This window comes from Saimiri boliviensis, chromosome 7, assembly GCF_048565385.1.
Source record: "Saimiri boliviensis isolate mSaiBol1 chromosome 7, mSaiBol1.pri, whole genome shotgun sequence".
Classification (NCBI taxonomy): Eukaryota; Metazoa; Chordata; class Mammalia; order Primates; family Cebidae; genus Saimiri; species Saimiri boliviensis.
The window spans coordinates 71,538,297-71,782,089 of record NC_133455.1 but is presented as its reverse complement, the minus strand read 5'-3'; the positions used below and the strand labels follow the sequence as shown (position 1 = coordinate 71,782,089).

The following is a 243,793-nucleotide window of genomic DNA, read 5'->3' as shown; positions in this document are numbered from 1 at the left end:
TGAAATATAAAAATAGACTCCCCTTGAGGCCGGGCGCGGTGGCTCAAGCCTGTAATCCCAGCACTTTGGGAGGCCGAGGTGGGTGGATCACGAGGTCGAGAAATCGAGACCATCCTGGTCAACATGGTGAAACCCCGTCTCTACTCAAAATACAAAAAAATTAGCTGGGCATGGTGGCGCGTGCCTGTAATCCCAGCTACTCAGGAGGCTGAGGCAGGAGAATTGCCTGAACCCAGGAGGCGGAGGTTGCGGTGAGCCGAGATCGCGCCATTGCACTCCAGCCTGGGTAACAAGAGCGAAACTCCGTCTCAAAAAAAAAAAAAAAAAAATAGACTCCCCTTAAGTGAGCATGAACAGAAACTGTCCCTTCTTGAATTCAGCTGTTATTAACCTGTTGGCCATAGATGAAGAATCAAGGAACAGCAGCTCTGGGGGATGGGAGGAGTTAGGGTCCAGCCCTGCCCCAGACCTCTCAGTGTCCAATTTCTCTGTGTCAGCTGTGTTGCTCAGCTGTCTACTTTCCTCCAGCCCTGTCATTTCAGCCCTGACACCAACGCAAGAGGCTAGGAGGTCTACAAATAGCGTCTGGGTAGCTGGTGTGAACACAGAGGGTACTGGGGGGGCTTAGCCCCCAAGGAAGAGGACCAGTTTTTCCCCAGCACCACCATCAAGGCCTCGGGGGTCCCAGCTTCCTCTGAATACTGTGGACTGACTGACTTAGGGAATCCCAAACGTAAGTTACCTCTTCATCCTCTTTCCATTTCCACAGCTGCTCACCCCAGCTGCCTTGGCCAGTAATCTGTTTAACGTCTTCATTTCTCTCCTTGTTGTGAATCATCTGGGTTTTAGGAGTCAAATTATTATTCTACTCTAGGATGAGTTAGGATTGGAGGGTGGGGTAAGGGTGGGGGTGGGATGAAGGGAATGGAGTAGTAAGGGAAGGAAAGGCTCATATTACCCTGAAAACTTAAAATAGCTGAGCCCTGAAGCAGGCTGGGACAGAACTAGGCACAGTGCCCCCAGGGCTCAAGAAAGAAGTAGGGGAGGGCAGATATCTCCAGTCCATCCTTCCTTGTGCACACACGAGGACACCCACGAAACCTCTTGAAGAGAGGAGATCTGGGAAGGTATGCATCACATACCTGTTGCCCACAGGTTCCCAGGAGAAACAAAGTACCGATAAGAAAATAACCTTAACCATTCAGCCTTGAACACTGTGTAAGGGCTGTAAACTCTGGGGTCACCCCTCAGGATGGAAGGATAAGTATCGGTTTAAGAACTAACTGGGGACTTCTTCCGTTTGTTGGGCTTTTTTCTTTTTATTTCTTTCTTTTTTTTTTTTTTTTTTTTTTTTTTTTTTTTGAGATGGAGTCTTGCTCTGTGACCCAGGCCGGAGTGCAGTGGCACAATCCTGGCTCACTGCAACCTTTGCCTCCCAGATTCAAGCAATTTTCCTTCCTCAGCCTCTCAAGTAGCTGGGATTACAGGTGTCTGCGACCACACTCGGCTAAATTTTGAATATTTAGTAAAGATGGGGTTTCACCATGTTGGCCAGTCTGATCTCAAACTCCTGACCCCTAGTGATCCATCCACCTCAGCCTCCCAAAGTGCTGGGATTACAGGTGTGACCCACCACACCCAGCCATGTTGGGCTCTTTTCTAGACCTCCATGAAATCTATCTGTTAATAAACGCTGCCAAAGGATTTGTATTTGGCCTGGAGCAGTGCCTCATGCTTGGAATCTCAACCCTTTGGGAGGCTGAAATGGAAGGACTGCTTGAGCTAGTTCAGCACGAGCTTAGGCAACAAAGCAAGACCCTGCTTCTACAAAAAATAAAAAAGTAGCCAGGTAGTGCACACTTTGTAGTCCCAGCTACTCAGTAAGCTGAGGTAGGGGGATCGCTTCAGCCTGGGAGATCAAGGCTGCAGTGAGCCGTGGTCATGCCACTGCACTCCAGCCTGGGTGACAGAGTGAGACCTCATCTCAAAAAAAAAAAAAAAAAAAAAAAAAAAAAAAAAAATATATATATATATATATATATATATATATATATATATATATGTGTGTGTGTGTGTGTGTGTGTATATATGTATATATACATATATATATATACATATATATATATATACACACACACACACAACCACATTTCTCCAAAAGCCTCCCCTTTGAGGACCACCCTACTGCAAGGGACAGAAATAAGGGAGAGAAGAATGAAAGGGATTAGATTTCATAGTGGGGTCCAACCTCTTGCAGGATGACAGAAAAGGAGGTGCTGGAGTCCCCTAAGCCCTCCCTCCCAGCAGAGACTCGGCAAAGTGGGGTGAGTCTGGGCCTCTGACCACTGGGTATGGGGGGCCGGGAAGCCATTACAGCTGAAGAAGAGTGCTTAAATTGATCGCATTTGTGTATGACTCATTTTTTACTGGTCACCTGCAGCCCCCACCCAATCCTGGGGTACATTCCTTACCCCAAACTACAAAACTGTCTAGTTTGCTCCAGTGCCCCTCTACCCTAGAGAGGGTGACAAGTCCTTTTAACACTGCGTTTCCTTCACTCCCTCCCTCAGCTACAGCGACTGAAGCAATTACTCAGGAAGGGGTCTACAGGGACAAAAGAAATGGAACTTCCTCCAGAGCCCCAGGCCAATGGGGAGGCAGTGGGAGCTGGGGGTGGGCCCATCTACTACATCTATGAGGAAGAGGAGGAGGAAGAAGAGGAGGAGGAGGAACCACCTCCAGAGCCTCCGAAGCTTGTTAACGATAAGCCCCACAAATTCAAAGATCACTTCTTCAAGAAACCAAAGTTCTGTGATGTCTGTGCCCGGATGATTGTTCGTGAGTCATGAAGGGAAGTGAGGAGAGTATGATGTTGAAGGCAGAGGTTGGGGGAGAGGGTATAGGAGAGGAGTATTTGTAGCAGATGGGCTGCGGCTAGAGTTGGTGTAAAGCAGTGCTATTAGAGATTGAGAGAGCCGGGCGCGGTGGCTCACGCCTGTAATCCCAGCACTTTGGGAGGCCGAGGCGGGTGGATCACGAGGTCAAGAGATCGAGACCGTCCTGGTCAACATGGTGAAACCCCGTCTCTACGCAAAATACAAAAAATTAGCTGGGCATGGTGGCGCGTGCCTGTAATCCCAGCTACTCGGGAGGCTGAGGCAGGAGAATTGCCTGAACCCAGGAGGTGGAGGTTGCAGTGAGCCAAGATCGCACCATTGCACTCCAGCCTGGGTAACAAGAGCAACACTCCGTCTCAAAAGAAAAAAAAGGCCGGGCGCGGTGGCTCAAGCCTGTAATCCCAGCACTTTGGGAGGCCGAGGCGGGTGGATCACGAGGTCAAGAGATCGAGACCATTCTGGTCAACATAGTGAAACCCCGTCTCTACTAAAAATACAAAAATTAGCTGGGCATGGTGGCGTGTGCCTGTAATCCCAGCTACTCAGGAGGCTGAGGCAGGAGAATTGCCTGAACCCAGGAGGCGGAGGTTGCGGTGAGCCGAGATCGTGCCATTGCACTCCAGCCTGGGTAACAAGGGCGAAACTCCGTCTCAAAAAAAAAAAAAAAAAAAAAAAAAAAAAGAAAAAAAAAAGAGATGGAGAGAATAGGGTCCTAGACAGAAAAGGGAGCCTAAGTGTAGCAGCAGCGGTACAAAGGGAAAGGGCAATCTGGAACCTTATCTGAATTTTCTCCCCCTCTCCCAAGTCAATAACAAGTTTGGGCTACGCTGTAAGAACTGCAAAACCAACATCCATGAACACTGTCAGTCCTATGTGGAAATGCAGAGATGTTTCGGCAAGATCGTGAGTAGGCTCTGGGGAACAAGGTGTAGAAAGGAGGTGCTGTGTGACCAGCTACCCCTTGCTGGTCCCTCCTCCATCCCATTCATTTCTCTTTTTCTTTCTCAGCCCATCTCTTTTTCTGAGAAAGGGTGACCACTTATGGGAGAGATGGGCTTCTAGACCTTACCTTGCTACCTCTAATGCTTCCTCCTATTCCACCCTACAGCCACCTGGTTTCCATCGGGCCTATAGTTCCCCACTCTACAGCAATCAGCAGTATGCTTGTGTCAAAGATCTCTGTAAGTGCCCTTTATGGAACGTGAGGGAATCGGCAAGCCTAGAGATGGTTCAAGCCATCTGTTTTTGTTTTTGTTTTAAAGTGAACAGCTCCTTGCTATAAGTTTCATGCCATATCTAGCTTTGGAAGCCAAATTCTGAAACAGAAACTCTATTTCCCATAATTCTCCCTCAACCTAATATTTTTATATCCATTTGGATCCAGAGGCCATATCCCCATTTTACAGCAGAGGGAGATAGGATTTAGTTGCAGCTACATACAGTAAGCAAGCGGTAGAGCCAAGACTGGAACCTTCAGTTGCTAGCTTCAAAATCTGTGCTCTTCACGTGCAAAATCATTTCTAAGCAAAAACAGGGATTCGAGACTGTCCTCATCCTTACAACAGAGTCATACCAGACTCAGGGCAAAGCCCAAAGGCTGTGGGCACCCTGGGCAGGTTCATAATTTGGCAACCTTAAAAGCATATTCATTGACAATTTGCTCAACATTTATTTGGAGGAGAGGCTTAACTCTGAGGAGCATGGGTGAAAAAAGAAGAACCTGTTGGTGGTAGCTCCTCAGCTTACACATGCCATTCAACAGTACAAAAGTTCACTTAAGGGGCCATTCTGCTTAGAAGGAGAATAGTGATTCTGAGCATGTCTCAACCCCAAGCAACAAAAGTTGTCTTTCCAACGTCATGTAATGCTCTGCCTGGAAGGAGTTCTGATACTTTTCTCCCTCACGTTACATTATCAGTGATGGTTTTAGAGCCCTTTATAGATTGGTGACCTAGGCATTACCCAGCAGACCCTTCCCTAGTCTTCTCGTGGCACCCCCACTCCCACACGCATCTACTCAATCCCACCTCTTCCTTAAGAGATCTTTCCTCCAAGCCTTTCTCTGCTTCCCCAATAATGTCTTCTTTCTCCTCCTATTCCATTAGCTGCTGCCAGTCGCAATGATCCTGTGTTTGAAACCCTGCGCACTGGGGTGATCATGGCAAACAAGGAACGGAAGAAAGGACAGGCAGATAAGAAAAATGTGAGCACTGTACCTCCCCACTGAGGTCCCTCCCAGAGAGCCCACGGAGCAGGTCATTTTCCCATTTGGAAACCTGACAAAAGCAATGGATCATCTTCCCCTAAAATTGCACATAACCCGGCCGGGCGTGGTAGCTCATGCCTGTAATCCCAGCACTTTGGGAAGCCAAGGAAGGCAGATCACAAGGTCAGGAGATTGAGATCATCCTGGCCAACGTGATAAAACCCTGTCTCTACTAAAAATACAAAAATGTAGCTGGACATGGTGATGTGTGCCTGTAATCCCAGCTACTCAGGAGACTGAGGCAGGAGAATCACATGAACCTGGGAGGTGGAGGTTGCAGTGAGCTGAGATCATGTCACTGCACTCCAGCCTGGGTAACAGAGTGAGACTCTATCTCAAAACAAAAACAAAAACAAAAACAAAAAGCCGGGCGCAGTGGCTCATGCCTGTAATCCCAGCACTTTGGGAAGCCAAGGTGGGCAGATTACCTGAGGTCAGGAGTTTGAAACCAGTCTGGCCAACATGGTAAAACCCCGTCTCTACTAAAAATGCAAAAATTAGCCAGGCATGGTGGCACCCGTCTGTAATCCTAGCTACTTGGGAGGTTGAGGCAGGAGAACTGCTTGAACCCAGGAGATGGAGGTTGCAGTGAGCCAAGATCATGCCACCACACTCCAGCCTGGCCAACAGAGCAAGACTGTGTCTCGAAAAAAAAAAAAAAAAATTCATGCTAACACACTTCGGCATGCATTTTAGAGGGTTTCAGGACCTGCTGCAGCTCACCGCAGGCCCTGGTTAAGAACTCCAGCCATAGATTATATTTTCTTAGCTCCCTTCTGAAATTGTCAGATTAGTCACCACAATCACCTGAGGGCTAGGCCCAAGGTCCTTGGTATTGGTGGGTGACGGAGGCAAGAGCTTTGCTTTTGGATATAGGGAAGAGAACTTGTCATACCAAATAACTAGAGAATTCTAGAGCCATGCAAGTGTGCATGAAGATCATCTGGTTTGACCCATTCATTTTACAGATGATGAAACTGAGGCACAAATCTACTGGCCAAGAGAAACCTAATTTCCTTTTGCAATAGGGTTACTAGGTTGGTAATGCCATAGACTTGCGTTCAGTTCAGCAAGGAATTTGTTAGAATATTCTTATATCTTTCTGGACAACCAGGGTGGACTAGTATGGATGACGGTTACAGCTGGATGGACTCCTAAAATTGAGTGGCATTACCCAGAATCCAGGTTCTTTCAGGAGTATACAGCTAGAGGGGGATTTCTGATGCCTTATAACATGACTTAGATATAATCAAGATACAAATTGTATATTCATCCTGGGTGCGGTGGCTCATGCCTGTAATCCCAGCCCTTTGGGAGGCCGAGGTGGGCAGATTATCTGAGGTTAGGAGTTCGAAACCTGCCTGGCCAACATCATGAAACCCCATCTTACTAAAAATACAAACAAATTTAGCTGGGCTTGGTGGCACTCGCCTGTAATCCCAGCTATTTGGAAGGCTGAGGCAGGAGATTCGCTTGAACCTGGGAGGTGGAGGTTGCAGTGAGCTGAGATCACACCACTGTTCTCCAGCCTTGGAGACAAAGCGAGATCCTGTCTTAAAAAAAAAAAAAAAAAAAAAAAAAAAAGAAAAGAAAAAGAAAGAAAGAAGAGAAAATTTTACATATTTGTTCTTGAAAAAAGTCAACTGCAAAAAACAGAACTAGAAATCTAGGCTCAAAGTTGTTGATATGGAGGTTAGGCACAGGATAGGGGATTTCTATGGAGTGAATTATGACTTATAAGGCACTAGCGGTGTGATTTGGCTGCCTCCAGCAGGGCTAACATGCTCTTGGGTTATATTCCTTTTTTTTTTTTTTTTTTTTGAGACAGAGCCTCGCTCTCTCACCCAAGCTGGAGTGCCGTGGCACAATGCAATTTTAGAGGGTTTTGGGATCTGCTGCCGCTCACCCTGGGCCTCTGGTTAAGAACTCCAGCCATAGATTGTTTTCTCAGCTCACTACTACCTCTGCCTCCTGGGTTCTCCTGCCTCAACCTCCTGAGTAGCTGGGATTACAGGCGCATGCCACCACACCCAGATAATTTTTTGTATTTTTAGTAGAGATGGGGTTTCACCGTATTAGCCAGGATGGTCTTGATCTCCTGACCACGTGATCCACCCACCTCCGCCTCCCAAAGAGCTGGGATTACAGGTGTGAGCCACTGCGCCCCGCCCCTGGGTTATATTCTAAGGGAATTATTATAAAATTATTATAAAAATTATAAATTATGCTGATTATTATTTTTTTGGAGATGGAGTTTTGCTCTTGTTGCCCAGGCTGGAGTGCAATGGGACAGTCCCAGCTCACTGCAACCTTCCCATCCTGGGTTCAAGCAAATCTCCTGCCTCAGCCTCCCGAGTACCTGGGATTACAGGCATGCACCACCACGCCAGGCTAATTTTGTATTTTTAGTAGAAATGAGGTTTCTCCATGTTGGTCAGGCTGTTCTCAAACTCCCAACCTCAGGTGATCCACCCCTGCCTTGGCCTTCCAAAGTGCTGGGGTTACAGGCGTGAGCCACCGCATCTGGCCGTGCTGCTCATTTTTTACTTACACACTGGAGTATTTTTAAAGGCTGACAGCATAGTCAAGGATCTGGAGTCTAGTAGTCAATTCCATGTCATTTAGCTACATTCAAGCACAATGTGAGTGACCCACCTGCCAGGATGTTTTAGAGGAAGACAGGTGGCTGGACTAGATATTTCCTCCAAGGCCTCTTCCAACCCTGAGATCCCATTATTCTATAGTTCTCTGACCTGATTAGAGACAGCTAGGGCATGGATTCCCAAGACAGCATCTCCCTAACTCTGGTGCCCTCTCCAGCCTCTAGCAGCCATGATGGAGGAGGAACCAGAGTCTGCCAGACCAGAGGAAGGCAAACCCCAGGATGGTGAGTGTCACCCACCTCCATCCAGAGATGGAGTAGGATCAGAGGCTCAGCTGTGGAACAGAGGCTGGAGGAGCAAAGGGCAGGCCAGCTGTGGATACCCACAGAAGGGTAAAAGAGTAAGAATTGCCCTCCAGGAGACAGACAATTTGTTGATGTTTCCTATCCCAGGAAACCCTGAAGGGGATAAGGCTGAAAAGAAGACACCTGATGACAAAGTGAGAATCCTTCCTCCCTGCAAGGATCCCTGTCCTCTCCCCAACCCAGGTCTGACACCACCACTCATGGCTCAGCAGAAGCTCACTCTTTAATTCCTAGACTTCCCATCACCCTTGACCCACTCCCTCTATCACCTTGCACACCCACCAACAACCAAAAAACTCCTCTCAGTTCAGGGACCTAGAAGAGAGTTGGAATGCAGAGTCTGTGGTGAATGCCCCTGCCTTGGAATCTTGCCCCTCAGTGTGGGGTAGAGGAGCCCAAGACTCATTATTCCCTTTCACCCCCAGCACAAACATCCTGGCTTCCAGCAGTCTCATTACTTTGTGGCTCTCTATCGATTCAAAGCCCTGGAGAAGGACGATCTGGATTTCCCGTGAGAGGCCTTGGGGCAGGGGGCTGGTACTGTGGAGTGAAGAGGAAAGAGCTGGGTTCCCCCAAGGGAAAAGGAAAGGGGTGACTCAGGGCTTGGAGTCTAGATCTAGGGTACAGGAGGGGACCTGCTACATGAGTGAGGCCCTTCCTTTCCCCTCCCAGGCCAGGAGAGAAGATCACAGTCATTGATGACTCCAATGAAGAATGGTGGAGGGTGAGAGAAATGGCTAGGGCTAGGGTGGAGTGTGGGTTGAGTCCAGAACCCAAGATTGAGAGAGGACTCTCCCGACTATTTTCCCCAGGGGAAAATCGGGGAGAAGGTCGGATTTTTCCCTCCAAACTTCATCATTCGGGTTCGGGCTGGAGAACGTGTGCACCGTGTGACGAGATCCTTCGTGGGGAACCGAGAGATAGGGCAGATCACACTTAAGAAGGACCAGGTAGTAGGCTGTTGCCCCAACCTAATCCCAGGCCTGAATGCCCCCGAGCCCACCACACTCCTTGGCGAGCTTAACCATTAATGAGACTAGAGTAAGCCCCTGTAACCCCGGGCTCCCCTGCTGTCCTCTCCTACCGTTTCCTTTGATTCTTCTACTTCTGATCCTTTAATCCTCTAGATCGTGGTACAGAAAGGAGACGAGGCTGGCGGCTATGTCAAGGTCTACACCGGCCGCAAGATGGGGCTGTTTCCTACTGACTTTCTGGAGGAGATTTAGGCTCGCCGGTGCCCGCAGGCGGGAGACACCCACACCCATTCTGGGCGGGCCCAGTGGAATTTGGGAAGGCGGAGAAAGCAACGGGACTGCTGGGTGGATAGGAAGGCCTGCCTGAGCTTGACGGGGCTTCCGGGAAGGGACTGGTTCTCGCCCCCTTACCCAGCCTGGGGCCTCGGACACCTGCTGCCCAGAAGAGCAGCCGGCGCCCGAAACCTTTCGGACGCCGCTTGCAAGAGCTGGAAGATAATGCATATCCACCAGGAGGAGCGAGGGACTTGGTGGGGGGAGGGCAGGGGCGGGGGCGCGCGAACTGTCGAACGTTGCAAATTTATTAAAGTTTTGACAAAACGTAGAAAAGTTGTTCTTTAACGGGTTGAGGAGAAGGCCTTGCAATACCCACTAGCCGTCCCACCTAGCTACCATCAGTAACCCGAGATCCATCTGGGCTGAGGCTGACGGGAGGTGGGAAGACAGGTGCAGCGGCCAGGCGAGGCCTCTGCTGTCAGTGAAGAAAGGGAAGCGCGGGACCGGAGTCGCCGCCCCCGCGCCCCAGCGGCTGGGAGCAGGATCTTGTAGTAGGGTAAGTCCCCCTTGTTCTTGGCGTTTTCGCCACGGGCAGCCCCTTGCATTTCGGAATCTGGCTTGGCGCCCGAGCTAGGCCGCCAGGGGGCGATACAAGATCTCGGTTGGAGAGCGAGGGATGAGGAGGAGTGGAGGGTGGGTAAGGGGAGAGAACTGGAGACACCAAGCCCTAGACCCTGGGCCTGGGAGGGGGTGGGTGCGTGCCGTCTCCATGGTAACACTTCCTCAAGTCCTCCGGGAACCGCGCTAGCGAGACCAGGGGCCTAAGCCCTCCCTTGCGGCCCCTGCCCTAACCCTTTCCGACAGGTACTGAGTGAGGACGCAGGGCAGACAGCTTCTGAGCTCTCACGGAGACACCCCTGCGGAGCGCCGTATGCAAATGTTATTATTTGCATATGCAAATATGCAAATACGCTGGTCCTGGTCAGGGCGGCAGGTGGCGAGGAGCGGGAAGGTGTGGGGAAGGGAGCAGAAGGAGAAGAGGAGTTTGGGGACCTGGGAGCGGACCCAGTGAAAGGCAGGCTGGGGTGGTCACTGGAGTGGGACAGGCAGGCGGGGGTTGGGGGGAGAGGGGGAGGGAGGGGGAGGGAGGGGGGAGGGAGGGGCGGGAGGTTCTTGAGCTCGATGGAGGGTGGGGGAGGGTCGACTTGGCCAGCCAGGAGCTCCTCTTCTCGTCTCCCCGTTGTCTGCCAGGACTGAGGTTGGCACCGCCTAGCAAGGTTGGCAGCGGGAGCCCGGGCACCATCTGCTGCTGGTTGGGGGGAGGGCAGAGGCTCAGCTGGGCTGGAGAAGAGGAGGGCCTGGGACCGGCGCGCCCCGCTTCTAGAAGGCTGAGGTGTGATGGGGGTAGGGAAGCACACAAGACTCTGCAGAACCGGGTTCAGTTTTCTGTTCCCTTTGCCCTTGACGGTCCCGGCTGCCTGAGGGGTGGAGGTGGAGTCATTAAGGAAGACCCTCCTTTAATCGCAATTGAGCTGGAACAGTAGATCACAGTCACACACACACACCAACCACACACAAATCAAGCCTTCTGCCCTCATCCTTCCTTGAAATCCACCTACCACGAATATATAAGGGGAGGGTCCGAGAGGGTTCAGGTGGTCTCTATTCATCAAGGTCTGAGGTTCTCAAAACCAGAGCCCCCTCCGCCCCAGATCCTCGAGAGCCCCCCCCCATGCTAAAGTAAAACCAATTTACTGGCTCATTGGGCGGCAATGCTGGTGTGCGGATGCCGAGGAGCAGGGAGAGCGGCTGTTCTCCCCCTACACTCGAGGGGCGGCCCCCTCCCTAGCCTCACTGAGCCGGCAGCTGTCCCTAATTAGAGCGGCGGTTTAATTGGATTTATCAGCAGTTAATAGGAAATTAAGCAAAGGGCCCGAGAGAAGCGGGGCGGGAGGAGCTAGGGAAACAGGCTGTGCTGAGCTCGAAGGAGGGATGCTGGGGTACGAGGGGTGGGAACAAGTGGTCCATGGTCACACCCTCCCCTCAGTACTCACCACGACTGTTAAGCCTTGACCTGCGGGCGGAAAAGCAGGTCCCCAGAAAGGGCGGTGGGAGTGACAGTGACCCTGTGTGAGCTCCCAACGCCCTCCATCCCCTTAAGCGGCGCCTGGGTGATGGATGATACTGCCGCACGCTGCAAAGGTCATAAGTCTGGGCCAAGGAGCAGACTGAATTGAAAATAGATCTGAGGAAGGCCAGTACTGGGGTACAAGACACAACCTGCACCCTAACCTCCTTCACTGCCCACTCCACTCAACACACACACACACACACACACACACACACACACAGCACTCCTTGAAGTCGGAAGACTGGGGCAGCACTGGGGGGGGGCGGGGGGCGGAAGGCAGGATACAGAGTGACCCTCTCTATAACCCCCACCAGCAGGCGTTTTGGGGATCCTAAGAATCTCCTGGTATAGCTCCAAGGTTCCGTTTTTGCTCCCCCTTCCCCAAACTGCCCGAATTGGGGTCACTGGGGTTCATCGGGTCTGCCGCTCAGGGGCGGCCCAACATCGGCACTACCCGCCCTAGGGGCCAGTCAAGGAAGCTTGCAGGCAGCTAAGCCTGGGCGCAAGGGCTGCCTAGTCCACAGCCCCAGGCGCCTCCTGTCACCAAGACCTCATTATACTGCTACGCTAACAAGGCCTGCTCCAGAGACCCTGAAGACCTCCCTGTCACATTCCACCCCGCAGGGCACAGATGGTAACTCTTGCATATGCTAAGGTGTGCCAGCCTCTGAGTGGGTGTGGGTGGTCTCTCTGTGCCGCTGGCAATTATGGGCATCTGTATCCCGGGCGTGTGGTCTGTGTGTCCGCCTGTTCCTGGGTGTGTGTGGTGTCTACGTGAGCCCCAGGTGTGTCCAAATCTGTGCCGGGTGTGTGTCTGTTCCCCTGAGTGAGTCTATGTCTATCGAGTTTGTCCACTTCCCGCTCCCCGGCTCCCATCTGGGTAATTCTGTCCGGTGTGCCTCCGCGCGGGGGCGTTTCCGTGCATCTCCGCCTACAGGTTTGTATGTGTGAAAATCAGGAAGAGCCAGCGGGGAGTGTGTTGCTCTCGCGTCTCCGCCTGCAGGTATGTGTGTCTCGGTGACAGCGCGTGGGCGTGTGCCTGGGTGTGAGCCGCGCGGCGGCGTGTATCCGAATGACAGTGACGCACGTGTGCGCTCGCGTGTGTGTGCGCGCGCACGCCGGGATGAGTCTCCCGCCCCCCACTCCTTCCTTTCCCCATTCCTATTCCTCTCTCCTCTCCCGGTCGGCTCGGCTTCGCCGTCCGCATCATCTCCATCCATTATTGAAGAAACAGCCGCGTCCGCTCCAATCACATCAACACCCCCGCCCCCTTCCCGTTCCACTCGCCCCGCGGCCCCTCTGGGTGCTGAGGAGAGGGAAAGCCAAGACGCGGTGGGGGCGCCGGGTGGGAACGGGCTTATGACCCTGTGCCTCAAGCCGGGCCAGGCGCCGGGACTCCGGGGTTCCCGGTGGAGAGCGCTTTGCGTAAACAGATGGTGGGCTGTCTTTGTCTTGCTCGCTTGCTCACCACGCAGCTCCCGGCTCCGCTTCTGTCTGGCTGATGCAATCATGATCATCTCGGAGCCTTGGAACCCGGCGCCCTTAATAACAGCAGAGGGGGTCGGGGCCCCGGGGCTCCCGAGCAGATGCTGGGTTCTGTGTCTTTTCTCCCGGGCGCCCCTCCACGTCCAACAGCCGCAGAGGGAAGACCAGCACCACTCGGAGGTGACGGCAGGTGGAGGTGACCAAGAGGAGAACCCCGGGCAGTGCCCTGAGGTGTCCCCGGGCTGCCCCGTTGGACTGGTGCAGTCCCCAGAGGCAGCAACCCAGAGAATAGGAATATAGCTGGGGAATGGGGTAGGGGAGAGACAGAGACAAAGAGAGTAATTAGTAAAGAGAGACACAGTGAGATGGAGAGATGTGGAGGGAAGAAGTGAGACACAGAGAGAGACAGAGAAACCGATGCAGAGGGACAAAGCCAGGTAGGGAAAGCGGCAAGAGGGAGAGCAGACAGACACAGCCAGAATGCTAAGAAAGAGAGAGATGAACATACCCAGAGAGGGAGCAGACAGACACACCGCCCGAAGAAGAGGCAGAAAGAAGGGCAGCCAGGGGCTAGGACAGGCCGGGTCAGAGGGCAATCTCGAATCTCCAGTCCAGAAGCAGAGATAAAGCCCCCGCCTCCCCGGTCCCCAGGCATGAACCCGCCTGAACCCTGAGTGCGGACTGCGGCTGGCGAGGCAGGAGCTTCCGCGTCCCCTCTCCGCCCTCCGGTACCATCTCACACCAGAAGAGTGGAGGCTGCGGGACCCACTGTCTTGGCGGCGGGAGTGGCGGAGTGACGGGCTGGGCGTGGACGGACACTCCGGGCACCAACTTAGCGGCCCGAACGCCGGGAGTGCAGGGTCCCCACTGCCCGACAGGGGGTGCCCAAGGCCTCTTTCCCGAGCTTGGGGGCCGCTCGACCTCCAGGGGGCGCCCGTGCCCACGGCCCCAGCAACCCGTTCGATCCACTGAGTCCCGCTGCCTTTGACCCGCGGTGCAGCCAGCGCGCGGATTGAGATCCTGGTGCGGTTTAGCCCTCAGAGTCCAGTCCCAGCGGGATCCCTAATCTACAGCTAATGACCCCTGCGGTTCCCCCACCCCGCTGGGTCAGTCTCATGGTGAGAAAGTGTGGCGAGCGAGGAGAGAACCCAAGGAGTCCTGTGTTCTAGATCGGCCCCAGGGGCCACGAGCCAGAAACAGGAACCAAAGATGGAAGGGGGCTTCGAAATAAGTTCACAAAGACAGGGGCTAGAAGCAGGTGACGGGTCAAGGAGGGGCGGAGAGGCGGAGCGGAGGCAATAATGTAACGTTGCCGCTCGGTGAGCGCGGCGGAGGCCCAAGGCCGGAAGAACAGCGGCGGCTCTGGGAAAAGCGCGCGACAGAGGTGATGGGACCTGGCCGGGGTCACCGGAACTCAGACTAAGGGCACAAGGAGGCAGGCGAGGGCCCGCGTGCAAAGGCGCAAGGACCAGGCGCCCCTTCCGGCGTCCCAGCTCCCCAGCTGCGCCACCGAGAACCAGATGTGCAGCCCAGCTGTGCGGCCGCTCGAGCTGGAGCTCTGGGATTGCGTTTTGGTTCCAGAGACTGGAGGGCTGGGGTGCGCGGGTGACGGGACACGCCCTCCCTTCCCGGGCTCTGGGGGCGCGGGTTCTCTGGGAGGGCTGGGCTGGCGGAGACGCTGACACCTCGTCAGCCCGGCTCCCCCGCCCCACACACACTTCGCAGCGAGTCTCTGTCTCTTTGTTCTCGCCGTGTCTCTGACACTTTATCTCATTATCCGCCTGAGGGAGGCGGAGAGCCCGGGACCCCGCAGCCTAATTACAGCCGCGCTTGTCAGAGTAGGGGGCGGCGGAGGTATCGGCGCGAAGGAAAGGGAGGGGGCCCCAGAAAGCGCCCTCTCCCTCCCTGTACCCCGAGGATCCCAGAGACCGGTGAACAGCTCGCTCCCGCCCGCGCCTTCCACAGCCGGGCTCTGGAGGGGGAGGTGCGGGTGCTCCGCCGCTTCGGCTGCGAGCAGAGAGGGGGTGGTGGAGGTTAAAGTGGGAGCGGGGGGAGAGATTAGGCCTCGGCTCCTGCTTCCCCAAGATCCCAACTCCCCAGAGACGGGGGGCTTTGAGCCTCCCCACCCCAGCAGCACAGCACTCACCTGAGAAGGCTGAGGAGGCTGAGGACGGGGAGCCGCTCGCAGTTCTGTGTCTGCGTTTTGTTCTCTTTCCTACCAGCATCTTCCAGACCTTTCTGTTTCCCTCACTCCATTCCCTTCCTCTCCATCCCACAGCCAGAGGAAGAGGATGGCTTCCTTGGGCAGCTCCACCTTCACCCTACCCCAGGTAGGCAGAGCAAGCAAGTCTCTCAAGCCCCACTGCCCTGACTGTGGCGGAATAAATAAACTGGCTTATTCTAGCCTGATCCTGAGCCGCGAATAAGATACACCTGGTTCTTCCAGCCTCCAACCACGATTGCAGTCCAACCGCCACCTGGAGAAACCACTCAGAACAAGAGGGGCTGGGGCAGCTTTATGGTGTCGGCCTCTCTCCCTCCTTACCCCACTACACTGAGGAGGGGACAGAACCAGGGTCCTCAGGACCCGCTCCTGGACGGCTCCAGGGGTGTCAGGGAAGTGCTGCACATGCCCTCACTGGCCCTGGCCCCTCCTGGTCCCACCTGTGAACACTCCACACATGCATTTTGTTAAGTGCCTGTCCCACGGCCATCCCTCCTCCACATGGGGTCCTCCCTCTCCTCCTCCTCCAAATGGGGTCCTATGCCGATCAGCCTATCCCTCAGATGCTCAAAGCCCCAAGAATGATGGCGTCCCTTGGGCCAGGTACAGGCATCTGCAGGAGAGAGTCAGAGAGCAGAAACCTCTTGGCTCCCAGACAATTCCCTTCCAGGCTTTGGGCCTAGAATTGAGGAGAAAGTGAGCTAAGTGGGGGTGGGGCCAGGCTAAGCTGCTCTGGGCTGGGCTGATCCCTCCCCAGCCAGGGGGCGGGACCCCAGAAGGAGGGAGAGGGCAGAGCCATTGGAGAGGATCAGACACTGGAAAAGTGACATGGCAGGAACCAGTCTTGGGGGCCGCTTGTACCGGCAGATCAAAAGACATCCAGAGGTGAGTTCTGTCCTCAGAACCTCTGATTCTAACTCCTAACTCTCCTGCTGCCCCACCCTCCGAATCCTCCAGTGCCTTGCCTTGTGCCCAGGTCCCTCAGCGCTCCCAATCCTCCCCCAAGATTGTCTTGGTCTCTCTCCAAAACGTCCCTGTGTCCCACAAATCCACTACCTTGGACAGGATCGCTGTAGGGTGAGAGAGACCATGCCAGGAAATATGGTTGTAGGAGGTTCCAGGTCCCCTCTCCCGAAAGGGAGGGAGCAACAGACTCAGGGTGGGGTTGGGATGGGTGGAAAAGCTTGTAGAGTGTGACTGTGAACCGCGGGGAGAGGGCTGACCCCAAAAGTGCTCTCCATGTTCCCTGCAGCTCATCCCGATGATCAGCTTCATCTGCTTGGGCATGGGCAGTGCTGGGCTCTACTTGCTTCGACTTGCCCTGAAAAGCCCCGACGTCTGGTAAAGGGCGGGCTTCGGATGCTCTCAGGGGTCCTGGGCGAGGCAAGATAGGGTGGGAAGGCGTTCACCTCTCAGGAATGGTGGGAATAGGTGGCCCTAGTGGGGATCCCCAGCCCTGCTACATGCCCCTCCAACTGTACCGACTAGCATCTCAGGGCTGGAACCCACTGCTGACCTGGGAGACCCCTGCATTCCTTCCAGCCCACCTGGCCGCTCACTCCTCGGCTTGGGCCCCCCCGGAACTATGGAACCCTCGCCTCTCCTGGCCTGGTTACCATGACAACGCGCTCAGCCAGCGGCGGTCTCCGACTTTTGGGTCCCTCTGTCTGTGCCAGAACACTAAGGGTTTGGCTGAATGAGCTGCCAGGGGTGGCATTGGGGATTTCAGGGTGGCGCGGAGATTTCACACCCAGCTCTCAGAGGGGGTCCAGAAGTGAAAGGTGCACCCACCCAAGACTTTATAATTCCAGGCACACCACCAGAAACCCAGCCCCGTGGGATCTCTGCCTGATTCCCACAGCTCTGCTCTTGGGGTTAACCTAGGGTGGCAGGTAGCAAATGGGAGTCCCTGGGCCTCGTTGTGTTTGTCACCCAGCCCCATGCTGACAATGGTGACAGGCTTGTCTCACTTGACAGCACCCACTAATATGTCCCTTCCCTGTCAGTCTCTGGGAACTGGGCCCCCCAGGGCAGGAAGTGGGGGTACTGGGGTGGTGTCAGAGCCTCTGGCTGGAGCTTGGGTTCAAATTGGGTTAGAGTCCTGGGTCCCAGGGAGGAGACTCTAACCCTCCCTCCTCCTCCCACTCCACAGCTGGGACAGAAAGAACAACCCGGAGCCCTGGAACCGTCTGAGCCCCAATGACCAATACAAGGTACCTCGCGATGGCTCCAGGGTTGCCCCCATCCTCTTATCTCCTGGTCCTGAGACCCACAACTCCCTACTAGAAGCAAAGGGAGGCTTGGGACACTCAGTGCAACCCCTTTTCCTTCTCAGTTCTTTGCAGTTACCACTGACTATAAGAGCCTGAAGAAGGACCGGCCAGACTTCTAAGCCAGGCTGGGCGGCCAGTGCCATGCAAACCACGGACAGCCAGCCCACCCACCTCTACTCCTCCCCCAGACCCCTCCCCTCAAACGCCAAGGCGTCGGTCCGGCCACCCTGTCCTGATCCTGCTTACACAGGCCGGGTTCCCACGAAGAGGGGAGGCTGCTCCACCCCTACTCTCCTCCCCGACTCCCAGCAGCGGAAGCACCTCTGACCCTCAGCTTGAGTCCCACATGGGGGAGGGGGAGGCAGGCAGCGCCAGGAGGGGTCGACCAAAAAAACCCAAGCCAGCCCCTCTGCCGTCCTACGGGGCCTCGAAGGGTGTGGCACAGGCTACGTGTTGAGCGTGGTCTACGTGAGCCAACAAGAAGCAGGGGCCTCTGAGTGCCAAGCGACGTGGCGAGGTCCGCGTTAGCTCCAGCTCTGGGAGCCAGCCCAGGGGCGGCGCTGCTCAGCTTGGGCTGGTCCAGGGCCTGCCCAGGCTGAGGCACCTTTGCCTCCTGAGGCGCAGCACACTCCTCCCCTGCCCAAGCCTCCCGACAACAGCACCCCCTCTAGCCCCACACCTGGGCCTCCCCCTGCCGTTCCCCTCCCTTGCTCCCCACTGTCCCCAGGGATCAAACAGAAGCAGCCGTGGGCAAAATACAATTTCATTTAACAAATTGAATTTGCTGCGGCTGCTAATCACGTCTGGTGTCGGCTCTGATCAGAGACAGAGAGAGGAGGCTGCAGCCCCGGGGGTCTTTGCGGTGGAGGTGGTGGGAGGGAGGGGTGTACACATTGAGGGAGACAAATGACTGTTTGGCCCAGGGGACCCCACCCACAGTAATGGAAACTCAGGGCAGGTTGGCATTTTATTAGATAAAAACAGGAAGGAGAGTGCCCACCCACTCCTGCCTGCCACTGGCTCAGAAAGGCACTCGCCAACTTCTCCAAGAAAGAGTCTCTGACACTGCGATCATGACAGGGTGCCAGCAGAAAGCACCTGGGCCCTCCTAAGTCTTGTTACCAAAAAAGGAAAAAGAAAAAATCATCTCAGCTACAAATTCTGGGACAGGGACTACACCTGGCTCTTGCCCTAAGAGAGAGGTCTTCCCTCTCACACCAGAAAATAGAAAGGCTTTCTATTCCACTGGCCTAGGTGTGGGGAGGGATAGTAACTTCCAGTCTGTGGGCCTCATTTCCCAGGTGCCTTCAACGCTCATCAAAACCAGGCATGGGGAAGGCCCTGGCAAACTGCTCCACCCGTTGCCTGAGGTCGGCCAGACGCTGACTTGTTTCCGAATCTTTAAGCAGGAAGGATTTGAAATCCTGGAGCTTGGCTAGAGAGAGAGGGTGAGAAAACAAGTGGTCAGAGCTCTGGGGAAGGCAATGAGATGGGCTGGGGGAGACAGCAGACAGTGAGTGGGAACAGGCTGGCCCAGGGGGCCTTCTTGCCCACTCACCAGTCTTGCTCTTCACATCTAAGCCAATGTTGACCCCTTCATCTATAAAGTCCACAACTCTCCGGAAGTCATCCTCACGGAACTGTCGGGAAGTCAAGGCCGGGGCCCCTGGAAAGGGGCACAAGAGGAGGGATGAGCATAGCCCAAGGTTACCTGGCAGGCATCCAGCATGGGAACCCCTTCCCTTCTTAAATCCCAGGTCTCACCAAGCCGAAGGCCCCCTGGTGTGATGGCACTTCGGTCTCCAGGGCAGGTGTTTTTGTTGGCAGTGATGGATACAAGCTCCAGCACCCGCTCAGCACGAGCTCCATCCAGGCCCTTGGGCCGCAGGTCCACCAGCACCAGGTGGTTGTCAGTACCACCTAAGGCGGGTAAGAAATGGGGAGTGGTGAGTCCTGGGCCTTTGCCTGAAGCTATAGAGGCCCTCACCAATCCCATGCTGGCTCACCCGATACCAGTGAGTAGCCTCGCTGTAGCAGGGCATCCGCCATGGCCCGAGCATTCTTTAGAACCTGGAGGGAGTACTCTCGGAACATGGGGGTGCAGGCCTGGAGATGAGACAGTAGCAGCTGTGACCCCAGACGTGGACCCAAGCCCTGCACTGTCCTCTTGTCCCTGCACCCTCAGCATAGCTCTGGGACCCCAGACTTGATCCCTTCCATCTGTCCCAGCATCAGTTAGCAAGATGCAGGGTTTAAGCCTCCAGGCCACTGGCCCCCACACCCTACAGGGGCAGGATGCCGAACCTGCTTTAGGGCCACAGCTACTGCAGCAATGGCATGATTGTGGGGCCCCCCCTGCAGGGATGGGAACACGGCAAAGTTGATTCGGTCCTCAAATGTGTAAGGGATCTCCCGGCCAGTCTTGGGGTCCACAGCTTTCACCCCCTTCCGGTAGAAGATGAGTCCTGATCTGTGTGAGAGAGGTGGGTGGTCAGAATCTAAGCCAAAAAGAAGGACAAGGGACAGAGAAAGCAGAGGAAGCTGGCGGACCTGGGCCCTGAGGGCACACTTCATGTGGGCTTGGTACACTGGATTCCAGTGGTAGATGGAATCAGCCCCTCAATCCCATCCCCAAACTCCTTGCCAGGGCATGGCCACCATGGGCAAGAGAAGGAGAACTGTCACAGACTGGGCAGGAATCTTTAGGGCTGCAGAAAGAATTCCTCTTAGGTCCTGGCCAACAGTGCCCCAGGAATAGGCCAGAAGGCAGGAAAGGCAACGCCCGACCTCAGGGAGCCTGACCTGGCCCCTCGAAGAGTCTTGTGAGTAGTTGTGGTGACGACGTCCGCATGCTTGAAAGGCGAGGGGATCACCTTGGCAGCCACCAGGCCACTGATGTGGGCCATGTCTGCCAGCAGGTGTGCTTTGACCTCATCACATACCTGGGCAGGTAGAGAGGAAAGGGCTCAGCCTGGGGACAGCCCGGACAGGCCTGCCCAAGGCTGCCCTCCTCCCACACCTCCTCACCACCCCTGGGGAGGTGCCCAGTCTCCAGCCTCCCACCAACCTCTCTCATGCGGGCGTAGTCAATGAGACGAGCATAGGCACTGGTGCCAGCTATGATGAGCCGTGGTCGGAAAAGTCGAGCAGTCAGTGCCAGTTGGTCATAGTCAATGAGGCCAGTTTGGGGCTGGACAGACAGACAAAGAGCTAAAGCCCCGAGAAGGAAGCAGGGCAGCTCACTCTCCTCCTTGACCCTAAGGATGGCCCAGGGCTTCAGTCCCTCAGCCTCTCCAGGAGAGGACCACCACCAGGGCCGAGAGCCCCTCCCCACACTCTAGAGCACTCACGTTGAGCTTATAGGGCATAGACTCGAAGAAGATGGACGTGGCTGAGATCCGCTTGACATCAGACATGTAACCATGGGTGAGACTGGGAAGTAAGAGGAAGTAAGGAGGCCTGGGTGGAAGGAACCCCAGACTTAACTGCTCCCTTCAGCTCCACAGTTCTCTGGTCCCAGAACGCTGGTCCTAGTACACACCACCTCACTGCTCTGTCTACTCTGTGGTGGGTACTGTAACTGGGATCTTATCTTCCTCATCCACTGTGACATGCAGGACAGGGCAAAGCCTGTTCCATCAGTATAGTCCATAGTAGGTATTCAATAAATACCTGCTTTCCCACACCAATCCTGCCCACCAAGCCCATCAGCCAGCCCATTCATACTCACTGGCCCCCATCAGGCAGGTCCAGCCCCATGATCCGGTCGTGAGGTTGCAGAAGGGCTGTGTAGGCAGCCAGGTTGGCTGGGGACCCAGAGTAGGGCTGGACATTGACTCCCCACTGTGCAGGGTCCAGGTCAAAGGCTTCCAAGGCCCGGCGCTGGCACAGCAGCTCAATTTCATCCACCACCTCTGCTCCCCCGTAATATCTGCCATGGGAGAGGGGTAATGAGGGCACAGAGAAAGGACTCTCAACCAGCAACAAAGGACTGGGAAGTTCACTCCTCAATGAACACTGGGAAGGTACAGGTGGGTTCCCCCACTGGGAGCACCATCCCTGACACTGCCCTCCAGCCCTCACCTCTTGCCAGGGTAACCCTCCGAGTACTTGTTGTTCAGACAGGACCCCAGGGCCTCCAGCGCAGCTCGGCTGCAGAAGTTCTGGGGTGGTGGGGGGCAATGTCAGAAGGTATTGAGCCCCTTTCCCTGGACTCCCACAGTCCCTCCCTGCCAGAGAGCTGAAATCGGGAGTACTCCCTGCAGAAATTTCCATTCACTCAGCGCCAGGCCTGGGGCAAAGCCAGAGGGCAGCATTTTTCAGAAACCCAGCTGCCATGAGAGGTGGCCCCTCCAGGCTACCTACCGACTCAAACTTGTGCTTCTAGGCTCCTCTTTCCTTGTGGAAGGAAGGGGGAGATCAGATGAGACTGTAGGGACCCTGGAAGCTCCCCTAATGCGCCAACGCCATAAATTAGACTTGCCCTGCCTTTGCTTCAGAGAGGTAAGAAAGGAGAATAAAGCCCAAAGAAAGGTCCTGAGCGTGAAAGGTGTTCTGGAGAAATATCTGTTAAGGTAACTTCGTTACTTCCTGTACCCATGGTGGCCCAACCCCTGCCCATCTCCCGAGGTCCCACCTCTGAGGCAATGAGCTCCAGGCCTCGACACTGCCTGTCCTTCTCCCTCCGCAGCAGCTCCCACATCTCAGGGTCACTGTCTGACAGGCTCTCCTGGCCTGTCCAGCCCCTGTTTGCTTCCCCAGTCTGAGTCTGGGCTGCCTTGCTGTGCTGAGCCCGAATGGCCGTCCTGACCAGCTGCCCACATCTCTGCAGAGGCTGGAGGCAGGAAAAGTCAGGATGAAATCACAACAGTCCAGACAGATCGTTTCCTGACCACCCTCACTCATGCCTGTAAGGCCACACTGAGGAGCCAGTTGTCCAGCCAGCCTGTTTCAGTTCTCACTATCCTGACCTCCACCTTCAAAAGCCAGTTCTAGAGCCAGGCTTGAGATCAATGTCCAGGGGGTGGTTCTGATTTGTTCCATTCACTGCACTGCAGCTCAGAAATCTCCCACCACCTCACTCCATGAACCATTCTACAAAGCTTGTCCTCACGAAGCTATGTCTCCCCTACTCCAGAGAGGGCCACTGAGATTCCAGAACCTTCCCACCCACCGGAACAAGGGGGTCTTCCAGCAGGTCAGCATAAACATACCCTAGTCAATGGGGTGGGGGGCAGCGGGGGGAGATATAGAGTTGGCAAGGGCTGAGGCCACAGGCTGTAGAGCAATGGAGGTGGGAGGGTAGACCTTTAGCAGTCCCTGGGGAAGAGTTATGTGGGAGGGGAAGAGGTGGGGGTCTGTCCGAAAGGCAGCCAATACCCTGTCCCCTTACTTAGCCCCCTACTCCTTCCACCTCCTTCCAGCCCTCACTGCCGCAGGACCCCTGCCTGATGCAAGCTATGAGCCTCGGTTGCATCATCTGCAGGGCCCAGAGCTGGCCGGAAAGGCTCAGCTTGTGAGGCCAGGCCGAGAAATCCGCTCATTCGCCAGCACGGGGTCCTCGGGGCATCCGGCGCTGTCCTCTCCCCTAACGCCACGTGAAATGGGCGGTCACAAGGCCCTGGGGCGTCTGATCGCCAGAAGATCGCCAGAATGAGGACAGGTTCGCAGTTCACTCCACGCGTGCCCAGGGGTCTTGGGGATTCCCTAGTTACACGTCTGCTCCCTGAGGCCCCAGTCCACGTGTGTGCACAAGCCAAAAGAACCCCAGAGTTTGTGACTAGGAACTAAGGTAGGAGAAGAGCTTCCTTTTCACTGGTTACCTAGCATCTGGAGCCCCATTCTTACCCGAGCTGCCCATAGCAAAGAGAAGTACAGCATCGCAACTCGGAAGTCGCAGAAGGTCCAGCCACCAACTCTGGTCTAGGGCAGCAAGCTGTCGGAAGAAGACCGATCGGAGAACGCATGCGCGAGAAGAGCGCGCTGAGAGGCCAAAGCTAAAGGGAGGGACCTACGCATGCGTAATGGTGGCCGCTTTGTCACCTTATGGGAATTGTAGTTCTTCCCACTTTTTTCTCTACAAGTCCCGTCTGTAGCCCCAGGTTTAGAGGCCCGTGCCTGGAAAACAAAAAACAAACAAACAAAAAAACAGTCCAGTGCCGCCTTCTCTCCTAACTGTCCTGAAGCTTTTCAGGGTTTGTTTTCCTTCTGTCCATTTTCAAGACAAATGTTGATTGGGTGCCTACTGTATATCTAGCTAGCTTTATTAGACTCCAGGAGATCTGGACTCCCACACAAAATAGAGAACTATGGAGCACTGGAAAGCACCATGGTTTAGAAGGGTCAGAGACTTGACTTCAAGTTCCAGCTCTGGGACTAGCACATTAGCCTATGGGGGCTTCAGTTTCCTCCCTGGTAAAGTCACAAGAAAATACTGTGTGGTGGGGATTCAGTGAGGCTTTTCCTGTGAACCTGCGCTGTGATGGATTGTCCTTTCCTCTTCCTCTGACCCACAGACCTGCCTCTTCCAAGGTATCTCCTCTTTCTCTTCAGACATCTGGGAGCAGAGGGAGGCGCCCCTCCTGTTGTTCACTTATCGAATTTTGTCACCTGTGCACCTCTTGATGTCTCAGCAGTCAGTGGGCTCTCCTTTTTTCCCCAGGGCTATAGATCCTTGGGACTGGAAGGGATCTTCGTTTTAGCCTGACTTCATCTGGATGAAACCCTTGGGAGTAGGACTCATTGACCCCTCCAGGAAGAGGTTTCCAAACCTGGGTTGAAAACTATGATATAAATATGAGTGTGGGGTCTGCCTTCAGAGATTCTAATTCAATGGATCTCAAGGAATAGACACTTGCCCACCTATGCTGCCACACAACTAAACCTCTCCTCAGTGGTTCCGATAAGCCAACTTGGTTTTTAAAAATTATTATTATTTTAAAAAATGCTTTGGGCTGGGCATGGTGGCTCATGCCTGTAATCTCAGCACTTTGGGAGGCTGAGGCAAGAGGATCTCTTGAGGCCAGGATTTCTTTTTTTTCTTTTTTTTTTTTTTAATGAGACGGAGTTTCGCTCTTGTTACCCAGGCTGGAGTGCAATGGCACAATCTTGGCTCACTGCAACCTCCGCCTCCTGGGTTCAGGCAATTCTCCTGCCTCAGCCTCCCGAGTAGCTGGGATTACAGGCACGCGCCACAATGCCCAGCTAATTTTTTGTATTTTTAGTAGAGGCGAGGTTTCCCCGTGTTGACCAGGATGGTCTCGATCTCTTGACCTCGTGATCCATCCACCTCGGCCTCCCAAAGTGCTGGGATTACAGGCTTGAGCCACCGTGCCCGGCCAAGGCCAGGATTTCTAAACCAGCCTGGTCAACATAGTGAGACTCCCATCTCTACAAAATAAAAATTTTAAAATTAGTTAGACATGGTGGTATGTGCATGCAGTCCTGGATACTGGGAAGGTTGAGGCAGGAGGGTCAACCCAGGAGTTTAAGGTGAGCCATGGTCAAGCATCTGCACTCCAGCCTGAGGAAGAGAGTGAGACTGTCTCAAAAAAAAATTTTTTTTTTTTTTGAGATGAATTCTTGCTTTGTATCTCAGGCTGGCGTGCAGTGGCATGATCTTGGCTTATTGCAACTTCTGCCTCCCGGATTCAAGCAATTCTCCTGCCTCAGCCTCCGGAGTAGCTGGGACTACAGACACGTGCCACCACGCCCAGCTAATTTTTGTATTTTTAGTAGAGATGAGGTTTTTATCATGTTGGCCAGGATGGTCTCGATCTCTTGACCTCATGATCTGCTTGCCTTAGCCTCCCAAAGTACTGGGATTACACGCATGAGCTGCCGTGCCTGGCAAATAAATAAATAAATAAATAAAATTGTTTTTTAAAGGCTAGTGAAGCAGTGGGAGTGAAGAAGGTACAAAGAAACCTGTAACTGGTTTTGATCAATTAGTTGTAAACATCACTGCACTTGGACAGACTGATAACCAGTGGTTTTGAGAATCATTGCCTTATGTAGCAATGTTATTCATTCATTCAACAGACAGATTGAGCTGTTACTCTATGCCAGGCATGCCATATCCCTGGAGAGATATGAAGAGCTCACTGGCTGCTGGGATACCACGAGGTGAACAGGTAACAAAATGTGACAATGGTGGCTCACGTGGGCGCGGTGGCTCATGCCTATAATTCCAGCACTTTGGGAGGCCGAGACGGGTGGATCACAAGGTCAAGAGATCGAGACCATCCTGGTCAACATGGTGAAACCCCGTTTCTACTAAAAATACAAAAATTAGCTGGGCACCCCTGTAGTCCCAGCTACTCAGAAGGCTGGGGCAGGAGAATTGCTTGAACCCGGGAGACGGAGGTTGCGGTGAGCCGAGATCGTACTATTGCACTCCAGCCTGGGTAACAAAAGCAAAAACTCCGTCTCAAAAAAAAAAAAAAAGTGACTATGACAAGCAGGGGCACCTTACCCTGCTCTCAGATGTCCAGATGTATGAGGTAGAGGAGGAGGAAGAGGAGAAGATGCCTTGAAGAAGGCAGAGGGGATAACAATCCATCACAGCAAACAATCACAAGAAAAGCCTCATTGAATCCCCACCACACACTATTTACTGTGGCTTTACAAGTGAAGAAACTAAGGCCCAGATGGGCTAATTTGCTAATTCCAGCCATCCCCACCTGGCTCTCATACCAGGCCTTAGAAATGCCCCCTAGCTGGACCCTCCTTCCCTGCCACTGTAGGCTCGGCTTTTCTCAGGTGTTTCCAGCAATAAGCCTGGTGTTAGACTTCTGGGTTCTGCTTTTGGCCAGTCTCGGCTCCAGAACCATTCCCCATCTCCCTGCTCTCTTCAGTTGACCCTGTTATTCCTTCATCCAGCCAGCCAGCGATATTTATTTTCTGCTTACTGACTTTTCACTCCCAGATCTGTCTGGGTCAGACTCGGTTTCTGACTCAGTTTCAGGCTGCAGCCAGTGGGCAAGCCCCTGGGGAACACTGCCCTCCCAGTGGGCATCCTGACCCTGGACTCAAGGCAAAGATGAGGAGTTTCTTGGTGCCTCAGCTTGTCCGCGCCCCCTCCCTCCTCCAGCTAGGGGTCCCTAGGGGAGGGGGGCGGCTGAGCTGAGAACCGCTAATGAAGCCGCAGCCAATTAACGCCCAGGCCAGGGTTGGGGGCGGATAAAATTAGCAGCCTTGGCTGCAGGAAGAAGCCTGAGGCAGGGGTTGGGGGAGGGTGGGCAGTTGGCTAAAGAGGGCTGTGTTTGCAGGCGGCAAGTAGCGACTACGGGCCCCGCCTTCCAAACCGGCGCTGGTCCCTTCCCCCATCCCCTCATCCCAAAGCTCCCTCCCTCCCTCATCCGTCTGCAAACTCAGCGCCCACGAAATTAGGAAGGAAAAGGAAGATCGATGACTCCAGATGCTGTGAACACCGTTCCCCCCAAGCCTGCCACCTCCCGCCGGCCCCGCGGAGCTTAGCAGGTTGTCAGCACTCCGCCGACACTGTCCCTGCATCTCCATATCATTCAAGGTTTTACGCTTCCTTCCCCAAATCGTCCCAAATAGTTCGCTGATGATCCCCACTTGGGTCTCATCTCCATCTCACCTGCTGCAGCTTCCCTTCGCCCACCTCAGGGAGGAGAATCCCAACCTCAGGCGGGCTCCTACACCGAGGGTAACGCTCAGCTCTCTTTTATCCGGTCTTTGGTGACTTCCAAAGTGTTAGCTCTGTCAGGCTTTGCCTTGGTTTCCCCACGAGCCGCTGAGGGAGAAGACCCTGGCCAGGTCTCTACCAGACAGAAGCCCACACCACATCCCCCATTCCCTACAAAGGTCTCACACAGGCGCGTATTGGATTTCACTTTATTTTGTTCCCTTTCTCGTCTGTTTTGGCATAGAAAAAATATCACCGAGAGGAAGCAGCTGGAGAGGGCGGGTGGAGCTGGACTGCAGGGACTGACTGGAGGGAGGCGGGTAGGGGTCGGGCCAGGCCAGCGCCTCAGCCCAGGAGTTCTGCTTCCACCACCCTAACGGGGTTTGGAGGAAAAGGGGACAGGCATATAGCAGGCAGAAAGGTGGGAGGACAAGCCAGGGTTTTTAGGCCTTTACAGTCTTAGGCAGGCAGGGTGGAGCAGGACAAGGTGCTGGGGGGTAGGAAAGTCAGGGCAGGTTGAGGGTGCCAGGCCAGGAGTTAGTAAAGCTGCGGGGGGAGGGGAAAGGGAGTGCCCAGCCTAGCGCCGAGGATGAAAAAGGGACTCAGTGTGGACCTAGGGGACACTGGGACCACCGCCAAGCCCCGCCTATTCTGGGGCTGCACTCTTACCCCTTTCATTTTGGGGTGTATTGGAGGGGGCTACCCCAGCCTCTTGGGCACTCCACATAAGGAAAAGAGCACCCACGCTAGCTGAGGGTCCCGAGAGGGCCGTTCCCCTCTACCCCCAGAGTGGAAGAAGTGGGGCCAAGGGAGTGGCAGAACACGGGGTGGGGGGGGTTCCCACCTTGTGAGGCTGGGATTTGGCGGGAGGCTCGGGGCTGGGGAGGGGCGCTATCCGAAGTAGGGGTGCTCACTCTGGAAGTTATAGTCTGGGCACACCTTCTGCACCAGTTTGTAGTCAAAGCTGAGGAAAGAAACGAAGATACAGATGACTTTGAAGGGCTTGGCACAGAGCCAGGCGGCCTGGCTCTGCGTGTGCTCGGTGAAGCACACCTGCGATGGGTCGTACAGGCACGGGCGGTGCTTGCGCGCGCGGTTTGTCTTCTCATACTCCACGTGGCAATTGAAAGCGCGCGACTCTTTGGCCCCTGGCACTCCCAGCGCGCCGCCAAGCGGCCCCGCCAGTGCGCCCCCGAGGGAGCCCCCAAGCCCCGGCCCTGCCGCTGCGGCAGCCGCCATCCCCAGCGGGGGCCCCAGCCCAGGAAGCACCCCCTCCAGGGCGAGCGTAGACTGCAGAGGGTGGGGGGCAGGCCCGGGCAGCCAGACTCCCCCGAACTCGACACGCTTGGAGGGCGGCACGATGCTGACACTGAGATTGCCCAGGCTGGACGAGTTGTGGCGGAAATACACACTGAAGGTACCGTTCACATGGTCCACGATCTTGCCGGTCACCAGCAGTGAAAACTTGAGAGTATGCACCCGAAAGTAGAAGTCCCCCCAGCCAAAGATCTTTTTGGCGCGGGCCGCCTTGATGGACGGCTTCCTCTTGGTGCGCTGCGCGGGCAACGCCCCGGCTGCCCCCGCCCGGGCTAGCGCCCCCGTGTGGTTGGTCGGCCAGGCCCAGCTCCAGGCGCGGCCGGCGCCTAGGCCGTCGGAAGACCTCGGCCCTGGGAGCTGCTGGCCCGGAGCACCTGCTGCCGCCGCAGCGGGTCGAAGCTCCAGGTACTGCGGCCTTCCGGATTCTGGTATCTGGGCATTGACAGCCTGTGCACGAAGAAAGAGGAGAGAGAGACGCTGGGTTTGTCCACTGCCATCCTGTCAAAGCCCTACTCAGGCCAGCGCCATTACACAGCCGCTAGGAGACCAAATGGAACCACGCAGTCTCGCAGGGAGCAGGGAGTGTGCCTTGGAGGAGACCTGCAGCCCTTTCAAGCTATGTGGTCTTGGCCAAGTCCCTTCATCTCTCTGGGCCTCAGTTTGTACGTCTGTGAAATGACGTCAATAATCTTTGTGTGCCCACAGGGCTCCAATGGGAGCCCAAAATCCAAAGCCAGTAAGAAGGTGAGTAGGGAGTCGAGCTCTGGCTCCCGGCTCCTCTTTCCTGGCCCCATCCCTGGTTGGTTCCAGTAATGAGCCCGGGAGCCTGAGACCACGTTAACATCCAGCATCAAGAAAGAGGCTCTGGCTGGGCATGGTGGCTCAAGCCTGTAAATCCCAGAACTGTGGAAGGCCGAGGTGGGTGGATCATCTGAGGTCAGGAATTTGAGACCAGCCTGACCAACATGGCAAAACCTCATCTCTAGCAAAAACACAAAAATTAGCTGGGCGTGGCGTTCCGTGCCTGTAGTCCTAGCTACTGGGGAGGCTGGGGAGGGAGAATCATTTGAACCAGGCAGGTGGAGGTTGCAGTGAGTGGACATCACACCACTGCACTCCAGCCTGGGCAACAGAGGGAGACTCCCTCTCAGAAAAAAAAAGAAAGAAAGAAAGAAAGAACGAAAGAAAAAAAAGAAAAAAAAGAAAGAGGCTCCAAGACCTGAGAGACCAGGAGAATCACAAGCTCAGACAGGGTAAACCTCAGCCCCAACTGGCCTGTGAGGAGTGGGTGCTGGGAACCAGTTGAGCAGAGGAGGAAAGACCAACTGTCCCTCCAGGTCCCCAGTGCTCCAGCTCTGGTGGAGGCCACCTGGCTGCCGAGGAGCCCCTGCCCAATCCCACCATTCTGTGTGTCTCAGATGGCCGCTGATCTCAGAGACAGTGTGGGTTCCAGGACAAGATGGATCGAGAGGCAGGAGCGGCCAGGCCAGGCCTGGGCCATCAATTATCTGGGGTGGGGGCAGGGGGTGGTGGCCGGGAGTGAAGGAGACAGAAAGGAAGCGAGAGGAAGAAATATGGAGATGCTGCTCCAGGGAGGGGGGCGGGCGGGAGAGGAGCTGCATGTCAGAGGGTGTCAGTCAGCCTGAGCTAGCCGCCACTGCCTCGTGCTGTGGCCCTGACTGTGCACAGGTCGGCGGGGGGGTGGGGGTGGGGGTGGTGGGGTGGGAGGGGGGAGGTGTACCACATGTGTCAGCCTGGGGTGCTGGTGTCTCCATTAGCCCCAAAGGGTTATGTGTGTGTGGCCTGTACGTGTGTGTGGCTGTGGTGGCTGTGTGGGTGTGTGTCTGGATGTCCACACATCTGAGTCTGAGGAGACTGTGTGTGTGTGGCTGCCGGTTGTGGCTGCATGTCTGTTGTGTAAATCGGTGGTGACTGTGTGTATGTGCCTGGATTGGCAGTGTGTGTGTGTGTGTGTGTGTGTGTGTGTGTTTGTGTGCGCGCGTGCATGTTTGGTGTGGTTGTGTGTCTGGGTTGGCTGTATGGCTGTGTACAGTGGTCTGAGGGTGGCTGTGTGTGGCTGTCTGGAGGTGTCACCTTTCCTGTGTGAGCCCCTGTCATCCTCTGCCCAAGTGTCAAGCTCTTTCTAAAGGGGGTGTATCCGTAGTCACAGAACAAGTGTGGTCTCGCCGTGTTCCGATGGGCGCGGGATGTGTGTGCATGTCAATTGTATCTGAGGGATCTCTGGGGAGGTGTCCCACACTGGCCCACAGGCTGTGCTGTGGGTAGGTAAGGAGCCAGGAAGCATGGGTGCCCCCCTCTGTTTGCCCACACCCATGTGTACACACTCTGTGTCACTGGGGACAGGAACAGCAGAGCCAAGCTGCTGGGCTAGAATCTCCATCGCCTGTTGTCCCTGCCGCGCTGCGATCCCGGGTTATTAATGCTGCCGCCACCCGCTCGTCATACATATTTATCGCCCCCCTCATTCCCCCTCCCATCCATCCCTCCTCCCAGCCCAGGTGAGGGGGCGGGGATGGCAAGAATGATTGACTCCAACAGACAGGCTTAAGCTGGCAGCTAACACCTGGAGGGTGGGCCTGCGAGCGTGTGGAGGAAGGGTTCCCAGGGTACAGTGGGAGGGAGAAGAGGCCCCAGAAGTAGGCTTGGAAAGGACAGGGCCTGAGCCTGGGAGAAGGCACTGGGGGAGGGGAGTTAGGTTTCCAGGGAAAGCCAGAGGGAGGGCCGTTTGAACTCTGATCCCTAATCTCACCCAACCGCTGTTCTTTCCAGAAGCCCAGCCACCCAGGTCCCCCCATCCCCATAGCATCTGATGCTATAACTCCAAATGCCTCCAAGCCACCCCCTCCCAGCACACCCAAGCACCCCTATGTCCTGTACCCAGTCAGAACCTGGCTGGGGCGATTCAGGCCAGTGGCTCCTACCAGGCAGAGGTGGGGGAGGGGAGGAGCTTCAGCAGGGTAAGGAGAGGTGCCAGGGTGTCACCCCCATCTCTGATCTCAGACAAATTGCCGTCTGTGCTTCTCTGATCCTGGTGAATCCCCTGGCTTTGGGTACTCCACCCCTACCCGCTGCTGTAGACCGCCAAGATAAAAAGGAAGAGTTGGGGGAGCACGGCCGGCTGGCCCAAGCGACCTTGTGGGGGAGTTCGGACAGGGAGGGGCGAGAGTCTGCGAGGAAACGAACCGAGAAATGGGAACATGGAATAAAATAAAATAAAATCCTCCCTCTGGCTCCGCAGATTGCTCTCGCTCTCTCTCCCTCTCTTGCGCTCTCACTGTTTTTCCATCTCTCTCTCTCTCTCTGTGTCTCTCTCTCTCTCCCTCCCTCTCCCCCCATTCTCTCGGTCTCTTTTGTCACTCAGTCTCTTTTCTCACTGTTTCTGCCTCAAATTTCTTCCTTTCGTGATTCTGATTTCCTCCCTCTTTCTGTCTGTGGTTCTCTCTGGAGTCCTTCAGGCTGTCTGTCTCCAGCAGCATGGGGGGAGGTAGGGGAGTGGGGAAGGCAGGTGGTAAGGAGCTCCTCTCTGCACAGAGCTCTGGTCGCCCACCTCCATGGCTGAGGGTGGGAGCAGGATGTTGTCCGAGGAGGGGTCCCCCTTGCTCCAGAGCTGGCTGGCTTAATTAAGCTAATTGGGCGCGGTGACATTTGTGGAGGGGAGAGGCTATCTCCACGGTCGGCGCGGGGGCGGGGCGGAGGTACCCGGCAGCTGGGGGGTTCGGCAGGCTCCTCCAAGCCCATGCCAGTGGGAGCTGCACCAGGAGTGCTTTGCCCCCAGGCGGCGGGCCCACGCACCTTCGTACCTTCAGGGAGTTGAGGTGGCCTCCTGCTGCTGGGGGCAACAAACTCCACTTCAGGGAGTGGCTCTTTGGGGATGAAACTGCTGGGAGTCGGGGGAGGATCAGGCTGTCAGCCCCCCAGCCGCATTGCAGGGTGCACCTCCCCTGGGCCTCCAGACTGGGGGGTTGCTTCTCCCCTACTGCCTGGCTCAGGTGGGGTACAACCAGGATCTGACCGGCGGAGGGAACAGTACCCTGTAGTTGGGCAAGGGATAGTCCAGGCCTGGGCTGGGGAAGGGAGTAAAGAGTGTGCTAAGCCCCTGTGCCTAGGAAGAGGCAGGGGTGCCGCAGCCGATGCCGCTGGAGTCTGGCTGGGAGCCAGGGACAGAGGTGTGGGTGAGGACAGAGCTGGGGTGGACAGGACTGCCTGTGGTGAGGACTGAGACACAGATAGAGGGGCACTGAGATTGGGGCCCGGCAGGCACAGATATAGGGTACAGAGATGAGGATGCGGTAAGGATAGGCCTGGGGACAAGGATGGGGAGATCAGACATGGTGACCAGGCATGGGGCAGAGACAGAGATGCGGACGGGGTAAGGACCAGAGGAATGAAGATGGGCTACAGCATAGTCCAGGAAGCAGCATGGGGACAGGGATGGGGGAGGATGGACAGGCACAGAGGACAGGCAGGGACACCTCTTCCCAGACCCTACTATGGCCTGAGGGGCGGGGCCGGTAGTGGGGTGGGCTCTGCCCTTGGGCTGGATGCCTCCTCCCTCTACATCCCGCCTAACTGCCTTCCCCCGGCCTGCCGCGCAAGGCTCACCGTTATCTGAATTTTGATTTTATTTTATTTTATTTTATTTCCCTGCTTCCTAGAGCCAGCGCGGTCCCCGCGGGAACGGCTGCCCCCCGCCCCCCGCCCCGCGCCTCACTTTATTATTGCAATAAATGTGCCTATAAAGGCGCCGGCTCCGGGGCGCGGTGGGGGTTGGGGGGAGCTGCGGAGCCGGGATGTAATTTCCCGAAGCCGGAGCCTGAGGGGGAGTGGGCGGGGTGGAGGTGGAGGAGGGGCAGGCAGGGGAGAGGGGGAGCCTCGCCAATTTCCAGCGCTCAAGGCAGCACTCCCTGCTCTCCCCATCCCCACTGGGCAGCTGCTTTCCACCCCACGCCCGGCGACTCCTGCCTGTGCAGAGCCCTGGGACCCCTCTCCTATGACCCTGCCCCTCTCTGTTTGCCCCGTCCCTCACGGATTCCACCCATCTTGAGTTGCAGGACTAGGTCCAAAGTTCCCCATCTCCGTGCCAATTACTCCTCCGACCTCCGCGAGGTCCCCCCACTTACCTGCTTTCTTTAGACGTTTATGTTGTCCCCCTCCACTTACCTCATCCCTGACCCCTCTTTGCCTTGCTTCTGTTCTTATTACCTCACCTCCTCCCTGGGTCTCCAGCTTCTCACCCATCCCAACTCTGACACTCTAAATTCTCCTTTCTGACACTTGCCCCTCCTAAAAGGACTGTGAGGCTTCCACTGCAGGCTCTGGCCCAAGGGAGCTGTCACAGCAGCCCCCTCCCCTGTCCCCCGGTCCAGCTGCGGCCCCTGATTACCCCCAAATCCCCGCCAGCAGCTCTGGGCCCTAGCTGAGGCTGTGCGTGTCTAAGTGGCTCAGCCAGAGATTAGCTGGGGGGCTAGAGGAGGGTGTGGAGGCAGGAGGGGGTCGCTGGCAGAGGGGCTTCGGCCTGCCAGCTCAGAGAGACTCATCCTAATCCTTTCCTGAGGCAGGATAGAGCTGGTGGGTCCCATAGGGCCCGCCCCTGCCCTTCCCCAGCTAATTAGTGATTAGTGATTAGTGATTAGTGACTATTGATCGCCTGCTGCTTCTCCCAGTAGGCAGCTGCTTTGGCAAGGGGTCGGGGAGACACAGGGAGGGAAAGGAGTCAAAGACTTTATGAGAAAGACCCTGAAGAATCCCTGACTGAGAGGCCAGAACCCCAGAGGCAGTAGAAGCCAGGAGTCCCAGGCCCTGAGAGATGCGAAGCCTGGAGTGAGGAGGAAGGGAGAGAAGCCCGGAGGAAGGTGAGCAAGCAGGACGGGAGAGGCAGAGGTGTCAGCTTTTCATGGTTAGGGTTGCCAAAGAGCTGACCTGTAAACTGTCCCCTACCCGCCTCTCACCCAGGATGAGCCTCGCCTTTTGCCCACTCCCAGTGCTGGCACCAAGACACCCCTGAACACCCAAACACATAAGCCACACTCAGATACATAAACAACCTGAGGCTCACGATCTCATACCACACTCAAATGGACTCACAATCACAAGCACATAGAAGCACACTCACAAACCCCAGAGACTCATACAGACAACACACGGGCCCCAGCATACAGAGGACCACGGGGTACACATGCACACACACCACACTCACAAGTGCACAGAAGCACACACAGCTATCTGGACACACAAACACTCCTCTACCCACACTTCCCCCATGCAGTTATACATATTCACACACCCGCAGTGTGTGCACACACAAAAACACATTCTAACATGCACACAGGCTGGGCTAATAGCAGATCCACTGGCTCCGTTGACTCCAGCACGGAGGCCCCACAGCTGCAGCTCTCACACACACTCAGATAGATCCCATCGCTCATATCCTCATGCTCACTCTCCCTTGAGTCTCCACCAGATGTTTCATTCCCCTTCAGGGGGCAAAGGAAATTAAACCAGATCTGTCCACAGGGGAGTTTATTTACCAGGGAGAGTGGAGATGAGGAGGGAGGAAGTGGGAAGGAGGGGCAGGAGAGTGCCATACCTACCACCTCTACACACATGGGTGGCCTTCACACATGGGTGGGTGGGTTGTAGGACACAGACCCCCCCCCTCCAGTCCACTAAGGACAGAGCTGGGCAGCAAGTCCATAAGAAGCTCCTGCCAGTGGAAGCAGTTTTCATGAAGGGGCTCCTCTGCCTACCTTCCAGCCCCTCAAGGTCACCAGGCGGGACTGGGAGGGCCAGGGAGCTCTAGCGTTAGCTTCACTGGGGCAGCCCCTGCCCTGCTGGAGTTTGCCGAGTGTAATTTGGCTGAGCAGGCAGGGGTCCCAGTATTAAGGGGAGAAATACACCCCTTCCAGACTACAGGAGCTGGGGCTACAGAGAGTGAGGGTTTGGGAAATGACCTGCCTGCCCCCAAACTAGGTAGGTCACAGTTGGGGTGCAGGAAACAGGGAAGGCGTGGGCACGTAAGGCTGGTAGTAGGAAAATGGGGGACTGGGCCCCCCATTGCGGGCACACGCCAGGGGCATGGACAGATGGCTGCACTGTGAAGCAGGCACTGGCACTCACTCACGCAAAGCCAACACCACCACACCACACCAGTATACATATGTACCCTGGGCCCCAGTACTGGACAGCCAAGCCTGGCTTCCCTGGACACATGAACACAGGTGCACATGGTGACCCACGGCCTCCACCCAGCACATATGAGCACACCATGTACGCGGGTTGAAGCCTCCAAGTCAGAAGGAGGCAGATCAAGTCTGGGTCGCCTTAGCCTCTGGGTCTTCGCCTGAGAGCCTCAGGGAAAGAGGCCTTGGAGTGGGGTTGGAGGAGGGAGGGCATGGGAGGAGAGACTCCCCTTCCAGACAGCCCCCACTTCAGTGGGGCACGAGAGGGGGTGTGTCTGTGAGGTCGTGCAGGGGAGATGGTGTCTCCGTGAGAAATGTGATAGGAGGCAGTAGCCAAGTTCAGCCGTGTCTGCCTGAGTCCGTGTGTGCGAGTGTATTCGGGCCACGGATGCTCCCAGCACAGAGCCCACCTGGCATGGTGACAAGTGCAGAGAAGAGAAATGGGAAGGAGACAGTGGAGGGGTGTAAGGACAGACAGACATGAGGAAGGCGAGCGAGGCTGGCGCGGAAAGACGGCAAAGCTGACACCCTGCTGGCTTGTCTGTCTGTCTCGCACTCCCGCTCTGTCTGGCGCACTCACGGGTCGGGCTTCGTCCCCTCCCCCGCCGCGCCTGAAGCCGGTTCCGAGCGGGGGCTCCGCCCGGCACCCTCTCCAAGCCTCAGCCAACTTGCGCTGGGAGAGCGCCCGTCCCGAATCCGGCAGTCTGTCTGTCCGCGTCCCCCAAGCAGCGCAAAGTTGGGACGCTCGGAGCTGGGGGCGGGGCGGGGGCACGGAGCCCCTCGCACTCTGGGACCTTCGCGTCCCGGACCCCGCGCCCGCGCCCCAGCCCTGCCATCCTTACCTTCCTAAGGAGCCACGGGCCAAAGAGCAAGAAGAACCATTCCGGGAGCAGCCGCATCTTCCCGGGCGGCTGCGTGGGGCAGGCGGGGCGGGTCCCGGGCAGGCGAGAGCTGGGCCTGGGGGCGGGCGGGCGGCGGGGCGGCGGGGCGGCTGAGGGAGCGGCTGGAGCAGCGCGAGCGGCGGCGCGGCCCGCGGACTGGGCGCGAGGCGCGGAGCCGGCGCTGGGGGCGGGGCGCGGGCGGGGGAGAAAGTTGGGTCTGACTCCGCGGGCGGGGGGCGGGGCTCCGCGGCGCTCCAATCCCGGCCGCGCCCCGCGCGCCCCCTCCCGCCCAGCTGGGGGCACCGAAGGTGACTTTCACCCCGACACGCCCCGGACACGCCCCTGGCCCAGGTGCGAGGCGGAGGGGGTCGAGGGGCTCAGGCCCTGGACTCTCGAGAGGCCGCGTCTGTGCGCCTAGGAGGAACAGGGCCGTGCGTGGGGCGCCGGGCTCCGGGCTCCGGGCCCGCGCACTCGGGCCCGGCAAGGCTCTCCACGCCCGGGGCCTCTGCCCTGCTCAGGGGCAAGGTGGGTCCAGGGCAGGCACTGGGCAGGGGCTGAGGTGGGGACGGGCGGGGCCTCGGGCGGCAGCCGCCGCGCAATGCTGACGGGGATGGATGGGCGCCCCGCGGCTCATTCGGCCCGGAGATGAGAATCATTGATCACGGACGGAAACCCCATCACGTCTGTCAATAGGGCTGACAAACGGCGCCCGCCGCCCCTGTCCCCGCCCCACCGCACCTCTGCGGTTTCAGGACCCCTCGGCTAGACCCGCTGTTCACCTTTGCCCTTCGTCGCCACCACTGACCCCCAAGAGGCCTGGCGCGCCCCAGCATGGGGGCTGGGCAGGAAATCCCGCTCAGCGCCGTCCGCCCGGCCTCTTTGTGCAGTCTCTGTTCCTTCCCTCCCGCCATCCCATCTTTCACCATCAGCCCTTCTAGATCCTCATTCCCTTCCCTATCTCTGTCCTTGTCTCCGTCCCCAGCCCCAGCTTTCTGTCCCCATCCTCTTCTCTGTTTCTTCCTCGGTTCCCTCCTCCCCCAAGCCTCTCTCTCTCTCTCTGGCCCGGAAGGCTTCAGCTGTCAGCTGTTGCTATGCACTGAGGCTGTGGCTGAGGTTGTGGTATGACCAACACCTAGACAGTGAGAGGTAGGGACTAGCACAGAGACCGAGAGACAGATACATCCCTTGAGGGCCCACCCCAGGCATGCATGCAGAGGTATTCACGGAGACAGGGTACACGAAGCGAAATGCAGAGACAGGTGCACACCTAGCGGCACCCCCACACACTGAGGAGCACAGCAACAGAGGCCAGCACACCTGCACCCAGACGAGCACACCCAGACAGCTGCTCAGATCGCTCGCCCTCTCCTTGTCTTGGCAGAGAGAGCAAACACCCACAGAGGTGGACACACACACACTGAGACACACAGGTGTATGCTGTCACTGGCAGCCCAGAAGACAAGCGGGAACACATACAAAGAAATGGACAGACAGATATGGGATGTGACAGCCACATGCACGAGTCAGGGAAAGGACAGGGTGCTGAGAGGATGAGGCACACGCGGAGACACCCAGGGAGATAGGCAGAAGCCAGGAGGCAGGAACCTGGGTGCCGGGGCGGGGGCCAGAGAGGAGAGAGGCAGAAAGGGGCAGGAGTGTCCAGGCTCAAGTCCAGAAGGTTGGAGCCAGAACCCTGAGCCCAGGTTCCAAGCACGGGTTCTGCTTCAGTAGCGGCTGGGAGCAGTGGGCACACCCAGGGCTAGGCTGTCCAGGACAGAAGCCCATTACCAGGGTCCTGGTCTTCTGGGGCCCAACCCACTGAATCTCTCCTCCTTAAGCTACAGTCTCAGGCCACCCGTTCTCTCTCCAGTTACACATATATGCGTGCACTTGCACAAACACGAGTGCACACACACACGCACACTACTCGCCCTGTCTCTGGGTCTTTGCCTCTGTCCCTCTGTCTCTCCACTTCTGGGCCTCTGTCCCTGGTTCTTCTCATCTCTCAGGTTGAGGTGAGGGCTTCCCACCTGCCTCCCTAGTGACGAGTTAGAGGGACTGCCTCCTGGTGGACCCTCTTCTAGTGAATTCTGACGGGCAGGCGGAGGGGGGCTGCTCACTGAGGGGAGTGCCTTTCAAGCTGCAGTGGGGGCCCTTGTCGATCTGTCCAGGATCTTGAGATGACAGAGAATCAGTGGTGGGGGAGGGGGGGCAGATTCGTGGCTGGCAGAGGAGGGGCTGGTGGTGGTGGGGAGTGGGCAGGCACTGGCGTGGAGGGGAGCCAGCTGGCAGAGGGTAAAGGGGTGTGGCAAAATAGCCAGAGGGAAGGAATTGAGAGAGGCTGGGCAGGGGTCCCCTCGCAGGTGCATGGGTGCTGAGGCGGGGGCGTGTGGGGCTTCAAGATAGGCAGTGCTGCAGGAGTACGGACACCACCTGGTGGCCAGATAGGGACACAGACCTCCCACCCGGCAACCAAGGATTCTGTTTCCACGCAGAGTTGCCCATCCAGGGCTCTTGAGAAGGCAGGGATCTCAGAGTTGGCTTGGAGGATGAAGTTGGAGAGGGCATCTCAAGGCTGAGGGAAGGGGAGGGCTCTTGTTTCCACAGGTGCCTAGACTTGTAGCTTCCCCAAGGCAGAAGGACGCCCAGGAGGAATCTCCTGGAGTTGAACCAGTGAGGGAGGGGGAATGAAAGGCAGTGTTCCCCGTTGGGAGTTGGGTAAGGGGTCTTCAGGCATTTGTGGCCACCCTCCCTGAGCTCATATTTGCTGTCCTGGGGCTCTAACCCTCTCTCAGTCCAGGGCAGTGTAAAACTGTGCAGCCAGGCTAGATGCAGTGGCTCATGCCTGTAATCTCGGCATTCACTCACAAGGCGAGTGAATCACGTCAGTTCAAGACCAGCCTGACCAACATGGTGAAATCCCGTCTCTACTAAAAATACAAAAATTAGCCAGGCATGGTGGCACATGCCTGTAATCCCAGCTACTCAAGAGGCTAAGGCAGGAGAATTGCTTGAACCGGGAGGTGGAGGTTGCAGTGAGTGGAGATCACGGCACTGCACTCCAGCCTGGTGACAGAGTAAGACTACCTCAAACAAAACAAACAAAAAACTGCAACCTTCTGCAAGAAGTACCTCTAGGCAGGGGTTGAAATGGACCTGGATACCTTTGATTGGCAGTTTTTTCCTCCTGGAATGGCTAAAAAGATTGGTGAGCTGGAGCTGCCAAGGGCCCGGCAAGCTGGTCTTCCCAGCTCTCCTTCACCCCAGAAGACCCCCGGCTCTGGAATGCAGCATCTTACTTCACATCTGATTCATTCGTCTCCACAAATGTCAGTGCTTCAAGAGCAAATGCAGGCAGAGAGAATCGCATGGGAGCACCCTGAAGGATAGGAAAGCCTTCGCAGCCTCAATGTATTCACTTCTTATAGTGGAGCTTCTCACTGTGGGAGATCATTTTGGGTAGGGGGGTGGTGTCCAGTAGAAGTGAATGCAGAGAAACAGATCTGAGTTAGTGTCCTAGAGCCAGAAGGATCACACGATCCGGAGACGTGAATTCACGGCTGAAGGTCACACAGCCAGGAGAAGCAGATCTTCCTTGTCAAGTCCAGTGCCACCCGCTTCCCGGGCACAGCAAGATGGAGAGGGAAGGGCACTGAAAACTGGCTCGTCTGCCTCCAGCACGGAGCAGGTCGCCCTCTGGTGGCCAAAGCAGGCAAGTGCAGCCCCAGCTCCCAGCGTCTCTCAAGTCTCTCACACACAGGCAGACACCAGTGGCTTTTTTTTTTTTCTTTTTTTTTTTTTTGGCTTTTTTTTTTTTTTTTTTTTTTTACAATTTTATTTATAACAATATCTGTGTTATTTAGTTGTAAAGGAATTCAGCAAAAATTATTAAAACGTTCACGTCCCCAAAACGGGGCTGCCCGCTTGCCCTTCCTCAGTGTGGCCCACCTCCTTGGCATCCCCAGGAGAGGGGAGGTTGGCGGAATGTTTACCAGAGGAAGTCTCCAGCCCTGGGAACCTCCGTGGGGGCCCTGGAGATGGGGAGGGCCTGTCTGAGAGGGGGACCGAGCATGGCCATCTCATAGGGGCCCCTGGAGTCAGGGCTGGGGTTTGGGGTGGCCTTCCCCAAGAACTGAAACACTCCATCCTTTCCTGCCCACCTCAGCCAGAGCCACAGCTTCCAGACAGGGGCAGCAAAGAACTCTCCCCAGAATTCGCCCTCCGGGAGCTGTGGGAGCGGGTAAGCAGGAGGGGAGAGCCTTGGCAAAGTGTCTGATACAGGGAGGGGTCAGCAGCCCCAGCTCTCCCAGTGGGGTGCGCTCTGGTGCGAGGGTAGAAGTGCAGCCCCACGCCCTCCCTGCCTGCCTCCCTGAAGGCCGGATGGGGGTGCCGAGGAGCAGGCAGGGAGGGGATGGAGAATTAATACTGTGCTCGCTTGCTGGCTTGCTCGCTCACATATAAAACGTAATTCCTTCATTTTTACATTTATACATCCGGCGGGGCCGGGAGGGGCTGGCTGGGGAGGGGCTCGCTGAAGGACTTCTCTGGTGGGGGCAGGAGGCTCTCTGGGGGGAGTCCGATGGGGCAGGGCCCTATGCCAAGGGGTCCCCTATCTCGTCCTCAGGGCCCCGGCCCAGGAGTTCTCGCTTCTCATCCGTGCTGGCCAAGGAGTGGCGACTGCCGTGGCCGCCCATGTAGAGTGTGGCATACACGGGGTTGGTGAAGTTGGTGGGCTGCAGGGTGACAGGGTTCAGGTGGGGCTCAGCGGCTGGGCCTGTGGCCCAGGTCACCTCACCCCCTCCTCCGCCCCCTCACCTAACCCAACACCTTTGATTAGGCCACCCACAGCCTCATGGCCCTCCACCCTGCCCGCCTCCCAGCCCACCTTGTCAGGGTCCAGGGCAAAGTCGGCATCCAGGAGGCCTCCCACGTCATCAGGCTCTCCGCCCTCGTACATCTTGTAGGTGGGGTTCCCAATCTCCACGTTCATGGCCCCGTTGGTCATCCGCTGGTGTTGGAAGCCCTTGGCCCTGAGAAGAGGCAGGAGGATAAGGAGACAGAGATTATTGGGGGGTGGCATTATTATAGGATGGCAAAATAATGGCCAGAATGTTCCAGACTCCCTGTGACTCACCCTTGGATTCGCCGCTTATACCAGAATACCACTCCGGCCACCAGAAGCAGCAGCAGCAGCAACAGCAGAGGGATGAGAATGGAGGCCATATCTGGAGGGAAGAGGTGGGACACTGAGTTACCAAGGCTCAGGGAAGCAGGCGGCACATGGTCCCCCTGCTCTAGGTCCCGGCAGCCCTGCCTGCCCCACCCCTGCCACCTACGTCCTGGCTGCTGCTGGCTGAAGACATGCTCCTCACACCGGGGCCCTGTCATGTGGGGCGGGCACCTGCAGAAAGGAGGGATACGGCTGAGTAGGCATAACCTCCATAGCCACTGCTGCCAGGGAGACAGGGTGTGGAGGGTGGGCGCTGAGGCCCGGCAGTCCTGCTCAGATCTGGGGAAGGGAGGGATGCTCTATGCCTGGGTGAAGCCCAGGTCCAACTCACTGGCACTCAGGCATCATTTTGCTGTTCATGGTGCAGGAGCCGCCATTGCTGCAGTGGCCAACGCAGGTGAGACAGCTGGGGGCCACCCGGCCGTCTGTGCAGCTGTAGGAAGAAATCAGAGGCTGGGGCTGGGGCTGGCAGAGGTGTGTGTGGGATGCTGAGGAAGGGCTGGGCAGGGCTGGGACAGGGCAGGGGCTGGGTGGGGCGGAGCTGTGGAAGAGGGCCCCACTCACTTGCAGGTGACATCACCACTCTGCTTGTTGACCACACAGGCTCCTTCGAGACAGCGGCTGCACTTGTCCACCTCACACCTCGGCCCCTCGAAGTAGGCAGTGCAGCGGCATTGTCGGGAGCCATCAGCGGCCATCTGGCAGGTGCCAGAGTTCTCACAGTAGCCAGAGCACTGCCCTGTGGTTGGGGAGGGAGAGGAAGTGCCTCAAACCCCACCCTCATGCGGGTTCTCCATACGCTGAGCACAGCTTTTCTGTCTGGATAATCCTGGTGCTGGGGGTGCACTGCATCTTTGTGGGGAAGCGCCAGCCACCTGGGCCTGGCTCAGCTACAAAAGGCCTCCCTTCCTGAACTGGCCCCTGTGGGTCCCAGGCACAGGTGGACCATTACCCCATGCCCTGGGGTCCTCCGTCACCCTCCCGCCTGCCTTGAGGCCCAGGGATGGCTCACTCACGGAACTGGCAGCGATCGCCCAGGAAGCCAGGTAGGCATCGGCACTGGGGCTGGTTGCCCTGGTTGACGGTGCAGGTGCTGTTGTTGGCACAGTAGCCCGCACACACCTGCTGGGTGCATTTGGGGCCCGTGAAGCCCGTGGGGCACCGGCACGTGGGCATGCCTGGTGGGAGAAGATGTGTGAGTGGGACTGTGGCCCTCGGGACCACCTGGCCCCACAGCAGAAGAATGGACTGGACCCGGGCGGGAGGCAGAGACCAGAGTGGACGCTGGGTGGTGGAGAGGAGGCTGGAGGCAAGGCAGGGGCTGGGCATCTGCCTGAAGTGGGGCAGCGGGTGGTGGGGCTGGGGCTCAGGGGCAAGGAGCAGGCTTAGCGACATGAGGGGGCATACCAGAGGGGGAGGCAGCGCAGGTGCCCCCATTGCGACAGTGCTCCCAGCATTGGTCCAATTCACACTTGTCACCTGTGTAGCGGGGCTGGCAGCGGCACTTGGGCTGCCTCCGTGCATTGAGGAAACAGCTGCCGCCGTTGAAACACTGCAGGTTACAGGTTCCAGGCCGGGAAGCTGCAGGATGGGCCAGTCAGGCGGCAGAGCCAGGGGAGTAGGAGGGGAGGGATGGGCAACAAGGTCAGGAGAAGTCAGGCGCCACAGGAAGGAGAGGGTCCTGAGGCACGGCTGGGGACTGGGAGGGCATGAACGTACCATCTGGGGGTGGTGTTGGAGAGGGCACAGGCACGCACGTGCCGTTGTCCAGCCGCTTCCCATTGGGACAGGTGCAGACAGGTCCACTGGGGCTCAGCAGGCAGAGCCACTCGCATTTCTTGCGGTCACATGGGTTGGTCACTGCAGGTATGGGTGGGTTGGGAAGGATGCTGAGCAGGACCCTTCTCTGAGGCCTGTGAGCCCAGGATGACCTCTCCCCACCAGGTTCCAAGGCCACAGCTTGGAGACTCAATGCCCACAGGCCTCCCCTTCCCCAGCTCAGGCTCTCTCTCCACCCCCACCTTCGGGCTGCTTGTGCTGATGGTACAGGACCACGTCAGAGGCATGGCTCAGGGCCCCCGTCAGGTTGACCAAGGGGCTATGGCCAAACTTATGGATCTTGAAGACACGATTATTGATGTAGGTGACACCATAGATGTAATCCTCAAAGACGTCGATGCTGAAGGGGTGACTTAGGCCTGGGGGAGGAGGTGGAGTCAGAGGGGACCCAAAGGTCACTCAGGCCCTGGCCATGCTGTCCATGATGCTGGCACCCGTGGCTCCCAGACACCTCAAACTCAACACATCCAGACCAAATTCCCCTCCCTGCACCTGTTCCTCCTATGGCTACCACTGGCAAAAGGTCCCATCACCCCCAGACTTCTGGGGTCACTGCTGACTTCTGTTCCTTCTCCTCTCATTTGTTAAGTTCCTAATGTACCTATGCTGCCTCCGTGCAACCCAACCAATGAGTGGACAATCAGGCCAGAGGGTCAGGGTGGGCCTCAGGCCTGACTCAGGGGGAGCCCAGCTGGAGAGGCCTGGAAGGTACTACAGCATTGCTGGGGTCAGTGACAAAGGATGGGAGGCATTGAAATGGGGCCTTTGGCTTGGGAGGAGGATGGCAGGGCTGGGGACAGGCTGCTGCCGGGCTCTGACCTCGTTTGCTGTCAGCAGCCACAATGGGGTCCGTGCCATTGAGCCGGATGCTGCCGATGACTGAAAGCTTGGCATCTGCCCAGTACAGCCGCTCATTGTGATAATCCACAGCCAGGCCTGGGTAGGCAGAGAGCACTGTGAGGGCTTGACCTCCCGTCCCCAGGCTGGGGATGGAAAGCAGAACTGCCTCTATGCCTGGGACAGCTCCACCCTGTTCACACGCCACTCACAGTCGCCTCTTCCGGGAAAAGCCTCTACAGCCTATCCGCCCGTCCCAGTCCAAGCCCCATCCTGTCCCTCGATTTTGTGTGACTTCAGCAGCAGCTGGGCTCTGCGAGCTGGGCCCCTCCACGCCCCTGCCCCTCCCACACTCTGTCCCCACGAACCTGTGGGCCACTGAATGTTGTCCTGCACCAGTGTCTCCCGGAGGGTTCCATCCATCGCTGCCGTCTCGATCTTGGGGTGGTTGCCCCAGTCTGACCAGTACATGGTGCTGGGGAGGGAGAAGGGGTGAGTGTGGGCAGGCCGGAGGCAGGCCCAGGCAGGACACCAGCTTGCTGGTTTGGGTACAGGGACTGCTGGGAACTGGGAGGAGGGCGTTCGTCCTCCTACAGAGAAGCAGGAGGGAATCTGCATTCCAGCAGGTTGAGGGGCTTTTCCTGTAAAGCCACATTGTGCTCATTCAGAGCCACAGATGCTGGCAGAGCTGTTCCCGGGGCAGAGTGAGGCTGCTTATGACAACCAGCCAAGCAGAGATCAGGTCCTGGCCTGAGCAGGCCTAGCTGGGGACCTCAGGCAGAAGCAGCACAGGGAGGGCCAGGGAAGGGCGGCCAAGAAGGCCCAAGGGCCTGAGAAGGACTCTGTCCTCAGGCTGGCCTGGGAGGGAAGGGCACACCTGTGGGTGTAGCCCCCAACTCTGTCCCAGTGGCTTCCTACCACCAGCCCAGAGGCCTCCCCCCAGGGCCCTTGCCCACCCCCTCAGTGGGTCCACCACAATGGCATGGGGCTCGTCAATCATGCCCGAGATGAGCGTCTTGCGGTTCTCGCCCTTCATCTGTGCCACTTCGATCACATCTCGGCCCGAGTCGGTCCAATACACGTTCCCGGCCACCCAGTCGATGGCAATGCCTCTGGGCATCTTCAGCCCTGAAATCTGAATGGAAGCCACAGGTTCAGGGACCACTGCTTTGTCTTCCCAACATTATCCCCCAATACCACTCTGCCAGCCTGTCCCTGCTGGAACATCAGCCCAGGCTCACAGCCGGTTCCCTGGCTTTAAAGAGATTCAACTGGCATAGAGCACGGAGCTTATGTGCAGACCTGCAGCTCTCACAAGTGGCTGGTGAGCTCTCCCTAAGCCTGAACAATCGCAATGATCACCTGATTTTATTGATAAAGTGACACCGAAAGACGTTCAATGAGTTGGCTAACACGTATATGGTGGGTGGTGGCAATGATAGGGGACCAGTGCCGGGGGACTGGCTGCCTGCAGTAGAGCCAGCTGCTGACCATTCCCACTGCTCTGTCTTCCCACCGGCCATGCCTGGAACACAATCCTGAGACTGCCCTGCCCCACTCTCACCCTTTGCCCCTCGCACCGACAACCCTTTCCTTTCTTTATTTCTTTCTTTCTTTTTTTTTTTTGTGATGGTGTTTCTCTCTATCACCCAGGCTGGAGTGCAATGGTGAGATCTTGGCTCACCGCAACCTCCACCTCCCAGGTTCAAGGAATTCTCCTGCCTCAGCCTCCCAAGTATCTGGGATTACAGGTACCTGCCACCATGCCTGGCTAATTTTTTTTTTCTTCTTTCTACACACTCCTGGAAAAGCCTGCCTAATTTTCGTATTTTTAGTACAGACGGGGTTTCACCATGTTGCCTGGCTGGTCTCGATCCAGACTGGGATTAGAGGTGTGAGCCACCTTGCCCAGCCAGCACTGCCCTTTTCAAATCCTGCTCTGAACCGCGTGCTCTATGGGGTGCTTCCACTCCAACCGCAACAGGTTGGGCACTCACGTTGAGGTGGGTGACACCCCGGTCAATCTGTCGCCGGTGGCGGTTGGAAGTGGTAGGAGGTGCAGCAGGTGGCAGGCTGCGGTAGGAGATGGTGCCTGTGTGCCAGTTGGTCCAATAGACGCGGCCAGCCTTCACATGGACATCCATGGCATCAATGCGGACACTCTCGTCACCCTGGAACGCCTGCTCGTAAGCTGAATGGGGGTGCCCGGGGAAAAGGCTGCGGATCTCATTGTCATCGGCGATGTACAGGACCTGGTACTCAGAGCCTGGAAGAACAAGAGGCCAGGGCTGGGGCTGTGGGATGGAGATGGGCACTGCACCCAGCTCAGCTCCTTTCATACGAGCGGTGTCCTCTCTCCTGGTGGAACCATCTGCTCCGGCCAGAAGCTGCTGTTTACTCTCCCTGCTTGGGGTTGCAGGCTCCCCAGCCACACCTCTGGACCTCCTCCTCTCCTCCCCTGAGCTGATCTCCTGCAACCTGCTCCTTTCAGCCAGAAAACAGCCTCTGGATGGCATCACCATGCTCTCTGCTACAAACTGCCTGGCACATGCTCGAGGGTGTGTAGGCACGTGGGGTGTGTGTGCTTGGCATGGAGTGTGTGGGTGTGCATGGTGGGAGTGTGCGTGTATGGTATGTGTGTGCAGGGGTGTGTGTGAATGTGCACAGGTAAGCACAAGGCACAGGTGGGTGTCAAAGCGTGTGGGGAATGTGCAGGTGAGGCCCCATGTTTGTGAGTGTGCAATGCATGTCTGAGTGTGCTCTTGTCCCGGGGGTGGTGGCTGAGGAGGTGTGTGTAATTCAGAGCACTGCTGCACACCAGACTCCTTCAGTGAGCTGGCCCCAGGACATGCCCCCTCTGCTCAGGCCAGCCCTGTGCCCAGGCAGGAGCACCTAGGAGTCTGGAGCTTCCTGTCTGGGCAAGGTGTCCGCAGGAAGATATTCCACTGCAAGTCGGCCCCGTTTGCTATCCCGGCCGCCTATCCCCCCGCTCCCCGAGACTTTCTGCCCTCCGGCGGCAGCAGCACCTTCAGCCTTGCAGGTGTTGTGCGTCTTCATGAAGTTCCGAGCGCAGCTGCAGAGGTGGCCACCCTTGGTGTTGTTGCAGAGCTGAGAGCAGGTGCCGAAGCGCAGGCACTCGTTGATGTCTGGGGGTTACAGGGAAGGTCATGAGGGTCCATGGCTGGTGTGTCCGTCCCCATTCCGCTCCGTTTTCCTACCTTGGCATCCGGGCTGGCCGGGCACGGTGTGGAAGCCTGAGCGGCAGGCACAGTAGGCTGCTTTCTCGGTGCGCACACAGCGCGCCTCGTCCCCACAGATGCTGGCGTTGGTGGTACAGCTGGTCAGCTTGGGGTCTGTGGGGGACAGAGAGTGGATGCCCCCTGCCCCAGCCACCCCAGGCCGGGGCTCAGATCGCCCCCGCCGCTCCCCTCCCTGTGGGTGCGCCGTCTGCTTCTGGGCCTCACCGATGTTGCAGTCCTCCTCATCGGAGCCGTCCCCGCAGTCGTCAAACAAGTTGCAGCGTAGGGAGGAGGAGAGGCAGCGCTGGTTCCGGCACAAAAACTCCTTCTTGTCTTTGCAGTGGGTGGTCTGGGCCGTCGGGGGCTCTGAGGAGGGGGGAGGCTTTAGGCCCTGAGTATTCACCCCTGCCCTTCCTCCCACAGTGACCCCATAGATACCAGGGGCTCCCAATTCCTAATTGACAAGGCTTGCAGGGGGAGCAGGTCAAATGTTCGGGTTCCCAGCCCCACCTGAGACCTGGGGCATCAGGCAGCTCCTGAAGCCTCCCCCAGGGGCTCCTCTGTCCCAACAAAGAGCCCCCAAGATCCCAGCAATGGCTCCTCCCCTTCCTGGGCAAGTCCTCCTGGTTAATCCTAACCCCGACGCAGCTCCTACGAAGCCCACATTTGCGTCCCCAGCCCACCGCCAGCGCCCCCCAGGCTTCCCGTCGGCCCCCTGCTCACCACAGTCCTCTTCATCCGTCCCATCCCCACAGTTGTCTGTGCCGTCGCATTGGCGCCCAATCCACAGACAGACACGGTCATTCTTGCAACGGAAGGGCCGGTTGGGAGGGCACACGAACCGGGCTGTGGCAGCCAGGGGGACACAGAGCCACAGTCAGTCTTGGTGGGGTGGCTGCTGGACACAGGGGAGCCAGGGAGCCCCGCCCCAAATCTCACCACACTCCTCGGGGTTCTCATCGGAGTTGTCCCCGCAGTCGTCCTCGCCGTCGCACTTCCAGGCCAGCAGCTTGCACAAGGTGTTGTTGCACTGGAACTCGTCCAGGGGGCAGGTCCGCACTGGAGCCGGGGAAGCCGAGAGCGAGGATGAGCCATGAGCCCACCCAGATGCTCTCTCCACAGGTGGGGGCTCCAGGCTCATAGGGGTCACCAGGCAAGCAGTGGCACAGCCAAACTGGAGCCAGGTCTCTTAATTTTCTACTTGGTGGGGCAAAACTGCTTCCTCTGGTGTTAAGGGAGAAGAGGCCATTTTTGGGGGGTGTCCAGAGGGACTCAGAGGGCAATCCTTCTCTGGTACGTGCCAGGGCACTGGGCTGTGTAGTTCCACAGCGGGGATAGGGAACAGCACTGGGCTGGGAGTGGGAGACCAGGTTCCCACCCCTGTAGAGCCAGGACATCTGCCCGCACAGTTGGGATTTCTGCTGTAAGCTCGAGTCTTCTCTCACCCTGGGCTTCACCTGCCTCCTCTGGCTGCCAAGGCCAGGTAGGTCAGCCAGGGACAGGCACTGTCTCACTGTCCCAGGAAGGGAAAATGGGTAGGGCTTTTCTTCCTGGGGCAGCAGACTGTCTCGGAGAGACTTGTGGGGTGGGGCCTAGACAAGCGCAGCCCTCAGGGTTTGCTGGATTTCAGCTCAACTGGTCCCCTAGACCACATGGCATTGAGCTGGGCACAACCTGCACAAAACTGTGTCTGCAGGACCCTGTGTCTTGTTTACTGCTACGTCCCTAACACCTATGACCATGCCTGGCATGTGGTAAACGCTCTATGAGTATTTGTTGCATGAAAAATGAATATAGAAAAGAAAGAACAAGTGAATGACTGGGCCATGTGACAGGGCGGGCAGCAGAGAGAGGACCCAGGGAGAGCAAGCCAGGGGCGCACCACCAGTGCTGCAGGCCTCCTCGTCGCTGCCATCCATGCAGTCGGCGTCCGCGTCACAGCGCCAGCGCAGCGGGATGCAGTGGCCGCTTTTGCACTGGAACTGGTCCATGTCACAGCGGGGGGTGCAGTCTTTCTGTGGGCATAGGTGCAGGCAGCCGGTCAGCTCTCGACACCCCTGAGCCCTGCCGGAACGCCTCTGAGGCCCCCTCCCTCCTTCTCATCTCTGCGCCCACCTCGTCTGAGCCATCTGCGCAGTCATGGTCCCCATCGCATTTCCAGCGCCCCGCAATGCAGCGGCCGTTGGCACAGGAGAACTCACTCTCGGAGCAGGGTCTCGGGGCTAGGAAGGACAGGGGGAGACAGGCCCAGGAGGGTGGGCACAAGGACTCCAGGCCTCAGCAGTGCCACAGTTCCCAGCCCAAGGCCCATCCCCATGCCTCTGAAGTCCGCAGTTGACTGACCCAGAGGCTGAGCCAGGCCTGGCAGAGCCCACTGGCTGCCCCTGTGGAACAGCTGGGCACAGAGGGTGCTCACACTCACCCCATGAGACAGACACCAGAGAGGGCACAGGTGCCTGGCCTTGCTCTCAGGACAGACTGTATTTGGGGAGGGGAGGGAGAGGCAAGACCACTAAGACAAGCACCAGGGTTTGGGGAGAGGCCGATCAAGGATGATGGGGAGAGGCACGGCACAGAGACAGGGGGCTCTGGGGCAGAGGTGGGGGTGTGGTGGGAACACGGGCACATCAGAGACACCTACCTCTGCAACCCCGAGAGGACAGTGTGAAAATGGAGAGAAACATGAGATGAGGTGAAATGACACAAACTCAAATACACGACATGAAGTGGGGTGGGTGAGGAGGGTGGCTCCTGCCCCTGCCCTGGGAGGTGGCCGCCAGCTCTGGCTCGGCCTGTGGCAGGAGGGTGGTGTGGCAAGGGCCAGGCCTGGGAGGAGTTCTCTCGGGCTGGGCAGGTGGGGACGTACTGCAGCTCTCCTCGTCGGAGTTGTCACCACAGTCGTTGTCGTAGTCACACTGCCAGCGGCCGGGCACGCAGCGGTTGTTCTTGCAGCGGAACTGGTACGGCTCGCAGGTGCGCTCATCTGGAGGAGGCAAGTGTCAGGGCAGTCAGGGACAGGGCTGGGGCAGACACTAGGGTCCAGCCAGGCGTAGTCAGCCTGGCCCAGCGGGGAGGGTGGGTATCTCAGCTTGGGAAGGGTCAGCCTCGGGGAACCCAGCTGGTGTTTTGAGATGTGGGGTCTACAAGGAGGTCTGAGGACAGGAGACATGGGGGTGCATGGGCAGCTGCTTTGGGGAGGAGATGAATGGATCCCATAGGGTGGGCAGGGAAAACTCTGCACAAGTATATGCTGGTGAGGTGTGGGCAGGGAAACTGGGAGGCACAGGGCACAGAGGGATGTGGGGAAGTGAGCTCCAGCCAGACTTTCCTTCCCAGCCCCAGGATGCTTGGCACCAGAGCCACGCTGACGAGTCAGTAGCGGCCCCCAGCCCTCCATCTGCTGGGGTGCCATGCCTCCCACCCAGGTAGACCACCTTCCTCCTGGAGTGGGGTCTCTGCTCACCACACTCTTCCTTGGGCTCATCCGAGCCATCCCCACAGTCATCCTCTCCGTCACACTTCCAGCGCGCCGGGATGCAGCGGCCCGAGTCCTTGCATCGGAACTCATCCACACCACAGGTCATCTGGGCTGCAAGCGGGTGGGCACAGGGTGAGGATGAGGCTCCTTCCAGGAGTGTGCCAGGAGGGTGGAGAGGGCGTGTGAGCGGCCACTGAGGGGGTCGCTTGTCAGGGCGGTGGGAGCAGCAGACACGGGAGGGAGCTGGGCTCCAGGCCAGGCAACTCACTGCAGTTGGCGGGCTCGTCACTGCCATCCACACAGTCATTGTCCCGGTCGCAGACCCAGACCCGGGGGATGCAGCGTTTGGTAATGGAGCACTGGAACTGGTTGGGGGCGCAGGTCACCTCGGCTGTGGGGCAGCGAGAGAATGAGGGCCCTCCCTTACACCCACCACCCAGTTCAGGATCACCATCTACTTTCTCTCCCAAGCTCTGGCCTTGGTCCTGACAGCAACTTCTTGGGAGCAAAGAACAATTTTTTTTTTTTTTTTGAGACAGAGTTCCACTCTTGTCGCCCAGGCTGGGGTGCAATGGTGCAATCCTGGCTCACTGCAACCTCCGCCTCCCAGGTTCAAGCGATTCTCCTGCCTCAGCCTCCCTAGTTGTTGGGATTACAGGCGCCCACCACCACGCCCAGCTAATTTTGTATTTTTTAAGGAGAGATGGAGTTTTGCCATGTTGTTCAGGCTGGTCTCAAACTCCTGACCTCAGGTGGTCCACCTACCTCAGCCTCCCAAAGTGTTGAGATAACAGGCATGAGCCACTGCGCCTGGCCCGGAAGAACAGTTTATCCCCTTTTGGTGCTTTTTGTTTTCTGAATTTCTCTATCTCTATATCATGCACAATGATTTTTATGAGCAAAGCAAGTTACACCCAATATAATTTGTGTGGTCCAACTACTAAAGCTGTTTGAGAGCCTCTCGAAGCTGTGGGGAGATTCCGCCTGCCCTGTTTCCGTGTCATCTCCCACCACCGTCCCCCACCTGACGCTGCTCCTCATCCCCGCCAGCCACCGCCTCCGGCACTCACGGCAGTCCCTCTCATCCTCCCCGTCTCCGCAGTTGTCCTGCCCGTTGCAGCGGAAGATGCCGGGAATACAGCGGTTGGTGTTGGTGCACTTGAACTGACTGGGCAAGCAGACGTGGATGTCTGTGGGGGGAGAAGGGGGTGACTCGTGGTGAAGGGAGGACTCACGGGCAGGGAGAGGGCCCCCATCCCTCAGCGGGAAAGGCACAGGCTTGAGCTGAAGGAATCCAGCCCGGAGAGCAAGCCGACATGGGCTGCAACATCCCTGACCTTGAAAGCCCCAAATCCTGGGGTGGGGAAGATGCTGGGGAAGGAGGGAGGGTGGCCCGGCAGCACTTTACCGCAGTTGGCCTCATCACTGTTGTCCTGGCAGTCATTGTCGCCGTCACAGATGAAGGCCGGGTTTGTGCAGATGCCTGTGGAGCACTGGAACTGTCCCGGCCGGCACTTGAACTCGGCTGCCGGAGAAGGGGGAGGCTCAGCGTCAGAGCAGCTGCGGTGGGCGCCGCCAGGTCCCCTTGCAGGGCGCTGCAGCCCCGGCCTTCCTGGTGGCCATCTAAAGCCTCAGGAGCCAGGCCGCCCCCGACACAGCTGAGGAACCTCCTGTCACCCCAGCAGGCACTCACGACAGTCGGGAGGCTCATCCGAGTGGTCCCCGCAGTCATCCTCGGTGTCACACTTCCACCAGAAGGGGATGCACTTGTCGTTCTTGCACACAAACTGGAGGGCAGGCGGGGGCAAGAGGGGTTGGTGGGGGTCTGGGGAACTTAGAAGTCTTTGTTTTGAGGGACTTGGATGTTTCAAACAAGTTGTGGGGGTCAGGGTGTTCCGGGGCCGGTTGGGCTATGGCGAGTGCAGGAAGGCCAGGCGTGGGGCTGCGTGGGGCAGAGTGGGGAAGGCAGCACCGGGGCATGGCGAGGAGGGTCAAGGTTAGGGTGTGGAGGTGTCTGTGTGAGGTGACGGGGGTAAAAGTATTGCTGTGGGGAGACAAGAGGTAGGCAAGAAATGTCGGGGTGTTAGCGTGGGAAAACCAGATGCATGAGGACATTAGGACAGAGCAGGTGTTGGGGTCCAAGGAGGATTGGGGGTCAGGGAGTGGGCACTGGTGATGGGGTCTGGGGGACAGCCTCACCTGGCTGGCCGTGCAGTTGGACACACAGGTGCGCCCGTCGCTGCCCAGGTAGAAGTTGGTGGGGCAGGCACATTTGTAGCCTCCCCCGGGGGACAGCAGGCACAGGTTGCTGCAGCCACCATTGTTGACCTTGCAGGGGTGATTGGGCACTGCCAGAGAAAACGTGGTCACACAGTGGCCGGGAGACCCAGTCTGTGGCTGCTCCGGGGCCAGGAGCCACAGGCAGAGTAAGGCAGCACTCTCTGGTGACATTTTCTAGTTTTCCAATGGCTGCCTCATTTACTCTATCCTGGACAGAGGTGGGTGGGTCTAAACCCTGCCTCTTTTAGGACGGAGCTGAAGCCAGAGACAGGAGAGGATTCTTTCAAAGTCCCAGGATCAGGCCAGGGCTGTAGGCCGGCTCCCCACCTCCTCTGTGCTTCCCTCCTTAGGGCCTGCCTTGCTTCTGGAGGCCGGCACCCAGACCCCCACTTGACTGGCCTCAGGGCCTTGCTGCTGCCAGACTTCAGGGCTGGATCCAGGCTGGGCTGAAGCTCTCGAGAGCCGGCCCATCCCCTGTCTAGACCCTCCTGGAGTCTCCCAGTGTGTGGCTAGGAGAGCGTGGTTGATGCTGGAGAAGGGGTGAGCAGGAGCTCCCAGGGACCCTGACCCTTCGCTTGCTCCCACCCCTTGCCCGCTCACCGTCCGGCTGGCGCAGGGCATGGAAGACGTGCAGGTCCATGGGCCGGTGCAGCGTGCTGATGAGGAGCGTTTTGTTGGTGCCGGTGGTCTTGTGGGCTCGGTTGATGGACTTTGTTTCCCAGTCGGTCCAGTAGACGTAGTCCTCAAACAGGGTCAGTGCGAAGATGTGCGGGATGTCCTGGCTCAGCACTGCAGGGCCAAGGGGCAGGCACGGCACTGGTCAGCCCGAGCTCGGACAGGGTACCAGCCCACTCCACCTCCTCAAGCCCTATCACCACCCTGAGAGGTGGGTATCAGCCCCAGTTCCAGATGGTTCAAGGGCCCCCCATGGTCTCACAACTAACAAGTGTCAGACCTGGAGTTCAAACCCAGACTGCCTCATGGCAAGTTCCTACCCGCCAGTGCAGGGTTCCCCTTGGGAAGTGGGGAGTGCTGCACTCCCCAATCTCAGGCCTCCCACCCCACCCTTCTTGGGGCCTCTCCTCCAGAACTGTGTATACAAGCGAAGGGCTCTCCTCCTCCTTCCCATGTGAGCCGGGTGGTGGCCAGGCCCGGGAAGCCCCTCAGGTCCTCTGAACCACATGCCTCAGTGAGGGTGACCTCAGACCGTGTCCTCTGCTTGTTTTTTTTTTTTGAGATAGAGTTTCCCTCTTGTTGCCCAGGCTGGAGTGCAGCGTTTCAATCTCGGCTCACTGCAATCTCCAACTCACAGGTTCATGCAGTTCTCTTGCCTCAGCCTCCTGAGTAGCTGAGGTTTTAGTAGAGACGAGGTATCTCCATGTTGGTCAAGCTGGTCCTAAACTCCTGACCTCAGGTGATCCACCCGCCTCGGCCTCCCAAAGTCTTGGGATTATAGATGTGAGCCACTGCGCCCGGCCTGTCCTCTGCTTTTTATGTCCACTCTTGCCCCCAAAACTTGATCCCCTGTCACTTCATATCCCAATCCCCACCGAATGTGCTGCGTCTGGATAGCCTCACTGGGGCACTGACCGACATGGCGATTGGAGCCATCTAGGCTGGCAAACTCGATGTAGTCCTCGCGGGCGTCGGCCCAGTAGATACGCTCAGTGACATAGTCCAGCGTCAGGCCGTTGGGCCACGTGATCTTGGTGTCCACGATGACGCTGCGGCTGGACCCATCCATGCCAATTCGGCCGATCAGTGAGTGGTCACCCCAGTCTGTCCAGTACAGGTACCTGGCGGTGGGTAGGCAGTGAGCTCCCGGAGATGCTGTAAACCGTCCCACTGGTGGCCTGCATGGAGGCTGGACTCGGATGCTGAGGGTGCCACGTGCTTCCAGGGGTTCCCCCAACCCTCCTCAGCCACATACCCGTTCTGCACGTCCACCACGAGAGCCCTGGGCTCACGGAGGCCAGAGCTGACCAGCACCGTCCGATAGGCCCCATTGAGCTTGGACACCTCGATGGTGTCCCGGCCTTTGTCACACCAGTACAGGTTGCCACCCACCCAGTCCACAGCCAGCCCATCGGGGTTGCTGAGGCCTGTACGGTGCAGGACCTGCAGGAAGGGGCGGGGGAGGGAGAGCCTTGGGTGACCTTGGGGAGGACCTGCAAGCCTCTGTGAGGCTCAGCCTCCCCACATGTAAAATGGGGTAGAGCGCCCTCTGCCAGCTCTGTTGGGAGAACCATGGAAGTAAAATGCCCAGTTCTGGGCATGACACTATGTAGGTATCAGCAGAGGCTCTAGGAGAGGGGTCTCTAAGTGAATGGGAACACACCCCAAGCCCCACAGTGCTTGGTCAGACCTCAGGGGGAACTTCCTGATAATGAGGGAGATAAGGGGCCAGCAGCAAGGGGAAGAGTAAGAGAAATCTCCCATTCCTTGCTGTCTGGGACCGGAGGAGAGGGAGCAGCTAGAACGAGCAGCCACATAGTGACTAGTGAGCGAGAAGGAAGCGGTCTGGCTGGGTAAGGGTTGGGGGGAGATGATCTGAAAACAGAGCCAGCTGGGGCGGCCTGGTGTTGGTGGCCAACGACCGCCTGCCTCACCTGCACGTTGCTCCCGTTAAGGTGCATCCTTCGGATCATGCTGCCCTGGGTCGTCACATCCGTCCAGTAGATCATCTGCTCTCGGTAGTCAAAGTCCAAGGCAACGGCATTGTTCAGGCCCTGGATTTGGAGAGTCGGGGACAGCAGAAGTCCGTTGTGGCAGCAGGGGCCACACTTGCATTTCGGGGAGGGATGGCCGGACACAAGCGGGGAAACTGGTAAGGGAGACTGTGCTGGGTCTGGGGGAGGAGCACCAGGGAGGAGAGCCTGGGTTTGGCACCTGCTTAAGCAATGTGTAGTTGGAGCCGTCCAGGTTGAGCTTGCGCAGGTAGTACCGGTTGGCGAAGATCAGAAACGGTTCTTCGTCTGCAGACAGAGAATCTCGCCTCAGCTCCTGGCACATTCTAGCAGCCCCGGTCTCCAGCCTGTCTGGAGCTCTGCTGCTCGAGCAGTCCCGCACAGCCCGCAGCTGCCTGGGTCACCTCATGCCTTCCAAGCATACATCTCACCGGTCACAGCCTTGCAGCTGTGGGGGTCACCGCCGCGGGGTGCGTAGCCCTCCACACACAGACACTTATAGCTGCCATGGGTGTTGATGCAGCGCTGGCTACAGGGGAAGGTGGTGCTGCACTCGTCCACGTCGGCACACGTCCGGCCGTCGTCCTTCAGCCGGAAGCCAGGGCGGCAGCGGCACTGCGGGCACAGTGAGCCTCGGGCTGGGTGTGTGGCAGGGTCCAAGCCTTCCACCCTGCAGACCTGGCTCAGAGACCTGGATCCCCTCTGCCCAACCTCGCCAGGAGCAGCAGCACATGGGTACTGAGCCCACCCAGCTGGCTGTCTGGCCCTCAGTCACACAGAACCAGGTGCCTGAGGCCGCCGCATTTCCACACAGTGACGGATGTTTCTGCACCCAGGGTTCACAGTCCAGGCCTCCTCTGTGTGCCCCCAAGCGTCATCTGACAGAGCTGCACATGCCCTCCAGCTGGAAACGCTTTCTTCCCGTGGCTGTTCTCCTGCCTCAGCAGCTGCTCCTTCTCAGGCTCTTCTGCTGGTCCCCTCACCTCCCTGCTCCTGGCTGTTGCTCAGCTCGGGGCTCAGACTTTGGACTCCTCTATTCTCCACCTACACTGCTCCCTTGGGAATCATATGCAGACTCAAAGATTCAAATAGCATCGCTATGGTGATAACTCCCAGGCTTCCCTCTGCAGCCTGGGCCTCTCCCTTGAACTCCAGACCTGTGTATCTCTTGCCTACTTGGTGCCTCACTCCTCTCACACCCCATATCTCATCTGTCAGCAAATTGCTGGCTCTACCTGCCAGATAGAGGTGGACCCCAACCAAGGAGGTCTCTGTCTCATTCACTGCTGAATCCCCAATGTCTAAGGGATTTATGAATGAATAAGGCAGTAGAGAAAGGCGTTTCTGGCGGGTCTGGGGTGTGGAAGCTCCTCCCCAGGGCTGGGCATACCTTGAAGCCGATCTTGAGGTCCTCACAGTCCTGGCTGCAGCCACTGAGCTTGCGGCTGAGACACTCATTGATGTGGCAGCCACGCTCGTCCGAGCTGTCGCCGCAGTCATCCTGGCCATTGCAGAGCAGGGCCTCAGCCACACAGCGCCCGCTGTTGCACAGGAACTGTGACGAGGCATTGCACTTGTGCTCTGCGGAGGGTGGGGGTGGCAAGTCAGTGGGGTCCCAGGCAGTCTGGGGAGCGGGCAGAGGGAAGCCAGGTCTGGGGCCCACCTGGGCTGGTGCAGTGTGGGTTCTTGGGAGCCTCGTCGCTCTGGTCGTGGCAGTCATTCTCGCCATCGCATTCCCACTGGCGGGAGCTCAGACAGCGGCCATTGGCACAGCGGAACTCGCTGGGGCCGCAGGTCGGGTACTCTGGGGGAGGAAGGGACCTGTGAGGCTGATGCCCTGACCCAGCGGAGGGCAGGGCCCCTCCCACCCCTGCCGAGGGCTCACCACACTCAGGGGACTCGTCGGAGCCATCTGCACAGTCACGGTCGTGATCACACACGAAGTGCTTGGGGATGCACTGGCGGTTCTGGCACATGAACTCGCGGTCGTCACAGGTGCTGTTGTACACTGTGGACAGAGGTGGACATGGCCCTTCAGTCCTGCCCGGCCAACGGCCGACTGCCCCACCTGGCCTCCTGTGGTTCTCCGGGTAGAGTGGGCAGAGCACTGGACAGGGAGTCTGGACGCCTGGGCTGCAGCTATGGCTCTGCCCCCGCAACCCCCGCCAAGGCATTTCCTCTCCTGCACCCAGCGTCCCCATCTGCAAAGCGAGACTGTAGCCATTTGCTGTCCACCCGCTCCCCTCCGTCCTGCCACTCACAGCAGCCAGCTGCAATGCTCTCGTCTGCGCCATCAGCACAGTCTTTATCACCGTCACAGAGCCAGCGCTCGGGGACGCACACATGGGTGCCAGGGCAGGAGAAGGAGGAGGGGCCGCACGTCTTGCCTTCTGTGGGGGGAGAGGGGGCCACTGAGAGACTTAGGAGTGGGCAGAGCAGGCGGAACAGGGTCAGCAGAGGAGGCATGCACTTGCTGCTGTGCTACCATCTGCAGGGGTATCTGTGTGTGGGGTGGGGTTGGGTGGGGTTCATCCCTGGGGGCCTCCCCCGGCCCAATCCCAGCTTCCTCACCACAGTGAGCAGCCTCGTCTGAGCCGTCCCCACAGTCATCGCTGCCGTCACACAGCCACTGCTTGGAGATGCAGCGATGGTTCTGGCACTCAAACTGGGCCTCTGAGCAGAACTTGTCTGGGGCAGTCGGAAGCCATAGTTAGATGGGGAAGGGCGGGGGACACCCACCTGGGCAGGCCGATGCCACGGGAAGGACAGGAAGAGATGCCCATGGCACCCTGCTGTGGGGGGTCAGCAGCAGCTACAGGCAGAGTCCCCAGATCTCTGCTCCAGAAGTGGGGTGTGGGGCAGGGGTGAAAGCCCTGGGTGCCCTTTCCAAAGGGGCCTCGCCCTAGGAGAGGGGGCCCGGTAGGTTTTCGGAGCACTGAGTGGTCACTCACTGCAGTGGGTCTCGTCCTCGCCGTGTTCACAGTCATCCTCCTTGTCACACGTCCAGCTCATGGGGATGCAGCGCCCACTGGGGCAGGCGAAGTAATTCAGGGGGCATCTGGGGCGCTTCACACCTGGGGGGGGGCAGGTGTGAGGGCCCTGCTGACCGCAGGCTACCACCCACCACACACCTGCCACTGCCCACCTGGGCAGTCACGCTCATCACTGTAGTCCCCGCAGTCGTTGGCGCCGTCGCACACCCAGCTGGGTGCGTAGCAGAGCGAGGTCCGCTCGCAGGGCTGGAAGAGCACGCCCTTCACACCCAAACGGAAGTAGCTGCTGCAGTCGGTGGCACCTGGTGGGGGGCAGGGGTGAGGGTGATACCTGGTTCCCCCCCACCCCTGGCATCACCCCCCCTCACTGGGGAAGCTGCCAGCCCTAAGGCGCCTTCATGCGTTTCCAAAAGTTGAGTGGTGCCCTTCCAGCGGGGCGCTGTCTGCACCGTGTCTACTCACTGCCCCCTCTCGGAACCCCAAGGGAGCCCGGGAGCAGGAGCGGGATGGGGACAGGGCCTGAGGGAGATGGAGGCTGCCAGGGGGCTGAGGGAAGGCAGAAAGGAACGTGGGCAGGTGCAGGAGGGCCTGAGGCAGGAGACGCAGCAAGCGGTGGGGAGGAGCCTGGGAGGTGCCAGCAAAGGGCGTCACTTACTGCAGTTCATCTCATCTGAGGCATCCTCGCAGTCCACAAACTGATTGCAGCGGCTGGAGTTCCCGATGCAGGTCCCGTCCCGGCAGCGGAACTCTCCCACACCGCAGGCTGTCTCTAGAACAGGGCCCGCCCCATACCATCAGCCCAGTTTTCTCTGGGGGCCAGGAGGACGCAGGACAGAGCTCTTGGCCCACGGCACCTGCCCTGGCCTGTCACAGAGTACCTTAGACACCATGGGGCCCAAGGACAAAGCTCAGCCAGGGAGAGAGTGGGCAGGAACTGGGGGACAGATGGGCTATGCCAGTGCGCCCACTCACTGTTGCAGGGGATCTCGTCGGAGCCGTCCCCACAGTCATCAGCCCCGTTGCACCACAGCATGTTGGACACACAGCGGCCGTTGTTACACTGGCGGAAGGTCTTCTTGCAGCGGCGGGAGTCTGCAGGTGGAGGAGGCCGTGTGTCAGCCACACGTGCAGGAAAGAGGCTGCGGTGCTGACGTCCTACACATGTCCAGCTCGCCTCCCCACAACCCAAAGGCCCCGTCCAGGCTAACAGTGGTTCTGCCTTCCATGAGCTCCCAAGACTCATGGTCAGGAAGCCGGGTCCTGATCCTGCTCCACCCTGCAGGGGCTGAGGCGGCAGCTGGAGGGCCAGGGGCCTGAGGGAGGAGGACCTGGGCTCTGGGCCTGGAAGAGGCAGGGGCTGGAGGGATCTCCTTACTGCAATAGGACGGCTTCTCATCAGACTTGTCCTTGCAGTGGGAGACACCGTCGCAGGTCAGGCTGAAGTTGATGCACTCGCCGTTAGCACACTCAAACTCATCTTGTGCTCGGCAAGAGGAATTCACCGCTGGGGAGGGAGGTGGAGGGAGCTTTCTGAGTCAGGGCTGTGGGCCCCAGTGCCCACACCTCTTCCCCCCAGGAGCTGAGGTTATCATCAGCTTCTTCTTGGCAAAAGGCTTTATGGGGCTCTGCTGGGGCGTGTGGGGGAGACGGTCACCATCCCCAGTGTGTGCTCTGGTTTCCTGCCAGCCCCTCCCCTTCCCTCCCTCTCTCACCTCGGCAGGTGAGGTCCTCCTGGAGGATTCGGCCCCCTCGGCACGAGCAGTTGACATGGCCCTGGTGAGTGAGCAGACACAGGTCCTGGCAGCCACCGTTGTTAATTCGGCACGGAGAGAGTTCACCTGAGCAGAGACAGGGCGGGCACAGGGCTGCAGAGTGTTCTCTGCTGTGCATGCACCCAGAGCGTGCCCACCCACTCACCAACTTCCCGGAGCTCCCAAGCCTCCACATGGCCATGGCAGGCACAGCACTTGCAGCCGGGGGGAGGGCATGGGGATGGCTGCTGCAGGAGGGCCAGGTGCATGGGGTTTGCATCGGCTGTGCTGTTGAGGATGTGTGTGCTTTTAGGCAGTGCACTGTGGACTCTGAGAATTGTTTCTGGGAGATTCCAGTCTGAGGGCCTTGAGATCACAGGTGCAATAGAGCCCCAGGGCACATGGAAGAGGCCTGGGAAAGCTGCAGGTCTGTTGTGGGGGCGCTGGGGCATGTACTGGTGCCTGCTGAGGGCGCGTGCACCCAGGCTCTCGAGTGTCTGTATGGCTCCAAGTGAGGGTAGTGACCAGGGTGGGTGGTGGGGGCACTGAGGGCATGGATGAGCCCTGAAGGGCGGGGGTGACATGAATGTGTGTGTGTGATGTGGAGATGCCAGGCCTGTGCTGAGTCCATCTGTGTGCACAGGTGTCTTGGGGAGAAACGGTAGAGGAGCACTGGGGGTTTTGCAGTTTCAAAGGTGTGTACAGCTGTGTGTGTCTGCGTAATGGAGGCCCAGGGCGAACGGGACCAGCCAAGTGTGAGTGGGGTGTGTGTGTGTGTGTGTGTGTGTGTATCCGTGTGGTGTATGTGAGTGCGTCCTGTGTGTGGTATGTGGTGTGTGTGTGAAGTGTGTTGTTCGTGGTGGGTGTGTGGTGTATGTGTGTGTGTCCTACGTGTGGTGTGTGTAGTGAGGTGTGGGTGCTGTGTGTGCATATAGTGTAGTATGTGTGGTGTGTGTATGTGTTGCATGTGTGGTGTGGTGTGTGTGTGTAGTGATTGTGCATGTGGGGCATGTGTCCTGTGTGGTGTGTGTGGGGTATGTGTGTGGAGTGGCATATGTTGTGGTGTGTCTTTTGTATGGTGCAGTATGTATGGTGTATGTCTGGAGTGTGTGTATGTGGGGTGTGTGTGTGTGTGTGTTATGTGGTGTATGTGTGGTGTGTGGTGGTATGTGTAGTATGTGTCTTGTGGTGTGTGTATGTGGTATGTGTGTAGTATGTGCAGTGTGTGTCCTGTGTATAGTATGGTGTGTGTGGTATATGGTGTATGTGTTGTGTGTGTATGTGGTGTGTATGTGTGGTGTGTGTGGTATGTGTGGTGTGTTGTGGTGTGTTTGCACTGTGGTTATGTGGTATGTGTGTGGTGTGTGGGTGTATGTGTATGTGATGTGGTGTGGTGTATGTAGTGTAGTATTTGTGGGCTGTGTGTGTGGTGCATGGTATGTGTGTGGGAGTGTGTATGTGATGTGTGTGTGGTATTTGTGGGGGAGTGTGTGGTGTAGGGGTGTGTGTGTGGTGTGGGGGGTGTGTGTTGTGTGTGTGATGTGTGTAGGTGTGGGGTGTGTGTGTGTGTGTGGTGTGTTGTGTATGTGTTGTGTGAGATGTGTGTAGGTGTGGTGTGTATGTGGTGTGTGCTATGCATGGTACGTGTGTGCATGTATGTGATGTGTGGTGTGACGTGTGATATGTATGCGTGTGGTGTGTGTCCTGAGTGTTATGTGTGTATATGGTGTGTATGTCTGGTATGTGTCCTATTTGTGGAGTGTGTGTTGTGTGTGGTATGTGTGCTGTGTTGTGTGTTGCATGGGGAGTGTGTATGTGGAGTGTATGGTGTGAGGTGTGTATGTGGTGTGGTATATGTAAGTGGTGTGTGTGGTTTGGTGTGGGGTGTGTGTGTGTGTTGGGGCGTGTGTATGCAGTGTGTGGTGTATGTATGGTGTGGTGTAGTATGTGTATGGGGGTGTGTAGTGTGTGGGATATATATGTGGTGTTGTGTGTGTGGTGTAGTATGTGTGGCATGTGTGAGATATGGGGGGGGTGTGGCACGTGTATCTGTGTGGTGGTGTGTGTGTGGTGTTTGTATGCGCAGGCACGACAGGCAGCAGGGCGAGGCAGGTGGCAGCCCCACTCACAGCTGTTGGTGTCGTTGGCCACGGCGATGATGCCCATGGGCTGCTGGGGGATGTCCACACGCAGCAGCTTCATGTTGCTGCCCACGTGCTTGTTGGCCCGCTGCACTGCCCGCCGCACCCAGTCAGTCCAGAAGATGTGCTCTCCATACACAGCCAGCCCGAAGGGGTGGACAGGCTCTGACTTCAGGATCACCTGTGGAGACAGCGTCATCACTGTCACGGCATTGCTCGGGCCTCTCACCCCGTCTCCACCGGACCACAGCCTGGCCTGGCATCCGACAGCCACAGAACGGGGGCCCACAGAGGCATCCTGCCATCTGCCTCATTTAGCTGACGAGGAGCAGGCTGGACAGGGTGGGGTTGCCCAAGGCTAGGGCCTGGAGGGACTGACCTCCTCCCAGCTGCTCCCACTGTGTCTGTGCCCCATAGCCTCCTCCTTGGCTGACGGCCGACCCTGGCCCTGGCCTCCCCTCAGCCACCCGCCCGCCCCCACCCAGCAGACTCACATATCGGTGGGAGCCATCATACTCGCACCGCTCGATCTTGTCCAGGGTGGCATCGGAGAAGTAGAGCTTCTCGGCACGGTGGTCGATGGCCAGGCCGTTGGGGGTGCGGATGTCCTTCTCGATGAGGGTCAGGACATTGGCTCCCGAGAGTGCTGCCCGCATGATGCTGGGGTGCTGCTCATTCCAGTTTGTCCAGAACATGAGGCTGGGGGGAGAGGGTCAGGGATCAGGAGGCAAAGCCCGAGAATCCGCCACATAGGGCACAGGCCAGGACGCGTAGGCACCTGGAACCCAGAGGCCCACCAGAGCAAGGCAACCTTAGAGCCATCGAAGCCAACAGCGCCCCGACGCCCAGGAAAAGCCCCGCTATTGCACACACAGTTCACGCACGACGTGGCTGAGTGCGAGGAGATGAAGGCCAAGCGTGAGATATGCACACTGCAGTATCTGGCAGTGACTGCCTATTTGCTGAGAAGAGAGACTGCAGCCAAGAGAGACAGCTCTGGGATTCCAGCCCTGGCTCTGCCACCCACCAGCTAGGTGCCCTCAGGCAACTTACTTAACTGCCCTGTGCCTCAGTTTCCTCCTCTATGAGGTGGGGATGGTAGCACCACCTGCCTCGCAGGGTGGTTGTAAGAGTGGAAGAAGTTAATCTCATCTTAAGGACAGATGGCACACGCTATGTGAGTATTTCCCAGGAATTTATTCTTAACTGCTCTCTTCTGTGCAGGGAGGCTGGCTCTCCTCCAGATTATTCAGGAAGCCCTTGTGGAGCTGAGTGTGGCGTGTGTCCCAGGTCCTGGGGTATGTGGGTTCTATCCTCAAGGAGCTCTCGAGTCCCCTTCTCCGTACTTTGTGGCCTTTCCCTGTTCGGGGTTGGAGCCACCATTCTCCCTCATACCTGCTCCGACCTCGAAGGAGCCTGTTGCCCTCTGAGCCTTGGTCAAGGAGGCAATGGGAAGAGCCAGCCCCAAATTATGCTCCTTGTGGGGCGGTGCTGAGGCTGGAGAGGGCTGTGGAAGGTCTCAGGGGCTGTCAAGCACCACCCTGGGTGTGATAGAGTGGTCCTTGGACCACCAGCATTGGGTGGTGAGTTCTGGGCCCTCGGTCCTAGAGCTTGGCACTCAGCTAGGCCCAGAGTGGTGCAGGGGACCGCACATTCTCACTCCTAGGCCATCCTTATGCACAGTGGAGTCTGAGACCACCAAGCCACACAGAAGCCAGCTCTGGGCCAGGTGCAGTGGCTCACGCCTGTAATCCCTGCACTTTGGGAGTCCGAGGTGGGGAGATCACCTGAGGACAAGAGTTCGAGACCAGCCAGGCCAACATGGAGAAACCCTGTCTCTACTAAAAATACAAAAACTGAAAAGAAAAAAAAAAAAAAAAGCAGAAAACATTAGCCATTAGCCAGGCATGGTGGCAGGTGCCTATAATCTCAGCTACTGGGAAGGCTGAGGCAGGAGAATCGCTTGAACCCAGCAGGCAAAGTTTGCAGTGAGCCAAGATCATGCCACTGGATTCTAGTCTAGGTGACAGAGTGAGACTCTGCCTCAAAAAAAAAAAAAAAAAAAAAAAAGCAAACCAGCTCCATTTCCTGTTCCCTAATAGGACCTGCCCCGCCCCCACCCCAGTGCCCCTGGCCCCCTCCCGCCTCCACCCCTCCACCATTTTGGCCACAGGTCTGTCCTCTGGCCTGTGAACCTGTCTCCTCAGACCTCTCCAGGTCGCAGCCTTCTTGCCCACCCCCAGCATCTCCAGCACCATTGAACTATCCATCTTCTGCTGGGCTCAGGTAGGAAAATGGTGCTGCTCTGCCCCTCGGGAGACACCGGCTGCCCCGTGCCTCGGTGAGCTCATGAGAAGCTCTGATCTTTTGTCGTTGTTGTTGTTGTTGTTGTTGTTGCAGAAAGGTGGTTTTATTTAGGTAGAGAAAAGAGAAGGAAAGGAGAAGAGAAAGACTTCCACGAAGAGTGTGGAAGGGGATTCCAGAGGGGAAATCCCAGAAGGGAAATCCCAGAGGAGAGAGGGAGCTCCCACCATGTGGGAGGGGATTCCAGAGAGCTGGAAATCCCGAGACGCTCTGCTCTTAAGGGCCTCATCCTGCAGGGGTTCGTGATGGCTCTGGAATTGGGAAGGTGGGAGGGAGGCGGTGTGCCTCTCTAGCTGTCACAAGGGAAAATGGGTGTCCTGGGCTGCGGCCGGTCATCTTCCTGCCTTGTCAGGATTGGACTCGGCCTGTCAGTCCCCACTGGGGACTCCCACACCTCAGGTAAAACCACTCACACTCACGGTGAGAAGTGGCTTTCCTCCCAATGTCAACAATCTCCTCCATGTGACATAACTGTGGACTTGGTGAACCTGCTTCCCAGGAACGGGGCGGGAGGGAGCGAGAGGCTTTCCGGGGGCAGCCCAGCTGAACCCTCCATGGAGGCTCCAGGCTCACGAGGGGTAAGACAGGTGAAGTGGCCAATGGTCACGGAAAGGTGGACTGGACTTCGTCATCAGCTGCAGATGTGCCAGATGACAGAGGCAGGAGGGAACAGAGGGCCCTTGAACCAGGCTGGACGTGACTGACCTTGGTGGGGGCGTCTGGGTCTGGGACACTCACAGCTCTGCAGAGCAGCTGTGGTTGTGCTTGCCTCTTCGTTTCCTAACAAAGCTTTTGAAAAACATTTCAAGCACTGCTGAATTGTGAAAATCGTGTTGCTTACATATGAGCCGGGATCCCTAAGGCAAGGGGGTGGGTCACTAGAGGCCCAAACAGCCAGGATGAGGGCTGCCCCTGGGGAAGGACAGAGCGGGCTGACTGCGGGTGGATCCTCCAGGGCACCCGCCCCCGGGTGCTTCCTCCCACCCCTTCCTGGCTTGTGCCCCTAACCTCTGGCACCCTGACCTCACTCCTGGCTGGCCTCAGGCCTGCCTGCGCCCCATGACATGCGGAGGTCCCCTCTGTCCTCCATGCCTTGAACTTGCCCTTCTTCAGGCTTTTGCTCACATCTCTTCCCTGTCCGACCTGGCCTTCCACGTCTTTCCCAATTCCAGGCTCTGTGCCAATCTACCGCTTCCATGATACCCGTGGTCACCGTGTACAGCCCTGTGCCAGTCACCATGCTTCCCACGACTGTGACTGCTCAACCCAGCTAGGTGGCTTGACAGGCCCAGCCTGAGGCTTCTGTGCAAGAAGTTCCACGAACATTCTTTGCCTGAGGCTTTGGATCCCAGAGCTAAGGCCCTACCCTGTGCCTCCAACATGGCGCTCTGATGAATAATCAGTCACAGAGGCAGAGCGTCCCTTTGTGAAATCCTAGCAGGCTTGTATCACAGAAGAGGAACCTGAAGCTTAGGAAGCTTTTGCAACTTACCCCAGGTTACACAGCAGGGAAGGGTGGAGCTCGGGGGAGGGCCTGCCTCTCCTGCATACCTGCCTGGGTCTGCCTGGGTAGTTTCTGCCATCCCAAGGCCCACCTCTCCCTGCTACCCCCATCCCCAGGCAGCAGCTCACTTCTGGCACTCGTCCAACACGAAGGCTCGAGGGTGGTCATCTCCAGACATGGTGATGACGGTCTCACGCTCAAAGGCCCCCGGGCGGGTCTGGTCCACTGTGTGGCGAGTGATGGTGGATGTTGTGTAGCTTGTCCAGTAGAGAGTGTCCCAGCCACGGTGATAGGCCAGGCCTTCCACGGAGCCCACGTCTGTGAAGAGACAGGAGCAGTCGTGGGTTGGGAGGGGGGCCAGAGGGCAGCCTGCACAGGAGCTGTGGAGATGGGCTGGGGCACGTGCTCTCCTGGCTGGAAGGGGAAGTGTGGGGTATGGGAGTGAATGAGGTGCAGCAGAGAGGGCTCAAGGGTACCAGGGTCTGACTCATTGCCCCTGACCTCTGCTGTCCCCACCCAAACGACCCGTGGTCACCTCCCGACCCTCTCCCTCAGTCTCCCCACTCAGGGCAATTGATCTTCCCGGTGTGGTTGCACTTTTCTGGAGGTGCAGTTCTGCTGAGTTAAATGTAATGTAGATTTGGGGAAATCAAGTCTTACTTGGGCTGTACTGGGGAGTCCCCTACTTAAAAAGATCCTGAACGGGGTCATTTTATAAAGCAAACATCGGCCGGGCACGGTGGCTCAAGCCTGTAATCCCAGCACTTTTGGAGGCCGAGGTGGGTGGATTACGAGGTCAAGAGATCGAGACCATCCTGGTCAACATGGTGAAACCCCATCTCTACTAAAAATACAAAAAATTAGCTGGGCATGGTGGCGCGTGACTGTAATCGCAGCTACTCAGGAGGCTGAGGCAGGAGAATTGCCTGAACCCAGGAGGCAGAGGTTGCGGTGAGCCGAGATCGCGCCATTGCACTCCAGCCTGGGTAACAAGAGCGAAACTCCGTCTCAAAAAAAAAAAAAAAAAAAAGCAAACATCTTAAACTCAGGTTAAAGAACCAAGGCACAGTGAGACACAGCTGAACAGCAGCGTCAGAGAAAACACTCGAGTGTTAGTGGCTACAAGCGATGATGGCTGCCAAAAGGCCATGCTTGGTGTGGTCTGCAAACAGCCAGAGGGGAGGGGGCATCCCTTCCGGGGGACTGGGGATTGATCTGCTAGTCTCTCCTGATCAAGCTGCGAGCACACAGTACCGAGTTTAGCTTCGGATGCTACATTTTTAGATAGACATGTGGGCTGGACTATGTGCAGCAGAAAATGTCCCAGAGAAGGCTGGAAGGACATGCCTATAAATGCAGCACCTGGTTCAGTGCCTGGCAGGTCTCTATGGACCAGCTTAATGAATAGATGAGCAAATGAATGAGTCAAAGGACCTGGGGGTATCCAGGCTGAAGAAGAGAAAATGTAGTGGGATGTAGTTTTCAAAGAGCTGAAAGGCCATCCTATGATGACAGCCCTGACACCGTAGCTGCTCTTTCCAGAGCACACACTCCATCCCCAGCTTCCCTGAGCTAAGCCTTCATGCGTAGCTGCTCGGGGAATCCTGTCTCACCATGCAGATGAGAAGGCTCAGGCTTGGCGAGAGCAGGAAACTGACCCAAGTTACTGAAACCCCAAGTGACTGAAGCTCAACCCCGTCTCTGCAGCCTGGGTGTGTGAGCGCTGGGCTCCACAGAGACCTCTGGCTTATGCTGTGCAGCCCTGAAGGGAGAACTAGGACCAGTGGCAGGAGGAAGAGGGCCTGATGCCGACTGCAGTCCGGAGTCATGTAACTGCAGGGGTGCAGTGGGGTTCAGCTGAGCTGTAGCCACTGGGATTTGGACCCAGGGGAGAGTGACTGCTGGGGTGTGAGAGTCTGTGCTGCTCCCCACCCCACGTCCCACTTCTGGGGAAGACTTGGGGTCTGGGCTCACTCTCCACAATGGTGATCCTCCTGGAGCCATCGTCGTTGATCTGCTGGATGTTCCCAAAGTGGATGTCGCTGAAGAAGATGCGATTGGGGGTGCCCGGAGAGGTGCCTGCCCGGTAGTCAAAGGCCAGGGCGATGACGTTCTTCATGTGCTCAGGGTCCTCAAAGGGCTGCACGGGTGCATTGAGGTTGTGCTCATCCGACAGGTGGATGCTCTTGAGGATGGTACGCTCGGAGTAGAGCAGGTAGCCAGCGTACTCGCGGCACGATGCTCCGTCTTCAGCCAGCATCCCATGGGCACAGGCGCAGGCCCGCTGCCCACGGCCCCGGTAGAGGCACAGTTGCTGGCACCCGCCATTGGCCACCGCGCACACATTGGTGCCTGGGGGAGGGGAGGTCACAGAGGGCAGAGCCTGCCTTGGGAAAGGCTCACTGGTGCCTTTTTCATCCAGGCTTTGGCAAAAGCTCTGCCCCCTGCCTTGGTATACCCAGCTTGGACCACCCTCCAGGGCCCAGAGCCCAATGCCCAGATATGTCCCAGAGTGCCTCAGCCTTTCCCCCAAATCCCTGGGTCTCTCAAGCCATCGAAAAGTGCCCCGTGGGTCTAACTTGCCTCCCAGCCCTCTCACTCTGGGTTCCCTGGAGAGCGTAAGCCCAGGCCAGAGTCCCCCTGCCATCTCCACCCCAGGCCTGAGCCCCAGCCTCACCTTTCTGCCGGTCCCGGTTGAAGACTTTGATGTCTTTAAGCTGGACGCCGATGCCAGTTCGCAGGGGCACAGAGTCTGTGGCATTGTCTTTGCTGCCGCGCTTGATGGAGCCATTGGCGTGAGTCCTGAAGGAAGGACAGGGCATAAGCAGGGCATCAACGGAGCCACGAGGAAAGGGAAAGATGGGCTGAGGAGGCCAGGATAGAGCCCTCACCTGTCACTCCAGTAGATGAAATCCTCAAACACAGACACTGAAAACATGTCCATGTTGTTGCTGGACAGAACCACTTCGCGGTTCTCACCCGTCTCCAGGTCGATCCGCTCAATCTTGTCTGTCCGTGCGTCGCACCAGTACAGTTTCCCATCCTACAGGCCAGAGGCACCGTCACCTCCAGGCTGCACTCGATGCCAGCCCCATATCTGGGGCAGCAGGGAGTTCGTGGGCCCGAGTGGGGCCCTTGGTTCAGCCTCCACCCCTCACTCCTGCCTCCTGCATACGCTCCTGCCCTCTGCCCTGCTGACAAGGCAACCTCCAGGCGTCCCTCCACTCCCTGCTCCCCACTTCTGAGTGACCCCCACCCATCATCTCAGGTAGCAGGAGCCCTATTCTGGGTGGGGGCTGGGCCAGGAGACCCAGTGACATCCCCTGGGCTCTGTCTTCCCGGAATGGGCTCGTCACAGGGAGCAGGGCCCCGGATCAGGCAGGGATCTACCATCGGCTCCAGGGCCAAGTCGGCGAGCGAACCTGGTAGTCCACAGAGATGCCGTTGGGCCAGCTGATGCTGACATTGACCAGCACCACGCGTTCCGTGCCATCCAGCCGAGACCGCTCGATACGCGGATACTGACCCCACTCAGTCCAGAACAAGTACCTGTGGGGTGGGGATGGAAGTGGGAGTCAGTCCCCAGACCCTGGAGGAGACAGGGCCTCATCAGCATGGGCCATGGGCAGAATGACAAGGCCAGACCCGAGCCAGTCTGTCCAGCTCCTCACCCTTTCTCCGGGTGGACGGTGATGGCCCGGGGCTTGTCTAGACCCTGGGAGATCACCACGTAGCGGAAAGAGCCATTGAGCCGGGCGACCTCGATGACATCAAAGCCCTGGTCTGTCCAGTAGATGTTGCCTAAGGAGGGAGTTGGTGGGGCTCAGGAAGGTTGCGTGAGGACAAGTGGAACTGGTGTCTTGTGAGCCCCCAGGCACCCCTGCAGCTCCTCCTCCTGCTCCCACCAACTCTTCTTCCTGCCATGTCCCTCAGTCCTCCACCACACCTCAAGCCCCACAAACCCACCCACTGCTCACCTGCGATCCAGTCCACTGCGATGCCCTCCACGCGGCCAATGCCATTGGTTACCACGTCCTCACGCCATGTCTGGTCCCTCTTGGCCCGGCTGATTGTGCTCAGACCCATGTCCACCCAGTAGATGGTGTCATTTTCTGGAGGTGGAGGAGGTGACATGGGGATGCCCAATAAGGCAGGGTAAGGCGAGGGTCAAAATCTCACAAGGCTCAGGACAGAGGTGAGAGACTGCTGGAAGGGCCAGGTGCTTGGAAGGGGAGGTGGAGGGGGGTAGCCAGTCAGGCAGCCTCTCACTGGGCCCTCAGGGCACATCACACCACCCCTAAAGCTCCCAGGTCACGCCCAATTCCCTCTGCCACCAAATGGCTCACCAGCATGGAAGTCGATGCCGACAGCCAGCGAGGTCCCCGACACTGGGACCAGGGCATCTGATTTGTCGTTGGGATCCAGGGGGATTCCCCTGATTCCCTCATGCACAGAGTACAGGAGAAAGGAACCCACGCCTGAAACACAAGGACACTTAAGGCATGGGTACCACCAACACTCCTTTAAGCTTGGTTCCTGTCATTCTCCAACTGTTCTCTGCTTCTTTTTTGATATCTCCCCCTCACTCCCACCGCCATCACCCCTATCCTGCACCCAACACACACACATTCTAGCCTAAGGCCAGAGTGCGGGATACGGAGGAAGCTCACCTGGCAGGCAGCTCTGGGGAACCACCTGCAGTACCCCTAGCCACCAGGAGAGGGCAGAAGAGACTTGGATTTCTCACCTTGTGCTCTGCTGGCCTCCACCCAGAGTAACCCTGCACCCTCCCAAGTCCCTTAGGGAAGTCTGGGAGTTCAGGACAGACAATCAGGACTAGGTGACCCCAAAATCTAGACTTCAAGTTTGGCACTCAGCCTGACCCTAGTTTCCTCTTTGTCCTCCCTCTGGTCTATGACACAGCCTCTCTCCAACACCTAAAACTCAACCAAGGTCACTCCTAAGCCAGTCTCATTCTCAGTTTTCCTATTTTTTTTTTTTTTTTTTTTTTTCTTTCTTTCGAGATGGAGTCTTGACCTGTCACCCAGGCTGGAGTGCAGTGGCACAATCTCAACCCACTGCAACCTCCACCTCCACAGTCCAAGAGATTCTTGTGCCTCAGCCTTCTGAGTAGCTGGGATTACAGGCGCCCACCACCACGCCCAGCTAATTTTTGTGCTTTTAGTAGAGATGGAGTTTTGCCATGTAGGCCAGGCTGGTCTCAAACTCCTGACCTCAAGTGATCCGCCTGCCTCGGCCTCCCAAAGTGCTGGGATGACCGGTGAGCCACAGCACCTGGCCCAGCTTTCCCAGGTCTTGAGGCACTGCTACCAATGCAGCTCAGAATCCTCCCTTGCCTTTACCCCTTTGATACAGCCTGTCCCAAAGTGAGTCTCCAAATGGGCTGGGGTTGCTCGGACTCCGTGAAAAAAAGAATGAATGGTCAAGTGCATTTTGGAAAACCCCAAACACTTGAAAAATTCTCAGCACACATGAACATATTCAAGGCTCTGAGAAGTTCTGCAGCACAAAACACTTTTAAACTTTGTTCAACCCAGAGTTTCTTTTCGTAAAATCTACCTACATCAAAAAGGGAGGCTCCTAGGAGTGCACCTTTGGGAAATGCTGTCCCCTGGCAAGCTCATAAATCAGTTCTTGTGAAATGCATCTGAGTTTCATTCCTTCTCTTCAACCCTTGCTAAGCCCAGCCCAGGCTCATCATCTCCTCACACTCCCATTACTCCTAACAGCCTCCTAACTGGTTTAACCGCCTCTGTTTCTCCCTCCCCCAATGTTGCCAGGTTAATCTTCCTCAAACATCACTTTCCAGGCACTCCTGGCTGAACACAGGAGCCCCACCCTACCCCACAGCCTGATCTCCAGGACCTCCCACACTCTGGCCATCACTCTCGGCTGGGGCCCCTGCACACACATTGTCTTGTGTATAGTTCCCTCTCCTTTGAGCCATACATCCAAATCCTGCTTGTCTTATAAAACCCAGCTCAAAGAAGGCCTCTTCCATGCAGCTGCCCCTGATCTGGGGGCTGACATCTATTTTTCCAAAATCCTACTGCAGGCACTGGAGAGTCATAGCCACTTCATGGTCCAGTGTCCCCTACATGATGAATGTGGTCTTTTCCCCAAGGTAAGAAGAGGAAGGTGGGGCTGTAGGGTAGGAGGGGTCAGGGTTGGGGAGCTGGGACAAGGCTGGAGAGCCGGACACTGACCCTCGCAGGCCTGCTGGCCACTCCGAAGGCTGTAGCCGGCTGTGCACATGCAGGAGCGGGTTGTCTCTGACGTGGGCAGGCAGAGCTGGGAGCAGTCACCATTGTTGACACTGCAGGGATTGGTGCCCTTATGGTCTAGGGGCAAGTGGGAGACAGAGGGACAGGGTCAGGTGGCCCTCCTTGGGACCTCAGAGTCAGGCCTGGGCTGCTCAGAAACAGGACAGTCACTGCCTTCACCCTGGACCTAATGGGGTCACCACCCCACCCAGCTCTCAGGTTTTCTGTCCTCCTGGACCCCTGGCCTTGTGATCAGGGCTGCTGGGAGCCTATAAGGCGCCTTTGCGGGAAGGAAACAAGGAGCCCCTTTCGGTGGTGGGTACAGCCTAACCTGCTTTCTTTCCTGCTCACTCCCTTGCCCCACGGCCCTGCAGCCTGCAGCTCCGGAGCCTCCCCTGTTGCCCCGCCCAGCCTCCTGCCTACCCAGCTGGATGCTCTCGTCGTAGACCTTCATGTGCATCACCAGGGTGGTGCTGTTCCGCAGAACCACGGAGCCTGAGCCGTCAGCCTTGTTGCACGTGCCCATCTTCTCCGACACCTGATCTGCCCACCACAGCTTGTCCCCTGGGGCAGCAGGAGGGGATGAGACCCTTGGGAAGGCCCCACACCCAGCTCTCCTGAAGGGCCCATTGGCCCTAAGTCATCAGGCCCGCCCCACAGGGTGACAGACTGCCCCAAGCCAGCCCCCGTCTCCCAGTGGGTCTGGCCCGGCCTGCCCCGTGCCGTCTCTGCTTCGTCCAGCGGCCCTCACCCATAATGGCCAGGGCGGTGGCCTTGCCCAGCTGGCTCCGCATGGTGTCGATGACCTCCAGCCCACTCCCATCCAGGTTGCAGCGGTTGATGGTATGGTTCCCAGAGCTGATCCAGTAGAGTTTGCTTTCAGGGAAGTCAATAGCCAGGCCTGGAAAAGCGGGGTGTCACTGCCAGGGAGTCTGGCCCGGGGCTGGGGATCCAGGGATGGGAGCAGAGGATGTGTGTGAGGGCGTGTGGCTGTGGGGGGAGGGTGGGGGACATGGAGCGGACAGGTGGTAAGAACAGGTACTAAGCTGGGGCTCCAGGGAGGCTGAGAGGCAATGGAGGGATCCTGTGAGCAGCTCCTATTAAAGGAACTAAGGAAGGGCTGTGGGGGCGGGCAGGGAAGCTCTTACCCACGGGGCCCTTCTGGCCACTGAAGAGCAGGGTACGGCTGCTTCCATCCATGTTGGCCATGCTGATGTTGTCACCATCGGTCCAATAGAGCTTCCTGGGGGGAGGGAGCCAAGAGGGAAGGATCAGGGTCCTCTTCTTCCCAGCCCTACACCCCGTGCTCCCTGGCCCTGGGCCCTAGACTGACCCACGCAGAGGGTGGACGACAAGGCCATGGGGCTGCTCCAGGCCCTGCACCACTGCGTTCTTGAAGGAGCCGTCCAGCCGGGCCACATTGATCTGCTTCTTATTGGTGTCATAGCTTGTCCAGAACAGGTTTCGGGAGACCCAGTCCACAGCCAGCCCGTGGGCATTTGGCAAGTCTGGGGACACAAGTAGGGAGTCAGTTGGGTGGTAGGTCAGGAGGGGAGCTGGTGTGCTTTCTGGAGAAGAGGGATCAGGAAACCAGGGCTGAAGCACTGAGGGGGAACAGGACTGGGAGAAGTACCACTCGGACCAAGTAGACCAGGGTTTGGAGCAAGGGGTGGGTGGGGGTGCCCATGCCCACTGGTGGGAGTCCAGGGCCAGGAAGGACCTGCAGAGACGACTGTCTCCACGCCAGTGCCATTGATGAAGGCCCGCTTGATGGCCTGCGTCCGCACGTCGGACCAGTACACACGCTGCTCGCGGGCATCGTAGTCCAGCACGGTGACATTGTCGATGTCGGGCACCGTGAAGGAGATGATGTAGTTGTAGTAGGGGGCATCCAAGTCCACACCTCGGATCTCCATCTGACGTGCGTACAGCAGGAACTTCTTAAACTCTGTGGGGCACCGGCTGGTCACTGAGGGCAGTCCCTGCGTCCGTGCTTCCCGCCCGCCCAGTTTCAGGCCCTGCCTTCTTCTGGATCCACCTGTTTGCTATGGCCCTTGGTTCCGTGGACACGCCCCGCTGGGTGCAGCCTCCCTGGTACACCTGCAGCCCCTTCTCACAGTGGCTGTCTCTGGAGCCACTCCTATCGGGACGCTCCTGACTGGGACTCTGCCTTCGCTGACAACCGGGAGCCTGGGGCCTGCGGCCTTCCCTCTAGCCTCAGCTGACCACTGGCTCTGGAGGGAGGGGCTCCTACCATAGCAGGTGGTGTTGTCCTTGTGGAGCTTCATGAGGTGGGGGCAGGCGCAGGACACGGTCCGGTTGTAGTTGATGAGACACAGGTGGGAGCAGGGGCCCCGGCCCCCATTGGCCTCGCAGGGATTGGGAGCTGGGGGCAGGGTGGGGAAGAGAAGAAGCCTGAACGTCCTGTGACTCGCGGCTCCCTAGGTGGACCACCCCCTCCTCGCCCATTCTCCTCCCCTTGTTCCAGCACCCCCTGCTGCTAGACCCACCTGTCAACAGCCGGCCCGCCCCTGCCATCCCAGCACAGACTCGCTCCTGTTCTCACTGCCCTCTCCTCTCCTCTCCTAAGAGCTTCTAGAGCTTCTAAAGAGGCTGCTGGCTCCCTCTGGCTGCTGGAGGCCCCGGGCCCCTTACCCATGGGCTGCCGGGACGGGTGGTACACCTGCAGGTCAAAGGGCTGGGTGTTGGTTCTCTGCACGACGGTGACATTGTGGCCGGTCCACTTGTTGGCCTTAGCCAGCGTGTTTGTTCGCCAGTCAGTCCAGTATACCTCCCCACCGTACAGCGTCACTGCAAATGGGTGCGACAGGAACTCGTGTCCCCGAAGCACCTCCATGTGGCCGGAGCCGTCGTAACGGGCTGAGTAAATGGCATCTGACCTGAGAGCATGACAGAGCAGAATGAGGATGCCAGCCAGGATCTCAGCCCTCAGAGCTCTGCCCAGGTGCCCACCCCCTGTGCCCTGGCCACAGTCCTCTCAGCGAAGAGCACAAGACCATTCCCTGCTCTAAGCTCTGCAGGCCAGAGAAGACAGACAGAAGGACCAGGGTGTGAGAACCCAATAGGTCCCGGGTTCAGCTCTCAGGCCCTGATTCCCAAGCCCCAAGGGAATCTTTCGGTCACTTCTCCCCAGGGCTGCCGTTGGCACGCAGGGCTTTGATGAAAGTCAAAAAAGGCAACCTCCCTGGACAGACCAGTTAGAAAGCAGTTTCGCCTCCCTCTGGGCAGACACAGCCCTAGCAGAGGAGACAGAGTGGAGAGGACAGCACAGTGTGAATAACCACAGCTGACGGCCTTGCTTCCTCCTCGGCCCGCCCCTCCCCTCAGCCCAGCCTCCCCACTCCCCTCCGTCTTTCTCCTATGCCCACTCCTTTGCCATTGTTCCTGGTTCCCGTGGGGCTTCTCACCACCCTCATCACCACAGGCCCCTCCCCACCCTGTCCTGGTGCCACAGACTTGGGCCTCCCCAGGGCGTAGAGGGCGCTGACCTGGCGTCAATCCAAAGGATGCGCTTCTCCAGGTAGTCCACGGTGAGCCCATTGGGCCAGCCCCCGGAGCCAGTCTCCCGGTGCACTGTACGGCGGCCGGCCCCACTCATGGAGGCTGCCTCGATGCGGGGCAGGCTGGCATCCCAGTCTGTCCAAAACAGGATCCTGGGGAGTGGGGAGGGTCAGGAGGGCTACAGTTGGGGCCCTCGGGGAGGGACTGTGGTGGGATCCTAGGTAGAGGGTGGGAGGAGGCTAATGGCACTGAGGAGCCAGGTGTCTCTGGCCGGGCTAAATGGGACTTCGGGGGGGGCCATGGGGCCAGGAGAGGGTGGGGCATGGTCCTCACCCATCCCGGGGATCCAGTGCAATCGCCCTTGGGTGCTCAATGTCACCGGCCAGCAGGGTGGTCCGGAGGGTCCCATCCAGTTTGGCCACCTCGATCTGGTCCAGGTTACTCTCTACCCAGTAGATGTTGCCTGCAATCCAGTCTACAGCCAGGCCTTCGGGTGTGGCAAGGCCGTACTGAATCACCACCTCAAAACTAGTCAGGGCTGGAGAATAGAGGGCAGTGAAAGGTTAGCATCTCCTGGAAAACTGCATGAATGTATGAAATCCCAGGAGCCCTCAATGACCCACCCTCAACCCTGGTACCTCTGCCAAAGTTTCTGATGTACCCATATTCAACAGTAGGACTCCTATTGTCTCCCCCGTATTTTTTTTTGTTTTTTGAAATAGGGTCTTGTTCTATCACCAAGGCTAGAGTGCAGTGGCATGATCATGGCTCACTGCAGCCTCAACTGCCTGAGCTCAATTGACTGCTGTAAAGATTTTCCATGCTAATACATTATGTGTGTGCCTCGCTGTTTTAGACTGTTGCACAGTGTGAATATCATCACAGTTTACTTAGCCTCCCCTTGTTGATTGACATTTGTAATGGTTTCAAGTTTTCCTTATTACAAATAATACAAACTTCTCTAGTAAAATGTACTTCTTTCCAAGTCTTTGCTCAGATGTCACCTTCTCAGGGGACCTTCCTTGACCACACAGCTGACAGCAGCCTGTTTTGATCACTGCTGCATGCCCACTGCCCCATGTGTACAGTGGGCACTGTCGAGTGTGACAAGGGAGTCTGGGGTGTGCCATGCTGCCTGGGACAGAAGGCAGGGTTCAGGTACGCCTCTCCTAAGTGGCTTTTTCCTTTCAAGCCTGCAATTCTAGGATCTGGGGAGCAGAGCTCCAGGCCATTCCAAGGTAAGGCCGATCATTTTGTTAATTATCAGGCTGGCAGTTCTGCTGACGATAATTACAGGGCATCAGGCATGGAGACCCACAGCAAAATCTAACCCAATTAACAGAAGTGTGGAGGATGGGGGAGCTAAGCCTCTGCTTTGGGGCCACTTGGATGGGACCCGTGGCCCCTAGTGTCTAAGTGTTGCGCCTGCATCTGCGTGCATCTCCCCCGCAGCCATCGGTAGTCACCTCCGTTGTCCAGCAGCTTCCCTCGGTAGATCTTGTCCTCCACCACGTCAGTCCAGTAGAGGGCGCTCTGGCTGAGGTGGAAGTCCAGGGCGATGGTGTTGCGCAGGCCGGGCACCAGGACACTGTAGTCCCCTTTGTGAAGGTCGATGCGCCGGATCTCATGGCGGTTGGAGAAGATGATGAACGGCTTGAAGGGGTCTGGCGGGGGAGGGATGTGACAGGGTCAGGAGGGGGCTAGCTGCCTGCGTGCCACCCTGTCCGGGCGCAGGCAGGTCTCTGCTGGTCCAGGCACTGGGGGCTCGGGTGGATAACAGCCTCTGGCACCTGGCACCAAGCCCAGCCCACTGCAGCTCAGGGGCCTGCCCCGGCCTGCCCCACCACACCTCACCGTCGTCTCACCCAGGCTGCGGCAGCTCTCGCCGTCAGGCTCCAGGACCCAGCCCTCGTAACAGGAGCACTTCACGCTGAACTTGTTCTGGTCGCACTTCTGGCTGCATTTGAGATGTTTGGCACAGTAGCTCTGGATCTGGCAGGTGTGGTTGTCGGGCCCCAGCTCCATGCCCAGAGGGCAGGAACACACAATGCCTTCGCCAGGTGCCACCGAGCAGTTGTGGCTGCAGCCACCGTTATTTAGAGAGCACTGGTCTGCAGGAGGGGCAGGCAGGGAACAGACCCAGGGTCAGAAGCTGAGAGGAGGCAGAAGCACGGCCCTGCTGGGTCCCAAGTCCTGGGCAGCCTGGACCAAGTCTTCGTGCCCTGCCCACAGCCCCCTTCATCTCCATTACTGCTGAGCCTCACCCTCAGGACCAGGGTTGGGAGCCCTGCACCCACCAGCTGGCACCACACCTGCCCTTCCCACAGGGAGTACCCGTCAATATCTCTGTCTGGTCTTGATATGTCCCTCCCTTCTTGGGCCAAGGGTGGGGGCCACAGCATTTTTCCTCCCTGGGAGGTCCTTAGGTCCAGTCCCCTCGTGCTGAGCTCTCCTGATTTGGAGAGGCTTCAGGTCCCCTCATGCTGAGCTCTCCTGATGTGGAGGGGCTTCAGGTGGGGTGCTACATGGCCTATCCTGCCCTGGGTCCTCTGGAACACCCTGGAACCTGCCAGCCTGACTGATGGCCTCTCGGCAGGTCTCCCAGCCAGTCCCTGTGGCCTTATCTTCCACTCCTCCCTCCCAAGGAACTGGGGGCTCTGCCTGGCTAAGAGGACCAGATAAGGCTGCCCTGCTCCTCGTCCCCTAGTCATACCGCATGCTTCTCCCTGACTCCTGGACTCCCCAAGTCTCATTTCTTTTGGTCTTGAATGGGCACCCTCCTCCCCTTGCCTTCTTTTTGTTTGTTTGTTTGAGACAGGAGCTTGTTCTGCCACCCAGGCTGGAGTGCAGTGGCAGAATCTCGGCTCACTGCAACCTCCGCCTCCACCTCCTGGGTTCAAGCAATTCTCCTGCCTCTGCCTCCTGAGTAGCTGGGATTACAGACACATACCACCACACCTGATTAATTTTTGTATTTTTTGTAGAGACAGGGTTTACCCACGTTGGCCAGGCTGGTCTCGAATTCCTGAGCTCAGGTGATCTGCCTGCCTCAGCCTCCCACAGTGCTGGGATGACAGGTGAGCCACCGCACCTGCCCCCATGCCTTCTCACTCACGGTAGTTCTGTCTGTCCTTGGGAACCCCATGCAATCCCCACAACCTCCAGGAAGCCTGCCCTGACCATCAGCCCTCAACCCTGGTGCCTTTGTCCACAAGACCACTCCGCACCTCTCTGTGGTTTGCATGTGGGTGAGAGGTCCGTGTCTCCACAGCAGTTTATGAGCTGTGGACCTTAGCCCAGGTCTGGGGGACCACTATGGAACCCCTCTGTGCCTCAGTGCTCTCATCTGTAAAATAGAGAAGACAGAGCACCTGGCCCCCAGGGATGCCTTCTGCCCAAACTGCTCTTGGTGGGTGGGGGATCCAGGGGAGGGATAGCAGCGGGCGGGGGGATTGGGGAGGGATAACATTAGGATAAATACCTAATGTAGGTGGTGGGGGGATGGATGCATCAAACCACCATGGCATGTGTATACCTGTAACAATCCTGCATTATCTGCACAGGTACCCAAGAACTTAAAGTATAATAAAAATAAAAGTAAAAAAATAAACTGCTGTAATGGCATGGCTCACCCAGCACAGCGCCATGGGGAGCACCACGTCCACACAAGCTGCTGGTGACCCCTCTGGGTGCTGCTTGCCTGCTGGGCCGCCAGAACAGCTCTCTCCTAGACTCAGGGCCGTGGCCCCGAGACCGGCCCTGGCCCAGACTCCTACCCAGACACCCTCCTCACCCTCCCCGGGGCCAGGCCTCACCGCAGAGCTCGCCCTCATCCGAGCCGTCGCCACAGTCGTCGTTGCCGTCGCACAGCTTGTCGGGGGGCAGGCAGACCGAGGTGTTGTTGGCACAGGGGTGCGAGGGTGGCCTGCAGGCCAGGGACTCGCAGTTCTCCTCGTCCGAGTTATCTTCGCAGTCGTTGTCACCATCGCACACCCACGCTTTGCTGATGCACCGAGCTGAGGGCAGGTGCATGATGAAGGGCCAGGCCCGGGAACCGGGGCTCTCCCTGCCCTTCCTTCCAGACCCCCGGGGCTTCGCTAATAGGGTCAGGACTGTAACTCTGTGGGGTCCACGAGGAACACTGAGGCTTGTTTTGGTCAAATTCATATAGGCAACAAAGGCAGGAATCTGCCACCGGAGGTGCTGAAGTTCAACTCCAGCAAGGGTTTCAGCTCCTCAGGTCCTCCGTGCGGGCCCTGCCCTTCATGCCTACCCCACCCATGATATACAAGCTGATATACAAGCTTCCTCTGGACTCTTTTGCCTTGCACCGTCCCCAGCCTCGATCCACACAGCACAGTGCCATCCCCCTTGCCGCTACTCTGCTCTCAACACGGTCTCCTCCTGCCCACACTGTGCCCTTCCAGGCGCCCTCCAACCCTCCTCTTCACCTGAGTCCTTGCAGCCAAACTTGACACTGGGGTCACAGACGTGGGTCACTCCCTCACAGCTCTTCTCGTCGCTGGAGTCCATGCAGTCAGTGTCCCCATCACAGCGCCACCGCAGGGGGATGCACAGTCCATCCAGCCGGCACTGGAACTCATCCGTGTGGCAGCCGCCGGGGGGCCTCGTGGCTGCAGAGGGACAGTGGAGGGCCTCAGGAGGGAGGGGTTGCCCAGGTCAGCCCTCCCCAGCTTTGCACCCGCCACCCCGCTATGCCCAGCCCGGGGCTATGAGTGGAGGCAGACCTGGAGCGTCCACCAAGCCTTGCTGACACTCCTTGGAAGCACCAACTCAATAGTAGTCAGGAGCCATCATAGCTCCAGGAACCCGCGATCATCTCATCTAATCCCCGCAGTGACACAGGAGATCTCGACTGGAAAAGCAATTTGCTAGGCCATAGCTCAGATGCCTCCCACTTTACCCTCTATTTCATTCATTCATTCATGCCACAGACATTTACTGAGTGCCTCCTGTGTGCCAGGCACTGTCCCAGGGCCAGCCGTGAACCAAAGTCCTTACTCTCACGGAGCTTAGGTTCTAATGGGGGAAGAGACAAGACATAACTCAAAAATCTAGACTCTTAATTCCAGGTATTGATAAAGTTATGGAGACAAAGCTGGGTAAAGGCCAGAGAGGGATGGGGGTGATCGGTCAGGTAAGATGGTCAGGTAAGGCCTCGGGGCAGAAGGCATTGGAGCAGTGGCTGCATGAAGTAAGAGCGAGCTAAGGATCCCTGGAGGCACACTCCAGGCAGAGGAAACAGCCACTGCAAAGTCTCTGAGACAGGACAATGCTGGCACTTCAGAAAACATCCGGGCGGCCACACAGCTGGAGTAGAGTGCAGGGGGAGGGAAGGGCAGGAATGCAGGTCAGAGGGGTAGGGAGGGGGCCCTGCAGCCATGCGGAGGGACTTGACATTTGTTCTCAGGGTGCAGGGAGCCAGTACAGGCTCGAGGGCAGGGCTGGGGCATTATCTGACTTATATTGTCAGAATCACTCTGGCTGCTGTGCTGAGATGACTCAGAAGGCCAGGAGAGGAGCAGGAGCACTGCCCGGCCGAGCCCCACACTCACACTGCCATAGGCAGCCCGCTCCTCCACCCTCCCTGACCTGGCCCCGGCAGATGCTCTCATCTCATGCTAGGACTTTCAGCAGCAGTCTCTGAGCTGATTTTCCTTTCTTGGCACCCCAGAACCTCTTCTCCATCTAATCTCCCTCCAGGGCTGTGTTCTGAAATCACCTCCTACATCACAGCACCTTCCAAATTCGAAATCCTTCAAAGGTTCCCAGTGCCTCCCAAATCAAGCCTGACTGATTTTCACCTGCTATCATCATCTTCCCCCTTTGAGGACAGCCTCATTCCCCACTGTCCCTGCAGAAGGCTTTTCCTCGGTCTGAATGGCCCCATCTGGCCCCACTGTCACCCTATGAAAGTGTTCAGTTTCACCCTCTATGTCTTGATGACCGCGTTCTCCAGACCATGCCATTCCCATTGGAAGACTCTCCCTTCTGGCCATTCCTGCAATCTAAATCCACCACCTCCTGGATGGTCCCAGACCATCCTGGCTTAATACCACAGTGAACTACTCCTATTAGTGACACCTTGTTCTCCCACGCCAGGCCTGCATACCTCAGCTCATTTCATACAGGAGGATGCCCAGGCTCAGAGGAAGCAACTTGCCCAAGTTTGCCCAGCTTATCTGGGAGGGGAGGAAGCTCTTCTCACCACACCACACAGCTTCCAGAGGCTCATTCTCAGAACCTCAAGGGATATCACCTGTGCCCCTCACCCTCCCCTTCGCAGAGATGGCCCTGGAGACGCAGTTACTATTTCCCGAGCTTTCTGTGGCCTTCTCTGTCCTCTCTCTCAGGGCAGGGCTCACGGTGGACACTCAACACTGTCCAGTCTTCTCCTACAGGGTGGCAATGTGCTCTAACTCTATAAGGCAGAAGCTGTAATGTGGTAGTCCGTGACAGATGAGGCCTGCAGGAAGAGAATGGCCTGTAGCTTTTTTTTTTTAACTTTTTTTTTTTCTTTTGAGAAAATGTCTTATTCTGTTGCCCAGGCTGGAGTGCAGTGGCACGATCACAGCTCACTGCAGCCTCAACCTCCTGGCTCAAGTGATCCTCCCACCTCAGTCTTCTGAGTAGCTGGGACAACAGGCACATGCCACCATGTCCAGCTAACTTTCTTTACTTTTTTGTAGAAACAGAGGTCTCACTATGCTACCCAGGCTTGTCTTGAGCTCCTGGAAACAAGTGATCCTCCTTCCTCGGCCTCCCAAAGTGCTGGGATTACAGGTGTGAGTCACTGGACCCAGCCCTTTTTTTTCCAGTATGGGGTTTTGCTATGTTGACCAGATTGGTCTTGAAGCCATAACCCATAAATCTAACAAGACATAGCCGGGCACGGTGGCTCAAGCCTGTAATCCCAGCACTTTGGGAGGCCGAGACGGGTGGATCACGAGGTCAAGGGATCGAGACCATCCTGGTCAACAAGGTGAAACCCCGTCTCTACTAAAAATACAAAAAATTAGCTGGGCATGGTGGCACATGCCTGTAATCCCAGCTACTCAGGAGGCTGAGGCAGGAGAATTGCCTGAACCCAGGAGGCGGAGGTTGCGGTGAGCCGAGATAGCGCCATTGCACTCCAGCCTGGGTAACGAGAGCGAAACTCCATCTCAAAAAAAAAAAAAAAAAAAAAATCTAACAAGACATAACCCATAAATCTAACAAGATATAATCCACAAATCTAGACTCTAATTCCAGGTATTGATAAAGTTATGGAGACAAAACCGGGTGAAGGTCAGAGAGGGATGGGGGTGATCGGTCAGGTAAGATGGTCAGGGAAGGCCTCTGGGCAGAAGGCGGCGGAGCAGGGGCCTGCATGAAGTAAGAGCAAGCCAAGGATCCCTGGAGGCACACTCCAGGCAAAGGAAACAGCCACTGCAAAGTCTCTGAGACAGGACGATGCTGGCACTTCAGAAAACACCTGGGCAGCCACACAGCTGGAGTAGAGTGCAGGGGGAGGGAAGGTGATCCTCCCACCTCAGCCTCCCAAAGTGCTGGGATCACAGGCATGGGCTACCACGCCTGGCCTGCACTCAGCCTTTTAAAACTTCTAAAATCAACTGCCAGTTGGTATGGCTTGAATTGTGTTTCCTAAAAGGACCTAAGTCCTAACCCATAACACCTGTGAATATGACTTTATTTGACAATCCTTTGTCTTTGCAGATGGTCAGCTTAAGATGAGGTCATAAGGGTGGATCCTAATCGAATATATCAGGTGTCCTCATAGAAAGGAGAAATGGGGATCTGGCGACAGGCATGCCCATGGGGAAGACTCCGTGTGAAGACGAAGGCAGAGATCGCGTCAAGCTTCGACAAGCCAAGCAGCTGCAAAGATTGCCAGCAAACCACAGAGGCTAGGGAGAGGCTCAGGACAGATTCTCCCGCACAGCCTCAGAAAGAACACACCCTGCTGACAGTTGGGTCTGGAACTTCCAGCATCCAGAACTGTGAGACGAGAGCAACTAATACTGTAGTGTTAAAAATTTGGTAGTTTTCACATAAAAATCTGCACATCTGATTTCTCCTGAAGCCAAGGCAACTCTGAGTTTACATTCCTCCATGGTAATAATAGGCCAGAGCTAGGAAGCCAGCATCCTTGAGAGGGCCCGTCCCTCCAGGAAACGAGGCCCCCACTGCCCCTGGGGTGGGCCCGAGAGGCTGGGGCACTGTGGAGCCAGCCTCTCCCTCCTTGTCTCCTTGTGCTCATTCATCCCTGCCCAAAGCATCCTTTCCTCAAGCTACTATTTACCAAACATAGGCCCTATGCTGAGCGCTCTTCGTGCATGATCTCACTAAACCCCCACATCAACACTGTCATGTTGGTGCTATTATTACCCCACTTCGCAGACGAAACTCAGAGGCCCACGGAAATTAAGTAACTTGCTCAAGGCCACTCAGATAATAAACTGCAGAGCTGGGGCTCAAACCCAAGGCCGCCAACTGCAAAGCGCCTGATCTTAACAGTGTGTGGCAATGATTTGTCGGCAACCTCCCCCTCCCATAGGACTGGGAGCTGCTGAAGGACACGAGCCATGCCTAAGATACCTCTGGCTCCCAGATAGTGGCCGACGCACAGAGGGCTAGAGAGACAGATGGATGGGCTGGGTGTCTGATGCAGGGGGCTGGATCTCATCCCCACCCCTCGGGCCCCAGTGCCCACCCTGGTTGGTGCAGTTGGCGTGCGTCTCATCACTGTAGTCTCCGCAGTCATTGTCCCCGTCACAGGTCCAGTGCTCAGGGATGCAACGTCCGCTGTTGCATTTGAACTGGGTGCTAGAGCAGGAGTGGCTGCAGCCAGCCTCGTCACTGTTGTCCCCACAGTCATTGTCTGCAGGGAGGGAAGAAGGGGAAAGGCAAAGAGGGAGCTGGTGGAGCAGCCTTCTCTGTGATCCCAGCTTGGGCCCCCAGCCAAGATCCCACCCTCGGCCCACCCCAACCCCCACACTGAGAAAATAACAAACAGAAAAGACACAGAAACTGCATAGACTGCAGCATGCACCATGGCCCCTGTGGTAGGACAGAGGGAGGAGTGGCTGGGACGGGGAGGAGGGGGAGGCTCCCGGAGGGCCTCTCGTTGAAACTTAGAAAGGCTGGAAGTAGGGGACAGGAAACGTTCCTTTCCCCTTTCTGGCAGGTGTGGGAACAGGTCTGCTTACTTTTGGGGGAAAGGCAGGGGTTTCTCCAGTTTTGGAGGGACAGAGGTAGGTGGGATACAGATAAGGACTCTCTAATGGGGCGGGACGGGCTTTACAGGCCTACTCTGAGCCTGGCACTGCTGGGTACTGTGCTCTGGGTGCCTGGCTCACAGGGGCCCTGCCTGTGGCTGGCAAGGGTGGGAGCCACTTGTGGACTGAGCTCGCTGAGGCTCGCTCAAGGAAGCTCCTGCTTTCTTGGCCTTGGGTGGGGGCTGCTTGTCTTGACCCTCATATTTACGGGACACGTGGTGGAAACTGCAGCTCGGATGATGTCCTGCCTCTTTCCAGCTAGATTTGCTTCTCTCTCCTCCCCTACACTTTGGCCTTCTTGTCGCCATCTCTCTGTCATCTCCTTTCCTCTGAGAGGCTCCCTGTGCCCTCTCTGCTTCTTTCCCGCCCACGGTTTGCTTCCTCCCTCTGCTTTCTGCTCTCCCTCCTCTCTGTTGCTTTTTCTTCATATCATAGCAGCTCTGGAGTGGGAGCCTGGGGAACCTGTGGGGGGCTGGGGCCAGCTGGGGTCTGGGTGATGGTGCATGTGCTTCTATGCACTGACCGGCAGGCTCAGGACAGGTCTTTTCGTCAGAGCCGTCCCCACAATCCTTCTCTGAAACACAGAAACCGCCGGGGCAACCATTGGCACTTGAGACACGGCAAAGGTGAGGGGCAACGTGACCCTGACCCAACATAGCCGCTCACACGTCAGCTGGGACTGGAGCCACTGGGGCAGCACGTCACAACACAACACAGACACAACAGAGTCTGAGACGCCACACACGGCGGTCACCTGCCCGCACATTTACAAGCACAATCACCCGGGGGGCTCAAGGCTGACATCATCTCGTCCATGGCTCACTGCCAGGTGGGTTCCCGAGCCTGAAGCCCAGAGCCCGAGGGGTGCACCAAGGACTCCAAGAGATGGGGGTTTGCAGGGAGAAAGGAGTCAGGCGCCGATTTCTCCTTGCTCTGCCTCTCTGGCCCGTCTCACTGGTCTTTCCCTGGCCCCCAAGCCCTGCCAGAGGGTGGGCAGCTCAGGCCCTGCCTGGGGCAGGAATGGCACTAAAGGCAATGGGTAGGGTCTCCCCTCAGTCCATCGTGGCTCCCCCTGGCATTTCTGACTTCTCCTCTTTTCTCCCAGGCAACCCAGCAGGGATTCAGTGTCCTGGACGGAGGCCCCGCTGGATTCTGAAACCCTTTGTCTTCCCTGCAGGACCTGGCCGTGGCCTCGAGCTGCCTTAGGAATCCGCAGGTGAAGGGAGCAAGCTCTTACCATTGTCACATCGCCAGTTGATGTTGATACATCTGCCGTTGTTGCAGGTAAACTGAGTCAGAGGGAAGCAGGTGGGATAGGCTGTGAGGGAGAAAGAGTAGCTGAGTAGGGCCTTCAAGATGACACAGCATTACAGCCCTGAGCAGGTGAGTGCAGAGGCCCTTCCATAACCAGCAGCCTTTAGCTCAGTCAGGCAGGGTGGGGAAGGCCCCACAGCAGTGCCCTGGCTGGAAACTCCACTCACTCATCCCCATGAGTCAGCAGACACAGGACCTGTGCCGAGTGCTTTTCCTGCATGAGTTTGCTGAGACACAATGCTATGATGATGGGGCTACTATCACCCCCATTTTGCAAAACTCAGAGGCCACCGAGATTAACTTGCTCAAGGCCGCCCAGCTACTGAGTTGTAGGTGTCTCCCACACCCCCACCCAGCATGCGCTCAGGATGCCCCTCCCCCAGGCCCAGCCTGGCTCCCTCTGCCGTCCCTCTTACCACAGGAGGCAGACTCGTCAGAGCGGTCCCCACAGTCATCATCCAGATCACATGTCCAGGAGATGGGGATGCAGCGGCCACTGGCACAGGAGAACTGGTTGGGGGGGCAGGTGCGCGCTGGGGGGCAGGAATGGGCATGAGTACTTGTTATCCCGACCCTCTCCTCACTGCCTCTTCTTCCCTATTTTTTTCTGCTTTTGGAGTCCCTTATTGCCAAGGTTCCAAAACCATTTCTCTTAGAGAATTCAAAACCATCTCTGTGGTCTCACTGGGTGCCTTACCCTGTCTCTCAAGGGGTCCCTGGTATCTTCCCAGGAGGGGATCTGCCCTGCCTTGTTCCTCCTCTGCAGTCTGGAGCTGTGCTCCACCCCTGCAAGCTCAGCCCTCTCAGCTTCCCAGGCCAGGAAGGGGATAACAGATCCCCCTCCTGCTCAGAGCTCCATCCCCTCTGCCCTAAGTTCTTTTCTTGCTTTATTTCTTTTCTTTTATTTTGAGAGACATTTCTTGCTCTGTTGTCTAGGCGGGAGTGCAGTGACACAACCAGAGCTCACTGCAGCCTCAACCACCCAGGCTCACTTAAGAGCCCACCTTAGCCTCTCAAGCAGGGGGGACTAGAGGTGCACGCCACCACGACCGACTGATTTTTTATTTTTTGTAGAGATGGGGTCTCACTATGTTGGCCAGGCTGATCTGGAGCTCCTGGGCTCAAGTGATCCTCTCACCTCGGCCTCCCAAAGTGCTGAGGTGACAGGCATGAGCCACTGAACCTGGCTCCTGGTTCTTTTCTTTCTTTCCCAGGCCTGGCCCTCTCGTCTCCCCTGCGTCCTTGACTGAGGGGAGCCTAGTGTGCTCTGAGCCCATTCCACACCTGAACAAGTGGCGTTGGACTCGTCTTCACTGTTCCCACAGTCATTGTCCCCGTCGCAGAGCCAGCGGTTGGGGATGCACCGGTTGTTCTCACACTTGAATCGGTCTGAGGGGCAGGTGTGCTGATCTGGGGAGGGAACGCGTCAGGGGTCAGCGAGAGGGTGGGCCCCTCCCCTGGCTTCCCGCCTGCCCCAGGACAGGCACTGCCAGAGCCGAGCTGCCCTGGAGGCCTGCCGTCCACTAGGGCGGGGTGCGTGGGGCGGGTGACTCACGGCAGAGGGCTGGTGCCTCGTCACTGTTGTCCAGGCAGTCATTGTCTCCATCACACTTCCAGCGCTCCTGGATGCACCGGCTGTTGGCACAGGCAAACTCGCCCGGCTGGCACTGGGGTGGAGGCACGTAGGATGGGTTTGCTGTGGGCACCACAGGAGCACGAGGGGGAGAGTCAGACCCAGGTCGTGGGACAGGTGCTAAGCCCTCTGTACCATTTTTGTTTGTTTTACTATTTCTTAATAATACAGAGTAATTTTTTCTAGTACATAATTTTTTTTTTTTTTGAGACAGAGTTTCGCTCGTTACCCAGGCTGGAGTGCAATGGCGCGATCTCGGCTCACCGCAACCTCTGCCTCCTGGGTTCAGGCAATTCTCCTGCCTCAGCCTCCTGAGTAGCTGGGATTATAGGCATGCGCCACCATGCCCAGCTAACTTTTGTATTTTTAGTAGAGACAGGGTTTCACCATGTTGACCAGGATGGTCTCGATCTCTTGACCTCGTGATCCACCTGTCTTGGCCTCCCAAAGTGCTGGGATTACAGGCGTGAGCCACCGCACCCAGCCTAGTACATAATTCTCTATGAATAAATTACCTGGACGGAAACTGCAATTCTTTCCCAAGCAACAACAGTGATGTTTACTCTACTTAATACATACTGTATGTCAGTGTGGTCTGAGATTCAAATGGGGTCCAATGGAGCCCACAGCCCCTATACCTCTGTGACTACCGAACAGCCTCTCCCTATTCCTTCCCTGCCATCTCCACGAACCGCCCCTGAAGGTCATCTCCAGAATCCCTAGGGCCCTGCCCCAGTCCCTGGACTTTTTCTTTCACAGTTTCATCGACCCCACCAGCAAGAGTAAAGACAGGCACCAGAATGGCACAGGCTCCACCCCTTCTGTCCCCAGCACGTCCACCTCACCACCACTATCTGTCTTGGCCCATTAGAAGCTAAATCACTACTTCCTTTGTCTGTGCTTTGGTAACCTCCACAAGCTCGGGCACCTGTGTCAGCCCGGCCTCCAGACCTCACAGCCCTGCACTTGCCTAGTTTGACCCATCTCGCAATCTCTGAAACTTCCCATGGCCCCAGGGTGGCAATTTCCCCTCCCGTATTCCATGGACCATGGGCCTGGAGGTATGTGTTCTCCTTGCTCCTCACTGCTGGTCCCTGGACTGTTCTTCCCCTTACACCATGCTTCTGTGCTAATCTCTACTTCTGGAAGGCTCCCAGGCCATGCCATCCGTAAAGATTTTTAGCTCCTGGCTCGCTGGTACTTTCTCCAAAATCACTCCTGGTTCAATTCTTGGTGACTTCAACTTCCATGTGGATAATCCTCCCATTGCCTTGGCCTCCCAAGCCGTTCCTTAACCCCCATGCTAATGCCCTCACCTGACCCCAGCCACTCCCTCTCAGCTGCACACTGTGGCTGCACCTATTTTCACTTCCGGGATTCTGTCGTAAGGAAACCATCCAGTATATGGGCAGGCATGATGATGTGAGAAATAGCAGAGGCATGACTGAAAAATGGGCTCTGGGTCAAACTTCCTGGGTTTAAATCCTGCTCTAACTTTGGTCCTCAGTTTCTTCATCTGTAAAATGGGGATAATAAAACCACCTTTCCCACCAGGATGTTTTTAGGAGTAAACAAATTACTGCAAGGGAAACGCCTACGACAGTGCTGAGCACATAGTCCATGCTCAGCAAACGTGGGCTGTGATTATACCAAAAAACTGGAAACAACGTAGACATTCAGCAGTAGAGAAACGGTTGAGTAAATTAAATGAAATTTACCAAATGAAATATATTTTAGCCATTAAAAATGCTGCTTCCAAGCTGGGTGCGGTGGCTCATGCCTGTAATCCCGGCACTTTGGGAAACTGAGGTGGGCAGGTCACCTGAGGTCAGGAGTTCGAGACCAGCCTGACCAACATAGAGAAACCCTGTCTGTACTAAAAATAGAAAAATAGCTGGGTGTGGTGGTGCATGCCTGTAATCGCAGCTACTCAGGAGGCTGAGGCAGGAGAATCACTTGAACCTGGGAGGCAGAGGTTGCAGTGAGCCGAGATCCTGCCATTACACTCCAGCCTGGGCAAAAAGAGGGAAACTCCGCTCAAAAAAAAAAAAAAAAAAAAAATGCTACTCCCATACTCATTACATGCTGTCAAGTGAAAAAAACAGGAAACAGAACAGGACTCCATTTACGTGAAAGTAAATCATAGGGAAATGCCTGGGAGGGAGGTTGTTCCCCCAAACGGTAACAGTGGTTATCTACAGGTCGTGGAATTTGGGGTCATTTGAGCTTTCTACCTTATGTTTTTCTATACTGTTGACTTATTTCATTTTTTTGTTTTGTTTTTTGAGACGATATCTTGCTCTGTTGCCCACACTGGAGTGCAGTGGTGCCATCTCGGCTCACTGCAAAGTCTGCCTCCGGGTTCAAGCGATTCTCCTGCCTCAGCCTCCCTGAGTAGCTGGGACTACAGGCGCACGCCACCATGCCTGGATAATTTTTGTATTTTTAATAGAGACAAGATTTCACCATGTTGGCCAGGATGGTCTCGAACTCCCGACCTCAAGTAATTCGCCCGTCTCGGCCTCCCAAAGTGCTAGGATTACAAGAGTGAGCCACTGTGCCCGGTCTTACTTATTTGGTTTTACAATAAGAACAACCTACTTGTTCAACACCTGCCTATGAATGAGAACATGCGGTGTTTGATTTTCTGTTCTTGTGGGGTCTGATGGGGGGAAATAGGGGAGGGACAGCGAGGGGTGGGGAGTTGGGGAGAGACAGCATGGAGAGAAATGCCAGATATAGGTGAAGGGGAGGAAGGCAGCAAATCACACTGCCATGTGTGTACCTATGCAACAATCTTGCATGTTCTTCACATGTACCCCAAAACCTAAAATGCAATGAAAAAAAAAACCAACCTACTTTTACAAAAAACAAGGGTTGTTAAAATCATGCAATAATAACACAGAAAATTCTGTAACACTTGAACCAAAAAGGACAGAAGATGATTACAGCTATATAAAAGACAATACAACCCCCCGAGGAAAAAAAAATGGTGTTCACTTTATCACAATGCTATCAATACAGTGGTGCTCACTGGTGGGACTTGGGCTTTTTTTCTCCTCTCTAATTTCTAACATATATATTATATGTATTTTTTCATTCTAATTTTTTTTTTTTTTTTTTGAGACAGAGTCTCCCTCTGTCACCCAAGCTGGAACGCAGTGGCACTGCAACCTTCACTTCCCAGCTTCCAGTGATTCTTCTGCCTCGGCCTCCCGAGTAGCTAGGATTACACGTGCCTGCCACCATGCTCGGCTAAGTTTTTTTATTTTTAGTAGAGATGGGGTTTTGCCTTATCGGCCAGGCCGGTCTCAAATTCCCTCAAGTGATCTGCCCACCTTAGCCTTCCAAAGTGATTTCCAATATTTGGAACTACTATTATTTTACTTTAGTAATGGGGAAACATTTAAAAGAAGTAAAGGATAATTTCCTCCTTCCATCCATAGCTGTTCCTTCTTCACTCAGTTTCCCCTAATCGTCATCCCCTCACAAGTTCCTCCCAGCCCCCCGTCTTCCCTAAACTCCCTTCAAGCCCCCAGAGCCTTTGCTCACCTCCTCCCTTGCTTCCTGTTGGCCCCCTCAGGGTCCCTCATTGCCTCCTTCATCTCTGACTGGGATCCTGAAGCCTCCCCTCCCCTCTCTGTGGCGTCCTCCTGCTGGGGTCTGCTTCCCTCTCCCACCAGCCAGGCCCCTCATACCCAAGCAAGTGACGCCGTCTGCGTCCAACACCTGGTCCTCCGCGCAGGCGCACTGGCGGCTCCCAGGGGTGGCCAAGCACAGGCTGCTGCAGCCGCCATTGTTCACCCGGCATTTGTTGGTGCCAACTGTGGGGAGGGGCCGTGGGGAATGGCAAGGGGAGGAGGAGGACAGGGAATTAGTTGTAGTGAAGTCAGGAGAGGCCAGAGAGGGGATAGGGGAGGAGACACATTAAGATAAGGGGACAGAAAGAGGAAATACGGAGAGGAAGAAGATCATGTTGAAGAACAGGAGACACAGACATGGGGCAGGAAGGGAAATGGGGAACAGAGAATCAGACTGGTTTGAGGGACTTCTCTTCTCAGGAGCCTCAAAAGTAAGAGCCTAGGATCCCTGGGAAGTGCCTTCATCCCCAGGGGAGTCTCAAATCCCTGCCTAGGTCCCACCCCCACTTCTAGGTCCCACACTGCCCCCAGCCCCAGCCCCAAGGGGGTACCTTGCTGCTGCTGGGCATCATACATTCGGATCTCAAAGATGGGGGGCCGCTCGCTGCGCAGAAGGGTCACAGTGGGGGGTGCACCTCCTACGCCCCGTTCCAAGCGGTAGACACTGCCACTCCGATACTCAGTCCAGAAGAGGTAGTTGCCATGGTGACACAGGCCAAAGGCGTGGTTCAGCTCAGGACCTTCATACACAATCTAGGGACGGAGAGGATGTTACTAAGGAGTTGGAAGAAAACTGAGGAAGGCCCGTGAGATCACCGTTTTGTATATTCATTTGTCTAATCCTGGGCATGGGTTTGGTTTTGTTTCCCCTGTAAGCCTGGGAGTCCCTGAGGATGATAGCTTTGCACACAGTGGGTTGGTAGATCCTGAAGCCAGCAGGTGATCAAGTGATCCAGCAAGGATGCTGATGCAGAGGTTGTCCATATGGCTCTCTCCTGGGCTTATTCATATTCATTCATAGCGCCCCAACACACACGCACACACGCACACACACATGCACATACAGACACTCTCACATGCTCACACACACGCACATGCGAATGCATGCACACACGCACATGCACACTCGCTCACGCACATGCGTGCACGCGCGCACGCACACACACACACACACACACACAAACTGAGCAGATGGTCAGTATTCATCAATTCATCCAACATTTACCAGGATCTATTAGGGGCTGAGCTGTAGTAGGTACTAAAAGATGAATACAACATGGTCTCTGCCCTCCAGTGTGGAGAAGAATCTGGAGGTGACATCCTAGAGGAGATGGCCCCTGAGAAGTTTGCCAGGGGAAGAGGAGCTGGGGTGAACATTCCATGCAGAATGAACTGCATGAGTAATGGCACAGAGGGCAGATGCTCTGTGACGTGTGCTGGGAGGAACAAGCTGTCTAGTGCTGCTTGTTCAAAGAGTGTTGGGATGCGGGCTGTGGGGAGAAAAAAACTAGAGAGGGAGTCGGGCCATTAAATGAAGGGCCTTATACACCAGAACACGTACGAAACTCACGAAGCATATGACAACCCAAACAACCAAGTGTACAGAAATGCCACCCCTCGGCCCTCACACTTGCAGAGTGCAGACACACACCAAGGCATGCTGTGCATCTATGCACACACGAGGAGGTGCACACGATGTGTATGCAGAGACCTGCACGTGGGTAGTCAACTTCACAGACAACACAGATAGACACAAAGAGACACAAATGGAAGCAATCCTCAAACAAATAACACAACATATAAGATACACAGGCACACAGATGTACACATCTATAGATAAACATACACGAGGCACACAGGCCTGGACACGCACAGATGCCCACATACTCACACAGAACCTCATCCACACGCAAGCGTGGTCTAGCAACACACACGGACGCCCACGCACAGGCACATGCCTGCCCACCTTCCGGTCTGTGCCATTGAACAGTATTGTCTCGATACGATCATAGAAGGCATCCACCCAGTAGAGGCGTCCAGCTGGGATGTCCAGGCTTAGCCCGTTGGGCCAAAGCACTGTCTTGGAGGTGACAAAGATGTCTCGGTGTGAGCCGTCCATCCAGGCCCTCTCTAGCCGCCCTCGCCGACTGTCCTTGGGGTCCTCTTCCCAGTCTGTCCAGTACATCCATCTGTGGGCAGCAACTAGTCAGCACCACGTGGGCCCCCCTTGCCATCAACAGCCTCCCCCGTGATCCCAATCCAAGAGTGCTGTCCCAGAGCTCCTCACAGGAGTCTTCCTGTCCTGCTCATCCTGGACCACACATTTCATTCATTCACTCCGTTCAACAAGTATTTGTTGAGTGCCTGTAAGTTGGGCACAGTTTTGGCGTTCAGGAATCAGTGGAGACCAAGGCAGCCAACTCCTGCTCCCATGGAGCTCCCATCCCACAAGAAACAAGTCAATCAAGGTTACATGGAGAGCGACAAAGGCCAAAAGGGAAATAAAGCAGGGTGATGGGGTGGAGAGTGACCAGGCTGTAGGTGTGGGTGTCAGGAGAGTGATGGAGAAGGTCACCCTGAGGAGGCGGCATGAGTGAGACTTGATGTAGCAAAGGAGCCAGTCCTGCAAATATCTGGGAGTTCCAGGCTGAGGAACTCCAAGAGCAAAAGCCCTGAGGCAGGAGGAGCTGGGGTGCTTGCCTGAGAAACAGAGAGCAGGCAGTGGGGACAGAACTTCAAGTGTGGGAAGCGAGATGTGGATGGGTCAGACAAGGGCCAGGCAGACGCTGTGGGGCTGTGCAGGCCTGACAAGGAACGTGGGCCTCATTCTCAGGGTAAGGGGAGCTGGTAGAACACTCTGAGCTGGGAGTGACAGGATCAGATTTCTTTCTGTTTAAGGAATCACTCCAATTTCCTTGAAGACAGGGACGCCTTCTCCCCTTGCAGCCTCTCATTCCTGCTAAAGCGTCCCACCTTGGCTGCCTTCCCCTGCTTCCCTGTGCACCTCATCTTCCAGTTCTCTGAGGCCCACACATTCCTGGCTCCGCCCACCCCAAGGCCTGGGAGGACTCACCCATTGAGTGGATCCACCACAATGGCCCTGGGGTGTGTCATTTTGCCCTCGATTAAAGTCTTGCGGGTCTGAGCAGCTTTCTCCAGCCTGGCCACGCTGATTGTCTTCTTGGGCCCGTCATCCGTCCAGTACAGATTGTCCCCCATCCAGTCCACGGCCACACCCTCCACATTGTGGATGCCTGTAGGGGGAGAGGGGCTGGTGATGAACAGCTTCAAAGGAAGTTCAAAGCCGCCTGCCTCTGGCCTTCTAGGACTCAGGTACCTTTGAGCAGCCTGGGCTACATAGGGAGTGTAGGGACCCTCTGCCGCTCTAGACAGGCGGGTGGGGGCAGGTACAGGAGGGTGGAAGAGGAGTAGGGGAAGGCCCTGTGTGCTGCCATTTGCCAGCCTCTCAAAACTACACATGGCAGACGGTAAACCACATGGCTGATGTGGGCTCTTGCGTAAGGGCGTCTGGCCTGTGCCTGGGTGGAGAGCTGAAGCAACGGACACATGGCTCTGGGTGTAAGTGTGATGTCACGTTCTAGGCCTAAAAATACTGAACGAACAAAATTAATAAATTAGGAAGTGATCTTTCACTTAGCCAAGCACTTCACTCCAAGTGTCCTTCAGATAGCAGTTTTCTTGGTATAGGGAACCCCAATCTTTTCCTGATGAGTTACTTTTAATTTTCCCAAAATCTTACAATATGATTGCTGACTGCTGATCTCTGAGCTGCAGTGGGGGATGGGGTGCGGGGCAAAGGTTGTAAATGGCACCCGCCAGACTGATGGGGAGGTGGCCTGATCCTGGGTCCCAAGTGCAGATTTGGGGCAGAACTCATACAGCTCAGAATCCTTCACGCAGACATCAAAAAGACAATGCACTATGAGCCTGCCCGAGCAGCTCAGATGGAAGACCTGTATGCAGTTCACAAAACAATTTTCTCAGGACACGTTAGCATGTCAATTTGGTGGCTGTAAGGTCAGCTGCACAGACCCTGTGTGTGCACACACATGTGGGTGTGCCCTGTTTTGATCTGGCAGGCTGTCTCCAATTCACAACCTCAGTTCTTTCCTGGCTATGTGCTGCGTACAGCTTCAGGGCTCTGGGCCAATGGCAGAGAGATCCTGAGTTTTCCCAAGGGCTGGCAAGGACAGCCCATGCTGCCTAACCCATCCATCCTCCTGCCTCTTTGGCTCAGCCAAGAAGGGGGTCACACAGGGGTCAATCTGTCTATCCCCTCATCTCCATGCCAACCAGTGCAGCCAGCCGGTCAGCAGGGGACTGTCCATGCTGAGAGGGCACCGAGAAACAGATGCCTGGGCCCCCGCCTGCTTCCATCCACATGGGCCACATCCCTAGGAGCCCGTACCGTCTTTTAGGATGGTCTCCCGCTCAGTGCCATCGATCTTCTGGCGACCAATGAGGTAGCTGGTGGTGTCAGCAAAGTAGATGAAGCCGGTCTCAGCGTGGAAGTCCAGGGCTCGGGGGTTCATGAGGTTTTCAATGGGGATCATGTGCTCATCCGGGACCTTGGCCCCCATATCCATGCCCCGGATGATGCCCGGCCGGCCCTTGCCATACACGAGGAACAGCTCATGCTCCGGCTCTAGAGCAGGCACAAGCCAGGGTACAGTCAGACACACACACGATCATCACCCCCACCCAGGGGCTGCAGCCAAAGGGCTGCAATGCTCTAGCTGTGATGGGTCAGGAGACAAGAGGGAGGTGAGGCTCTGGGTTGGATGGACTGACCACATACACACTAACATGTAGGACACTGGATCCTGGCCGCAACACCCCCGGGGTCTGACCTCTGCACTCCAGGAGTAGGAAGAGAGAATAGCAGGTTTTCAGCTAAGTGCCCACTGATCAGTCATGAAATCAGTGGTATAAAAGGAGTACCTTGAAAATATGTTGGAGTCAGATCACTGCTTGCCACTTCCTCTGCTACTATCCTAATGTAAACCACATCACTTCTTGCTCACTACACTGAAACAGTCTCCTGGCTACTTCCCTACTGCCCGTCCCCCACCCAGCAGCAGCGTGACTTTTAGACAAATGTGAATCCAATCAAGTCACTTCCATTCTCAAACGTCACCATGAGCTTCCCATCCCAGTTATAATAAAATCCAACCGCTCCCTCCTTGTTTGCCCTCACACCACTCAGTCCCGCTGGCCCTCGTGCTGTCCCTCCAGCCTGCCACGCTCACGCCAGCCTCGGGGCCTTTGCACTGTTGATTCCCTCTGCCAGACATGCTCCTCCCTCAGGGAGTTACATGGCCTCTTCACTTCACAGAGAGCTTGGCTCAAACGCCACATCCTCAGAGAGGCCCTCGCTGTCCTCATTAACTCTATCGTCTGCCTTATTTATTTATTTTTTATATTTTGAGTCAAAGTCTCGCTCTGTCGCCCAGGCTGGAGTGCGGTGGCACCATCTCAGCTCACTGCCACCTCCGTCTCTGAGGTTCAAGCGATTCTCCTGCCTCAGCCTCCCAAGTAGCTGGGATTAGACCACCACGCCCAGATAATGTTTGTATTTTCAGTAGAGACAGGGTTTTACCATGTTGGCCAGGCTGGTCTCGAACTCTTGACCTCAAGTGATCTGCCCGACTTGGCCTCCCAAAGTGCTGGGATTACGGGCATGAGCCACCACACCTGGCTATTCTCTGCTTTATTTTCTTCATAACCACTTATTACCACCTAAAGTTACATTTATTTGTTTCCCCAACTAGACTATAAGCTCCCTGAGGCCAGGGAAAACATCTATCTTGTTCACTGCTGAATCCTGATGGCCAGAACAGTGCCAAACATGTAGTGAGTGCTCACTGCTCGCTAAACACTTGCTGAATGAATCAGATTAGTTTTCTCCATAGCCAGTGTGGGGGAGTGAGAAAAGTACTTTTGTCGAATGTGGATTCAAGTCCCAACTCTGCCTTCACTAGCAGTTGAGACACTTCCTTCATCTCCCTGCATGTCAGACAGATGCAGCCGGGCTATGGGGGACACCTGAGGATACCCTCCCGCTGCCTTCCAGTGGGCACGCACCCCCTTCCCTGTCACTCACTCTTGCATGACTTCCCGTCACTGCCCAGGCTGAAGCCGGAGCGGCATCGGCAGGTCCGAGCTTTGTGGCTGTTGGCCAGCAGGCAGATGTCAGAGCAGCCACCCGGCTTCCCATACTGGTCATTTTCACAGGCATGGCTTCTCACTGGGGGCAAGGTGAAGAGCTGTCAGGACCCCTCAGAGCCCCTGTGCCAGGCCTTGAGAAGGCTTCCTGAATCTGACCAAACCCCCCTGTTGCTGTGGTCTTTGTGCCTGTTGTCCTATTTTAGGATTTGGAAGCCACAGGGGTAGAAATCCTCTGCCCCCGACAACCCAGGCTTCAGACTCTTGCTGGGGCAGAGGGCTTTAGTAGTCAGGGGAGAGAGTCCCAGGGTTGCCTATGGCCAGGTGCTCCTGCTCCAGACTGGCAATGGGACTGGGAGGAACAGAGTCGGATCTGGAGGCTGAGTGGGTGGATGTGGGCTGGCAGGGGAAGCTGGGGGGCCAGGGCAGGTAGCCCGAGTGGATAGTGCTGACATGAAAGAAGCCAGAGTCAACACAGGAGGGCCCATAGAGGCTCTGTGATCCCAAGGGCCCAGAGCCATCATGGGGTAAAGCCAACTTTGGAGGGGCCATGGAGCCCTGCTCACCTCGGGGCTGACGCCTCTGGTGGTAGATGTGGAGGGCACCGCCCTTGTCCACCCGGGTGACGACCTGGTACTCAGTGCTGTTAAAGCGGTTCACACGGATCACGCTCGTCTTCTGCTGGGCATTGGCATTGTCCGAGTTGGTGGCATAGAGATAATTCTCAAACACGGTCAGGCCATACAGGTGCTCGATCTGAGAAGGGTGGGCAAGAATGGGCAGCACGAGATGACAGGGGGTCCTCCCTCTGCCCTGGAGATCCCCTCAGCTTCCTCCAAACTCCATGACCTGCATTCCCCAATTCATGCTGTAGTTTTTAATTTTTATTTATTTATTTTAAGACAGGACCTCACTTTGTCACCCAGGCTGGAGTGCAGTGGCATGATCGCAGCTCACTGCAGCCTCCACCTTCTGGGCTTAAGTGATCCTCCTGCTTCAGCCTCTTGAGTAGTTGAGACTACAGGCACATGCCACCACACCTGGCTAATTAAAAAAAATTTTTTTTTGTAGAGATGGGGTTTACCTATGTTGCTCAGACTGGTCTCGACCTCTGAGGCACAAGCAATTCTCCTGCCTCAGCTTCCCAAAGTGCTGGGGTTACAGGTGTGGCTCCTGTGCCCGGCCCCACTATTTTTTAACTCCATGTTTTACTCCTGTCTCCTCTGGCTGGACTAACCTGTTCTGAAGATGTTTGCTTGCCAAGATCCCACTCACCCTTTACAGAGCATGTCTTTGAAGAATTTCTGGAATCTTCTAGCCAGAGATGTTTTCTTCCTCTACTTGTTCTCTGTGACGGTGCTATCCCGTGTCTGGCATGGTGATTTGTGAATTTATCTCACCCACTCTCCTCAGACCCCTTGAGGGCAGAAACCCTGCCCTTCACATAGTTAGGCACACAGTAGACGCTTTAATGATTTTAGACTGAATTAGAGTCGGGCTCTAAACTCTGTCCATAGAGGACATTCTTAACCTGTTATGACGGCTAAGAGGACACACTTGTCCCAAGCAAGCCATGTAACAGCTCTGACTACCCGAATAGCTTATCGGCGTTGGACAACTGTCCTAGTTTGCCTAAGACAAAGGTAAGGGTTTGCTGGCTTCCCAGACTTTCAGGGCTAAAACTGGGACAGTCCTAGGCAAACTGGGCTGGTTGGTCACCCTAATTATCCCAGAACGGAGGTGCCATCTCCAAGCAAGTCTTCTAGACCAGGTTCCAGGGCTATCACTTGGCTTTGCAACCACAGGCGAATCACCCAAGCTCTTTGATCGTGCTTTTTTCATCTGCTGAAAGGGAACTGAACCACCTCCCTGTTCATCAGCTAGGGGTTATCATAAGGGTCACATGAGAAAAAGGAAGTAAACAGAAGTGGTGTCTAAATGTTCCCATCACAGTGGAAGCCGTGTCTTGACCTTTCTCTGAGGTATTCATGCCCACCCCACTAGAGAGAGGGCTGCGGCATCGTGCCTTTTACCAGGAGACTCGGAGAATGGTTCCCCTGCAGCGGCTCCCCCATCACCAGAAGGCCCTGGATCATGGTTCCCCCACAAAAACCTCAGACAGTAGCTCCCTCACCAGGATGCCCTGGATGATGGTCTGACGGCCCTTGCCCTCGTAGTCCACCACCTCGATGTAGTCCAGGTAGGCATCTGCCCAGTAGACGAGGCGGCTGACCAGGTCCAGCGTGATGCCATGAGGAAACACAATCTTGCTGTCGACGAGCTTGGTGCGGTTCTGCCCATCCATGTCGCAGCGTTCCACCTTCGGGATCTGCCCATAGTCAGTGAAAAACACCTTCCTGTGGGAAGATGCCTGTTAAATGGAGTCTGGACATTGGGCACCTCCTTCCCACTACGGCCTCAGCCTCCCAGCTTCCAGGGCCAGAACCCTGCCTGCCACTCTCACCCCATGGCAGGGTCCAGGGCAATGCCCTTGGGGTTGTAGAGCTCCAGGTCTAGCAATGTGACACATGTGTCCCCGTTTCTGTTGCAGACAAAGATCCTATCATCGATGTCATCCACAAAGTAGAAGTTGCCTGTCAGCCAGTCGATGGCCATCTGTTCCACGTCTGGAGAGTATGAATGAAAGAGCCGTGGGGTGGGGTAGGCCCTCTTGCAGAGATGCCCACCCTTTGCTAGTGAGAACCCACACCTGGAAGCCCACCTTCTCTGGACGCCCTCTCTCGAAACACCCCCATGCTGAGCTCAGGGTAGATATGCAGGAGGCCTTGCGTAAATGCTGGCTGGCTGGCTGATCGAAAGGCTTCCCAATTCTAGTCCATCCTTTAACAGGGACCATCTTCTTGGGGCACCGAAAGGTAGAGAGCATAGGTCCACTAGCTCAGTCCAATATATATATATACATATTTTTCATTTACTTTGCTCTTACTTGAGATAAGAGCACTCAAGCTACCAAAACATTACACGTTTGCTTTTTGCTGGACTTTCATCTACTTTCCATGGTAAATCTAGTTATCTCATGCTAACCTGGAAGTGACTGGAAGCTGTACATATGGCACATATTTTTAAAATGGAAAAGCAGGATACACACTAATAAACCCAGTCTGAGAGGAAAGTATTTCAAAATATGAGCTCTACAGAGATGCAAAAGGGAAGGTCCATGGGAACAAAAGGTTAGACACCAGTGACATGGGCCGAACTTCCTCTTCTCAGCCCCAGTCCCCTGTTCCTGCAATGTCCTTATTGCTCAATGTCCTCGTGTCCTGGGGAGGGTCAGAAGAGGTGGGGATTAAGTCACAGGGCTGGAGGAGAGACAGTCTAGGAGGAGGGCCATCCAAGGACCCTGAGGGTAAACTGAGGTATGGCTCAGAAAGAGGTGGGGCTTAAGGAGGATGGGAGTCAGGGAAGAAGATGGAGCCCAGGTGCCTGGACTCAGTTTCAGGAGGAGATGGAAGGGGCTAAGAAGGGCCAAAGGAAAGAGAGGCAGGGCAAGGGTGGCCGGAAGTCAAGGAGGCAGGAAGGTTGGGGACAGGGACCCCCGCTGGCCTCCTCCAGGCGCCTCTTCTCCAGGCCACTGGCTTCCATCTACTCACTGCCCCCTTCAACCACCACCATCAGAGGTGGTGCCTCTTGCAAAGTGAGAAACTCCTAAGGCAGTGACTTTCCGGGACCCCTGCCTGGAACTCCACCTTCACCAGTTTCTCCAACAGGTAAAAAAATCTTTGGGCTACCTGCTTTGGGCTTCATCCTGCATTACCCACACTCAACCCAGTAGGGATTACTCTGCCCCCACACAGCTACAGGTGTGAGACTTGCTGCTCTGCTCGACCCCTCCCTGATTCCCCCTCCTCCCCACAGGGATTCAGGGGCTGATCCCTAACAGTGGGGTGGGGGGGTCGGGTGGGGGCAAGGACAACAGGAACACAGCCCTCAAGGAACTTGGCTGGGCCCTGACACTGACTCAGAGTCACAGGACAGGAAGGGAAGGAGCCAACTGAGGGCTTCATCAAACTAGTTTCTTCTTCAGGTCCTCTCTGCTGAACCCCAGGCCACAGGGATGAGGTATTGCGCCTGTAAGTATTCATGCATCCCCAAGCCCAGCCACTCTTTCCTCTGGGCCCCCAGTACTGTCCCATCTTCACAAGATTGGAGAGAGGGGAAAGAGTAGCGTGGGGAGGCCCAGGCCCTGTAGGAAGAGGGCCCAGTGCAGGGGTACGGCAACCAAATTCTTTGCCCCACACGCTGCAACCACAGAGAAAACAGATTAAAATGAATGCCGCTGGGCTGCCTCCAAAGGAAATCCAAGTCCCAAAGCGGGGGACCTGCCTGCAGCCCCTGGCAGCCAGCAGGGTGGCTGGAAGTCAAACAGGGCTGCATGCCCTTTACTTGGTGGGCACAGCAGGGGTCTGGGGGCTGCTGGCATGTATATGAACTTCATCAGTGAAAGCTGTTTTCCCAGCACCAGCTGGCGCAGCTACAGCCAGCCTTCTCTCTGACTTCCTGAGGCTTCCCTGAGTCACTGCCCAGCCCTAGGGCTGGCAATACCCTGCCCTTGCTCCCCGCATCCACCCTTCTCTTGGCAAGAGGGAGGAGGAAGAAAACCTGCAGAGATCTGATGCCCCCATCCCAGGTGCAGCTCCACATTCAGCTCCCTCAGCCCCAGGATGTGGCCTGCATTCCCTCCCAGTTCTGGGAAGGAAGGCAGAGAGATCATCCCTGTTCTCAGATATTTACCCTTGGCCGGTCTCCCTTCCACCTCCCCAAAGGCCAGGCAGGGCCCCACTCAGCAGGCCGGTGAGGAGTTGGCAAGAACTGGAGTCCCCAGCCTGCCTGGCCTCCCTTTTGGTATTTTTGCAGCTGGAGACTATTAGTTGCAAGCAAAAATCCTTTGTTATCCAACCCCCCTCACCACATCATTTTCCTCTCTTCTAAAGTTGAGATTCCTCTGCCTGCCCCACCACACACACACACACACACACACACGCACGCACATGCATAATCACACACACATGCACATGCAGACACAATCTCTCTCTCTCTCTCACACACACACACACATGCACACCCGCACATGCATACACAATCACCACACACACATACACCTGGCCACCACGCCAAGGCCAGGGTAGAGAGATGGGCTCAAATTGGGAGGAGGAACCTCCTCCAGAGCTTCCCTATAGGCAGTATCTGGGCCATCCCTCTCTGTCATATGAGTTGGGGTCCAGTTGGTGTCCTAGGTTTCAGCCTAGAGGTCCTGAGCATTCTGGCTCCACCCATCAAGCGGGGAGCTGTCCCTTTGTGGCCCCACCTTCTAAGGGCCAACCCACCTTAGTGGACCTTCTGAAGGGGCTCTGGCCAAAGGGTGCAAATCCTGAGGACAGGAAAATCTCAAATAAACCCAAGGGGAGGGAAGGAGGATGTGTTGTGGGAGGAGTTGGGGGTGGTCTAGGGGCAAAGGGGTGGAGGATTCCAGCATGAAGAGGGAGGCTAGGAAGCAGGGAAGGGTTGTAGGAGTCAGATGAGAGACCACAGCTGCCCATGATGTCACAGAGGACTTTCAGTTCCAGGCCCCAGAATAGACCTGGTGTCCTTGCACCCCATCCCACTGCTCAGCATCTGCATTCACTACAACTCCAGCTTTTCTCAACTTCTCCATCACTCCTATTGTTCAAGAGCCATTTTCGCACAGAGTGGCTGCTTTCCCAAACACATGGGCCCCACCTCATGCCCAAGAAGACTCTAGCTTCAGCTGCAGGATTCTAGTCACCTGCTCTAAAATAAGGAAATAAGAAGGAAGGAAGACGGCCTTATGCCCTGAGAAAATGTCGCCCAACACATCTACATACCCAAAGAGTGTATACGCACCCAAAGGGGTCCCTGGACCTCTAACACATCCCCATCGAGCACATTAGATTCTGGCCCTTGTTCCAGGAGCCTCCCCAGCTCTCCTCCTATCATTCTGCTCTGCCCTGGGCCCACCTGGGCCCTAGACACTCACAGCCTGAGTTTGAATTCTGGTTTCATCATCTTCTAACTGAGGCTATGGACAAGTTACTTATTACCTCTGAGTCTCGATTTCCTCATCTGTAAAACTGGTTGGTGCACTAACAGCACTTCGCATGGGGCCTGCCACATGATCGACACTCCCCACGTGGGGGCTGCCATTCACACCATGTCCTCCCCCCTCCAAGCCCATCCTTTCCCACCTTTTCCATCAAGTCACCCTCTGGGCCTCCAACCAGAGCCCTCTGGCCTCCTGACTCTGGGCAGGCCCTCCAGATGAGCCATTTGGGGCTAACACCTACTATTTGTCAAGACTTGGCTCAGGCTCCCAGAAGGAAGCTTGCCCTATTAGAAGGAAGCTTTGGCCAGGTGTGGTGGCTCATACGTGTAATCCCAGCACTTTGGGAGGCTGAGGCAGGCAGATCACCTGAGGTCAGGAGTTCGAGACCAGCCTAGCCAACATGGTAAAACCCTATCTCTACTAAAAAAAGGTACAAAAATTAGCTGGGCATGGTGGCAGGTGCCTGTAATCCCAGCTACTTGGGAGGCTGAGACAGGAGAATAGCTAGAACCCAGGAGGCAGAGGTTGCAGTGAGCTGAGATGGCACCACTGCACTCCAACCTGGGCAACAAGAGAGAGACTCTGTCAAGAAAAAAAAAAAAAAAAAAAGGAAGTTTTCCTGTTACAGGCTCTATAGGCCTCTGGAGCTTTTTTGATCACGGCCTCTTCACTTGACCACAAACACCGTAAGGGCAGGGAGCTGCCTTTTGTCTCTGTCCCCAGTGCCTGACACACATGTATTGATCTGTTGAACAAATATTTATTGAATACTGAGTCCTCACTCTGTTGTTCTAGAGCTGGGACTTCATTTTCCCCCTCTCTTCTACTGCCAGGATCCTCCCTCTCTGGCCTTGGGACACTCCAAGGCAGTGGGAGAGGATAGTCCGTCTAGTAATCCCACCCAGGGATCTCCCCCTGGGGCTGGGGAGATGGTGGAGAGTCTGAGGACTTCGAAGGTGGGAAGGAGACCTCGCGGTGAGCCTGGGAGAAGCTCTGCTAAACGACGTGGCCTCATGCTCCTTGTTTCCTGCTGGGTCCCAACTTCAGCTCTTCCTTCTTCTACCAGCCAGTCTGGAGCTTAGCCGCGCTGTGTCACCTCTTTCCCCTGGGCTCCCTTCCCGCTCCTGCCTGTCATTCCAGCCTGAGGTTACGTCCTGCTACCTTCGCCTGCCTGGCTCAGGTCCCCAAGAGGCATTTCGACCTAGATCCCAGGGATGACGCCTGGATTCTGCTCAGCCCATCTTAGGGTCTTCCCTGTATTGAGAAATCCTTGCCGGGCTCTAAAATACATCTCTTGCTTAAGTTACTTCCTTTGGCTTGAAAACAGCGAGGGGAGTGCTGGGAGCAGGCTGGGTGAAGAGGCAACTTCAAGGAGACAGCGGGGGAGGAGACACAGGGCTGGCCCTGGCCGGGAGACACAGGGCTGGCCCTGGCCAGGAGAGGGGAGGAGCAAGAGTGAGCTGTTAAACGATTAGGAAACTCAGAACAGGAATGGGAAGCAAAAGTGCCAGGATGCAGGGGGCCCAAAGCCAAAAAGGGGTGGCTAGGGCCACCCCCTCCCAAACAGCCTGGCATCCCGTGGGTCAGAAAGGCGAAGGAAGGCACGGTGAGCTTTCACATATGAAGTCTGGAAGTGCTCTGTAGGCGAGGGTGGGAGGCTGAGAGGGCCTGGGGGTGCCCAGCACACTGGGGAGGTAGCACCCCCTGCAGCGGCAGCAGCCAGTTCATCACAGACTCAGAGGGGCTGCTGTATGCCCCTTCTTTGCCTCCCCTCTAGACAAATCTCTACCCCATTTCCTGTTGTGATTTCAAAAACACACACACTAAAAAAATAAATAAAAGAAAGAGAGAGGAAGGAAAAACTGAAGTTGGCCAGCTGGACCTGGGGACCCATTTCGCAACCTTGCTGCCTGCAGCGTAGGGAGCCTTTGCTGGGCTCCCTGGCCACCTCCTTCTTCCCCACGCAGCGTGGTGCAGGGAGGGAAACCCTGAGACCCCTGAGAGCCCCTCCAGACCATCCTTTCACATACAGTCCAAACTCCTGAGTGACTTCAGCAAACCTGACTTCCTTCAAGGCCTCCATTTACAACCTCAGAACCTTCCCTTACCGCACACACACGTTCCCAGGGCCCCACTCCCGCACTCTGCCTCATTCTTTCTACAGTGACAGCATCCTCCAAGCTGAAGGGAATACAGACCAGAGGAGCTCAGCTTAGGAAAGGCAGGGCTGGGCTGGGCTGGGGTCGGTAGACTGCACCACCCAGCCATGTCCAGGGACAACCTGGCGGGAGGCTGGATGTAGCTGGAGGTTCTCTGAAAGACTGGTCAGAGGTGGGGGTGAGAGTGTGCAGGCTGGTTCCTGGCTCAGGGACTACTGGGCCTGCTGATCCCTCTGGGCCTCAATTTCCAGAACTTTGGTCTTTTGTGTATTACTTCCAAAATGTCTGCCATGCTTATGTACAGCTTGTGCTATTGTTTATTACCAGTTATTTCAATTAACTCACTTTGCTTATTTCACTGCATCCTGAACAATTGATCAAGTAACAGATTCGAAGTGCTAGTTATAGGAGTTTCCTAATGCATATCAAATAAAAATGTAACTATAACAGATTAAAAAAAAAAAAAAAAGCTTGTCCAGGTACCACCTAGAATCAAATCAATGGATAGCCCTTTGGGGAAGCAGTAGTGAAAACCAGGCTGCTCTTGGTGCTGGCCAAGGGTCTTCCCTTCTCTTCGGGCTATCACCATCAAGTTCTCCAGTCTTGGAATTCAAGCCTCATAGACCTCCCCAAACCACTGGGCCAGTGGCAAAGGGGAGGGTGGGTCCTGGGAGGTCACCTCAGGTGGGAGGAAAAGAGATGACCCACCCCAATCCAGGGGGACGATACTGGGCCTGGGGCAGGAGGGTCTGCAGCCCTGGCCTCATTGAGCAGAATGTGCACACACTGCAGGGTCTCGGAGGGGCTCAGGGGCTCTCAGGATTCCACCAGAGGTCTGACTCACATGGCCCAGGACCCATGTGAACCAGGCTCACTTCCTGGCCTCCTTCCTTCTTTCTATTCTATTTCTGCTTCCAGAGCTTTCTCTGGGGCAGGCTCCCCCTTCTGCCTGCACCAGCGGGCTGGCCTCGCTGGCTTCAACACTCCTCAATTGTGAGACTCCTCACTCTGTGTGCACCCCTCCTGCATGAGGCTCAGCACCAGGGGTCCAACGGAGGTCACAGTCACAGCACAGAATGGGAGGTTTGCAGGGAGGGCTACCCCAGAGGGCAGAGTGAAAACAGGAGAAAGCTGCAGCCTTTCTTCTTCATCCTCCTTGGGGAGCTAATTACAGGCCAGCAGCCACTGTGCAGGTGAGTTCCTGGGACCAGCCATCCCACACACCAGGGTAGGCCAGTCAGCGTCTCCTGGGGAGGGGGATGACCAGGGAACAGGGTAGGGGGAGGGGACCAGGGGAGAGACACCGACATCCTCAGCTCGGGACCCATAATTAGTTTGTGGGAGAGAGCAAAACAACCATCCTCAGGGTGACAGCCAGACATCCAGGCGGCAGGGGTGTGGAGCAGGGCGCGGGCAGGGAGGAAGAGACAGAAGCTGGGACAAGAGAAACCCACTCATTTACCCCACAAGCATTTCCCTTTGGACTCTTCTAGCCTCCTGGACTCTGCCCCTGAGGGGCCCAATGAATCTCGCAGCCTGGGAGGCAAGGCCAATCTGTTTGCCAAGGGAGGGATACCAGCTTCTCTTGGGGAGGAAGTCAGATAAGGAAACCAGCCCAGAGTATAAATTGAGAAGGTTCCCTCCAGGGCACCCCACAGCCACCTACCCACGGCCCACTGTGTGGCACTAATGCAGGGCCGGGGAGGGAACTGACGGGCTGTCTGCCCAGACAGCCCTGTTGAGTAGGGCAGTGGACAAGGAACAGGGGTAGGGCAGCTGTATAAGGTCTAGCGCCAATCCCACCCTATCACCCATGGGGTTCTCTGAGCTGCCCACTCATCAAGAGATCAGTCAACCAGGCTTACCAGCCCCCAGCCCAGCACCCCAAGGACGACGCATGTCTGATCACCGGTGAGTTGTGGACACCAACAGCCCAAGGACGCTAGCAGGAATGCCCTGGAGGAGCCAGAGGCCGCAATGTGAACCTCACGCTGAGGCCACAGAGAGTGAGACTCCCAGAAGAAGCCCTGCTCTCCACCATCCCGGGGAGGCCCCTTTCTCTCTCCCGGAATGAATCCCTTGTAACCTCCTGGGTTCTTTGTTTTCATCACAAGAGCCAAATAAAGAAACCCGAAGATCTTCCTGAGAGGCCCAAGGCTCACAATCCTCAACTTCAAAGCGTGCTGTTCTACTACTGGCTTTCACTCCAGTTAATCTGATCTGGACAGACAAACTCAAACCCATTATGCGGATTAGGAAACCAAGGCAGAGATGGGAATTCTGGTTTACTAAAAGTCACAGATCAAGTTATTCTCTCTCAGGGGGTCAGCTCAACCACAGGCCAGATTCTTCCTCTCAGCTCTGTGGTGCATTTTGTTGGAAATGTGATGCTGCCGAATGTTGACTTTACTAAGGCTGCTGGTGTAACAGCATCTGAGATGGGCAGGGCTGTTCCCGGCAGTGGGTCTACACCCAGCTATGCTCACACCCCTTCCTGTGACACCCCTTCTTCCACAACTAGGACAGCAAAGTGTCGCCTAGGGAGCGGCCTGAATGGAAGCATCCAGGAAATTCTAAAATGCTCATGTGGCTCAGGCTCCTCTCCCAGTCTCATTCACTGCCACAAAGCCACAGAGAAATAACCTCAGGACTGCCCTCTCCGATAGCAGCAGAGAGTCCACTGGCAGTGACCCTGGGGGAAACCATGGCCCATGGCGACAGAGCAGCCGGGCCCCGGCTTCTTCATCCTCAGCAGCAGCCTAACAGGGCGCCTTAGGCTTCTGCTCCTTCTTTCCCTAGCCTTGGCTCCCACTGCACTGGAAAGTCCCTCTAAGGTCTAGTCCACAGCTCCCTCTCAGAGAAGGGACAGTCCCTGGTTTCTGGAGATTGACCAGTCATTGCCCCCTCAGCCCTGGGCCAGAAATGCAGGAGCCATCCAGACTCTTGCTCAGGGAGCGGGGAGGAAGCATGGCAATGGCTCTGTCCCTGCCTAAAACATGCGTCATTGGATCCAGTCTCCTGCTTCTCCTGCCCCAGACAGGAGCCATCCTAACTCCCTGCCTCTGCTGCAGACAGGATCCACCTTACCCATCTCCCCTGCCCTCCCCGGCCCTCCGAGCTGAGAGCAGGTGACTCACGGTGCAGACTGAGGGAGATGTTGATGGTGTGCTCATCCACAAAGCCCTTTAGGCCAGGCATGCGGGCACACTTGAGCTGCGTCTGGGCAGCACTGTCCCCGACATGCACCCAGCATACGGTCTCGTTGGCGTAGCTGAAGTCCATGGCTGTGGTCTGCCGCGTGCTCGTAGGTGTGATGGTAGACACCTGGGCCCCACTCAGGTATGTAGCCAAGATGTTCTGGGAGTTGGCTATCAACAGCACAGGGGGCCGGTCTACTGGCTCTGGGGATGTGGAAGAGAAGAGTCAGTGCAGCCGGGGCTCTAGGGCCACCTCTCAGGCCACCACTCACCATGGAAGAGCATTGAGAGGGCTTAGTTAGCACTGTGGCCATAGGCAACCCCACCCACCATTCTTGGCCTTGCAGGATCGGTTATCCGGCTGCAGCAGATAGCCTTCGACACAGCCACACGTGAAGGAGCCGTCTGTGTTGGTGCATAGCTGACTGCAGGTGCCGTACACTGAGCACTCATCAAAATCTGCCAGGGAAAGGACAAGAATGTGGTCATTTCCAGTGTGACAAGGGCAGAGAAGTGAGTGCCCATCAGACATGACCAATGTGTCCATCCTTATAGCTACCTTGAAGGACAGTTCGGCAGAATCTATTACAGCATGAAATGTGCAAACCTTATCACCCAGCAAGTCCAGTCTTGGAATCCACTCTAAGGAAACGCATATGCACATGTCATTTATTGATGTAGGGAAGATTATTGAGTCCCCACTATGGGGCAAGTGCCAGGGGTACATCAGTGAACCTTAAAATAGACCCACATTCCTGTCCTCATGAAACTTATATTCAGACAATAAATGAAATAGTTACTATAACAAATGAAACAAAGTGTATATTAGAGGTGCTAGTGCAATGGAACATTGATAGAGAATGCAGACGGCAGGGGTGTGATTTTAGAGGGGTCTAGAGGACAGCTTCACTGAGAAGTTGGCATGTGTGCAAAGACCCAAGGGAGGCAAATTTAAAACAGAAAAGTTTGCACTGCTTGTAGCAGCGAAAAATTAGGAACATCTTACTCATCGAGAAGGAGGTGGCCAAGTAAACTGTGGTAAAAGTCATACATCATAGTGGTTTCTAAAAGAATGATGTAGATCTTTACATACTAACACAGAAAAAAAATGTGGAACATACTGATGAGTGAAAAACATCGAAAACAATACATACAGTAAAGTATCACTACATGAAAAAGAGCACACACGGCTGGGCGCAGTGGCTCACACCTGAAATCCCAGCACTTTTGGAGGCTGAGGTGGGCAGATCACCTGAGGTCAGGAGTTCGAGACCAGCCTGACCAACATGGTGAAACCCCATCTCTAATAAAAATATGAAATTACCCGGGCGTGGTGGCACATGCCTGTAATTCCAGCTACTTGGGAGGCTGAGGCAGGAGAACTGCTTGAACCCAGGAGGCGGAGGTTGCAGTGAGCCGAGATCGCACCATTGCACTCCAGCCTGGGTAACAAGAATGAAACTTCATCTCAAAACACACACACACACACACACACACACACACACACACACACACACAAGCAGCACTTCCAATTAGATTTTTTGTGAATATGCACAGACAAATGCAAAAAAGGGGCCTGAAAGAGAGAGAGAAAGCTGATAACAGAGTTGAACTCCAGGGAGAAGGGAAAGGGAACAGAATTGAGAGGGATTTGTCAAAGGGGACTTTGGTTTTATCTGTTAATGCTTTAATTTTTTACAACAGAAAAATTTACATAAAAGCTATAATTTTAAGGTGAATTTTTAAAAGTCTGGTGGAAGTGAATGGTTAGAGCTCACAGTCATGCCCTGGAGTGGTGGCGCCCCCTCCCTTGTACCTTTGTTCTAGTTTCTCTTATTCCAGCCAGGCCCCCGGCCCCTCTCTGCCCACCTCGCCGGGCTCCTGGCACACACACGTGCACACAGGCACATGCACTCACATACCTTTACAGGTCTTGCCGTCTGCCTGAAGCTGAAAGCTGCTGTTGCAGTAGCAGGTGGGCCCATCGAGTGTGGGGACACAATGGTGCTGGCAGCCCAGACGAGAGCAGTTGCCTCGGAGCTCTGTATGGGGGCAGGAGAAACACACATTCAGGCTGCCAGATGTGGAAGCCGCACACAGGACACAACCTTCCCCCAACTCCAGTCAACCTTCAGAAACCAATTTTTTTTTTTTTTGAGATGGAGTTTCACTCCAAGTTTTGTCCAAGCTGGAGTGCAATGGCGCAATCTCGTCTCTCACTGCAACCTCCACCTCCCAGGTCCAAGCGATTCTCCTGCCTCAGCCTCCCAGGTAGCTGAATTACAGGCATGTGCCACCATGCCTGGCTAATTTTTTTTGTATTTTTAGTAGACACGGGGTTTCACCATGTTAGCCAGGTTGGTCTTGAACTCCTGACCTCAGGTCATTCACCTGCCTTGGCCTCCCAAAGCGCTGGGATTACAGGAGTGAGCCACCAGGCCCGGCCCAGAAACCACTTCTAAGGGCTGCAGTGTCAGAGATGGAAGGGGCCTTAGGAAGCATCTACCATATTTCACAAGAAAGGAAACGGAAGCCTAGAGAGGCTATAAGACAAGCCCAAGGTCACACAGCCAGTGATAGCTTAGAACCCACATGTCCCTGTTCTGGCTGCTCTGGACTACCTCTGTCCCCGTGGAGAGGGGTTCTGATACTTTGTTGGGGTCAACAGGAAGAGGGACCGGTGAGTCTTATCCCTTTCATATGCCTCTCGTTTGCACTGCCTGGGGATTACCATGTTAGTTTCAGCTGAGCCTGAAGGGTGGGCATGGAATCGTGTCTGTCCCCACAGGATCCCAGCTCTGGCCTGGCAGCACCCCTTTAACCCATCCTCAGAGACCTAGAGGCCTCAGAGAGAAGGCCTACGGCCCAGGTAGAGGATGGGAAGGAGGAGCAAAACTGGTTCCCTCTGGATTCTTTTCTAATCTTTCTCCTGCCACTGACCCACTTCCACAGGGGAGACAGAAGGGAATGAGACAGGAGGGGGGAGAGGTGGGAGAGCAGTTGCCCCCCCAGACCAGCGACCCAGTTAATGGCCTTGCGTGGGGCCAGGCGGCCTGGCCACAAAGACCCCTTTGTCCAGTGGCCTCACACCCTGGCTTCCCCCTCCACCCCCACCTAGGAGAGAGAGCCGCCCAAGATGCTAAGACGTTTAGAGGCACTAAGCCTGCCAGGAAGAGTTGGGATGGGGGGCCAGGCCCTCAGCTATTCTTCCTCCTCCCCACTTCTACCCGAGAGCCCATATGTGCTGCCTGCCCAGCCTAACTCCACACAGGGGGGAAATATCATTTCCTCTGGAAAACCTAGAAAAGAGAATCTTTTCGGGTATAGAATGAGGGGATAAGGAGGCCAGTTTCTATAACATCAGAGAAGGAAGTTCAGACCTGAGGTTTTTGAGGTTTTGTGTTGTTTTAGAGACCATAAAGGTACTCAAAAGGAAGCAAGCTTGAACATGCACCACCTGATAAGAAGGGGTATGCATGGTCATTTAAGTCAGCTGTGGGCCCGCATTCTGCATCCCATCCCAGGAGCTTCAGATGAAAACATGCAAAATCAGCCAAAGGAAGGGAGGAAAATCTTCCACAAACTCCCTTGCTCCATCCTCCCTGCTCCTAGTGAACAGGATCCAGACGAGTCCCCTCCCACAGGCAGATGTTTTCTCGGGCACACAGCACAGGACACTGCCCCCACACCCAAGCACAGCCCCTCCCCTTGGGCCACGCTTATGGCTTCTCAAAGCCAGCCTCTTGCTGCGGGCCCAGACCCCAAGGACAAGAGAAGGGAGAAGTCACTATTCCCTGACATGCAGAGCTGAGGCTCTGCCTCCCCCGACACAACTCCTCAAATTGCCCACGCTGTGACCTGGACTCTCCATGGCCCACAGAGGCCTTCGGGAGAACGACTGCACAGCTGGTGAGCAGGGCCGCAGGCTGGAAGCCGTCTGACTTAACATCCTGACATTCCCGCCTCCGCCTGGATGGCTTTCCTCTCAACCACCTCAGATAGTCCAGGCTGTCGGGGGCGGAGGGGGCAGACCAAGGCAGCTTCAGGGCCCCCCAAAGACCTGCAGCTCCTGGGGGATGCCTTCTAGGGCAACTGTAGGGGCGGCAGGTGGACTAGCCTAGATCACTCAGCTTTAATCACAGCACTTCTGCTCCTCTCTGTGGTCACACTCAGGCTTCATGCAGAAAACCTTTTGAAGAAAAGATCATACTATTTTAAAAAAGTATGAACACGCCGATCTCTCATCTCACAGAAGAAAAACTGCGACCTGCAAGAGGTAGTGACTAGTCCAAGAACATACAGTCAGAGGGGCAGGCCCAGGCTAGGACCCACAGCTGCGGCCTGCAGGGCTGTCTGACCAAGCTCCAAGCCCAAGGGGCCCATCAATTTCATCCACTCTCTGAAGGCAAATCTAGGCGAGGGACCAGGACAAGGCTTCACCCCCACTGAAGGTGCCAGGACAGTCCTCGGAAAGTGAGCTGACAACATGCTGCATCCACACAGGACAGGAGAGAGTGGAAAAGTCCTTACCTCGGCAGTGGGGGCCCTCATCCGAGCCGTCCACGCAGTCCTGGACCCCATTGCAGAGGCGGGACATGGGAACACACACCTCAGTACCTAGGCAGTTATGCTCATTCGGCTGGCATCGCTGGGCCTTACTCTGTGGACCTGAGGGCAGACAGAAGCATGGGCATGAACAAGCCGGCTATGATGGCTGTCTGGCCAGCTGTTCACTGTGGGTGAGGGGAGATGAATTAAGACGGGGGTTTCAGGTCTCAGGAGGTCTCAGGGCTGGTTAGACTCTTCCACCTGGAACTCTCCTGCGACACTCCCCACAGTAGCTACACACCTGCAGGCAAACAGGTGGAGGTAGAAACTAGGCCTTCAGCAGAGTCCACCCCCTAAGTGACCCATGCCTATGAACCCCAATGCCTCAACATTCGACGCTCAGGAGACAGGCTGAGGACAGCCTGGTTTCTGATGATGACTGAGGTCAGTAAAAGGTTTTGATAGAGCCAGGAGTGACGGCTCACACCTATAATCTTAGCACTTCGGGAGGCTGAGGCAGGCAGATCACTTGAGGTCAGGAGTTTGAGACAAGCCTGGCTAACATGGTGAAACCCCATCTCTACTAAAAATGTCAAAAATTAGCCAGGCATGGTGGCATGCACCTGTAGTCCCAGCTACTCGGGAGGCTGAGGCACGAAAATTGTTTGAGCCCAGGAGGCAGAAGTTGCAGTGAGCTGAGATTGCACCACTGCACTCCAGCCTGGGCAACAGAGCGAGACTATCTCAAAATAAACAAAAAACAGTTTTGATGAGCTGAAAGAAGCAGAGTCCATGGCAGAGAAACTCAAATGATAAAGAAAACTCCTTCTCATAGCTCCCAGCTTGCAGAACCTGGGGCCGAGAGTGGTGCCAAATCTTCTAGATCTTCACTGTCCAGTACATAGCCCAGCCGTAAGTGGCCATCAAGCACTTGAAAGGCAGCAAGTTCAAGCTGTACATATAAAACGTACACTGGATTTTGATGACTTAATACCTGAAAATGCAAAAGATCTCTAATGATTTTATATGAATATACTGTATTAAAGTGATACTATTTTGGATCCATTGGATAAAATATTCAAATTAATTTCATCTGTTCATTTTAACCTTTTTTAGGTGGCTCATAGAAAATTACAAAACAGCACATGTGGCTTGCTCGATTCTATTGAACAGCGCTATTCTAAACTTCCAACCCCAAAGCAACAGGCCTGACAGAAGGATTGGGGAAAAATCAAAGGTTGTGGTCTGGCCAGGCATGGTGGCTCACGCCTATAGCCCAGAACTCTGGGAAGCTGGGGCAGGAGGATCACTTGAGGTCAGGAGTTTGAGACCAGCCAAGGCAACATAGTGAGACTCCATCTCTGAAAAAAAAAAAAAAAAAAAAAAAGGTTGTGGCCAACTGGTGATATCCCCGGAACTTCCTTTGTTGCTCAAGAGGATGAATGAGATAGAGAGACCACTGTCCATTGGCCCCTAAGCCTGGACATTGTGTGTGAGTGACAGTGTCTATGACCCATGTGTGCCTGGGCAGGAGTCTGCTCAGACAACTGAGCATGTGGCTGTAGAGCATTTAGTTTAGCGGTGTGTAGTGGGAGTGCCTCTGTGTGTCTCTGTATGCTGGTGCTTCTGGCCTCAGTTTGTGAGTTTCCATGTCTTTTTGTGAATCAGTCTGGGTTTGCGTGTGTGTCTCTCTATGTTGGTGTGTGTGTCTGGGGACATCTGTTTGAGTATAGGGTGTGTTTCTGCATCCACATTTGAGTGTGACTCTATGTTATTATGAGAATGTGTTTGTGCCTTTGTCTGGGTGAGAGGTGGGCACATCAGTGTCAGGTGGGTCTGTGTGTGATATTACAGGTCCAGGAGGGTGTATGAGCATGAACAGAGTGGTAATGCATATAGGGTGAGGTTTACAACAAACTGAAGGAAGAATGAACAAAAAGAGCCAGATCTGGCCCTTCTGCGTGACTTTCTTTACTTCTAATACCCTAGCATCAGGGTCAGAAGTATGGGGGTGCAGGTGGCATCAGACAAGAAGAGACTCCAGGCTCTTGGAAGCATGCTGCCATAGATGCACTCACTTAATACCCTGGCCCGTCTTCCAGAGCAGAGCGTAGGGGTGAGGCAGAGCCCACTAGTGGCTCCCTTTCCAGCCCTAAAATTGCCCCTGATAATTATGGGTAGGGGTGTGGGGAGAGGACGCCAGATGGGACTGGAGCAGGATAAAGCTCACGAGAGGGAACACAGACAGACCTAGGAATCTAGGGTCGTTTTGACCCTGGCCCAGATTAACCAAGCAGGGGAAAGGCTGAAGGTGGAGCCCCCCAGGGTCGTGCCAGCTACCAAGGACTCTGGGGTCCCACCAACAAGTTCTCCAACTCCCCTTGGCAGGGCAAAAGCTGGGTGGGGACCTTTCTCCCAGTTAAAACAGCTGCCTCCGATTACACCACTTACTGGGTGCAGGGGAAGGCGGGGGTGGCGGGAAAAGCACAGGGGCGCGGCTTCTGGTACAGGGCTGAGCAAGTGCCAGTGGCCTCTGGCCTGGGAGCCAAAGGACGGAAGACGATCTGAGGATCTAAGACCTGAGGCTCCTCATCAAGGATCAGGAAAGCTGAGAGGAGGAATGAGGGAAGAGCTGGAAGGAAAGGGAGGCTGGGCCTCCTTCTATAAAGCTCCAGCCTGGAGAACACCGTCTTGGGGTGCAGCACCTGAGGGGTAAAGCTGAGGTGCCATTTCTAAGCCCAACGGGCACCACGCCAAGCACTTTGAAGAGGGGTAAAGGACAGTTTTAGCTGTGTCATGGACAAATACGATCACTGAGCAAGGTCCACACCAGGCTAGAGATCAGCTGTCCCAACACCTGCCAAAGGAAGAGGGATACATCAAGGGTTTGGGGAAAATGATCCAGAAAAAGTACTTACAAATCTCTGGGGCCTCGTCAGATCCATCTGGGCAGTCCCTCTCACCGTCACATCGCCAGCCCTTTGAGATACAGGTGATTTGATCTCTGCAGGCAAACTGCTTGGGGCTACAAGTCTTAGGGGCTAGGGGCAAGGAAAGAAAAGGGGGTATAGATGAAGGATGGAGGCCAATTCTGTGGCCCTAAAGTTCCCTAGAACTCCTCCTCCTTCCCTAGCATCAGTCTCCATCTGGCCCAGACCCTGAGTCACGGTCTATATGCCTGGGGGTGTCAGGGGGTGGCTTTGGGTAGTTCCTAGACACTGTGTACCTGTGGCGGGGTAGGGGGAGGATCCAGAAGCACATTTTACTGCACCCCTCCAAGTCCCCTAGGCTGCCTGTCCCTAGGAGTCAGGGTCAAAGCCTTTGCTATTCTTGGTTACTCTGATCAGACACCAGCACCCCCTGGCTTTGATGACAGAGTGACGGAGAAGGGGGGTGCATTTAGGCCTTTGAGGTGCTTTCTCTTTGTCTTCCTCTAACTCCCACTAGAGGCCCAGAGCTGCTTCTCTGCTTCTGCTTCTCTGCCTCTGGGACACTCCTGGTCCCCGACCCATCACCCCATCCTTCCTAATCCTTAATCACTAAGCCCCCAGATGGGAACTGTGGGGAGGGATGCCCTTGGTACACATAGTAGCAGCGTGGAGATGGTATTAGCAGAGGCAGGGGAAGGCAAGGCTGGGCAGGAACGGGCAGGATGGAGAGCCCTGCTTCCATCTCCATTCCCTATTGATTGATTTATTTTTTGAGATGGGGTCTCACTCTGTCCCCCAGGCTGGAGTGCAGTGGCACAATCTCAGCTCACTGCAACTTCCACCTCCCGGGCTCAAGTGATTTCTCCTGCCTCTGCCTCCCCAGTGGCTGGAACTACAGGCACGCATTACCACGTCCAGCTAATTTTTGTATTTTTAGTAGAGACAGGGTTTCGCCATGTTGGCCATGCTAGTCTTGAACTCCTGACCTCAGGTGATCCACCTTCCTCGGCCTCTCCATTCTCTAAAGACATAGCCTACTTTGGTACCTAAAGATTGCTCAAGATGACAGAATGGGGAGCAGAGGCAGGGGGATGGCTGAAATGAACTTTAGGAACTGGTTTCAGCCAGTTAACCTAGTTAGTTACTATATTCAGGACCTCTTGGCCCTACCGTCTCATCCCCACCAGGCTTCTTCCATTCCTACCCCATTCTCTTCCCTCATCCCCCAAGGAGGAATTAAGGATAGTGACAACTAACTCTTATTGTGGGCTCAGTATGTGCCAGGAACTGTGGTAAAGCAGTTTTTTTTCCATGTATGATCTTATTTAATCCCCTCCACAGTATGACAAAGTGGAGACAACTAATACCACCATTTCACAGATGGGGAAATTGAGCCAGGTGACTTGCCCAGGGTCAAGTAGCTGGCAAGTGACAAAACCAGGACTCAAACCAGCTCAGCTGACTCCAAGCTCTGAACCAGTGAAATCCACATCAGTCCTCCCATTCCCACTCCTCCCAACCTCTATCACCACATCCTCCCCAGGAGGAACAGTCACCTACCCCTTCTCCCCCACCCAAAGCTGGGCTCCCAGTCTCCCGGCCTTTCGTGCCTTTCCCTCAGCCTGTGTCATTGCATTTCTATTCTGCTGGCACACACTGAAGGCCAGATCTATGCCAGGCACTGCACTAGGCATCAGGGTGCCAAGGAGGGTGAGATGACCCTCTGCCTGCAGGAGCCAGTCTCCTGAGAAGACAGCTGTACCCAACTAATGCAAATGCAGGGCAGAGACAGAAGTACAAGGGAAATGTAGCGGGGGTGGGGGGAGGCTCTTAGAAGGGAGGGAGTCTGATGGGGGCCACACTGAGATGTCCTCCCTCCTAACCCTCATCGCTGGCAGAGGGGACAGCACTCAGGCCCCTGGCCAAAATGACCAAGTTCAGGAAACACATCAAGGATGGCCTAGCCAGGCTCCCCCCTCGGCCCCCCTCCCCTGGCCCCCACCCTGAGCCTGGAATAAAGGCCCCTTGAGGAGGTGGATAATGCTGAGTTCATTGCCCCACTGGGCCAGCTGTGAGGTCTTCCCGGGAAACACAGCCCGCCAGCCTAGTTAGCATGCCGGAGAACCGTCAGCTTCCCCTGAGCAGCCGTGGCAGGCTGAGGGGGAAGAGGGGGGCTGGAATGGGACTCCGAGGCAGATGGGATGTTTGGAGCCCAGAAACGGACCCCCATGCCACCCACGGGCCCCGATGTACTTCTTCCCTCCCCCACCTGGGACTTGGTCCATGCCCTGCTCCTTCCAGGGGCAAAGCGCCCAGCCACGGCCTGAGGTCACCAGGTGGTTGCCTAACCTCCCCTCCATTCCGCATCCCAGCCATGGTGCTCCCTCCTTTAGCCTTCACTGAGTCCCCACCGCTGTCCCCCACCCCCATTTTTGGCCTGAACTCCACAGAGGAAACAGCAGCTGGCAAACTCCAAAAGCTGGAATGAGAGAGATTCACAAACCAGATGTGCTCTTGCAGGGAGGGGATGGGGGATGGGACAAGTGAAAGGAAGAGGAGAGCCCAGGCCCCCACCCCACTGCAGCACGGGGGGAGGGGGCCACACCTCCCAAGGGCCTGGCCAGCACAAGGATTGCAGAGAGATACGTGAAAGAACTTCCTTCCTGTCAGGGCTGGTGGAAAAGGCCCCAGAAATCTGGAGTGAGAAGGCTGAGGCCTGTCTTTGATTTCCTTCAGGGGGAGAGGGAAGAAAGAAACAAATAACCTACTTTGGGGCAGTTCGCACAGCCAAGGGAAGCCTCACTCTGAGCTGGGAGGGAGCTGCGGTGGGGGTGGGGTAGAAGACTTATAATCTGCTTAGAGGCGAAGCCAACCCCACTCCCCTAGCAGAGCCTTCTGTGTCTGAATCCAGCACCCAGAAAACCCACCTTTGTGGCCCTGCAGTTTGGATGAGGGAACAACAGTGTCTTAAAGTCAGAAGCAGCTAAGGCCTTCCCAGCTTCCTGGCCCACATGAGAACCTGGTCTCCCTGACTGATAGGAGCTAACCTTTTTCACCGTGCAAAGCTCCGGTACTGACTGGCAACATGGTACCTATTAACTCACTTAGATCCTACAACCCTGTGAGGTGGGCGCCCTTGCAACCCTCATCTCATGGATGACGGAACTGAGGGACAGAGTGACTGGCAACTGAGCAGATGGTTTCCTCCTCAATGATCATGGGATGGAGCCAGGTTAAGAAGGGAAACTGATCGGGCTCGGTGGCTCCCACCTGTAGCTCTAGCACTTTGGGAGGTGAAGGCAGAGGTGGGTGGATCACTTGAGGTCAGGAGCTCGAGATCAGCCTGGGCAACAAGGTGAAAAATTACCAGGAAATTAGTACAAAATTAGTACAAAAATTTGTACTAAAAATACAAAAATTAGCAGGAGGCGGAGGTTGCAGGGAGCAGAGATCACGCCACTGCACTCCAGCCTGGGTGATGGAGCAGGACTGTCTCAAAAAACGAAAACAAAAAAAACCCCCAAAAAAAAACAAGGAAGGGAAGTTGCAGGGAGAACGTTGTCATTCTCTGACCCTGGAGTGGGGAGAAGGATTGTAAGGGGTGGCCTTCAGGGCTCCTCAGAGAGGAGGGAAGAGCACAGAGGAGACAGAGAGGAAGAAGAATGGGATAGAAGAAGTAGACAGGCGGGAAGAGAGAACTAGAGAGGAAGGAGAGAGAGCGAGGTTGCAGGAAGAACACCCGGACACAGGGGCTGTCTGTTCTCGGCTTTGCCTGAAGATGAATGTGACTGCCATGCTAACTTGGCCAACACCCTGCCCCCCCCCCCCAAACCCAGGCACCCAGCCCAGCCATGGCCTCCAGGGCCACCAAGCTGGAGCCAGGGCGGGAGGTGTAGAGTTGGGTGTGCGTCCAGACACAACACAGACCCCACTGCCCTGCTTGAGCCTTGGCTGTCTGTCATCCTCTGTCCCATTCTGGGCCCTTGGGGGTGGGTGGGGAAGCGGGGCGAGAATGCCTGGCCAGAGAGGGTGACAGGGAAGTCCAACCCTGAAGGAGTCTTCTCCAGAGGAGGGGAACCCATCCTTTGATACCCCTTGAGGGAGCAAGGGCGAGGAAGAGAGCTAAGACCTTAGAGGTGCTGCTTAAAGGACAAGGAGACTCAGGGAGTGCAAAAGCTTGACAGGGACCTTGAGGCCCTTTTTAGGAGTGGACACAGCAGGAGAGATAGGCTGTCCTCTGAGATAGGTGAGGTGGGGGTTTCTAAAGGGAACCACATGATATAGCTAAGGGAACAGAGTTGGGGGAGGATGCCTGATGGGGGTGAGGGGGCAGAGCCAGCAGGAATCTGAATGTTCAACCCTGTGGGGGTGGGGCAGCAAGGGCTTCCCAAACCCAAACGGAGAGGTTTTCATTGAATTTTATGTATTTTGGGTGTTGCCCGGTGGCTCCTTCCCGAGGCTCAATGAGGCTCAGACACATTTTTGTCATTCCTGAGTCTGGGCCTCTGCTTTGCGGCCTGGACAGACAGACAGACAGGGTGGCTTGGACAGCCCGGGGAGGGAAAGGGTCTCTCCCCTTCCATTCTGAGTCAATATTGACGCAGCAGGACATTAGCCTGACCCGAGACCTCGCCCACCAGCTTTTCCTTTCCCCACAAATAAAAGCCAGACCCCCAGAAGGCCTCCAGAGGTCACCATATCACTCACCCGGCATTTCTAAGCCTTCCTCCTTCTCCCCCCACCCCAGCCGCACACACATGGCTCATGCTCACCAGAGTCAAAACTCCAAGCTCTTGACTCACTCCTTACATCTTTCTCCAGTTCTCGGGCTCCTGGTCTGGAGGAAGTTCTGCCAGAAGTCTAACCTCCCTCCTTCCTTCTGAAACACCTCCTTTCTCCCTTTTAGCCCACAGATGGGATCAAGTTCTTTCTTCCAGAAACATTCTCTCCAAAACCCACTCCCCAAATTAGTGGAGAGGGAAGAAGAAAGAGGAAGTGGGAGGAAAGTGGAGAGGAAACTTTCACTGCTGAACTGGACGCGGGGTCTGACCAGGAAGGGGGAACATAGCCGAAACAGAGGAGAGGGAGCTCGAGGGTAAGTGGGAAAGCCCAGAGAGACTCTTGCTCCTAAGAAGTTTTTGGGATACCAAGAGGCCTGGATGAGGGTAAATGGAGACAGTGACAGAGACACAGAAAGCAGGGCAGAGAATGTCACAGTGGTTCGGGAATAAGAGAGATGTACAGAGAGGCTGAGAGACAGACAGGTTCTAAAAAGCCAAGACAGCGCACACTGACAGACAGACAGAAAGACAGACAGGCAGAAAAGCCAAGAAGGGGGCTCAGCCCAGAGGTTGTCAAGGCGATGGCGCAATTGTCCTGGGATGAACCCCGCTGAGCCTAGCACAGAGTGGGAGCAAGATCTGTCCTAGCGTGGGGAGACAGAGTCTCGCCCCTGGTAGCACCTGACGCAAGGGAGATCCAGAACAGGGACCACTACCTCCCCTGGTGTCAAGTGGGTAGGAGGAAGGAAAACGGAGCTCTCCAGCCAGGGAAGCTGAGGCCTGGTAGAGGCTCTCATCTCCCCTGGGGTGCAAGAGGGACAACTCTCCACACACACCCCTCACCTCTTTCCCAGGGAGGTTTATATTGGTGCCTGAGGCCATTGCACCGGAAACACTCCAAAGCCAACTGCTTCCTTCTCCAAACAATGCAGGATCCTGCTAACCAGGCTGAAATCTGGGACAGAAGGGGGAGGCTGGTTCTTCACCGCTCATACCCAGCACCATCAAGTCAGGGGCCTTCGCGCAGTGCCATTCGACTGCTCCCAGTTGCCCCATGAGCAATGAGCCCACATCCAGAGCTGGAGGACCTGAAAGGTGGAGAGTCCAAGGGGTGAGGAGGACCCTGAGAAGAGAGTACTGGGAAGGAATAAACCTAGGCTTGGGGGTTCTGATGTGCGAGGGCGCTCAGACTGCAGCGGGAGGAAAGAGTTAAGACTTGAGTGAGGAAGGGCTTCCCAAAAGGTAAGGAAAGTGTTTTGAAGACTGGGGTCATCTGGACAGGAACTGATTCTGGCCAGGACCCGGGCTGCCATCCTTTGGGAGACTTGGTGATGGAAGGATGGTTGAGGGTAAAAATAATATATATATATATGGTGAAAATGAAGAGAGGAGCGAACAAGATCGTAAGAAAAAGATGTCTAGTGAAGCAGTCCTAAACATCAAAATATCCCTCCAACCCCAAAATGAGTTTCTTACACATTCTTGCTTAAAAGACAGCAAGGTAAGGGGAGACGTTTAAGATGTGAGTCTGATCAGGGAGAAAGGAGTTAGGAACTTTCGCTCCGGGATCCAGGACGCTAACACCGCAGCTTCGTATCTCACTTCCACCGCACCTACTCTAGTAACGGGTAACACGCCAGCTCAAGGGGGTGTGTGGACAAAGGTCAGGAGGGAGGGAGGGAGGAAGTCAGCCTTATTCTTGAGCTGTATCTGTCTGGGGGGTGCCCTCCCCACTACATAATGTTCCCCAATCTCAGCAGGACCTCAGTAGTCCCTCTTCTCATTCTCCACCCCATCTTTCTCCAACCTCTCCAGCAGCAGATACATTCAATTTTGTCACTAGGTGGGGGGTGGCATTACTCCCCAAAGGGCAGGGACCCTGGGGGCAGTTTCAGGCATAGAAGAGAAAGCAGAAGAAGTGAGAAAGTGCCTAGGATTGCGGCCCTGGAGAAAAAGCAGCAAGACAGTGATAGGAGGAGAAGGTTAGATACGAAATCAGGTGAGCTGGGTCATTTTCAATCTCTGGAAAGCAAACAATAAAGTTCAGTGTTGATGGACCCGAGGCAGGAGGGCAGGGTTAGGGATAAGGCCCCCTAGGCTGCCTCTGGAGAGAACTTGCATTTTTACGCAATTCCCCTTTCTCACCACCCCTACCCCAGAGTCGGGTAGAGCTGATTATTTATATTCCCACTCCCAAGGCAGGAATATTGGTGTGTGCTTGGGAGGGGTCCCTTCCTGCGGCTTTGGATAGAGTTTGATCTGAGCTGGGGATACAGAGGGAGGGTTGGTAGACATTTTAAGAAAAGGTAGGGAGATAGTGAAGGGAGGCATGTCCAGTTTCTCTCTTCCAGCCACCCCCAACTAACTTATTGTGGCAAATAGAACCCCTTTAGGACCCTCGGAATGGCACTAACGGGTCCCTTCCTGACCTTCCCTGCTCTCCACAGAGACCCTCTTGCTTCTGCCTAACTCCAGCCACCCTCCTTCATCAGGCTCCTGATGGGTCTCTTTCTCTCTCAAAAATGTTTTGTATTCCTCCCAGAAGCGGCTGCAACCCCGATCTCCCTGCCTCAGTTTCCCTTCTCACCTCTCAGGGCTGAGAACAAGAGGAAAACAAATGATAATGACAGGAGTCATGGGCGGGGGCTGACTGTGCAGCTGGTCTGGGGGATATTAGGGGCAAGACCCCTCTCCTCCTCCTGGGCAGATAACTGGGGTGGAGGGTCAGACTGTCCACAAGATGGCACAACCGAGGGCCACTAAATATGTTTTTTGGGGGCACAGCTACTTCCTGACCCTCTAACTCTCCTCCTCCAGTTGAAGCAAGTTGGGGAGAGGGAGGGAGATAATCTGGTTTCAGAGAAAAACTTTCCCAATCCCAGTCTGGCAAGACAGAGGAGGGGGTGTATCATGGTACCGGGCCCAGTTCTGTCCTTGGATGAGAGGGCTAAGATGACGGGAAGGGATGAGATCCCACCCCTTCTCAAATCAGGGACCCAGCCCAGCCCAACCCCCATGACCCCAGCTGAAGGCTTAAAGCTTGGGCAAGACTTGAACCAGTGACTCACAAGAGAAAAAAAACAGCTGACAGAAAAAGGGGAGAGAGGCACCCCATTTCCTCAAAAGGACGCAGTTCTAGCCTAACCCTAACTCTGCAATATACAAAGTGTGTATGAGATTTGGAGATGGGGGGGGCGGGGCGCAGGGAATAAACACATTTACTAAAGGCGTGTGGGGGCAAAGCCATAATCCCATCCAACCTCCAACTCTCCTTCCAGTCCAAACTGTGATCAAGCTAGAAGTCAGGGAGACGGCAGCCTCCCCCACCCTCCTACCCCGGCATTCCAGGCCATTCTCCAGTCCCCTTCCCCAAAGATGACATCTGACGTTTTTTCGTCTCAAAGCTCCCAGGAATTAAGAAGGAAAATTCAAAGTCACATAGTATGACGAGCTCCCCTTCTCTGTCCCTCAACACAGCCCTACCCCGGGCTACTGACAGAGGCCGCGAGAAGGGGAAGAGCCCACTTCAGAACCCAGGCCTCCAGCCGGGGCTCTGGGGCCCGATTCCACACCCAAGCAGGGGGCCCTCCCTCTCCCCACCCACAGCCTTCCTGGGCCTGCCAGCCCTCTGCCCAGCAGGGTACCCCCGGCCTGGCTCCCCCTTCGAGCTTCAGAGGCCACTGCAAAACGCCCCCCCACCCCACCCCCGCCCCCTTTTGCAGCAGAACATTGCAAATCCGGATTCCTTCACAATTCAGATGGGGGGTGGGGGGTTGGAGGATGTAGGGGAGGCGGAGGCCCTCCCCGAGCAGAGATAGGAAAAGAAGGCCTCTCCTTCCCAGAAACAGAAAAAGGGGGAGTCCTCTTCCCTCTATCCAGGCCTCTGGTCTTTGTTTGTGCTGGGGGGGCCCCGAAAGCATCATTTGCCCAGGGCCCCCATCCCCCAAATCGGACCCCCATCCCCGCCCCCAGTCGGGCCGCTGCTGTGTCAGCTGGACTGGGATAACAAAAGGCACCCCCTCCCGCGTCTCCCTTCCCCACTCGTACGCAGGAGTGGGGGGTGGGGAGAGGGTGCCCCCAGGGGTCCAGGGAGGACGCGGAATCTCACTCACCGTCGATAGCCGCCGCGACCAGAGCTGAGAGCAGGGGCAGCAGCAGCAGCCACGGCGGGGTCAGCATGGTGTGGGCTGATGCAAGCAGCAACCCCTTCCCCTCTGGTCCTGCTACTTCTCGCCTTCACCCCCCAATTGGGGGGGTCCCCCTTTTCCCCTCCTCCTTCTCTATTCTTATTCTTTCCTTCGGCAAAGCGCACCAGGGGCGTGGGTGAAGAGGTAGAGTTCCGAGCCCCTTGGGGAGGGCCTGCTGACGGGGGTGCGCCCCCTGCCCCCAAATCCAAACCCTTCACCCCACCCCCCCACTTCACTCCTCGTTGCTCTTTCCCCCCTCCCCGAGCTAAGCTCACCGCCCCATCTCGGAGCCGCCTCCGGCTGCAAAAATGCACAATTGGGAGGAGGCGGGGTGGGGGGTGGGGGGCGTGGACTGGGTAGGGGAGCCTTTGGAGGGGGCTTGATGGAGCTCTGGGGGCTCCCCTCGTTTCCGCCTCCTCAGTGCATGGGCCTGGAGCTCGCACCGCTGTTCCCCGGACTGAAGTGCCGAGGGGGGGCTGATGGGGGAGAGGGAGGGGACGGGTAGAGGAGGGAGGGAGGGAAGGGGCGGGGAAAGAAAAAAGGTTGGGGGGGGTAGAAAGAGCTACGCGGCAATTCAGTGAGTGCGCATGCGCCTATTTGACGCGCTGCCCGGGGGAGGGGGACGCGGACCCGCGACAGGGCTCGGAGTTCTGGAAAGCGGTCCGAGAGTGGGGGTCCCGGAGACTCGCTAGCTAGTTTGGGGCCTGGGGCGCCCTCTCCCCTGCCTGGGCCCTCCTCCCTGGCGCTCAGGAGGGCTGAAGGGGCCGAGGGTGGGATTGGGCTGTGGGCGGAGAGCTGAGCAGCTCCCCTTTGAAACTCGGTGTCACACTCTAGGATTTCAGGCTCCCTCTGGGGGCGTCCGGGACTCGGTGGTCTCGGTCGAGGCCCGATTTTCTAGGGGAACCCTGACTGTGCCTCCCCTGCCCGGGGCGGGGACAGGGGCCGCCAGTCCGCGGGGAAGGTACAGGGAAAGGCTGAGCTTTGATTTGGAGACTTTGGAAGACCTGACCGGGGCTGGAGCGTGCGGAGGAGGGGCCGCGAGGACCCGCCCCCACCTCGCTCCCGGGCTCGGAGTAAACAGGGACACCCGCGGGGACACGCCAGAGCTTGTCCGCCCGCGTGGGGCTCGGGGATGGAGCCCACCTCGGTACCCGCCCGCCCTGCTCGCCCAGCCCTGGGCGCGGGAGGGGCCGGCCCTGGTTTAGAGGGAGGTGAGTCACCAACGGGTGGGGTTAAGGAAGGGCCACCCCCTTTTGCCTAAGAGGTCGGGGCTCATTTATTGTTGTTTTGTTTTTTTTAATACCCTCTGACGGGCTTGCCACCAAGTCAGGATTTTATATTCCAAGCACCAGAATTTGGAATAAGATGAGGGACTCTGGACCTCCTCTTCCAGGCCTAGCGTTCCAAGGAGGTGTCTGCTGAGTGCCGGACCTTTGTCCCCAGGCTCAGCCCACCCGGGAATGTTACTTTGCCGAAGGCAGACGCCGGGCGGTTCCCAGGGGCCGGTGAACGTGCTTCTGGCCACTGCCCCCTTCTGGGCGGCGTTTTATGGCCGTTTCCTTAGTGTCTGACTTTCTGGGTGTCTGCATGTCAGAGTTCAAGGAGCCGGGCAGACGACGTCGGCTGCCAAACACTGACGCTGGAGATGAGGGACAGTTCTCCCTTTTACGTGCTAGTCACGGAAAGGTCCCCACTCCAGTCTGTCCCTGGCAGAAACAGGAGCAGCACGGAGGACTCGCCTCCTAATGACAATGAGCTCAACCTTTAGCTTCTTCCAGCTGGCTTTGCTCAGCGAAGGGTGGCCACCTTGCCTTTAGTCTCCCGGGCTAGAAACCTCAGACGTTTTGCCACCTCACGGGGGCCTTTCCTTCCTATAACCAATCTTGCCAGCCTGTGCTGGAGGCTTGTCGTTTTTTTCCTTTGAAATATATCTCAGATTTCCTCCATTTCCACTGCCAGAGAGTTGCTCTAGGCAGGAATGGGGTCTTATTTCTCCTCTTTTCCTGCTCGCTCCCGTGGCCCAACACTGTGTGAGAGGCACTGCAGCGACTCACCAAATGCCGGCGAGGTTCCGCCCAGGGCTCCTCCCAGTATTGAGATCCAAGTGAAATCAGAGTGAAATGGACCTTAGACAGTTTGACGGCTTTCAAAGGAAAACGGTACCTGGAGCAACCGTATGTAGCCTGAGAGGGCTTGAAGGGGCTTTCCTCCCTCCCACCCCCCATCTGTCAGGTGAATCTTCCGAAAACTGCTTTCCTCGTGTTTCTTCCTTGCTGGGGAACTTAGTGGGTGAGTGTCTATAGACCGGTATCAAATGTGAACTCTGCTTCATGGCCTTCCAAAACCTGGCCTCAGTCGACACACACTTCCCACTTGCAACCTCCCAGCCCCTGATATCTCCTGAATGTGAATGTATATTTTAATTAACTTAGTATGGTTAAAAAAAAAAAATGGTAATACCTAGTGGTTAAAAAAAGTATCAAAGTAAAAGGAAACTTGCTGCTCTCCACATCCCCATTTTTCATCTGCACCCTCAGAGTAACTCCTATCAGCAATTCTTCAGGTCTCCTCTATCAGCAGTGTTCCCCGTCCCCCGCAAGATGGAATCTTGCTCTGTCTCCCAGGCTGTAGTGCAGTGGCTTGATCTTGGCTCACTGCAACCTCTGCCTCCCAGGTTCAGCAATTCTCCTGCCAAAGCCTCCCGAGTAGCTGGGATTACAGGCATGCACCACTACACCCAGCTAATTTTTTTTGTATTTTTGGTAGAGACAGGGTTTTACCACGTTGACCAGGCTGGTCACAAATTCCTGACCTCGTGAAGTGCTGGGATTACAGATGTGAGCCACCGTGCCCGACCAGGAGAGTCTTTAAAACAGTAACATACAGGCTAGGTGTGGTGGCTCACACCTGTAATCCCAACACCTTGGAAGGCCAAGGCAGGCGGATCATTTGTCAGGAGTTCGAGACTAGCCTGGCCAATATGGCAGAGCCCCGTCTTTACTAAAAACACAAAAATTAGCTGGGCATGGTGGCTTACACCTGTAATCCCACGTACTGCGGAGGCTGAGGCACAAGAATCACTTGAACCTAGAAAGTGGAGGTTGTGGTGAGCTGAGATCGTGCCATTGTACTCCAGCCTGGGCAACAGAGGGAGACCCTGTCTCAAATAAATGAGTAAATAAATAAATAAAACAGTAACATACATATATAAGTGAATATCCTTTAAAAACCACAAAGGAACTCATAAGATATATACTGTTCTGTAACTTGCATTTTTTCAATTAACTTAGCTTGATCCCTTTCCACATTGCATGGACGCATAATTTCGCTCATCCTTTTATCCTGGCTACTTGGAATCTTCTCAACTGGATGCCCCACAGTCTATTGGGATTGTCGGGCATTTGGGTTATTTCCAGCAGGTGAACTGCTGAGGGTATCTCTGTAAGGTGATAGAATGCATATTTCAGTCTTTCTTTTCTTTTTTCTTTTTTTTTGAGATGGAGTTTCACTCTCGTCACCCAGGCTGGAGTGCAGTGGCATGATCTCAGCTCACTGCAAACTCCACCTTCCAGATTCAAGCAATTCTCCTGCCTCAGCCTCCCAAGTAGTTGAGATTACAGGCGCTCGCCACCATGCCTGGGTAATTTTGTACTTTTAGTAGAGATGAGGGTTTCGCCATGTTGGTAAGGCTGGTCTCAAACTTCTGACCTCAAAGTGATCCACCCATCTCAGCCTCCCAAAATACTGAGATTACAGGTGTGAGCCACCTCGCCCAGCTGAGAATGCATATTTCTACCTGAGCTATTAATTATACAGTTCCCCTACTCCTCTCTACCCGCCTCAGAAAAGCCCTCCTGTTATTCTTGCTTTGCCCATCTCTCCTGTTCCAAACTTGTATTCAGGATAGCTTCAGTATCCAGAGTTTAGCACTTTATTTTGTGGGCTCTGTATCCACCACTAGACCATATACTCCTTGAGGGCAGGGACCATGTCTTGTTCTTCTTTGTTTCCACCCAGTGTGAGGGGCTCTTGATTGGTGAAAGGAATGTTAGGACTAGAGGTGCCTTCCCTGGAAACAGGATGTGACTCTAAGCATCTTCTTCCCTGTATTTGTCCTATGGCATTCATTGTTTAATCCCTCTCTGCCTCAGCACCTTCTCTGCCTCCCCACATCTGTTCTTAAGAGGCATCTTTCATCTTCAAATCCTTGGGTTGAGATTATAACCAAAATCGTGGGGAATCATGGAGGAATTCTCTGAAATTCATGATCAATACCTGGAATGATGACAAGGGCAAAAAAACTAGTGTAGGGAAAGGGTATCTCCTTTTTTGGATGGCTCAGCAAATTACAAAATACTCCCTTTTCTATCTGAGTATAACAGGGCCTGGGCTGGGGCATCAATTGGGCAACTCTGGAACTGAATGTCAAGCCAGAGGCTTACACCACCTAGTGGTCAGTTAAGGAAGTGTGCGTAAGAAGGATCTCTCGGAAAGGTCTGGCGGAAGGCGGAGAGGGGAAAAGACCAGTATTTACTGAGTGGGTAGCATGTCCCTGGCCCAAGCAGTGGACTTCATTTACAGTATCAGCTCACTTAAGTCTGCCTTGTGTCATGTGTGTTATTTCTAGTGTGTATAAGAAAACAGAATGTTCTGAGAGATTAAGGAATCTGTCCCAAATAATGATGCAGATCCAAGCCCAGATTTCATTCACTTAATAAAAATTTATTAGGTGCCTCATATTAGCAAGCGCATTGCTAGGCACTAGGAACAAGAGATGGGTACACACAGACTCAGTCTTCAAGAAGCTTGTATGTTAACTGGGTGCTCAACAAGTGACAATAACAACACAGTCAGTACCTTAACACCCGTGATGAAGGCATGCACAGAAGGCCATGGGAACCCGGGAAGGACACCTCTTCCAGACACGGTAGTCAAGACAGAGAGGAGCTTATGATACTGGGCTAAATGTTGAATGAGAGGAAGAAAATGACAACCAATAACAAGAGGAAAGGGTACTTTAGGCTGGAGGGTAGGCAAAGGCATTGGAGGCATGAAAAGTTTAAAACGTGAAGAACATCAAATATGCTATGACAGCTGAAGTTTAAGGTACTTTTTGGGGAGGATGTTGGATGAAGTATCAGAAAGCCTAATCGCAAAGCATGATTTTAGCCACAGTAAGAAGTTAGAATTTTTTTTTCTAGAAATAGTGTGAGCCAGTTGAGCAATGGGTGAAGTCCTAAGTGCATCAGTGATGGAACTAGAGAGGAAGAGGATTCAGAAACAATAAAGATCTGAATGAAAGATATGATCTAATATACTAACCAGTTAATTGTGTAAGCCTGGAGATCTCAGTCTAGAAAATTTGGCTCACGTTAGAATCACCTGGAGAGTTTTAAAAAATCCCAGTGCTGTGGTGGCATGCCTCTGTAGGCCCAGCTACTCGGGAGACTAAGGTGGGAGGATCACTTGAGCCCAGGAAATTGAGGCTGCAGTGAGCCATGATCATGCCACTGCACTCCAGCCTGGATAACAGAGTGCGACCCTGTCTGAAAAAGAATAATAAATGTAAGCCGGGCGCAGTGGCTCACGCCTGTAATCCCTGTAATCCCAGCACTTTGGGAGGCCGAGGCGGGGGGATCACGAGGTCAGGAGATCGAGACCATCCTGGTCAACATGGTGAAACCCCATCTCTACTAAAAATACAAAAAATTAGCCGGGCATGGTGGCGCGTGCCTGTAATCCCAGCTACTCAGGAGGCTGAGGCAGGAGAATTGCCTGAACCCAGGAGGCAGAGGTTGCGGTGAGCCAAGATCGCGCCATTGCACTCCAGCCTGGGAAACAAGAGTGAAACTCCATCTCAAAAAAAACAAAAAAGAAAGAAAGAAAGAAAAATAAATGTGTCAATGCTGGAGGATTTATGCTACTTCATTTCAAGACCTGTAAGCTACAGTAATCAAGACTATGTGGTACTAACATGAGAATTGACAAACAGATCCATGGAACAGAATAGAGAACCAGAAATAGACTCACAGTCATTTGACTTTTTAAATAAAAATTCTATATGTGTTTATTATTTTATAATGATACTTTTATGCACTTTTATCTTGAAATTATTATTGATTAGTTTTCTATGCATTTAACATTTTCCCCAGGTATTTCCTTTTTTTTTTTTTTTTTTTTTTGAGACGGAGTTTCGCTCTTGTTACCCAGGCTGGAGTGCAATGGCGCGATCTTGGCTCACCGCAACCTCCGCCTCCCGGGTTCAGGCAATTCTCCTGTTTCAGCCTCCTGAGTAGCTGGGATTACAGGCACGTGCCACCATGCCCAGCTAATATTTTGTATTTTTAGTAGAGACAGGGTTTCACCATGTTGACCAGGATGGTCTCGATCTCCTGACCTCGTGATCCACCCGCCTCGGCCTCCCAAAGTGCTGGGATTACAGGCTTGAGCCACCGCGCCCGGCCTTCCACAGATATTTCAATATAATTTTAAAAAATCAGATAGTTGTTCAATTTCTTTTTTTTTTTTTTTTTTTTTGAGACGGAGTTTCGCTGTTGTTACCCAGGCTGGAGTGCAATGGCACGATCTCGGCTCACTGCAACCTCCGCCTCCTGGGTTCAGGCAATTCTCCTGCCTCAACCTCCTGAGTAGCTGGGATTACAGGCGCGCACCACCATGCCCAGCTAATTTTTTGTATTTTTAGTAGAGACGGGGTTTCACCATGTTGACCAGGATGGTCTCGATCTCTTGACCTCATGATCCACCCGCCTCGGCCTCCCAAAGTGCTGGGATTACAGGCTTGAGCCACTGCGCCCGGCCAGTTGTTCAATTTCTTATTCCAGTTCCTTTGTGTTTACCACCACTCCATCTTGCTCCTCCCTATCTCACCCTGTGCAACTTCTGCATTCTTGCTTCAATGTTGACTAGGTACAGCCTTCGTTTTTCTTCTTGAGACAGAGTTTTGCTCTGTTGCCCAGGCTGGAGTGCAGTGGTATGATCATAGCTCACTGTAGCCTCAACCTCCTGGGCTCAAACTATTCTCCCCGTCAACCTCCTGAGTAGCTGGGACTACAGGCTCATGCCACCATGCCTGGCTTCAGCATCCATTCTTAAACTCCTCTTCACCATTGATCTGAGATTTTATTTGGAGCTGGAACCTGTCTGAGACCAGACTGTTGGAGGTCTTCTACTGCTGGAGGATGGTAGCTCTGAGAAAGCCCCACTCCTAGACCCAGGAATCCATTACGCATCTCAGTGCAGCTGTTCTCAGCTCCTTACTTATCTGGGATACCATACTTCTCAACTGGATTCTGTACTTCTTATAAAGGTATTTTGATCAGTGAATTGTTAAATCTGTGTTTCTGTGAGGGGACGAGGCATGACTTCCTATTTCACCAACTTGCTGACCTCACTGTAAAGATCATTTGATTTTGACAAAGATGTCCAAAGGTAGCCCATGGAGAAAAGAATGTCTGTTCAACAAATAGTTCTGGAACAACTTAATTTCCATATGGGAGAAATACATGATCCTTCACCCCCTACCTCACACCATATGCAAAAGTTAATTCAAGATTGATTATAGGCTGAGTGTGGTGGTTTATGCCTGTAATCCCAGCACCTTGGGAAGCTGAGGCCAGTGGATCACCTGAGGTCAGCAGTTTGAGACCAGCCTGGCCAACATAGTGAAACTCCATCTCTACTAAAAATATAAAAATTAACAAGCTAGGCATGGTGGCTCACACCTGTAGTCTCAGTACTTTGGGAGGCCAAGGTGGGTGGATCATCTGAGCTCAGGACTTTGAGACCAACCTGGCCAACATGGTAAAATCCCGTCTCTATTAAAAATACAAAAATTAGCCAAGTGTGGTAGTACGTGCCTGTAATTCTAGTTACTCGGGAAGCTGAGGCAGGAGAATCGCTTGAACCCAGGAGGTGGAGGTTGAAGTGAGCAGAGATCATGCTACTGCACTCCAGCCTAAGTGACAGAGCAAACTCTGTCTCAAAAAAAATTAATTAATTACAAACATAAAATAAAAATACAAAAATTAGCTGGGTGTGGTGGTGAGTGCCTGTAATCCCACCTACTCAAGAGGCTGAGGCAGGAGAATTGCTTGAACCTGGGAGGCAGAGGGTGCAGTGAGCTGAGATCATGCCATTGCACTCCAGCCTAGGTGACAGAGTGAGATTCTGCCTTAAAAAAAAAAAAAAAATTGATTATAGACCTAAACCATAAATGCTAAAATAAAGCTTTCAGGCAAAAACACAGAATTCATTACTTGGAGGAAAGTAGCCCTTTCTTAAGCTATAGAAACCAATAATATAAAATAAATTTCTTGATAAATGAAACATCAAAATAGAAAACTTTTGCTCATCAGAAGACATTATGGTATAATATCAGCCCTTTAGGAGTCTGACACAGAAGGACTGCTTGAAGCCAGAAGTTTGAGACAAGCCTAGCCATCAGAGCTAGACTCTATCACTACAAAAAAATATATAAAAAAATTCGCCAGGCGCGGTGGCTCAAGCCTGTAATCCCAGCACTTTGGGAGGCTGAGGCGGGTAGATCACGAGGTCAAGAGATCGAGACCATCCTGGTCAACATGGTGAAACCCCGTCTCTACTAAAAATACAAAAAATTAGCTGGGCATGGTGGCGCGTGCCTGTAATCCCAGCTACTCAGGAGGCTGAGACAGGAGAATTGCCTGAACCCAGGAGGCGGAGGTTGCGGTGAGCCAAGATAGCGCCATTGCACTCCAGCCTGGGTAACAAGAGTGAAACTCCGTCTCAAAAAAAAAAAAAAAAAAAAAAAAAAAAAAAATTAACTGAGTGTGGTGGTGTGCACCTGGAGTCCCAGCCACTCTGAAGGCTGAGAAGAGAGGATTGCTTGAGCCTAGGAGTTAGAGGCTGCAGTGAGCTATGATTGTGCCACTGCACTCCAGCCTGAGTGACAGAGTGAGACCCTGTCTCAAAAAACAAAACAAACAAACAAAAAATTATTATGAAAATGAGTAAGCCAAATAGACAGGCAAAATATCGATCTGAGAAGGGACAAAGGAAGTCGAGATATATTAAAAATTCTTATAACATAGTAATAAAATGACAACCTAATGAATGGACAATAAGCATATGAAAGGTACTCAAGGCCAGGTGCTGTGGCACACACCTGTAATCACAGCACTTTGGGAGGCCAAAGTGGGAGAATTGCTTGAGGTCAGGAGTTTTAGACTAGCCCAGGCAATATATCGAGACCCCATCTCTACAAAAAATAAAAAAATATCTAGATATGGAGGTGCATTTCTGTAGTCTTGGCTACTCAAGAGGCTGAGACAGGAGGATCACTTGAGCCTAGAAGGCTGAGGCTGCAGTAAGCAGTGATTGTGCCACTGTGCTCCAGCCTGGGCAATAGAATGAGATCCTGTCGGCCGGGCGTGGTGGCTCAAGCCTGTAATCCCAGCACTTTGGGAGGCCGAGGCGGGTGGATCCCAAGGTCAAGAGATCGAGACCATCCTGGTCAACATAGTGAAACCCCGTCTCTACTAAAAATACAAAAAAACAATTAGCTGGGCATGGTGGCACGTGCCTGTAATCCCAGCTACTCAGGAGGCTGAGGCAGGAGAATTGCCTGAACCCAGGAGGCAGAGGTTGCGGTGAGCTGAGATCGTGCCATTGCACTCCAGCCTGGGTAACGAGAGTGAAACTCCGTCTCAAAAAAAAAAAAAAAAAAAAAAAAGAATGAGATCCTGTCTCAAAAAGAAAAAGAAAAGAACTCAACATCTTTAGTTATCAAGAAAATGCAAATTATAACCACAGTATGATACCTCTCCATACTCACCAAAATGATCAAATTTTTAAAAACTGACAATACCAAACGTTAGTGGGACTATAGAGCAACTGGAACTCTCATACATCATTGGAGGAAATGTAAGATGTACCATCAATTTGGAACAATATGTAGCCGTTTCTTATAAAACTAAACATACACCTACCCTATGACTCAGCAATTCTATTCCTAGTTATTTATCCAAGATAAATGAAAGCGTATGTTCACACACAGACTTGAACACAGAATATTCATAGCAGTTTTCTTCAGGGTAGCCAAATACTGGCTATAGCTCAGGTGTCCTTCATTTGAAAAAGGATAAACTGTGGTATAGTTCATCATGGGACACTATTCAGCAATAAAAATGAAAGAACTATAGATGCAACAACATGGATGGATCTCAAAACATGTTGCATAAAAGAAGCCAAATGGCCAGGCGCGGTGGCTCAAGCCTGTAATCCCAGCACTTTGGGAGGCCAAGGAGGGTGGATCACAAGATCAAGAGATTGAGACCATCCTGGTCAACATGGTGAAACCCTGTCTCTACTAAAAATACAAAAAATTAGCTGGGCATGGTGGCACGTGCCTGTAATCCCAGCTACTCAGGAGGCTGAGGCAGGAGAATTGCCTGAACCCAGGAGGCGGAGGTTGCGGTGAGCCGAGATCGTGCCATTGCACTCCAGCCTGGGTAACAAGAGCGAAACTCCGTCTCAAAAAAAAAAAAAGAAAAGAAGAAATGGCTCACACCTGTTATCCCAGTGCTTCGGGAGGCTGAGGCGGGCAGATCACAAGGTCAAGAGTTCAAGACCAGCCTGGCCAACATGGGAAAATCCCATCTTTACTAAAAATACAAAAATTAGCCAGGCATGGTGGTGGGTGCCTATAATCCCAGCTACTCGGGAGGCTGAGGCAGGAGAATTGCCTGAACCCAGGAGGCGGAGGTTGCGGTGAGCCGAGATCGTGCCATTGCACTCCAGCCTGGGTAGCAAGAGCGAAACTCCGTCTCAAAAAAAAAGAAAAATAAAAAAGTCAGAACAGTGGCTTCCCCTGTGGGTTAGGGTGAGGGTAATGATCCACATCTTGATAGGAGTTTTGGTGTCACAAAGTAACCACCTGGTAGGGCAGAGATTTGAACACAGGTGGTCTGCCAGGGGCCATGGTTTTAATCACCATGCTACATAGCCTTGCCCAGGCTATGGAGCCTCAGATGTGGATGAGATCACACAGGAAGAGTAGCCCGTGAAGACAGGAGACTGAAAGAGAGCACCCAGAGAGGTAGGCGGAAGACCAAGAAAGGAATCATGAAAAGTAGTTGGGGGAGCACTTACTCAAGAATGGCTAACAGTGTTGAGTGCTGCCAAGAGGTCCAGCAAGAGAAAGACAGGAATGTGCCATTATTCAAGGCCCCTAGGAGGTTCTGTGTGACATAGGCCAGGACAGTTTCATGACTGGTGGGGACGGCAGCCAGCTGGCAGTGTAATGAGGAGGTGAGGAAGGGAAGACTGAATATGAATAACTCTCCCAAGATGCTTGGCAGCACAGAGGAAGGGAGAGAGGCAAGACAGTAATTAGAGGCTGGGATTTCCTCGCAGAGGCACAATCCTGACCACAGTGACTCCATCCAGAGTTACTTGACGTTGCCCACTCACCAGGACTGCCAACTTATCCTTCTGTGAAGTAAAGGTCTGTTGGCCACAGTAAGCCTGTAACAGACCAAGGGCTCCGTTGGAAGCCTTGAGATCAGCTGACTCTACCATCGCTCACATCCTGTCATCCTTGGCAGGCCTTGATGGGCACCCACCCTACTCCACTAAGCCCAGTGCTTCCTCTTCCTAACACTGTTGTACTGTTCTCCTCTCTTCACTCGAAGCCCTGAGCTCACACTATCCTTGCCCCTCTTGGCTTGTCTGGAACCTGGTTCTTCTTTGAGAACATTCTTCCTTTAATGAGGTATCCCTTATTCTCCCAAGTGTATAGGCTGGATGGTGGTGAGAGGATAAGCAGGCAGCACACCTTGGACTCTGCGTTTCCTATAGCCATGTGGCTTCACTATGGTCTTAATTAGGGATGCATTTAGCAGCAAGTAGTGGAAGATCCAATTACAACAGACTGAACAATGAAGAGTTCTATAGCAAGTCCAGGGCTGGTTGATTCATCAAGAGTTTTCCACCTCTTCACACTGATACTTTATCCTCATTGGTTAGTGGTATCTCCCTTCCCAGTTGCAACATGGTTGCAGCTATTCCAATTCTAAAAGTGAATATGGCACTGATGAACAAAATCTTTCCCAGGAGCCCCTTAAGTCCTATTGGCCAGGACCAGGTCACTGGCCAAGGGAATAGAAATACCATGATTCGCTAGGCCAATTAGATTCATCCCCTTACTACATGGGATGGGGACACCTGTACGAAATCCAGGCTTTCCAAGCAAGTGAGAAAAGCTTGGCTGCTGAATTGGCACTGCCAGTGCTTGCCTCAATAGTCATATAAAATTCATCTTCCTTTAAGAGCCAGCTATTGGCCGGGCGTAACGGCTCACGCCTGTAATCCCAGCACTTTGGGAGGCCGAGGTGAGCGGATCACCTGAGGTCAGGAGTCTGACACCAGGCCAATACAAAATTAGCTGAGCATTGGGGTGCATGCCTGTAATCCCAGATACTCGGGAGGCTGAGGCAGGAGAATGTCTTGAACCAGAGAAGCAGAGGTTGCAGTAAGCTGAGATTGCAGCATTGCACCCCAGCCTGGGCAACAAGAGTGAAACTCTGTCTTTAAAAAAAAAGGGGGGGCCAGGCACAGTGGCTCACTCCTGTAATCCCAGCATTTTGGGAGGCCGAGGCAGGCAGATCACAAGGTCAGGAGATCGAGACCATCCTGACTAACAGGGTGAAACCCTGTCTCTACTAAAATACAAAACATTATCTGGGCATGGTGGCATGTGCCAGTAGTCCCAGCTATTCAGGAGGCTGAGGCAGGAGAATCGCTTAAACTTGGGAGTCGGAGGTTGCGGTGAGCCAAGATTGCGCCACTGCACTCCAGCCTGGGCGACAGAGCTAAACTCTCTCAAAAACAAAAACAGCCGGGCGCGGTGGCTCAAGCCTGTAATCCCAGCACTTTGGGAGGCCAAGGCGGGTGAATCACGAGGTCAAGCGATCGAGACCATCTGGTCAACATGGTGAAACCCCGTCTCTACTAATGGTGCAAAAAATTAGCTGAGCATGGTGGCGCGTGCCTGTAATCCCAGCTACTCCGGAGGCTGAGGCAGGAGAATTGCCTGAACCCAGGAGGCGGAGGTTGCGGTGAGCTGAGATCGCGCCATTGCACTCCAGCCTGGGTAACAAGAGCGAAACTCCGTCTCAAAAAACAAAACAAAACAAAACAAAAACAAAAACAAAAAAAGCCAGCAATTTCACCTTCCATTGAGATGTATAACATAGGGCTTCAGGGCAACAGTTCTGGTGCCAAACTAACTGGATTCGAATCCCAGCTCTCTCATGTTAGCCTTGAGCAAGTTGCTGAGCTTTCCATGCCATGGTTTCCTCGTTTGTAAAATGAGGGTTATTAGCACTATCCAGTGGAATTTTCTGTGATGACAGAAATGCCCCATGTCTGTTCTAATATAGGAACCACAAGTCATACATGGCTATTGTGCATTTGAAATATAGCTGACACATCAGAGGCATTGAATTTTAAAATTGAAATAGCCACATGTGGTTAGTAGCTACTGTACTGGGCATATAGTTCTAGTTCACAGTCTTACTGTAGAATGAAAAGTACGGTACTTCAATTAAGAGTAGGAATTGAAGTAACACATAATGCCCCACTAAGTGTTAATAATTATTTCTGCTGTTATCCACTGATGTCCTGGTCACTTTACTCTGTGAAGACTTTGTTTATCTTTTTTTTTTTTTTTTTTTTTTTTTTTTTTTTGAGATAGGCTCTCACTCTGTTGCCCAGGCTGGAGTGCAATGGTGCTATCATGGCTCACTGCAGCCTTCACATCCTGGGCTCAGGGATCCTCCCACCTCAGCCTCCCCAGTGGCTGGAACTACAGGCACACACCACCATGCCAGGCTAATTTTTGTAATGTTTGTAGAGATGGCGTTTCACCATGTTGCCCAGGCTTGTCTCAAACTGGCTTCAAGCAATCTGCCCACCTCAGTCTCCCAGAGTGCTGAGATTATAGGCATAAGCCACTGCATCCGGGCTTCTGTGAAGACTTTAGCAGCTGACTCACTGTCTTCCTAGCCACCTCAGGTTTTCCACAAAGCCACATGGCTTCAGTGCTCATGCCGGTAGTCCAGCCAACACCCTGGCCTCTTGGTTCCTTGTTCTCTTTGACTCCAATGACTAACCTCTCTGTTGCTGTAACCGCTCACTCCCATAGCCACCACCTGTACCACATTCTTGCAGGAGAGCTGGACTGGAATCTTGCTTCCTGGGTTCTGACCACAGCATCATAGCCTTACAGCTCTTTCTTTCCCTTGCTCTCAGGAAGCCTGGTCTTGAAATCTGTTGAGACTTCCAGTTTCTTGATGACTTTCTTTCCTTTGCCACTGGCCCCTCATGTTTTCACTTTTCTTCCTAACAAGTCTCCATTCTACAATGCTTCACCTCTGCTCTTCAACTGTATTGTCTCCCTCTCTGTTGTTATTAACCTTCGGAATGGATCTCCTGGCCTCGGGACTTTTTTTTATTATTTTATTTTTATTTTTATTTTTGAGGAGTCTCACTGTGTCACCCAGGCTGGAATGTGATGGCATGGTCTTGGCTCACTGCAACCTCTGCCTCCTGAATACAAGCAATTCTCTCGCCTCAGCTTCCCAAATAGCTGGGACTACAAGCATGTGCCACCATACCTGGCTAATTTTTGTATTTTTTAAGTAGATACAGGGTTTCACTATGTTGGCCAGGACGGTCTCAAACTCCTGACCTCATGATCCACCCGCCTTGGCCTCCCAAAATACTGGATTTTTTTTTTTTTTTTTTTTTTTTTTTTGACACTGAGTCTCACTCTGTCACCCAGGCTGTAGTGCAGTGGTGTGATCTCAGCTGACTGCAACCTCTGCCTCCCAAGTTCAAGCGATTCTCCTGCCTCAGCCTCCTGAGTAGCTGGGACTACAGATGCGTACCACCACGCCTGGCTAATTTTTTGTATTTTTAGTAGAGACAGGGTTTCACCGTGTTAGCCAGGATGGTCTCGATCTCTTGACCTCATGATCCATACACCTCAGCCTCCCAAAGTGCTGGGTTCACAGGCGTGAGCCACTGCACCTGGCCCAGGACTTATCTTTTAAATCCATCCTCCACATTGCAGCTAGGGTGATCACTCTACTAAATCTTATCCTATGACTCACTTGTCTAAATCTTCTAATGTTCCCCATTGCCCACTACTGCCTGTTCCTAGAAGGTACCATGCTCCCATAGGTATCCATGCCTTTGCGTATGCTAGAACTTCTTTCTGTTCTAATGCTCTCTTTGTTTTTTGACTGAATAATTCCTTTAAGATTCATTTCAGGTGGGGCACTGTGGCTCACGCCTGTAATCCCAACATTTTGGGAGGTTGAGGCAGGAAGATCACTTGAGTTTAGGAGTTCAAGACCAGTCTAGGCAACATAGTGAGACCCTGTTTTATGAGAGAGAGAGAGAAGGATTCAAACATGCTTTATGCTGAAAGTACAGAGCTGTAGTAACTACAGAGCAGGAGGGTGAAGATTTGGGGAATAATAAACGGAACAAGTGCCTGAAGAGGCAGAAAGGAGGGGCCTTGAGCACAGGTGTTTCCTAATTAAATGATGAGCTGGTATGAAAGTGGATGGAAACTTGAGAATAGTGAAGGCCTGGGAGATAGAGCTGGCTAGGGGCCTTCAGCAGCTTCCCACAATTCTTTTGTGATCTCTTCCTCCTTTCCCTCTTCCTTCACAAATCACAGGCCACTATTCAGTGCTCTTGAGCAGTCTTGTCTGTGAAATGTACTAAGCTCCAGCAATCAATCTATCAATCAGTTTAGTTTTTATACAGGAAAGTACGTGTAAAACATTTAGCCCAGCACCAAGCACACGGGAGACACTCGGTTAATTGCAGCCCTCGGTGCCTTTACCAACAAGAACACATGTTGTCTTTTCTAGCTGCTGCAGAGCAGTGTGTACAGTATGATATGAATCCTTGCCCTCCTTGAACTTGTGTTCTTGTTAAGAAAGGAAGGTGTACCACAAAATAATTAAGAAGTAATGCAAAGGAATATGTGGTGGCCACCAGTATCCAAATTGTGCTTTTTTTTTTTTTTTTTTTGAGATGGAGTCTCACTCTGTCGCCAGGCTGGAGTGCAGTGGCATGATCTTGGCTCACTGCAACCTCCACCTCAAGGGTTTAAGCAATTCCTCTGCCTCAGCCTCCTGAGTAGCCGGGACTATAGGTGTGTGCTGCCACGCCGGCTAATTTTTTTGTATTTTTAGTAGAGTCAGGGTTTCACCGTGTTAGCCAGGATGGTCTCAATCTCCTGACTTCATGATCCGCCTGCCTCGGCCTCCCAAAGTGCTGGGATTATAGGCGTGAGCCACCACGCTGGCCATTTATTATTTTTGAGATGAAGTCTCACTCTGTTGCCCAGGCTGGAGCACAGTGGTGCTATCTTGGCTCGCTGCAGCCTCCACCTCCGGGGTTTAAGCGGTTCTCGTGCCTCAGCCTCCTGAGTAGCTTGGACTACAGGCCTGCGCCATCACACCTGGCTAATTTTTGTATTTTTAGTAGAGACAGGGTTTCACCATGTTGGCCAGGCTGGTCTTAAACTCCTTACCTCAGGTGATCTGCCCAACTTGGCCTTCCAAAGTGCTGGGATTACAGGTGTGAGCCACCATGCCCTGCTGTGCTTTTTTTTCTTTTCTTAAACACAGCAAGCACTAAAAAGTATGTTTCACATTATGACTTAGAATTCAGATACATATAGGGCCAGGCGTGGTGGCTCACACCTATAATCCCAGCACTTTGGGAGGCTGAGGTGGGTGGATCACCTGAGGTCAGGAGTTCTAGACTAGCCTGACCAATAGAAACTCACGTCTCTACTAAAAATACAAAACTAGATCACCTGAGGTCAGGAGTTCTAGACCAGCCTGACCAATAGAAACCCCTGTCTCTACTAAAAATACAAAAATTAGCCAGGTGTTATGGCATGCACCTGTAGTCCCAGCTACTCAGGAGGCTGAGACAGAATTGCCTGAACCTGGGAGGCAGAGGTTGCAGTGAACTGAGATTGACCCATTGCACTCCAGCATGGGCAACAGAGGGAGACTATGCCCCCCTCCACCCAAAAAAAGAATTCAGATACATGTACAAAGCTGAAACAAAAGTTTAATTAAATAGTACTTATCCTTACTTTGCATGATGCCTCTGGTATCTTCTGTACTGTTCTATTCTACTTCAGTTTTTATTTTATTTTATTTTATTTTATTTTTTTAATTTTTTGAGGCAGAGGCTCACTCTGTTGCTCAGGCTGGAGTGCAGTGGTGCGATCTTGGCTTGCTGCAGCCTCCACCTCCTGGGTTCCAGTGATTCTCCTGCCTCAGCCTCCTGGGTAGCTGGGATTACAGACACGTGCCACCATGTCCGGCTAATTTTTTGTATTTCTTAGTAGAGACGGGACTTCATCATGTTTGTCAGCCTGGTCTCGAACTCCTGACCTCAGGTGATCCACCCACCTCAGCCTCCCAAAGTGCTAGGATTACAGGCATGAGCCACTGCACCTGGCCTCTATTTCAGTTTTAAAGAGTGATGGTCAAGACACTGTTTTTTAATGTTTTCTTTTTAATTTTTATTTTACTTTATTTTATTTTAGAGATGGGGTCTTGCTATGTTACCCAGGATTGTCTTGAACTCCTGGCCTCCAGCACTCCTCCTGCCTCAGCCTCCCAGAGTGTTGGGATTACAGGTGTGAACCATTATGCCTGGCCAAGATACTGTTATGGGCTGAGTTGTGTTCCTAAAAAATTCTCTTGAAGTACTAATCCCAAGTACCTCAGGATGTGACCTTATTTTGAGATAGGGTCTTTAGAGAGGCAATTAAGTTAAAACGAGGCCATTAGGGTGGGCCGTAATGCAATGACTGGTGTTCTTGAAAAAAGGATACTTAAAGGCCTGCTTGCGTACAAGAAGAAGACCGTGTGAACACGAAAATGGCTATCCACAAGCCAAGGAGCGAGGCCTGGAACAGAGCCTTCCTGCACATCCCTGAGAAGGAATCAACCCTGCTAATGTTAACCTTGATCTTGGACTTCTAACCTCCAGCATCTTGAGACAGATGTCTGTTGTTTAGGTCATACAATTTGTATTACTTTGTTACAGCAGCCCTAGCAAACTGGTACACTCACCAGATGGATTTTGTGACTTACTATTGAGTTGTAACCTGCAGTAAACAGACATAAAGTTAGTTTTTCCTTATGCTTTCTCTTGTGCAATCTTTACCACCACTTGATGGGACGGCAGGGTCCAGAGGAGGGTGATACAGTCACCCTCACAGTCATGCAGGTACAGATATCATTAACAAAGGTCTGACAGACCCTGCAATGTACAATCCAAAGATGAGTATCTCCTTAAATTTCATACCCTCAGCACTTTACCCTAGCCTAGACTCTGTTGAAGCAGGTATGACTATTATTCTTATTTGAGGGATTGACACCTGATTGTGAAGCTCTTAAATGGAGTCAGACCCAAGCCAGATTTGTCTCTAAATTCTGTTTTTCCCCCATAACATCACAGTGTTCCCACTAGCGTAATCGGTTAGAAAGGGAGACAATAAATATTATTTTTCTACCAGTATTTGCTTCTCACCTTCCTACCCTCTAAAAGGAACCAAAGTCAGAGACTACATTTACTCTTTTCCCTCCTCCTGCCCAAGTCTTTGGGAACTTGTAGCTCTGACACCCTTAGGTGGTAAGGCCTGGCTTCACCTACTGCCTGTGGATTTCTGCAGGCAGAGCGGGCAACCAGGAGCACATAAAAAGCATGTGTGCTATTAACATGTATGTGCACACACCCTGATCCTAGCATTGCTTGCTGGACAAGCCAATGGACAGAGTCCCTGCCTGGCACCTCCACCCCTGCTCTCCTTCCTTTTTCATTCACTGCCCTGCAGACACAGCAAACACATATGCACATATACCCTCAATAGCATCCTTTTGGCAAATCTGGGGACTTCTATGTAGGATGGAGACCCTTCTGCTTTCCTCATACCTGGTTAATTCCGAACCACGAAAATAGTGCCTGACAGTTACTGTGTGTCAGGCATTGTTCTAAGCCTTCAAATGTATTAGTGCATTTTATTCTTACATTATGGGTTAAGGCTTATTTGCTCCATTTTATAGATGACAAGAATGAATCACAGAGTAAATTGCCCAGGGTTGTGTGGTTAGCAGCATGAGCAGGATTTGAACCCAACCAGCTGTATCCACAGTCAAGATCTTAATTGCCATATACTGCTGTTTTCAAACCCTCTGCCGCCTGACTGGGTCCACACACACGTGCACTCATGCAAGACCTGGCAGGTTGCAAGGCATGGAGAGGGAGGAGCTGGTTCTGGAAATCAGTTTAGGCACCAGGGGGCAGCATAGGCCTAGCTTTGGCACCTTGGCCCAGCCCTGCTGTGGGAGGGAGGAAGGGAACAGAAACTTCTTCCCACCGCCCCTCCGACACCACCTTTTCCACGGGGGATCTCAGGTGTGGGAGAATAAAGGCCTCTCTGGGTCCCCTGGTCTCCTCCAGCTCCTCCCCCAGCAAAAACTGCGGAACCCTCCACTAGTTATCATGATGACTCAGAAGCTGAGCAAGACGTGTGTGCGTGTGTGTGTGTGTGTGTGTGTGTGTGTGGTGTGACTGCAATGGGCTCTGAGCGCGGACATGTTTGTGAGCCTGCCTGCACGTGTGTGTGTGTGTGTGTGTGTGTGTGTGTGTGTGTGTCTTGTGGTCAGGGAAGTTGTGCATGTGTGTTTGTTTCTTGGCGCGTCTCAGTGTTTACCCCAGAAGCAGATAGGAACTTGGCAGACAAGAACACAGCAGATTCGTATTCAAACTTGTCCCTTGTGAATCTGCAGACAGCAGCTCCAGCTAGTGCTGGTTCCCACCACGGTCTAAGGAGGGGTGCCCTGTGAGGAGGGGGCAAAGACCAGCTTGAGTCCAAGGGACTCCTGGAGTCTTCCGGAATTCTGAGCTCAAGGTTCCCCTCCCCCACTCCCTCCCATCAGTGGTCACGGGATCGAACTCTAAGGCGTTCCCTGCTAGAAGGGAGGGGGACCTAGGAGTTCCCGCTGGCGTGCAGGTCCCCGGCCGCTTTTCAGGGTCCTCCACTGGAGGGAGCGCAGAGTCCTGAGGGATTTACTTTTCCTGAGGCCCTTGGGAACCCAGTACCTCACTGGCCCAAACCCCAGCCCTTGGCAGAATTTGAGTTTGGGAGCCAGGCAGTTAGGGGTGGCATGTCTCTGTTTCATACTGGGTGACTTTCTGGAGAAAAGCTGGTGCTTTTGAGGGGGCTGGAGTAAGTGGGGGTCAGCCTCCCCCCCAGACGGCTCCAAGGCCTGGTCCCTAGTCCTGATCCCACATGTGCTCCCCCACTCGGCACAGGAGGCACACATATTCACCCCACTTTCTTCCTCTTCCTCCTCCAGCCCACTTTCTCTTCTCTGTGTCGTCAGAGCTCCAGGGAGGGACCTGGGTAGAAGGAGAAGCCGGAAACAGCGGGCTGGGGCAGCCACTGCTTACACTGAAGAGGGAGGACGGGAGAGGAGTGTGTGTGTGTGTGTGTGTGTGTGTGTGTGTGTGTGTGTGATTTTATTTTTCTTTTTCGTAGTGGTGGTGGAAGGGGGGAGGTGCTAGCAGGACCAGCCTTGAACTCGCTGGACAGAGCTACAGACCCATGGGGCCTGGCAGTGCCCGCTGAGAAAGGGAGAAGACAGCAGAGGGGTTGCCAAGGTGAGGGGTTGCTTCTGAGGGGGTGCGGGGCCCTCTATAAGTGTGTGGGGGTGGATTGGGGGGGAGCTCTCGGGATCCTCCTCTGGCTGAGTGGATCGTCCCCAGGAGATGGTTTCAGCTAGTGTTGGTGGCTGGTGGCACTGGGTTTTGGCAGTTTTGAACTCCTGGAGGAATCTGGGAGGGTCCAGGCCTCAGTACTCCCCTCCGCCATGGGTCATGTCCTCACAGCCTCACCCCTGTACCCCAGGGCCCTGGAAAGTCAGGGAAAGGAGGTGAAGGAGTGCCCCTGCCTTGGGTCGGGGGAAGTGGCCGCCCCTCCCTGGAAGGTGGATGCCAGAGAGCAGTGGATCCTTGTTAAACCCCTATCCTGCCCTCCGCTAAAGGTTCCTGTTCAAGGGTGTGGCTGGGGGGTGAGCAAGCCCCAGATGTAGACCTCATGGTGCCCCAAAGGAGGGGGAATTTCCCCCTCAAAACTGCTCCACGCTTGGCTGCTGTAGACGCTGAGATTTCCCAGTGGCGGCGCCGAGTTAACCCTACTTGTGCTGAACTGGCTCCGCCTCCCCTCCCCGCTCCCCCACCACCACATCCACACATTGGGCAACTCAGAAGCTGTTTTAACTTTCGATTCTGTGATGCCACGGTCTGAGGACTCGGGTGGTAGGGGTTGGGATGAGCGGGTTTAGGCCACCAAGCAGGCAGAAAAGGATCCCGGACCTAGTCCTGCCCTCCTGGGTTTGGGAGGGAACACTGCCCCGCCCCCCCCACGCCGTGGCTCCTCCCTCCCTTCCCCTCCAGGGGGCTGAACGCAAAAGGTCCCCCTGTCCTGGTCCAGCCAATCGACCCAGCCTTGTTATGGGTTGGGGTGGGGAGAAATGTGTCCTCCTGATGTCTGGGGAAGGAGAAAGGTTGGATATTTTTAGCCAGGGTCATGCCAGGAGGCTGGTCACTCTACAAGGGGATGCAGAGGAAAGCAATGCCCACCCAGTCCAGAGGCCCTTTCTCTCTTGGGTTAATAAAAGGCCTGTTGGAAGACCCTGAGCAGGAGGGATAAGGATTGTGCCTCTTGGAGAAAAGAGCTGGGGGAAGTGGGAACTGGAGGAGAGAGGGGCATGAGGGTCTTGGAGCATGGGGCCTCTCCATTTTCCATCCCTTTGAGAGTCCTGGGAGAGGTGAGAGGCTGACCGTGCAACAGGAGGACTTGGGGTTCCTGGGTTCCAACCCAGGGAATTGTCATCCCATCCTCTCCCTCATCTCTGGGAGAGGGATATGAGAAACATGAACTAAGAGGCCCCTGGGAAACCACCGGTCTACCCAGTCCCCCCCAACCTGGAAATGGGGATGCAATCCTCTTGTCTACCTCTCCATCCCCTCCTCTCCTCTCTCCCTCTTTTCATCTCTCCCCTTCGCCTTCTAGCCCTCCAGCTTCCTCTCTCTTCTAGGCTCTTTACTCTTGGCTTTCTAAGCCCACCTTTTTCTAGGCTCTCCCATCCTCTTCCTTAGCTCTCCACTTTCCTTTTCCATCTCTCCTCCTTCAAGTCTCCTCCCACCTTCCCCCACGTCTTAGGAGGATGAGATTTGCCCCTGGAAGGGATCCTAACAGCACAGTGAGCTGGTTAATCCCCACTCAGATTGAAAGCCTGCTTTCCAAACTCACTTACTGAGTGGCCTTAGGCAGGTTAGAGAAACTCCTTAAACCTCAGTTCCTTCATCTATAAAATGGGATATTACATATTTTCAAGTGTGGTGAGGCTTGAATGAGATAATGCACTGAGTCTAATGCCTCATACATAGTAAGCGTTTAACAAATGGTAGGTATTATTATTGTCCCATCCGCTTCATCATCTAGCCTTGTGGTTTTCAAATTATCTCATGGAGTCTTAGAATTTTGATAGGTTTTTTTTTGTTTTTTTTTTTTTTTGAGACGGAGTTTCGCTCTTATTACCCAGGCTGGAGTGCAATGGCGCGATCTCGGCTCACCGCAACCTCCGCCTCCTGGGTTCAGGCAATTCTCCTGCCTCAGCCTCCTGAGTAGCTGGGATTATAGGCACGTGCCACCATGCCCAGCTAATTTTTTTTGTATTTTTAGTAGAGACAGGGTTTCACCATGTTGACCAGGTTGGTCTCGATCTCTCCGCCTCGGCCTCCCAAAGTGCTGGGATTACAGGCTTGAGCCACCGCGCCCGGCCTTTTGATAGGTTTTTTTAAAAAAAAGAATTTTGAGAGGTTTGTCCAGGGACGCCTTTGGGGTCAGTAGGTGGGGAGAGGGAAATAGAACCAGTTGAATTTCAGGCTTCCCATGCTCTCTTTCAACAGGGCATCTTCAGCGTCATACCTTTTATGTAATTCAGATTCCACAGATTAAAAGCTGACATTGACTACTGCTTTAAAAAGTTTGGAAAGTTTGCCACTCATCTAACACTCATATTTTAAAGATGAGAAGATCGAAGCTCACACAGGGAAGGCTCCTTGCTTACAGAACCAGAGCCAGGTCTAGAGCTGCAACCAAATCCTCCGCCGTCTCTAAGAGAGCTCTCTCCCTACTGCCCTGTCTCCCTTTGTCTCCCCGCCCCTCTGGCTGCAGCTTAGCTCTTCCTGCCCCTGTATCTGTTATTGAAGGAGTTATCCCCATCTCAGGCACTGACCCAGAATGCCCCTGGTTAAAGGTGGTCTGGCCGTGAGTGGTGGTGGGGATGGTTCCTAGGAGAGCTATCTATAAAAGTTCCCTGGTTGCCCCAGAAGATAGGCCAAGTTTCTTGGGTACCTCTCAGAGTGGCCTTATTTTTCTCCTCCAGGCAACCTCCAAGTCCCAGATCATGTCTCTGTGGGGTCTGGTCTCCAAGATGCCCCCAGAAAAAGTACAGCGGCTCTATGTCGACTTTCCCCAACACCTGCGGCATCTTCTGGGCGACTGGCTGGAGAACCAGCCCTGGTGAGTCCTGGCTGCTCCCTGCTGGTCCCCCAAGTCTTCCCTGACTCATCTTCCTTCGCCTTAGATTCTTCTCCCCTCACCCGTGGATTCAGAACTTGAGACCTGTTATTCCATATGTAGTGGCCTAGATTCAGCAGGGAGTCTGTGCCCCATCAAGACCAGGCTATGAATGTTGACACATGGAGACCCCATCTTTTAGGAGGCTGAGCCAAAGAGGAGCAGGTTTTGGGCTGGGACAAGGGCGTATCTCATCACAGCTAGAAGACTGGGGCATAAAGGAACTGCTGAGCTTTTTGGAGGGTCAGGAGAGCTGAGGAAGCCCTGGCCTGAGGTAGCCTCATCCTGATCTTCCTGCAGGGAGTTCCTGGTCGGCTCGGATGACTTCTGCCACAACATGGCTAGTGCCCTACTTTCAGCCACCGTCCAGCGCCTTCAGGCCTCGGCGGGAGAGCAGGGGGAGGGGAGCACCATCTTGCAACACATCAGCACCTTGGAGGTGGGGCAGGAGGGGAGGGGACAAGGCTGGGTGGGGCTGAGGTAGAGCTGGGTTGAGCATTGGGCGCTGGAAGAAAATTGGTTGGATGTTGGAAGCAAATTGGTATTCCTGTGGTTAGCTGCTAGCGAGCAGGCAAATTAGATTTTAAAAGCATGCAAATGCACAAAAACTTCTGGAGTCTACAGCCGTGCTGCCTTAAAGTATATATGTGAATGGGGGCCTGGGGATTGGAGGGATTGGAGGACATGCGTAAAAGCCAAGCTCACTGTTGACCACCCTCATTTCTATAGAGCATATATCAGAGGGACCCCCTGAAGCTGGTGGCCACTTTCAGACAAATACTTCAAGGAGAGAAAAAAGCTGTTATGGAACAGGTATTGTGATATCCCACTTCCCAGCTCGGTTCCTTGAGACTTTGGCCTGAGCCGTCACAAACTAGAAAGAATTTGAACCTTACTAAAGCCTCAGTGTTCTAGGCCCAGGAGTGACCAAAGGAGGTTCCTAGGGTCAGAGCGAACCCCAAGTCAAGCCCAGGGAATCTTCCTATGAGGGACTGAGGGTAGGAGGCCTGGGGAGAACAGAGCAAGGGATAAGGAACTGATTCTGCTAGGAGAAAGGTCTTATCCCCAGGATATTCCAAAAGGTCAGGAAGAACTGCCGAAGAGGAGAAGGGAGCAAGAAAATGGTGTCTGCAGAGCAGAGGGTGGAGGCCAGTATACAGGGATGAGCGGGGTGTTTCACCTCTTGGCATCTGTCCTTCCTGTATAGTTCCGTCGCTTGCCAATATCTTTCCACTGGAAGCAGGAAGAACTCAAGTTTAACACAGCCCTGCGGAGGCTGCAGCACCGAGTAGGGGACATCCACCTTCTCCGAGAAGCCCTACAGGAGGGGGCTGAGGCTGGCCAAGGTGGGGGCCAGGGCAGTTCTGGGGAGTGTATGGGAGTGGTCCCCTCCTGGATCTCAGCCTTAACTGAACCTCTAATCTGTCTGCACCCCTGGTTTCTGCCCCCACCCTCAGTGTCTCTGCACAGATTTGTAGAAACTCCTGCTAATGGGACTGGGCCAAGTGAGGTGAGTAATGGGCTGAGAGGGGGAGACAGGTTGAAGTGCAGCTGGAGGGATGGAAGTTAGACCTCAGAGAGACACAGACTGAGGTGGGGTAAGGGAATGCCAGAGGAGCGAGAAGAAGAGCCCCATCCCAGGACCTGGGTGTGCGGCAGCGTGCGGCCGTGGCTCAGGCCCCTCTCTGCCCGTAGGCCCTGGCCATGCTACTGCAGGAGACCACTGGGGAGCTGGAGGCAGCCAAGGCCCTGGTGCTGAAGAGGATCCAGATTTGGAAACGGCAGCAGCAGCTGGCAGGGAATGGCGCGCCCTTTGAGGAGAGCCTGGCCCCACTCCAGGAGAGGTTGGGCCAGGGCTGATGGGGAAGGGGGGCAAACTGGGGGTGGACAGCTGACCCTGCTGGAGGCCCTACAGGTGAGAGAGAGAGACGCAGCCAGGCAGGAGGGCCTTGGAGTGGACCAAGATGCATAAAAGCCAGTTCCAGCGAGGCCATGCACACCGTTGTTCAGGTCGCATCCTGTGCAAGGGGGGCCAGTCGAGGGGCACAATCAGGGACTCATCCAACCCATACTTCTATCCTCAAGCCCCATGTCCGAAGGACTAGGAAGCCTTTTCCATTGGGTTTATTAAGTGGGAACACTTTCCAGTTTTCCACAAGGCACTGTAAGTGCTGGTAGCTGTCCTGGGTGCATGAGCCCTCAGGGGAGAGGCAGCTGGGTTTCCCTAGTGGGTGTAGGCACTGCGAATGAACCTCCCACCCAGACCCTAGGCTGACAGATCACAGAACACCCTTCAACCCAGGTGCCTTGCAGCCACAGCCACTATCCACCCCAGTCCTCCACACACGATAGCTTGCTTTCTCCCTGGGTATAGGGGAAGGGAGCCTGGGCCGGAGCAAGCAGCATTGATCCTGTGCCCCCTGACCACTGTCCTGGCCCCAGGTGTGAGAGCCTGGTGGACATTTATTCCCAGCTGCAGCAGGAGGTAGGGGCAACTGGTGGGGAGCTTGAGCCCAAGACCCGGGCGTCGCTGATTAGCCGGCTAGATGAAGTCCTGCGAACCCTTGTCACCAGGTATGCCCTGGGAGCCCCCAGTCCGGCCTAGAACAGACCCCAAGGAAGAAAAGAAGGGGGCTAGAGGTGTGGGGAGGGCATCAACAAGGACCCAGCCTCCAACTCCCCTTGCGTCCTCCTCACTCCCAGTTGTTTCCTGGTGGAGAAGCAGCCCCCCCAGGTACTGAAGACTCAGACCAAGTTCCAGGCTGGAGTTCGATTCCTGTTGGGCTTGCGGTTCCTGGGGGCCCCAGCCAAGCCTCCACTGGTCAGGGCCGACATGGTGACAGAGAAGCAGGCGAGGGAGCTGAGTGTGCCTCAGGGTCCTGGGGCTGGAGCGTAAGCTGGGATTGGACCTGGGGTTGGAGAGGCCTGTTAGGGTGATAGAGGCAGGCTGGCACTGAAAAAAGCAAGGGATGGGGAGGGAGAGCCATGGGTGGTGGAGACCCTGAACAGTCAAGGCAGAAGAAAGGGAGGGACCCAGTTAGGGCTGGAATGGGGTGGGGGCATCATGATTTGGCCAAGATGGGGACTCCTCCCTTAAGAACCCAGAGACATGGAGATTTAGGGCTGATGACAGTGGGTAGTCTACACTCACCCATGCACTCAAGCACATCACCACACCTGGCCAGAGTGAGATGAGCTCGTTCACATTCTGACCTCCCCTGGCAGAGAAAGCACTGGAGAAATCATCAACAACACTGTGCCCTTGGAAAACAGCATTCCTGGGAACTGCTGCTCTGCCCTGTTCAAGAACCTGGTGAGGGGATTTGAGGTGCAGTGGGCAGTAAGGGAGGCACCACTAGGAGACTATGGGACTCTCCTTGGAAAGGATGTCGGGAAGCCCAGGAAACTCGGTCTCTCTGCCCTCACCCTTGCTCTACCTCACCCCACCCACAGCTTCTCAAGAAGATCAAGCGGTGTGAGCGGAAGGGCACCGAGTCCGTCACAGAGGAGAAGTGTGCTGTGCTCTTCTCCGCCAGCCTCACGCTCGGACCTGGCAAACTCCCCATCCAGCTCCAGGTGAACTGTGGCCCAGCCCTGCCCCTACCTGGGACCCCGAGTCCTCCTTGAATGCCACACACAGGAGCCCTGGACCCTCACCTCTTGTGACTGCCCCATACCGCATGTGTCTGGGGTTCATGCATGCTGGGTCCGGGCGAGTGGGGAGGAGCAGCAGCGCAGAGCTCACAGAGCAGGGGATGGTAGTGAATAGCAGCAAACATTTAGGAAGCGCTTCCCTTAGACCAGGGCACTCTTTTAAATGTTACACACACACATGAGTGCCAGCATACACATGTTTGGTTTTAACAATAACATTATGAGGTAGGCAGTATTATTAGCCTCATTTTATAGATAAGGATGTTGAGACACAGACATTTTAAGCAGCTTGTCCCAGTCACACAGCTAAGTGTTGGAGCTGGTATTTGAAACCCGGAGGTCTGGCTTCATAGCAGTGACTCCTAACCACTTCTCTACAGTGAGGTCCTGATTGAGCTTCAGAAAGCATTTAATAACATGCCATGAGCTTTTTGATTCTGATGTGTGAGTCCAATAACTTCTCTTAGTGCTCAGAGCGAGCCCCCTGAGGAAACTTCTTGCTCCACTAAGAAACCTCTGTCCTCTGATGGAGTATGGTGGCTGACCGCTGTAAAATCTCAGCACCCTGGGAGGCCAAAGTGGGAGGATCGCTTGAGCCTGGGAGTTCAAGACCAGCCTGGGCAACACAGGGAGACTCAGTCTCTACAAAAAAATAAAAATTTATCTGGACTAGGTGGTACACACCTGTAGTTACAGCTATTTAGGAGGCTGACGTGGAAGGATCACTGGAGCCCTGGAAGTTGAGGTTGCAGTGAGCTGAGAATGCACTACTGCACTCCAGCCTGGGCAACAGAGTGAGATACTATCTCGAGAGAGAGAGAGAGAGAGAGAGAGAGAGAGAAGTAAAGAAAGGATGAAAAGAAACCCCTGTCCTCACCCTCTTCAGGCCCTGTCTCTGCCCCTTGTGGTCATCGTCCATGGCAACCAAGACAACAATGCTAAAGCCACCATCCTGTGGGACAATGCCTTCTCTGAGATGGTGAGGAAAGGCCTGGAGTTGGAGGGGATGGGGCAGGGTGGGTTCTAACATGCGCAGTGGTCCAGGCTTGTTGATGGGGTGGCAGGCATCTTCAAATGGGCGTGGTCCTAACGCCTTCTCATGGGCCTGCTTTTGTGCTTCTGACCTCTTCACTGCAGTCTTAACAACTATCAGGCCACAGCACCGTAACCTAGAAAAAGCAGCATGTTTGTGAGCAAGCTCAGGTGCTGTGGAGGGGTAGGCCACAGGCAGGTGGGAGGGATGAAGGCCGGCCTGAGGAAAAGCGAGATGGTAGCCTGCGGTGCTCCCTTCTTCCCCCTTCTCCCCAGGACCGTGTGCCCTTTGTGGTGGCTGAGCGGGTGCCCTGGGAGAAGATGTGTGAAACTCTGAATCTGAAGTTCATGGCTGAGGTGGGAACCAACCGGGGGCTGCTCCCAGAGCACTTCCTCTTCCTGGCTCAGAAGATCTTCAATGACAACAGCCTCAGCATGGAAGCCTTCCAGCACCGTTCTGTGTCCTGGTCGCAGTTCAACAAGGTCATTCTCCTGCTCTTTGGACCTCCCACCCCCAAGCTCTTCATCCCTGGGGCACTCAGGGCCCGCCCAGCCTCCACGCAGGGACCTCCTGTTGGGGTCTCCACAGTGCCTCCTCGGGTCCTTCAGGAAGGCGGGTCATGGACCAGGGAGGAAATACCCCAGGCCTGGAGGTTGGCCCTGGAGCTGCATTCTCTGGCATCCCTGAGGTTTTGGTTTGGGGGCCATCTGTCCTTCCTCTTTACCAGTGACTTGCATGACTCACCCAGGTTGTGTGTAAACAGAACTCTGATTCAAAGTGACTTTGACCCATTGGAAAAATAGTTCCTGGCCGGGCACAGTGGCTAGCACCTGTAATCCCAGTCTTTGGGAGGCTGAGGCAGGCAGATCACCTGAGGTCAGGAGTTTGAGACCAGCCTGGCCAACATGGTAAAACTCCGTCTCTACTAAAAATACAAAAATTAGCCAAGTAGGGTGGCACATGCCTGTAATCCCAGCTACTTGGGAGGCTGAGGCAGGAGAATCGCTTGAACCTGGGAGGCAAAGGTTGCAGTGAGTTGAGATCACACCACTGCACTCCAGCTTGGGTGAAAGAGCAAGACTCTGTCTCAAAAAAAAAAAAAAAAAAAAAAAAAAAAAGCTGGGGGTCGCAGCTCACACCTGTAATCCCAGCACTTTGGGAGGCCAAGGCGGGTGGATCACCTGAGGTCAGGAGTTCGAAAACAGCCTGGTCAACATGGCGAAACCTTGTCTCTACTAAAATTAGCCAGGCGTGGTCGTGCGTGCCTGTAATCCCAGCTACTCAGGAGGCTGAGGCAGGAGAATCTCTTGAACCCGGAGGCAGAAGCTGCAGGGAGCTGAGATTGCATCACTGTACTCCAGCCTGGGCAACAGAGTAAGACTCCCTCTCAAAAAAAAAAACAACAAAAAAAAAAACAGCAGGGCACAGTGGCTCACATCTGTAATCCAAGCACTTTGGGAGGTTGAGGCCGGCAGATCACCTTAGGTCAGGAGTTGGAGACCATCCTGGCCAACATGGAGAAACCCTGTGTCTATTAAAAATACAGAATTAGTCAAGTGTGGTGGTGCATACCTGTAACCGCAGCTACTTGGGAGGCTGAGGCAGGAGAATCGCCTGAACCCGGGAGGCAGAGGTTGCAATGAGCTGATTATGCCCTTGCATTCCAGCCTGGGCAACAAAATCGAAACTCCATCTCAAAAAGAAAAAGAAAAAGAAAAGAAAATAATTCCTATTGCAAAAACTGAACGGAATCCCACAGGGACATGTGCGGTAATACCAGCTACCATGTGTCAACAGCTTATTATATGCCAGTTGCTGGGCTTAACACTTTATGTATATTATCTCACTTAATCTTCCCAACATCCCTTTGAGGCATATACTATTATCTTATTTATTTATTTTTTTGAGACAGAGTCTTGCTCTGTTGCCAGGCTGGAGTGCAGTGGCAAGATCTTGGCTCACGCAACCTCCGCCTCCCAGGTTCAAGCGATTCTCCTGCCTCAGCCTCCCGAGTAGCTGGGACTATAGGTGCGTGCTGCCACGCCCAGCTAATTTTTTTGTGTTTTTAGTAGAGACGGGGTTTCACCATGTGAGCCAGGATGGTCTTGATCTCCTGATCTCGTGATCCTCCCGCCTCAGCCTCCCAACGTGCTGGGATTACAGGCATGAGCCACCACGCCCGGCTGGTAGATACTATTATTATCCCCATTTTACAGATGAGGAATCTGATGCTCAGAGGGTTATGTAGTTTGTTCAAGGTCCCAAAGCAGGTGGGTGGCATGGCTGGGAGAGAACCACATATTTCTGACTCTTGTTCTTTCATGTTATATTATTTTTTGGTGTTTTGTTTGTTGTTTTTTGTTTTTGAGTGTGAGAATCTTTAAAGAGAAGAAAGAAATGCTCATGTGACCCGAGGGTGTGTTAGCAAAAGGGAGCAAGGCAGTCACACCCAGTAGGCTACCTTCCTCTGGGCTTCACCTCTGCCAGACCTCCTTAGGGGGAGGGTGTAGCATAGTAGTTATGAGTTTAAATCCTAGCTCTGCCTCTTACCAGCTGTGTAGACTGGGCAAGTCATTTGATGTTTTTGGACTTCCATTTTTTTCATCTGTAAAATGGAATTATTATAGTGCCTACCTCCATAATCGTGTAGAGAGCAAATAAATTAATAGATGAAAAGGCTTGAAATAGTGGCTGGCATGTGTAAGTATGAGGGTTGGTCGTTGTCATTGATGGGATCTCAGGTCCCGTTTGATCCCTCAGCCCTGTGATTCTGTCATGAAGGCACTCAACAACTCGCTAACTGCCCTAAACAGGCTCCAGCTCTGACCTTCCCTCAGCTCACACCAGTCTCCTGTCCCCCAGGAGATCCTGCTGGGCCGTGGCTTCACCTTTTGGCAGTGGTTTGATGGTGTCCTGGATCTCACCAAACGCTGTCTCCGGAGCTACTGGTCTGACCAGTGAGTCCCTGCCCTGGGTGGTCTGAGCAGCCAAAACCCAATCTCCTCCATACCCACTGCCCATGCCCCATCCTCTCCTTCCTCCCGGCCAGGCTGATCATTGGCTTCATCAGCAAACAGTACGTCACTAGCCTTCTTCTCAACGAGCCCGATGGAACCTTTCTCCTCCGCTTCAGTGACTCAGAGATTGGGGGCATCACCATTGCCCATGTCATCCGGGGCCAGGATGGTGAGGTCACCCTAGCCAGTCCTCTGTCTTTGTGCTTTTGCCCGCTGGAGTTTCTTCTGGGAATGAAATGTCCAGACCTTTCTGATGCCAATCTTGATCTTCAGGAAGTTCTTCCAACTTCTCTTCTTCCTTCTGTGGTCTCAACTTTCACCTTCTCACTGTGAGCTCTGTGGGAACGGGGACTGGAGGACCTCTCTCCCTCAGGAACCCCACCCTAGGTCCTCTCTCCCTTGCCTTGGTGGAGTGAGGACAGGTCTTATGGTGGAGGCTGGAAAGGGGAAGAAAGTCTGAACAGAGGGTTCTCAGCATCTCATTCCTACCATAGGCTCTCCACAGATAGAGAACATCCAGCCATTCTCTGCCAAAGACCTGTCCATTCGCTCACTGGGGGACCGAATCCGGGATCTTGCTCAGCTCAAGAACCTCTATCCCAAGAAGCCCAAGGATGAGGCGTTCCGGAGCCACTACAAGCGTGAGCTGGAACTGGTGGCTCTGATTCCTTCCTGTCACCCACCTTCTCCCTGAGCCCCGCTGCCCTCCTCTTCCTGCCTGCGTGTGTCATCCTGATGTCACTCCCTATTATGTAGCTGCGCTTCTCCTACCTCCCCATCATCTATGCCTACCTTTTCCACCTCCCTTCCTCCCTCACCCCAGGGTACTCCATGGCTCTCTTTTCCTTCTCGCAACAGCTGAACAGATGGGTAAGGATGGCAGGGGTTATGTCCCAGCTACTATCAAGATGACTGTGGAAAGGTGAGTGCGGTGGTGTGGATAGCGGGTAGGTCAGGAGCCTTGCGCTTATCGGCAGGAAGGAGGGGTGGCATCAACCCTCAGTCAGTCACGTGGACCTCCTTCCCTCCTCCAGGGACCAGCCACTTCCTACCCCAGAGCCCCAGATGCCTACCATGGTGCCCTCTTATGAACTTGGAATGGCCTCTGATTCCTCCATGAGCATGCAGCTTGGCCCAGAGATGGTGTAAGGAGCTGGAAAGACAGGAATGGGAGTGGTCTGTGCAGACGGGCTTTTAGCATGGGCAGATGGGAGAGCTGGCAGGGGCAGAACAAGGAATTTTCCTTTCTATGAAAGGGACACCAGTTCCCAAAGCAGGGCATGGTGGTGTCCAGGAGAAGGGCTGGCATCAGGGGGTCTGTTTTCTTTCCCCAGGCCCCAGGTGTACCCACCACACTCTCACTCCATCTCCTCATATCAAGGCCTCTCCCCAGAAGAATCGGTCAATGTGTTGTCAGCCTTCCAGGAGTAAGTGAAAAACCTCACGGCAATACCATCCCACTCCAAGGGGGTGCGCGTTGGAATTGTTAGAAGAGGCTCCTTTGTGAGTAAGGAGCAGCAAATGCTAACAGCCTTTCCTCTTCTCTTCTGTCCACTCTCATGAGGGGGTAGTAGTTAAGATCCGAACTGCCTAGGTTTGAATTCTAGCTCCACCACTTAGTGGTTTGGGGTAAATTACTTAGTCTTTGGTGCCTCATCTGCATAATGGGGGATAATAATGCTAATAATAATAACCTACCCTACTGCATTAAATGAGTTCATAATACTTGTGAAGCTGAGCAGAGTGCTTGGCTCATAGCAAAAGCTGTGTAAGTCCAGTCATGCATCGCTTAGCGAAGGAGCACTTTCTGTCCTTAGGCAGTTTCATCGTTACGCAAACATCATAGAGTGTAATTACACAAACCTATACGGTATAGGCTACTATACACGGAGGCCGTATGCTATAGCTTACTGCTGCTAGCTATGAACCTGAACAGCATGATACTGTTCTGAATAGTAAAAGGAAACAGTAACATAATGATAAATATTTGCATAATATGAATTTTCAGATTGATTTTATATATATATATATATATATATATATTTTTTTTTTTGAGACAGGCTCTTACTCTGTCACCCAGGCTGGAGTGCAGCGATGCGATCTCGGCTCCCTGCAACCTCCACCTCCTGGGCTTAAGCAGTCCTTCTGCTGCTGTGCACCGCCACACTCGGCTAATTCTTTTTTAAGGTTTTTTTTGCAGACAAGGTCTCACTTACTGCCTCAGCTGGTCTCAAACTCCTGGGCTCAGGTGATCCTCCTACCTTGGCCTCCCAAAGTTCTGGGATTACAGGCGTGAGTCACTCTCCTGGCCTTGATTATAATCTTTTTTTTTTTTTTTTTTTTTTTGAGACGGAATTTCGCTCGTTACCCAGGCTGGAGTGCAATGGCGCGATCTCGGCTCACCGCAACCTCCGCCTCCTGGGTTCAGGCAATTCTCCTGTCTCAGCCTCCTGAGTAGCTGGGATTACAGGCACGCGCCACCATGCCCAGCTAATTTTTTGTATTTTTAGTAGAGACGGGGTTTCACCATGTTGACCAGGATGGTCTCGATCTCTCGACCTCGTGATCCACCCGCCTCGGCCTCCCAAAGTGCTGGGATTACAGGCTTGAGCCACGGTGCCCGGCCCTTGATTATAATCTTATGAGACCACTGTGGTCTGTATTTGACAGAAATGTCATAATGTGGTGAATGACATTATTATTTTCTGTCCTGCCCGAGAGCCACTGTCACTTCTCTGCTGTGTTGATTTTTGTTTACTCAAGTGTTTCGGCCTGGAAATGGCCTAGATGTTTTTATTCCCCAAGTATGACGCTCAGGTGCTTATTAACCCTTAGTCAAGGCACAACATCTCCCCTCCCAGGTGAGATGGGAGTGAGAACTTGGGGACTTAAGAACCACCAAAGTTCAGAGTCCGAAGAAACATTAGAAATTGGCTTATCCACCCCCCTCACACATGCTCGTTTTATAGATAAGACTGAGCTCAGAGCACAGAAATAGTTTGCTCAGGGTCACTGCTAAGTCAGGATAAGGAGCTGGAGCTTGTTTCCTCACTCAGAGGTCCTGATTTCGCACCACTCTGCCTTTGCCTAGCCTGCCTTCCTCTGACTGTGCTCTCCCTACTTCCAGGCCTCAACTGCAGATGCCCCCAAGCCTGGGTCAGATGAGTCTGCCCTTTGACCAGCCTCATCCCCAGTGAGTGACAAAGCCCCTCCTGACCCCATACACCTCTTCTTTCCTGGCCTTGCCCCACCCTCCTGATTTCCTTTGCTGGTTCCTGGCAGGGGCCTGCTGCCGTGCCAACCTCAGGAACATGCTGTCTCCAGCCCTGAGCCCTTGCTCTGCTCAGATGTGCCCATGGTGGAAGACAGCTGCCTGAGCCAGCCAGTGAGACCGTTTCCTCAGGGCACTTGGTAAGTGGCAGCTTGGGGGTGGAGGCTGGGTGGCATCTAGGGGAGTGGGCGCCATGCCTACTCCACTGCTTCTCCTGTCTCCTTGCAGGATTGGTGAAGACATGTTCCCTCCTCTGCTGCCTCCCACTGAACAGGACCTCACTAAGCTTCTCCTGGAGGGGCAGGGAGAGTCAGGGGGAGGGTCCATGGGGGCCCAGCCCCTCCTGCAGCCCTCCCACTATGGGCAATCTGGGATCTCAATGTCCCACATGGACTTAAGGGCCAACCCCAGTTGGTGATCCCAGCTGGAGGGAGAGCCCAGAGAGACAGCTCTTCTACTGTCCCCATAGACCTGCTCTGGACACTTGCTCATGCCCTGCCAAGCAGCGGATGGGGAGGGTGCCCTTCTATCTCCACCTACTACTCGCGGTCTGGAGGAAAAGACTACCAGGAGAACGCACGGTGGGTGGAGCCAATCCACTCCTTCCTTCCTATCATTCCCCAGCCCACCTCCTTCTAGCACTGACTGGAAGGGAAGTTCAGGCTCTGAGATGAGACATGCCCCAACATGCCTGCACCCACAGTGCGCGCGCACACACACACGCGCACACACACACACACAGCTGAGGGTGATGGGGCTGAGGAGGAGGGGAGCTGGGTAAGAGCACAGGTTAGGGCATGGAAAGCTTCTCCACCCACTCTAAGCCAGGGCCTAGGATGGATAGGCAGGAACATACGTATTTACACTAGAGGGCAGGGATAGAGAATACTGGGTCTTAGCCCTGGGGCAATGGGAAACGGCTCAGGGGAGCCTGGATGGGAGTACAGGAGGGGTCTGGACATGTGGTTACCAACACAGGTTTTGTCCTGATTAAAAAACAAATCTCCCAAAGCCCCAAATTCCTGTCAGCCAGATGGAGGCTTCTGTTATGTGTATGAGACTATGCAGAAGTACAAGGGCCAAATTTCTTCATATATAGCTGTGTGAACGTGTATGTACCTATGTTAATGTATGGTTGGCACATCAGTTGCATGAAAACATAGAATATGTGTCTATCTGCTTTTGCCTGTGTGACAACACAAATCTGCAAGTGAGACACTGCACAGAAGACAGCGCCAAGTGTGCTGCCCTCTCTGACATATGCTAACCCAAAAGTACTCTGAATTTAGAGTCTGATTGCCCAAGTAGGTCCAAGTGGCTGTAACATCTACATATGGCTCCACGCCTCCAACGCTGCCTGGGAGCCAGGGTGAGCATCTGGGTCCAGGCCTGGCCACGCGGCCCTCCAGTGTATGAGGGGCCCTGCCTGCTGCATCTTTTCTGTTGCCCTATCCACTGCCAGCTTCCCTTCACTCCCCCATCCCATGCCACCCTTTCTCCCTCTTGAGGCAGGGGTCATAGATCCTAAGCCATAAAATAAATTTTATTCCAAAATAACAAAATAAATAATCTACTGTACACAATCTGAAAAGAAAGACGCTCTAACTGCTCAGATAGGTGCTGTGGTCCAGCCCCCAGCTGGAGGAGACCCTGAGTCCAACCCAGGCCTCCCGAGGGGGCCAGTGAAGGGATCCCACACCCACTGCCCCCACAAAGGGCAGGAGGGAAGAAATTGCTAAGGACTTGGGGGAAGAGATGGGAATGGGAGGGCAAACTGCAGCACTTGTTAAATTAAAGAAACAAACCAGAAGCACAAAAATGGGGAAGGAGAGGGGAGAAGGAGCAGGTCCAGTGTTCCCAGGCCCCCAGTTCTGGGGGCAAATGTTGCCACTTTTAGCTGCTGGACCTTCCCAGGGAAGTCCCCCTCTCCCCCTTGTCCAAACTGAGTCCAACTGCTCACACCACTGGTGCAAACCTAAAGAGAATGGGAGTGTGTTGTATGAGGGAGGGGAGAACCCCAGAGGCCCTGGAGGCAGAGTCCTTGCCCCCTCGCTCTGGGCAGGGGTGAGGGCACCACGCACCCTCCTTGTGTCCTCTCTCCAGGCCCCTGCTTGTTATTGCTTGAAGCCCCACAGTCTATGCCCATGGAGCAGGTGGGGAGGCAGGAGAAGGGCAGCGGAAGGATCCAGGGTTGTGACTAGATTCCGGGGATGGAGAGCGTGGGGTCTGCGTGAGCCAGAAGTCTGGGGTCCTGTGTCTGAAAACACCAGTGCACCCCTCACTGCCGGCTGGCCTCAGCCTCCACTTTCACGCTGCTCCTGCGACCCTCCACCAGCGCAGGATGGGGTCCTGGGGCAGGACAGCGGTCCAGCAGCCCTTCCTCGAACTCTGCAGGGAAAAGGGGGCAGTTAGGAGACTGCGGGCTGACTGGCTGCAGACAGAGGTGGTTGGGAACAGAAGCAGGGGCAAAGAAAGCTGGGAAGATGGGCTTGGCTTATTGAATTACTGTCTCCTGCCCACTGCATGTGTACGGTGGGTTCCATTCCCGAGTGTGGGAGCCCCCTCCCCTCTCTGGCTGTGTGTAGCTGTCTCTGTCTGTGTCTCTCTCTTTCTCTGTCTCTCCCCGCCTCCTCCTCCGTGGTGCTGGAATTTCTGGTTCTGTCAGGAGCTGCGGGGGTGGTTTGGCTCTGACCTCTCCCCTCCCCCACTTCCCAAGCTCTGCCACCCCCACTCATCCCTGGCCCCCTCCCAGTCCCCACCCAGCCTACCATGACCCCCCAAGTTTTTTTGGTAGCCAAATCGGGGGAGCACAGGAAACCAGCCTCCCAGCTCCTCCCTCAAGAAGAGCCCCCCTTCCAGTCCCCGCCCCCACTTTCCACCCACGCACAGTTTAAAAATACCAAGCCAGGGTTGGTGGCTTTGTCTGCTGCGTCACTCTCAGCCCAGCGGCTGCCCGGCCCTCTGCCGGCCCACTCCTTCTTCCCCCTTCCACACACAAAGCATCCCCGCTTTGGGCTCCTCTGCTTCCAAGCTGGGCAAACCCATCCCCGCAACTCCTAGCCTGCTCCTGGCTCCTGGGTTGGTGGAAGTGCCATTTGAGCTTCCCTTATTGATGTTCCTCCTTCCTGCTCCTTCATCCTCTTTTCTCGGTCCCCAGCTCCCCAGTTCCCCTTTCACAGACCTCCACTAGGACCAGACTTTCCGTGGTGGAAGCAGCCCAGCAGGGTCTGCCTCTCCGCACCCCAAGGCCTGGCTGGCTGTAGCCCGGCCCTCTTACTGCCCTCTCTGACGACTATAAACCTCTTCCACCCACCTGGCCCCAGGACACCAGAATTGCTGTGTGGGGCCTGGGTGCTTGGGGACAGCACTGCTGGCTGCCTCACCTGCGAGAGGTGGCTTCGCAGGCACACAGGGGCTGAGGCGGCCCACGCGATCGTGGGAGACGAGGCGGGCGAGCCGCAGCCCCTCGTCCATCAGTGTCTGCTGCAGGATGTGGCGGCTCCATAGCCCATGGGCTGGCAATGCCAGAGGCAGGTCAGCAGGGGGCGGCGTCAGCCTTGGGCATGACCCCACAGCTGTGGGCATGGGCACTAGTCAGGTAAGGGGCTGCAGCCAATGGAACCCCCACCCTCAACCACACAGCCAGCCCACAGGCCCTTCTGCCCCCCTCCAGCCAGGCCTCCCAGCCCTGTTCCAGGCATTGCCTCCTGGCTCACTCCTCCCCCCCACCCCCTCCCCCACTCCCCTACCCTCAGTGAAGAGAAAAGTGTTCTGAGGCACACTCACCCTGCAAGTGTCCATCCAGACTCTCCCCAGACAGGCTGGCGCTGTCCTCCTCCAGGCTGGGGCGGTATGAAGGTGCATAGGACTCAGGGCCTGGGGGCGGCTGCTGGATTTCAGAGTGACTCTGTTCTCCAACCTGTGGATGCCCAAAATGGGGAAATGAAGACCTGGCAAGGGAGGGGATTGAGGAAGGCTGCCTGACGCCCCTACATGCAACCCAGAAAACACACCTCTTGTTTCAGCTTCTTCAGTGGAGGGCCTCCCAGTTCTTCAGGGTGGAGCCTGAAAAGATGGATAAGAATAAAGGGGGTGAGGCTGGGGAGGGCCACGCGATGGGCAGAGCCCAGAACCTGGCTAGAGGCATGTGTTATTGAAAACCTTTACCAATAAGTTGGCAGAGAAGGAGTGTATAGCTCAGGCGATATTGTTGTAGGGGGCTGGGGGACTCAACATGGATGGAAGGAGAGACCAGACCTGAGACAAGCTGACTTAGCCAAAAGCAGGACATGCAGGTGGGGCGGAAGCAGGCCTAGAGCTGCCTGAGCTGAAGATCTGGACATGATCTAACTCCATGGTGGGATTCCAGTCCAGGAAGGACCTGGGGAAGGGGGTCTCACCTGGAGCCTTTCAAGGAGGACAAGTAGGTGCTCTCTCGGGCTACTTGGCGGGACAAAGAGAAGAGCTCCACTCTCCGCAATAAGAGCGTGTTGTCCCTCATGCAGAACTGGGCAGCAGCTTCGTTGATGGTGAGCTGTGGAGAGAAGGCAGCCAGGAGAGTCAGAATTGGAACTCCCCCACTGCCTCACCAGACCTCCTCACACCCCTTCACCATCGGACAAATGAGGCCCATCCATCGGATGCTTGCTTTGGTTTTGACACTACACAGGAGCTTTCTGAAGAAAGAAGAGAGGTCAGCACCCACAGCTTCCTAGGAATGCCCGGGGCCTCCGCTACTCCTGTGGGGTCCTGAGTGACACGGAGCTGACAACAGCCGGGTGCTGCCTGTACCTCTGTGTCCTCCTCAGCTGAGGATGGGAGCATTGCGGCCCCTGGGTGGGGGCTTGTGGGGGAGGGGGTCAGGGCCTGGGGTCCTGGTCAAGGGGTAATGAAAGAGAATTGGAGACCTCAGAAACTTGCAGAGGTAAGGAGCCCAGGAGTCAAGGGCAATCCTAGGAGGCCTGGGGGTTCTTACCTCATGCAGGCTGAGCTGCTTGCCCTCCCGCCGCTTAGAGTCGAAACGGCCATAGATGATGCTGTATTTGCGGATCTCCTCTTCCTTCTGGCTGTCATTATCATCCATCTCAAAGATGTGCCCCACGCTCCGTGCCAGCTTCTTATTCAGCTTTAGCAGGGATGTGACCTCCCCAGCATCCCCTCTTGGGAAGCTCCGGAAGATCCTCTCCACACTTTCCACCACCATGCGTACCATCTCTGGCTCCAGTCGGTCTGGACCACCCCCAGTCCCACCTGCTGCCAGCCCCCCAGCCCCAGTCCCCTCAGGGACTCCTCCCCCTGCAGGGGGGGAGAAGGGGGGCGAGCCAGCCTCCTCTTCTCCTCCTGCCCCAACGTCCGACTCTGGAGTGCTCCGGCCTGGCCAGATCCGGGGGTCCCCTGCCCCTGGTCCCCCAGGCAGTGGTGATAGCTTCTCTCCAAGTTCAAGGGGGCTCTTGGGACTAAAACTGCGGGCACTGCCTGCCTTTTCCCCTGGGCTGCCATGCCCATTGCTCATGCTCCCTTTCCGGGTACCCGCAGTCTCAGAGATCTTGAAGAGCGGGATGCTGGACACAGGAACAGCAGGCACTGGTTGACTGAAGAGCCCTGGATTGGTGGCCCACTCTCTTAGTGCCTTCTGCAGGCGTCGGACATGGAGGGGCTTCGTGGCCATGCCCACAAGTGCCATGATCTCCAGAAACTCCTCCTCACCCGCCTCACACAGCTGCTGCACGTCGTCCCCTCCCTGCTGGATGAAGGTCTCATAGTAGGAAAGGAGGTTGGCGCGCTGCAGGACCCGGTACAGCTGCAGCTCCCCCAGCGTCCGAGGCAGTGCCATGGCTCGGGCACTGGGCCTGAGAAGGAGGGGCACAAGAGAGAGGCAGTCGGTGCAAGTCCCCCTACTGGGTACCCACCCACATTAACAATTGTTCCCTCTTTTCTGTCTGCTTTTCTTCCCCTCCCTCATTTGGATGCTCTCCTACCCAGTACCCAGGTCTGAGTACAGACCCTGAGACTCAGGCACTGCTCATAGGCATGGACAAGCCGGGGCCATCCCAGACTAGCCTGAAGCACCAAAAGCCAGTGCCCATGTCTGCAGGAGTGCAAGTCTCTTTACAACCCCATCTTCGCCTTTTATCTTTCTGGTCTGGGGCAAGACCTGGCCAGCACCAACCTGGGATGGCTGGACCTCCCTCTCCCCCAAAACACAACCCTCACTTTCCACTCTAAACACCCAGCAGTCTCAACGCTAATAATGAAAGTGAAGTCACCCATACTAATGTGAATGTAGGACCCTGTCTCTCCCACAGTGGACACTAGGGGACACTGCAGTTGGTCAACTTCACTTCCCGTGGAGGGGCCACAGCACCAGGTGGCCGAGAGTGAGGGTGTGGCACCTTCCCTGGCTTTCCCACTCAGTGAGCCAGGTGGTGCCTTGCTCCTTGCAGAGCTTTTCCCAAGGGCTAAGCATTTTTTTTTTTTTTCATTTTTTTTGGGGGGGGGCGGTGGGTGTTGGGCTGGAGTCTCGCTCTGTCGCCCAAGCTGGAGAGCAGTGGCCTCATCTCGGCTCACTGCAACCTCTGTCTCCCGGGTTCAAGAGATTCTCCTGCCTCAGCCTCCTGAGTAGCTGGGATTACAGGCGCTCAACACCACGCCCGGCTAATTTTTATAGTTTTAGTAGAGACAGGGTTTCTCCATGTTGGTCAGGTTGGTCTGGAACTCCCTGACCTCGTGATCCAACTGCCTCGGGTTCCAAAGTGCTGAGATTACAGGTGTAAGCCATCGTGACTGGCCGGGTTAAGCATTCTTTACGCAGGCTTCCTCTCTCCCGCTAGGACCTCTCCACCCTTCCAGGCTGCCCAGTGCTCCTCAGTGGCCCCTCTCCTAGGACCGACACTCCCCACTTTCTCAGTGGGCCTGTTCCTTCAGCTCAGGGGCCGCGGCAGGGGAGGGGCGCAATTGTTCTGCTCCGGGGCCGTTCCGCCCACACACACTCCCACAGTGGTAGCGTCTGTGGGCGAAAACCGCCCAGGGGCTCCCGCCTACTCTCTTCTCCCTTATTTTCCACCCGCATCTTCAAGTGGAGTGGGGGAGCGGCTCAAGGCCTCTTGATGAAGGGGCTGCACACTGAAACTCCCCTCCCCACTCGATGAATAAACGGACAGATAGAGGAAGGAACGCTTAAGCCCTCCCGCGAAACCCCCTTTCCCCCCTCCCGCTTGATGCTCCTTTAACTCAAAGGCACTGGCTTCTCCTGGACCCTGGGGGGCCTGCGCGCCGTGCCAGCGACGGACTGAGGCAGCTGAGCGTCCCCCTACCTTCTGCACTGATGCCAGCTCAAGCTCCAGGGCATCCCCTGAAGCTTGGGGGCTCCCACATTCTTTGCAGGGGGCACTCATGCCATAACCAGCCCACAGAGTAAACCGGGAATGGAGAATTAGGTACTACTCTTTCATATCCCGCTTCATCAGATGCTTGCTTGCTCCCAGGGGCCCCTAATTCGAAGACGCACCCCCTTTTCCATCAGTCTCCACCCCCCACCCCCGTCCCGCTTCCCCACGTCCTCCCCTCGACCTCCGCCCTCTGGACCCCATTCCCAAGTCCAGCTCCACCCATCTCCATTCCCCTCTGCCTCCCTTTGCCCACTAACTTGAGTCTGGGCTGCAGGGTCCGGCGGGCGCTGTCCCCTCCGCCCGGCGGCTGCTCGGCTGTGGGGGAAGGCGCTCTGTGCATGGACTGCCGGAGACCACCCGGGCTGCCCTTCTCGGTGCCCGGCGCTCGGCGCCTGCTGCGCGTTGCGCTCCTCCCCGCGCAAGATGCCGTGTCCACCGCTGTCCAGGCTCTGTCCCTCCCTCCACGTCTTCTCTCTCCGAGCCTCCGAGCCTCTGTCTGTGCCTCTGCCCCCCCACCTCCCCGGCTGCGCTTGCCGCCTCTCCGCGCCTCCGCCCCCGCAGGACGCACGGGGAGCGAGGCCCGGCTCTGCGCTGGCTGCGGGGCTGGCGGGCGGAGGGCGTGGGCAGAGCCGGGGCCGGGGGCGGGGGCGGGGGCCGGGGGGCGGGCGCCGGGGCCTCTCGGCCGCCGAGACAACGCGGCTTACAGACTGGGAGAGGCGGAGACTGGGGGGAGGGGGTGTGGAGCAGGAGGCGGGGGCGGGGACTCAGAGACCCGGCGCGGAGTTAGGGACCGAGGTGACCGAGGCCCGGCTGTGGAGGACGGGCTTGGGGACCCAGCAGGCGGGGCGAGGTCGCTCAGTACCGCCCACGCCGGATGCGCAGCCGGCCCTCTTGAGCCCACGTACCCACGTGAGCGCCCCGGCGGCGACATTCCTACTCTTCCCCCACCCCTCCGAGCTGAGAGCGGAGTTTCACAACCACGCACAAGTACACAAAGACACAGAAGCGCACGGACGTGCACACGCGCCTAAACAACTACGCGGACGCCCACTGCTCACACTCTGGCCTTGCGGTGCTGGACGTGTGAATGCTAGGAGCCGGGAAAAGTTGGCGAAGGCTGTGGTGTGCGGCTCCTCCTGTGCGTGCATCTGACTCCCACAGAGTGTGCACTTAAGGCGGGCCTGAGAGCGTGGGGCTCTGCAGGGATCCCCTAGATATCCCCGCGCCCCTCCCCAGCTCCCAGTGGAGTAATCTGAGGGGTTCGCTCCCAGAAACCCAGGCCTCCATGCTAATCTGGAAAGTTTAGGCAACAGGGATGGGAGGGTTATGCTGCACGCCACCACTTAGGTGCGCGAGTTGATTAGACGCGTCGGGTATTGTCAGCGCGTAGGTCAGGCAGGGATTCGAGGGTGGAACCCCACCTTCCTTCACTTGTCCTCTGTTTGCTGAGAATGAGGCCCTGCTTGGGAATTTTATGTGGCAAGGCTGTGACAAAGACGATACCTTTCCTGGGGCCGTCTATTAGGGAACCTCGCCCGAGAGTTCAGTGGAAGATGGGTAAGAGGTCAGATAGCCTCCGACGTGACTTCCTTCGGCAGAGCTGGAGGGAGGAGCGCCTTCAAGGAGCTTAGCCCCCCTCTGCAACCCACCACTGTCTCCCCCTTTGGTTTCTCCTAGCCCCATCTGGTTCGCATTACACTCCCGCCCACGGCTGGGAAGGCTGTAGGGGGGAGGCGGGGGCTCTGAGGGCCCCCGGGGAAATGGGGGGAGGGGGGAGACAGAAGCCAGTGGACTGGCCACAGGCGAGGTTCCCCCTAGTCCGAAACCTGAGCCCCGCCCCGCCGTCCGCACTTCTGAGCTGCGGGGACCCGGCGAGGCGTGGGGGCCGTGGGCCGGGCTGGTTCTACATTCCGGCCTGGTGAGGAGACCTTTCCGCCTTGTGGGGACCAGGGAGAAGGAGCGCGTTATTCACTTGCTCAGGTCCTCTTCTCCAGCCCATTAAGCGCCAAACACAGTGAGGGTGGTGGGAACGAGCAGACTCCGGTCTCCCAATCCCTTGTCCCGCAAGCGGAGGGCGCGGCTAGACGGGCTCCCCTTGGGAGCCAACCCAGTCCGGGGTGTGGGCGCCCCCTCCCCCACCTCCCCTCAGGTTATTTTGGATCCCGGGCTGCCAGCCGCTGGCCCCGGGTTTCCACGTGCCCCCTCCCTCCCCCTGCCCACGCTCCCCGTGACGCACATCCTCCGCCCACGCAGCCTCTGCTCCAGGCGCCCCCCTCCCTCCCACCCCGGCCCCCTTGGGGCGGCGCTGAGCCTTGGGATCTGGAGGGAGACGCCCGCCCAAGGAGGGGACGGAGTAGGGCGTGATCATGTGGGCGACAGCCTACTGGGCGCCCGGCGCCTGGGTCCAGGTCCAGGAAAGAGGAGGAGGGAGGAGCCGATTTTGACCCCTCCACTCCCGGGTCCTGGCGGGAGTGGGGGTGGGGTGTTGGGCCAGAGAGGGACAAAGGGAGAGAAATCCCGCAGAGGGGACCTGCCCACTCCCCTAGGGGAGCCAGCGGCGGTCCGAGTGCGAACCGGGGTGTGAGAGTGAAACTACTGGGTGTTAGTGTCTTTGTGTCCTTGTTTCTCAAGATTGTCGTGAGATTCGGATGAGAGAATGTACAGGAAAACTCTAAATTGTAGAATGCTAAACACATTTAAAATGCTACTGACGATTTGTGTCTCTCTACCCGAGATTATGTATTTATATGTTTCTTTACATCCAGTTGTATATCTGTGTCCCTGTCTCTCTCTAGGTTTGTATCTGAGCCCCTATTTAAAAAAATCGTTGACTTGTCAGGGCCCGCCGGAGGCCCAGAGCGCCCCCGCAGCCCGCAGCCGGAGCTGCCGAGATGTCTGTTCTTCCCGCCCACTCCTGCCACCCCCAACCCTCCTCCTACTCCCTTCCGTTGAGAACAAGGAATTTCCAGCCTTTAGCAAAGAGAGGCAAAGACAAAGAGACCACGGGAAACTATGGAAAAACAGAGAGACAGGTGTGTGTGTGTGGGGTGAGGGAGTGGTGACAAAAAGGGAGTGGGGACAAATACAAAAATTTTTATTTGTTTCCTGCATGGGCCCTGTTCTCCTCTGTGTCCCCTTGGCTCACTCTAGACCACTTCTTTGCCTGACTCACCTGCTCCCCCCATCCCCAGTGCTCTCAAAGGCACAGAGCAGAGCAACTGATCTCGTGATAAAAAGGATTAATATTCCCTTTATCTATACTGGTCTCCTCCGTGAAGGGAAACTGTATCCTCAGTCCTAGTTTTCCAAGAAAAGGGGAAACGATTGCGAGGAAAGGGAGGAAAGTGGGTGGAAGAGGAGTGCGGAGACTGTCGTCCCTACGCACGTGTAGATTTTCATCTAGCAGATTGCTCTGCTCACTCCTCCCCCAGCGTTTCCACTGGGCCAGATCCGACTCACTCAGCAAGGTTTGGCTCAAACCTCTCCTTCCTGGACCCCTTCCACGCCTCCAGGCAGAATTAATTTCTCCCCCTGCCTCGGTGGCCTCCTCATTGTTCTTTGTACACATTTCCAATTATAGTTGCTTGTTTCAACTGAAACCCAGGACCTCTCCAGGATAAACCTGGTATCTGGTGGACTGTCTGAAACGAATGAATTGATGCTATTCGCAGGGCTGCACAACTTTGAAAAGGCAGCAAGTGACTCAGATTTTACTCCCAAAGGGGCTGAACCTGGGCAAAACTGTTTAAGTGTAGACGTTTTTTTTCTGTATCTCTTTCCCTTGTAAAGTTTCCCATGAGTCCCATAAATCTGGCTCCTTGGCCTTCTAAAATGTCCACCATTCTAGTAAATTAATTCACACTCAGATGCTAAAGGTAGTAGGCTGAAATCCTTGCCGGTAATAGAAAAATGTAAATATAAAGTATTGATCCCTTTTTTCCTCTTTCAGTAACATGCCAGAATTTGTCATCTAATGAATGTCGTCCTTCAGGTTAGTTATTTTACAACAAGTGTTTCACTCCAAACCCGGTCTCTACTAAAATACAAAAAATTAGTTGGGCCTGGTGGTGCACGCCTGTAGTCTCAGCTACTCAGAGGCTGAAGCAGGGGAATCGCTTGAACTCTGGAGGCAGAGGTTGCGGTGAGCTGAGATCACACCACTGCACTCCAGCCTGGCAACAGAGCGAGACTCTGTCTCAAAAAAATAAAAAGAAATGTTTCTCTCCTGAAAAATAGACAATCGTAACCACTGTCTTTAAGGAACTCACAGACTAATAGGGGAAATAAACCTATAAACAAATAATTACAACATAGTGCAATAATAGGGTACAAACAATGACAGAATTATAAAAGGGTGAGTGATCTGTTCTGCATCATCACCTCCTTTGGATGCCTGTCTAAACCAAAGACCCGAGATCGCGCCATTGCACTCCAGCCTGGGTAACGAGCGAAACCCTGTCTCAAAAAAAAAAAAAAAAAAAAATGAGCCTAGGGAGGTGTACAAGGCCATTACATTACAAATATTATGGACCAGTGCTACTCAAAGTATGGTTAAGGAACAATTTTTAAAACATCTATTATTGTTCACTACTTTTTTTTTTTTTTTTTTTTTTTTGAGGCGGAGTTTCACTCGTTACCCAGGCTGGAGCCAGGCTGGAGTGCAATGGAGCAATCTCAGCTCACCGCAACCTCCGCCTCCTGGGTTCAAGCAATTCTCCTGCGTCAGCCTCCTGAGTAGCTGGGATTACAGGCACGTGCCACCATGCCCAGCTAATTTTTTGTATTTTTAGTAGTGACGGGGTTTCACCATGTTGACCAGGCTGGTCTCGATCTCTTGACCTCGTGATCCACCCGCCTCGGCCTCCCAAAGTGCTGGGATTACAGGCTTGAGCCACCGCGCCGGCCTATTGTTCACTACTTTTACAGAATGCACTAAATGTGAGTTATTCAAAAACAAAATAAACTACCATTTTGTTAGATTCAATAAATATAAAATTTCTCTGTCAAATTCCTATAGAACTTTCTAAATGCTTACACTTAATTTCAAAAATTGTTTCATTACAGATTGGTAACAAACGTTGAATAACTTTTTTTTTTAAGATGGAGTCTTGCTCTGTTGCCCAGGCTGGAGTGCAGTGGCATGATCTTGGTTCACTGCAACCACCTTCCATGTTCAAGCTATTTGTCTGCCTCAGCCTCCCGAGTAGCTGGGACTACAGGTGCGCACCACCATGCCCGTCTATTTTTTGTATTTTGGTATTTTAGAGATGGGGTTTCACCATATTGGTCAGGCTGGTCTTGAACTCCTGACCTCATGGTCTGCCCTTTATGGCCTCCCAAAGTGCTGGCATTACAAAAGTGAGCCATCGTGCCTGGATGAATAACATTATTATAGTTATTTGTCTTTGCATCTGAATTTTAGATCATACTAAGGATGTTGGACTTCATCCTGTGGTGTTACTGGAACCATAAAGACAAAACATAAAGACTCATGGCATGGTCATATCTGCACTTAGAAACAAAGTGGAGGAAGGATTTATGGCTGCAAAAACAGAAGGAAGTTCAGCTTGAAAAAATCTAAAAGACCCTCTCAACTGAGAGATGGCAAGGCACTGGCATGGGGAGGAAGAACAGATTCAAAAGATAGAAAATGAGATCAGGCCGGGTGCGGTGGGTCATGCCTGTAATCCCAGCACTTTGGGAAGCCAAGGTGGACGGATCATAAGGTCAAGAGATCGAGACCATCCTGGCCAACATGGTGAAACCCTGTCTCTCCTAAAAATACAAAAATTAGCTGGGCATGGTGGTGTGCACCTGTAGTCCCAGCTACTCAGGAGGCTGAGGCAGAAGAATCACTTGAACCCCAGAGGGGGCGGTTGCAGTGAGCCGATATTGTGCCACTGCACTCCAGCCTGGGCAACACCGTGAGACCCCATCTCAAAAAAAAAAAAAAAGAAAGAAAATATGATAGACAGAATTTGATTGATTGGCTGAGGCTGAGGGGTTGAGGGAAGGGAATGAGGGTTTAGGGTGACTATCAGGTTCCTAGCTTGGGTGACTGTGTATGTGGAATGGAGTGTTCCTTCTCAAAACTCTGGAATTGCCCACATTAAACATTCATGGTCTGAAAATCCTTTATCTACAATTCCTAAATTCAAAAAAATTATGAAAACCAAAAGCTTGGCGGGGTGCAATGGCTCACACCCTTAATTCTAGCGCTTTGGGAGGCCAAGGTAGGTGGATCACCTGAGGTTAGGAGGTCAAGAAAAGCCTGACCAACACAGCAAAACCCTGTCTCTATTAAAAATACAAAATTAGCCAGGCATGGTGGTGCAGGCCTGTAATCCCAGCTCCTTGGGAGGCCGAGGCATGATAATCGCTTGAACTTGGGAGGCAGAAGTTGCATTGAGCCGAGATTGCACCATTACACTCCAGCCTGGATGACAGAGTAAGACTCCGTCTCAAAAAAAAAAAAAAAAAAAAAAAAAGGCCGGGCGCGGTGGCTCAGCCTGTAATCCCAGCACTTTGGGAGGCCGAGGCGGGTGGATCACGAGGTCAAGAGATCGAGACCATCCTGGTCAACATGGTGAAACCCCGTCTCTACTAAAAATACTAAAAATTAGCTGGGCATGGTGGCGTGTGCCTGTAATGCCAGCTACTCAGGAGGCTGAGGCAGGAGAATTGCCTGAACCCAGGAGGCGGAGGTTGCGGTGAGCCGAGATCGCGCCATTGCACTCCAGCCTGGGCAACAAGAGCGAAACTCCGTCTCAAAAAAAAAAAAAAAATACAAAAAAAAAATTAGCTGGGCATGGTGGCGTGTGCCTGTAATCCCAGCTACTCAGGAGACTGAGGCAGGAGAATTGCCTGAACCCAGGAGGCGGAGGTTGCAGTGAGCCGAGATCGCGCCATTGCACTCCAGCCTGGGGTAACAAGAGGGAAACTCCGTCTCAAAAAAAAAAAAAGAAAAAGAAAAAGAAAAAAAACCCCAAAAAAACAAAAATTAACTGGCGTGGTGGCGGGCACCTTTAATCCCAGCTACACGGGAGGCTGAGGCAGGAGAATTGCCAAGATTGTGCCATTGCACTCCAGCCTGGGCAACAAGGGCAAAATTCCGTCTCAAAAAAAAAAAAAAAGAAAAAGAAAACCAGAAGCTTGTTCATAACTTATTTGACAATAAAATCTAGTATGAACTGAATTCATTTTGTGGCAAAACCTGACCTAAACTTACATAAGGTTATTTATAGTTTTCACTTCTCCATCTTTCACTTAACACAGTATGAACAGTCATATATGTCATTGCAGAAATATTAATTTGTTTGATTACTGGGCACTGTCCAGATGCCACTGGGATTGTTGCTTTATATTTTGTATATGCACCATACTATCTTTCAAAAATCTAAAAAATTTTGAAACACATTTATCCAGATTTCCCACCCAATTTACTCATCAGTGTTGGCCTGAGTTCTTTTGGATATTTGCATAAATCCAATCCACCTGCAGATAATGAATATTCATTGCATTGTGTGCTATAGACTCTGAAGGAGATTCTTGGTGTTTTGAGCAGTGTCCTCATTAAAACAAGGCTCAACGTTTCTTGAATGACTATCTTTAAGTGACAGCACTCATTTGGATAAGTTGTAATGTGTTTCTGGACAGCCGGTCTTATTACGATACACCTCATTTATACATTTTAGTAGTCAGTGGTCAGTGATCTTCTGAAAGTAGTTCTCAAACCTCAAATTAGTTCCCCTGGTTTTGCCCTGAGTGAAAACCAAAGAGCAAACTCTGAATGGTGAGAATGGGGCCTGATTAAAAAATGAAGTATGTGTTTATATATGTGTACATATACCTACACATAAAAATACACATACATATCTACACATATGTATTAGTAGACTTTATTTTTATTTTATTTATTTATTTTTCAGATAGGGTCTCACTCTGTCACTCAGGCTGCACGGTGGTGCGATCACAGCTCACTGGCTCAGATGATTCTCCCACGTCACCCTCCCAAGTAGCTGGGACCACAGGTGCATGCCACCACACCCGGCTAATTTTTTTTTTTTTTTTTTATTCTTTGTAGAGATGGGGTTTTGCTATGTTGCCCAGGCTGGTCTCAAACTCCTAGGCTCAAGTGATCCACTTGCCTTGGCCTCCCAAGATATCGGAATTACAGGTATGAGCCACCACGGCTGGCCTATTTATTCGTTTTTCTTTTTTAAGCAACAGGGTCTCACTCTGTCACCCAGGGTGGAGTGCGATGGCACAATCATGGTTTACTGCAGGCTCAACCTCCCAGACTCAAATGATCCTCGCATCTCAGCCTCCTGAGCAGGTGGGACTATAGGTGCGTGCCACCACATTCAGCTAATTTTTGTATTTTTGTAGAGACAGAGTCCTACTATGTTGTCCAGGCTGGTCTTGAACTTCTGGGCTCAAGCCATCCTCGGCCTCTGTCTCCTAAAGTGCTGGGATCACAGGTGTCAACCACTGGGCCTAGCCAACTTTATTTTTAGAAACAACATTACATGTACAGAAAAATTGAAAAGATAATATGGTGAATTCCTATACACCCTACATTCAGTTTCCCCAGTTATTCTGACAGTATGGTACATTTGCCACCATTAATGAACCAGTATTGAAATATTATTATTAATTATAGTCCACAGTGTATTCAGATTTCCTTAGCTTTTTAAACTAATTTTTTTTCTGTTCTGGGATCTCATCCAGAGCACCACATTATGCTTAGTTCTCAAAAACATAATGGGCTGGGTACGGTGGCTCATGCCTGTAATCCCAGCCCTTTGGGAGCCCAAGGCAGGTGGATCACCTGAGGATGGCAGTTTGAGACCAGCCTGACCAACATGGAGAAACCCCGACTCTACTAAAAATATAAAATTAGTTGGGTATAGTGGCACATACCTGTAATCCCAGCTATTTGGAGGCTGAGGCGGGGCAGTTGCTTGAACCTGGAAGGCAGAGGTTGCAGTGAGCCGAGACGCCGCCATTGCGCTCTACCCTGGGCAACTAGAGCGAAACTCCATCTCAAAAAACAAAGAAACAAAACCATAATGATGTTTTGATAACTTTGACACCTTTCAGGAGTACTGGTCAGGTATTTTGTAGGATTACTTTACTGGAATTTGTCCGTTTTTCTCATAATTAGAGTGGTGTTAAGAGTTTCTGGAAGGAAAATCAGAGTTAAAATACCATTTTCAGCTGGGCACGGTGGCTCATGCCTGTAATCCCAACACTTTGGGAGGCCAAGGCGGGTGGATCACGAGGTCATGAGATCCAGACCATCCTGGCCAACATGGTGACACCCTGTCTCTACTAAAAATACAAAAAAATAGCCGGGCATGGTGGCACGTGCCTGTGGTCCCAGCTACTCGGGAGGCTGAGGTGGAAGAATCACTTGAACCCAGGAGGTGGAGGTTGCAGTGAGCCGAGATTGCGCCACTGTACTCCAGCCTGGCGACAGAGCAAGATTCCGTCTAAAAAAAAAAAAAAAAAAAGCCATTTTCATTTCATTTTATTGAGGGTAAATAGCATCAACATGACTGATGCTGACTTCCCTAAGTCAGTTGAGGGAGTGTATGTGAAACATAGGATGAGCATACCAGCACTGTTGGCCTAGACTTTTCCTTCTGGGAATGAAATTTCTTCCCTTGCCCATAGCTCAGCCCCATTTTGACTTTTTTTTTTTTTTTTTTTTTTTTTTGAGGCAGAGCCTCACTCTGTTGCCCAGGCTGGTGTGAAGTGGCCCAGTATTTGCTCACTGCAACCTCCGCCTCCCGGGTTCAAGCCATTCTCCTGCCTCAGACTCATGAGTAGCTGGGATTACAGGAACCCGCCACCATGCCAGGCTAATTTTTGTATTTTTAGTAGAGATGGGGTTATGCCATGTTGGCTGGCTGGCCTCAAACTACTGGGGTCAAGTGATCTCCGGCCTCAGCCTCCCAAAAGAGCTGAGATTATAGGCCTGAGCCACCACGCCCAGCCCCTGTTGACTTTTTTTTTTCTTTGAGATGGAGTCTCGCCCTGTTGTCAAGTCTGGTGGCTGGAGTGCAGTGGCAGAACCTCAGCTCACTGCAACCTCTGCCTCCTGGATTCAAACCATTCTCCTGCCTCAGCCTCTCGAGTAGCTGGGACTACAGGTGCCCACCATCACACCTGGCTAATTTTTGTATTTTTAGGAGGGACGAGATTTTGCCATGTTGACCAGGCTGTTCTTGAACTCCTGACCTCAGGTGATCTGCCTGCCTCACCCTCCCAAAGTGTTGTGATTACAGGTGTGAGCCATTGCACCCAGCCCATTTTGACTTTTAAAAAAGTCCTTGTTTTAAACCAGGTGTAGTGGCTCACACCTGTAATTTCAGCAATTTGGGTGGCCAAGGTGGGAGAATCACTTGAGGCCAGGAGTTTGAGGTCAGCCTGGGCAACATAGCAAGATCATGTCTCTACAAAAAATAATTTTAAAAAATTAAGCCATTCAAGCCTGTAATCCCAGCACTTTGGGAGGCCGAGGCGGGTGGATCACGAGGTCGAGAGATCGAGACCATCCTGGTCAACATGGTGAAACCCCGTCTCTACTAAAAATACAAAAAAAAAAAATTAGCTGGGCATGGTGGCACGTGCCTGTAATTCCAGCTACTCAGGAGGCTGAGGCAGGAGAATTGCCTGAACCCAGGAGGCGGAGGTTGCGGTGAGCCGAGATCGTGCCATTGCACTCCAGCCTGGGTAACAAGAGCGAAACTCCGTCTCAAAAAAAAAAAACCAAAAAAACAAACACACACACACACACACACACACACACACACACACACACACACAAATTAAATTGTTTTGAAAACTTGAGCCTTCCCCAGAAGATACCCCCTTCCTTGAATTTCTCAATTCACTTGGCGCTATCATTTGTAGTCTTCCTACCCATCACCATCAGATCCTCTTTAAAAAAAAAATTTCAATTTCTACTAACAGTTTCAGAACACCTGGCTCTCTGCTGGACCCTCATTGTGTTAAATCATTGAATGGGAAGCAGTTAATCCATATAAATATGGATTGGAGTCAGTAGTATTTAGGTTAGGACCACAAACCAGATGAACTATGAAATCTTGGGCAGGTTCCTGTGGCTGTCTTAGCTTTGGCTTCTTAAATAGAATTGTATTTGTTTCATGAGATGATAAGAGGAATAAATAAATCTTTCTTTCTTTCTTTTTCTCCAAAACAAAAGAGTCTTGCTCTGTTGCCAAGGCTGGAGTGCAGTGGTGTGATCTCAGTTCACCACAACCTCTGCCTTCCAGGTTCAAATTATTCTCCTGCCTCAGCCTCCCGAGTAGCTAGGGCTACAGGTACGTTCCACCATGCCCGGCTAATTTTTGTATTTTTGGTAGAGACGGGGTTTCACTATGTTGGTCAGGCTGGTCTCTAACTCCTGACCTGGTGATCCACCTGCCTTGGCCTCCCAAAGCTGGGATTACAGGCCCGAGACACCGTGCCCAGCCAAATAAATATATATTTTTTTAATTTCATTTAAAATATATATGTAAGCATTTACTTATTCACAAATCTTTCTTAATTCTAACATTCATTTTGCTTCAAAAAAAAAAAAAAAAAAAAAAACCCGGGGCCGGGCGCGGTGGCTCGAGCCTGTAATCCCAGCACTTTGGAAGGCCGAGGCGGGTGGATCACGAGGTCAAGAGATCGAGACCATCCTGGTCAACATGGTGAAACCCCGTCTCTACTAAAAATACAAAAAAATTAGCTGGGCATGGTGGCGCGTGCCTGTAATCCCAGCTACTCAGGAGGCTGAGGCAGGAGAATTGCCTGAACCCAGGAGGCGGAGGTTGCAGTGAGCCGAGATCGCGCCATTGCACTCCAGCCTGGGTAACGAGCGAAACTCCGTCTCAAAAAGAATAAAAAAAATAAAAAACCCTGTAAATACATTTTTAAAAGCTAATGTTTATGCTTACAAAAAATATTGACAACACACACTTTTTTGTGACTTCTATTTTAAATCCTTTAGGACTCTGGAGAATCACACTTTGTCAGTCGCCTTTAAAAATTGCCCTGTCAGGACCCTACTCATAAAGCCATCTAAATCGTAGGCGTCTCTTAACAGAAAGGTTGTGATAAAAAGGAACTGAAAGAAAACCGAAGGAACTTCAGTTTCGATGGAAATACCGAGTTTGGTCAAGGAGGACGCTCCCATTCCGATTTCCTATTGGTTAATCTTACCATCAATCACACCAGTTGTAAATAAACTGAAGACGGAAGCATGTTGTTAGGGGGTGGGATCTTCCTGTCGCCATTGCTAGGGTGAGAACCCATTTTCTAATAGGCTGAAAGCTGCTTTTCCCGCCCTCTCTCTTCAGTTGCTAAGGGGCGGGACTCGTGGGGGCCCTTGGGGGCTAGAAGCTCTGCCCATCCGATTGGTTGGTAGGGGCAGGTCTCATAGAGGGTAGGCTGCTGGCGCTGCCAGTTCAGGGTTAGTTGCTGGGGTAAGGCACGTGAGGAGGCGGCGGCTTGAGGCAACCATGGCGGGAGGAATGAAAGTGGCGGTATCGCCGGCAGTTGGTCCCGGGCCTTTGGGCTGGGGGGTCGGGGGCGGTAGGGTAGTGCGGCTACTCTTGATCCTTTCCGGCTGCTTGGTCTACAGCACAGGTACCGCCCGGGCAGCAGCTGCCAAGGGGGCGGGTGCCTAGGGGGTTATTTTTGGAAAAGTGGGGATTGTCTCGAGAGCGCGGGCAGTTACTCTGCCTAAGGGCGGTGGCTCTACCGAGGGGCGCCGCCATCGTGTAGTGGAAGAAACTTGGCGGGTTAGTGGGCGTCGGGACTGTGGGTCTGGGCCCTGGAGGGGGCTGGGGCAGCTTCTCAGAGTGGGGAGGAGCCTGGAGACAGGAAGGGAGGCCTAGACTGGTTGAGAAGCGGTCCTTGGTGGCTTTTTTGAGCTGCGGAGGCCTCCTCGAGTTTCTTGCTTCCAAGGGAGAAAATCCGGGACCGTTCTGGGCAGGCAAAGCTGCCGCAGGAAAGGTACCATCTCATTCATTTGGCAAATTAGCAAACACCATCTGAGCGTATGCTCTTTGTCAGGACGTAAGGCACGGGTGGCAGAACGGATGTAGTTGACAGAAATGCAGTGATCTCTTAACATCTGCTCTTGTAAGACCTTGACTTTTTTTTTTTTTTTTGATACGGAGTTTCGCCCTTGTTCCCCAGGCTGGAGTGCAATGGCGCAATCTGGGCTCACTGCAACCTCTGCCTCGGGTTGAAGCGATTCTCCTGCCTCAGCCTCCTGAGTAGCTGGGATTACAGGCGACTGTCACAGCGCCCGGCTAATTTTTGTATTTTTAGTAGAAACCGGATTTCACCATGTTGGTCGGTCTGGTCTCAAACTCCTGACCTCGTAATCCATCCGCCTCAGCCTCCCAAAGTGCTGGGATTACAGGCCTGAGCCACTGCATCGGGCCACGACCTTGACTTTTAACTAACAGCCCTGTAGAACAGAACTGGAGTTATTATATTCCACTTTCCGGAAATGATACGAGTGCCATTCAGCATCAAATAGATTTCTTTTGGAAATTGATTCATTCCTTCAAGCAAACTTACTTGGTACCTGCTGCTGGATAATGAAATTTGGACTGGAAAGGAAACTCTTTCCCTTCCAAACCAGAAAATTTTAGAGTGTGTTTATGGAAACACCCTTGTCATTAAATTCACAACAGAAAAATAAGTGAGGTTTTCTAGAATCCGCTGGAGGAAGTTGAAACTTAAGAGAATAAAGAGCATAGTATCTCAAACACACATTACAATCTCTCTTTTTTTTAATTTTTATTTTTGGAGACAGAGTCTCGCTCTGTTGCCAGGCTGGAGTGCAGTGACGCAATCTCGGCTCACTGTAACCTCCGTCTCCCGGGTTCAGGCGATTCTCCTGACTCAGCTTCCAGAGTAGCTGGGTATCTCATAAACACACATTATGATCTCTCTAAATTTTTTTTTTTTTTTTTTTTTTTTTTTTTTTAAGACAAGTCTCGCTTTGTCACCAGGCTGGAGTGCAGTGGTGCGATCTCGGCTCACTGCAACCTCTGCCTCCCAGGTTCAGGCTATTCTGCTTCAGCCTCCTGAGTAGCTGGGACTACAGGTGTGCAGTAGCACGCTGAGCTAATTTTTGTATTTTTAGCAGAGATGCAGTTTCACTGTGTTGTCCGGGATGGTCTCAATCTCTTGACCTCAGGATCCTCCCACTTTGGCCTCCCAGAGTGCTGGGATTACAGGTGTGAGCCACTGCACCCGGCCTTTTTTTTTTTTTTTTAAAGATGGGGTTTCCACCGTGATGGCCATGCTGGTCTTGAGCTCTGAACTCCTGACCTCAGGTGATCCACCCACCTCGGCCTCTCAAAGTGCTAGGATTACAGGTATGAGCCACCACGCCTGGCCTTACCGCCCCACCCCACCACCCCCTGCCTCCGCCCCCAGATGGAGTTTTGCTCTTGTTGCCCAAGCTGAAGTGCAATGGCACCATCTCGGCTCACTGCAACTTCTGCCTCTCAAGTTAAAGTTATTCTGCCTCAGCCTCCCGAGTAGGTGGGATTACAGGCACGTGTGCCACCATGCCCAGTTAATTTTTTGTATTTTTTTTTTTTTTTTTTTTTTTGGAGACGGAGTTTCGCTCTTGTTACCCAGGCTGGAGTGCAATGGCACGATCTCGGCTCACCGCAACCTCCGCCTCCTGGGCTCAGGCAATTCTCCTGCCTCAGCCTCCTGAGTAGCTGGGATTACAGGCACGTGCCACCATGCCCAGCTAATTTTTTGCACTTTTAGTAGAGACGGGGTTTCACCATGTTGACCAGGATGGTCTCGATCTCTTGACCTCGTGATCCACCCGCCTCGGCCTCCCAAAGTGCTGGGATTACAGGCTTGAGCCACCGCGCCCGGCAATTTTTTGTATTTTTAGTAGAAGCGGGGTTTCATGTTAGCTAGGCTGGTCTCAAACTCCTGACCTCAGATGATCCACCAGACTCAGCCTCCCAAAGTGCTGGGATTACAGGAGTGAGCCACCATGGTTGGCCATGCTCTCTTTCATCTCTCCCATTGGTTCCTGCCTGTCTCATGCTGCCACTTGAAGATTATCCTTGCAGCATTTTTTTTTTTTTTTTTTTTTTTTTTTTTTTTTTTTGAGACAGAATCTTCCTCTGTCTCCAGGCTGGAGTGCAGTAGTGCGATCTCGGCTCACTGTAACCTCTGCTCTCTGGGTTCAAGCAATTCTCTTGCCTCAGCCTCCTGAGTAGCTGGGACTACAGGTGCATGCCACCACGCCCAGCTGATTTTTGAATTTTTTATTTTTATTTATTTATTTATTTATTTATTTATTTATTTTGAGACGGAGTTTCGCTCTTGTTACCCAGGCTGGAGTGCAATGGCACAATCTCAGCTCACCGCAACCTCCGCCTCCTGGGTTCAGGCAATTCTCCTGCCTCAGCCTCCTGAGTAGCTGGGATTACAGGCACGCACCACCATGCCCAGCTAATTTTTTGTATTTTTAGTAGAGACGGGGTTTCACCATGTTGACCAGGATGGTCTTGATCTCTTGACCTCGTGATCCACCCGCCTCGGCCTCCCAAAGTGCTGGGATTACAGGCTTGAGCCACCGCGCCCAGCCGATTTTTGTATTTTTAGTAGAGACGGGGTTTCACCATGTTGGCCAGGATGGTCTCGATCTCTTGACCTCTAGATATGCCCACCTTGGCCCTTGCTTTAATAAGGTGATCTCAGCATCCCTAGAAGACGGCCTAGGATAACATTTGAAGGACTTATGTGAATAAACTTCTCAATAAATAGGGTAATGAGTTGTAGTGAGAAAAAGAGAAAATATAGGCAAAAATGCCCCTACATAGTAAGCACTCAATCAGTAGTCTCTTTCTCTTTTAAGTTTTTCTCTTTTTTTTTTTTTTTTTTTTTTGAGACGGAATCTTGCTGTGTCGCCCAGGCTGGAGTGGAGTGGCACAATCTCAGCTCACTGCAACCTCCGCCTCCTGAGTGCATGCAGTTCTGCTTCAGCTTCCAGAGTAGCTGGGACTGCAGGAATGTGCCACCACGCCCAGCTAATTTTTGTATATTTAGTAGAGATGGGGTTTCACCATCTTGTCCAGGATGGTCTAGATTTCCTGACCTCATCATCTGCGTACCTTGTGCTCCCAGAGTGCTGGGATTACAAGCGCTAGCCACCACAGGCGGCCTTCACTCAGGCTGGAATGCAGTGCACAATCATGGTTCACTGTAAACTCCTATTTCGGTCTCCCCAAGTAGCTGGGACTACAGGAACATGCCATTTGCCTGGCTAAAAATCATTCTTTCTTTAATGTTTCTGGAGTAAACATTTGGTTGTATATTGGCTTGTACTGTTTGTTGGGTATTGGTGGCTTGTACTGTTGGTTGGATATTTGTGGTATTTCTAGTTTTTCATTGTTGTAAGTTTGTGAACATCTTTGTGTATACATTTTTATTTGTTTTTTGAGATAGAGTCTTGCTCTATCACTCAGGCTAGAGTGCAGTGGCTTGTCTACCTCCTAGGTTCAAGCGATTCTCCTACCTCAGCCTCCCATAGCTGGGATTACAGGCATGATCCACTGTGCCTGGCCATTTTTGTTTGTTTGTTTGTTTGTTTGTTTTTGTTTTTTGGTAGAGATGGGGTTTTGTCGTGTTGGTCAGGCTGGTCTCAACTTGATGTAAATGAGGTCAAGCATTCCCCTCACCTTAGCTTCCCAAAGTGCTGCAACTACAGGCATGAGCCACCACGCCTGGCCCCAACTTTTTATTTCTTTTCTTTTGTTTATTTTTTTGAGATGTATTCTTGCTCTGTCGCCCAGGTTGGAGTGCAGTGGCATGATCTCGGCTCACTGCAATCTCCCCCTGGAGATTGCAAGATTCACTGCAATCCCTTGAACCACAGGGTTCAAGTGATTCTCCTGTCTCAGCCTCCCAAGTAGCTGGGATTACAGGCACCTGCCACCACACCCAGCTGATTTTTGCATTTGTAGTAGAACCTGTGTTTCACCACATTGGCCAGACTGGTTTCGAACTCCTGACCTCAAGTAATCTATCTGCCTTGGCCTCCCAAAGTGCTGGGATTACAGGTGTGAGCCACCATGCTGGCCTGGACAGTGTTCACTTTTAAACCTTGAATTAGCTGATACTAAATTGAGAGGAGAATCTTCCATTTTGGTAAACCAGAGGGACTACATGTAATCATTGCCCACTCTTAAAACATGATGTGAAACAAAACAACTGGAAGGAAGCAACCTTATAATCTTTCAGTATCCTCCTAAAGTACTGTATGTTAAAAGTATTGCTGGCTGGGCACGGTGGCTCACGCCCATAAATACCAGCACTTTGGGAGGCTTAGGTGGGTCGATCATTTGAGGCTAGGAAGGAGTTTGAGATCAGTCTAGGCAACATGGTGAAACCCTGTCTCTACTAGGAGAAAAAAAAAGCCAGTTGAGGTGGCTCATGCCTGTAATCCCAGCTACTAAGGAGGCTGAGATGGGAGAATCACTGGAACCTGGGAGGCAGAGGTTGCTCGGAGCCAAGATCGCACCACTCTACTCCAGCCTGGGTGACAGAGCAAGACCCTGTCTGGAAAAAAAGAAAAAAATTGCTGGCCGGTTGTGGCAGCAGATATGTAATTCCGTGCTTTGGGAGGCCAATGTGGGAGGATTGCTTGAGGCCAGAAGTTCAAGACCAGCCTGGGCAACTGTAGTAAGACCTTGTCTCTGAAAAAACAAACAAACAAACAAACAAAAACTAGCTGAGTGTGGTGGCATGTACCTGTAATCCTGGCTGCTTGGGAGGCTGAGGTAAGAGGATTGTTTGAGCTCAGGAGTTTGAGGCTGCAATGAGCTATGATTACACTACTGCACTCTAGCCTGAGCAGCAGAGCCAGACCCTGCCTCAAAAATAAAATAAAAAAGTTACCAATTCTGTTCTACTCAGGAAAGGGCTAGAGAAAATCAACAGACTTTAGCTTACTTTAACTATTCCTTTATAAGACAGGCAGTATATCTAGTGTTTAAGACCGTAGTCAGACCTAGGGGTGAATCTCAGGCTATTTACTAGTTGTGTGATTTTGGAGCAAATTACTTAACCTTTCTTAAACATCAGTTCTTCATTTATAAAATAGTGATTATGAGAGTGCTTACCTCATAGCATTGTTGGGAGCATTAAATGAGATAGCATAATGTCTTAATACTTAGTAGTAGTTTTTATTACTTGTCTGACTGAATGACTGTAATATTTAAATAATTAAATGACAGAAATAAGACTCTGCCTTAGTTCTCATTTTTTTTTTCTTATTTCTCAGTCTGGCTAATGTTTTAACCCAAAGTTTAGGAAAGTGGTTAATTTAAACTTTTTCATTAAATAAGTTGTAGTTATTAGCTTATTATGTTTAATTCTTATTTCCTTTCTTTGCATAAAGCTGAAATTGATGTAAATGTGGTCATGCTTCAGGAATCCCAAGTTTGTGAAAAGCGTGCCAGCCAACAATTCTGTTACAAAAATGTGCTTATCCCAAAATGGCATGATATATGGACACGGATACAGGTAATAACTTGGAATCCTCTGGCAGGGGCAGCTTCTGTAAATTTATGTCTGCTGTTGATTAGTGAGTATTTTGACACTTTTCTCCCCTTCACATACTTAAAAAAAAAGTTATTAACATCTTGTTAGGGTTGAGATTATCCTGATTGTGTTTTCATCAATAAGCATTTATGCCTACTTTGTATTCCTCTCTGGTTTCTCAAGTATATTGTAGTACTCTAAGATAAACTTTCTTTCCTTCTCCATCCTTTACCCAAAGAAACTGCTTCCTTTTCTTATCCTTCATTTTCTAGCATGGGTATGTGCATGCACACACACACCCCCCTCTTTCTTTTTATTTATTTTTTATTTATTTATTTTATTTTTTGAGGCGGAGTCTCCCTCTGTTGCCCAGGCCAGAGTGCAGTGGCACGATCTTGGCTCACTGCAACCTCCCGCTCCCAGGTTCAAGCGATTCTCCTGTCTCAGCCTCCCAAGTGGCTGGGATTACAGGCATGTGCCACCACACCTGGCTCATTTTTTTTTTGTATTTTTAGTAGAGATGGGATTTCATCATGTTGGCTAGGCTGGTCTGAAACTCCTGACCTCAGGTGATCTGCCTGCCTCGGTCTCCCAGAGTATTGGAATTACAGGCTGTAAAGTTTTACCCTGCTGTTCCTATTCTATTCTAATTCTACATGAGATTTTTTTTTTTTTTTTTTTTTGAGATGGAGTTTCGCTCATTACCCAGGCTGGAGTGCAATGGCGCAATCTCGGCTCACCGCAACCTCCGCCTCCTGGGTTCAGGCAATTCTCCTGCTTCAGCCTCCCGAGAAGCTGGGACTACAGGTGTGTGCCACCATGCCCAGCTAATTTTTTGTATTTTTAGTAGAGACGGGGTTTCTCCATGTTGACCAAGATGGTCTCAATCTCTTGACCTCGTGATCCACCCGCCTCGGCCTCCCAAAGTGCTGGGATTACAGGCTTGAGCCACCGCGCCCGGCCTACATGAGATATTTTATAAGCCCCCTGAGCTGTAGAATGACTTTGGTCTCATGTATTTCATAACACTGTTAAGTCACCTGGCAAACAAGAATGTCTGGCCGTAACAATGATTGAACAAAATGAGTCTTTCAGAAATGTTGTAGTTGATATAAGCATAGTTACTGATAAGGGCATTTGTTGTTTTGACATCAAAAACAGAAGGGTGGACTTGTGGATTTTTTTTTTTTTTTTAAAGACAGAGTCTCACTCTGTTGCCCAGGCTGGAGTGTAGTGGCACAACCTTGGCTTACTGCAACCTCCACCTCCTGGGTTCAAGTGACTCTTTTGCCTCAGCCTCCCAAGTAGCTGGGACCACAGGCATGTGCTACCATGCCTAGCTAATTTTTCTATTTTTAGTATTGACAGAATTTCACCTTATTGGCCAGGCTGGTCTTGAACTCCTGACCTTGTGATCGGCCCGCCTCAGCCTTGCAAAGTGCTGGGGTTACAGGCATGAGCCACCACGCCTGGCTGATTTGTGAATTAAAAAAAAAAAATTCTTTTAAAAAATCGTCTGATAAAAAATTCATACTCTATCTGGGGCACATTATAACCAACATTTACCCATAATCAGTGACTTGTGACAACAGATTGAACTCAGCCTGTCATTATGGAAAACTTTTAGTTTTCTGGGACAGTTTATGCCTGGCAATCTTCTTAATATTATAGACTTTTGCTTTGTGTGATCTCACATATCTCTATTGATAACTCTTTCAGCTTGGAAGTCTTTGTTCCTTTATGTTCAGGCCTAATAGTAGATTCAGATCATGTTAACAAGAAGATATTCTAACAGCTGTCTCTGTAACATGTGTAGTGTTATTTGCCCAATTGTGTTTCAGCCACTGCATTTCTATATTCCTGATAAGCTTTGTGGAAAACTGGCACTATTACTAATTTAGCTGTTTACTCTGAGGGTTTTTAAAAAAATTGTATTTGTGAAAAATTGAAATTCCTACTTCCTTTTTTCTCATCCTGATTTTATTTGTGTTACAGATCCGAGTAAATAGTTCCAAATTGGTTCGAGTCATCCAGGTAGAGAATGAGGAGAAACTGAAGGAGCTAGAGCAGTTTAGTATCTGGAACTTTTTTTCCTCCTTTTTAAAAGAGAAATTGAATGACACCTATGTTAACGTGGGTCTATACAGCACAAAAACCTGCCTCAAAGTTGAGATTATAGAGAAGGACACCAAGTACAGTGTCATTGTGATCCGGAGTAAGTCTCACCTCTGTTTTTCTGATGGATTCTATAGTGATAAGGACTGAGTTTTGAAGGGTATAATTAGTGAGACTGAGAAGTCGCCCAGGACAGCTCCAGTGGGTTGATGATAACCCTGAGTATACCACTGCTCCAAACAGTTCATGGAGACTTCACCTGACGTCAGACACTTTAGGCCTAGAATTGAAACTCCACCTAAGGAAATTCTGAGTACCTCCTTTACCTAGAACTGTGAAGACTTTTATTCCTAATACAGTGTGCTACTGATGGCCCTGAGCATATATATCAAATACTCTTAGAGTAAATCAGGTAGATGTATTCTACCTTCTGGACACTTCTAGACAAAGGTAACTGTCTGATGTGTACATGCCTACATTTGAAGATGTGAATGGCTAAGCAATAAAAATTGGAGAAAGGTAAAATTGAATATTAATTCACAAGTAAAGGCTGGGCGTGGTGGCTCACGCTTGTAATCCCAGCACTTTGGGAGGCCGTGGTGGGTGGACCACAAGGTCAGGAGTTTGAGTCCAGCCTGACCTACAGTGTGAAATTCTGTCTCTACTAAAAATACAAAAAAATTAGGTGGGCGTGGTGGTGCGTGCCTGGAGTCGCAGCTACTCAGGAGGCTGAGGTAGGAGAATCACTTGAACCCAGGAGGCAGAGGTTGTGGGGAGCTGAGATTGCACCACTGCACTCCAACCTGGGCAATAGAGCAAGACTGTCTCAAAAAAAAAAAAAAAAAAAAAAAATCACAAGTAAAAAGAGTATTTGTGGAACCATAAATAAAGATGAAGATCACTGCAGTTTAAAACTTACTCAGTGGAACTGGGAAATGACTGAGAAAGTTTCAGAGGAGGCGAATCCTATTGAATTCTCTCTAACTTTGTTTCCCCTTGGTTACTATACAGGGTCCTGGGATGTAAGTAGCAGAAATGTTTCCAGGTTTAGCTATGAAATAGGTTGTGGCCTTCCATTTGCCTTAGGGTTCTTTGGTTATGTAGGGTTGGCTTGTTTTTTGACGTTCCTTCCACATTTACTGATTCCTTCTGCTCCTGTTCTGTTTGTGGGCCTCCTGTAGACTTACAGCTCTTGAATGTGAAAGCTGTGGGAGTATCTGGTATGCCACCAAGGGGCCTTTGCTAGGGCCCCCTGGTCCTGAGTGAGATTTATTTGCGTGTAGGCTTTTCCAGCACAGTGCTCTGTGGCAAAAGGAAGTAGGTGGTATTGTTGGGCAAGAAAAGCACCCAGTTAGAGAACAACACAAGGCCCTGACCCACAGTTTTGGGAAAATCTGCTGAATTCCATGACTCTGGGTATCTTAAAACTTGAAAGTCAGAGTGATAGAGACCCCTTGTGGGTGATTACATGAATTGCTGATGGTACTATGTATATAGCTCTGTCCAAAATGAAGCTTGAGTTTATTTTAACCTTAGCATAGGTAGTTGAAATAAGATCTTCAGGCAAATACGGGTTAGACAGAGACCTAATTATACATTAGAAGGGTGCCCAGGCTTTAGGTGGGATTTACAATGCTTTTTAGATGGGCTGTTTGCATTTATTTTTACTGTAGCTGATGAATAGTGCCAATATTGTCTTTATTCTATAATGCCTTAAGCTGTTTTGTTCCCTTATTAAGCAGAAATCTTTATTTATTTCAGGATTTGATCCCAAACTCTTTCTTGTTTTCCTTCTTGGACTTATGCTATTGTTTTGTGGAGACTTGCTAAGCAGGTAGGTTCTAAGACTAGTGTGCAGGATGACACGGCTCAAATCTATCCTGCTTGGGTTTTATCATAATAACTATTAAGTACTGCCATTTCCATTTCCTGAACCTTTATGGCTTGGCCATTGCCTGCTTGGATATTTTTAAAAGTGCTTTAATGTGTATTATGATTTTTGTTTTTTCTTATTTGAACAATATTGGCAAAAATGAAATTCTCACATTAGGTTGTTCCATCATTAGATTGATAGGAGTTAGTCAATACAATGAAATGGAACATCATCACCCTCTGTATTGCTAGAAGTAATGTGTTAAGTTGTCATCTTTACAGATCCATGGGTTGATGAGTTTCATTTTGTTCAGATGTAAAGAGACAAATATCAGCTGCTCAGCCTGGGCAATATGGTGAAACTCTGTCTCTACAAAAAATATAAAAATTAGCTGGGCGTGGTGGCTTGTGATCGTGATCCCAGATACTGGAGAAGCTGAGGCATGAGAATTGCTTGAGCCTGGAGGCGGAGGTTGCAGTGAGCCGAGATCGCACCACTGCACTCCAACCTGGCTCACAGAGGGAGACCCTGTTTCAAAAAAAAAAAAAAAAAAAAAAATCAAGTTCTTATTCATTTTCTTCTTTTAGGAACCTACTAGCTAAGACAGGTGTACTAATATGAAGAAAACATAGGTAACAAACATTGAATGAAGATAAAATCAACATTAAGTTTATATACAAGTAAAAAGTATTTCTGGAGTAGTGAATGAAAGATTAACAAATTGGAGTTTGAAGTTGGGCTGGAGTGGGGTTGGTGGAAGTTGTTCCTTATCTTGGGGATGCTGAGAGAAATAGGGAGGGAGGAATAACTGGTAGAAAAAGTCTGGAATGAGGGCTGGTTGTGGTGGCTCACACCTGTAATTCTAGCACTTTGGGAGGCTGAAGGGGGAGGATGACTTGAGCCCAGGAGTTTAAGACCAGCCTAGGCAACATACTGAGACCATGCCTCTACAAAAAAATACAAAAATTAACCAGGCATGGTTGTGTGTGCCAGTAATCCCAGCTACTTGGGAATCTGAAATAGGAGGATCACTGGAGTCCTGGAGGTTGAGGTTGCAGTGAGCCATGATCACACCACTGCACTCCAGCCTGGGTGACAAAGTGACACCCTGTCTCAAAAAATCATAATAATCAGGTTGAGAGAGATGATGGGGATGGGAATAGGACATGATGCAGAGGTTTATTATTGTGAACTATTTGAGGGAAACCCTTTGATATTAATCTTCATAATCTGGTAGTAACTACATAGTATCAGTCTCTGCAGTTCTCTGACCTCAGGTTTTGGGCAAATACAGGCACACTTTGCTTTATTGTGCTTTACGTTATTGTGCTTCACAGATGGTTTATTTCTTTCCAAATTGAAGGTTAGTGGCAACCCTGTGTCAAGCAAGTCTATCACACCTTTTTTTTCCAGTAGCATGTGCTCACTTTGTGTCTCTGTGTCACATTTTAGTAATTCTTAACAATATTTCAAATTTTTCATATGATTATTATATCTGTTACAGTGATCCATGATTAGTGCTCTTTGATGCTACTATTGCTATTATTTTGGGGTACCGTATGCCCATGTAAGACAGCATATTAGTCCGTTTTCATGCTGCTGGTAAAAACGTACCTGAGACTGGGTAATTTATAAAGAAAAAGAAGTTTAGGCCAGGCACGGTGGCTCATGCCTGTAATCCTAGCACTTTGGGAGGCCGAGGTGGATGGATCACCTGAGGTCAGGAGTTCAAGACCAGCCTGGCCATCATGGTGAAACTCATCTTTTTTTTTTTTTTTTTTTTTTAAAAAGAAGTTTAATGGACTCACATTTCCACATGGCTGGGGAGGTCTCACAATCATGGTGGAATGCAAAAGTCACGTCTTACATGGCAGCAGGCAAGAGAGAATGAGAGCCAAATGAAAGGAGAAACTCCTTAGAAAACCATCATGTCTCAAGAGACTTATTCACTACCATGAGAACAGTATGGGGAAACTGCCCCCATGATTCAATTATCTCCCACCAGTTTCCTCCCACAACATGTGGGAATTGTGGGAGCTACAATTCAAGATGAGATTTGGGTGGGGACACAGCCAAACCATATCAGACAGTGAATTTAATCGATAAATGTCGTGAGTGTTCTAACAGCTCCACCAACTGGTGATTCCCCTGTCTGTCTCCCTCTTCTTGGGCCTCCCTATTCTCTGAGAAACAACAATGTTGAAACTAGGCCAATTAAAAACCCTACAGTAGACTGTAAGTGTTCCAAGTGAAAGGAAGAGTCATACATTTCTCACTTTAAATAAAAAAACTAGAAATGATTGTGCTTAGTGAGGACAGCAAAAGGCAAGATAGGTTGAAAGCTAGGCCTCTTGTCCCAAGTAGTCAGCCAAGTTGTGAATGCAAAGGGAAAGTTCTTAAAGGAAATTAAAAGTGCTACTTCAGGGCACACGCAAATGATAAGAAAGTGAAACAGCCTTATTGCTGATATGGAGACAGTTTTAGTTGGCTTTTGAGAAGATTAAACCAGATACAACTTTTTTTTAAAGCTAAAGCCTGATACAGAGCAAGACCCTAACTCCTCAATTCTTTGAAGGCTAAGAGAAGTGAGGAAGCTGCAGAAGAAAAGTTTGCAGCTAGTGAAGGTTCTTGGTTCTTGAGGTTTAAAGAAAGAAGCTGTCTTCATTACATAAAAGTGCAAGGTGGGCTGGGTGTGGTGGCTCACACCTGTAGTCCCAGCACTTTGGGAGGCTGAGGTGGGCAGATCACCTGAGCCCAGGAAGTTCGAGACCAGCCTGAGCAACATGGTGAAATCCTTCCTTTACAAAAAATATCAAAAAGTTAGCCAGGCATGGTCCCAGCTATTCGGGAGGCTGAGGTGGGAGAATCACCCGGGCCCATTGATTGAGGCTGCAGTGATCCATAATCACGCCATTGCACCCCAGCTTGGGCAAGAGAGTGAGAAAAAAAAAAAAAAAACCACAAGGTGAAGCAAGAGCTGTTATAGAAGCTGTAGCAAGTTATTCAGAAGATCTAGCTAAGATCATTGATGAGGTGGCTATAACTAAAGAGATTTTCAGTGTAGACAAAATAGCCTTATACTGGTAGAAGATGCCATTGAGGACTTTCATGGCTAGAGAGAAGTAAGTGCCTAGCTTCATAGGAGGGGTGATCGTCTTGTTAAGGGCTAATGCTGTTGGAGGATTAACTCCAATTTTGAAAGAAGTTCTCTGGTAAAATGCTATCAGACAGTATTGCATGCTTTAGAGAAATCTTCATGAAAGGAGTCAATACAGCAAACTTAATTGTATTTTAAGAAATTGCCACAACCACCCCAGCCTTCAGAAACTACCGCTTTGATAAGAACAGCCATCAACATGGACGTAAGATCCTCCACCAGCGAAAAGTCGATGACTCACTGAAGGTTTAGATGATGTTTAGCAGTCTTTAAGCAAAGTATTTTTAATTAAGGAATATACTTTTTTTTCTTTTTGAGACGGAGTCTTACTCTGTTGCCAGGCTGGAGTGCGGTGGTGCGATCTCGGCTCACTGCAACCTCTGCCTCCCAGGTTCAAGCAATTGTCCAGCCTCAGCCTCCCAAGTAACTGGGATTACAGGCATGTGCCATTATACCTGGCTAATTTTTTTTTTCATATTTTTAGTAGAGATGGAGTTTCACCATGTTGGCCAGGCTGGTCTCGATCTCCTGACCTCATGATCTGCCCGCCTTGACCTCTCAAAGTGCTAGGATTACAGGCATGAGCCACTGGGCCCACCCATAGGAATATACTTTTTTAAGACATAATGCTGTTGTATACTTAATAGACAATAGTATAGTGTAAACATAATTTTTATATGCACTGAGAAACCAAAAAATTTGTGTGACTCACTTATTGCAATATGTGGTTTATTGCAGCGGTCTGGAACCAAATTTGAGATATCTCTGATATATGCTTATAGCACTCTAATCTTGTACCTTTTACAATCTTTTGGCTGGGTTAGTTGTCCTAGTTTCAACAGTGCTATGTATGAAATATATGCATATGGTCATGAAATACATTTTCTTTCTGCAGAAGTCCAATTTTTTACTACTCCACCGGGATTAGTGTGGGAATTGTGGCCTCTCTACTAATCATCATTTTTATACTATCTAAGTTTATGCCCAAGGTAAGTATCAGAATCCTCATGTGCAGCTAGGATGAATTTGGATAGCTGAAGGACTGTTTTCCTGGGTAATCTTAGAACATTGAAAATGTGTATTGATGGCTGATGAGTCAATGTCCTACTCCTTGATTCAGAAAGGTACTTTCCACGATGAATCTTGGAGCCTGATTATAAATTCTCTCTCTTTATATAAAATCCTGTGCCCAGAGGGGGATTAAAGTCTCCTTCCTGTTTTTTAATTATATAGCCAGGCTTTTAAGTTATTTAGCATCTCCTCTTCCCAGTGTTCCTTGCAGACTGTATCATTTTAAGTATAAAGGACATCTTTTTAAGAGAAGTCGTTTTGGTGCATTTTGAGTAGGTTGAATTTTTTTTTTTTTAAATCATAGTTCCATTTTGCTTCTTTTATGTATGGAAAGCCTGTTGTAACTTTTTGCTTTCACTTCTACTCTCTGTCTTAGAAAAGTCCCATTTACGTCATCCTGGTGGGAGGCTGGTCTTTTTCTCTGTACCTCATTCAACTAGTTTTTAAAAATTTACAAGAGATCTGGAGGTGTTACTGGCAGTATCTTTTAAGTAAGTGTTGTTGGTTTTGCTTTCCTTTTTGTATGTTTATAGGCTGTTTCAGTTAATTTGATCATGAAAAGATGTTGACTGCTTATGGGATTTAATAGTTCATGTCATTTTTTAAAAAAAATTATTTATTTATTTATTTATGTTTAAAGATGGGGTTTCACCATGTTGGCCAGGGTGGTCTCGATCTCCTGACCTGGTGATCCACCCACCTCAGCCTCCCAAAGTGCTGGGATTACAGGCATGAGCCACCACACCCGTCCCATGTCATTTTTTAAAACTTTTTAAAAATCACAGTTTTTCACATATTTCTAACCCCTCCCTCTACAATGATCACCTCTTAAATTAGAATGGTGCTATTAAGGAGAAGACATTCATTTGTTGGTATTTATAAGTATACCTTTCTTTACACAATAAACATCTCTCTGAAAAGCTGTAAATTGACTTTATTAATGTAATCATATTTTAAATATACTTGGGGACCTTAAGTAAAGGACTCGGCGGTTAACTTTTTTCTCTCCATTTCTCAATGAACTGCTGTAGATTTTATCTACAAAGTAAAAATCCTTTGGTCATACAGATAGTAACCTTTGATTTATCCTTTAAGAGGTGACTAATCTGGATTTCCATATATTGGCTTTTTTAAATAGACTTATTTCAGGGTTGTTCAACATGTAGCTTTAATGTTTTATTCAAACCAAATAAATATGGGACAACAGAAGGGATAGAAACTTAGAGAAGTATATTTTAAGAAAAAAGTGTGAATAATTAAGTTAAAATCTTACCTGATTTCCTTGTTCAATGGATGCTATACAGTAAATTTACTACTGCTTTCCACACAAATTATTTTTACCAAGTATAGATGAAAAAGAATGTCTTTTGATAACTCTTCTTACAGGCTATGTCCTCACAGTTGGATTCATGAGTTTTGCAGTGTGTTACAAGTATGGGCCCTTAGAGAATGAACGAAGTATCAACCTGCTGACCTGGACCTTGCAGCTGTTGGGCCTGTGTTTCATGTATTCTGGCATCCAGATACCACATATTGCCCTTGCCATTATCATTATTGCTCTGTGTACTAAGAACCTGGAATACCCTATTCAGTGGCTGTACATCACCTACAGGTGACTGAAAGGCAGTGTAACTTTATTGACATGTACAGTGTGGGATGCATTTGCAGTAAGAGGATACAGAGGTGTTGACATGGGAGCCTCTTTGTTAATGAAAAGTCATTGTATTGTATTTCCACTTTTGTTCCTTCCCGAGTCTATTTTTTTTTAAAACTTTCTGTAGGCATTTTTATATTTTTATTCTAGTCATTTTAAATAAAATAAAAACATCTAGTAAAATGTCATGTGTTCCTGTTACCACAAGGTGGTGCATATTATATCACTTTTTTTTTTTTGAGACCGAGGCTTGCTCTTTGCCCAGGCTGGAGTGCAGTGGTGTGATACCGGCTCACTGCAAACTGTGCCTCCCGGGTTCAAGCAGTTCCCTGCCTCATCCTCCCAAATAGCTGGGATTACAAGTATGTGCCACCACACCTGGCTAATTTTTGTAATTTTAGTAGAGACAGGGTTTCATCATGTTGGCCAGGCTGATCTCAAACTCCTGACCTCGGGATCTGCCCGCCTCAGCCTCCCAAAATGCTGGGATTACAGGTGTGAGCCACCACACCTGGCCGAGATTATATCACTTTTTTTTTTTTTTTTTTTTTTTTTTTTTTTTTTTTTTTTGAGACGGAGTTTCGCTCTTGTTACCCAGGCTGGAGTGCAACGGCGCAATCTCGGCTCACCACAACCTCCGCCGCCTGGGCTCAGGCAATTCTCCTGTCTCAGCCTCCTGAGTAGCTGGGATTACAGGCATGCGCCACGATGCCCAGCTAATTTTTTATATTTTTAGTAGAGACGGGGTTTCACCATGTTGACCAGGATGGTCTCGATCTCTTGACCTCGTGATTCACCCGCCTCGGCCTCCCAAAGTGCTGGGATTACAGGCTTGAGCCACCGCGCCCGGCAGGATTATATCACTTTTATACCGTATGCTCATTCAGATCTCCTGGTTTCAGATTTTTTTTTTTTTTGAGACAGAGTCTTGCTTTGTCATCCAGGCTGATGTGATCTTGGCTCACTGCAACCTCCACCTCCCAGGTTCAAAAGAGTCTTCTGCCTCAGCCTCCTGAGTAACTGGGACCACAGACATGCACCACCATGCCTGGCTAATTTTTGTATTTTTAATGGAGATGGGGTTTCACCATGTTGGCCAGGCTGGTCTCAAACTCCTGACCTCAGGTGATCCACCCACCTGGGCCTCCCAGAGTGCTAGGATTACAGGTGTGAGCCACTGCGCCAGGCCCATTTCAGATTATTTTCTCATTAACTTTCAGATTGCTCTGGAGGTTCTAGTCTTATTTTAAGATGTAATTCATAGAATGTTTTGTCACTTTGCAAAATAAATACAGAATGTTCTGAGGTTGTCTATTATAGTGAAGGTGATATCTTCGGTTTGGGAAACCAAGTTATTAGACCACAATCTTTTTTTTTTTTTATGAGATGGAGTTTCGCTCTTGCTGCCCAGGCTGGAGTGCAATGGCGTGATCTCAGCTCACTGCAACATCTACCTCCTGGGTTCATGTGATTCTCCTGCCTCAGCCTTCCAAGTAGCTGGGATTATAGGCATGAGCCACCACACCTAATGCCTAGCTAATTTTGTATTTTTTAGTAGAGATGGGGTTTCTCCATGTTCATCAGACTGGTCTCAAACTCCTGACCTCAGGTGATCTGCCCGCTTCGGCCTCCCAAAGTGCTGGGATTACAAGCATGAGCCACTGCGCCCAGCCAAGACCACAATCCTATACCATAATTTTTTTGTTATTTTCCCATCCATTAAAAAATAAGTATTTTATCATTTTTAGGAAAATAATGTGAGCTTGTTCACAATAGTGAATAATACTGACTGCTCTGAGTTGTCACTCATAGCTAAAGATATCTATAGAAAAAAGTTAGGAGTGATGACTCTTAATGTTCAGATTATCTACTGTATGCTTGGCCCACTAAAGCAAGCTAGAAGTAAGGATAGATATAGATTGCTGATTAATGATTCATAATGTTATTTTGGTGAGCACAGAAAGACGTGTAAGGCAGCAGAAAAGCCTGTCCCCCCTCGTCTCCTGACAGAAGAAGAGTATCGGATACAAGGAGAGGTAGAAACCCGAAAGGCTTTAGAGGATCTCCGAGAATTTTGTAACAGTCCAGACTGCTCTGCTTGGAAGACTGTTTCTCGAATACAGTCTCCAAAAAGGTAAACTCTTGGCCAGATATACTAAGCATCTATCAGGGTAATTGTGACCTTGAGTTCTACCAGAGGTCCTACTTCTAGAGAATCGTGCACTTGTGGTTTTTGTTTTCCTGTTAATCTACAAGTAGTCAAGAGAAAGGTAGATATATAATCACACATTAAAAAGTAACCTGTTTCCGGGCTGGGCACGGTGGCTCACACCTGTAATCCCAGCACTTTGGGAGGCCGAGGCTAGTGGATCACGAGGTCAAGAGATCGAGACCATCCTGGTCAACATAGTGAAACCCCGTCTCTACTAAAAATACAAAAAATTAGCTGAGCATGGTGGCACGTGCCTGTAATCCCAGCTACTCAGGAGGCTGAGGCAGGAGAATTGCCTGAACCCAGGAGGCGGAGGTTGCGGTGAGCCGAGATTGCGCCATTGCACTCCGGCCTGGGTAACAAGAGCGAAACTCCGTCTCAAAAAAAAAAAAAAAAAAAGGTAACCTGTTTCCTCAGGGAACTATCTACTCTAGCTTTGATTGTAGCATTAAGATGGAAAGACTCCAGTACCATATTGTTTCCCTTCTGAGAGTTTTGCATTGCTCTCTGAGTTGGTAGGGTTCCCCCCACCCCCTTTTTAGTTGGGAGCAACTGTACCAATGAATATGTGAAGTTTCAATTTGGAATCCTGATGGCATAAAGTTTATAGGGCTATAAACATGAATAGCTGTGTGATGCCCCTTAATCTTCTCTTATCAGGATTACAGATGACTAAAGGAACCTTGGCACTTTCATAATTAGAAAGAATAGACAAGTGCTTATTAAGCAGGATGGAGTTGCAGGGCTATTGGCCTATGATCCCAGCTTTCCTTTTCTCCTTTTAACTTAATGCTTTAGTCTACTTACCTGCCAGAGTAAGGACAGGGATGTTGGCAAGACTCAATATAATTTGAATTGTGAGCATAACAAGGGCTTTAATTTGTTCTTATTTTGAAAGAAAACCAGAAAGGACAGAGGCATATTTCTAATGAGTGTTATCTTCTGTTTTCCAGATTTGCTGATTTTGTGGAAGGCTCTTTCCACCTCACACCAAATGAAGTTTCGATCCACGAGCAGGAGTATGGATTAGGGAGCATTATTGCCCAGGATGAAATCTATGAGGAAGCGTCCTCTGAGGAGGAAGACTCATATTCTTGGTGTCCTGCTATCACACAGAACAACTTTCTAACCTAGGTGGTGGTCAGTTATCTTTATGTGGAGTGATTTGGTGCCTTGGTCCATGTTGCATGTGTTGTGCAATTGCTTTCAACCCTTTGAAACAGAGTAAGATAGTGTAGACATTCTCCCACTGAAATAAAAGGCCTAAAGAGGCCTCCCTTTGGAAATGGGAGGTCTCTACAGGATCCCTGAGGAAGGAGACTGGATAAAGTAGTGAATGCTGTGGTAGTTCACTTCCCATTGGTTAAGCTAACAGTCCACTTTTATGTTCCCAAAGAAGTTGGATGGCCACAGCCAGCATGGAATTTTAGCTCCTTTTTGAAAGTTGATTCAGTCATGGCATTTCTGTCACTGGCTGGCTCTCCAAAGTAAGAACTGTTGTTAAGTGTGGGAATGCTTTTAGACTATAGTCTCCATCTTCCAGAGAGAAATTCACAAATCTGAGCTTCCTTCACTCCAGCTTTTATTTCAGTGACTTGAGAATAATTATTGATTTAACTGTTTTGGGAGGAAAATAGATTTTTATTTTTTGTTTTTTAAATGAATGTCTTTTAAAAAAATGTAACAAACTCATGTTCCAGAACCAGCAAGTACAGCAGAGTGACAAACCCCCGGGCACCAACATATTTATTAATACGGATTATCCATTAAAGCCCCAGGAGCTGTTGTTTTAAGCTTTGAATTAGTTCTCATACATATGATATAAAGTCCTATTTGCCTTTAGGAACATGCCTGTAGCTCTTCTGCAGGGCTTTTTATTATATTCAACTTTGAATTTCATTTTAAAAAACATTCTTACCTTCTCATTCTTTCTTGCCCTGCTTTTGCCCTTTTGGGAAGTGTCAGATGCCTTACCTGTGAACTATGTATGTTCAGAGTAGCATTATTCCTGCTAACTAGGAGAAGTTATCATTTTTAGGGGATTTGGATGCTTTTTATAAGTTCCCCATTTTTCCAGTCATTGGGTCATGTATCTTTGAGTTGCTGTGAAATCAAGAAACTGTCTCCTTTTCCTTTCCCTTCCTTCATGTACGTGTTCCATCCATTCCTTTCAGCCTTTCCTCACCACCCACACTACTCCAAATCTGGCTAATTTGTAAGCCCTGAAACTATGTAGTTTCCTGATACAAAATTTGTGTTATGCAGCAGCCATAATTTGCATTGTCAGGAAATAGACTCCAGGTTATCTTCATACCTCTGGGTGCTCATTCAGTTGTCAGGTTTCCATGAACTTTACACTTATTTGTAATTATGTTTCTGATGTGAGATTTATGCTGTCTGTTATTGCAATAGCATTAGTTTTAGATTATTTTGCCCTTGCAGAGTACCCCTTGTAAGCAAGCAATGTCATCTATGAGGAAGCAGATTCTCAATTGTCTGTCTTTGCTTGATTCTTTTTCTTTGTGGTCTTCATCCTCATACCCTGGAAAAATCTGTAATTACTTTAGCCAGGAAGATAGATGCTCATGGCAAACTCACAGTATCAGACTTACTGGCTCACCATGATCATGAAAAAGGCAGATGTTTTTGTTTTTTTTTTTTTTTTGAGACGGAGTTTCACTCTTGTTACCCAGGCTAGAGTGCAATGGCGCGATCTTGGCTCACCGCAACCTCCGCCTCCTGGGTTCAGGCAATTCTCCTGCCTCAGCCTCCTGAGTAGCTGGGATTACAGGCACGTGCCACCATGCCCAGCTAATTTTTTGTATTTTTAGTAGAGACAGGGTTTCACCATGTTGACCAGGATGGTCTCGATCTCTTGACCTCGTGATCCACCCGCCTCAGCCTCCCAAAGTGCTGGGATTACAGGCTTGAGCCACCGCGCCCGGCCAAAGGCAGATGATTTTTTAAAAAGCTGTAATGACTCCTTTAGACCAGCCATTTAGTGTGGGTAATTTTGAAAGGCCTGGCTCCATTGCTGACTTCCAAAGGGTCAGCTCTGAGACTTCCCTCCAGCTGGGCAGTTGATTATTTACACCAGTATTTTCCACAGCCTTAAACTGTCCTAAAGTGACAACTACCTCAGTTGGCATGACAGAGACATATAATAGATAGTGAAAAAAGAAGCAGTATTTGGGCAAATGCAGTGGGCTATAGTTGAAGGGTGAAACGAACTTTACACTGGGAAGCCTTTATACCCTAGTGAATTATGTACATGTTAAAATGTTATCACTCTACGAAGAACTATTAAAACTTCTGAAATATACCATTTTTTACCTTAGTTATAGAAATTGAGACCTAGCATTTTTAAGCATAAGTTTATTTTTAAAAAAACATTCAACTTGTGCAAGTGGTCTCAGCATTCTCCGGAGATTTTGGTGCCTCCCCTACTTAGGGAGGTGGTAGCTTGCCTTTAAGGGTGACTTTTCATGATCATGTCTTTATTTCCATGAGAAAGCACTGTGAAATAGTGAAAGGTTCTCCTCCTTCTCTGTTTAATAAACCCCCATGAAATACAGTTTTCATCTTTAGGCCAGTTTTTTTTCCACTGTGTTTAGATTTGAGGTGAGTAAAATCAAACTTCATTTTTTAACTCCCCATCTGTTAGTTGGAGACCTGAGCTGTAGGCAGTGGAGATGGCAATTGGTTCTGCAGCCTGAGAGTTGTCTCAGACAGTGAAGGACAGTGCTGCCCTGGTGTGCTGGGTGTCCTTGCCCTGCCTGCCTGCGGCTCCACCCAGATGCTTCAGAGCCTCTGTGTTCCCGGAGATTGCTTGACTTCAACCTTCTTTAGGAGCTGCTCTTGTCTCCCTCTTGGCCCCTTAGTTTGCTGGCTTAGTCACTACTTGAAGACTCCATTTAATTTTCTCTGGCAGTTATAGCTCTTGTGATTTCAGTACAGTCTCATCTCTCAGACCAGTCTCATCAAGGATTGAAGGAATAACTATGAAGTAAGCTGGACATCGGAGCCATGTTTGCTGCCTCGTCAGCATCTTGCTCAGCAAATGTCAAGCCATAAATGGGCTCCAGGGCTCCATATCTCATCAGCATTGGAAATCTATCACCTCTCATCAGTCTGACCAAATTGTGTAGAGCATTAATGTAGAGACTCTCATTAATGAGAATACAAGAGGCAAGTGGCATAAAACATTTCTCTTTCACTTTCCTTTTCCACTGAGATTGCTTCAGGAGACCAAGAGAACACAGTGATTGAAAAACAAGGAAAATTTAGTAACTTCGTTACCTTCTAATAAGTAATTCCTGTTGGCCACTGCATCCCACCAAAACTAGTTTATTTTTCCCCTCAAATTCATGATTTTTACATCTGTTACAAAGGGAATTATGCTGATGATTACTCTTTGGGTCGCACTGTTCCATTTTGTGCTATAGCTTCCATTCTAGGGCCCAGTGTCTCTTCTCTTCATTGATGGTGTTCCCTTTAACTCTTGGCATGTATAATAGAATTTTGGTGAATGAAAGAACCCAAATAGACCAGATAGTCCCCCCAGTCCCTGATATCCATAAAAGGCTTGGGAATGCATTATGTAATTGTCCTTAGTCTTTTTGTTGTTTTAGAAAAAAAAGATGGGCTCAGATGGGTGCTTACATAAAAATGGTTCCTAGCTGTGTACTCATAACTTTTCTCTGAATTGAGTAGCAAAAGGAAGTAGGAGGAAAGGAAATTAAATGTCCTTCTAGTATTCTCTGGACTCAAGTCTGACATGTGAGATAATAACCTATATTGAAATGCCAAGAATTTTATCTGAAACGAGAACAGTTTGACACATTTATCATGCCTTCATATTACGTATTAACTGAAACCAATTAATAAACATATGAAATATCCATTGCACAAGGCAGATGCACCTAGACCTTTTATTTCTGTTTCTACATAGCATAAATCGATTTTTTTTTTAGGGGAACCTATATAATTGTGACCCAGTGGTGTCTTGGTGACTTAAGCTTATGGATTCAGGTTGCAGTTGAGTTGGATTCTAGATGGCTACTACCTTGAAAAGGATGTTGGTGCCTTATGTGACATGAGCCAGAGCCTGCTGGGAATAAACAAAGCAGATTCATGCCAACACCAACTCGTACCTTTAGCGGGGGACAGGAGTTGTCACAGACTCCCAAAATGTGGGGCTTTGGATTTCCACACCACCCTGCGTGTGTGTCATCTTCCTCTTTCATACTCTTGATGATAACTTGAAAATGGTGAAATCACCTTCTCTGAATTTGCCTGTAGCATGAGCACATTCTTATGATAACAGATAGTTCATAATGTGAATATTAGAAACTGTTATAGCCTGCAATTGCCGTAATTTTCCATGTTTGTGGAATTTATATTGAAATAACAGAGCTAAGGAATTACTGGGCAAGTTTTAGCTTGTGGGTAATACCTTAGGGTTATTTAAATATTTGTAATTTTATTTAAATTTTCATGAAAGTTTGAAAGGAACAAAATTATCAGGGACGGCTCTTTGCCATGGGTCTTATTTTCACGCTCTTTTCTGTAAGAAAAAACAATGTCTTATGTATTTTTAAAGTTTTTGGTATAGTTTCTAATTCCAATTTTAATAAAAGTTTTATAGATATATAGTGGTCTTTCTTAATAAACATATTATTTTCTTGTTTGGATTTCTTGTTTTCAGGTAATCAGCAATTAACTCCTCAGTTTCATTTCTAATGAGATGGTTTTGCATGCCGTTAATTTCCCTTTTTCTCTTAGCTACCCTTCCTGTCCTGAGTCGGTACCGGTCTACCTTCATCCTTGGACTGGATGACTTCCCAGGATGCAAAATCTCTAAGGGATATTCTTGCAGGAGTAGCAGGTTGTACTACCACGCTGTCTCATAGAAAAGCAATATATACGTTATTTCTGGCCCAAGGAACTACTCTGATTATACTTTAGTTCTTTGTTTTTTTAATGGCATAAAGCAGGCGTCCCCAAACTGCGGCCTCCTGAGGCCATTTATCCGGCCCCCCGCCGCACTTCAGGAAGGGGCACCTCTTTCATTGGTGGTTAGTGAGAGGAGCACAGTATGTGGTGGCCCTCCAACAGTCTGAGGGACAGTGAACTGGCCCCCTGTGTAAAAAGTTTGGGGATGCCTGGCATAAAGTATCTGTTTGTCCATTGGGATGGGGGGAAGACGTATGGGTCCAGCTATGGGATCCCTACCAAGAGCTCTATATAGGGTAGAAGAATAGGGCTGTACTGAGCTATGAGCCATTGAATAAAAACTTCAATTATGTCCAGGCCTAGCTTCTGCTGTAGGAGTCTGGTACCTTTCATTTTCTTTTTTTTTGAGACGGAGTTTCGCTCTTGTTACCCAGGCTGGGGTGCAACGGCGCGATCTCGGCTAACCGCAACCTCCGCCTCCTGGGTTCAGGCAATTCTCTTGCTTCAGCCTCCCGAGTAGCTGGGATTACAGGCACATGCCTAGCTAATTTTTTTTGTGTTTTTGGTAGAGACGGGGTTTCACCATGTTGACCAGGATGGTCTCGATCTCTTGACCTCGTGATCCACTCGCCTCGGCCTCTCAAAGTGCTGGGATTACAGGCGTAAGCCACTGCGCCCGACCTCATTTTCTTTTATGTATTGGCTGTCTTTGCTCTGGGAATCCTTTGTAGTATTCTTATTAATTCTGTACCGTCTTCTTTCATCTCAGTTATTTATTATTATTTATTTTTATTTTTTGAGACAGAGTCTTCTTGTCGCCCAGGATGGAGTGCAGTGGTGTGATCTCAGTGAAACCTCTGCCTCCCAGGTTCAAGTGATTCTCCTGCCTCTGCCTCTCGAGTAGCTGAAATTACAGGCACCTGCCACCACGTCTGGCTAATTTTTATATTTTTGGTAGGGACAGGGCTTCACCATGTTGGCCAGGCTGGTCTTGAACTCCTGACTTCAAATGATCCACCCGCCTTAGCCTCCCAAAGTGCTGCACCCGGCAGTGTCTATTTTTTTTTTTAAAACAAAGTTGGCAAGGAGGAAAACAGGATGTAGAACATATATAAATTTATGTTGATTAATGCACACTAGTGACATCTTTTCTCTCCCATAACTACCACTAGGTAAATAAGAGACATAGGTGATCATTAATGGTAGAACTAAAAAAGCATAATTGCTAGATATACATCAGGTTTTAGTGAGGATAAATAAAGATGATAAGTTGTGTAAAGCAGTTCTCCAACTTTAAAGTGCATGGGAATCACCTAGAGATTTTGTTAAAATGCAGATTCTGATTCAGTAAGTCTTCTATGGTGCCCAAGATTCTACATTTCTTTCTTTCTTTTTTTTTTTTCTTAAGAGAAAGAATTTTGCTGTTCTCGGGCTGGAGTGCAGTAGCACGTTCATAGCTCAGTGTAGCCTGGAACTTTGGGCTCAAGCGTTCCTCCCAATTCAGCCTCCCGAAGATTCTGGATGTCTAGTAAGCTCCCACGTGATCAGATGGTGCTGGTCTGTGGACCTCATTTTGAATAGCAGTGATGTAAAAGCATTTAGCTTGTTGCCTGGCACATCTTAGTCCAGTCTAAGTATGATCAATGTTATTAACACCAGATAATTTATGAGAGCCAGGAAGATCCTCTACCATCAAATATCCTCCTCACCATATCTGAAAATACCTGCATTTTTATTGTGTAACATCTTTTTAAAAGTTAATATCCGTGGGAGAATTAATGAGCGAATTGGCTTAATTAGATTGCTGTCCTCCCAAATTGTCAGAAATCAAATGATTTAGAATTTTTTTCTTTTTTTTTTGGAGTTTTGGCTCTTGTTGCCTAGGCTGGAGTGCAATGGTGCAATCTTTGCTCACTGCAACTTCTGCCTCCCGGGTTCAAGCGATTTTCCTGCCTCACCCTCCTCAGTAGCTGGGATTACAGGTGCCTGCCACTATGCCTGGCTAATTTTTTATTTTATTTTTTGTATTTTTGTAGAGACAGGGTTTCACTATGTTGGCCAGACTGGTTTTGAACTCCTGACCTCAAGTGATTGGCCCGCCTTGGCCTCCCAAAGTGTTAGGATTACAGGCAAGGGCCATTGTATCCGGCTTAGGTGTTTTTTTTCTTTTGTTTTGTTTTGTTTTTTTGCCAGTTTCATTGAAGTACAATTTATATACAATAGAATTCACCAGTTTTGAAGTGTACATGTACAAATTTGCTAAGTTTTGACAAATAGAGACAGTTATATAACCACTACCACAATCAGGATATAGACAATTTCTATAACCCCAAAAAGTTATCTCTTGCCCCTTCCATGGTCTAAAATGTTAATAGGGGAGAAAGGAAGGTGATTTAGGAGTCAGAGTAGAGGAAGACTAATAAGTTCCGGTAGCTTCAGTTTTGCCTAGAAAGCAGGAGATTAGAAAATCCCAGTTGACTTGGATGCATATTTCATATTTTGTTAATTTAGGCTGGCCCACCGGTTCCAGTTTGCCTGGGACTTTCCTAGTTTTAACACTCATATTTCCATGTCCAGAGAACCCCTTTTGTGTCCCACAGGCAGACTAGTACAGTTGGTTGCCCCAGGTGTGATGTTCATGTCATTGTTCTTACGCCTGAGATTACCATCTTGCTTTACAGTCAATTTTCTCATGAGCAAGCACATAGTAGGCATTCAGTTGAGTGGATGGGTGGACATGCAGATAAACCCCATATGGCTGCAGATTCCTGACCTAGAGAACATGAGACTTGGGTTTTGGTGTAAGCTCTGCCAGTTTTGCAGTGGTGTGACCCTGGGAAAGTGGTTTTCTCACTCTAGGTCTGTTTCCTCCACTGGTAGGTAGGCGATATGTAACCACTTCTGCCTCTAGGACATGGATACTCCTCGACCTACACATGGCATTATGTTTTGATGTTATCTCCACTCAGCTTTCTCTCTTTTCCTTGCCCCCCTCCACCTTCAAATATATGTAGTAGATTAATAAATTATGTAAAGGCAGGTTGATAATAGAACTGCTGATGGGCTGGGCTTATGCAGAGTGCTTCAGTGAAAGCAATAGAGTTTGGACCTTGCACCAAACAGCCATGGCAGGGAATTGGAGAATCAAGCCTCTGTCTTCAATTAAGTGTCTATAATTACCTAATTTGTTCTTTGTGCATGCCTGGGAGAGAGGATGGTAGGCAGTGGGGGACTGCTGCTTTTATGAATTTTCCTGGCTGCATGAGTGGGTACTTCTTATCTATCAGAGGGAGCTATTACAGCATCTCAGGGTCTTACTCAGTAGCCTAGTGCTGAAGAAGAATTGAAATATCAGAACTTGGGTCGCAACCTAGGGCAAACTTAGGGTTAGGGAGCTGCATTCTGTTTCTGATTCTGCATGTACTAGCATGGAACTGTGGGCACATTGTGTAACCTCTCTGAGTCTGGTATTTGCTTCGAGTTTTCCATTTTAATGGAGTATCTGTATTGCCTTCTTCAGGGTAGTGCTATTCAGTGAGGCAATACGGGGGGAGTTCAATGAAACTGGGATATCTATACATGTGTGAGGTATTATTAATCACTTAGTCTCTATGATGGGGCCTGATACATGGGGGAAGGGAAATGGAGAAGAATTTGGAGATTTTGTCTGGTTAGCTCTCCAAGTAATCTCGTTAACACACCTGACTTCCAATAAGATAGGGAAAGTAGGTTTGAGGGAGGTACTTTTTTGTTGTTGTTGTTGTTGTTGTTGTTGTTATTGTTGTTGTTGTTGTTGCTAGGAAGACACTCTTTGTAGAGACAGTTTCTCACCATGTTGCCCAGGTGGTCTCGAACTCCTGGGTTCAAGTGATCCTTCCGCCTTGGCCTCTGAAAGTGCTGGGAGTATAGGCATGAGCAACCGTACTTGGCCCTACCTGTCTTTGACAAAATTCCTGACTTCTCTTTGGGAAATCTTTTCCTTGGCTATAAGTTCCCTTATTCCAGCTTTCATTTCCAAATTTGGGAGACAATGGAGCAAGAATCTTCCTTTAGTTAAGCCTCTGAGCTAAAGCCAGGCAGATACCCCTTCCTACCTAGAACAAGCTTGGGTGTCTCCCTCTGGGGCTTCAGGCCTGTGAAGGGTTAAGTGAGCCACACCCTCAGCAGGAACAGCCTGGACTTTGTGCTGAGCAGCCATCTCTGGCCTCTCCTGGTTTGACTAGCACAGGGAGTCTGGGTTGGAAGAGGCAGCAAAAGGGAAAATCAGAAGAGTGGACACTGGCAAGAGGAGGGCAGCCTCTTTCCTGGCATCCCCGAACCATGGACAGCTCCCATTAAGCCACCTCTTCATCCTCGGGGCCGGAACTCTTATGCCCCATTCCTGTCAAATTGAGATTTCATCCACCATTCTCCAAAGGACAGTGAAGTTACACCTTCGTTCCTGTGTTGGGTGAGTCTTGCCTTAACCTGTCACTGTGTCTCTTTAACACCTTGGGGTGCTCCATCTGGGGCCTGTTGCCTTTTTCCCTTCCTCACCCTCAACCAGTTACATTCCTGCTCCCTTCAAATCCAAATCCAAAGAAGCTGCCGGTTCCCAATCCACCTTCTGCTTCTCACCCTGCCCTGCCAAATTAGTTAAAAGACTTAGCTTTTTGTAAAATCTAGAAAATACAAGAATAGTATGTACTTCGTGGGGATATTGTAAGCACTAAATGAATTTGTGTGTGTACAGTGCTTAGAGCCCCGCCCAGCTCATGGTAAATGTTGCATGATTCCTAGAGACTGCTATTATTGGTATTCTTATTGCTTCCTCAGGTGTGTCCTTGTGGGAAGTGACAAGTGCCCTCTTTTCCTAGAGCTTGGGGAAAGCCAAGTGAAGGGAGAAGGAAGCCTGTGCCCCTTCTTGCCCCACTTCCATTCCGCCTTTCTCCCCGCCCCCACCCAGGTTCAGAGATGCAATAGCATAGGAGGATGCGTCTCTTTCATTCCTGTTTGGGAGTGGCATTGACCATTGTACTAATAATTCTGTTCTGTACCCAGCCACTCTGCCTACTCAGTTTCACAGGAAAGACTGAGAAGGGCCAGGTTTCCTCCTTAGGGAACACCTGCCATGTGCCTGCTGCGTGGGGGCCAAGCCGTGCTACCCTCCCTGCAGCTCCAACTCTGTTCCTTCTTGCCCACTTCCACCAAGAAGCTGGGTGTGTCCCTCTGGGACAGAGTCCATGCCAGAAGGTTACAGGAGTGGGTGTAAAAGCTGGAGATAAAAAATAGACAGATCTGTAGCACATCCAGAGGTCTTGACAACTGCTTGTTTGTTGGGGAAGCAAACCTCACTTTCATTTTCTTTGGGAAATCCCAGTCTCTTAATGGAGGAACTCCTGCCTCTGTCCTCTATAATTCTGCCTTGTCCAGTTCCCATTTTAAAAATGAAACTCACTGTAGCAATGACAGGGGAGGAGAGATCTTTGGAAGAAGTTCTGAAATGGGTATGGGTAGGTTGGGTGTCTTTAATAGGGGCTGTGAGAGGTAAGGCATTGAGAAGAAGCACTGGGGCAGATAGGGAGTCTGGTCCCAGGCCAGGGTCCAGTGCAGGAGAGAGAGGGCTTTCTGTAGCTGGTGGCAGCACAAGTCTTCGCTTACCCTTTCCTCCTTAGCCCTCTCTCCTTCAGTTATGACTCTGCTTCCGCAGTTGCAGCCCACTGGGTGCTTGGCTTCCCCTGGTGATCAGAGGCAGGTGTTCCTGTCCCACCTCTGCCCCACCCCCACTAACTCTAACCCTGGTAGCAGGGGATCCCCCCACGTCCTGCTGAGAATTTCAGCCTCCCTTAGCTAGCTTGGGCTGGTCCAGAGGCCTCTCCTAGATTGGGGGCTTTCTTTAGGGCCAGGGCAGGAAGAAAGGAAGACTCCTTTGGTCCTTCTGCCATCCTCCCCTCAGTTACTGGCCCCTAAGGCTGAGTTGACATCAGCAAACTGTGCTCCTTATCCCCAGGATCAGTGGCCCCTCTGGACATGCCTCTCCTGGAAGGTTCTGTGGGAGTGGAGGATCTTGTCCTCCTGGAATCGCTGGTGGAGGAGTCATTGCTCAAGAATCTTCAGCTTCGCTATGAAAACAAGGAGATTTATGTGAGTGTCATATGGGTGTCTATGGCGGTGGATTTGTGGCTGGAGAGGTCACAGGCTCCTGCCTTACCCCCCAGCTGATTCCCTTCACCTTCTTCCTGGCTCCAGACCTACATTGGGAATGTGGTGATCTCAGTGAATCCCTATCAACAGCTTCCCATCTATGGGCCGGAGTACATTGCCAAATATCAAGACTATACTTTCTATGAGCTGAAGCCCCATATGTGAGTAGACCAAGGGAAGGCCAACAGGGCCCCAGCTTTTTGACACTGAGGCATCCTAATTTCCTCTGTCCCTTCCCCTGAAGGGGCTTCTCCAGCTTCCCCTTCCTTCCCTGACCTTCTGGAGGTCCCTTCCAAGCCCTGTCACATCTTGCACAGTCTGCTCCAAGTAGAGAGAGTGGGTGAACCTGCGTGCTGGAGATTGAGTGAAAGATGTTGTCTTGAACTGGCTCTGCAACAGTCATTGTCCACTTCCTCCCCACAAGCTACGCATTGGCAAATGTGGCGTACCAGTCACTGAGGGACAGGGACCGAGACCAGTGTATCCTCATCACAGGCGAGAGTGGATCGGGGAAGACTGGTGAGGCCCCTGGCTGGGGGAACACATGGAGTCACCTCTGGAACTGCTTTTTTGTCTCTTTCCAAGCCAGTCCTAGACCTGACCCTCCACCCTGCAGAACTTCCTTCCCACTTTTTCTGACTCCAAGGGGTGGTGAGGCACTGGAGTGAGGAAAGTTAAGGAGGCGGGGGTATGGGCTGGTCCTGGGTGGGGACCCACAAGTGTTTCTCCTTCACAGAGGCCAGCAAGCTGGTGATGTCTTACGTGGCTGCCGTCTGTGGGAAAGGAGAGCAGGTGAACTCTGTGAAGGAGCAGCTGCTGCAGTCTAACCCAGTGCTGGAGGGTGAGAATTCTGGTCTCTGGCCTCTCCACCCTCCACCTAGCCCTCAGAATCACTCAGCCCTAGACCCTCTTTTCCAGTGCTGCAAAATCACTGCTCTTGTTCAGCCCCCAAGAATCTATTGGCACGAGGACTGGAAGCCCTTCCTCCTCTCACTTCTCTAGAGTTTCACTTCTTCCCTCCTCACCTCTGCAGCTTTTGGCAATGCCAAGACCATTCGCAACAACAATTCCTCCCGATTTGTGAGTAAATGTCTCCCCACCTGGGAGGAGAGGATATGGGGGCTTGAGAGGGAGGAATGTAGCACAGACCCCTCCTGGGCAGGGTGGTCAGAAGAGGAAGAAGCTAAGTCGCTCTCTCTGGTCTCTCTCTGAAGGGAAAATACATGGATATTGAATTTGACTTCAAGGGATCCCCCCTTGGTGGTGTCATCACAAACTGTACGTGTCTTCCCATTCCACTGACCTGTCTTCCACCTGCCTCGGGGAGCACTTTCTGCTAATCTGTCCCTGTAGAAAGGCAAAATGTTAGACATCAAGTAGACTTCCCAACCACTAGTAATGCTGGCAGAATTGGAGGGAAGCCTCGGTATCTCCCAGCCCTCAGGATGTTTTCTAATTATCTGCCAGATCTGCTTGAGAAATCCCGAGTGGTGAAGCAGCTCAAAGGAGAAAGGAACTTCCACATCTTCTATCAGCTGCTGGCTGGAGCAGATGCACAGCTGCTGAGTATGTTCTTGCATGGGGAAAGTGTCCTCATGAGTGACACATGGCAAAGTCCCAACCTTCATTCAGTCCCAGAACCCCTGTTCCCTCTGAGCCCCTGAAGCCCTCTTCCCTTGATCCTCCCAGATTTTCCTTGCTGCATTTCCCACTTCTGAGCCTCACCCACTCGTTGGGAAAAAATTCCTTTACCCGCCTGTTCTCTTCCTTTTCTGGGTTTTATTGCCAGGGATATGGCTTCTTGCCTTTTCACTGTTCTTATTCCTGTTTCTTGTCTGGGTTCCACTTTCCCTGAGCTGGCTTCAAATATGAAACACTTGTCTCCATCTACTTTCCTTTCTACCTTCAATTTAAGGGGATTTAATTAAAGCAGGGAATCAGGCAGAGTGTTGTAAGTGTTCAGGAACTTCCATTGAGCTCCAGTTGAAGCTGTCCTGGGTCTACATCTGCCTCACCTAGGACCCTGTTCCTGATTTTCTTTTCATCGATTCAACATCTCTTGAGCACCTACTATGATCAAATATTATGCTAACCTCTAGGGAAACAGAGTTGAGTAAGACATGACCCTGTCCTTGAAGAACTTACAGTCTTTTAGGGATAAAAGGTATGTGAGCAGATCCATTGTAATATTGTGTGATTGGAGCCATCAGGCCTGTGCAAGTGACTGTAAGAGCAGAAGGCCTAGAGCCCCTTGCCTTGGCCTAGGGAAGAGTCCATTGCAGCCTGGATGCTGGACTGGCCTCAAGTGGCTCTGGGTGGACATCACTGGAGAGTCTGGTGGACTTTAAGTCCTACTAGAGTTTGCCTCCCAACCTTCCCTCTGGCTATGAGCACCACTTGGGTATCTGGCTCCCAAGAATGTCTCTTTGGTTTCTGGTGATTCTATGCTGGACCTGTGCTATATTCTTTTCCACTCTTGGAGATCTTTATGATCTCCAGGAACCGCTGCAGATATCGTGCTCATTTCTAGCTGAATAGTTTTGGTAGTGTTCAACTTGTCTGCATCACAGGAATTAGTGTCTTGTTCTGGTTGGTTCTGTCACTATTGGTTTAAATCAACTCTGGATGAAGTCTCCCAAGTGTCATTATCCCCAGACTTTCTGACTCATTCTCCCTCCAGATGCCGCTCCTTAGCAGGCTCTTGTTTCAAAATTTGTGTGCCAGGGGGAGCTGCCATTAGAATATAGTTTGAGAGATACTCCCTGATTCTCAGGTCATTTGCATACCAGATAATTGACATCCCTCAAACTCCATGATTAACCCAATCCTTCCCGTCCTAGGGAACAGCTTTGATCATTCGTTTGATTCATTTATTACAAAGAGAAAACTTCCTAACTGCCAGACAGGCACACAGAATATGGAGATGAGAAACAGTCCCAACACACAAGTTGCTCATTTATGGGAGAGAGAGAAAAAAACATAATCTAATCCATATATGGGCTGGGATAGAGATTCGCCAGTGGGGAACGCAAGAGAGCCACTTGGCTCAGGCCCTCAACATCAGAGAAAACTTTTTAGAAGAGGTTTCAGGGTCAGGGAACATCCTACCTGCCTTTATTGGTGTTCAGTGTTCAAACAGTGAACGAGCAACCCAGGCCAAGAGTTGAGGCTGGGGGCAGGCAGGAGATATAAGCTTACCTTTCTCCCTTTACCATCACCCTCCAGAGGCACTTGCATAGGATGGAGGGGTTGCTTATTTGTTATTGTTTAGGACCCTGAGAGTGGGGAGAAGAGTTAAACAGGCTTTTGTTTCATAAAAGTTGGGGGAAAACCTCATCAGTATGAGTGTCAAAACCCTAAACGCTACTTAAAAGTGTACTTAAAAATTTAGTATATTAAGCAGAGTGCAGTGGCTCACACCTGTAATCACGGCACTTTGGGAGGCTGAGGTGGGTAGATTGCTTGAGTCCAGGAGTTGAGACCAGCCTGGCCAACATGGCAAAACCCTGTCTCTACTAAAAATACCAAAATTAGCCAGGCATGGTGGCATGCACCTGTAGTCCCAGCTACTCAGGAGGCTGAGGCATCAGAATCACTTGAACCTGGGAGGTGGAGCTTGTAGTGAGCCAAGATTGCACCATTGTACTCCAACCTGGGTGATAGAGTGAGACCCTGTCTCAACAGCAACAAAAAATTAGTCTATCATTATAGGGATTAATTATCCCAAAACAAAGGAGGCAGGGGAAGAACCCAAAACAAAAATGAATCCATGAGGGCAAGGGCTGTGAGGTGTCAAGGCAGCTGGAAGGCTCCAGAGAGCCTGGGTACTAACCCTCTTCCCCAACACTGGCCCTTCCAGAGGCCCTGAAGCTTGAGCGGGATACAACTGGCTATGCCTATCTGAACCAGGAGGCATCCAGAGTGGATGGCATGGATGACGCCTCCAGCTTCAGTGCTGTACAGGTGGGTACCCAGGGTGGGGCAGGCTTGGGCCCTTAGGTCATCCTCGATTCTCACTGGACTGGCACCAACAGTTCAGGTTTTGATTTCTGTTTTCTGCTTAAGAGTGCAATGGCAGTGATTGGGTTCTCGGAGGAGGAGATTCGACAAGTGCTAGAAGTGACAGCCGTGGTGCTAAAGCTGGGGAACGTGATGGTGGCTGATGAGTTCCAGGCCAATGGGATACCAGCAAGTGGCATCTGTGATGGGAGAGGTCTGCACCCTACCCTGCTGGAGCCCCAACACAGGCCTTGAATCTCCTACTTTGAGTCGTGTCCTTCTACCATCTCTAGCATAATTGACTTCACCCTGATGCAGCCCCACTCAGCCCACTCCTGAGTTCTCTGCTAAACAGACTCATTGAGAACTCCCAATGAAATATATTGGAATGAAGTTTTGAAATGTGATAGACCTAGGTCTGGAAATTCTCTGAGTCTGAGTTGATTCTTTTGCAGAATGAGGGTAATGACACCTAATTCAGGAGATTCTCATGTTAAAGTAGATGATGCACGCAAAGTGCCCAGATCCCCTTTTTCCTGCCCCCTAGCTCCCTGAGATTCTTCCAAGGGCCATGTTTTGGGTTGGCTGCAATGACTTCTCCAGTGAGACCCCGGGACACCAGTTTCTCAGGCAGTTTCACTTATCAGATTGTGGTCCCTCCCCTGAGAGAAAGCTGCCTCTAAGGACATGCTGTACTTTCTCATTACCTCAGAGGTTCAGGAGATTGGGGAGATGGTGGGCTTGAGTTCAGAGGAACTAGAGAGAGCTTTGTGCTCAAGGACCATGGAAACAGCCAAGGAAAAGGTGGTCACTGCACTGAATGTCATGCAGGTAAGGGGCTCAGTGGAGTGGAAGGGTCTGTTTTGACTCTGTTCTGTGATGGCACCCTAACCATCTGGGCCTCATCCACAGGCTCAGTATGCTCGGGACGCCCTGGCTAAGAACATCTACAGCCGCCTCTTCAACTGGATAGTGAATCGAATCAATGAGAGCATCAAGGCAAGTGCCCACTCTGCTCTCTCAATGCTCTCCTGTCTGCCTTACCTTCTTGCCCAAACCTTGGTTTCTGAGATGAGCAGAGTAGGGAAGATGACAGTGAGGGTACAGTTCCTTCCAATGGTATGTTGTCATAGAAGCATCACTGACTTTTGAGTTAGACAATCTGGATCCATCATCTACTAACCAGTCATGTGGACTTTCAATTTCACAAAGATTCTGGCGCTCAGTCTCCTGATTTGGAAATGCCCACTAAGAAACACTAATGTGCTGGGTGTAGTGGCCCACACCTGTAACAGGACGTTGGGAGGCTTGGGTGGAAGAATTCCTTGAGGTCAGTAGTTCAAGATCAGCCTGGGCAATATAGTGAGACCCCAACTCTATATTTTATGAAAAAAAAGTAAATAAAAACTATTTAAGAAACAGTAGTGCATGCCTACGTGCTTCACAGGGTTTAATGAGGATCGGATAAATTATGTAAATAGTTACCATATGATTCCACAATTTCCACTCCTAGATATGTATCCAAGAGAACTGAAATTAAATGTCCTCACTAAAATTTGTACACAAATGTTCATAGAAGCCTTATTTATAACAGCCAAAAAGTAGAAACAGCCCATATAACCATCCGCTGATGGAGAAATAAACAAAATGTGGTATATCTGTACAAAAGAATGTTATTTGGACACAAAAATAATGAAGTACTAATACATGCTTCAAGATTGATGAGCCTTGAAAACAATGCTGAGTGAAAGAAGCTAGTCACAAAAGGCCACATTTTGTTTGATTCCATTTATATGAAATGTCCAGAATAGGCAAATCCATAGAGATGGGAAGTAGGTCAATGACTGCCAAGGGCTGAGGGGATAGGAGTATAGGGAGTGACTAATAATGGGTATAGGATTTTCTTTAGGGGCTGATGAAAATGCTCTGAAATTAGGTAGTAGTGATGGTCGTAGAACCTTTCAAATATATAAAAAGCCACTGAATTGTACATGGTATGTGAATTATATTCAGTAAAGCTGTTATTAACAAATTATCCTCATGGAAGTGCTGTCTATTTAGAGGTTATTACTGAAAGGTAGTAGGATAAGAAGGGATTTAAGTCTAGGCTTGGGTAAGTACCTATCCTTCTAAAATTTGACTTTTTCATCTGTAAAATGGGAATACTAATACCTTATAAAATTATGATAAGCCTTAAATAAATACATGGACTCTTTTGTAGAATACTCTACAAATATAAGAGATGGTTATTGTCCTGAGAGGTTTTAATGTCTTTCTACCTGGTACCATGGGAGCACCCTCCTGGACTCTATCTGTATCTTCCTTTTCCTCATTTCCTCCCTCTTTGCTTGTCCTCTAGTGGGTGGAGGAGGGAGAGTAAAATCACAACGTTCCTTTCCAGTTTGGCAAAGCTCTTGCTAATTCTGTTTGCCCCAAACTCCAACCCCATCTGCTCCAGAAGGACCTTTCCCAGTGTGCAGAGGGGGCCTGTTCTCAGATTTATCTTTCCCTCCTCTTCAGGTGGGCATCGGGGAAAAGAAGAAGGTAATGGGAGTCCTTGATATCTACGGTTTTGAGATATTAGAGGTGAGAGCACCTCACTTTAGCACCCTGCTCGCTTAGGTTTAGAGGTGGACAGGCTCATGGCGGGCAGGTTGGGGGAAGTTGTGAGGGAGGGGTGGTAGGGCTGAGAGGGAGAAAGTGTCTTGGAGTGAGCTCTCTAACCTGTGCACCCTCTTCAGGATAACAGCTTTGAGCAATTCGTGATCAACTACTGCAATGAGAAGCTGCAGCAGGTGTTCATAGAGATGACCCTGAAAGAAGAGCAAGAGGAATATAAGAGAGAAGTAAACTAAGTCTTTTCTACTTCCCCCTCTTAAACAACTTCTAGGCATATGCCCGAACTTTTTTTCTCCTTGTTCACAATTTCTTCTAAGTCATCCCTGGATGGGAACACAGAGGACAAAATGTTGCCCTTGCATAGTAGATCATTCCAAGGAGCCGCGGTGGCTCAGGCCAGTTGTTCTGGTGCTTGAGGAGGCGAGGCTATGCGTTCAAAGCCAACCTGGGCAACGTAAGAACCTCTCATTCATTTAAAAAAAAAATTTCAGTCGGGCACAGTGGCTGACACCTGTAATCCCAGCAATTTGGGAGGCCGAGGTGGGCAGATCACCTGAGGTCAGGCGTTCAAGACCAGCCTGGCCAACATGGTGAAACCCCATCTCTTAAAAAAAAAAAAAAAAAGATAGATCATTCCAGCATTACCAAGTAGCGCTAATCCTCTGCTCTCCCTCCTCCATTTCCATGGCCTACCATCCAGGCCAGGCAGGCAGGGGGCACATTGATGAAAGGGTGCATGTGTGGAAAGTCCTGACAAGAGGGAAGTGACAGCTGTGCTTGGCCTATGGCAGACTGTGAGCCAAATATAGAAAGGACATTTCTCCTGGGCTTGGCCCAACCACATCTCTTTCTGTGCCCTTCTCTAACATCTCAGAGCCCTTGGTCTCCCCCAGGCCCTAGCTACTGTTGCTGTCCCTTCTTGTAACACCATGATGCCAGACTTCCTCACCAGAAGTGCCCCATGGCTCCAATATCTATGGCTAGGTGTTAGAAAAGCTCTCTGATTGAGCTCATTCCCTTCAAAGTGTTAATGGCTGAGTCTCACGCATCAAAACCCTCCCAGGGATGTTCCCTTGTGAGCTCTCAGGAATCAGTTGTAACAGAATTTCAGGCAATGTGGTCACAATGTGTGAAAAAGTTTTTTTAGTTGTTTTGTGTGTTTTAATTTTAACAGTTTAAATGATCAAATACATAATACATTCCCATGCTTCAAAATTCAAAAAGCTTAGAAAGTATATAAGGAAAGGTTTCCTCCTACTTCTGCCCCTAGACTCCTAGTTCCCCTCCCTACCCAGAGGCAACCAACATGGGCCTCCTTTCAGAAGTCTCTCACACATATGCAAGCAAATTTATAAATATATTTTTCCACAAAATCTATACAAATGGCAGTAAATACACTCTGTTCTGTACTTTGTTGTCATCACGTAACAAGATCTTTCCATGTCAGTATGTAAGGATGCTTTTATATAGTATTTTAAGAATATCATAATTCCTTTAACTTGGGGAAGGTATTTTGGGGATGAAGTGGGAGGGCAACTTAATTTAATTCTGTTTTCTGTAAAGATCTGTGATAGAGGGAGGAAAGAAAGACCTATGCTTCCCAGCCATACCTGAGAATGTCTCAGCCTGGGGCATCTGGCCCTTGGGTGGGATTAGGAGCTATCCTGTCTGTGGGCCTGATGCCCAGCAGGTCCCCAAAGTAGAGAACGATTATCTTTGTGTCTTCTGCTTTTTTACCATTCTTGCTTTTCAAAAAATTATTTAGTCTCAAAGTCTCATGTAGGTAAGGTGGTTCCTAAAGAGTAGCCCTAGACCAGCAGCATCAAAATCACCTGGAAACATGTTGGAAATACAGATTCCAGGCCTATATCCCAGACCTGTTGAATCAGAAACTTAGGGAGTGGGACCCAGCAATCTGTATTTTAATTGCCCTTCAGGTGATTGTGATGCACACTCAAGTTTGAGAATCACTGATATAAATCATCGAAGATGTAACCCATTAGCCCTGTTGTTTGACGATAAACTCTCACTCATGTGCTATGGTTTTATAGAGCACAGAGTTGTGTGGCCACTGTTCCATGTACACATGTATCCTTCCCCACTCCCACATCGGAAATCTCTATCCTAATCTTCACCCAACATTTTACACTTTCGTCTCCATCCTACACCACCTACAGGGATCTCTGCACTGTCTCACTCTCTCACAGCTGCTCCAGTTCCTTCCGTGTGTCTGTCTACCCACCCCACAAATTCTCCACCAAGCTTGGAGGGATGGAGACAAAATAGAAATCATACCAAAGACCCTGTGAACTATGGGGCTTTCTGATGTCCTTTGTTGGGTAGGTGAAAGGCTGGATCTGGTGAGGTCTCTGGAGACTTGTCTTGGACCGGTTCCCTGTAATTTGTTGTCTCTCCCAACCAGGGCATACCATGGACAAAGGTGGACTATTTTGATAATGGCATCATTTGCAATCTCATTGAGCATGTGAGTTATCTTTCTTCTACCTGTGGGACTTGCCCTTCCAGGCTGCCTGAACATCCTTCCCCTGTCTCTTCCTGATTCCCCACTTGGTAAGCACAGTAAAGAGGGCAGAAAATGAGAAGGTGGAAGAGGGGGCAGCAATGAGAACGTGGACATCTTGGAGGACCAGATTTAGGTTGGGTTTCTTTTGTTTCCCTGGCCCAGAATCAGCGAGGTATCCTGGCCATGTTGGATGAGGAGTGCCTGCGGCCTGGGGTGGTCAGTGACTCGACTTTCCTAGCAAAGCTGAACCAGCTCTTCTCTAAGCACAGCTACTATGAGAGCAAAGTCACCCAGAATGCTCAGCGTCAATATGACCACACCATGGGCCTCAGCTGCTTCCGCATCTGCCACTATGCGGGCAAGGTGAAATAACAGGGCTGGAGGAAAGAGATTAGGGCCCAGGCCCAGGCCGAAGGCAATACGGGAGGAACCTGGGGAAAGTGAGAGTGTGGAATACTTCACAATGAGACCGGGAGGGGCCAAGTGCTAGGACAAGGTTGTGGGGTCTCCAAACCAATAACTGCTCCTTTACAGGTGACATACAACGTGACCAGCTTTATTGACAAAAATAATGACCTACTCTTCCGAGATCTGTCACAGGCCATGTGGAAGGCCCAGCACCCCCTCATTCGGTCCTTGTTTCCTGAGGGCAATCCTAAGCAGGCATCTCTCAAACGACCCCCGACTGCTGGGGCCCAGTTCAAGAGTTCTGTGGCCATCCTTATGAAGAACCTGTATTCCAAGAACCCCAACTACATCAGGTGACATGCTGGCATACAGGGGAACATGCTACATATGTGATGGCATGTGCAGGGTCTGTGTGCTGTAGAACATGTTCGTGTGGAGGTGCCTCTGGAATAAGGATATTAGAAGTCCTTTCCTCACAGAAAACAGAGCCAGATAAGGAGCTGAGAGTCCATAGGAAGAGAGCATCAGATTCAGTAGGGAATATTTAGAAGTGAGTGAAACTGGGGAGGCCAGTGTGTCTACTTTCTTTGAAAATTTTCAACGAAGTGGACTGTGTGAAGCACAGGGGTGTAGGATGGGCTACACTAGAAGTGGTGTCAGCTCCTGAAGCCTGTACCTTACCCTGCCTCCTACCCAGGTGCATAAAGCCCAATGAGCATCAGCAGCGAGGTCAGTTCTCTTCAGACCTGGTGGCAACTCAGGCTCAGTACCTGGGACTGTTGGAGAATGTGCGGGTGCGACGGGCAGGCTATGCCCACCGCCAGGGTTACGGGCCCTTCCTGGAAAGATACCGATTGCTGAGCTGGAGCACCTGGCCTCGCTGGAATGGGGGAGACCGGTAAGCCCCCGTGGGGAGACGGGCGTCAGGAAAGGGCAGTGCAGGAAGAGACCTGGGGGAAGAGACCTGGAGGTGTCATGCACATCTGTTGAAGCTGGGTGAATGGATACTTGAGGGAATGAATTGAATGATCACTTCTTGGAGGCTGAAAGGATTAGGGGAAAGGTGGAAGAAGATTCTCTCCTGAGGTACCCCTCTGCAGTTCTCCATCATTTGCTTCCATAGGGAAGGTGTTGAGAAGATCCTGGGGGAGCTGAGCATATCGTCAGGGGAGCTGGCCTTTGGCAAGACAAAGATCTTCATTAGAAGCCCCAAGACTGTGAGTTAGAGAATGCACTTGCATTTGGTGAGGGTGAAAGGTGGAAGAGTGAGAGTCCACCTGAGAAAGGCTGGAGGGGGAGGGAGCATGTATAATGTGGAATGGATAGAGGATGGCAAGCTTCCTGTCTGTAGGAACCTTATCCCTGGAAACTGAACTTTTGGATTCCTAAACTGCACTGAACCTGGGGAGCTCCATGCTGCATGGCTCTAAGTGCCTCTGCCTGAGGCAGAACTCTTGAGGGTTGGGGTGATGGGCTGCTCATGTCTGATTTCCCAACACCTAGCTCAGTGCCTGCTACAGAGTTAGAGTTCAGTAGATGCTTGTTTACTGAATGAATAAATGAATGAACTAAGAAGACAAAGGAATGATCAAATAAGGCCTGGTTGGGAAGCCTCAGTACTGTTGGGATACAGGAGAGGAAAGCACTGTTCCTCTGGGCCAGTCTCTGTGTCCCACCCTTCCACCTCTCCACAGCTTTTCTACCTCGAAGAGCAGAGGCGCCTGAGACTCCAGCAGCTGGCCACACTCATACAGAAGATTTACCGAGGCTGGCGCTGCCGCACACATTACCAGCTGATGCGAAAGAGTCAAATCCTCATCTCCTCTTGGTTTCGAGGAAACATGGTATAGTCACCCCCAAAGTCCCACCTCGTTCACTGTAGGGTGGGAGGTGGCTCAGGAGGTGCCATTTTTCTAACAACTCCCATGTTTTCTACAGCAAAAGAAACGCTATGGGAAGATAAAGGCATCTGTGTTGTTGATCCAGGCTTTTGTGAGAGGGTGGAAGGTAATGGGGAGTGGAACAGGGGTTTCCTCACATTGTTCCTCCTGGATTGTGCCACCTGCTGGCTAGAGCAGCAGAGAGCTAGTCCTACCTGCACCCAGGCCATACCTCTGTCCATGTGTGGGTGGGTGCCTGGCAGTGAGAGGTCTGTAGGGGAGACCTGTGTAGGTGTCTGGGTGTGTAGATGCCTAACTTGGCAGCAGAACTTTGCCTTCTGCTCTAAGTGTCCTCACTGCCAACTTATCTATTTCCTCTCTCCAGCTACAATCTCAGCTCTTTATCTTCCTCTGTTCTTTATGTGGTTGAAAAATAGTAGAACCTCTTCTAGAATCTGTCTTTACTTTGGCTCCTTTCTTGTACTTTTCTGCCAGGCCCGAAAGAATTATCGCAAATATTTCCGGTCAGAGGCTGCCCTCACCTTGGCAGATTTCATCTACAAGAGCATGGTAAGTGGTAGAGGTTAGGGTGGATGCTGGGGGTGAAGCAGGGAGATACAGATTTGGGAGATGGGTTTGAGAAGAGGCAACCCAAAGCTTTCCTCCAAGAGTTTCCTCAGTCAGCATGTACTTAAGTCCTAGGAGAAGAGGGGCTGGGCAGCTACCTGCAGGGAGCAGGTCCCAGTGCCTTGGACTCAGGGGCAGAATCAGATAGCAGTTTGGCATGAGTGCACACTGCAGGTGACCTTATGGCAGAAAGACGTCTCAGCACACCCATCATCTGGTCTCATGGACAAATAGGCTTGTGAAGAGCCTGGGGCTGGGTGTTTAACAACAGTTAAAGAGGCTAAGCCTCATTGAAGAGTAGAGTGATCCGCACACTAGCCCAACCTCCCAAGATCCATTTTAGGGTTGGGGTGAAGGTGGAGGAATTATGTCTTCCTTTTACTTCCTCTGAAACTATTGTGGGCAAGTCAGAAAGTAAATCTTAGGAAGGACCTATCCTAATTCTGGAGGACTTGGGTCAGGCTGGGTGGGAAGACCCACCTGGAAGGCCTATACAATCAAACTTACAGGCAATTCCCAGGGGGAGAGAAACAGAGACAGAGAAGAGTAACTTCTGGAGATATCAGTCAGATAGTAATGGTGTTTCTGAGAAGTGTCAGGGAGGAAACCAGGGAGGGAGAAGCACTTCCAATGAAACCCTGGGAAAGGCCAGAGAGAAGGAGGAAGAGCACAGGGTCTTGGACTGAGGCTGGAGCAAATTGTAACTGTTAGGACCCTGACTGTGCTCATTCAGACATAAGACACATTTGCTTGCAGCCGCTCTTTGTTGTTCGAGAATCTGGATCCCCCAGCTCAAGAGAGGAATGGGTCTGAAGCTCCGGGCCTCTTTTTTGCCTTCCTGAGCCTTCATTTGCTCAGCCTCTTTCCCTCCCCAGGGAACTTCCATCTTCCAGGTCTCTTTAGTTGCCTGCTCGCCTCTTGTGTTGGTGCTAGAGCATCTGGCTTCCCACCATACGTGCTTCTTGCTACACACCTGAGACTTGTAATCTGATTTTGCTCTTATATCCTGACTGCTATTCTTCTTCCTTTTCTTTTACCTGTATATTGTCAGGCAGCTTCTAAATGTCAACCCAGAAGCTGCTGGGTTTAGACCAGGGTCTCAATAAATCACACCCCCACAGAAGCATGCAGCCACTGGGCACTGATCTCCCCAGTGTTTCTGACTATTCCAGTTTGCAATTGCCTTGACCGTAGCTAATAACAGTACCCATTATCTTTTGTTTTATTCTTATTTGTTTAGTTACTATCACTCTTGTCACTGAGGCTGGAGTGCAAGGCATGATCTTGGCTCACTGCAGCCTCTACCTCCTGGTTTCAAGCGATTCTCTTGCCTCAGCCTCCTAAGCTGGGATTACAGGCACACGCCACCATGCCCAGCTAATTTTTGTATTTTTCGTAGAGACAGAGTTTCACTATGTTGGCCAGGCGGTCTTGAATTCCTGACCTCAAGTGATCTGCCCATCTTGGCCTCCCCAAGTGCTGGGATTACAGGTGTGAGCCCCTGCGCCCAGCCTATTTTTTTTTTTTTTTTTGAAGTGGAATCTTGTTCTGTCGCCCAGGCTGAAATGCAGGAAGCATGATATCAGCCTCCCTAGTAGCTGAGACCACAGGCACATGCCACCACACCCAGCTAATTTTTTCTGTTTTTGGTAGAGATGTGGTTTCACCATGTTTCCCAGGCTGGTCTCAAACTCCTGAGCTCAAGCGATCTGCTCATCTTGGCCTCCCAAAGTGCTGGGATTACAGGTGTGAGCCACTGCACCTGGCCTTACCCATTATCTTTTGAACACCTACTATGCATTAAGCTCTTTACATGCATTAACTCTAATACTTTCAACAACCCTGTGAGGTAGGCTCTTTTCTTTCTCCCATTTTATAGTTAAAAAGCCAAGCCTCAGAGAGGTTAAATAACTTGCCAGGGGTTCTACAGCTATAAGTGGTAAAGCTGGGATACAAACTATTTGACTCTAGAGCTTTTAAACACTGCCTAAGACCGTCCCCCACCCAATAGATGTTTGGGCAACCTGTGGCTCTAGGCAGACCTGGGGGCAGGTGGGCTGCATAGGGAAAGACAGAACATTCTAGATCTAGAAAGAAACAAACAATAAAAAGAAGAAAGCCTTCAGAAGCTCCATACTAATTGGAACAAAAAGGATTATGACAGCTGCTTAGACATATTTGTTGAATTATTAATAAATAAAATCAGACCAGGGACTGGGGACTCCAGGGTGATTAGAGGCCTTTCCAGGCCCAGATCCCATGGACCAAACCTACCAGACTTGTAGTCTGAAGCTACAGTGAGCTTGGATAATTCCTGCAGTTACAGTAGTTTACTGTGTGTTCTGCCTCTTTCAATTTAATTTTTTAACCTGTTGATTTTCTTAGGTGTGGTAACAAAGTTACAATTGTGTAAGAGAATGTCCCAGTTCTTGGGAGAGGCATGCTGACATTTTAGGGTAAAATGTCATGATATCTATAACCTATTTTAGGATGGTAGGGTAACAAGGATTTGTGTAAATGTGTGTATGCATGTATTTATATGCACATATATGTGTGTATGTGTTAGAACACACAGTGCAAGGTGTTAACATTATCAGTCAGTGAATTTAAATGAGGGACATACAGTATACAGATGTTAATTATATCAATTTTTCCAACTTTTCTGTAAGTTTAAAAACTTTCAAAATAATAAGCTTTATTGAATTTTTAAAACTTACATCATATTATGCTACTACTCTGCATAAACTCTCCAACAGTGTTCCATTTCACTCCTTACCATAGCCTACAGGGCCCATCATGATCTGCACTGACCAACTCTCTGATCTGATCTTCTCTTTTTTTTTTTTTAATATATATATAAATGGAGTTTTGATCTTGTTGTTCACGCTGGAGTGCAATGACGTGATCTCTGCTCACCACAACCTCCGCCTCCTGGGTTCAAGTGACTCTCCTGCCTCAGCCTCCCCAGTAGCTGGGATTACAGGCATGTGCCACCACGCCTGGCTACTTTTGTATTTTTAGTAGAGATGGGGTTTCTCCATGTTGGTCAGGTTGGTCTCGAACTCCTGACCTCAGGAGATCCACCTGCCTCAGCCTCCCAAAGTGCTGGGATTACAGGCATGAGCCCCCATGCCTGGCAGCTTTTTGTTTTGTTTTTCAGATGGAGTCTTCCTGTCACCCAGGCTGGAGTGAGACCTGGGATTCTGCCTTGTAACAACGCAGTATCTAGGAGAGGGAGATGTTTTCCATGCAAATAACTATAGTACAAAGACAAGTGTAGGCAAAGTGCTGTGGAGCTTCAAAGGAAGGAGCAGCAATCCGGGGCCTGGGGAATCAGGGAGGGCTTTGAGTTGGTCTCTCAGGTTGGCAGAGTTGAGTCAAGAGAGCAGCGGGAGCCAAAGCACACAGTCATCATTCTTGGGCTGGGGAGGGGCATGGGAAAGAGTCCTGTTTGGGTGGTGTGCCCGGGGAATGCAGGGGTCCTGTGACATGAGGCTGGGCTATAAGTGTCATGGAGGAAACCAGGGAGAGAGAAGCACTTCCAGTGAAACCTTGGGAAAGGCCAGAGAGAAGGAGGAAGAGCATGGGATCTTGGACAGAGGCTGGAGCAAATTGTAACTGACCGCCACTGATTGGATATTTTACTGTGGTTAGGACCCTGACTGTTGTGCATTCAGACATGACATACATTTGCTTGCAGCACTTCTTTGTAGTTCAAGGGTCTGGATCCCTCAGCTCAAGAGAGGAATGGGGCCTCTGAAGCTTTGGGCCTCTTCATTGCCTCCCTGAACCTTCATTTGCTCGTTCTTCCTTTGAATGGCGGCTAATATGTTTGGACTTGACTGATGTGAGAGGAGGGGAAATTTGGTACCTAGCCAACAGCCAACACAGTGGCTGCCACCTGTAGGCAATTGTGAACAGAGGGAATAGAAAGCTACAGGAGTAAAGCAATGAGACCAGCTTTCATATTGGTTCCTCTTACGTCACTGCCCTGGGTAGCAGGTCTCTGGTTGGAAATAATCCTTCTCTCCCTCCATTCTCCTATTCATGCTCTTACCTCCCAGCCTCAAGCCTGCACCTAATGTTGAAAAAGATCTAAGAGGTGACTCCTTTCCATCTCTTCAGCAGCACCCCTTGCTTCTCACTGTGGGTTAACTTCCTCCTTTGAAGTAGCAGGGTCTGGGTGCCAGTTTGCCTGTTAGGAAGTGTTTCTTCTCATCACTCCACTCCCAATCCCCCTGCTCCCAACTCAGGTACAGAAATTCCTACTGGGGCTGAAGAACAATTTGCCATCCACAAACGTCTTGGACAAGACATGGCCAGCCGCCCCCTACAAGTGCTTTAGCACAGCAAATCAGGAGCTGCGGCAGCTCTTCTACCGGTGGAAGGCAAGTGGAGCCCAGGAACCCCTCCTCTCATTTCGTCTTTTTTTTTTCCTCCCGATGATTTTCCTCTTTTGCCTCCCTTTCTATGTTTTTCCCATTTAAAAAATTGTGGTAAAATCTATATAACATACAGTTTACCATTTTCACTGTGTTTAAGTGTACAGTTTAGTGATGAGTGACATTCATTTGTTGTGCAACCATTACTGCCTCGGTGGTCCTACAGCCCCGGCCTCTCCCTGAGGTGTTTAGTGCCTGTCCTTTTTTCTCGATCTCTCTCCTCTCCTGGTGTCTTCTAGTCCATGTTTCTTACCTCCCTCCCCAGCCTGCCCTCCCACTCTATGATTTTAGCTCCTGTCCCTCCTTCCCCACAGTGTAAGAGGTTCCGGGATCAGCTGTCCCCGAAGCAGGTAGAGACCCTGAGGGAAAAGCTCTGTGCCAGCGAACTGTTCAAGGGCAAGAAGGCTTCATATCCCCAGAGGTGAGGACCTCCCGGACCCTGCACAGCCAGTTCCATCAGGTGGTGGTTCTCAAACTTGAGTCTGCCTCAGAATCACCAGGCAGGATTGTCATCCCCAGGCGCTGTGCCCCTCCTCAGAGTCTCTGATCCAGCAGGTCTTGGGGTGGGGCCCAAAATTTGCCTTTCTAACAAGTTCCCCAGGTGGTGCTGATGTCTTGGTCCTGGACTATGCTCTGTGGAGCACTGACAGAGGATACGTGGACATGGGGAAGGGCCCGGGAGGACTAGGATGGGAGCTCAGGAGGTGGGGCAGAAGCCTTGTGGGGCCTTGTTTCCACTGCACACCTCCCATGTGTTCTCAGTGTCCCCATTCCATTCTGCGGTGACTACATTGGGCTGCAAGGGAACCCCAAACTGCAGAAGCTGAAAGGTGGAGAGGAAGGCCCTGTTCTGATGGCAGAGGCTGTGAAGAAGGTCAATCGTGGCAATGGCAAGGTAAAGGGCCTGCGGGCTGAACTCCTCTGCAGAACTGTGGGCCAGCAGCTGGAAAGCGGATAGTAGGCTGTGTGTGTGCCCTGCCGGGTGGGGTGGGGACAATAATCCTGCCTTTCCTCACTCTTTCCTATTCTGTCCCTAGACTTCTTCTCGGATTCTCCTCCTGACCAAGGGCCATGTGATTCTCACAGACACCAAGAAGTCCCAGGCCAAAACTGTCATTGGGCTGGATGATGTGGCTGGGGTGTCAGTCACCAGCCTCAAGGATGGGCTCTTTAGCTTGCATCTGAGTGAGGTATCAGAGTCAGGTGGGGCAGGCCTTGGACTGGAGAAGGTGGTATGCATCCCAGGGCTGGGGCAGGCCAGAGGTGATGGGGACTAGACCTTTCGCTTTGGGCCATTGCCATCCCTCAGGCTGCTCCTGGAGAGAAAAAAATGAATCCCTTCCCTGCTATTTTTCCCTCTTTCTAAGATGTCATCCGTGGGCTCCAATGGGGACTTCCTGCTGGTCAGCGAGCATGTGATTGAACTGCTGACCAGAATGTACCGAGCTGTGCTGGATGCCACGCAGAGACAGCTTGCAGTCACCGTGACTGAGAAGTGAGGCCATGAGTTGGAATGAGGGGTGGCTTAGGGCAGACGACCAGGCTGATGGTCATTGTGACCAGGATCCGAAAGTGAAGCATGTAGGGCAGGGCAGGGCAGGGCTTGGAGGTGTTTCTCAGGCCCCCAACCCTGGTTCTCTGGGGCCTCGAGTCCTCTGACTTGCGTGATGGGGGAGCTATCATGGAAATGCAGGAGTCAGGTAAAGGGATTGGCACTAGATTTGGTTTTTCTGTTCCCTCTCCAGGTTCTCAATGAGGTTCAAGGAGAACAGTTTGGCTGTCAGGGTTGTCCAGGGCCCTGCAGGTGGTGACAACAGCAAGCTACGCTGCAAAAAGAAGGGGAGTCATTCCCTGGAGGTGACTGTGCAGTGAGGAGGGGGCACGATGCAGAGATGGCAGCTGCTTCCTCCTGGCCAGCACTAACCCCCCTCTGCCCTCCTGTTTGGGAAGATCTCTGTCTAACCCCTCTGATCATGGGGCACAGCTTGGGGATTAAACTACCTTGAAGAGGACGCTTGTCCCAAACCCTTCTAATTCTCTCCTCCAAAAGTAGCTTCCTGCCACCCTCAGCCTCTCTGCCCACTAATAAAACATGTGCCTTGGAAAGGTTTGGTCAGGGTGGGTGGGTCCCTGTTCCCCATATCTTTTCACCCAGGTGTACTTAGACCCCTGCCCCCCATGCCCTTGTTCCTCCTCAAGCTTCTTGGAGCCAAGTAGTGAGGTAATAAGAAAAGAAAAGAAGGGAAATTGTCTTCAGGCTCCTTGACCGGCTGAGCTCTGCGGGGGTTTGGAGAGACTGAGGGGGGTGCGGGGGCTGCGAGGAGAGTTAAGGATGGGGCTCAGGTCGCAGGTGGCCAGTGGACTGATTCATTAAGTGTGTCCCTGGAGGGAAGAAGTGAGCATCCCTGTCTTGGTAGAAACTGGGATCCTTCGGCCATTTAGCCTGAAAAGCGGCCCAAGGCTAGAGGGCTCATGTATACTGGGGGGGCGGGGGAATGCAGGGTCCCCTGGAGCTGGGAACGCCATCACCCTTCTGCTCCCACACACAGCACAGGGCTGCATCACACCAGCCTCCATGGCACCCCCTTCCTTTCCACACACCCACGGCCAAACTGCTGCCAATGGTTATCTTGCTGGTTATCTTGCTTGACGCTGTCCCACAGCTGGGGCCTGCATCGGGTGGCACTTCACTGGGAGGCTCCCTCATCAAGACCCTCCCATGCCTGTGAACTGGCCCCTTCCTCTTCTCTTCCTTTATTTTTTTCTGCATCATCGTCATTATCTTTTTCTCACCCTCCAACGATCTCACACCATCTCATTGTCCCTGTTTCTGTGGGCTCTAATATTAACATGTAATATTTTGTAAAATGCTTTAAATATTTTTCTACTCCCCCTCATATCTGTTTTCTCATAGATTCTGTCTCGTCTCAGCCTCTCACCAGCCTGGCCTCTACCTTTGGGGAACAAGATGCTCATATATTCACAGTAAAATTTAGATCTGTGGTCTGTGGGAGCTTACCAGGGGCTGCCTTTGTCTCTGGCTGTCTCTTCCCCCTCTCGAGATCTCTACCTTGCCTACCTCTTCCCAATTCTTTCCCTTAGCTCACTGTGCCTTGAGGCTGGGGTCTCCCTCCACCTGACTTCCATCTGCAGGCAGCTCACGGCCCCTGGCAATCATGCCGGTGAAGGAGACCTGATTAACTTCTCTTCCTGCCTGCAGATTAATCTGCTCTGAGCACAAGCCACTTGCTTCTGGCACACCCTGCTCTGAGCTGAGATAGGACCTGGGAGTCATCTGTTTTCAGGCGGGTAAGGGGCTAGAGCCTGCCTTGTTTGGGAGGAGGGCAGCTCTGTTCAGAATAGGAGCAGCTTAGGCTCTGGCCAGCCTTCTTCCACCCCCAAGAACTCCCCCTATCCTTGACTTCTCAGAATCAGGCCAAGAAGAGCCTGTCTGGCTGAGAGGGGGGTGGTGACCTGTGCCTGATCGCCCCCGCTCTCTGTCTCATCTCCTGCTCCCAGGGCCCAAATTGTCGTCACTTTCCCAGTGAAGTGTCTGGTCATTTTCAGAAGCAATTTCAGAACATGCAGCTGCTGCTCCCTATCCTGCATTTCTCTCTGCAGGGCTGAAGGCACGCTCAGTTCCCTGGGCTGGGGGTGGTGGGAGAGGAGAAGGGCTAGGGCCCCAGGCCTCACTCCTGTTCACACTGTGTTCATCATGTGGACGGACTGGAGTTCAAGGAAGGGTGGGCACTTCCCTTCTCCTTTACTCTTCCATCTCTCCCTTCGTCCTCTCTTTCCTGCCTCTGCCTCTCTTGCCTGGAGCCCAGGAATGTGTATTTTCATCCCCTGAAACCAATAGGGACTCAGTTTCCCCACCTGTGTTGCAGGGTTGGAATTGGCTCCATCACTGTGGAAGAAGCTGGAGTTCTGCTGCCAGTCCTCCGCTCCCAGCCCTGCCCATGCTCTCCCAGCCCTCTCCCTTTGGTGGCCAGTTCAGCACTCTGAGTCTGGGTTGTTTCAGCCTCTGAAACAAGCCATCCTGGATTTCCCCAACCCCATGAGGAGCCATTCTAGCATCTCACAGTTTAAACCAGCTCTAGCTCAGTCTCCTGGCTTAGTCCATTTCTTCCCCAGGCTCTGAGGGCCTCTTGTTCCTTGGTCTGTGGGTTTTTCTCCAGCTGTCTCCTGGCTGCAGGACATGGCAGGATGTAGAATGCTGTCATCCTTCCACTCTTCATTGGTATCTCCACCCAGTGTCATGTATGACCCTAGCCCTGCCCTCCCCTCGCCAGTGCCCCTCTGGATTTTGAGTCCACAGGTTGTGCATGTGGTGGATATATTTAGGCCATTTCGTGTGCACAAGCTAGAGGGTCTGTTTCCACCTCTGGCCCTTAGTCAATCGCTGACTAACCTGTCTCATCACAGCACAACTGTACCCACCTTTTCCTGGCCTCATCCCTAACCCATCCTTGCAGCAAAGAGGGGAAGTTGCAGGGGAGGAGCTGCTAAGGACCCTGGACTCCAAATACCCTGCTCCTCTAGGCCATGGACATCATCTGAGATGTGGCTCAAATAAAGAGTGGGCATTCAAGAAAAGACACTTGGGGGCTCTATAACTGCAACATCCACTTTGCATGTCATTTCCATATGATCTTTGGGCAAAATGAAGCCCAGGCTGTCCTAACCCTCCAGTACCTCCCTCCCTTATCACCTCTCCAACATAGCCTAGCATTAGCTCTTTCAAGTCTTTGCTAATCCCAGAGATCAAGGGGTGATCAGCTCTCCTGCCATCCCCTTGCCTCCCACCCCCCATCCTCGGCTCCTGCCATCCTCTGTGAGATGATGCATCATCAAAGGACATTATTTATGGTGGACCTTTGCTGAAGCGCTGCTTCCGTGGTGCCAGGGCTTGGGAGCAGGGATGGATGCAGAGATTGGACCCAGGAGGCTTTTGGTCCTCAGCTCTTCACTTAACACCTCCTCCTCTTGCATATCCAACTTCCTCCAGGCTGCCTAGCTTGGGACTGCAGCTGCAGACTGGTAGGGTTAGGAGAGGAGGAGGAGGAGGGAGATGGATGGATCCAATTAGCAACAGCACTTGGGCTTCTCACAGGAATGAACCAGTCATGCCATTTGCATGTAAACAGCTTCTCACTTCTCTCCTCATCCTACCAAATGCTCTCAACCCTGGGTCCTGGCCCATGTTCTTTACCCACACAGCACTGTAATTAGCTGGGTAATGAGAAGCTTTTAATGAGGCCCCATTAGCATCTCACGTAATAAAGAGGCCTTGAGACCCAGCTGCTGTCCTTACTCTGGGATGAACATGGGGCCCTATGTAGCCACAGTGACTTCTGTCAGTACAGTCTAAGTTCCAGGGTGCATGGGGTGGGAGACAAACATTTCAGGACCCGAGCAGCACTTGAGAGGTTCCATGGTGGATCCATGTTTTGGACTATGATACAAGAAACTTTGCTCTGGCTTCCTTGTTCATTTGGTAAACATTTTCTTTTTTTTTTAAGAGAGAGTCTTAACTTTGTTGCCCAGGCTGAAGTGCAGTAATGCAATTATAGCTCACTGCAGCCTTGACCTCCTGGACTCAAGTGATCCTCCTGCATCAGCCTCTGGAGTAGCTAGGACTACAGGCATAGGACTACCATCCCTGGCTAATTTTTAAAAATGTTTTGGGCCGGGCATGGTGGCTCACGCCTGTAATCCAAGCACTTTAGATGCCAAGGTGGGTGGATCACCTGAGGTCGGGAGTTCAAGACCAGCCTAACCAACATGGTGAAACTCCATCTTAAAAAAAAAAAAGCGCCGGGCGCGGTGGCTCAAGCCTGTAATCCCAGCACTTTGGGAGGCCGAGGCGGGTGGATCACGAGGTCGAGAGCTCGAGACCATCCTGGTCGACATGGTGAAACCCCGTCTCTACTAAAAATACAAAAAATCAGCTGGGCATGGTGGCGTGTGCCTGTAATCCCAGCTACTCAGGAGGCTGAGACAGGAGAATTGCCTGAACCCAGGAGGCGGAGGTTGCGGTGAGCCGAGATCGCGCCATTGCACTCCAGACTGGGTAACGAGAGCGAAACTCCGCCTCAAAAAAAAAAAAAAAAAAAAAAAATTTAAATAAAAAAAGGAAAAAAAAATTTTTTGTAGAGATGGGATCTTACTTGCTATGTTGCTCAGGCTGGTTCTAGAACTCCTGGCTTCAAGCAATTCTCCCACCTTAGCCTCCCAAAATGCTGGGAATATAGGCATGAGCCATCATGCCCAGGCTTGTAAATATATTTTTACTGAGCACCTATTATATGTTAAACATAAAATGGGGGATAAAATGGCAAACAAAACAGGCAAAAATTCTTGCCACAGTGACGCTTATATTTCTGGGTGGGAGTGAGGGTAGAGAGACAATAAGTAAAATACTTAGCATGGTGGATGTAATAAGTTCATGAAGGAAAAAACTGGAGTGAGATATATGGAGTTTTGGGGTGGCGATAATTTTAAACAGGGTGCTTGGGGAAGGCCTTGTTGAACAGATTGTTTTTGTAGTAAATACGATATAAAAATACAGTTCTCTCCCAATCCCAAGATGTAGACGAGTAGCAGATTCTAAATCTTCAAGTCTCTTGGAGAGATGGGCCACCCATTCCCTCTGGCACAGTTAACAGTTCCCTCACAGATCAAAGTTTATGTCAGTGCAGTAAAAAGAGTGGGAGATCTCGGGTGAGACAAACTGGATTTGAGGCTGTTCTTCACTGGTTAGTAGCCATATGTACTGGAGCAAATGACTAAACCTTCTGGGCCTGTTTTCTCATCTGGAAAATGGGAATATTTCCTACTTACATGGTCATGGTGATGAAAACCAGATGGACTGCTCGACGCCAAAGCACCCTGCAAGCATTCAAACACCGCACCCATTACAAATGCTGGTCTGACGGATGGCTCTGGCTTCGATTTTGCATCTCCCCTGTCTCATTGAGCAGCAGCATCTGGCTCTGGCTCTTGGCTCTAATCCTGGCTCTGACTCTTCCCTGGGGATCTCTCCCTTGGGTGTGAAATAAGCAGATAATCGCCCTCATCTGTGTGAGATGTCAACAAGAGGCTTGAAAGGTCAGAGGAGAAGATGTCTGAACTGCAGGGAGACGGATTAGAGTGGGGAAAATGTAACTTCGAGGAAAAAGGGAAGCAATTAAGAGATCAAGGCCTGGGAGGGGGTGGGGGCAGTGCAGCCATCAAGTTCTGTTCATCTTCTCTGAGATTATATCAGGAGAAGTCTAGAAGGATGCAGCTAAATCCAGCTGCTTCAGGGGTCAAAAAGGATTGGGGTGGGAGAGGTATGACCACTGGTGAGGAGCAGAGGGAGGCTGACACTGGAGCTTTCTTCGCCCAATGGCAGGGGAGGGGTGTGCCACTCCCGAGGACCACTGTGATGGGGCAGCTCCCTCTGGGAGGAGGATGGGAGAGGACTGGAGGGAATGCCAAACTCACCTTCTAACCTTCAGGGGCCTGAGCCTGGTTGACCTGGGTTGGGAGGTGCACCTTCCTGAGACTGTCCTAGCCCAGGAGTCAAGCCTGAAGTCTAAATGGCAAGGAGCTGGTGGGTGAACAAGGTGGGAAAGAGGCCCAGGGTCCACATCTACTGAGCTGGACTCAGGCATGGAAACACTGACATAAGACTCATTGATTCATAGGAGAGAAGGTAGATAAATGTATTTAATATGTATGTATGAGAGCCTTACAGAATGACCCAAATATATAGAGGAAATTGCCAATTTTTATGTTTATGTTTTGCAAAGTATGGACAGCTGTGTAGAAATATGACTGGACAGAAAGGGCAAGATGTAATGTTAACAGACTGAGTGGGGAAACCCAGCAAGACATGTCTGTTGAGATTCCTCCTGGCCTCCTGCATTCCTTCCTTCTGAGTGTGGAGCAGGACCCTCTCCGGCATGGGGGTCTTATTACCTAAGTCAAATGAGGTAGGTCATACAATTTTTTATGGCCAGTTTTTACATAGTGTAATTTTAGGTTTTATGGCTGGCTTTCGAGAAAAGAGGTTCTGGTTTTTACAGCTGACCTTCGGGGAGAATGGGGCACAGAGATAGGAGGGCAGGAGAGGGTCGGAGAAAAACTGCTTTTGTGGCTGCTACTGAGCCTTCATTTTAGGGTATTGTCTTCTGAGTCCCGGCATTCCTCAGTGTGAAAATTTTAAAAGAAATTTTATGGTCCAGAAATTGAGTTGGTGAATTGTCTTATAAGCCATGGATCTTGTCTCTTAGTCCTAAGAATAGGCCCTGCTAGTTAAATAGTTATTAGTTGTGTCTCGTTTTAGGCAGTGGTGTTACAGATGGGCTTCCACCAAAGCCAGGCCTCTATGTGATATCAGTAATCAGTTATTTAGTAAGAGGCATTTTTATATTAATCAATGAATCAATAAATGTATGTTTCTTATCAGACTTAGTCTGTTCTATCAGTAATTCCAAAAGGGAGGAGTTCCCCCTTCCCATCATGTCCTGACCTAGTTTTCAGGTTAATTTTAGAATACCCTTGGCTGTGAGGAGTGGTCCATTCAGATAGTTAAGGAGGCTTAGAATTTTGCTTTTGGTTTACAAAGTCATGTGAATTAAACAGACATTTGAGTTAAAGTTTTTATTTTTTTTTAATTTATTTTTATTTTTATTTTTTTTTGAGACGGAGTTTCGCTCTTGTTACCCAGGCTGGAGTGCAATGGCGCGATCTCGGCTCACCGCAACCTCCGCCTCCTGGGTTCAGGCAATTCTCCTGCCTCAGCCTCCTGAGTAGCTGGGATTACAGGCACGCACCACCATGCCCAGCTATTTTTTTTTGTATTTTTAGTAGAGACGGGGTTTCACCATGTTGACCAAGATGGTCTCGATCTCTTGACCTTGTGATCCACCCGCCTCGGCCTCCCAAAGTGCTGGGATTACAGGCTTGAGCCACCGCGCCCGGCCAAAGTTTTTATTTTTTTAATAAAAGATTTGATTTAAGCACTTTTAAAAACAATTAATTAGAGCTCATATATTTTGATAATGGAATATTACATACACAGGCACATGTAAATATACAGACATGTAAACAGAAGTAGAGCTTATAGATTTATAATTTTTTTTTTTTTTTGAGACAGGTTCTCCCTCTGTTACCTATGCTAGAGTGCAGTGGTGCCATCACAACTCACTGCAGCCTCAACCTCCAGGGCTCAATCAATCCTTCCACCTGACTGAGTAGCTGGGACTACAGGCACATGACACCAGGCCTGGCTAATTTATGTATTTTTTGTAGATAAGGGGTTTCACCATGTTGCCCATGCTGGTCTTGAATTCCTGGGCTCACGCACTTTTCCTAACTTGGCCTCCCAAAGTGTTGGAATGACAGGCATGAGCCACTACCCCAGACCAGATTTATTTATTTATTTATTTATTTATTTTGAGATGGAGTCTTTCTCTGTCACGCAGGCTGGAGTGCAGTGATGTGATCTTGGGTCACTGCAACTTCCGCCTCCTGGGTTCAAGCAATTCTCCTGCCTCAGCCTCCTGAGTAGCTGGGACTACAGGCATGCACCACTGTGCCCGGCTAATTTTTGCATTTTTAGGAGATACAGGATTTCACCATGTTGGCCAGGCTGGTCTAAACTCCTGACCTTGTGATCCACCCACCTCAGCCTCCCAAAGTGCTGGGATTACAGGCGTGAACCACCAGACCTGGCCCCAAGACCAGATTTTTTTTTTTTTTTTTTTTTTTTGAGACGGAGTTTCGCTCTTGTTACCCAGGCTGGAGTGCAATGGCGCGAACTCCGCTCACCGCAACCTCCGCCTCCTGGGCTCAGGCAATTCTCCTGTCTCAGCCTCCTGAGTAGCTGGGATTACAGGCACGCGCCACCATGCCCAGCTGATTTTTTGTATTTTTAGTAGAGACGGGGTTTCACCATGTTGACCGGGATGGTCTCGATCTCTCGACCTCGTGATCCACCCACCTCAGCCTCCGAAAGTGCTGGGATTACACAGATTTTTTATTTGTCAGTTTCTAGGTAGTTTTCCCCAACTTCAGATGATCAATTTTTAAATTATCTGTTTTATGTCTTAATTATTAACTAGGCAACTCTAAACTTGTATCTCTAAGACATGACTTTTAGATGAAATAAGGTAGAAAATGTGTATCTCAAAGGCACAGAATTTAGATCCAAATAAACGTAAGGTTTGTTATCTAAACTTTAAGCCATTGTCTTTTCTATTCTAAAAGGTTTTGGAGGTTTGGGTGTAGAGAGGGAGATGCCCTTACAAATGGAGATTTTTTTTTAAATTTTTTTAATTTTTTTTTTGAGACAGAGTCTCACTGTGTCACCAGACTGGAGTGCAGTGTCGTGATCTTGGCTCACTGCAACCTCCACCTCCTGGGTTCAAGCGATTTTCCTGCCTCAGCCTCCTGAGTAGCTGGGATTACAGGCACCTGCCACCATGCCCAGCTAATTTTTGTAGTTTTAGTAGAGACAGGGGTTTCACCATGTTGGTCAGGCTGATCTTAAACTCCTAACCTCGTGATCCGCCCACCTTGGCCTTCCAAAGTGCTGGGATTACAGGTGTGAGCCACCGCACCCGGCCTTTGGTTTTTGCTTTTTGTTTTTGTTTTTTTTTAGAAAGCTGTGTTTTGGGCCAGGTGTGGTGGCTCATGCCTGTAATCCAAGCACTTTGGAGGCCAAGGCGGGCGGATCACCTGAGGTCGGGAGTTCAAGACCAGTGTGGCCAACATGGTGAAACCCTGTCTTAAAAAAAAAAAAAAAAGAAAGCTGTAATTTGGGCTTTTTAACTAGCTTTTTAAAATTAGATTATTGGCTTTGGGGTGGAACCCTTTAACAAATAGGGAAAAGAAAACGTAGTTTTTAGGGCCTCATATTTAAATGTGTAAAGCAAGCATGGCTGGAAGGTAGAATACAGATCCCCCCCATCAAGGATCCCATTTTTATATTGAATCCTGGTTCCCCCAAAAGAGGGACAAAACGTGTGGCGTTTTTTATTGAGTGCCCCACTGCAAAGATGCTCCCCCAAAGCTGGCGGGCAGCCCAGTGCCGATTAGCCCACTCCGTGCTTGGCCTATTTTTAATGGGAATTTCATCTCTCTGTGGGGACTGCTTTTATTGTCTTTACGTGCCCTAAACCATGTTTTTAAAAATTTAAATGAACAAAGAAGTAGCCCTGTATAGTAGTAGTAATTTGTTGTGAATAACTGTCATAAGTCATCTCTAAAACGGTATTTTTATCTAGTTATATATGACTATTTGTATAATTTTTTAAATAATACAAATTTTTGGTATCCTCAAAAACGAAAGAGATTAAGTAATCTAGTGTAGAAGAGAGCAGAGCTTTAGACCTGAGAAGAATCTGCCCATGACTCTTGAAACTCCACAAGGAAAGTAGGAGACCCTAAACAAGGGGAGAGTGACATCTTTTCTGAGGTGTTTTCTGTTTTTGGCAGAGTCTCAACTCTGTTGCTCAGGCTGGAGTACAGTGGTGTGATCTTGGCTCACTGTAACCTCCACCTCCTGGGTTCAAGCTATTCTTGAGGCTCAGCATCTCGAGAAGCTGGGATTACCGGCATGTGCCAAAACACCCAGCTAATTTTTGTATTTTTAGTAAAGGCGGTGTTTCACCATGCTGGCCAGGCTGGTCTCGAACTCCCAACCTCAGGTGATCCGCTTGCCTTGGCCTCCCAAAGTGCTAGGATTACAGGCATGAGCCACTGCGCCCGGCCTTTTCTGAGTCTTTTAAGGAGTCTGAGTCATTAGAAGTCTTTTCTAGATTTTTTTAAAACATGGTATAGAAGATGGCAAAGAGGAAGGAGGAGTAGGGTGGAATAAAAGTAAATGGGAGAATAATTTTTAAGAAAGAAAGTGTATAGTGATATCAAACATATTTTTCAAAAAAGATTTTAGTCTACTGAAAAAAATTTTTTTAAATAGGATTTAAAGAGAAAATACAGAAAGGCTTTAAAAATAGACACATAGTAAGCCGGGCGCGGTGGCTCAAGCCTGTAATCCCAGCACTTTGGGAGGCCGAGGCAGGTGGATCACGAGGTCGAGAGATCGAGACCATCCTGGTCAACATGGTGAAACCCTGTCTCTACTAAAAATACAAAAAATTAGCTGGGCATGGTGGCACGTGCCTGTAATCCCAGCTACTCAGGAGGCTGAGGCAGGAGAATTGCCTGAACCCAGGAGGCGGAGGTTGCGGTGAGCCGAGATCGCGCCATTGCACTCCAGCCTGGGCAACAAGAGCGAAACTCCGCCTCAAAAAAAAAAAAAAAAAAAAAATAGACACATAGCTTGAATATTAGCTTTTAATTAAGCTGACTTCTAACCATGGAGCTCTTTAACAAAAATTCTTTTAAATCTCTCTCTCCCTCCCCTTTAAAACATTTTATAGAGATTGGTGTTTCACCGTGTTACCCAGGTTGGTCTCAAGTCTGGGCAACTTCGGGACTAACGCAATCTGCCTGCCTTGGCCTCCCAAAGTGATAGGATTACAGATGTGAGCCACTGTGCCTGGCCTTAAATCTCTTTTTACCAGATTTTAGTTGGGCCCAATAGCTGATATTTTAAAAGTCACATAAATAAGCCAGGTGTAGTGGCTCATGCCTGTAATCCAAGCACTTTGGAGACCAAGGCGGGTGGATCACCTGAGGTCGGGAGTTCAAGACCAGCCTGACCAACATTGTGAAACCCTGTCTTTAAAAAAAAAAAAAAAAAAAAAAGTCACATAAATATTAAGTTGAAAAGGACTGATTTCTGATTAGAAAGGAGACCCTAAGCCACTGTGGGAATTTTAATTATTAAACTGTAAAATGGAGCAGCCTCCGTTGTTAATTTTGTATGGAATCCAAAGTGGGCAGTTAGCATATAATTGTTTTAGGTCAGGTTTTTGTACTTTAATCAAGAGAATTTTTAAGGATAGCTATGACACTATTATGTGTCCTTTTAATTTGATCTTTCTATCAATTGTTAAGAATAAGTGTTTTTTTAAAAATTTACTAATTTTAGTCTAAAGGATTTGTCTTTTGGCCATTGACAATTAGAATTTTTAATGGGCCAGCCTGGCCAAAATGTTGAAACCCCGTCTCTACTAAAAAAATACAAAAATTAAGGCCGAGGCGGGTGGATCACGAGGTCAAGAGATCGAGACCATCCTGGTCAACATGGTGAAACCCCGTCTCTACTAAAAATACAAAAAATAGCTGGGCATGGTGGTGTGTGCCTGTAATCCCAGCTACTCAGGAGGCTGAGGCAGGAGAATTGCCTGAACCCAGGAGGCGGAGGTTGCGGTGAGCCGAGATCGCACCATTGCACTCCAGCCTGGGTAACAAGAGCGAAACTCCGTCTCAAAAACAAAAAACAAAAAACAAAAAAATTAGCTGGGCACAGTGGCACGCACCTGTAATCCCAGCTACTCAGGAGGCTGAGGCAGGAGAATCGCTTGAACCTGGGAAGCGGAGGTTGCAGTGAGCCGAGATCATGCCATTGCACTCCAGCCTAGGTGACAGAGTGAGACTCTGTCTCAAAAAAAAAAAAAATTTTTTTAATGGGGTATTTAAGTCTGATAGTGACTTAATCAAAAGGCTTCTTTATGTCAAAGAAGACAGAAGCCTAGGAGGAATGAGACCTTGTAAGACGACACTCCCCTAAGAGCTCAGAATGTTTGAAAAGATGTCTTGGAGCTGGGCACGGTGGCTCACGCCTGTAATCCCAACACTGTGGGAGGCTGAGGCAGGTGGATCACCTGAGGTCAGGAGTTCGAGACCAGCCCGACCGATACCCGTCTTAAAAAAAGAAAAGACATCTTGGGTTCCCAATCTTTTCATTCAGGCTGTGATGTTATCCGAAAAATCACATACTTTGGATGGTGGAGACCAAGCGGGAATATCCCCATCTAGTCATGTCATACTCTCAAGGACATAAAACAAGACAAAAAGGAAACCTCACCCTGTTTTTATTTCAGGGACCAGCAGCAAACTTTGTCATAATAGAGGTCAGTCTAACCAGAACCACGAAACTGATGGGTTTGCAGGGCCTACTCAAACAGCGGGTTGCAAGCCTGTTCTCCCCTAGGGTACCCCTCCTTATGACAGAACACCAAAAGGCAAAAACAAAGGAAAACTGCAACAACAAAAAGGCTATTTCTGAAAAGAACGGGGTCAAACAACATGAATATTCATAGCACAAAATACCAAAAAATACATCAGCGTCACTATACCAAGGTTAGTCACACATAAAACCTGTTCTCTCATTAATCTTACATTTGGAAAGGACATGGGAAAAAACGACTTCTACTGTCCACTCATCCAGAGTCCACGGAAAGAGAGAGGAAGACTGGGAGTCTGGCAGGAAATTCTTACTCTTCTGCTGGCTTGCCAAATTCCTGTATTTCTTTCTCTGTGGCTTCCAGAAAAGCACAGTAACTTTGGTGATCTTATTTGTGATACCAAACTGTGGTCTTGGCCCCCTAAAGTTTCAGTAAAAATCACTGATGTGAAGCAGATTAATAGGGGAAAAGGCATACAGATTTATTTAGTATGAATGGGAGCCTTTAGAATGAAGGCTTTAGGGGAAATTGTCTCTTTTTATGTTTATGTTTTACAAAGTATGGACAGCTGTGTAGAAATATGACCAGACAGAAAGCACAAGATCTAATTTTAACGGAGTGAATGGGGAAACTCAGCAAGGCCTGTCTGTTGAGATTCCTCCTGGCCTCTCGCATTCCTTCCTTCTGGGTGTAGGGCAGGACCCTCTGTGGAACTGAGGTCTTATGACCTAAGCCAAATAATGTAGGTCAGATTTTTTTTTTTTTTTTTTTGAGACAAGAGTCTCACTCTATCACCCAGGCTGGAGTGCACTGGCGAGATCTCGGCTCACTGCAACCTCTGCCTCCTGAGTTCAAGCGATTCTCCCTGTCTCAGCCTCCCGAGTAGCTGGGACTACAGGCGTGTGCCACCACACCCAGCTAATTTTTGTATTTTTAGTGGAGACAGGATTTCATCTTGTTAGCCAGGATGGTCTCAATCTCCTGACCTTGTGATCCACCTGCCTCAGCTTCCCAAAGTGTTGAGATTACAGTTGTGAGCCACCATGCCCAGGCCTATCAGATAATTTCTTATGGCCAGTTTTTACATAGAGTAATTGTAGGTTTTATGGCTAGCTTTGTGGAAATGGGGTTCTGGTTTTTATAGCTGGCCTTTGGGGAGAATGGAACTGAGTGACGAGAGGAGAGGGTCAGAGAAACATTGCTTCTGAGGCTGCTGTTGAGGGCTTCATTTTGGGGTATTGTCCTCTAAGCCCCAACAGTGTCAAAGTGTACACAAACCATACGCAGCACTGTTAGGAAATGGGCTCCTGACTGGGTCTGTGGGGTATGTGTGTGTCTGGGTGTGTGGCTGCTGTCTGCATCCTTCTCCCCCTACCAGCCTCCCCGCCTCCTCTCCAGCCACCCTGGGATTGGTGATTCTCAGCCCCTCCCCTCGGCTCCCCTAGACTCTCCCGGAGCGTTTATCAGGGAGCTGGGACTGAGTGACTGCCGCCTTCCCAGATCCCCTCCACTCCGTTTGTCTCTTTGCAGCACTACGGGCGTGAGGGGAGAAGGCAGAGCTCCCAGCCAGCTCCCCGATCCTGCCAGAACACCCAGCCCCAG

The 243,793-nt window shown here is 52.2% G+C and overlaps 10 protein-coding genes across 19 annotated transcripts in view; 6 read left to right on the top strand and 4 right to left on the bottom strand.

Annotated features, from left to right (window-relative positions):
* The first annotated feature begins 515 nt into the window (after nucleotides 1–515).
* On the top strand, nucleotides 516–9,714 carry STAC3 (SH3 and cysteine rich domain 3). 2 transcript variants are annotated; one of them, XM_039472487.2, is made up of 12 exons: nucleotides 516–733; nucleotides 2,258–2,324; nucleotides 2,571–2,838; nucleotides 3,703–3,800; nucleotides 4,006–4,078; nucleotides 5,003–5,100; nucleotides 7,984–8,050; nucleotides 8,219–8,265; nucleotides 8,557–8,642; nucleotides 8,804–8,855; nucleotides 8,944–9,081; nucleotides 9,259–9,714. In XM_039472487.2, exons 2-12 carry the CDS (start codon nucleotides 2,259–2,261, stop codon nucleotides 9,355–9,357), a joined length of 1,092 nt encoding a protein of 363 aa, XP_039328421.1. In that variant the 5' UTR covers nucleotides 516–733; nucleotide 2,258; the 3' UTR covers nucleotides 9,358–9,714. The 2 variants fall into 2 exon arrangements, with proteins under 2 accessions (XP_039328421.1, XP_074258897.1); XM_074402796.1 differs by lacking the exon at nucleotides 2,258–2,324.
* Nucleotides 9,715–15,823: 6,109 nt separating this feature from the next.
* On the top strand, nucleotides 15,824–18,274 carry NDUFA4L2 (NDUFA4 mitochondrial complex associated like 2). The gene is made up of 4 exons (XM_010337216.2): nucleotides 15,824–16,106; nucleotides 16,474–16,562; nucleotides 17,374–17,434; nucleotides 17,557–18,274. The coding sequence occupies exons 1-4, from the start codon at nucleotides 16,050–16,052 to the stop codon at nucleotides 17,611–17,613; spliced, it is 264 nt and encodes an 87-aa protein (XP_010335518.1). The 5' UTR covers nucleotides 15,824–16,049; the 3' UTR covers nucleotides 17,614–18,274.
* A 174-nt stretch (nucleotides 18,275–18,448) lies between these two features.
* Nucleotides 18,449–23,492, bottom strand: SHMT2 (serine hydroxymethyltransferase 2). 4 transcript variants are annotated; one of them, XM_010337217.3, is made up of 12 exons: nucleotides 23,342–23,447; nucleotides 22,131–22,328; nucleotides 21,578–21,657; nucleotides 21,225–21,425; nucleotides 20,845–20,926; nucleotides 20,562–20,684; nucleotides 20,297–20,436; nucleotides 19,799–19,964; nucleotides 19,501–19,600; nucleotides 19,259–19,414; nucleotides 19,053–19,160; nucleotides 18,449–18,929 (listed from the first exon to the last, which is right to left on the bottom strand). In XM_010337217.3, exons 1-12 carry the CDS (start codon nucleotides 23,372–23,374, stop codon nucleotides 18,802–18,804), a joined length of 1,515 nt encoding a protein of 504 aa, XP_010335519.1. In that variant the 5' UTR covers nucleotides 23,375–23,447; the 3' UTR covers nucleotides 18,449–18,801. The 4 variants fall into 4 exon arrangements, with proteins under 4 accessions (XP_010335519.1, XP_010335521.1, XP_074258866.1 ...); XM_010337219.3 differs by lacking the exon at nucleotides 21,578–21,657 and having other exon boundaries at nucleotides 23,342–23,492; XM_074402765.1 differs by lacking the exon at nucleotides 22,131–22,328.
* A 3,847-nt stretch (nucleotides 23,493–27,339) lies between these two features.
* On the bottom strand, nucleotides 27,340–36,726 carry NXPH4 (neurexophilin 4). The gene is made up of 2 exons (XM_039472478.2): nucleotides 36,505–36,726; nucleotides 27,340–28,910 (listed from the first exon to the last, which is right to left on the bottom strand). The coding sequence occupies exons 1-2, from the start codon at nucleotides 36,559–36,561 to the stop codon at nucleotides 28,038–28,040; spliced, it is 930 nt and encodes a 309-aa protein (XP_039328412.1). The 5' UTR covers nucleotides 36,562–36,726; the 3' UTR covers nucleotides 27,340–28,037.
* A 3,672-nt stretch (nucleotides 36,727–40,398) lies between these two features.
* Nucleotides 40,399–127,122, bottom strand: LRP1 (LDL receptor related protein 1). Its single transcript, XM_003926457.4, has 89 exons — nucleotides 126,575–127,122; nucleotides 117,670–117,792; nucleotides 114,734–114,871; nucleotides 112,126–112,245; nucleotides 110,534–110,662; nucleotides 110,144–110,407; nucleotides 101,230–101,392; nucleotides 100,900–101,122; nucleotides 99,332–99,521; nucleotides 98,704–98,847; nucleotides 97,009–97,245; nucleotides 95,653–95,833; nucleotides 94,546–94,768; nucleotides 93,131–93,332; nucleotides 92,637–92,762; nucleotides 88,861–89,001; nucleotides 88,590–88,715; nucleotides 87,722–87,838; nucleotides 87,229–87,309; nucleotides 85,427–85,594; nucleotides 81,144–81,326; nucleotides 80,508–80,708; nucleotides 78,558–78,803; nucleotides 78,159–78,356; nucleotides 77,026–77,230; nucleotides 76,680–76,844; nucleotides 75,826–76,070; nucleotides 75,425–75,556; nucleotides 74,891–75,118; nucleotides 74,504–74,678; nucleotides 74,319–74,413; nucleotides 73,922–74,071; nucleotides 73,594–73,734; nucleotides 73,114–73,248; nucleotides 71,233–71,364; nucleotides 70,864–70,998; nucleotides 70,558–70,687; nucleotides 70,309–70,435; nucleotides 69,778–69,929; nucleotides 69,564–69,688; nucleotides 68,861–69,238; nucleotides 67,015–67,204; nucleotides 63,513–63,717; nucleotides 63,007–63,199; nucleotides 60,839–60,964; nucleotides 60,502–60,630; nucleotides 60,099–60,218; nucleotides 59,782–59,895; nucleotides 59,279–59,428; nucleotides 59,085–59,207; nucleotides 58,705–58,821; nucleotides 58,395–58,523; nucleotides 58,019–58,141; nucleotides 57,797–57,937; nucleotides 57,524–57,714; nucleotides 56,565–56,748; nucleotides 56,336–56,421; nucleotides 56,056–56,175; nucleotides 55,377–55,564; nucleotides 55,037–55,242; nucleotides 54,047–54,235; nucleotides 53,366–53,514; nucleotides 52,860–52,953; nucleotides 52,575–52,691; nucleotides 52,237–52,356; nucleotides 51,435–51,557; nucleotides 51,152–51,277; nucleotides 50,555–50,671; nucleotides 49,804–49,910; nucleotides 49,571–49,703; nucleotides 48,628–48,747; nucleotides 48,412–48,534; nucleotides 47,914–48,054; nucleotides 47,668–47,802; nucleotides 47,476–47,595; nucleotides 46,447–46,715; nucleotides 45,406–45,584; nucleotides 44,818–44,924; nucleotides 44,432–44,548; nucleotides 43,795–43,971; nucleotides 43,493–43,633; nucleotides 43,181–43,354; nucleotides 42,790–42,951; nucleotides 42,338–42,512; nucleotides 42,105–42,206; nucleotides 41,880–41,944; nucleotides 41,678–41,768; nucleotides 41,429–41,573; nucleotides 40,399–41,276 (listed from the first exon to the last, which is right to left on the bottom strand). The coding sequence occupies exons 1-89, from the start codon at nucleotides 126,639–126,641 to the stop codon at nucleotides 41,136–41,138; spliced, it is 13,635 nt and encodes a 4,544-aa protein (XP_003926506.3). The 5' UTR covers nucleotides 126,642–127,122; the 3' UTR covers nucleotides 40,399–41,135.
* A 20,022-nt stretch (nucleotides 127,123–147,144) lies between these two features.
* On the top strand, nucleotides 147,145–162,977 carry STAT6 (signal transducer and activator of transcription 6). The gene is made up of 22 exons (XM_003926458.4): nucleotides 147,145–147,421; nucleotides 150,214–150,350; nucleotides 150,708–150,846; nucleotides 151,137–151,220; nucleotides 151,615–151,753; nucleotides 151,865–151,917; nucleotides 152,103–152,251; nucleotides 152,850–152,981; nucleotides 153,111–153,299; nucleotides 153,633–153,720; nucleotides 153,861–153,983; nucleotides 154,948–155,040; nucleotides 155,370–155,576; nucleotides 157,957–158,051; nucleotides 158,144–158,280; nucleotides 158,606–158,752; nucleotides 158,970–159,033; nucleotides 159,146–159,256; nucleotides 159,446–159,538; nucleotides 161,239–161,304; nucleotides 161,394–161,522; nucleotides 161,611–162,977. The coding sequence occupies exons 2-22, from the start codon at nucleotides 150,235–150,237 to the stop codon at nucleotides 161,798–161,800; spliced, it is 2,544 nt and encodes an 847-aa protein (XP_003926507.1). The 5' UTR covers nucleotides 147,145–147,421; nucleotides 150,214–150,234; the 3' UTR covers nucleotides 161,801–162,977.
* On the bottom strand, nucleotides 162,905–169,405 carry NAB2 (NGFI-A binding protein 2). 2 transcript variants are annotated; one of them, XM_003926463.3, is made up of 7 exons: nucleotides 169,028–169,405; nucleotides 166,358–167,231; nucleotides 165,783–165,916; nucleotides 165,396–165,447; nucleotides 165,169–165,301; nucleotides 164,766–164,957; nucleotides 162,905–163,770 (listed from the first exon to the last, which is right to left on the bottom strand). In XM_003926463.3, the coding sequence occupies exons 1-7, from the start codon at nucleotides 169,108–169,110 to the stop codon at nucleotides 163,661–163,663; spliced, it is 1,578 nt and encodes a 525-aa protein (XP_003926512.1). In that variant the 5' UTR covers nucleotides 169,111–169,405; the 3' UTR covers nucleotides 162,905–163,660. The 2 variants fall into 2 exon arrangements, with proteins under 2 accessions (XP_003926512.1, XP_010335517.1); XM_010337215.3 differs by lacking the exon at nucleotides 164,766–164,957.
* Nucleotides 169,406–181,267: 11,862 nt separating this feature from the next.
* On the top strand, nucleotides 181,268–211,496 carry NEMP1 (nuclear envelope integral membrane protein 1). Of its 4 annotated transcripts, XM_074402763.1 has the most exons (10): nucleotides 181,271–181,433; nucleotides 187,243–187,367; nucleotides 189,381–189,600; nucleotides 191,262–191,334; nucleotides 195,426–195,519; nucleotides 195,978–196,092; nucleotides 196,988–197,213; nucleotides 199,216–199,389; nucleotides 200,421–200,601; nucleotides 211,412–211,496. In XM_074402763.1, exons 1-9 carry the CDS (start codon nucleotides 181,307–181,309, stop codon nucleotides 200,599–200,601), a joined length of 1,335 nt encoding a protein of 444 aa, XP_074258864.1. In that variant the 5' UTR covers nucleotides 181,271–181,306; the 3' UTR covers nucleotides 211,412–211,496. The 4 variants fall into 4 exon arrangements, with proteins under 4 accessions (XP_010335515.1, XP_074258864.1, XP_010335514.1 ...); XM_010337212.2 differs by lacking the exon at nucleotides 211,412–211,496 and having other exon boundaries at nucleotides 181,276–181,433; nucleotides 200,421–202,219; XM_074402764.1 differs by lacking the exons at nucleotides 181,271–181,433; nucleotides 211,412–211,496 and adding an exon at nucleotides 181,460–181,802 and having other exon boundaries at nucleotides 200,421–202,216.
* Nucleotides 211,432–236,558, top strand: MYO1A (myosin IA). 2 transcript variants are annotated; one of them, XM_010337211.2, is made up of 27 exons: nucleotides 211,432–211,545; nucleotides 211,651–211,766; nucleotides 212,030–212,124; nucleotides 212,342–212,446; nucleotides 212,639–212,685; nucleotides 212,820–212,883; nucleotides 213,073–213,171; nucleotides 215,465–215,568; nucleotides 215,671–215,818; nucleotides 216,317–216,435; nucleotides 216,517–216,603; nucleotides 218,125–218,190; nucleotides 218,346–218,450; nucleotides 220,646–220,708; nucleotides 220,910–221,110; nucleotides 221,282–221,508; nucleotides 221,853–222,053; nucleotides 222,279–222,372; nucleotides 222,850–222,999; nucleotides 223,094–223,162; nucleotides 223,531–223,605; nucleotides 227,916–228,050; nucleotides 228,419–228,525; nucleotides 228,867–228,999; nucleotides 229,142–229,294; nucleotides 229,472–229,599; nucleotides 229,850–231,983. In XM_010337211.2, the coding sequence occupies exons 1-27, from the start codon at nucleotides 211,432–211,434 to the stop codon at nucleotides 229,974–229,976; spliced, it is 3,132 nt and encodes a 1,043-aa protein (XP_010335513.2). In that variant the 3' UTR covers nucleotides 229,977–231,983. The 2 variants fall into 2 exon arrangements, with proteins under 2 accessions (XP_010335513.2, XP_074258863.1); XM_074402762.1 differs by lacking the exons at nucleotides 211,432–211,545; nucleotides 211,651–211,766; nucleotides 212,030–212,124; nucleotides 212,342–212,446 and adding an exon at nucleotides 231,992–236,558 and having other exon boundaries at nucleotides 212,453–212,685; nucleotides 229,850–229,961.
* A 4,659-nt stretch (nucleotides 236,559–241,217) lies between these two features.
* Nucleotides 241,218–243,793, top strand: part of TAC3 (tachykinin precursor 3) — an 8,922-nt gene continuing 6,346 nt past the window's right edge. Inside the window, exon 1 of the mRNA XM_003926696.3 lies at nucleotides 241,218–243,793. This exon is cut by the window's right edge and continues 19 nt beyond it. The gene's annotated coding sequence lies outside the window, so the exon portion shown is untranslated.

Excerpts from the sequence above, each read along its gene's own strand:
- NEMP1 (XM_074402763.1), top strand. The coding sequence starts at position 181,307 with ATGGCGGGAGGAATGAAAGTGGCGGTATCGCCGGCAGTTGGTCCCGGG. Across the intron at positions 189,601-191,261 it reads CAGTGTCATTGTGATCCGGA|GATTTGATCCCAAACTCTTT; the intron begins GTAAGTCTCACC and ends TATTTATTTCAG. Across the intron at positions 195,520-195,977 it reads TATCTAAGTTTATGCCCAAG|AAAAGTCCCATTTACGTCAT; the intron begins GTAAGTATCAGA and ends TCTCTGTCTTAG.
- NXPH4 (XM_039472478.2), bottom strand. The coding sequence starts at position 36,561 with ATGCGGCTGCTCCCGGAATGGTTCTTCTTGCTCTTTGGCCCGTGGCTC. Across the intron at positions 28,911-36,504 it reads GCCCGTGGCTCCTTAGGAAG|GCTGTCAATGCCCAGATACC; the intron begins GTAAGGATGGCA and ends CTTCGTGCACAG.
- SHMT2 (XM_010337219.3), bottom strand. The coding sequence starts at position 23,460 with ATGCGTTCTCCGATCGGTCTTCTTCCGACAGCTTGCTGCCCTAGACCA. Across the intron at positions 22,329-23,341 it reads CTTTGCTATGGGCAGCTCGG|CCTCTGCAGAGATGTGGGCA; the intron begins GTAAGAATGGGG and ends TCCTGCCTCCAG. Across the intron at positions 19,601-19,798 it reads TAGCTGTGGCCCTAAAGCAG|GCCTGCACCCCCATGTTCCG; the intron begins GTTCGGCATCCT and ends TCTCATCTCCAG.
- MYO1A (XM_010337211.2), top strand. The coding sequence starts at position 211,432 with ATGCCTCTCCTGGAAGGTTCTGTGGGAGTGGAGGATCTTGTCCTCCTG. Across the intron at positions 220,709-220,909 it reads TTTGCAATCTCATTGAGCAT|AATCAGCGAGGTATCCTGGC; the intron begins GTGAGTTATCTT and ends TCCCTGGCCCAG. Across the intron at positions 223,163-223,530 it reads CTTTTGTGAGAGGGTGGAAG|GCCCGAAAGAATTATCGCAA; the intron begins GTAATGGGGAGT and ends CTTTTCTGCCAG.
- LRP1 (XM_003926457.4), bottom strand. The coding sequence starts at position 126,641 with ATGCTGACCCCGCCGTGGCTGCTGCTGCTGCCCCTGCTCTCAGCTCTG. Across the intron at positions 110,663-112,125 it reads AGACGGCAAGACCTGTAAAG|ATTTTGATGAGTGCTCAGTG; the intron begins GTATGTGAGTGC and ends TTTCCCTGGCAG. Across the intron at positions 48,535-48,627 it reads TGAGAACCCCGAGGAGTGTG|CCCGGTTCGTGTGCCCTCCC; the intron begins GTGAGATTTGGG and ends TGGCTGCCACAG.
- NAB2 (XM_003926463.3), bottom strand. The coding sequence starts at position 169,110 with ATGCACAGAGCGCCTTCCCCCACAGCCGAGCAGCCGCCGGGCGGAGGG. Across the intron at positions 165,448-165,782 it reads TCCTCCTTGAAAGGCTCCAG|GCTCCACCCTGAAGAACTGG; the intron begins GTGAGACCCCCT and ends CCATCTTTTCAG. Across the intron at positions 165,302-165,395 it reads TGAAGAAGCTGAAACAAGAG|GTTGGAGAACAGAGTCACTC; the intron begins GTGTGTTTTCTG and ends GGGCATCCACAG.
- STAT6 (XM_003926458.4), top strand. The coding sequence starts at position 150,235 with ATGTCTCTGTGGGGTCTGGTCTCCAAGATGCCCCCAGAAAAAGTACAG. Across the intron at positions 153,300-153,632 it reads CAGGGTCCTGGGGCTGGAGC|AGAAAGCACTGGAGAAATCA; the intron begins GTAAGCTGGGAT and ends CTCCCCTGGCAG. Across the intron at positions 159,257-159,445 it reads CAGCTTGGCCCAGAGATGGT|GCCCCAGGTGTACCCACCAC; the intron begins GTAAGGAGCTGG and ends TTCTTTCCCCAG.
- STAC3 (XM_039472487.2), top strand. The coding sequence starts at position 2,259 with ATGACAGAAAAGGAGGTGCTGGAGTCCCCTAAGCCCTCCCTCCCAGCA. Across the intron at positions 3,801-4,005 it reads AGAGATGTTTCGGCAAGATC|CCACCTGGTTTCCATCGGGC; the intron begins GTGAGTAGGCTC and ends TCCACCCTACAG. Across the intron at positions 4,079-5,002 it reads TGCTTGTGTCAAAGATCTCT|CTGCTGCCAGTCGCAATGAT; the intron begins GTAAGTGCCCTT and ends CTATTCCATTAG.
- NDUFA4L2 (XM_010337216.2), top strand. The coding sequence starts at position 16,050 with ATGGCAGGAACCAGTCTTGGGGGCCGCTTGTACCGGCAGATCAAAAGA. Across the intron at positions 16,107-16,473 it reads AGATCAAAAGACATCCAGAG|CTCATCCCGATGATCAGCTT; the intron begins GTGAGTTCTGTC and ends TGTTCCCTGCAG. Across the intron at positions 17,435-17,556 it reads GCCCCAATGACCAATACAAG|TTCTTTGCAGTTACCACTGA; the intron begins GTACCTCGCGAT and ends TTTCCTTCTCAG.